This window comes from Theobroma cacao, chromosome 9, assembly GCF_053813885.1.
Source record: "Theobroma cacao isolate CCN51 chromosome 9, ASM5381388v1, whole genome shotgun sequence".
In the NCBI taxonomy this organism is placed as follows: domain Eukaryota; kingdom Viridiplantae; phylum Streptophyta; class Magnoliopsida; order Malvales; family Malvaceae; genus Theobroma; species Theobroma cacao.
Window position 1 is genome coordinate 48267194 of NC_142647.1, and position 259512 is coordinate 48526705.

Here is a 259512-nt window from a genome sequence, read left to right on the forward strand (position 1 = left end):
AGAAACCGAGCTCGGAAGCTAACAAGAGGGATTCAAGGCTTTGGGAGTTTCTGCCAGAGGGCTTCTTCAAGTCAAGGCATTTTGCAGGAATCATCACATGTAACATATGGAAGAAGTAATTCAGACTTTAACGATCATGAAAATCAGGAAAATCAGCTCCCGCCTACAAATGTAGGAGGTCCGATGCAAAGAGTTGAAAAACCGCAGCAGAGCAATGAGAATGCATCCTCTGAGGCTGGCAAGAAACAAGAGAGTTTCAAGTCTTGGAGCAGTTTCAGTGAAGGACAGATGTTCGAGAAACCTGAACCTCAAACAAGTTTCAAAGAGAACATGGTCCCTAGCAAGGAAGAATTTCATAACTGGAGTGGAACTGGTGAGTCTAATCCACTTTTGGGGGGTGACAACAATGAACCGAGGACAGGAATTTTGATAGAAGATGATCACCCTTTCAACAGCTCTGAGAATCAAACTTCCTCACTGCTCCTTGCAAGAGATGGCATTCTGCAAGGATGTTGAGAGACAGATTCTCAGGTCGTACAAGGTTTTACCTGAATTCCTACCACTGATAGATTTGTGGTTGATTAAGCAGTATGGTTTCTTGCTCTTATGCTCAAGTATAGAGGATTATGAAACATGTTAACCTGTTGTTGCAGCTAGATACGTAAATAGAAATTTATATCTTCTTTTTTTGAATCCAAATTTGTACGTTCAATTCAACACAGCATCCCGTCTTACAAATGAATTTATAGAGCCAAAAATAGCCTAAAATTTTCACTTTTTATAGCTGTATTGATGATTGTTAAGATGAATTTTCTAACAAGATAACTGCGAATTATCTTATACTAACACCCTGTGACTCCCAAGTGCTTTGTCCATGCAAAACAGATACAGTCCCACTTTTGCACAATAAATGACACCCACAATTTTGATTTGGTCAATGCCTATGTATTTGGTTGGGTCACTTGGGTACACAACTATGATGCATGAAAGCTAGCTTGATGGTAAAGAAATCAGTGATGACCAATCCCCCTATGGTTGCATAATCTATAATGGTGAAGCTAGGATGCCACTGTACATACTTACAACACAGGCTACATACAAGCATAGAATCATGAGAATTCAAGCTCTGCAAAGCCAGTCTTGAATTGCCTGACGTATTGCATGGTTAGGAGTCAGATTTAAGTGACTCAATTTCAAATTGGTCATGGGTGAACTTTCACGGCCATTTTCCAACCAGTCACGCAAGGCTTCTCCTTCATATGTGAACCCATCTGCTGCCACTTGAGGGTCATGCATTATTTCCTGGAAAACGAACAATTACATGTGAGATGTACAGTATGACAAAGTCAAACCTATAATATCTTAAGCAGTATCAGAGTCCTGAATTAGAATTAGGCTCAAAGCAACTTAGGCTGGAAAGAGTAAAAGTGGCACTCATGATGCAGCAGTATTGTTTGAGCTCTTTCAGAGTTTCACAAAGTTTAAGTTTCATAAACACTACTGTGAACTAATTACAGCCTATGTACAAGCCCAAATCCTAGTTTGAAAAGTAATGCCATAAGAGGTTTCAGTTTTCACAATAAGTTGTTTCCTCTCTTTTTTTTTCTTTGTGCTGAAAGGTGTAAGAGTAATGATGTGTGCAGTACAGCATGTACTTGGAGATGTCCAAAGCAATTCCAACAAACCCTAAACTAGAGTTGGGGTACGTAAAAATTTAAAAAAGAGTTAGGAAGTCAAAAAGAAAGTTCATTACCTCATAGAGGAATTACACAAGGAATCCAACTAAATTGAAGCTAGATTAAGCTATTAAATAAGTTTCGAGGAAACTGTCAAAAGCAAGCTCAAATTGACATGATTAGCTCATTGCAAAATCAGTCCATTTAACACGGTCATCAATGAGTATTGAAATATTTCTATTATTTAATGTAGTCATATGAATTAGAAGACACTCACCTGAAGGATGGGGCACAAAAAGAAAGATGGCACTGGCCGCTCCACAGAGACATGCAACTGCCCCAGTTCCCTCACCAGAGATGGTTTGAGATCAGGCCGATCCCTACCACACAATTCACAGCATTGCAGCCCCAGGTCTGCCAAACGCCTGGCCACAAACATAGGCCATTCTCCAGCTGATGTATCCAAAATTGATGCTAATTTACCACATGACACAGCTTTTCGCACCTCACCTACTAACCCAACTGGTGGCCTCCCAGTGAGTATCTGTAGAATGATCAATCCAAAGGCATAAATATCAGACTTGGGAGTCAGGACTCCTATCCTTTGAAATTCAGGATCTGAATATGGAAAAGCACCCTTTGGCTCAGTACTACGACGAAAACTTGGGCAATATAGAGTATCCTCTGTTACCAGCCTAGAGATACCAAAATCACATATCTTGCAGCTTAATTCTGAATCGAGAAGAATGTTCTCAGGCTTCAAATCACCATGGACAATCTTTTCAGGTTTTGTAGAGTGCAAAAAGCAAAGAGCACTAGAGATTTCAGCTACTATACGTGCTCGGGTCTTCCAAGTCAAGGGAGAAACACTTGTTTTCCTGAAAAGCCGGCCTTGAAGACTTCCATTGGGCAAGTATTCGTACACTAGGGACCAGGCTTCAGGGCATACACCAAGCAAAGTCACCAGATGAGGATGTTGTAATTTGCTGAGAAGTTGAGCCTGCACCCACAAACACACAAACTATTATTACACAGAAATTACAACTCTAGACTAGTAGGCTATATGAAATGACAAATTACAACTCAGACTAGTTGCCAGTCTACTGAAAGGCAGAGAAATTATACAAATTTGGTTATACATTCAAGACTAAATTAACCCTTGCACATCTGTGGGAGAGAGGGAAAGAAAGTGTATGCAATTGCTGAAGCAGTGGCCCAGAAGGGAATCAATAGAAACATGTTTTTATTGTGCCAGGGAAAACAACAACATAGAGAGACATGCCAACCTCCTGTTGAAACTCTGACTGCCCTTGCATGTTATGTGGATACAGCTTCTTTATAGCAACAGTTCTACCCAGCATTTCCCCCTTGTAAACACAACCATGTCCTCCCTTTCCAATTTTGAAGCTCTCAGAAAAATTGCATGTTGCAGTTTGGACATCTGCCAATGAAAATTCAGCTAACTCAGGAAAATCTTCAACAAGCCCAATGAAACCATTACAAGTTGTGACTCCAGCTTGCCCGTGACTTCTCCAACGTTCTAACCAGCGCACAGCTTCCATTTTTTGCTGTCTGATTCTCTGCTTTTCCTGCCGCAAAGTTGCAATAGATGCTTGGATGAGTTTCAATTCTCCAGCAACTTCATCATGCCTACGATTTGCTTCTTGTGCACGACTGTTTAGGAGAGCAACATTTCTCATGGTCTTCTGAAGCTCTATTGTTACTTCTTGTTTCTCATTAACGAGCTTTTCTTGTTCTTGCAGGGTGGTTCTAAGGGCTTCCTCAGCTTCCTTTCTAAGTTTAACTTCACGAAAACGGGCAGATTCAAAATCTTTGAGCTGAAAAATAATCAGATCTCCAAACTTTAGAACACCCAACAGAATCCAAAACTTTAACCATACTCATAGTACCTTACCTACCATCATGTGTTGCAACTAACTAGAATCCAGTAAGTATTGTGTAAACAAATTGGCTAATATTTTGCATCAACATTCGTTTTATATTCTAGCTAATACTTTTCCTTTCGTTGCTGAAAGACAGCAGAAAAGAGACCTCGAACATACAAAGAAGCTGGGATAAAAGGCTGCATTCTCATTCCAAGTTCTCCTCACTCTCAGTTTAAATCTATTAATACCATAATATGAAACTACAATGGTGCAAGTGATATGTACTGCAAAAAATGCCATAAATTCACCAGCTTGATTGAAATGATGAACTGCAAGATACACAAACCAAAGTCTCTCTAACGGAGTGTGGATACCTACCTTATTGATAGCTTCCATAGCTTCTGATTCCAATTCTTGGCATTTCAATGACTCTGCTAATGCTCCATTCCTGGATGCTTCAGCTTCCATACTTACTTCTCTGAGCCAACTGTATAGACTTTCCTCCTCATCCTTTGAGTAAGAATCTAAAGACCATCTCGTTTCGGAAGAAGCACATTCTGAGCCAGTATTTGTACAACTTGGGCTAGACAAACTCTGATAGTAGGGGCGAGAAAATTTAGTGGCAAAACTAGATAATGTGGGTGACACAGACACATCCATATGAGCTGGTTCAGTCTCAGTCAATTGGGTAGTTCCAACAAATGGTATACTTCTAGAAGATTTGGAATGAATGTTTTCAGGGTGGACTAAAGAATCACCCTTAGTATGTGGCAGTGAGTTAGACCTCAGCATTTGTGCAATAGCAGCTTTGGCTTGACCAACTGGTGGCAAAGAACTTGGCTCTTCAGAAGCTTCCCTCATCCACACAAGTTTCCCTTTGTTGACAAACCATATATCACAGAAGCAGGGAGCATTTCTGGCAGCATAACATGCTTTGCTGGAGTTTTTTTTTATCCTCATGCAACTGTATTAAACCATTAGGATACTAATCAAGGATACCAGAAAAAAAAGCACTACAAATAATTTTCAGATGAAAAATGAAGAAGGACAGATCTAAAACACGAGGCTGAAGATTATTCTTAAGCACACAACAGGAACAAAACTAAAGTGATCTATGATTTGATTCCAAATGGGAAGAGACATGAAATGATTGCTAAACACTTCCTATATTAAACTTAGCATGCAGTATTGACGTTCTATAGTTTCTACTGCCTAAAAGTAGAACAAGAAAAAAAGAATTATGAAAAAACAATATGAAATGCAGAAAAAGTAAGAGTCTTGGTTTTTTTTTTTTTAAAAAAAAAAGCAGACTTAATTTGCAACGTTCCAAAATGGAAAGATGAACATTCAATTTTTGACAGAAGAAGTACTTACTTTTCTGGTATGGCACCCATAACAAGGTTCCTGATAGTGTGTCTGTTAACCAGTTCTACAATTCCTTTATGAACCTGGTCCGCTTCAATTGTGATAATGCTTGTCTTCACCTGCAAAGTGAATTCTTTGAAGATGAGGCCAATAAATCATGGAACATAGTAAAGATATCTGAATTTCCTTTATAAGATTCAACCTATAATCAAGTGAGACTGACAGATAAAAGAAAGTTCTGGTGAAGCAAAATCATCCACATTATTTATGCCTTGGAAGTCCCATCTCTGGTGCTTATGACATGTCATAAACTACAGATTGTAGGCTCCAATTTACCTTAATGTAGGCAGATATTAAAAAATTTGCTCGCCCAGCACAGAAAGAGATACCGCACCTTTAATTTGCCACAAAAACTTGAGTAATGTTCTAAAAGCTTTCTCAACTCTTCCTTCTCTTCCCTTCTATATGCAGAAACGACTTCACCATTGGCTTGACTTGCCGGTAGTTTCCCCACTGCCAAATTATGACCATCAATAACATATAATTAACAACTTTATATGTAGAAAGTTACTCATTAGGCTGCCTGAAAAGGGAGATCTGAATTCTGAATCCAACAAATTCCATGGATTACATTTGGTTTAACAGCAAATACGCAGAAGTCAAACGAAAAATTATTTAAGTTCAGCTCAAAATAGTCCATTCTACTAATACATTAACAACTCCCTCATTGCCTTTGAAAACTCATTCGATTTTTATTTTTACTTTTCTTAATTAAAATAACAGACAGAAAGAAAACCCCCTACGTTTTTGAAGAAAACGAAGATCTTCACCAAAGACACACCATAGAACATAAAAAGAAGAAAAACTTAAACACCCATTTACTAACTCTGCTTAACCAAGTCATATAATACAAAATTCTAACGAGAGAGAGAGAAAGAGAGTATTTACATAAAGTAGGGATCAGTGGTGAAGGCTGGTGAACATGAAGCAAACAGATATCTTTACCGCCAAACCGCCTCAACGTCCAACGTAACAAATTAACCGCTTTCTCCACAGACTTTCCCACCGCAACAAAAACTTTGTCTTTTTCCCCAGCGCCAACGCCACCAGCTTCCTCCGCTATTTCTGGCAACTGGGTACTCCCCGGACGATCAACTTGGCGCCTGAAACTCAACCCCGAAATGGGGTCTCGATTCGGGTCCTGGTGAGGCGGGTGGGCCGGGTTTAGGAGCTCCATTCTGTTTTTTTTTTTCTTGTTCTTTTTCACTTTGTTTCTTCAAAAGAGTTTTGTCATTTTATTGTGTTTTCGTAATTGAGATGAAGAAAGTGAGATGTTTTTTTGAAGTTTTGGGCGGAATTAAAAGGATACTTTTTGTGGGTTATTGCTTCTGCGAAAGTAGGGTGGAGGGCTTGACTTTTGTGTTGACTTTGATTGCAGAGACAAAAACACAGAGGATTGGTTGGACTAAGAAGAAAATTTTTCTTGAATTATTGAGGTGAAGGAATATTTGAATCTCGGCAACTTGGGAAGTGTTTGCCTCTGCCTCTTTCGTTATAGTAAGACTTTACCAGCTGTTTTCTTCTCTCTTTTCTTTCGGAAAAAAAAGGTCAAATTAAATTAAAAATGTTTTTTGTGTTAAACAAGTGAAATGACCCTAAAAAAAAACTTTTATTTTAATTGTAAATCTTTTATTTATTCAATTTCTTTAGATTTGTTTAATTTATATTTTATTCATTTTTTGACAAAAATATAAGAATAATAATATCAACTAAATAAATATATTTTTAATACTCCAAAAACGTGTACATTATATCAATCTGAAATATTATTAAAAAATATTAAGATAGCACAAATCTCCCATTAATAAAAGATAAAATGAATTTTCAAGTTATAAGTAAGAATGTTACTTTACTTGATAAATAAATTTTTTGAATTAAAAATATGAGTTCGTGATAAAAAAAGTTTGATTCTATGTTTATAAATATTTATTTCTTGATTCAATATTTTCAAGTAATTTTTTAGTTATTGATTTGGATTTTTTCCCTTTTTCTTTAATTGGTTTGATATTGTTTTAAATTTAATTCGATGGGTACCTCTTTTTTAGTTTAATTATAAAAAAAATCTTATATAAGCAAGCAAAAAAATTACCTACCCGTGCATCCACAAGACACAATTAAAAATTAATCTCCTTTCACTAATGAAGCAGGTGAGTGATACAAACTTAAAGCAGCTAACACAGGAATAAAATCGAAAACTTAAAGCAGCGTTTGGATGATTAAATGATCTAAACTCTGAGAGTAATCAATTTCTAAGTCCTACTAAGTCTAACCTCATTTAGGTGACATGAATTGGCATGTAGTATTTAATTTTTGATAGGGGCTGAGGATACATTAGGCAAATGATCAGGGAACCCAGCCAAGGGAAAGAGGTCAAATTTGAACCTGTAGAGACAGGGTATTCCAGATCCTAAAATAGAAAAAAGGGTCCAAACAAGAATTCCCAGTGACATTTCAAGCATGTATCAGGATTCAGGAGACAATGGAAAAAGCTAGAGAATTGACCATAAATCACAAATATAAATGAATGAATTTGAACTCTATCATCATCTGCACCATCTCTTAGTTCATTGTTACGACAATATGAACATTAAGAAAATAAGAGAAACAGCAAAGCTTAAAAATAAAAAAACTTTTTAAGAGAAATAGAATAGATCAAAAACTTGCGAGCTGAAATTGCTTTGGCAAAAAACAGGACATTGCTTTTATGCCTCCTCCTCCTCCATTCTGATGAATTAGAAGCACTTCCTGTGAACGATTGATGGGCCAGATTCATCATACTCTGCCTTAGCAATCCACATCTGCATTCCAATCACAATCAAGTAAACTTTTTTAGTATGTGTATAAAGCTTATTAAAGCAAAAATAACAAGAGAGAAGGTAAATATACGAATCCTGTTCAGTTCAAATGTGCAATTAACCAGACTATTTGCAGAAAAGTGCCTTCTGTCACGCAGGAGAAGCTAATTTGCTCGATCTAGGACTCATTTGTCATGGAGAAAAAATACTAAAAATAAAAAAGTTATGTCCTAAATTTCCTTCTCAATAATGAAAACATAGAGCAATTAATATAAATGGTAAAAGCATGGACTCCGTTAAAATTGTCAATAATCATCATCAGAAGTAGATAATACCTGCTGGAAAGTACTGAGAGATGCCAAGATGGAGCCTCCGATCCAAACACTGTATTTCCTTTCAGGTGGAGCCACCACCTTAATTTTCATGCTGCTTGGGGCCAAGGCAGTGATTTCCTTGCTCATTCTGTCAGCAATTCCTGGGAACATGGTAGTTCCACCACTCAGAACAATGTTTCCATACAAATCCTTCCTGATATCGACATCACACTTCATGATGGAGTTGTATGTGGTTTCATGAATGCCAGCAGCTTCCATTCCAATCATGGAAGGCTGGAAAAGGACTTCTGGGCATCGGAAACGCTCAGCACCAATGGTGATCACCTGACCATCAGGCAACTCATAGCTCTTCTCAATGGCAGAACTAGTTTTGGCAGTTTCGAGCTCTTGCTCATAGTCAAGTGCAATATATGCCAACTTCTCTTTCATGTCCCTCACAATTTCACGCTCAGCTGTAGTGGTGAATGAATAACCACGCTCAGTCAAGATTTTCATAAGGGCATCAGTAAGGTCACGACCTGCTAGGTCAAGACGGAGGATGGCATGTGGGAGGGCATATCCTTCATAAATGGGGACAGTGTGGCTCACACCATCTCCAGAGTCCAGAACAATACCTACATAAAGTATTGTAGAGAACAGTAAGCAGATGAACAATGAGCAGAGTAAATGTAAATTACAAAGATCCTGATCCTACTATATAACTAAAAGTTCTAGGTGTTATATCAGGAAGACTTTTAAATCATTATGAAAACTACTGAATAAGCACAAAATCAATACAAACAAGACAATGGGGTGAAATGGCAACCAAGTTGAGGTTACTTCACATTTCTCCCTAATTAATCCACAAACAAAATCCTTCAAGATGTGAAGATGTCCTGAACCAAAGTGCAAATTTTGTCTTTGAGTTTGGTTAACTTTTATCCATGAGATTGAGGGTAGTCAATTGCTTACCAGTTGTACGACCACTTGCATAGAGGGAAAGAACAGCCTGGATAGCAACATACATTGCAGGAGTATTGAAGGTCTCAAACATGATTTGGGTCATTTTCTCACGGTTGGCTTTTGGGTTGAGAGGTGCCTCAGTGAGAAGAACAGGGTGTTCTTCTGGAGCCACACGGAGTTCGTTGTAGAAGGTATGATGCCAGATCTTTTCCATATCGTCCCAGTTGCTAACAATACCATGTTCAATTGGGTATTTAAGAGTCAGAATACCACGCTTGGACTGAGCCTCATCCCCAACATATGCATCTTTCTGACCCATGCCAACCATCACACCCGTGTGACGTGGACGACCCACGATGCTAGGAAACACGGCCCTTGGAGCATCATCACCAGCAAATCCAGCCTAAACAGAGGGAAATATATCATTGGAAAAGACCATACAAACCTAAAACAAAAGGCTTAGAACACCAAATCACTCATAAACACATGAAGGAAAGACTATCCTAAATTGATACCTTAACCATTCCAGTTCCATTATCGCAGACAAGTGGCTGAATATCCTCGCCATCTGCCATCTTGTATCACCAGCTGAAACAAAATGTCAGAACTAGATCAACATCACAGGTCACAACAACAATGGAAGCAGCCCACAATTCAACAAGCATGATTTGAATCATTTATGAACCAAGATATACAACAAAAACATCCCCTTTCCCCGAGAAATTAGAAAGATAAATGCAAAATAAAATCTGTGACAAAATTCCTTGTCCACAATAAATAATCCATCAGAAACAATTTGTTCAAAAAATTACTATCATTAAATTCGAGAACGGAATCCTTTCATATCATCATATATTCTCATTTTTTAACGATTTTGATTGATAAAAAAATAGAAACCCCAAACAGAAAAAGACAAAGCTAATTCATGGAAATTAACGAACATGAAATCCTAACTCAACCTAGATCCAATCATTAGAAGCTAGAGAATCATAAAATTATCCAAAGATTCCAAACAAGAACCATTAATCAATTAAACCAAGAACAAATACAAAAAATTCCCACTAAATTATCATAATGCCAATCAAAATCAGATCGAAGGTCAACAATTTATGCAATCATATAACAAAACGGGAATCTGAAATTTTTCATTTCTTGTCTTCTTCTTCTTCTTCCTACATTTTCTCATGAAACAAACAGAACTGAAAGAGAAATCACCAGCGGAAAAAGCAAAAAGGAAAAAACCAGGGAAAGATGGAATCAGCTACCCGCCCTTTGGGTTCCAAAAGAAAACGAAAATGGTAAGTCAGAAATGATAAACTTTTTCAAATTTAAAACGCGAATGGAAAACTTTTTAGCTGTTTTTTAACCTTTTACCGGGTCCTTCGGCTGCAAGCGCCCTGAAGGTTAAGGAGCGCTTCAACAGCCCTTCGAACCGGTAAAACCGGTTTCCCATCCATCTTCACAAAAATGAAAAGAAGAGGTATATATATGTCTTGAATTAATATTAGCAAATATAAATAAAAATAATACTCTTTCAGTTCTAAATTAAATGTTCACTTTCCATATACATTCAAAGTTATAAGAATAAGAATTTTATTCCTTACTTTACAAATTTTGTCTTTACAGTGACAGAAGAGGTTGAGTATCTTATCTAAAACTAATATTTCAATTAATGATAACATTCAAAATATATATTTTATTTGAAAATATCTTAAAATAATATATTATTTATTCGATTTAGAAATGATGGAATAATATTGTGCTTGAAATTCAAAACAATCGATTTGTGTATATATATAATTATTGTTTCTAGTGTCTTGTGCTTTTTATCATATAATATAAAATTTTTGGAGCATAAAAATTAATTTGTAACAATCAGTTTTCAAGCATTATTAATTCAGTAATTTTTCAGCCTAAATCACGTAACATTTAAAATTTTACTTATACTCTTATATAGATTTTAATAATAACTATCACATTCAATTGGGATATGGTATTACACAATAAATTTTTTTATTACATTCATTTACATGAATTATTCACTCTTAATAAGGAATTTTTTAGATCCATTAAAATTTTTATATAGAATTTCACACTCATAAGTAATTAATCGACAAATAATTTATAATTATAGTTAAATAATTATAGAATTATACATTTATAATTGATATAATCCCAATTACTTTCTATGTTTTGCCATTCAAGTTCAGAGTTTAGCACCCATTGTGGTCCCTAAGCAGTTTTAATTTTAAAATCTTATGTTAAATTATCATGAAGGAGTCTTTGTAAGATAAGAGATGATCTATACATTGGTTAAGTTGTTTACATGAATTCAGGCATACAATACAAGCTTGGTTTTTCAGAGTAACAAAAAACAAAAGCCCAAACCCACCAAATCTGCAAACTGGATTTGAAGTTTAAGTGCCCCTCGAGCCTTGGCCTCGAAGAAACATCGACTCCCTGAGCATTTGGGAGCAGCGACCAAGAGCCACACGGCTAGGCACACGCCTTATGGTCATGGAGATGAGTCCGAGTCCTCCTTCCAAACCGCTTGACCCGCAACAGCAACGTATTGAACCCCATTTCCCTTATGGCATAACGCAAACGTCGCACGTTTGTACTATCAGTCAATCAAGCGCAGGGAAAGTAAAGCAAAAGCACACGTTTATTACCATCCGTTTGCTTTGCTTCACGAAGAGTAATACTGTTTGAGAAATATTTTTTTTCCAAGACTCTTTCAAAATAAATTTAATTTATATAACTTTTTCACATTTATATTGGGAAATTAGGTGAAAAATTAATATATATTGAACAAAAAATAATTCTATTGCATTTAATTTTTTCAAAAAAGGCTATATTCTCTTAATTAAGTTAGTATGGTTAAGTAATAAATAAAATTTTACAAATTAAAAAGATTCATCCATAGGCTTTTTACGAGCATTTTAATGATTTACGTAAATTTCTAGAAAAGAGAAAGAAGTTTATAAAATATATAAAAAAAAATGACTTCCCCATGTATGAATCAAAATTAATCGTATGCAAAAAAGATTGCCTCTTCCCCATGTATGCCACATTATCGATTCAGCAAAGTTTGCTAATAATATTATGACTTCAGATAGTTGGGGAATTGATTTGATAATAATAACCCAATATATCCGAATCATTAGTTAGGAAACTAAATTGATAAATTCTGCATATGGACCATCAAAAAGAAAAAATATATATATAAATATATCTTAAAGGTCCTACAAACATTCCTAATTTTTATCAGTTAAGTCTCATGAAACAAAATAAAAATTACTATTAAATCTGTAACGAAATAATAGCTCGAGTACTTCAAAAAAAATTAAAATATTTTAACTCGAAAAGAAAAAGAAAAAAAAACTTTTAGGGTGCACACAACATATTATATATTATATATATTTCTTTTCAATGACTTGGTGAATTAATTATCTCATGAAACAAAACCCTACCACCGCCGATCCGATGTTGGAAAAAAAAGGAAGGAATTATTGGCGGGAAAGAAGGAAAGAAAGAAAGAAGAAGCAAAGGCATACGGAAAGCAGAAGCAAAGAGGGAGAGAGAGTTGGGAATTGGGCGTGGGGAGATTGATTGTTGGGAGATGGGGACATGATGATCGAAGATGGGAAGCAAAATCATTAAGCATGAGCATGAGCTGCAATTATGTGGCATGAGAGTGTGTGTTTTTCACTTTTATCTATATACCCAACATTACCCCACTTTTTTTTTATTATTTTCTTTTTTAATCAATTAACTCCATATTTAAATTACTTTCTGATCTCTAACCATTCCCATATATTTTATATATAACTTTGGAGGTTTTCTTTTTCTTTTTTTTTGTATTTTACCGCTCTCGATTCTCTAATGTTTGCTTTATCTTTTTATCATATGAACCTAACATGTGTGTTCAAGTAGGATTGATTTGTATTATGGTTTTGTATTATGTTGATCAGATTAATGTGTCATCTAATCATCTATTTTAGCTTATCAAAAAAAAATTAATGCTTCATCTATTTAATTATTTCATGATTAGGCTTACGTATTTTTCACATTTTTTTATAAAATTATATCTCTAAAATCCGTTAATTATATGCATGTAATTATTCGGTAAATATTAGTATTCTAAAAGATAAAAAGAAAAAAAGAAAATTGAATTTCGTCAAATTGGCGGGCACTAATGAATTATAGGTTAATTGGTAAAATTAGCATTTTGTTGGTATATTGAAATTGTGTGCTAAGGTTAAAGTTAAATACAGGAGGGGTAAAAAATAAAAATAAAGGAGAAAATCGTGCACTAAAAGAAAGTGGGAGGCCTTAAGGCTTTCCCAAGTTTGGATGCCCTTTTATCTTTTTGTGGTGCGGTGAAATCCAAGCAATCCGATTGGGTCCCCCACCCTCTCCCTCAATTTCATATCGTGATATTCTCATATCAAGATGCATACTAATCTATATGTATATATTTCTTAATTTTGATCATAGTCATTTCAAGATTTATATTAATATTATCATTGCGTTATCTTAATATTGAACCGTCAAAGCCAATCTTCCCAAAATGGGAAAGCTCTAAAATAAATAAATAATAATAATAATCAATTTCATGGATAAAATGTTAGAAAAGCAAAATGGAAAGCCATCTCCATCTCCCTCTCCCCGCAGTCTCCTGCATATCCAACGCAGGAATCCTAAGCCTAAGGCAAAAGCTTATACCCAGCATGAAAATGGCCTGCAGTGGGACCAATGAGGAAGCATGCAGCCGAGGGCAGCTTTCTAATGCAAAATATATAAGGCTTGAATTAATTACTATAATAATAATAATAGATACTAGCATGATGGGATCTGGGGTATACATGGTTTTGGGGAATCATTACACGCTGTTTGCTTGCTTGTCTTGTAACCATTTCTAATCTCTTTAATTAAGCCAGAAGTCAATGACATTTCTACATGATTTTCACTAATTAATTATCATTTGATAGTGTAAGAAAGACTTGTGAGAAATTTGGTGAAAATTATGATAAGATTGTGTAAAGATGGTATCCAGTTTTTGGCTTTCTCTTGTGTATAATAATTTTGTGAAACACATTGCTGTTGTAATTGGGATCAATCATGCATCATCTCATGCTCTTGTTATATCAATCATGCAGTTTCTGTTGTACTCCTGACTCTCCAATTATGACTAGTGATTAAGATGAGGCCATTAAGAAAGCAAAGTAAAATCAAAGGCAATGATATTGTAAGAGAATTTTTCTCAGGTTTCCTTAACAATCATTTAGAACCCATTGATCCTGGCAGTCTCCTTGGAAGAGATCCAAAGCAGCAGCAACAACAATTGTCAAGGAGTGGAGCTCAACATGGCCTACAAGGCCTAAACCAGACACCCGACAATGTCTCCTTGCGGCGGATGCAAGCGACCCCATGGAGACAATTTCTCTCATAAAAGCCACACAAAACTTACATCAAAGACATAGGGAATTTTTTTTTACTTTTCTTTGCTTGGAAACCAAACAAACAAACAATAATGAGAAATCATGGGAAAAATCTCGTGATAAAATGAGGGTAGGGGCAGTTAAAGCTAGCCATAAGAACATGAAGGAATGTTAAATATAGTAATTAAATGGAATGGCTTTATTCCCGTCTGTAGTAAACCACGTGCATTGATGCATCAAAGTTCGCAGAGATCAGGAAAAAGCGGTTGCTTAAACGAGATTTTATATAGTTAGTTACTGGATGACTCTTTTGTTGTAAGAGTGAAAGAGACTTCCCCGTCTCAATAAAAAGGAGAGATAAATGAGAGAGAAAGTTAGGATAGAGACTCCATAAGATAGAGAGTCAGTGAAAGAGAAAGATTTGTGGGTGTGTTTATATATACTGCATTGGATCCTTCGCCGAAGTGGGTCGTCAAAAGCCTCTCTGCCTTTCCTTTTCTCTCTGTCAATCTCTTTCTCCATCAGAAACATCTTGAGAGCTAAATTCCAAAGAAAAGCTGAGAGAGAAATCAGAGAACAAACAAGAAAGATGGTGATGTGATGAATTAAACTCTTTGGCGTTTTCGTTCCTTTATCGATATCAAGCTTCTTTCTTCTCTTTCTAGGCTTTTAAGCCTCAGGCTTTCGACTAGTACGAGTTCTTTGTTTTTTCTTTTGTTTGCTTTCATTAATTAGCGCATGATCGTCTCTGATCTTTATTCTTTGTCCTTCTTGATCCTAGGTTAATTTCTCTCAGTTTCAAGCTTAAGACTTCAGTTCGTTCTTGGTTTCTTTATACCATTTTTCTTATTTTCTTCATATACTACAGATTAAAACCATGGGCGAGTCCAATTCTGATAAGTTTCTCTCTGAGAAAGATCCAAGTAGTACCATGGAATTCAATTGCTCGGTTAGACCTCCTTTAGAATCCCAAAAAGATCAGTGCCAAACTGCACCTCTTCAAGATGCTGATGATGAGCCTCAACAAAAAGAAGAGAGAGTACCAAAAGAACAAGATCAGCAACAAGAAGAAGTAGAAGATAAATACATGTTGGAGGTGTCCCCAGTGAAGTCAAAATTACCGTCTTTAGGAGAATTCAATGTTCATGAAGATTGTGAAGTTCATGAAAAGGGTGCGGTTCATGTAAATGGTGATGAAGAGAACAATGATGGGTTCAAGACTCCTACTTCTTTGGATCACAAAATTCCTAGCCTGCTCAAATGCCCACCTGCACCAAGAAGGCCAGTATATCTCCAAGCACCAAAACGAAAAGATTATGTTCACCGGACAATCCTAATTGATTTGACAAAAGAGATTGAGGCTTTGTTTCCTCCAGCTTTTCTTGCAGATCTAGGCAAGAAGATTAAGAAAGCCAGACAAGGAAGTGACTTCAAATGATATGATCATACATCATATATTTCTGTGAAGAACAAAGTTTATGTTTTTTCTTTTTTTTTTTTTTTAGTTCTCTTCCTTTTTGTGTGGACATTTCCACATGAAAGTGGCATTCTATCTTAGGTAACAGTGATCGGTATTCTATCTTAGGTAACAGTGTTCTCTCAACATCATCAATGCCATATTCAGCTTCATTTTAACATTTTCAGTTTCTGTTTATTCCTGTTCTTTTTCCTGTTTTTGTTGCTTTGCCACTGAACCCAGATCTAAGACTATATAACAACGTAGCAAAAGATCAAAGCTCACAAGTACAAATCATCATGGATTTAAGCCTTAGGTTCTTGCTTTTTGGCTGCACCCCACCAAGCAGTTAAAAGATAGACTTTGGGTTCTCTCAAAGGTTTTTAGAATAAAATGAAAATGGAGTCCTTTTTCTTTTCCCTTCTGATGATAGTGCTCACAAAAATGTATCGCATTGACTTTGTTAGTGTAAAGAAAATGGGGTTGCCATTGACTTTCCCAAGGGAAGCAAACATACTCCTTTGTTTTTACCAGTTGGGTGAGCACACCCAAGTGCGATATTCCCTCTGATGACAGAAATTTATCATGGCAGTCAATGGTAGAGGCCAGAGCCAGATGCCATCCCTAAATTCAAGGTAGTTTTTGCCCCTCCCACCTGCCCCTCTTGGAAAGTACATGCCCTTTTTTTTTTTTAATTGTTTTACTTTGTTTATTCCTTTTCTTACAGCATGAAATGTGAGATGGTTCTCATAGCATAGAATGTAGTAGGCAGCAGCTAGCAAAAGGAATTTGATCTAACCTGTCCAATGCAACAAAGTCTTCTGTTTATCATTCAAGGCTGGGAATTTTTTGAAGGGTTGGTGGATAGTTAGATATAATATATGTATAGTAGAATGTTTTAAACTTTTAAGGTTTTCTTCTTTACTTTTTTCCAAAGAACCACACATGTTAATTCTGCTTCAAACATCAAAGATTCTATTCCGGGTTTAAGTTTGAATAAAGAATAGAAAATGATAGTTTATGCTTTCTTTTGTTATAAAAAATTATCTCTTGGTTTAAGTTTGAATAAAGAATAGCAAAATGATAGTTCATGTTTTCTTCTGTAACAAAAAATTATCTCTTGGATTATAATTTTAAAAAAGAAAGTAAATCTTAGATTTTTAAAACATATCTACATTACTCTTAATATTTTTGTTAAGATAATTATACAAATTCAATGATACACTTAGAATATAATACCATTGGTTAATTGGCTAGTTAGCTAGTTAGATTACCATTTACCTAGTTAACTAGTTAAATTACCATTTATATTACAATATCATTAGCTAATTAAAATATAATATTATTTGCTAGTTAGGTTAGTCATTAGATTACTATATTTAGCTAGTTAACTAGTTAGATTACCATTTGGATTACAATATCATTAGCTAATTAGGATATACTATTATTTGCTAGTTAGATTAAAATTTAGATTACAATATTATTAGCTAATTAGGATATATATATATTATTGGCTTGTTAGCTAATTAGATTACAATTGTTAGTTAATTAACTAGTGAAAATATAATGCTATCGGCTTGTTAATTAGTTAAGTAGATTAAAATATATATTGTTATCTAGTTAGAGTTAGATTATGAATAGAATTATTAGTCTTATATATATATCTCATTCATTTAAAAAATAAATAAAATGTCAGAATACAATATTTATTTTCTTGTAGGAATTAATTTTAATTAAATTTAGTGATTAATTTAATATTATATCTGATTGTATTTGGACCAAACAGGTTGGATCCCTACTCAAATTGAGGCCAAATCTTATATGAGGAAATGGATGAATTTCTTCAAATTCCCAAAATGGATATTATATAATTGTAGAGTTTATTCATAACCCTAAAACAAGTCTTACTTATATTTCCCCCTATAAAACAGTAGATAATGAATACAAAGTGGAAAAATAACCAGCCAGGATAGAAGAATTCTCATCTTCCTTGAAACAACCTGATAGTAGTAATTGCAAATGGATAGTACAAAATGTGTGCTAGCTTTGGCATAGGGCTAAAAATATAACATGCGCAGCCAACATGCAAATCCTGACAGATAATCGGTCAGAAATATTTCTATCCTTTTCTTCGGTATAAATGAATTGCTTTAATGAGATAGAGCCATGACTGGGGCCTGGAATGCTGCTCTAATTAGCCCGAAACTTAGCCCACATCATAACTTTGGAAAAAGGGTATCAGCCTGAGGCAAGTACAAGGGAATTAACCTCCTTCAGGTACAAAAGTTAGATCAGTTGATTCTTCATATGCTAGCCCATCCAAGTTGTGGGCTAACCCAATGATATAAGCCAGAACTACTCTTGGGCCAGGTGGGTTGGACATTCCTCAGCAAGTACCCCAAAACAAAGAGTTTAGCTCATAATGAAAACCTGACAGAAATTAAATATTGCCAAGGCCCCCGGCCCCCATGCCTGTTCAACCAGCATGTTGCATGAACTCTGCTCAATTCTGTCATTATTGTAAATACAATTTTCCGTTAACAGAATTTAAGACTTGAATCTCCAATTCCTCCTCATTTTGCATTTGTACAGTTGCATCAGAAAGGAAAAGATTTTCTTACTTATTCAGTATAACTTTCTATATCTTGTAACAGGGATCGGTTCGTGTTGTTCTTAGTAGGAAGAAGAAATATTTCTTCATTCTGCAAGCGAATCTGGCAGAATCATAGCCAAGTAACTTCATGAGGCAAAAGAAAAAAGAGCTGTTCTGGTCCAATTACTAAATCTTGCAACCTTGCAGAAACTGAACCATCTTACTCAAATCTCTTTCCAAAGTGAAAAAAAAAAGAAAGAAAGAAATAGTAACACTTTTGCTGTAAAGTCGGAGGTGGTCCCTGTTATTGCCTGCTGCTAGATCACAATTTCTGTATTTAACTAGACCACCAGATTGTGGGAATTTAATACTGAAGATATGGTTTCCTTTTGGGTCATGACACTGCAGATACAGTGAAAACAGCAGTTCATTGGGTTCCCTGAGTCCCATATCTTGGTGGGCTCTTGAAGTTAAAAGCTTGGGCTAACAACAGGGTTTTGTGGACCAAAGGAAAAGGCACATACTCGATTGAGATTTAGACAATTACACTTCTTTGACATATGCTTGTTATTGCCACCCACCAAGGCAAAAGTTGTCTCCTTTTCTTCCAGCTCCTTGGATCCTCCTGGTCTCACCTCATCATGGAATTCTTAGATGACCATTTTACCCTAATAATTTTTTGCATGGTAAATTTCTGTTACATGTGAAGTTGAAACAATTTTGTATATATTTTTTATTTAAAAAAAAAATCGATTTCTACTCTTAAAACAAAAAAGCATGCACCTAATTAATTTTGAAATCTTCAAGCAGATACATTTTGGAAATAGCATCATGAATCAAACTGTTATACACTTTAATTTATGTGGAACCATGCATGGCTACAAAATGCAACTATAGCTCGATGATGGGTTTATGGTAGACTAGACTAGTAGAGAATGCTAAGGCAAAAAGATCAAAATTTTACCAAGGAAATGGAAACTAAAAAGGAAGAAAAGAAAACAGAAGAAACTGAAGTTCTCTTGTTTTCTTTGCCTCCCTGCCTTTGTACACAAAGCTGCAAGTTTACAACATCATCAATGAGCAATGGCAAGCATTTTAGGGTCTTGGAGAACATAGTTAATTGCAAGTTGGGTATATAAGTAATTTTGAAGGACAGCATCTGAACCTCTCGTGGACCTTTGCTTCTGATTAGTTTATTTCCTCATGGCACATAATGATTTTGTGTTTCTTTCTGGTCAACAAAACCAAGGAAAGCAAGCAAAGAAAGAATGCTTCCAAATGATAAGACTCCTTGCTCATTTGTTACCTTTTTTGACTATCTCTTCAGCTTGTTTTTACTCTGTCCTTTTACTCTCCCTCAAGTCATGTAAGCAATGTCCTTCAAAGTACTGTACATTTGAACCTCTATATAGAGCTAAGTAGTTTACTTTACTTGCTCAAGTTCTCAGCAATCTATAGCTTTTTATCTATTTTTTCCTTGGTTTCAAATTTCATATCTCGTACATGAGGTGACCATCGGTTTTTACTAAGATCAATCAAACAAAGACATCCAACTTCAAAAGTACTTTGCCAGATACATGGCTCAACAGGTAATGCTTGTCTTCTCTCAGTTCAATAGTATATTCTCTCGTGGGTTGTCTCTCAGATTTTTTAGTTCTCTTATCTTATAATTGTGGGTCTGTGTTTTCTTCTTATAATTTCTCTGATAATGTGTCTACTTCTTTGTCACATTGTTTTTGTTTCTCATGATAGTACAGTTATGACAAGCTTATCCTTTTTTTTCCCTTTTTTTTCCCTTCTTTTTAGTTCATTTTATTCTCTGTGATGTTGATTGCTTGAAGGGTTCTGAATCACATATCTGATGATTTGATTTGATTTGATTTGATTGCAGGAAGAAGGTTGGCCCCTGGGATTGCAGCCGCTGAACGTGAGAGTTGGGCTGGCAAGAAACCATGATTACTCAGGATCAATATCATTCAACACTATGCTCACTGGTTCTCCAACTTCCTCTACAGATTCCTCTTCAGATTTAGACACAGAGGTCAGTGGGAAACTACAGAAATTTTGGTTAAAAATTTTTTTGCTTACATTGGTCTTGTCTTTGGCAGTTGTCTTAGGTTTTTCAGTTTTCATATCCCCAGGGTCCTATTTCCATATGTCATGGATCATGATTGTATTGTACCTCTGTAGCCTTTTGGTGTTTTTCAGTTGTTTTCTTCATGCACAAATATACTTGGTAGTTTCGAAATTTTACCGGAGAAAAATGTTTTTTTATTTTTCTTTTCTTCTTTATAATGTAATAAGTGTCTCAATTAACAGTCAATACCCATTTGCAAGAACATTGATTGGTATCAATAAATCATTATGCTGGGCGCAGAAAGTTTCTATTAATGCAGCATTGAATTTCCCTTTTCTCCTACTCCATATAATGGTTTTTGACCAAGCTTGCTAGATGGTAGTTAAAATTAAAGGCTTAAAGACTCTGTCACAGGCTTTTGAGTTGTCATCTTGAAGCTGATTTGGTGCTTTCTACCATAGTAGTTGTAATATTACAGTGGTATTTGGTGCCTTCGCTCAGAGTCAAGCCTTCAAGTTGCTACCAGCTCATAATAATTGCAACACCTGTAGCGGGCATGACTTTTTTGATATGTGCTGGAGATTACAGAGTAGTGTCAGCAGACTGAGCTCTACTGTTGCATGATGCTCCTAGATCAGATGTCAGACGAAGGACATATATGATTAAATATGATAGATTTTTTGTAAACAAACTGAAAAATGTGCTAGAGATTTCAACTGCAATAATGATTTTAACTTCTTGTTTATTTCCTGATATTATCTTTTGCTCAGATTGCTGAGTTAATGCATGTCTCATATTGTCTGGATTTGGTGTGTCAAGAAATGGTAGAAATACTTGTACGAACTTATGACAAAAGCATTTATCTGACATAACGATTGGAGCCAAAAACTTCTCACTATCTGTTAAGATTCACTAAGATTGTTGAAGTCCATACTGTTCCTGCTCTTTTGCATGTAATAAGATACTAAATTGTTTCAAAGCATCATGAAACAACTAATTCAAATTCTGATTTTCACCATGACTTTGATTTGGTTATGGGATGACAAATTATGCTTCTATAGCCCATAGGCACTTGGGAGTGTCTGATAATCTGCTCACAATGACGACGGAACATCTTTACTTCAAATGATCTTCCTCCAAGCTAGTGCTTTCTGTAGTTGGATGCAGTAGATGATTTGTATGTTTCATACTGATCTAACCCTGTTGGCCCAAAGTGCGTATCTCATTAACTCTTCTTCGCTTGATTTCAGTCAACTGGGTCATTTTTCCATGACAATAGCATTACACTCGGGAGCCTAATTGGGGTTTCTAGCATCTTGGAACTCTCTAAAAGATCTGTCAGAGGAAGGAAAGCTGAAGCAGCAACAAGAGAAAAAAGGAGCAACAACAGCAACAAGTCAAGAATTTGGCTCTTTTCTTTATGTTCAAGGGATAGTACTGATGCTGAGAATGTCAATGCAAACAATGCTCCATCACTCGGTCATTTCCTCGCGGTGGAGAGAAGAGCTGCTAGTGAATATAGAAGGAACCGCATTCCTACTATCTATGGGCCCGACGAACTTGCCCTGGCTCAGCCTAATTTAGAATCCAACTCCCTATTTGTTAATGGCTGCGTTGCTCCTCCTCAAACAAGCTCATCAGAGAATGCTGGATTAGATAATGGTAACGGGCATGGAGTCCCAGTGCTGCTCTCATGCATGTGTGGACAACCCTCCATCTGAAAGTATTGGTCTGATTGAATGGATTTCATGTTTCAGGAAGGAATAATCTACTTTCTCCCCTTTTGTTGAGTTCCTTGAATCTTGCTTCTTTATTGTGCTTAACATTTGAATGCTAATAACCATATAATTATTTGATTTGATAAAAAGTTTAGTTAACCAGGCCAAGAAAAAGCCACTGCTTGGGCCATAAGGCCAATATCCAGTCATTTGTTACACATCACCTCTAACTATCGAAGAACACATCAAGAAAGAAAGATGGAAAAGAAAGAAATAAAACGGATGCTGAGCTGTGCAAAAATGTATCATTCAAACGTACTAATATAAGTTTTAGATTATATTTTTTGTATAGGAAACACATTTTTGTGATTATAATGTTAAGAGAAGTGACCCTTTGATGTATAAATTTTACTATCCTATGTATCGTTGAATTTCTCCCTTTGATGTATTAATTAATCAAATATTATCATCTCAATAAATAAATTTTAAAAAATTTTATGTATTTATAAAATAACACTATATATTTAAATATATATATATATATATAGATACGATATATAAACAAAATTATCATTATTATTTATTGTACGATATATCATAATATTTATAAAAAATGATACATAATATAATTATATCATATTTAATCAAATATCGAAAAATTTTATACGATATACGTTACCTATCGTAAAGACTTTGAGGAAAAGTCTTGTTGGAAAACGTGTCGGTGAATATTTCCTTCTAGATCCCAAACAACAAGCTCCGGTCTAGATCCAGACCCAACCCCTCGTTTATGTATGAAAACAAAATACAATAATTAATTCCAAAAAATATATTAATTTGGCCCCTTTTTTGGCAGATATTTTTTTAATGATATTTTTAGGCGTGATTTGCTGTTTTGCAACCTCTAGGAAAGCGCATCGTCCAATTAAATAACGGCGGCTTATTTTGCTTCTCCTGTATGAGCATGACAATTCCCCAGAAATTCATGTGAATTTCCAACCCCTTTTCTGTTATGTTATTGGGTTTCATATTAGCGAAAAGGTTTTGAAGGATTCCTAAAGTTTTAATTTAATATCTTAAAGATCCAACGAAAAGGGGACCTTTTCGTAGATATTTTTCCTAATCTTTGATATTTTAATTGTACAGTAAACAAGCCAAATCAGTTCAACCACAACCTGCTTTGATGGAAAATTTGTGCCTCATCTTTGACTGCTATTACTGCCAGTTTTAATTGCTTTTATTAAAAGATAAAGATTAAGAAAGTTTGAGATGAGTGTTCCATAAGCCAATGAAAATTTTCCTGGAAAATTTAAAAGAAAAAATAGAGAGAAAAAACTGATAAAGTTTGCAAGGTACAAGGAATTATTCAAGCTCTGACATTTCCACTGTTGTCCAACAGGAGATTATATACAAAGGGAAAAAAATAAATTTATATTTTCAAGAGTTGAATTATGAGCTCTTTACATTTTTTTTAAACTATGGTAATGCTTGACCACGTGGTTCTATTGTTTGTTTACCTTGTTCGAAGAATGTAAAAAGTCAATAGCTGAATAAAGAATTTGTTGTAAAGTTTAATTTATCGGTAAAAAAATAATAAATTGCTTGGTTACCTAATTGGAAGAAGTTTTGATTTCTTGCTTAATTAAATCCTATGATCGAATTAAAAATAACAGAAGGTTGAATTCTCTTTGTTGCTAAATAAAAAAGCATAATTAAGTGAGTCTTATAATAAAAGAAACTTTTGAAAACGTGATTATGGAAGTAATCAGAGATTTAAGTACTAAGTACGTCCTCTTCGGGCTTGAATAAATTCTTACCTTTTCCTACCCACTAAGAGCATAATTATTAAAAGAAGCAAAAATCTAAAGATTAATTGGTAAATTGGAAGTAAGTTAGAAGGAAAGTAACAATGAAGGTACAAGTTGATATCTAACTTACCCAATTCCCACGCACATCACAACCAAAAAACAAAAAATGGCATGAGTGGTTAAATAAATACTAATGCTACTTGATTAGTAAATAAATTTAAAAATTAAAAATTTTATAAGATAAATATTCATAATTTTAAAAATTTTTATTTTTATACATTTATAAAGTAAAAAATTATAATTAAATGATAATATAAAATTTATACATTGATAATACATCAAATATAATTTCATAAATTATTAAATCATGATTTAATCTCAATCAATGATTTTTTTAAAAAGCAATAATTTGAGTCGAATACAACTATTGAGTTCTCATTTTAAGACTTTGAAAGTGAAATTTATTGTCGTAGATAATGGCCGAAGTTAGAAAATAACATAACGTTGAAATCAAACTAAAAAAACAAAACATCAAAATCAAATAAACTAATAATCCACCCAAAAGAAGAAGTCATTAGTCAAAAACGTAGAGACGAAAAGACCTTACCAATAAAAATATAGCCCTATTTTGAAAGGAAAAGAAAACTGGATGGGGATGGTTGTTTGTTTTTTCTAAGACATGGGCCATGCCATCCCCATACATCATTCATCATGCATAGCAAACAGGGTGGTACATGCTACATGTCCTATATCTTTATACCTTTATATAACGAAAACAAAAGAAAAAACAAAATACTTGTTATCATGTAAGAAGCGAAAAGGCCTACCAAAATGGACCCCCTACTTAGGTGTCCCTCCCCATTGATTTTGCCTTTCCTTTCACTCTTTGGCCCTACCATACTACTATCTACTTCAAGTTCCACATGTCACCCTCACTCTTTCTTCTCCATTCGCCCTTTTTCAAGTACCATTTGTCACCCTTACTCATATCAAACATTAAAATTCATTATTGGATTATAAAATAAGATTATCTCATTTTAATTTAAATAAAAAATAAACCGAAGTGATCCGACATTTATAATAATAAAAATTATTAAAATAATTTTATTCATATCACTTTGGATCAGATAAATTCAAGAAATTTAAGGGTTTTGGTATAAATTATTGAATGAGTACTTTGGTTATGTATTATAAGGTACTCAAGTTAATTAAAAAATGGAGACAATATCACATGAAAACCAACATCCAAACATGATTTCCCTATTTATACCTTAATTTGAAATTTGGTTTATACATTATACATAAATAGGGGAGGGGGGGTGGGGGGGAATCAAACAATATAATTATGTTACATCTCAATCAACACTCTCCTATCCATTGGAAAGAGGACATGATATGGGGTTTTGGTGGGGTCAAGGCCCAATTCAAGACTATATCCTTTTGACTCTTTCCAAAGGGTTCTTTAACAAATTTTAGGGAGCAGCCATGGAAGAATGTTGAAATTTACCTTTTAGAAGAAAAAGAATTCCTTTTCTTTTTGTTATTTTTTTTTTCAATACTAATTCAGGCATCTAACAGGCCCTCAGGAAGACCAGTGCTACTTCAATCTCAAGTAAACAAAGATTACAACAATAGGACCCCACGCAGCTATTAACAAACTTACCAACCCAAACCTGCAACTCACTTCTTTGCTTATTTCCTTCCCCCAAAACCTACATAGCAAATGGACCTCTACCTATATATACCAAATGGGTCCAGTCCTCACCATAATTGCTTGATTTTTCTCTGGCCCCCTTTTGTTTTTTTGTTTTTCCATTGAAGCAGAAGGGAATATCCTTGATTGACAGCTTGAAAATTTTAATTAGCAAGAGCTGCCAAAATGCCCAAGTTTCAAGGCTTATCAATCCATTCATTTTCTGCAGCAATCCTTCCTGAGCCACGGCCTCCCATCTTGCTAAATGAACCAACTGCGGATAAGCTCTTGAAGCTGCTGCTTCCCTCACAGAAATTCCTTGATTTTCTCAATTTCCTCACCTTTGAGGAACTCATGTCACCAATATCCTGATCAGTATCATCATAATTTTTTATCTTGGCTACCACCAATCGGACAATGGTGCTTCGGCAAAAGGGGCATACTGGGGGTGTTAAACTCGCAGTCGTGGGGTTGGGCTTGTTGTGGCAGCACAGGGCTAGAGTGCATTGTGCACACATCTGGTGGCCACAGTCTTGAACTTCAATTGTGCAGATCTGCTCAAAGCATATACAGCATACTTCGGTATCGCTCGCCTGCATCAAAGAATTCCCTAGTGAATATATCAGTTCCATCATTGCCAGCTACCAACTGTTACAAATAGTTCGTTTACTAAAAGGAAATATGGTCCTTGACAACTTACAGCCAACAGCTAATTAGTAGGGTCAAAGCAAAAATGGATTATAGTGACCTAATTATAGGTTTTAGAGCATGCCAAAGTAAAAAACTTTATGCTGTAAATTGCTAGAGCATGAAACTCAAGATTTTGTATCACATCTTAGCTTTGATGCCCGGAGGACCAAACTCAAACCTAGGGTCCAGGACAAGTCTGAACATTTAATCACAAAGAAAGACAGACTGCCAAGATCAGAACTACAACCACTGGGGATCAATAGTCTAATGGATAGCATATCAAGCAAAGACAAAATGATTTAGGTTATACACTAAATAGATTTTAACAAACATTCAATAAAGACTCATGGTCCAAGTCTTCAGTAAAGATAAGGGAAAAAAAGAACACTTAGAGATTGAACATTGTCGGTCAAATTAGACAACTCAGAGTTAAAGAAACTAACTTTGAACAAAAAACAAGTTAGTTAAGCTAAAAATGGAAATTAAACACATGGCTTTGGGTCTAAAATATTCAAGTACTGCCCCCGGGAATTTTCAAAACAATTGGATTTTAGCTAACTGAATTTGGTTTTAAAATTACAAAAGAAAAAGTAAACAAAACATTTTAAGGAAGGCATCTGATACTTTACCTCAGAAATACTGTCATCTAGCCCAGAGTCAGAATGAGAGGGTGAAGGAAGTGAGTAAGCTGTTCCCTTCAGGATGTTCTTTTCCCTTTCCCTGTTTGCCTCCATTAAGGCCTGTTCCAATAGTACTTTTGCCTCCTCATTGAGCTCACTAATGAACTTTAAAGGTGCTGGCCAGACAAGAGGCTCTGCTGATGAAGGATTTAGCAGAGCCGCGCATGCTCCATGCTTGTGCTTTAGAGCAACTACATATGGTATTCTCCTGTAAAGGTATGAACATAACAAAAGCAAGCCTTAACAAAAATAATTATAAGCCAAAAGGAAAAATAATAATGACATGCTCAAATTTTACAGCCAAAATAATTACATGTGTATTATCTACACATGCAAGAGAAAATGAGTGACAAAAGCATCAACGCCTGGGAATAGAACCCCACCAGTTTACATAAGAGCATGTAGGACAAGATAGATTGACTCGAATATCATGAGACTAACTGAGGAATCTCTCGAAATGCTTTCATTCAAAACTTCGAGGACAAAAGATCATTGATAAAATAATCATTTAGACATCCATATAAATAAAAACATTAAACTATACCCAGATGCATCTCTTTGAAGACGATCTGCACCCCATGCCAGCAACTTGCGGATGCAATCAAGAGATCCCCCTCTAGCAGCCAAATGAAGAGGAGTGCTTCCTGGACAACTGAAAAGAACAGATTTTCAATCATTTTATCCATTTGTGAAAGATTAAAATGAATAATCAATAATGATCAATAACTTCACATGAACTATTACCCATATCCACCCGTTGAAGCACAAACAAGAGCACCATTGTCCAACAGGATATGTAAGCAATCAGGCCGTCTTTGACGGGCTGCTAAGTGCAAGGGAGTGGCTCCCCTAGCATCTCTTGTATTCACGAACCTTACATATCCCCTGATACCAAATCCGATCCAAAAATATAAGATTAACTAAAAACTGAGATCAATCACCCAAATTAATCAAAATAGATTAAGAAAAAAGAAAGTCAAACAATCTTGTGAGGAAAAAGACCCCCCACCAAGAAACAGCTACAGGGCTAGATTGAGCAGCAGAGAGGATTGCTTGAAGGCAGTCAGAGTGACCATAATAGGCTGCGTAGTGCAAGCAAGTTCTTCCATGAAGGGAATCAAACATTAAGATCTGAAAAGCATAAATCAGATCATTCAAATCAAAATTATATTTAGTAAAACAAATAAATGGATTAAATTGAAACTTATAAAAAAAACCCCGGGAATTAAACACAAAAATAAGGAAGAAAAATGGCTCACATTTGCCCCGGCTTCAATGAGCTTCTTCACACAGGAGATCTTCCCATGCATTGCAGCCAACATAAGTGGAGTCTAAAAACATTGAAAAGGAAACAAATTGAAAAACTAATTAAAGCAAATAGATAACCAAAAAGAAGTTAAAACTTTCAGAAAGAAAAAATTACCTGCTTGTGACGATTCACTACATCCGGATTCATGGATTTCTCCAAAAGCATAGCCAAAATCTACCAACCAAAAGAAGAAAACATCTTCACATCAAGGGATTAAACCGAATATGGTTTCAACAAGCCAAAAAGAAGCTACAAAGAACCAAACTTAATCCAAAGAAAAAAAAAACGCAATCTTCAAAAACCGCAAAAGGGACTACCCACCTCGATCTGGCCATTAGCAGCAGCTATATGAATGGCAGAGTGGCGATCATAAACAGTTGTATGATGTAAAAGATTGGCGTCTCTTTTTAACAAAGCTTCAACTGTTTCAAAATCTCCAACTTGAACTGCACTAAACAATCCATTCTCTTGACTTGTCGCACAACTCAGCCCCTGACCCATCTTTCAAGAAGACAAAAGGCTTTACGCTTCTTCAACCTTTCACCACCGGTCGTCGGCGAGGCGCCCTCCGGTGGTGTTGGTGCGGTGGTGGGTGGTGGTGGTGGCGGCCTGGCTTCTCTCTTAATTTGGCAAAAAGTTCACATTTAAGCAGTTGCCTTTAAAGCGAGTGAAGAAAGAAACGAAGACGAGGAAAAAAAATAAAAAAAAAGTCTTTTTTATTTTTTTATTTTTAGTTTTTTTTTTAATTGTATTGGAGTTTGTAGGTGCCCGAAGAGGGAAGTGGGAGCTGCCCGTGACAGTCACTGGGACGCAGTTTCGGGCAGTTGTCAGATATTTGTTTTTCGGGGCAAATTAGATTCCCGTCTGAGAAGATCCAAACGATAGATCTCAGCCGTTGATTATTTCTGTCAGTGGGCTTTAGCCGTAGATTGAAAAGAGTAAAATGGAGAGGACAAATCGGTTAAATAAAAACAGTGAAATCTTCAGCCAATGAAATCGCAGCGTGTTTTGGAATTAAGGTTGTTTTACTTAAATACCTTTGTAATTTTTTTTATTTGACTTTTGTATGTTGTCACTTTGGTCTACCGGTCACGAGTCAATTGCCTCCTGCTATCTTTTACCCAAGACAACGACAGTGTCCAAAGACTAAAGAGGCGGTGTCGTTTTATCCGCGGAACCACCTTTTTTTTTTTAATTTTTTTCTTCTTTTTTCCCTAATTGGCTAATTCATTTATCAAACAGTCAAATTGATTCCTTTTCCTTTTTGTTTTTTCTATTTTAGGTAAGGAGCCGACTTCGCTTGTGCCATAACATGATAATTCAAAATATTTTTATATTTAATATATAGTATAATTTCAATTTAAAATATTAAAATATTGATATAAATTATTTTAAAAATTTTTAATAGCAAACCCAACTTAAATGGACAAGTTCGAATCAAACTCAAATTTTCACGATGTCAACTAAATTTGGTCAGGTTCGGCTCGACCTATAAACAATTTACTATATATTATAAATTATTGGTAAAAAAAACTTCATCAGTTAGTTTATATTCGTTATACATCTATTAAGCTATAAATAAAAAACTTAGCACTAAAGATTATGAAATTAATAAATTCGGTCATGAAAATAGATATGTGACAAGTATAAACTCCAATATGATCAATATGTAGAATAGAATAACAATTCTTTTATTTTGTGTAAAGTCAAATATCTTTAAAGGAAGAAGACAATTATGTTCATCCATGTACATTTTTGCATAGTTTAAGCATACTTTTCCTCCTAAAATGCAAAAGTAGTCTAAAGAAAACATCCCCAAGGAAGGGATTTTCTCCTTATGATCATTTAATATGAAAGAGTTGTAAAAGAAGGCATGAAGAAAAGTGCATCATATATATATCAAATGCCGGGACGAAACAGAATCAAACTGGGTTTGTAAGAGAGCAAATCTGATTCTAGTAAAAGCAATTTCCTTTAAAGAAATATATTTCTTGTAAAAACTTCAACTTTGTTAATTTGAACCAACATTTGGAACCTTTTGGATGATGCCAAACCTAAAGCAAAGTATTTGAATCTTCTTAAGTAATATATATATGGAAAAGGCATCTCTAGATCCGATTAAATATAGATTTCGAAAAATTTCTAGTTTATAAATATGAAAATATGAAATCTTGTTATGAATTGTGAATCTTAGAAATATAAGAATGTATAGGTTTGTAATTATAATTGTTTGATCAGGTTGACATGAGTATTATTTTGAATTGATAAATGCCCAAGTTTTTTTTTAGGTAAAGTAAGCTGCAATTTATTTTTTAGGCAATTAGATAGGATTTTGAGCAAAACCGCCAATAGTTTTTTAAGCAGTGGCCTTACTTAAAATGGTACACTGGCAGTGGTCTTATTTAAAATGGTACATTGGTTTTTGAGAGTTTTTTTTTTTACAATAGGAGAGAGTGTTTTTTTTTTTTTTTATAATTTGAAAAAGAGAGATTCGAAGGTATTATGTATTAATCAATGAATCAATTGCTCGACTGCACACTGATTTTCAAAGTTAATAAATATGCTTTCTAAAATAAAAATTTTGACTTTCAACATATAGAAGAACATCGTTGAGTTGTGCTGTATGCAAAGTCTTAATCTATTTATTTAAGCAATTTCTTGGCCTAAGTAATTGATGGGGTTGTTCTTGATCTTGCAATAACGGATTTCCTATCCATTGTCTTATAATATATTTGGGCAGCGTTTGTTTTATGTGATGTGTAAAGTAAAACTCAGAAACATATAATTTTGTCCTATACCATCGGACAGCATGAATTACAGCTCAATTTTTACACATTATTATTAGACCAAACGATACCCAATGTTTTGCAATTTGAACAACTGTTCCAATAAATTGATGCAAAGTTTCGAAAGCCATTTTCACGTATAGATGCCGGATCGTGTAGCAGTTCCTTGTTTTCCAAAAAAGATTTTTGTCTCTGCTCAGATGGCTGCATGCATGGAACATGATGAACTATCGTCTGCACATGTTCTCACGACAAAACGATAAGAAAACTGAGACAAAAAAAATACAAATTACAAGGTGTGAAAGCAGGTAGGAAAGAAAAAGAATGCAATACCAGCGCCCTGCAAAATCATGGAGTTCATTCACAGATCAATGCAAGTTGCTATAACCTTTGTCATGTCATTCATTAAATATTCTTTTGGTATTTAACCCCTCCAAAAAAACCCATTAGCTAAAGTATTAAATCTTCTTGCTCTCTTTGACTTGAAGCTTTAAGTTGAAAATTTAAAATTGAAGAAGACTCAAGAATATAATGAGCTAATTCATGCCTTTTAACTTTTGGAAATGGGATAAAATGTAAGTTTTGTTGTGTATGTGTGTGACCATGGCCGGCAGCCGCATATTCTTTTCTTTCAAGTAACTTGTGGCTGGGTTACTCGAGAATCCTGTAAATGTCAAGGAACAAATCAGTGCTTAACAAACCTTTCATCATTCTCTTTTTTTTTTTCTTCTTTAAAATGCTATTTGCCTTTTGGAGAAGCCTCCAAATCGATTTTGAAGGATGGATCCTACCAGGCGTGAGGCATCTAAGAATATTGGATCATGGGCAGGCAGGATTAGATTTGATATGTACCAACTGACAAGTCTATTCACAATTTGAGCAAATCTTCTTTTTTTTTTTTCTCACTTTTTAAAGCATGAAGCCTCATGAACTAACAATTTTCCTTTTCTTTATTTGTTATGTATTGACCACTAGAATTGTGATGACTTGTTTAATTCCTAAACAATAATTTGTCCGAATCTATACTTTATAGGTATTTTTAAAGATAGAATGATAGAATTTAACCCTAAACTCCCTAATCTTTTATAAACCATTAAATCAAACTTGAGTTGTTATTTTGCGAATATTTATTATAAATTTTTCAAGTGAAGTAGTTCTATCTGTGGTCCTTATTCTCTTCCCAACTCGTATAATTTTGAACTTAATTTATACATGATAGCATTGAAACCCTATATATCCTTCAATAACACTAAAATCTCAAGCTAGCCTTTTTTTGGACTCTTTCAATTTAAACAAGTATTCCTAAACTTTCCTGGAAAGTGGGAAGAATGGGATCGAGGGTAGGGGGGAGGTATGTTTAATGTAAATCAAGCTATCTTTACAAGTATAAAGGGAACAAAATGTCGGTGCTAGCAATTTATAAAGCAAATTACTAGACTACCTAATGAACAAAATTGCATTGGGAAAGGATTTAGCCATTAGAGGGGACCAAAGGCTTAGCCAACAAAGTTACATGCTAGTTGAGGGGGCAAAAGGTCCATCAATTGGGAAAATTAAGAATACTCAACATCATTATGAAAGCATGCATCCATCACTAATTAGGGGGATGTCCCTCTATTATGGTACTCGCTACCCCAAAAAACCATGATAGAAATTATAAGGGCAGATCATGAATCTTCCTCTAGGCTAGTGAAATGTCAATGGATTGATCAATAGTATGTTGTTTTTTCATGATTTTTATGTGAATAAGACGGCCAATCACTTTCCTCTTACCATGGTGATTTTGATTATAAGCCCAATCTTTTATTTTCTACAAAGAGGAAAAAAGGAAAAATGTAATGCTGAAGACAATGATCATGAAGCCAACTCATGAACAAACAGTATCAATTTCTCCCCTTGATTATAGCTTAAGTGAACAAAAAGTTGAAAAAAGAGTAGTAGTTAGGATAGATCTATTGGGGTTTTTCTACCTATTTAACTATTTTTTTAAACAAGTTTTCCTTCACAATATCTGAATATATTTAATGCTTAATACATTCATGGAAAAACAAATGCAACTGTCCATTGCCTTTTTTCCATGTTAAGATTGAAATAATTTGGCAAAAAAGCTTAAAGAGAAAGAACCCAAAAGATGTCATGTTATCACTATTTGGTGGGTTCCATTGATTTTTTTGGAATCCCATCATGCACTGATCATGATATATACATATATCCAAGTAAGAAGCCCCTCTAACTGAGGATCCAAAGCTATTATCTTTGGGACCATGCATCTCCTTTGACTCCACATCAACCGCAAATGGCTATTGGCTATTCCCAATAATTTATCAGTCAACGCTGAAGCAACGGAATATATGAATATGCTAATGCAGCTTATCTCCAGGAATGAACGCTGCCCCCCATAACTAATGGCTCACAAAGATTGCTTACTTCCACTTTAAACAGCTCTTTTTATTCCTTCTCTTTTATGCAGAGCCATTTATGCTACGGAAAGTTTATACATGTTACCTATGGACTCGGAATAGGGCATTAGACACGGTACACGTTTACATCATGTTTTTGATAATGTAAACATTGTCATACTCGTTTAAACAAGGAAGTACTCAAAAATTATCGAACACAAATACCTTAAGATAAAGTGAAAAAAATTCGTATAATCTACAATAAGACGAGGGTTTCGAAACCCCCTTTCCATCCAAAAATAATAATAAAATAACCTTGAGAAAATTCTTCGGTTACAACTTAGATTTCTTGACATTTTTCTTGATTTTTTTGGTGTGTATGCATATATTTGAGGTTTCAAAGAAGTGTTTGTTGGACTTGAAAGGAAGGAAAGGTGGATGGCGACGTTTTGCCTACCATCCTGCAGGAGAATAAGGCAAAAATACATTTAAAAATGACTCTAATATATAAATATGTACAATTAAAGAAAATGCCTAATACTAGTAATTTCCTGAGTGTATTAGCCAAAGAGACCTCTCACCTTAAACTTTGAGTAAAAACTAATTTGATTAAGGATTAAATTTAGACATTTTCAGGCATTTGTATGGAACACGTGAAACAAAAAGAATAGAGAAGGAAAACATGTCAAATTGCCAATGGCGGCCGATGTAACTGGTTGATATGCTTGGTTAATTTTAGAGCTTTCTCTGTTTATGTATAACCGGTTGATGTAAGTAGGTCTTCAAGCAAAGGCAAATCCATGCTTGAGGGAAATTAGCCCAATATTGAATTTCTGACCTATTCAGACAAGAATAGAGATATTTTAATTTAAAAATGTTTTTCCATATTTGTATAAGATATCTGGTTGAACCTAGCTAACAACTGATCATATTAACAACTTTTTCTGATCTTATGAACCCCATAATTAAAATTCCATAGTTAGTTTGTTATTAGCTGAGTCTGAACTCATCAATTGCAGGAAATTTGGTTCTGCAATCAGCAAATTGACTGTCTGCTATATATAAAACAAGTAGTATTTAATTAATTAATATGATTGGTTGCTTAATTATCAGAAACACTTTTGTTGATGCGTCAAACGAGTTATTTTAATGGAAGATTACATCTGTTTGCTATCCAGGCTTCATGATTATCTTGTTTTCCCTATCAGATCATGCGTGAAAGCTACAGGCATGTGTTATTACGACCCTCCCGATGTTTTTTCTGATGACGAGGAATAATCCATCGGAAAGAAATTCTTACTATCTGCAGAGGTTTTGCTTCACCAAGCTCTTTTTCATTTCCTGTGTAGAGTTTGTAACAACTAACTCCCTTCCGCTTTGACTTCCATTTCTTGATTCTTTCCGACTTCATTGAATTTTTAAGATGGATATCGAATTTGAAACCATTTCAAATAAGTAGAGACTCTTGTTATATTTATATGAATAAGGTAATCTCAACTTAATCCACTTGAAATTTCTTTATCATTATTGTAATACTTCCCCTTGTGTATAAGGACAACGAACCTATTAAATGATAACTTATCATGAATGAGATTATAATGAAAAAAGTAACATTTCTGATATCACAGTCTAAGTTAAAACAGATTGATTATTTTCAACTTAAAACAAAACAATTCATGGGTTCCAGGTCCTTTACCTGAATGTATGATTTCTTTAAGCAACAGATATTTTTCCTCATGTAGTAGGGAAAAGGATTGAAACGAAAGAGATTGATTAAGCTTTGATTATTATCGGCTTATTTAACAGGCATAATTAATAGAATTTTGAATAAAAAGTGTATGGGACATGATCTGCAAGCAGGCGAAGATTCAATGTTGCTGCAATTTGTACGCTTACATAGCAAGTTGCAAAGATTGTTGGGGATCTTTGGGCCAGATTCCACGTACCCTGCTTTATTCTTCACAATCTCATTGGTTGAGAATATACTAAGCTAATTAAATGAAAGAGAAAGATGATGATCAGGGGTGTCAAGTTGCTGCTTTTACTGGAGAACTAGGAACTTGGAAAACTTAGTTCAACAATGGGAGAAAGAAGAGAAAATTTTTAAAGTAGCTTTCTGCAATGTATACGAAAGTGGATGGGGCCAAAGCAGCATTCCAACACTAATGGGATCTTGTACGTAGCCATCAAAGTGGATACCAAACTTGAGAGTAAAAGAGTTTAATGGTTGTTGTTTTATCAGCTGAATCATATGGATGGGAAGTACGTTTCGTGAAAGATTAGGCATCTTTGGCTGAATTTAATATGTAATTTTTCAATAATTTTAGATTATTAAAATCATATAAAAGGTCACCGAAAAAATATATTTAAAATTTCAGTAAATTATACGCAATAATATAATATTTGCCGGCCAGGTCCTTCAGAATAGATGCTGCTTTTGGCTTTTTTTTTTTTATTTTGAGGAACAGCTTTACATTGAAGAGACAGCAACAAAACGCATTGCTTTTGGTTTTGTCTTAGAAAGCCCAAATGACGTGTTAGTTGTTCCATCATCACAGGGATGAAGCTAAAAGCTAGACTTAGGAGGATTAGTTCCTAAAAGATGCAGAGAACGACAGAGTTGTATATAACTATTAGAGGGAAAGTAAAGGTTTGAATGAAGAAATTGAGCAAGGTTTGGCTAACTTGTTAGATTTCATAGACACTTTTGACAAGTAAAACTGAGTTTAGGTAGACGTGATTTTATTCTTTTGCTTTGGCATTTTTTGAATAATTCATGAGTCGTCGTAGTGGACCTAAACTCTAGATTGAAGCTATTTTAATCCTAATTCTTTGGTTGGAAAAAGGAGAAAAAGACAAAGATTTTTTGGCTTACTGTTTTCGTTCAAAAGAATAATTTCTTTTTTTATCAAGGTATATTAAAAAAAAGAAGGAAACAAAGAGGGGAGAGGGGCTTGTCAACAAAAAAGAAAGAGGGGAGAGGGATTCTAAAGAAATTTCTTTTTTTTTTTTATTTCATAACTGTGCATTGGGCTAAGGCCCCATATTCTAATCTAAGATTCGAACTGAAACAATTTGAGCCCAGCCTATGTTGTTTCCTTGGGCGGCTGCAGTTATTAGGTGTTTCGGACTTTGGCCCACCAGACAACCCACCATGAAGGGACCCAAAAAGGAAAGGAGGATGAAGAATTAAATCTTGTGCACAAAGTTTTTTTGTTAAAAGGAATAAAAAAATTTTTATTCAAACAAAAAGAATATTATGTGATCATTTTTGTACTTGTAAAGTTGATAAAAGTGAAACTAAGTAGATAGTAAAGATTATAAAGTCCAAGCTATAGTCACAGGGGTACCCAATTTTCCTCATCAAAATCTGGACTAGAAAATATATATGGTTGAGGACTGCTAAAGAAGCTTGTGGATTATCATAGAAGAAGAATATGTATCGAATCATACCCATTAAAGAACATTTATTTTAATTATTATGTTGGTAAAGTTAGGAATGAATAATATAACGGGACAAAAGCCATGAAGCTACCAGAGAGCTCTTGCACCTACTAAACTAGTGTTATTTTCACTTGGACACGTCAAAAGCTAGAAGCCTCTATCACAGCTATATATAGCATTCTGATCACAACCAAATCCCCATCGTGGAAAATATATTTGAAGGTTCAAGCCTTTCGTTCTTTAAGCTTACTTTTTATTCGTTGTTCATAGTTTAATTTGCAGGGATGTCACTCATTCCTAGCCTTTTTGGTGGCCGAAGAACCAATGTCTTCGATCCATTTTCTCTAGATGTATGGGATCCCTTTGATGGCTTCTCCAACTCTGCATTGGCTAACAATGTGCCTTCTTCGGCACGCGAAACTTCAGCCTTTGCTAACGCAAGGATTGATTGGAAGGAGACACCGGAAGCTCACGTTTTCAAAGCTGACCTTCCAGGGCTGAAGAAAGAGGAGGTGAAAGTTGAGGTTGAAGAAGGGAGGGTTCTTCAGATAAGTGGGGAGAGGAGCAAAGAGCAAGAAGAGAAGAATGACACGTGGCACCGCGTCGAGAGGAGCTGCGGGAAGTTCCTGAGGAGGTTCAGGTTGCCTGAGAATGCAAAGATGGATCAGATTAAGGCTAGCATGGAAAATGGTGTGCTCACTGTTACTGTCCCTAAGGAGGAGGAGAAGAAACCTGAGGTTAAGGCCATTGATATATCTGGCTAAAATATATGGTGAAAACAACTTAAAGTTTCATAGAACTCAATCATGAAAACAATAAGAAAATGTTGTTAGCATTTGTTTGAGTGTGAGGTCTTTCCATTGTATTCCTTATGCTTTTTTTAATTAAAATGATGTAGTAGTGTGTGACAAGGTTTTGAATAAATTTGTGCTTGCTTCGATCTGATCAAACCGGTTTTCTTATGATGTTATAGCTTTTGTGTTAGTATTTTTATTTGTTTATGGAGCCTAATTTTGCAGGAGTAATGGTTTTTTATCAACCAAAATCCAAAGATTATTTGATTCCCTGCCTGCAGGGAGGAGACAGCAGAGAACTACTCTTTAAGCAACACTTTCTTGGCTCGGTGTTTCTATAGCCAGAGAGCTGGTTCAAGCTAAAAATTCTTTCTGTCTGTCATTTCTGTCTCATGGATTGCCATGTGCAGTGGACCACCATTGCAAGAACGACTATCATCTCCCTGTTCAGTAGTTTACTGTAATACATTATATTCTTCATTCAACATTTTAGCAAAGAACCAAACATCTACTTAATTGAACAGCAATGGTGTTATGAGAAACAAAAATGATAAGTTCCACCTGAATGGCCAGAGAAAATGCTCAAAGTGGGGAATTTTTCCTTTTTAAAGAAAATGAAGTGAATCAAGCAAGAATTTGAGATAAAAAATGATATACTCATAACTGGTGTTCATGACCAGTCATGTACAAAAAAATAGCTGCCTTACAGGTGCGCTCATGATCAAGATTTTGCAGACAAGTAAAATCTATCTGATCAGTTTAATGATGAATGAACAAACTTCAAGACAGGAATGTTCAAGCGGAGTTTGGTTGATCTGTTCACCTTGAACAAACAGTAAAATATATTCGGTTAGTCTTTGCAAGTTGCTTACTTGCTTTAGCAGTTCCAATGGACTTTGATTGATCTGTTCACTCAGTTTATATTAAAATATAAAAACCAGTAAAAATCTTTGCTTTAATTTGTTTTTTGTCTCCAATGGACACTTGGTGCTACTAATAATCTTCTAGACTTCCAAGTTTTATAGATAAAAAAGTTAACCAAAGCTCTAATGATTGTAACATCCTCGTCTCTTCAATACAAACAATTAAAGATAATCAAAAGTTTCCTTCTAATCGTGGGTATGGGCCAGGAGACAGTGGAGGGCTTTGAAAGTTGAATGCATTGAAAAGGATGGATACTGATGTATCTGAAGGTGGTAGAAGGTTATATAAAAGAGGATCAGCTTCCAATTACGTTCTATCTATTTATCTATTTAATAATTAGAGAAAGTACAAGAAGTCTCTACTCCTTACGTCTTTTGGAAAGGAAAAAGCAAACCAGGACCCTCTTCTCATTTCTATATATAGCTTGCTCATTCCACTTCTCACCCATCGAAGAAGAGATCAAAGCAAAGCCATTTATCACTCTTTTCTCAGAAGATTTCCATCAGCTTCAAAGTTTCCAAACATGTCACTCATTCCCAGCATCCTCGGAGGCCGACGAACCAATGTCTTTGATCCATTTTCACTGGACATATGGGATCCTTTCGATGGCTTCTTTAGCTCAACGCTTGCCAACGTGCCCTATTCAGGACGTGAAGCCACAGCTTTTGCCAATGCAAGGGTCGACTGGAAAGAGACCCCGGAAGCGCATATCTTCCAAGCTGACCTCCCGGGGCTGAAGAAAGAAGAGATGAAAGTTGAGATTGACGAAGGTAGGATCCTCCAGATAAGTGGGGAGAGGAGCAAAGAAAAAGAAGAGAAGAATGACAAGTGGCACCGCGTTGAGAGGAGCAGTGGCAAGTTCCTGAGGAGGTTCAGGTTGCCTGAAAATGCAAAGACGGATCAGGTTAAGGCTAGCATGGAAATGGTGTACTTACTGTAACTGTTCCCAAGGCGGAGGAGAAGAAACCTGAAGTCAAACCCATTGAGATTTCTGGCTAAAAAATGTTCGAGTCAAAAAAATTACTATGAAGGGAAAAATGTGTGGCTGTGTTTTGTTTTGTCTCTGTGTTGTCATGGCCTGCTGGATTGAGGATCCTTGTAATTAAATCCAAATAAAGATTGAGTGTTGTTTGCTTTCTATCTTATCACTTGTCAGGTTTCCACTTAACTGGATCATCCTTTTACATTTCTGGAACGAAAAGACAGCCTATCAATGTAACCAATAATTAGTACAGCTTACTCAAACTTAAGCTGGGTTATGTTCTGCAGTATGCATACAGAATATCTGTTATTTTTCATTAAGTTCATGGAAACAGGATCCTCTCTCAAGAAAAGAGAAAAGGGAAGAGATTCAGAGACAAACCATACTTAACAAGTTGTGGCTATAGCTCACCTAGAATTGAAGGAATGAATCGAATGATGTTTACTTTCATACCCGGTATGAGTGAAGGCTAGTTACAGAAAGTTGTCAATCTAATTGTTTCAGCTGTTCGATGAAAAAAAAAAAGAAATATATGTACATAGGTGCTAAATCTATATGAGCCAAAATTTGATATCTAAAGGAGAATGCTTCAGTTTTGTATTCTAACATCGACCAAGTTGGTCCTTCAGGTGGATAGATATCCAAGCACATATTCAAGCATCAATGACCCCTAATCAACCTCTTTAAGGCACTTGCTGTCAAACCAAATACCGAAATTTTCTACATGCATGCAAGAACTGTCCCCAAAGACAAAGCAGCTGCTAAGCATGAAAGGGACAAACAGCTAGGAAGGTCCAAGAGAAAGATGGGCAGTAACACTGCTATCATTTCAATGTTAAAAACTCCTTGACATTTTGCAGGATTCCTTTATCATACGGATTTGTAAACCTCAACTCATGATAATTCTCTCCTGGGTACAACCAATTGAACAAAAATTAGAATAAGGAATAGAACATTACAAATTATGGAATTTCAGAAAAAAGAATTGTGCTATAGAATGTGTCACCTGGTAAGGATGAAGCATTAAGTTGGAACTCTGGATACTTCTTCCAGTTTACCTGGATAAGTCAAAAATCAAAATGAAAATAACAACAGTATGTTGCTTCTTATTATCTATACTGCAGAATAAACAAATGGTTTCAGATAATGCGCATTTGGAAATATATCCAATTTTTTCTTTTATCCATGGTCCACATAGGAACTTACCCACTCTTCAGTTCTGATATTGAAACATATGCAATAGACATGCCAGATCAGAAACAGCCCCTGTATTGACACAAAAATCTGATGAAAGATGTTTTGTCAAGGAAATAAACATCATTGGGTACCTAAAAGATTAAGAAACAAGCACATTCTTCAAAGCCAAAAACCAATAGAAACCTGCCATAGTACTTGGAGAAGAGAAAATAGCAATGTGCTCCTTGCAATTACTGAGATGGGGTTAGTCTATACCAAGAACACCCAGGAAAAGGGGGAAACAATTAATATGTAAGCACTGATAACTTAAATAAAACCATTGCAGCAATGACTTACCTCCAACATATTTCCTTCCAAAACTGGAAATTTTGTGGCGACTGCAAATAAACAAGGGTTTAAGCAATTAAATAATTGTAGCAAAAGAAGGCAAAAATATTCCAATAGTTCACAAAGCATTGGAAGACCCAGCAAGATTTAGTCTCAAAGGTCAAGGTAAAGCATCAGATCATCAAATAATTGCAACACAAGTTAAACATCCAAATGTATCACAGGGTTTTCTTGTAAATTAACAGCTAATAGATTAACAATTCTGGTATCATCAAGCTTATACTTACACTGGGATGAGCAAACAGCGTAAAAAGTTTCAGTAGTAATAAATCCAACAAGAAGAACCATGAAGAAGACATAATTCTTCTGACCTGCAAAATGACATAAAAACATCATCAACCACCTAGGATGATAATATTTAGTTCAGATGATAATAATTTAAAGGGAAGAATGATTAAGATGGTAGCAACAAATCAAAGGACAAATAAAAACATTCCCAAAAGTAAATTGATTTTCATTACCGATACAGTTCCCAAAAGCAGGGCAGTGGTGGTCAAACCCCTGTACATATGTCTTGCAGCTCTTGCAGTATCTTACTCTCATCTGCAAAAGAGAGCTCTGAGAAAGAAAACACCAGGAAGACTGATGAAATTGAGGAAAACATGTGATGAAACTCATTAGAGACTTGAACGAGGTTGATATGGAAAATTTTGTATTTTGAAAGTCACTGATATAATTCAAAGGAGGAAGAATATGCATATTTCAAAACAGACTGAACTTCAGTTTTTTAATAGGTAAATACATCCTGAAACAGGTGAAAAATACAGACACCTAACACAGTTCTAGCCTTTTGCAGAAATGCACGTGTTACCATGTTTTCTCTATTTGAAGGCTTACATGAACAACCAAAAATGTAACTAAACAACCTCATTGTTAGTTTGAACACCAAGAACAGAACTTTCATCGAGTTTGTCCAAACAAACAGACTCCTGTGCCACAAAACCAGGATCCTTTACCATGATCCTGCCATTAAAGACAACATAATTAGCATGATTGATCAATGATCAACAATATAGCAGAACAAGCTTTCTCTGTGACCTAGCAAATTATAGGTGTTGCAAAAGACAGAAAGAGCAAAGAAAAACAACCTAAATAGACCAATGATGAGCATGATCATCTCTATATTCAACACAATGTCCACAAAACGTGAAATTGCTGCAAATAAGACAAAGAATGCGCTGTTGTAAAACATGCTAATTGCTGAAGAAGCTCAAAGAAGTTAATTGCTTGTATTCATATGATAAAACGATTTTCCCATTTTGACATTCGAATTATTGAACATGGACTAGATAATATCTTGTTAACTAATAATAGCACACCATTATCTCAGTGAGATTAAACTTTATCCAAACAAACAAAGAAACACAGATGCCAAAATTTTGGATTATACTTATGCCAATAAAATTGTCATTTCTCCAAAATGGGAGTGATTAAAATAAGAAAAATTAATGGTAGTGAATGTTACCTTGTCGAACAATAGCAATATAAACACCCCAGAAAAAAAATATATTGAAGAAAACAAAAGCTGGAGCTGATGCATGGAATCCATGAAGACGCCTACACCACCCCCCAAATCCCACGACTGCCAGAAAAACTAAAGCTGCAGATAGAGAGAGAGATTTGTTAAAACTACAGAAAATTAAAACATGAACAGTTTCATATATGTGTTAAGTTAGACAAGAGCACCTGAGATTGTGAGCTGAATGAGGATTGGGGAGGCTGCGAAGAAGAGAGGAACCAGAAAGAGAGCGGACTGAGTGATCAAAACGGAGAAACAGGAAATTGTACAGCGACCAATCAATGTCTGCCAACCTATCACCTTCCTCTGACCATGTAATTGCAGCAGCCCCATCTCTTGAAACCAAATTCACTCATTCAAAAAGCTTCTAGGAACCAAAGTCCCAAAATTCAGTTTTAAAGAAAACAAATACTGACACCATCATTTTTATTACTTCAATCCTTCCCATTTTGGGGGGGTTCTTCAGACTTCACCCACAGTTTCCATGGCTGCCTGCCTATAATCAAAACTAGGAGCCCACGTCAATATGGAGTAATCAGCCCACTACAGCAAATAGTGAACAGTAATCACAATCCAAAAATTGGGTCCAGACTAGGTATCAAGCTGCACTATCCAACCCAAAAGATGAAGCCCTCTTTGTGATGCTGAGTGGTGGCTATTGAAAAAGTGTTTTGAAAACAGTCGCAACCACTTCATCCCATATCTTGACAAAGTGGTTCAAGTCAACAAGCCATGCAATTTGAACCACAAAGTAATTAGACAAGCCGAACATTGCCCTCAAACACTCAAATCAGTTTACTATTTTTCTTTGGTTGCTTTAAGAACTAACGTTCAAATCGTTGACACTGTCACCCTATTATCATCTACATTATACACGATGCATTTCAATAATACAAACAGGAAGCTCTTGCTTCCAACTTGAATTATTCGGTAATTGATTGCTTAAGGATAGTTACATCTAATTGGAGGAAACTTAGAAGATTCAACTTCAAATTCTTTGCTTTTAAAATGATATTATTTGATAGCAAAGTTATTATTCTTCCTTTCATATTAAAATCTATTCAAATCTATTAGCAGGTCTGAACGGACCATAAAATTTTTCATTCATCCGTGACACAGGTTCAATTCAACGTTTATAGACAAATCTCTGGTACTTGAAAAATTCTATAAAAAACAATAAATAACTGAATTATTATTGTTTCAACTGTGGGTCTGTTTTTCTTAATGTCCCCAAATTGCTTTACTGCTTGATGGCGGGCCATCATCCCTTTCAACACAGTTGCGTTGCATGACTTTCTACTAAAATACAAAGAAAACATCAAAACTTTCTGTTTCTCATTCATATAATTATTATCCATGTCATGTAGAATTATAAAAAAGTTGTAGCAAACAATTGGACGAAATTTCAACAATGTCGGGCCGAATGGGCTTAAATTATATGACAAAGAAATTCAACCACCAAAACAACGTTAAATAAAAAGAAGAACGCAGACAAAAAGGATAGACACAAGTTCACGTGTACTACAGTTTTGGCCCAATCACCCGCCGGTGACATAGTGATTTCTCACAGATTAAGGAAAAGTCCGTTGCGGACCAAAAAAGCTCATTAGGGAGAGAAGTATCTGAGCTGTCCTTGCGGCGGGTCACGTGCACCTCCGTCAGAGTCTAGGGCCCCACATTCCAGTGTGACCCACGCTTGAACCGACGGTGGATAATTGAGTTAGAAAAAAAAATGGTTTCAGTAAAATTTCTCGTAGGATACACCGGATCATGGGATCCCAATTGGACGGCTCTGATTCCTTTACCAATTCCCAGAAGGGATCGTGCCACGTTGGATTAGACACAACCATCATTGCCTCCACATAGACCATGTGCCGTGGTTTTCGTTTCCCTGTTGGGACACACAAAATGAAGGACCCCACTAAAAGGGCCATGGACTTTTTTCTAAATTTTTATTGGCCAGTAAGCTGTAACTGGATAGAGCGGCTCGATTTTTAGAACCGGACTGAGCTGAGCCGAATGGATGTCCAGTAGAACGAAGACACGAATCGCTATCATGTAAGAACGAAGTGACGGTCTATCTTCCTAAAACCCACCACCACCCACCCGCCACAGGTGGGCCACGTGCATCCCTTATTCTGATAGGCCAGACTTGATACTTATCAACCGGCCAGGGGATCGCCACGTGTAAGGGCATGATCAGAGGGCATGACTGTGAAGAGAGTGCTAAAAGAGTTAAAAAATACTAGTTAACTATTTCAATAATTCGAACGTAATAATACTAGATTTTAATTTAATATTAATTAATATTTAACAAACTCCGACACGTCAGTGTAAAAAGCATTAAGTTGAAGCTTTAATTTTCAATTTTTCCACTTAAATCAACCTTTAAGTAGGTTCGTTAATCAAGGGACTCCGGTCCCACGTCAGGCCCTGTTACATGGCTGGTTTTGCTGGTTGCTTAGCTGTGATCGATTAGAACGGCACACGTGGAAGATTAGCATTGCTTAATGAAGAATATTGCTCCTTAATCATTCTTTTGTCAACCTGTTAAGATTTTGTGCCGAAAGATTTTCCCCACTTCCCGTTCCCATGCCAAGGTGAAGTACTTTGGACCTGCTTTAATTAATGAAAATCAATGACCGAAAAAATTAAATAAAGAAAGATTAATCTTTCACCGTGATTCAATGATTGATTATTGAGGAATTGTGCCACTAATGAGCCCTTTACGTTGTTGTACTGCTTCATGGCTGGATGTGTAAAAGCTCCAGTTGTTGAGCAGTCTATATAAACAGTAAAGAGATCATGTGCATTCAACGTCTGATTCCCAAATGATTTTGCTTCTTAATTAAATCAAATTTTGATTATTAAGTTTTAGTACAACCAAGAATAAAATGTTGAATTTATTATCTTTTAGAATTTGGATCTTTCAATTTGTTACATATTAAAATGTATTATGATAAAATGATCAACAAAATTAACATTTTGAATAAGTAAATATATGTATTTATAATTGAATCAAATATTTATATATTTTTTTATTATGAATTTCTGTATTGATCTACGATGACTTAAATAATGTATACATTATTCATAACAGCAACATTTACAAGCTTAATCAACAAATATATAGCCAATTAGCCATAGCAATCTCTTATACCTGTATACTCCAACAAAGCAATAATCCTTTTTGACAAATATATGGAAAGCCTCTAACTAAAATATCTAGCTAAGTTAAGCAACGTGTCAATCAAATTTGGTCTTGAATTTAAAAATTATATGAATTTATAGAAATTCACACATTCGGAAATGCATATCCTCTCATGAAATGTTGAAATAAAAATTAGCTTTGTTCTTATCCTAGTAGCCCATCCTTCGCATTAAAGTGTTCACAAAAACCATGATTAATGGGATATGAAAGGATAAAAGGCAACTTGACAAAATTGGTGAGCAAGCAACACGGACGTACATGCATCCATCCCGACCAAATTCCCATTTCCAGACAAAGCATAACTGTCGAATCCAGATAGTCTATTTCTACGCGTAATCGTCTGGCACTGTCCGAACCCCAGACAATGCCGTGATGTCCCCATTTTCCTCGATCCTTGAAACACCCCACTTTCCGCCATGATTGGATTTTTTTTATTGGCAGCTCTGCCTTACTGCAAGCTCATCATTAGCATTTTTTTTTTGCTTTTTTGATAATGGTTTCTTCATCTTTAGCTTTGACTGCCGCTATTATGTTGCATAATTGGTTCCTGCTTCCCAAAAGACGGAATTGTAATTAGTTGCCGGTCAGTTCCCCTCATTTTTTTCTTTTTTGGTTTTATTTGTCCAAAATTTCATTCTCTGCATTCCATCTATTGAAAAGAGCACAGAGATTAGAACATTTTGACATAAAATTTTAAAAAAAATTAAATTAGTTAATAAATTTTTTTAAAAAAATTTAATTAGATTCAATTAAATAATAATATTTTTTATCAAATAATTTTTTATAATTAATTAAAATATCCATTTGTTATTTTGTATTACATAATGTTGATATGACATGTTGAATGTTATAATAAATGATAACGTGATATATTAATGCGATATAGTTATATAGTATTTTCCTCACATAAGCATCATATAAATACGATTAATGATAATTAGTTAATAATTAATTATAAAAATTTATTTATTTTAAAATAAAAATATTAATTGAATGTAAAAATATTAAAAATTTATTTAAATTTTCTTAAATAATGTAATATCTTTTTAAAATTTTATATCAACATATTTCGAGTTGTCGTAATGAATTGTTTACATACTTTAAAAAATTGTTACATATTCTCACGAGCAAAAAAAAGCAAAAGCAAAAGTTAAAAAGAACGAACTTTTGAACATGTCCAAGTAGGATTACTTACATTAATTTAACTGTATCTCTTTTATTTCTTTATTGTAATTTTCTTGGTTTGAAAGTAAGTCAACTACCTTTTTTGTCCACTATCGCCCACAAAAGTTTGGACACGAGGAAACTTGGTACGGTCAATATAGTTACATTAATTTTTTTAAAATTACTAAATCTTAATGATTTAATTTATCTTAAAGAATTAACCCTATTTTAATTGAAGAATTTGGAAGATATGATGTAAAAAAAATTAATTAAATCGTTTTCGAAAATGACTTAGCACGTTACAGTACACAAGTACAATTTTGAACCGTTCAAATTAAAGAAGCGCATATTAGAGAACAATAACAGCATCCGATATGGGCCCGGCGGCCCAGCCTTAAATTTTAGTGCAAGTAAATTATAAAGGATTTCCGTAAATCGAATTTTATGCTCAAAGGTAGACATGGAAAAATTTCAAATTTATCTGAAAAAAACTGCATTTCACTGACTGCGAGACGAGGTTAGTTTAACTGAAAATCAACCAACCCAATTCCAACCCTAGCCGAGCCGAGCCGAGCCGAACTCGGGACGTAGAGAGATCCGTAGACGGTAGACCAGGGAGCAGACCTTCCGAGTCTATCTAATCTATCTCCAGTCTCCTCTTTTAACCCGGTCCGGTTCATCTAACTAAGCCGAGCCGGGGAAGAAAAAGGCCTAAGCAGCCTGTTAATAAACTTTTCCCCCTCGCTCATTAACTTTCTCAGTCTCTTGCTCTGTGTCAAAGTCTTCTCTCTAATGGAGACGAGTTTTTCCTCCTAGCTTTCAAAAACTTTAGCTCAATCTCCGTCCCAATCAAAATCTTCAAGTTTGAAAAAACTCCGCGTTTAACGAGATCTGGATTCAGAATGGAAGAAGAGAAAGGAGCGCTGGTGCAGAGCTTGATTGATGCGGTGAACCAAATAGCTTCGATCGGCGATTACAGATGCCCTGTGAAGAAGCAGTATTGCAATCTCGCTAGGAGATTGAAGCTGTTGACGCCAATGTTCGAGGAGATTAGAGAAAGCAAAGAGCAAATCCCTGACGAAACTGTTAAAGCTTTGGTCTCGTTGAAAGAAGCTTTGGTTTCGGCTAAGGAGTTGCTCAGATTTGGCAGTGAAGGCAGTAAGATTTACCTGGTGTGTGTGTAATGTAATTTGAAATTTTTTTCCTTTTCTTTCTTGGATCTGTTTGGCTGCTGAGAAAGTGGAGAAAAATTAGCGTGTGAAGTGCATGGACATAGTCAGATTATTGCTTGCAATAACATTATCTAAAATCAATTGGTAAATATTACGCTAAAATTTAGCTTAGTCTAAGAATGGAATATAAAATTCTGATGTGAATATTTACTGCTGCATTTTCTTAAAAATTTTAAATTAAAATTGATATGGTTCTTTCTTTTTCCTTTTAATTATTACTAAGAAAAAAAAACCACACCACACCTAATAAGTAGATATATTTGCCACAATTCATCCTACTTTCTTGTTCTTTTTAAAATTCTTTTGTTTCGTCTAATAATTATTACGAGAAACTCTTGTCAGATTTTCAAGTGTCGTAGTCATCGATATATGCAAGGCTGAAGTAGAATCTCTACTCCTGGGATAGATTTTTTCCCCTCAAAAATTTATATAACGTTGTTAATTGAATTTACGATTGTCCCTTTATGTGTGGATTGTTGTGAAATCTGAATCATTCATTTAATATAACCTTCTCTATCCCCTCTTGATACCATGATATCAAACTAGGGATTACCTTGTCTCTTGTTATATTTTATATGCTTTACTCTGCCCCTATTCTTGTAGTTTGCGCTTGTAATATACGGTTTAGAATCTAACCTGTGTCATCATAGTAATTCTAATTTGCGGCTAGCTGTTGTCAACTTGGTATATTTGAAAGCCTGTGACAACTAAGGAGAATGTGTCACCACTGGACGAAGTTTACTCTTCCATTCTGATTATGTATGGTTCTGGTTGGTCTGTTTCTGGTCTTTGATTCAGGAGGTTCTTTGAGGTTTAATGGTTTTGGGGAAGAAACTGAAAAATGAGAGGGAGGGATGGAGGACTAGTAAGAGGAAGGAGAGAGATGGTAAGGGGGAGAAGAGGTGGTACTTATCCCCAATATATGGCTCCTAAATCTTAAGTTTCTGGCCTTGATGCTATTTTTCTGAGCGTTTCTGCAACAGCAGCTATACTCAATTGGGTTGTAACATTCTTTGGTTTTGCTGTGGTTTTTCTTGGAATTATCAATCTATGGCTCAGTTATCCATTCTTACAACTGGAGGGAGAGAGAGATCTGTTTTGCTTGGAATCCCCAATGTATGGCCTTTTATATTTGGGGTTGGTTTTGCTTCCTGTGCATTTCTGTGTCAACCTTCGTGTTGGTTTGTCATAGACATAGATTTTGGTGTTTTACTGTTGAGGTTGACAAACAAGTTCACCATAACATTTCTTCTCAGCGCCACTACTTTGAGATGGGCAGTAAAGAGGGGAATTGGCAGTGGCTGCAAGCCATGAATGTGCTTGATTTATGGTATAAATACTTTACTGAGGCAGGGAGTGGGTATGTTTTTTTTATTGGTTGTGAAGCCAAAGTTTCATGCTCTTTGTTATGCCAGACTCTGAAAGTGATCTATGTGCACCCATTTTCTGTTGAAAAGGACTGGCATCACTAGATATAAAGTTCTGAGGATGAAATTTCACTCATATTATTTTGCTCATGTCCCATGCCACTATACTAGAGCAATTCAATTTATGTCAAACTACTGCTTTCGTCTTCCTTTCAATCTTTATTTAAGCATACTGAATGCAATAGTTTCTCTTTGCTCATCCAATCTGGAGTGCTATTACCCTATATGTACTTTCAGTTGTGGCTAAGATTGACGCTCATGTCTAGCAAGAAAATTATGATCTCAGAATTTCAATCTTTTAAAATGGCCAGTTATATGTGTATGTTTTTCTTATATATATTCTAATATTTGGTTACTCTATAACTAGGGAGAGAAGTCACGAGTTTATAGCCACCAGAGAATGTGTTTCTGTGATCTATTTTTTAATCAATTATATGGTATATTATTAATTTTTGCAAGATTTATTTATTGCTAAAAGAATGTTTTAAAAACAAGTTATGCCTAAAGTGACAAAATTTAGCCCAAACCACTAATATATTGATGAACTGGTTTGTGGCATTTGACCATTGACTTATAAACTATTTTTGTTCTGGTTACAGGTTCTCCAGAGGGAGAAGATTATGCATAAATTTCATGAATTGACAGCTCAACTGGAGCAAGCTTTGAGTGCAATCCCCTATGAGAATCTTGACATATCAGATGAAGTTAAGGAACAGGTATAGATCTATCACCAGATGTGTTTGGAAGAAGTACGCAGTTCACATTTCTTTCTCATCTTGCTGTGTCATATTAGGTCTTTTGCTGTGTAGACCTCAAGATGATTACTTGAATCACAGTCATCTTAGACATGGAAACAAAATGCCCTCAAGCAATCACAGTAATTGTGATTAATTGAGTTCTTCTGGAGTTGCATATGATTTGAGAAATTAAAGATTTTGTGGATATAAATAAGCACAGTAAGACTCAAAGAGCGCAACCAAAACTACGTCTATTCCTCTCTTAACACAATTAAACTAGAGTTTGAGAGTCCCAAAGCAACCTTAGGCTAATTCATTATCTCATTTTTTTTTTTTTTTGAGAAAAAAAGGCTTACATGTATAATATTTCTATGTCAGGTTGAGCTTGTTCTAGCTCAGTTCAGGAGAGCTAAAGGAAGGGTTGATGCACCTGATGTTGAGCTGTATGAGGATCTATTATCACTCTACAACAAGACCAATGATGCAGCAGTAGATCCAGATGTACTAAGGAGATTGACTGAGAAGTTACAATTGGTGGGAATAACTGAACTTACACAAGAATCACTAGCTCTACATGAGATGGTTTCTGCCAGTGGTGGAGATCCTGGGGAAACATTTGAGAAGATGTCAAACTTATTAAAGAAAATCAAGGATTTTGTACAGACAGAAAATCCTAACTTGGATGCTCCCGCAAGAGAAAAGAATCTTCCTCCTAGTAGCTGTGGACAAACAACCAGTGATGGAAATCACAAGACTCCAGTTATACCAGATGATTTCCGCTGTCCAATTTCCCTGGAGTTGATGAAGGATCCTGTCATTGTTTCAACAGGGCAGGTATATTTCTTGTGTATTTTCTGCTCATTATAAACCCAGTTTTTCTTTTCTTTTAATTCTTTTAAATCATTTTCAGTCTTGAAAACAACCTCCTGCCTCCTTTAGTTACTTAAATGTAAGTAAGTGCTCAATTGTGCTTGGTAAATTTGTTTTATTATTGACTTAGCCTGTTGCATCACAATGCATTGTCATTGGCTGCGATTAGTTTATCTGGCCAAAAGTTAGTTCTCAAAATGGGCCTAGTCATATAATGATTCTAATTAAACTTGGGGTGGCTGTAGAAATTGGATGCCAACTAAATGAAGTTTTGTAATACTCATTTTGGACTGCACATTTTTGTAGAGGCTGAAGACTTTTTTACAATTACCTTGATGCTATATTTTTAACAGGTTTTATTATTCTCTTCTGTTAGACATATGAACGATCTTGCATTGAGAAATGGTTGCAGCAAGGGCAGGGAACATGTCCGAAGACACAACAGACACTCAGTAGCCCTGCCCTTACTCCCAATTATGTATTACGTAGTCTAATAGCTCAATGGTGTGAGGCAAATGGCATTGAACCACCCAAAAGACCCAGTAGTTCTCGACCCAGTAAAACGACGTCCACCTGCTCACCTGCTGAACGTACCAAGATTGATATTCTCCTCCGTAAGCTCACATCCAGCAATCCTGAAGACCAAAGAATGGCTGCAGGTGAAATCCGTCTTCTTGCCAAACGCAATGCAGATAATCGTGTGGCCATTGCTGAAGCTGGGGCCATACCTTTCCTTGTGAGCCTCCTTTCGACACCTGACTCACGCACCCAAGAACATGCTGTAACAGCACTTCTTAACCTTTCCATTTGTGAGGAAAACAAAGGCAGTATCATATCCTCTGGAGCTGTTCCTGGTATTGTCCAGGTGCTTAAGAAGGGGAGCATGGAAGCTAGAGAGAATGCAGCAGCCACCCTATTTAGCCTTTCAGTAGTGGATGAAAATAAGGTGACAATTGGTGCCTCTGGAGCAATCCCTCCACTAGTGACACTGCTAAGTGAAGGTACACAAAGGGGTAAAAAGGATGCAGCGACAGCACTCTTTAACTTGTGCATTTACCAAGGGAACAAAGGAAAAGCAGTGAGAGCTGGAGTTGTGCCCACGCTAATGCGTTTGTTGACAGAACCTGGAGGTGGAATGGTCGATGAGGCTCTGGCCATACTAGCAATACTTGCTAGCCATCCTGAAGGGAAGGCAGCCATTGGAGCAGCAGAGGCAGTGCCAGTTTTGGTAGATGTTATTGGAAATGGATCCCCAAGAAACAGAGAGAATGCAGCTGCAGTTTTGGTGCACCTTTGTGCGGGAGACCAACAACATTTAGCAGAGGCCCAGGAACTAGGCGTGATGGGTCCTTTGGTTGACTTGGCACAAAACGGTACAGATAGGGGCAAGCGGAAGGCTGCTCAATTGCTTGAGCGGATGAGCAGGTTTCTTGAGCAGCAAAAGCTGGCACAGGCGCAAGCTGAGGCCCAAGCACCGCAGTCTCAGGCTCAGCAGCCACAGCCACCCTCTGTGGCAAACGCTGTTGATATCTGAGGTTCATTTTCCCCTAAATTTTTGTTCTTTTGGTCACCTTGTTTCTCTTTTCGCGTATTGAAGGAGGCAGCTTTGCTTCGAAAGAGGAGGTGGAAGATCACCTGTCCAACCTGTAAGTTATTCATTTGTTTGTGTGGGAGAAATATATTATTCACAGATCCATCAAAGTGCCGGAAACACACCAAAAAAAAAAAAAGAAAAAGGAAAGAAAGGGGCTGAGTTGTACTCGACATGTATGTGAATTGTACCATTATAACATATGTCCGACTGTAATCATCCTCAGTTTTTTATTGGAGAGATGTTTCTTGTATTCAACTCGAACTTTGTTTCCAAAGTCACCAGTCATATGTAACCAAAAAAGATTCATCTGCTTGCTCAAGTACAGCCGTTGTCCACCTCGAACTTCATTCTGCATTCTCTGTTTTCTACAATGCTAACTCGCTTTGCTCCAAGCCGCTATTTTCTCAGCACCTTGTTAGATTAAAACTCATTTATAACATTCATTAAGTTAAATCGAAAACAAGGAAAGTCGATTATAATTTATATTACTTGATCCGATTAAACAGGATTAGCATATCTTTTAATCAGATTCGGGATAGTGTTGGATTAGTGATTTTAAGATACTCTTTATTCAAACTTAATTATAAATAATTATTTTTATATTAAGTTTTAATTTTATATTTTTTAGTATTTATGAATTAGTTATAATTAATATAATATTTATTAAGATTCATTATTATTCTAAATAAAATTTTAAACTTAATTTAATTTTTATGAAATAACCTTAATTTATTAACTTAATTTTGATCAATAATATAAATAAAAATTGATTTTAAATTTATTTTAATCAAATTCGGATTCAAATATTAAGTGTTAATTTTTTATTGAAACACTTCAACTGACCATTCTTCTACGTATATATATCAACATGATTAATCTCACTTCTTAAGCTTTCAAATTGCTTAATTAAACTGATTAGTGATCGGTACAGCTGGGGAACTCAATTCGTGATGTGGCAAACATGGTCAGAGTCGGACTAAAATCTTAAGATTTTGGGCGGTTCTGGCGGGTCTGGGGAAAAGATCAGAGCCAGCTCATTTTGGGGTGGACGACGCTCCTGCAGCTGCTGGTTCCTGCGTTGAAAACAACTTTTGCCTCGCTCTTCGAGAGAGGGCCTCGCCTTTTACACATGGGCCGGGGGAGATAGCCTTTTGCCAAGATGAGTGGACCACCCTATCGAAGTATTCAAACAGAAGAAAGAGAAAAAAAAAAAAAGGGGATGGACCACCCAGATTCGGCTGTTTCATGACTGATAATTAGCCCGGTTTCGTAGGTTTTCTAATCAAGAAATTCTTTTAATTATCTAACATGACATCTAATTAACAAATGCATATTTGATACAGTGGCTGTAATCATTTTTCTAAAAAAAGATTAAATTAAATTATTTTTACCGATTTGATTTAAGATCAAACAAACAAACTAATCATGAATAAAAAAAGAACAAATTTCAATGTTAATGACGGAGTCGAGACCATTTGTTTGTCGGGAATGTTAGGAAGGTTGTCAATTTGATTTTTGAAAATTTTTAATATTTATAAATATTGAATTTTAATTATATTATTGTAAAAAAATTATAATCGATTCTCATATCGAAAATCTCATTTCACTCTTATAGTTAGAAGTTTGAATAATCTTTTTTTTAAAAAAAAAATTACTTTGAATACAATTTATTTTTGTTATTCTTTGTGAGTTTTTTATTTAATTATTCATTAAATTTATCAAAAAATTACCCTACATGCTATAACTAATATCAGGAGAATCGATAATATATAATTATTCTGACTTTTCTTAAATAGCTATTTCATTAACTAAATAATGCAATAGAAGAAAATGAAATAACCGTTCCTACAAACTCAACAGGTTGAATAACTTGTGGCAGTAGGCAAGAGTTCATAAAAATCAATTCACACTGCCTTAAACCCTAATAACATTCTACCCTGAACCTAATGTGAAAGTGGGTTGATGTTCTTTCTGTCATTCCTCAGCCTAATTAAACATGTTCTGTACTTTGTAATTCTGCATTTGACATTTTTATTTCAATTTTTCATTGAAAAAAATTTCACTTTCTTTTTCTGTTTTTTGTTCTACTAATTCATTCCTTCCTCTCTCCCCCCCTGCTCTCATTATCAAACCCCGTTTCTCTTCCTGGCTGCTGTGGTTGAATGTGGAAGGGCACCACAGCCAACCCAGCAGACACACCCAAGAAGTAAAACTTGAAATGCAAAGCCAGGTTAAGGTTTAAGTCACCATCAAATACGAAAGCTTGGGCCTTGCTTCCACTTTTAGATGCCAAATTTGAATAGGCCAAACACATGCTTCCATTCCTATATGCTATAGATGTTGAGGATTCCACAGAGATAGAGAGTTCAGGATAGCAACAGAGAGTCTAAAAAAGCTAAAGCTTGGTAATATAGATGGATATAGAGAAGACTGTGGAGAACATTTTCACGCCTATCCAAGTTGGTCATCAAAAAACATAAACTGATACTCCAACAGTACGTTTAACCTTGGAATTCTGCGCCCCTCTCCTTTCCTTTTCGTTGCTATTCTTCGTACCACAAATCCCCACCAAACCCTCTCTCCCTCTCTCTCTCTCTCTCTCTCTCTCTCTCTCTCTCCCTTCCCTTTTCTCTCAGTTTCTCACTCTCTTCCCTTTCCAATTCCCCACCCAAATGGTTCCACATTTTCGTCATCACCCCAAATTTTACTAACTGTTTTTTCACTTTCTAGGTTCTGTGCCCAACTGACTATCATCAAGAGAGGATTTTGCTTTATTCGTTGTTGCAAGGCAGTAGGCTTGGTCCTTGCAAAAAAGCAAATACCACCCCCATCTTGATTCCTTCTTCTTTTCTTTTTGTTAAGACAAAACCAACCCCAGTTGGGTTTTTAATATTATTTTATCTTCTACTGTGTGGTTTTTAGTTGGAAGATTTTGCACCTTTAATTCCTTTTATTAAATCTGATCTTTCGTTTTCTGGGATCACATTTGAAGGTCACCACACCGATAAGAAAATGGAGAGAAAGAGAAAACAGATGTATGTTTGAAAAGGTTTTCACCTTCTTTTGACCACCTTAGTTTAAAAGAACTTAAAAACGTTATTCTTTCTATAAAAATTCTAGAATACTTCACACACTTTGGTTGGTACTTTGGTTGAAAATGGAATTGCATGGTTTTGAGTGGAATCTTTGGCGTTTTCTTTGGATTCTCTTTGTCTTTAACTTGAAACTCTAACTTCCACAGGCCAACGAAATTAAGCCATGGCCATATGTATATCCCACATGATTCTTATAATTACAAACTCATTAAATCTGTTATATACAAAAAGATAAGGAAATTCTCTTCCTGCTCCGTCGTGCACAAACTTAGATGCATGGCTTGGTGAACGGATTTCTTAATTTGAGGAGGATAAAAACTGACAAGAACTAACCTTTGATAAAAACTCACCTAATAGGAGCTTTATTTCAAGCTTTCCGACGTACAGGAATTTGAAAAGCATGGGCAATGGAATCAATATCCAACAAACAACAAGTGCCAGATGCAGCATGAGGCATCGATTTTAAGTTTATAAACATGCTCGAGGCAGCATGGAAGGAAATTATCGTCGACTGGTGCATAGTGAAATAAGCTTCTCAACTTCAAAATCATGGTGGATATAAATTTCATGACTGGGAGAGAAAGAGATATATTGGGATTTACTGGTGCATGTTATAATATATATTGTGTCAAGTGAGATCTCACTTGGGGTTTTTCTTTGGCTGCGAAGCCAAGATCGCAGATGACTTCACCAACTTTTTGTTCAGCTAGAATTCCAAGAAGATTCCTTAAAAAAAACCAGGAAAAATACATATGCACCAAAATTTAACATGATTATTTTATGCAACTTACACAACAGTGTGAATCTCAACCTTTTTTCGCACAAGACATGGATGGCAGTCCTAAGTGCTCTCTGGAAGAATATTTTCTTGCTTATTCTTCGAATGGACATTTTGTCGAAATGTGGGTGATTTGATGATTTGCAGAAAGGACTCTATGTTTCTTCTTAGTGATGCAACGTTGTAATAACAGTAATGCAAAGAAGAAACCGACATGAGAAAGAAGTTACCATAAAGGATAATTTCACAGAGAAATTAGTTTATAATGTCAGATAACAGATCCCATAACTTCACACACAAACATAGACAAATCTGTAAACAAGCCCATGCAAACAAAAACCAAAGACATAGCTTAAGATCAAAAACCCAAAATATATATGAAACAACATAAATTCTACCAATCTTTTTTTCTTCCATAGATGATGACGATGATGATGATGATGAGACAAGTTCCTCACTGAACCTTGGAATTTCACCATCAATTATTTAGTTTCTGATGTTGGAGCTTTTGTGAGCGAGTCAAGGTGATCAAAGGAACATGCGACTTTATGTCAACTATCTCTCATTAACGCTGTTGTGATAAGTACTGGAAGAAGCTGAAGCTTCAAGATCAGCTTTAAGCTGCTGTCTATCAAGAACGATTTGAAACTTAGCTATAAGAGGTGATTAGTATTAGAAGAGTTGAGACCTGATAAATTATCTGTCCAATTATTTCCTCCCCAGTACTGATTATTCTCCGAAACACCCAACAGTTGTCTTGATAGATTTAGCCCTTGGTTATTTTCCATTTTCACTGGAGCTGTCTGAGAAGCCCTAGAGCTCGAACTCATGGAACGAAGAAGCTGGCTTTCTCCGACCATGGAAGATGATGCTTCCATACCCTCACTTTGAAATTGATATAAACCATTAGCTGGCTCAAAGAAAGGAAACTGCTGATGATGAGTTCCTTCTGCTGAAAAAATAGCACTGCTCATGCCTGAGTTAGTTCCTATCTGAAACCCCATATCAGCTTGCCCACTAGCACCAGTACTTGTTGCCCCTATCTGCCCTTGAATTCCAGCAAAGTTTAAGCCAATATTTCCCAAACCATACTGAGAAAAATTTTGTAAAGAAGCCATGAAGGGTAAATGAGGTGTCTGCCGTGGCAAATGGCCAGTAATTTCAGAAGGAATATTACCAGCACTTGTTGAATTTGAATTACCAACTTGCTTCTCTGCAGAAGCGGAGGATTTGGAGCTACTGCTTTTGTTTTTCTTGTTTCTTCTGCATCCTCCGCCTACTGGAACACTCCTAAGGGCACCCCCTCTAGTCCAATACCGCCGACATGTCTTGCAAAAGTGGCGCGGCTGTGAGAGGCTATAGTTATTGAAATAGCAAAACTTGGTGTTGGTGGACTGACATCTTGGACACTTCAAGGCAACTTCCGGCTGTGGAATCTTGGCTAGCCTGGCTCGATCAGCCATGGAACCAGGCCTAATGGAGCCAGCACCAGCTCCAACATGATGAGGAGGTGGAGGAAGCTGAGGATTTTCACTCCCAGTCCCTTGTTGAATATGATTAGTCTGCTGCAAAAATATAGATAATCCAAAGTAAATTGTTTATAACTGTAAAGAAGAAAATATTTGGTATATTCAGGAAAAGATCACAAAGGAATAGGAATATCTATCTTTTTAATCTGCTTTATTTTGGGTGCAGAAGCTGTGGATAGAAATTGATGATGAAGAGGAAAAAAAAGAAAAAAAAAAAAAACCCTTACCTGCTGCCAGTTGGGAGGATCTAAATAGACTGGAACAGATGAGAAAACCATGGTTAATTTTTTTGCTCTCTTTTTTCTTTTATAAAGGTTGATGGGTTCTTTAGGAAAATTAAGGTGGAGAATCACACTAAGGGAATACCGGAGGCCAAGAAAGCAAAGAGAAAAGAGAATTAAAGAGAGGAGGGAGAAGGAAAGATAGAGAGGGGGGAGGAGGTGGTGGGAGAGGGCTTTTGTTTATTTTGCTCTTATTCTTTCATTCTCTCATCTCTCCTTTTTGTTTTTATTATATTTTTAGGGTTTTGAGTGGGCGAAGTTTTTCTTCGCCCATAAGCTTTCTTTCTTTGATGCCGAGGACTGTTCTCAGTCTTAATGCTCCAAAGAAGAGTTCATGCATGGGAGACAGAGAAGAGAGAGTGTGTGACCATAAAACACCATAGCAAGAATTTATCACCCTTTTGCCATTATGGTGGGATTAATCAAAAGTAGCCTTTAGCCACCCATTTCCCCATATGACGTTAACACACACTCTCTCTCACTCTCACTCTCTCTAAATATATATATATATATATATATATATATATATATATATATATATATATATATATATATATATACCATGAGTTTTATGTTGTATTTTTATTTAGAGAAGAGAGATTCGATACTTAATTCTTTAAGCAGGAAATATATATCCCCGTAAAAGCTTTTTAGGGCTATAATTTTACTTTTCTTAAACTATAGATATTGCAAAATGTCCTACTCTTCGGTTACAGTTTGTATATTCTCGAGCTCCCCATGAACTTCCCCTTTTCCTTGAATACATGATCATCTTTTCAATTGAAAGCCTTAATTATGTATTGGTGTTTTCCTTTTGGCCAGCGCTTATATATTATTAAATTTGAGATAACATAATCACTCATAAGTACCAAACCAAAGCCATTTCCTCAGCCCTCTTTAAGCTGTAGGTGGGCTAGCTAGGAGCTACTCCTGATGGGTTGAATCTTTTCCTCGAGGCCTACCATCTTCGAACTTCATTAGACATAAAACATCTCTTATGAATATTTTCAAAAAAAGAATTGCCTGAGAATAAGCTTTGCATCTTTTTTTATGAACCAGGAATTTGCATGGTTGCGTTTGGTTCCATTGTCATCCATTAATCCTGTCTTTTGTTTTTAAGAGCAAATAGAGAATTTCATTAATAGATTGAAAGGGGTGGAGGATCCATCCGTAAAAGATTAAGAATTCAGAAAAGTCACATGAACAGTTAAGAGACAAGAATGCATAGAGATCTTTTGGGTGAAATATCTCCATTTTTATTATAATCTGTCAATCATTGAGTTTGATTTTTTTTTTAAAAATGTGTAAAATGAATATCCTAATTTCTACACTTGTAAATTTAATTTCAATTAGATTGTATATGAATTTCATTCTCAAAGGAACACAATGTTTATTGGTACTTATTGAATACCACTTTTAGAATCTCTCATAATAATTGATGAGCAGGAATTTATCTCAGTCTTCGTTAATATGCATGCATTGTATAAAGTATATATACAAAAGCTTAGATACCCTATTTGTAGTTTTTCATGAATTAAGAACAGTTATTATAGTTGGTTAACCTTGCTAGTGGACAAGTTACTTTTTAATTCCTTTTCAGCTCTCTTGACTTTGTTTTTGGGGTTAGCTTGCCTTCAATTAACCTGTTCATTGCATCATTTTCTCAATTACATAGTGGTATAAGATCTTTTCAAGTCAATTAAGCACATCTATGCATGCCTTAACAAATTCACAATAAAGCTATCACTTTCAATTAAAAAAGAAAAGAAAAGAAAAATGGAAGACGATGGGTTCATCCAATCGTCATCAACTGTTGTTTATGCTTCATTAAAAATCTTTGTCTTTAAACTTTAATGCTTAGACCATGCATGCTTTTTCTTAAAAATTTGAGGAACACCAATTTGCAATTTGTCTTTCTCCTCCTTTCCCTTCTTATTCCTATATCCTTTTCCCTGTTGAGTCCCCCTTTTTTTGGATTGAGACAGCATATAGAATACGTGGAGAGAAATTATGGAAATTACTTTGGTTGGATAGAGGGCAGGACAAAGATATGGAAGGAGAAACATGAAGCCATTAGCCATGCATATCTTCTTCGATAAGGAATCTGGCTTCTGTACACAAAAAGAAAACATTACCTGTTCTAGATTCAATGAACTGTGATTTATTTTCTAGATCAATCGAAATTTAAGATTCAAAATTTTTTGTTTTCTTTCTATCTCTCTGTATATATAAATCGATCAAGGTATGTCACTATTAAATTCAAGTTTGGATAAAAAATTTAATTATTTTTGTAAATATTAGTAAAATCTAATTGAGGATACATGTCTATTCAAAATTTTCTTAATATATAGTTTTTTTTTTTAACTTGGAGGAAGAGGGATTTGAATCTTATTCTTTTAAACAGTGAGATCATGCATCAATTAGTAAGTCAAATATTTGAGTACTTCTAAATATATAGTTTAATTGGCAAGAAAGACTCAAAATAATGAGTTCTCTTTTTTGGGAAGAAAGACAATCATGCAAGATATGATTGTCAGTTGGATTATGTTTTAATACAAGTTAATACCTTAAACATTAGAACACTTTTTATGAACATTCCTTCAAAGTGATATTTTATAGTAAATACAAATAGAAATGATTAATAAATAATTGAGAATGTGCAAATCAATCCTTACTAAAGTATATCATATAACTTTAATAGTAGTGTTTTGGATGCTTGATTTAGTTAACTAATGATAAGGCAGTGTTTTTTCCCTCAGCCAATCAAATATTTGCACTAAATTATTGAAAACGGTACAATATAACGTGATTCACTCAATAACGATGCTCTCAGTGCTTACGTACCAAAATTAGTTACACAATATAAGATTGTCCTACTCGCATGCATATGCACCCAAAAACAAAGTTAATCAAAACAAAGATTGAAATAATTAAGACTCCAAAGTAGGGCATAATTATATATAATGCACATGATGTGTTAGCATAATTTAATTTAGCTAAAGGTTAATAACTCTATATATGCTCTAACAATACTATATTTTTTTTTGTAATGTCACATCGAATCTACAGCTAGATTATCAGTAATCAATGGAAGTATACTTTATGTTTTTTAAAAAAGTATTTTTCTCTAAGAAAAAGATTGGAAACTTGAATTTAAGTTTTAATTAATATGATATATACCAATGTTGGAAAGTTGGGTAAAGCATCTGACATCATTTCATGAGAAAAGTGGTTAGGTAAAAAAAATTCTTTAATTAGGTTTAAGCCTTACTATTGGAAAAGGAAAGATACAGCAAAGAAAACTCTTCCTTAGGGAGGAGGGGACTGAGAAAGACAGAAATAGTCTCAGTATAGTACGTAACTCTATTTTCCAACACCAAGAAAGGAGAACCATTATAGCCATGATCCATCATTATTTGCGTTAGCTTTCTTCTATTTCCCCCAAAATTCTGATACGGCAAGCCATGACCCCACTCCCTCCTTAACGGAGAGAAATCAACTCTTATCATTTTTTTTCCCCTTTATTGATTATCTATTCCTTTTTTTTTCCTTTTCAATTATTTTTTTGAAGGCTAAATCATTCTTGAACAATGTACATTCCAAGTGAAAGGAAAATGGGCGGCAAGCCTATGGCTTAGAAGCTCTCTTATTATTATTATTATTATTTTATCATGTGGCGACAAAGGGGAAAATCAACATCAATCTTTTGTCTTCTTTTTCTCTCGTGAGATGCTAATGGTCGGGATTCCATAGCCACGTCGGCTGAGCGTAGGTCCCATTGCGTAATACACTTTTTCATAACCAAAATCTACGGAATATATACGTTTGATCTGGACGGTGCCGAAAAGCATAATACCAACAACACCGCCACCATCTCTCCCTTAATCAATGCTCCTTCTAGATCTATTAACCCGACACGTGTCTCGCTTAGTGTTCTTTTTGTAATTTTGTATCACGTTTTATCGTTAAGATTTATAGTACATGAGAAGAAATTAAAAAAAAAAAACTTCTTTTCCAGCCTTTCCTATTTTCAGTAAAATTAATGAGAGACTAAAATGGGTATATATATATTCAACTTTTAGTATATTAATAAACGAATGTTGCACTACCTCTCTATCTATTTTCTGATAAAATATATTTATTATCGTACAATTAAAATTGTATAAAGATAGATAAATTATATTCTTTTTTTTCAATTAAATATCAATTTTATTAAATTGATACATAAACAAATCTATAACTGAATCAGTCAAATTGAAAAAGTAAAACTGAATCAGGGAATACTCAAAGAAATTTATTTGGTAATGATAATTAATTTGTTTTAATATGACTCCTCACATGTTCATTCTTACAAAGTTTAGTTTACTTTTTCTTAAATAATTATCACATTATATCAAGATTTAAGAGTAAATTAAAAAATTTGTGATATGAAAGGGAACAAAAGAATAAACTGAATTCTAAAGTGCATGGTCTAATTAATTAATCAAAGCTTCAAAAGTGCAACAACTATAAACTAAAGAATAGATTAGTATTTACTCAAATATATATATATAAAGGGTAGTGATGAGGCAAACATCTCATATTCTGATTGCTCTACTTCTTGAGTGGGGTTTGTGGTTTATATAAGATACATATATCTCCCACGTGCAAGTAGTTTGAAACTTATTTTTTGTTGGCATTATTCAATCTCTTTAAGATCTTTTGCTTTGCATGCATAGCAGGCAGATTTTTATCTCAAAAACGTGGATGAGTTTTCACTTATTTTAACATTAAAAGGTTCATGAGAATGCGAGTTGGTGGCTCTGGAATCTAATTCCCTATCAATTTTTGGACAGAGTACGGCCTTTCGCTCATTTTCATGCCCAAAAGCTACCCCTCCTGTCTCGAGATTTTTAGTTGGAAAGGAAGCAAATTTGCAGCCTTAACACATTCGACTGTCCCCTCCCTCCCCTAATTGCACAACATCTGCCTAAAGAAAAAGTGCAATTCCGCGTATACACATGTAAAGTTTAAATATATATATATATATATATATACACACATTTATTATCTTGTTATAAGTAGATGGCTTTATATGATAGATTAATCAAACCCGTCGGGAATTTGAACCTTACGTATGCTTTTACAGTTGAACCAAATGTTTATGGATGTCACCTGCAGACTAACTATGGTTTTGCAGAGAGGAGAAGAGTATAGTTTAACGGGGCCAAGGGTTGGTTTATATGTCCCCAGGTGATGCAAGAAAGGATCCCAGGCTAATTTGTATTGTATGGATCTTTCATTTGATGGAAAATGGTACAACACGAGGAGGTCAACCAGATGAGCAGACATGTGGTTTCCCACTCTGGGAAGACGACAGAGTACCTTGTCTGCTGTCAAAGACTGAATTACATGTGGCTGCGCGTTACATTTTGGATATCGGCCCCTAACAGAAACAGCTCCCGTAACCAAAACTTTACCTCATAATTGCACATGCAATCCTGACACCAATAAGATGCTACACTATCACTTTTACATTGCTTCCCAGACAAGAGATCAGCGTTCAGCTTAACCAAGGGCAAGACATTGCCTTATAGCTAGCAGAAATTTTAGAGGACCAAAACGAAAACCACCGGAAGAGAAGCTAAGCTACATCTCCCATGATCTGTCTGAATCTGTCAATCTGATATCAGCATTCATAAACATCCTTGAAAGAGAGTTCAAGGCGGTTAGATTCTGTTCTTTCAGGGGTTTTGGACATATTATCATAGGTAAAGCCTGGTCAAAAGAAAAGAATCGGTAATATTGACCAGCTTTAGATCCTTTGTTTTCTTTCGTTCCCTGTTATAAAGGTGAGGCTTCTGCCCAGTGTTGGCATCATCTGGTTGAAGTTCAAGCCTGTTAGGCAATAATAATTGTCCGTGGAGTAAGGCCCCCAAGCTTTAATACAGCTGGTGCCTGGTGATACTTGCAGAAAAGACGTTTCCAACTCCAGTTATACTAGTATAAGTTTATTCCAGGAGAATTCACGGCTAACTTAAGCCAAAAACGTGCTCATTCGTTCAATTCATTCATTGGATTACATAACAAAAAGTTATTCCATCATTCCTTGCCACGTCCTCCAGTCTGAATTCGAGTCCAAAATCTTAATGATCTCCCTCATTGAGCTTCTAGTGCCCTGTCCTTTCAAGCTATGATGAGTGGCTCAGGGCTATGAAGCAGCCATTTTTGCGTAAATTTAGCCCAAAACTAGCCCATAAAGCCCAAAACTTGTTGAATCATACATTTTATCGGCTGAAATTGAGTATGGAATTCAAACTCCATTCTGCTCCGAAAAGAAAAGGGGGGAATAGAGGAAGGATGCTTTTCCCCACACCCAACAGGAAAAGATAAAGAAGTCTCAGCTTTTTGCTTTGTGCTTTTAACATTAATGTTATCAATTACAATAGTGTACTAGATGAGGGCTAGCACTTTGTTTTCCCTCTTTACTTTTTGAGAAGAATAGTCTCTTCTTCTTGGTTTTTTTTAACAAAAAATGAATTTTTTTTTCTTATTTAATCTCTAGATATACAACCAGCTAAATTTTTAGAAACCAAACCTTTTATTGAAATTTGTTAACAATTTAGAAAAAGAACCACTTTTCTTATTTTTCCTTGATTTAAACATGAAATAATTTTTTGAAAAATTAAATAGTCAACTATAAAATTAGCCCAAACCTTTTTTTTCATCAATATTTCCAATAATTTATTTTAAATAATACTAGTACTCATTACAATTTGGGGGTATAGAGTTGCATACAAAACCCAAACTAATCATGCAAATTAAGCTTCTAATTAAGATGGTATTACATTTTTCTACAAAATTTTTATAAAACTAAAGTAAATAATATATTTGAAAGTTTTAGAGGCTTAAATAGTAAAAAATTCCTTAAACTATGGTTTTTTTTTCAACTAAATATCTCATCTTTTATTGTACCCAAACGAAATTTTAAATATTGATTTGTATCCAAAAAAGCTTTAAACCTTAACAGAAAATTAATCGTTTTCAGATCTAACATCAAATGACATTTTATACTCATTTGACAAATAACTTGACTTGTTCATATGATCATGTGGCAATCGACATCATCAAATGATCAAATATATAAGTTGGCCAAGTTTATGCCACATGGATATAAAATATCAATTCATATTAGTTTTGATCGCAATTAATTTTTTATTTTAAGGGTTTTTTTTGTATAAATCAAAGTTTAAACTTTTGTTTAGATACAATAAAATATGAGAGACTTAATTGAAATTTGATAATTTTTCAAGAATTTATTTACTATTTAAGCCACTTTTATACTACTATAATTAATGATTTTCAAGTAGTAAAGTCTAAGGGAAGATTGGAACTACTTAAGAGGGCCCAGCCCAATTAGATTATAAACAAACACAAGCTTCCTCCAGTGGAAAAAATTCATCCCTGTCAAGCTTAAGAATACGAATACGAAAGTACCCCAAACAAGCCTTAACTTCCCGAGACCATGCATGCATAACAGAAACGAAACTTCGAACCAGTTTGAATAGGGAAAACCCATCTCCATCAAACACGGTCGCCACCTCAAAACAGTTACTCAACATACAGAGAACATTCTCGAAAACTCCAAACTACATTGACAGACTATCATATTTCTTCGTTTTCCTTTTTTGCTTTGAGTCTCTGCAGTAAGAGTTTTACGATGGCTGGCAAAGGTGAGGGATGGGCAATCGGGATCGATCTGGGGACTACTTACTCGTGCGTAGGCGTTTGGCAACATGATCGTGTGGAGATTATTGCTAATGATCAGGGGAACAGAACGACACCGTCTTACGTGGCTTTCACGGATAGTGAGCGTTTGATTGGCGATGCTGCTAAGAACCAGGTCGCCATGAATCCTACCAACACTGTCTTTGGTGAGGAGGTGTTCTCTTTTTTCTTTTAATCCCATGTTTCCAGTTTAATGTTGTTGTAAGATAACATAAAATGATTTGAATGTGTTCTGTATTCATTAATGTGTAATGTCACGTACATTACTTTTCATGCATGGATTTTTATGTTTACGTGTTTATGTACACGTGATTTAATGTTCTTCTGAAGTTAATATTATCATCTTATAATATTAAGATTGTCTCGGTGATATGATTTTTTTGAATTTTATTTTAACAAAATATTATTTTTCATGTGAAGGAATTGTACAAATTAATCTCCAAATCGAATATTTGATTGGGAGTAAATATGTTGTCAACTTTGTTGTTTGATAGTATGAAGTAATTATTAAGTTATAACATTAATTGTTTCTAATTATATAATACCAGATGCAAAGCGGTTGATTGGGAGGAGGTTTAACGACGCTTCCGTCCAAAGCGACATCAAGTTGTGGCCGTTCAAGGTTTCCCCCGGCGCCGGTGACAAGCCGATGATTACAGTCACTTACAAAGGTGAAGAGAAGCAATTTGCTGCGGAGGAAGTGTCCTCGATGGTCCTCATGAAGATGAAAGAGACAGCGGAGGCGTATCTGGGTTCAACAGTGAAGAATGGCGTTGTCACCGTCCCTGCATACTTCAATGACTCACAGCGTCAAGCCACGAAGGATGCTGGCGTCATAGCAGGGCTCAATGTCATGCGGATCATCAATGAACCGACCGCTGCTGCTATTGCTTACGGACTTGACAAGAAAGCTAGCAGCGTTGGTGAGAAAAATGTGCTCATCTTTGACCTCGGGGGTGGTACTTTCGATGTCTCTCTCCTTACCATCGAAGAGGGTATTTTCGAAGTGAAAGCCACGGCTGGAGATACACACCTTGGAGGGGAAGATTTTGATAACAGGATGGTGAACCATTTTGTGCAGGAGTTCAAGAGGAAGAACAAGAAGGACATTACAGGAAACCCAAGGGCGTTGAGGAGATTGAGAACTTCTTGCGAAAGAGCAAAGAGAACTCTATCTTCCACGGCTCAAACTACTATTGAGATTGATTCTCTGTATGAAGGTATTGATTTCTACTCTACGATTACTCGGGCTAGATTTGAGGAGCTCAACATGGATCTTTTCAGGAAGTGTATGGAGCCGGTTGAGAAATGCTTAAGGGATGCTAAGATGGATAAGAGTACTGTACATGATGTTGTTCTTGTTGGTGGATCTACTAGGATTCCCAAGGTACAACAGCTATTGCAGGATTTCTTTAATGGAAAGGAGCTCTGCAAGAGCATTAACCCTGATGAAGCCGTTGCCTACGGTGCTGCTGTACAAGCTGCCATTTTGAGTGGTGAGGGCAATGAGAAGGTTCAAGATTTGCTTCTTTTGGATGTCACCCCTCTCTCCCTTGGGCTGGAAACTGCCGGTGGAGTCATGACTGTTCTTATTCCAAGGAACACCACGATTCCTACCAAGAAGGAACAAGTTTTCTCCACTTACTCGGATAACCAACCTGGCGTGTTGATTCAGGTCTACGAGGGTGAGAGAACAAGAACAAGGGACAACAACTTGCTTGGTAAATTTGAGCTTTCCGGCATTCCACCAGCTCCTAGGGGCGTGCCTCAAATCACTGTTTGCTTTGACATTGATGCCAATGGCATTTTGAATGTCTCTGCTGAGGACAAAACCACAGGCCAAAAGAACAAGATTACAATCACCAATGACAAGGGCAGGCTGTCCAAGGAAGAGATTGAGAAGATGGTCCAAGAAGCAGAGAAGTATAAATCGGAGGATGAGGAGCACAAGAAGAAAGTGGAGGCTAAGAATGAATTGGAGAATTTTGCATATAACATGAGGAACACGGTCAGGGATGAGAAGATTGGTGCTAAGCTCAATCCAGCTGATAAGAAAAATATCGAGGATGCAGTTGAGCAAGCCATCAATTGGCTAGACAGCAATCAGATGGCTGAAGCTGATGAGTTCGAGGATAAGATGAAGGAGCTTGAAAGCATTTGCAACCCTATCATTGCCAAAATGTACCAAGGTGCTGCTGCTGAAGCGGGTGGTGGAACGGGCGATGATGCAGCTCCAGCTGGGGGAAGTGGAGCTGGCCCCAAGATTGAGGAGGTTGATTAAGAATGAAATATAAACAGGTCATATACAGCTGGATTCTAAGAAATCTTGATTCAGATCTTCAGGATAATAAAAATTTGGGGCCATATTTCGATTTTGTTTTTGGATTTTCTTTTTCTGAACTAGGTGGATTTAGAACTTAGATTACACTTTTAATTGATGTTCTCTTGAGATGAAAGTATTTGCTAACTGACCTTGCTAATGGAAAGGTTTTTGCTCTGTTTCCCTGTGTTTATATGAGGATTTCCTTGTTTTTAAGGTTGAGATAATTTTAGCCAATTTCTTTTCCAAGTCACAGCACCGCGCTGCTATTCAAGTGCATGGACATAAAGTAGACAGGGACACTCACAGCTGACGGTTAGATGTTCTTCATAAGAATATACAGAGGGGAAGTAGCTAATTTTATTAGTCACAAGCTGAATGCAATTCAAGTATTGGAAAAGTTCAAAGGCTGACAATAAGAAAACAGAGTAACATGAATTAATACTTCGCAAAAGAGCTGTTTCTGACCCTGTTCTCCTGTCATTTGTTCTATACAGATACGGTAGTTTAGCAAAATGAAAACAGAAAGGAACTTGATGGAGCTCGATGCAATCATTTCACACATATGCAAAGCAACTCGCCAAGGCTTTGTGCTACAAATCAAAGTGAGCTCCATGACAGGATTTTCTACTTGTATCCATCATGTAAAGAACTCTTTCTGATATAGATTATTTATTGGTACTCCTCGCAATGATGGAGAATTAATTTAAGCTACATAAAAATTTTATTTAAAATCAATTTTCCAAAACTTTCATCAGCAACCTCAAAACAATCCAATTAGGTAATGATACATCATTGTTCTCTATCTAGCTAACAACCAATACACTTCTTCCTCTGCTAAACCACCAGAAGTGATGAACTTGAAGAATGATACATAAATTTAACATTCTTCTTACAAAAAAAAAGAACAAAACTCACACTACTTCCTTCCCCTGTTAAGCCTCTGCAGGTGGTAATTGATGCTGCCCCAGGGCTTTCTGTTCCTGTTACTCTGCAAGTAAGTAAACAATATGTTTTTGTAAGTCATGATGAATAAATAGCATAGAGAAAAGTATTCAATGTAACAAGGTAAAGCTAAGTATAAGGACTTTTTTTTTCCTCGTTCTTCAAAACACATGAAGAAAGGATGAGGATAAGTACTCCAGAGTTGGGGGTCAAGATGGGGATGATGATGTAAAGTAATTGAGGAGTTCCGGATTGGGGCCATTATAGATGTAACTAAAAGTCTAAAACCAGAATTACATACCTGGGCATCCATACAGGCACTCAAAAGGTCCTTCTGCCGAACACATTTATCGTCATTATTCTTGTTAAGGGACAAGCAATTGAGAAAAGATATCATTTCTTTCATGCAAGGTTTTGAGAGGGTGCCAAATTTCTTTGGGTTTATATAAAGTCCACCAGCTTTCTTGCCCATTCTTTATGACTTAATCTACATGAACAGAACAAAAGAAATACAATGTTACATCCACTTCCTTTTAGTTCAACTCCAGGTCACACGAAACTGGTTGACAGTAAAGTCGCAAAAGCAGACATAAGACTGCTGAAACATACAATTCCTTAACAGTGAGATAAGCATGAGAGCAATAATTCACATGAACTACTTCAGATACTAATGACTTTAGCAATTAAATTCCTCCAGTTATCAGAATACTTGGCATGGTCCAGTGATAGTCCATATACAGATAAAATATGAGAGATTCACCAAGTCAACCTTGCCAAGCACAACAAGATCCTTTCAAACTGATGTTCTCAATCACACAACTTAATGCAGTTGGCTTTGGACAACGAAGAATAAATTCCTCTTCTGAAAATGTAACAGAATTCTGACTTGACTATAAAATTTAAACAAATGCAATCTTCTAATGCATGAAAGAGTATGTCTAGCTCTACCGAAATACTATCAACTGCTAACCTTCTGCTTACTAATTCCCCCACTACCCTCTTTTCAATCTCTTTAAAACATTGTCGATATACCCAACAACCGCATGAATACTTTCAGTGCTAAAATTCACACACATGCAACATTAACTCAAACCAAAATCTCAGTTTAGGGTGTTCATAAAGATCGCAGTAAACTGCAACGCGCAAAATGCTGTAGATTTGGCACTTCCTTTCACAATAAATACTGAAAATGCATATTACTGTTTCTAAATTCTTGTACATTATATTTTTTTTATTAAACTATTTACATTCACTAACCGTATAGTTAGAATTCAGAACTGATCAGCCAGCTCCAAAACAACCATGCAGTCTTAACCCAAAACTTTTAACTATATCGTAAGCTCGTATAACTGATAGAAAATCGTCAAAATGCTCAAAGATCACTAGTTTGCTCTCCTGATATCCCCAAAGAATAACTCTAAACAATCAATCAATCAATCAATTAACAAATGCATTCAATATTGCATGCGAACAAAAGGGAGCAAGAACAACAACTACCCATCTACCATCCGCCTTCGGAAAAGGAAATTTTCAAATAAACAACGATTAACTCAATCAGATAACTATCATCAAATTAATTTCTAAAGATGAACTTTCCTTTGAACCTTTAAATATAAACGAAAAATACAGAGAAATAATAAGGAGAAAATAAACACGGGGACCCACCGGATCGGCAACCTTCAATGGCAAAGAAGTTGAAGAGAAGAACGGACCGGTCGGCCTCTAGGGCTTTGGTTCTTTACCTTTTTCCTTTTTCTCCGCTGTTGTTCAATGAAAACTGGGTGGGTCGGATCCTGATGCAGCTCAAAGAAAATGAAGGTCTGGGCCATCTATTCGGGCTGTGTTCAGCGATATTTAGTTTTCATAAGCCCAGGTCTCAAAACAAGAACCACATGGGCCTGAAGTGGGCCGTTTTGACAAATAAAAATAAATAATTTAATATTAACACAATGTAAAATAAAAATATTACATTGCTACAATTGAATATTGTCATGATGATTTTAATAACCAATTGGAATATTTAGAAAATAATGTGTTAAAAATATTCTACATTATTCAAAAAATTTAAATAAATTATTATTTTATAATTATGTTCAATGAAATTCTTATATTTTTATTTTGGATCAAATTAACTTTTAACTCTAATAGGTGATAGTCAAAATACCGTTTCTCAATTTTTATATTAACGTGGTGCTGACGTAAATGATAAAAATGTCACATAATCATATCACAATATCACATTAGTATATTATATCATTATTTATTATGACATATCAACATATCACATCAAACATTACGTGATATAAAATGAAAACTAACATTTTGATTAATAAAAATTAATTAACCATGAATCATAATTACGTATTTAGTTCAAAATAAAAATATATTAATTAAAAGTAATCAAAAAATAAAAATCTGTTTGTTTTGACTAAAAATGTTTTCTAGAAACAATTTTCAACACTCAATGGTGTTTGGTAACTTAAAAACATTGTCACTTTATAAAAAATTTTACGGGTCAATGGAAAAAAGGCATGTTGACCTCGTAAATTGTCTTACGTCTTCAAGCAACGTAAAACAATTTTCTCTCAATTGAAAAAACAAAAGCTTTCTGCCCTAAGTCCCTTCTTTACCATTCTTTCCTTCACCCTCGATTTCTTCCATTGACGACGTGATTAGCAACTTTTTTCTTCTCTCAATAGCCAAGTATGTTCTACTCTCCTTCCTCCTTCAGTTCTGGAAATAAATCTCTCATTTCTTCACTCTTTTTCTTAGGTAATTTGCTTAAAATTTTTTGTTTTACTAAGTTGAGTTGTGCATTTATCTTGTTATGTTTGGTGCCTTCTTCTATTTATAAATAATCTATCAACAATAACCCTTTATCTGATTTCTACATTATTATTTTTTTGGTTAAAATTGGGGTTGATAGAAGTGATATGTTTGTGGCCTGGTGGTCGTCTTCACGGTTACTGCTCTGCTTTTTGCTGCCACGATACCTCTGTTTTTGTCTTTAATGGGTTGTTATTTTTTCTTGTCCCCTAATCTGTGGTGTAATTTCCAGCATCTCTGTTTTTCTTTTTCATTATGTTTCAACCATGTCTGTTGGCTTTTATTGTTGTTCCTTTGCTTAATAACTTTATAGATTCAAATTGAAATAAGATTGTTAGGCACAGTTTGCTATTGCGCGTGGTTCAGTTGGATGAGGTTTTACATTGCTAGTAAGTTTATGTAAGATGATTAATTATATTATTAGTAGGTTTTATTATTTTAGATAATATTTATAAGACGTTCGTTGGATATTTGTAGGATGTTTTTAGTTATATATGTAGTATGAATTTATAAGATGATTAATGATATGTTTTATTATTAATGTAGAATGTTTTTATCATGTAGGATTATTAATTTTGATTCATATATAAATTTTTATATATTTTATTATTATATCATATTTTTAATATTGAAAATTAAGTTTTAAATGTTATATACAATTATTGGATATTAATATTTTTAGACCTTTAAAGATGTTAGAGGGTTGGTATTTATATAATTTTTACAATTTTAGTGATGGAAAATATTTTTCAAATGATGATACAAATAACGAAAAATGTTTTCAACAAATTATTCAAATAACGAAAAAAATTCAAATTTTCTATTAAATATTTAACTAAAAAAAATTTTCTTTTTGTAACTTATTTTACAATGACGAAACAAACCTGAAACCTTTTTAAATATTATACCAAACTATGGTATCTTCCTTAAGAATGACTTCGACCAATCAAGCTTTCAAATGATAGAAAATATTTTATTCCCATTTAATTCTTTTCATAATTTTATGTTATTATTTTAAGATCCTAACTCGCATCCCCTCTTGTACATTTTCTTGTTCTCTCTCTATTCAAAGTTAAGACTCTCTAACCTGTCTTATCATTATATATTATGCTTAATAATTCAATTTATCTTTTCCTTTTTGAAGGGGTTTCTTCCCACCGTACGTGTGTGAAATTAGATCAATCAATGATAATGTCCGGTCTCAAAAAGATCATACATCATCTTATTCGCATTTGAGTGCCATGAACGTGACCATTTTGCCTTTGGATTTTTTCCTTTTTTTTTTTTTTTTGTTATCACCCTCGACCCCCATTCATTCATGATAATGATTTGTTTGTTTTCTTTTGCATTGAAACCCAACTTTATACTGTTTATTTTTCACAATTATTTGTGTAATGAACATTCAAATATCTGTACTACCTAAACTATGCTAGCAGGGATTACATCCATAGTATCAATCATCCATTAAACATATAATATTATAATTATTATCATAGTTATCGTAATTGTACTAATTATAGATTAAATCACTAAAATACAATATCATTAGTTTACGAAATTTTAGTATATACATATCTTTTTATTTTTCTTGTAAAATTCATAATTCAGAATTCAAAAGTTATTTTCTCGGCAATTTACTAATACTTCACTCTCTAATAGTGTAATATTAACTTTTATTGTTGTAAAATATGAATTATAAACAAATATGAGAATCAGCATCGCACTGGAATTGATTAATTTAAGTTAATCAACTAATTAACAAAAAATGGTATAAGATTTACTTGTTAATTGATTAGTATTAATAAATATACATCAATAATGAGATTGGAAAATTATTTTATGTAATTAATTATTCAATTTTCAAAAAAGGGAGAATGTGAGGCTGTGAGGTTAAGGAAAAGAAATTGGTTTCCTTTGGACCTGTGTACAATCACGTTGGATGTCAGTGTCGATGTGATGATGATGACAATGATGATGCCAACTCCAATCCTTCAAATCTATCTCAGACGGTAGAAAAACTATAAAAAAAATATATATATCAAGGGAAGAGTTACATTCCCCATGACATCAAGGAGCTATCTATCCTCGCAGTCCTCATCCCAAAAAGTACTTTCACCGGCAGAGTTTCACGAACTAGGAATCTCTTTTGAGAGTAAACAGTGATTCACCGTACAACTTTAAACCCCAGAAACTAATTAAAAAAACACAAGGATGAATCAGTTCAGAGAAAATCACGGACCGCCATTATTCAATCTCAATTATGTGTTTTTTCCCCGACGGGCATTCTGTTTTCATGATTGAATAAACCCAAGCATCGCCTTAGCTCTGTCAAAATAGATTCATTTTCGACATTTTCTTTGTGTTAAATAGTTTTTTTTAATTGAAATAAGAGAATTTAATTTTTTTATATTAAAAAATATATATTAATCAATAAATCAAACATTTAAATACTTTTTGTCAAACAATCTTGTTTCATCTCGTATTCAATATATATATTCAAAATATTTGTATATAATACATGATCGTAATTATTAATATTTATACAAAAATTTAATGTAAGTTTGAAAAGTTATTAAATTAGTCATGTCTAAATCCAAGTTATTATAACTGATATCAAAATTTATATCAATTTGATATGGACTTTTCATAAAAAATTTAAATAAATAAATTTATAATAGCTCATCTTGCATTGAATGTGAATATAATTATTAAAATTTAAATAAAAATCTAAATCAATTACTACTAAAAATTTTTAACATCATGTGATTGGATCAATAATAGCGAACCAAATTGTTACAAGGTTAAGCCCACGTTGTCTGCTTCTAAGAACCTTGTTAGCTTGCCTTTTGGCCTAAGCCATAGCCAAGAACAATAGCAATGCAAGCAAAAAACAAGGGAATAACAATTTATTTGATCCAGCCAGTTGCCGCAAAAGCTAGGCTGGTCCTACATTTGTACAACTCTCGAATCAACCGCTTAAAAGAGATAGTGATAAAACCCGAAAAGAAAAAAAAAAATGGTGCTGATGTTGTTGAAATGGGCAAAGCCAGATCATACATTTCAAATCCAGACAGCACGACCGCAAAGGAACCCATCCTGAAGAACCTAAAGAAAAGAACAAAGGGGCATTTCCCCAAAAACCTGTCTTCAACCAACAAGTCATCCAGGTTTTTAATGGAATGAAGCCAGCAAGAATTGACCTATACAAACTCTGGACCACTTTGCTAACATGTCTGGTCTCTCGAATGGAACGAACGCTGTTTGATCTCAACCTAATGTTTGAAATTCCTTCCATCTTTCCTATTCACCTGCCCCGACGCAACGGTACCTGTCTTTTCCTTTGAACCAATTCAAATATTCTGTACGTTGGAGCAGATTTTAGTATCACTTTTGAGCAGAGAAATCTGCCTTTTTCATTTTTATTTTTTATTTTTTAAGGATTCAAAATTTGAAAAACAAAGATGTTAGTAGCATCAAGTCTTGTAAAGAGAGGAATGGAGATGTCAAGGTGGGGGCAAACTTTCGGCCGAATCGCGTGATTACAATGACATTTCTTGTTGTTTAGGTAAAAGCTCCCAACTCGCTCTGCCTATCAACTTTGGCACTTTCTTTTGAAACTAGACCTCCTCCAAAAGGCAATGTTAAATGGCTCCTTTTGAAACTCTACCACCATGTTTTCCTTCTTCCTTTCGGCTTGGGAGGCGGCCTTAATAATAAACAGAAACTCGATCAAAGCTTAACAACAAATTACAAGAGCATGGTCTCTCTATTTTGCTCAATTTGAGACCATATCGATCCTAGTTATAAAGATGGTACATTCTTTTTCAACTTTTCGGTAAGTGCTATCTGTCAGCTTCACATTGTAGCCTTTAAACTGATAAACTGTTTGCTAAAACACCCTGTTTGGTCCAGGGTAAAACAAGGTTATCAACGAAATTTGAGTGCAATGATAATGGGAGCAGGGGGAAGAACTGATGGGAGGAGATGGGGAATCATAGATATTGCTTTGGCAACATCTGGTGGGAAAGCTTTAGTTTTATCATGCGTGTTTGCTACCTTTTGATTGACAAAAAGACAACAAAAGGCGAATTTTCTCCAACAACTGTTCAGGCAAGGAAAAGGGGGAAAGTTTCTGCATAACTTTCAACTGTTTGAATTGGGAAAAAGGAATTAGCTGTACAGCATATGGAGATTATTAGCGCGTAAACACGTCTTAACAATGGCTGGAACCTTTAATCATGCTCACTTCTATCATTGCTGATGTACAATACACTCTGTATCTTGTACCAGAACTGGAGATACAACCTAAGAAGGATAACAAGTACTAAAAGAAATGTAAAGAACAAAAAAGCAAAAGGAGTTTTAGCCCCTCAGACAATGAGAATTGGGAGCACATGAAAGAATGCTAGTTTAAAAGTGAGCTCAGAGGGGTCATGGAGGATGGGCAAAAACCAGATTACCCCACAAGGTCCCCCACTTTGAACTAACCAACATCCTAAACATCAATCTGTAGAGTTTGTCAGTTTGCCTTAACTCAAGATGCCATTGCCTAACAAAATGCTGCAGTTTGGTCATGGCTATCTTACCAAAACAAGACTTACCCTCCCCCAAAAAGATTCCCCCTTTACCCCCCCCAAAAAAAAAAGTTTTTTTTTCTCCTGAAAACAGTTTAAATTAATACACAGGTAACCATCTTGAGAAATTAATTGGTAGAGGAAAAGAATAAATTAAAATAAAAACGAAACTCATCTAACAGGAATCTAATGCACACTGTCTTTCTTGTCTAGTGGTCTGAATGCTGTAGGAGAAGAAGCCAATGGCAGTACCTGAGAAGAACTTGAAGGGTACTGTGGCAAATATTGGAGAGGTTCTCTGTTCTTACCAACAATGAATTTAAGGAAAGACCCCTCTGTCTCTTCTGTTACACTTGCTGTACTGTTAACAGCTTTGACTCCAGAATCTTGAAGAGAACCGCCATTTCTTTGTACCCTTTTCTCAGCTTCTAGCATCAATCTTCTTAACAGTTTCTCTTCCGCATCCCTTAAGAACTTGAATTTTGGAGGAGGTGAAGATCGTAGCTTATTTAGCTCTGCATCTGTCGATGATTCAAAGAGAGGATTGAATCCTTGGCGGTGATAAGAATCTAAGGGGTTCAAAGGAGGTGACTTCAAGGGCGGAGAAGCCAAAGGACTAATAAAAGGAGTGTCAACAGTTAGTATAAGGTCACTCAAGCTCCTTGTTCTCGATCCTTTTCTGCTCCTATCGCATCTCGACCTGCCATCTTCTGACTCCAAATCTTCCTTTGTTTCCTCCTTGATTGTGAAGAGAAATCTTGGTGGGCCTGCCAGATTGTGTAGTCTCATGAGCTCTGATTCCACACCCTCTTCGCCAAAACCCTTTAGCAGCAAATCCTTGCCTGAGCCAAGCTCTGGGTCCAACTCAACACCATTTGTATCTTGGTCTTTAACTAAATCTTGGTTGTTGGTGGTGGTGGTGGTTGCATGCAAAGCAGCAGATTTCTTCCAGCAGAAGAGATGAATAAGCTCCTTTGCATAATTGCTGTAATCATCTTCAACTTCTGAGCTAGCAATTCTCTTCTTCCACCAAAGCAAATAGTAGAGCTCAGCAACAAGAGCCAACAGAAGACAACCAAAAACCAAACTTAAACCAATGCCTAATCCACTGAAAGATGTCATCTTTGCTTGGAAATTCACATCTCCTGAAAATATCTAATCTTGGTTTTGCAAATTCCACAAGATTGAAGATTCTCTCTCAGCTCTGTACCAAATATAATAAGTTGGAAAACAATAAAAGAAAAATGAAAGGGCCTTTAAATCATGCCAGAACTTCCATGTGAGCTACACAAAACCAAACCAAAAGGCCCCATTTACTAAAGGAAACAACAATGGAATTTTGAAGCAGCTAAAGCAAAGATACTAGAACCCAAAACACCCCAGATGACCTTCACTTTTACTGCAATTCACTAGCTAAGATTCCTTGTGGTAAAGCATTAAGGGCCATATATATTTGCCTTAAACACACGCCACGAGGAATCTGAGGAAAGCGCTGAGGAAATTTCATTACACATAAAAACTTACCTTATACGTCCAAAATTTCTCAGCACAACGGAGCACCACAAAATAGTGCTAGACTAGGTAGCCAATGGAAACAAAAACCTTAGCCCGGAATAAAAAATGAAAGGAAAATCATTTTGTGGAAGCTGAAAACTGAAGACAGATTGAATTTGTTAAAGCTTAAAACAAAGAGTCGAGAGATAGAGAGAGAGAGAGAGATATGATTGGAGGGTATGGGCAAATCTTTGTACAATAGTGGGGAAGTGTGTGGAAATGGCAATGACTAGAGAGAGCAGCTCACATGGGGAGGTTTTATTATATAAGATGAAAAAGATTGGATAAAAAAACAAGAAAGAAAAATTTTGTAGTTTATTAAAATGAGTAGTGATTGCATCACCCTGCGCGGTAGCCTCCACCCACGGTAACCTTAACTGGATTCCAAGACACTGCCAAAAGAATACACCCGTCATCCATGAAAATCTAGCTGTGGGTTTTTGATGGAATGTGAACTAACGGTGATTATCATATTTGATTATCTGATCAAAAACCTTTTGTTCAAAGCCGTATTAGGAGAATTGCCCTGTAAAATGGTCTTTTCCATCAAAACTTTTCCTTGTTTCAACACAAAATTTTTACCAAATACAAAGACTTGTTGAATAGAAAAATCTACATTTGTTAAAACTTGTACAAGTTGACTTTCTTAGTTTTAGGTGAGAATGGATTCAAATCCAATCATGCTATGGCATGTGCTCGGTTTACCTCATTGTTTGATTTCATTGCATTCTTCTTTCTAAGAAAACTACAATGTGACATTGTAACAATAGCTTGATTCTCTCCTTTTGCTGCTATATAACTTCCAAATCCCAACTCTATCTTTGAAAGAGAAACAACTGTAAATTGCAAGAGCCGACTCTTAAATTGGATTGCATACAAATGTCCCACATGACATGACCTTACACTTTGAACAATAAAAATGAAAAAGGTTAGTATATGGTCATGTCCCTGCAGCTTAAGGCACAAGTAGTTTCAACTGTCCCACAGCGTACCCAAAATCTACTCGATGGAAACTGTTCATAAGTACCCTTTAATCTCTTATTTTAAAATTTTAATTTAATTTCTCTGCTTTTGCCATCTTTTTGTCTTTTTTCTTTTCCTTTTTCACTTTTTTTCTTTGATGGGTACAGGACTTTGGGAAGCCTGCAACCCAGTTGTTTAAGGTTGAGACCCACCTGAAGGAGGATTGAACCCGGGCCGCGCTTGGTGACAAAGTAAAATCATGCTTGGCCCTTGTGGCTCGGAGATTGGAGTGCTCGAGGGACCCATATCAACACGAAACTGATGGATCAATGAAAACACTGTGAGGTCAAATCATAACCGCTGATGATTTGGCTCATCATCATAATATGGACTCTTTATCAAATATTTCCAATGTTCTGGGTGAATACGGCAAAAACATAGAGGTGAAGTGAACGAGTATCTTATAATCAAAGTTTTTTGTTAATTTAGTTTAATTAAATAAGATCAAAGTGCTTTATAATTATGTATCAATAAAATTTAATCGAATATTTATAAAATTGAGTATCTTATCACATAATGATGTTTAGATTAAAGTATTTAAAAAATAACGAATTATAAAAGTACAAAGACTAACAAAATCGACTTGAATTTGGTACACTTCGAGTAATGGGGCATTTAAAGATTGCCCACTATCAAGGGGGAACCGGATTGAGATTTGAAAGCAACCCTTTGGACCAAGAGCTCCTGAACTTGAGCTTTCTTTCCTAAATGCCCAGATCCACACTTTAAAATGTCTTAATTCTTCAATTGAAGTAACTTGTAAGAAATATGTAGTACCACCATATTCTCCTTGAACAAGGTAAAATGACAGATGGGGATTACTTCTCAATCTCCTTCCATTATCATTAATGGAAGTTGCCAAAGCAACAACGCTGCTGGCCTTGCTAGTTTAGTTGTAAAATGACAGATCTCCAGCTTCCCATTATAATGTGTTGGAAAGATGACAAATGTGGGTTGGTACTTGTTAGTCTAATTGATTTAAGAATGAAGATTTTAAGTAGATAAGAGGATAAGGTTAAGGAAGGAATGAACCTATTTCATTGGTTAAGTGTGCTAATCGTTTTTACCTTAGGATCTATTGCTTTGTTCAATTAATTATCCAAAAGAAAAAGACATTCGAAAAGAACATAGAAAAATATTGTTCTGAAGTATTGGTCAATTAAGTATACGGAGTTTGGGCCTAAAGGTCACGATGTACATTGAAAGATTAGGCTTTGGATTATGGACTGAGTAGGAAGAGCTGGGCTGGAGGCAAAACCTAGATCTTTTTGTCTTGGACAACAACACCAAGTGTCACTGACGAACAGTCTAAGCACCCAAATGTGGTTTCTTTTTCCATCCTTTAGCTTCTATCCAGCCCCTGTCTGGCTATATTTTCCAACGCTTGCAGCCAAAATACAGCAGGCTAAGGAAGCTTGTCGTTTGCTGACAAAATTAGAGAAGAAAAAAAAAGCAGACCCCCCTGCCTCTAAAGAGAGAGAGGAAAGAGATAAGAAGAGATGATATGGTAGCAATAATCTGCATCGAATTCCGAGCCATGAAAAAAAGAGCAGAGAATAGGGGCGGAGGCGGTGGTGGTTGGTGGAGGGGTGCATGGTGTGAGTTCACGAGGCGGCAGCACACTTAAAGGTGGCGGCAGGCAGCGCACGAAACAGAGCATATGAGTCAGCAACTTAAATCCCCCTTTTAACTCGTGCATGAGCTACACGACCCTATCATCGGCTCTTTTGCTCCCTACTTGATTGACCGTGTGACTGCGCCCATTAATGGCGCGTTGACATCCGCCTCTCTTTGCCCCTCCTTTTGTTTTTTGTCGCCAAACACCTATCTTTCTTAAAGGCTCCCATGCACTCCTCATTTTAAACACTCACCGATGACGTTTATCATGGCTATGTGCTAATCAAAGCATTCAAGTTTCTTTAATATAATTATCACTTAAATTGATTATAAATGCTAGTTTTGCCTGTAACTTTTGTTGATGGAAGGATGATCAAATCGTTTTGTATGTTCGAGGAACATCTTTGTTTGATGCTCTGAGCAAAGCCCAAAGCTTAAATCATTCATTCAGATTAATAACTTGACATAAAACTCAACATGAAGAGTCAGAAAACCATAACCAAGGCAGCAAGGATCCAGCTCTCAACCAAGGCCAAGGGAAGGGCAGCTAAACCCCACAGAGCACAGTCACCTAAACCTAGACGGTTCAACTTCATCTGCATGCACATCTGCTGAGCTCTTACTTCAATTCCCAAAGCCTAGCCCTTACCTACACCTTACAACCCAACCGGCTGTCTTTTTCCATTCATTGACCTTTATACCCTTCCTTTCCTTCAATGGCGTACCCTGCGATTTCCTTTGCCATCAGTTTTTCTTTCATTCCCGAGATGCAACCATAAAGCAACAATTGGTCAAACACTAACATTTAAAAACAAAGCAAACGATAGGCAGGAAGAGACGCTTGGGGCAATTTGGACTTTGTAAATTCTCTTCGTTTTCTAACGCAGAAGACGAGAGAAAGCAAAGCCTCCCTTCAGCCGCTACCCGCCATGTTTTCAGAGATTTTCAGCACAAAAAACAATACGCATGTCAATCACTCTCTCTCACTCTCTTTCTCTCCCCCATCTTTTCTTGTTTGACTCTTTCTTTTCTCTGTATAAATGAGTACAAAACCATGCAAATTCCATGCCAATTGCCAAACACTCTTTTTCTCTCCATCTTTCAAGTCATTTTGTCTTGTTTTCCCGTATCAAACTTAAAACCCTAGAATAAATCAAATCTAAGAAAACCCATTTCTCTCCCTCTCTCCCTGTCTTTACACGACCTGATCTCTTCTTTTACATCAATCTTGACCGCCCAGAATCAATCAAATCAATCCCAAAAAAAAAAAACCTGTTTACTTGAGACTTTTCTTCACCTGAGAGGAAAAATGGAAATGGAAGGTGGTAATATGGACATGGCAGGTTCTGGTGGAACTACAGGGAATTCAAGGTGGAACCCAACGAAGGAGCAAATAAGCCTGCTTGAAAGTTTGTATATGCAAGGGATAAGGACTCCAAGCGCAGATCAGATACAGCAGATAACAAGTAGGCTTAAGGTTTATGGTACCATTGAAGGGAAAAATGTGTTCTATTGGTTTCAAAATCATAAGGCAAGGCAACGGCAGAAACAGAAGCAAGAGAATATGGCTTATATCAATCGCTATCTTCATAGGACTCAACCTGTTTATCCTCCTCCTCCTCGTGCTGGCCCGAATGGTTCTTTCCGAAATCCATTTTCTTTTAACTATTGTTGCAAATGGCATCTTTTATTTGATTCACTCCTAAACTTTTTGCTTCCCCTGTTGCTTTTGAGTTTCGTTGCAGGTTTTTGTAGTATATACTATTATTTTATTCTAGATATAGCATCATTCCGAGCTGTCTCTACATGCAGATGGGCTCGATATGTGTGTTAAAGGCTAAATCTAAAGTGCCGATATGTTTCTCAGGCAATTTGTTATTAATTGTACTCCAAAACAAATGGTTTTCAATCCCTCCCTCGTCCCTCCTCTTTTTCAAACAGTAAAATATTTGTTTATTCACAGTAAAATTTTCAGAACAAATTTGATTAGACTTTTTAATAGAATTTAGCTGTTTTAAGACACTTGGACTTGATTCCTTAATTTCATTCCTTCACTTCGGCATATTGGTACTTTCATGCCTCTGTCCCTTTCGAACTGATTCGTAGTCTACTACCCACTTCTTTGCCTTATACCCCACAGACAGATGGACAACAAAACAATATCCAAAATAAATTTTCTATTCCCATATTTCCCTGTCTCCCCTGTTTTCTCCAACCGTATCCAGTTTTCTCACTGTTTTATTAAACACCTAATTTGGAGTATAATATCTTTTTTCTGCAGTTGTTTGTGGTCCATATTTTCTGCCACAAGGTGATCTAGGGTTTTACCCTCATCAGTGCCCCAAGGTTCTTCTTCCTGGTGCAGTCAAGAGGAGAGGAAGGCCTGAGAAAATGGAGAAGGCAAGAGTTTATGGTACTGGAGCTGCATATGATCTGGTTCACCAGGAGTGCAACACCATGATGCCAGATATTGAAAACTATGGAGGAGTTCTCAACAATGGCAATCATGAGACCTTGGCCCTCTTCCCTTTGCACCCAACTGGGGTTTTAGACGCCAGGGCAACAATGTCTTCACTTGGGTCAACTACCTCTGCTGGAAATTCCACTACTCCCTCCAGCTCTTGTGAGACTACTGCTGGCATTGATCAAGAAGGCTATGGTACTGAACAACGCTTCTTTGATTTCTTTTCTAGTCAAGGTTCTTGTGAAAGTGATCTTAAGTATGGTCATTAAGAAACAAAATATGGAAGTAGATTCTGAGATGTTCTCGTTCTCTTTTATATGTCTAATGAGTGGTGAGTAAGGGAAGTTTTTGTGTAGAGAGAGATCGTTTCTTCTCCGGGTGGTATATCTATTCCAGTATTATCTCATTGACTTTTGTCTTTCCTTTTGACGGATTTTTCATTGTGGGAATTTATGTTGAGACTTCATACTAAGATTAACGTTAACATTACTTTTTAAGTTCTGGAACAGATCAAACTCTTGCCCAAGAAGCAAGCAGATCCAGCTTAGAATGGTCTAAAATCCTAATAAACGTTTGTTTTCTTTAGACTCCTCAAGATCCTATTTCATTTGGCCTTATACTCTATTGGACATGGACCATTGTTGAAAAGCTTGATGATCAAATCTCCCAACAACCAAGCCATAGAGAAGAAGAGTTGAGCTGGCTCATATCACCCCTGCTATTAAATCATACCAAAACTGATAATCATAGCATGAATGATCGCCACCCTTAATTCAGAGTACACTATGTTTGCTTTTGGCATAATTGGCAGGACCCAAGGTGTAAAGAATTGACAATTGAATCATGAACCTTCAATAACTTCTTCATTTCTTATAGTTGACATAGGAAATATTCGAATTTGAAACTTTATTTTAAAAATACGAAATATTAAATTGTCATTAAGACTACACTAATATTTCCTATTATAAATATACAAAAGTCTAATGTTCATAAATACTACTACTAGGGATGTCTCTGAACTTCTTCTCCAACGTTTCAGTCAATTGAATATCATTAGAAAGAGAGGAGAGGTAAAAGAAGAGAGAGATAAAAGATACAGCAACAGAAATCTTCTACCCTTACTCGGTGTCTCGTTTACTATTCATTTTATACTATCAAGTAAAAATCTTAACTTCTAAACCATAGACTCCAAATCTTAAACTCTAAGAATATAAACAAATAACCATGATTTTAATATATAAAATTTATTAGACACGTGATGTAAATTTACTAAAAAATAAATTTAAAAATCTTAATTTAAATTTTATTCTTTTAGAACATATATGTGGTTTTGTGTGTATGATCTCTCCCGAGTGGGCTTTTGAGTCTTTGGATTTGAACCTTAAACTTGGTTATTACAAGTAATATAAGAAAACAATCTTTGAGTTTGAAAATCTTAATCCAAAGTCTGTTCAAATAGAAAATTGTTGGATGATAACTTGGAGAAAGGTTATCCAAAGTACTATAGATATCAAAGGAAACAGAATCAGAATAAGAGCTGGGTGGGGGGACCCCAAATTAGCCTAATAGACAACCTTTCAAGATCCACACGCGAAATTGGCTAGCCATGAGTTGGGTTGGGTCCTTAACTCCTTTGAGCAATCCCTATATAAAGACCACACCACAAACCAAAATCTGGCTCTTCCTTTCCCGAAAGGGCCACGACCCATGCCCAAATAAACAAAAATGAAAAATTGAAGACGACGAGAAGGATTTTTGCTTCTCAAAGTATCTTCCTTCCGTCACCGTCTCATTTGACCATTCCATTCGCTTGTCAGTTATCAACATCGTTTTTTCTTACCAAAATTAAAAGCCGTCACCGTCACCGTCACTCCAAGTCGCGCAAATGACCTCCAACACGGTGACGTTTTTGGTCTTTAACGATTAACTAACACACTCAACGTCGAAATGAAGCGGTACATTAACGGTAGCCGTTATCTCCGCTTTCCTCTTTGATTTCTCTCTCGCCCTAGGCTCCTGGCTCGCCAGAGATTAAAATTGCCCAAGAAGATCTCTCTTGTGGGGATTCTAAGCCAAGACTCAGGAGGTAAATCTTTAAATATCTCGTCTTCTTGTCTAACGGCTTTTCTTTGTTTTTCCTGCTTTAGATTAATACTATGTTTTACCCTTCATAGGTTTCTCTCTAGGTAAGGCAAGATAAAGGTGATATTTTTTGATGATATTCATCAATGAAAGTTCATTAATTTCTAATTCAGAAGTGAAAGATGATTGGGTTTCTTTCATTTTGTTACTTTCATGAGCTTTGGGTTTGATTTGTTGAGATTATAAGTTGTTTTATGGACTAAAACCAGAAAACTCATTTAGTGGATAAGGGAAGAAAAAGGTGATTTTTTAATGTTAGTCATCAATGAAGTTGAAGTGAAAGATTATTGGCTTTTTGTTCTTTTTTTATTGGTTTGATGAGCTTGGCTTTGATTTGCTGAGATTATAAGTTGTTCTTTGGACTAAAAAAGGAATTCCCTTTTACTGGATAAGGTCTAGAAAAAATGGGAGAAGATTTGCTCACAAGCTTGTCTATTGAAAATCACCACCCATCAACAGTTTTATCTATGGATTCAAGTTCAGTCTCTCATGAGGAATTAGATAGAGAGATGAACCGGTCAATTGCTCTTTCTAGACCACCTGATATTAATCTGATTCCTCTATCTGCTGAGCGTAGTCCTCCACAATCATGGAATTCTGATCCATCAGATATGTTAGATGTTGGTCTTGGAACTCAAGTCAGTGAAGCTGACACTTTGGTTACTGTGTCCAAAAGCGGGCGTAAATGTGCCAAGAGATTGGATAGTGTTTGGGGTGCTTGGTTTTTTTTTAGTTATTATTTTAAGCCTGTGTTTAATGAAAAATCAAAAGTCAAGGTGACAAGGGATGGCAATGGAGTCTCTGGGTTTGATAAGTCAGATCTTGAGCTAGAGGTGTTTTTAGTTCAGCATGATATGGAGAATATGTATATGTGGGCTTTTAAGGAGAGGCCTGAGAATTCATTGGGTAAGATGCAGCTGAGGAGTTACATGAATGGCCATTCACGTCAAGGGGAGCGTCCTTTTCCCTTTAGTGCTGACAAGGGGTTTGTTCGATCACATAGGATGCAGCGAAAGCATTATAGGGGTCTTTCTAATCCTCAGTGTGTGCATGGAATCGAGGTTGTTCCATCACCCAATCTCAAGGGTCTTGATGAAGAAGAGCAAAAGAGGTGGATGGAACTTACAGGAAGGGAACTCAACTTCTCAGTCCCACCTGAAGCAAGTGAATTTTGTACCTGGAGGAACCTTACTAACACAGAATTTGAGCTTGATAGACCCCTTCCTCCTTTAAAAACTCACCCACAGCCTCATCCAAAAAAGCTGCTTAATGGATCTGGTTTAAATCTGTCAACTCGGCCATCAAACCATGCAAATGGTGGTGTTATGGATCTTTCCCCTGTCAGCAACAAGAGGAAGAAGGATTTGTTTCTAAATGGCAATGATGAAGACTGTTGTTTGCTCATCAATCAGCATAATGATAGGGTCAATGATACAGAGATGCACCCAATTGAGCCACCTTGGTTGAATGAGTTTAGTGGAGTAATGAGAAATGTTTATGGGCCGGTTACAGCTGCAAAAACTATTTACGAAGATGAACAAGGATACCTAATTATCATAAGCTTGCCTTTTGCTGATCTTAAAAGGGTGAAAGTTACTTGGTGGAATAATCTCACGCATGGTGTTGTAAAGATATCATCTATAAGTACAACTTGCATGCCCTTCATTATGAGAAACGATAGAACATTCAAGCTTACGGATCCATCTCCTGAGCATTGTCCTCCGGGGGAGTTCATAAGGGAAATAGCTCTACCCACCCGGATTCCTGATGATGCTAAGCTAGAAGCATATGGTGATGAAACAGGAACTGGCCTTGAAATCATTGTGCCAAAGCACCGTACAGGTCCAGAAGAACATGAGGTTCGCATCTGCCTCCGTCCTCACCGTGCAGCAAATGAGCTTTTGCTGTCTTGACTTTTAATTGAGGCCTCCATTGGAGAAATACAGAGATAGATGTTGTGGTCAATTATCCATTATTTTGTACCAAAAGGAAAATTTTTTAAAGAAATAAATTTACATTTGGCTCTTTAACTATTGCCGCACCACTTTCATCTCATGTTAACCTTTATGAGAATGTTTCATAATCTTGCATGCAAATAGCAAGGATCTGGAATTCCTTTTAAGCTTCTAAGTTGCACGTCTTGGGTTTATCACCTTATCTTATACGCTGATGGTCAGGGCGGAGCCTCCTTATGTGATGGGGGGGCCAACTTTTAAAATTTTTTTCATAACATATAAAAATTTTTAAATTTTTTTATATATTCTATTACTTGCTCCCTCAAAATAATGTTTTATTTAATAATTAATATAAATAATAAAATAATTTCACTTATCTCACTCAATTTTTAAAAATTTTAATTTATATTATTATTTTTTATTATTTTTCATTTTCATTCTATTTGTTCATATATTATAAGTTTTTACAAATATTCTTTCTCAAATTTCTACAAACCATTAACTATGTTTTTTTTCTTTCTTTTTTGTTCTATAATATGTGGTAGTTACCTTCTACTTACCATGTTTTTTTTTTATGTTACATAAATTTTATTTTTTATGATTTTAATTTTTAAAAATTAATAAATTATTATATAGTTCTCAAATATAAGTTATAATATTACATTGTTACTTAAAATTTTATTATTTTTTTATTAATCTTGATTATATAAGAGAAAATTGACTTGAGTATATTTTTTTTATATACTTTACATTTTATGTTTAATTAAAATGAAATTCTCTTGAATATATAGTATTTAAATAATTCTGATTATATAAAAAAATTATTAATTTTATATATCATTTTTAATTATTTATATTTTACAAATTATAATTTTATATTTAATTTTATATTTTTATTATCAATATTTTTATTATTGATTGAATTTAACATATTAATTTTTAAACATTTTTAATTCTTATTTAATTATGTTTAGTCTCTCTAATAAAATTTGGTTAACTCCGCCCCTGCTGATGGTGTATGGTAAGGTTAACGCAATCCCTCATATCTCCTATCTGATTGCTCGTTGGGTTGATTTTCTAGCGTTTTAGTATGCTTTTAACACGTTGTTTCCGGAGGTTGTTTTACCTCTTCTCATTTTGTATGTGGAAAGAGAGGTACTTCTTTCTACCATTTATGAGCAAATTGGTTTTTTACCGGTCATATTCTTGCACCAGCATAGAAATAATTCGTACTACAAAGCCTTCAGTTAGAGGAGCTGGTCTTAAATTTGAACACTTTCATTTGCCTTCAGTTGGTGGAGGTAATCTTAATTTTGAAGATTATCTTTTGTGTTTAGTTTTTATAATGCTTTTGATGCATAAGCATTTAGAATTTTATTTTATTTAATTTAGTTTTTTTAATTTTAATTAGTTTAGGATTTTATTTTTTTATTCTACTTAGATTGAGATTCTTTTTTTATTTTTATTAAGATTTTTAATATTTTAAGGATTGTTATTTGATTAGGCATGTTCTATTCAGGACAATAATATTTATTTTATTTAAAATTTCTTGTTAACTACTCTAATTGTATTAGACAATTAGAAGTAGAATTTTATTATAACATGGTTTATAACAATATATATAGAGCCCTTAAGCTTAATTATTATTCCAGTACATTTAAATTGAGAATAAATAAAAAATATTTACTTAAGTAAGATTGTTTATTTCTCTAGACTCAATAAGAGGTTTTTAATATCTTTAGCTAAATCAATTAAAGTGGGAATTTAGTTATTTTTTACTTGGGGTTTTTTAACTTTGTCAAAATTGGTGCTATGTAGTTCGGGTTCTTGTTACTGTTGAGTTTCAAATCTCTTTGTTCAAGTAATTTGTTTTCTTTTATTATTTTTTTTATCATAACATTGTCATCACCAAACCATCGCTATCATATTTGCCATTCCTCATTTGAGCTAACAAAATGTTACAAAGATGTTAAAATCATTAAATAAATTATCATGAGATTGAAATTGAAAACTTATGTCATCAAGTTCAAGAATTATAAGAGTAACTTGCAAGACTTAATGCTACTCAAATTAATTATAATAGCTCAAGTGATGAAGAGTATTATATGGATTGAGAAAAATTAGAGTCAGTTTATGATGAATATGATGAGTAGATAGAGGAAATTGATGTTTATCATGCATAAAGTGAATTTTTGGTGATACAAAGATAAGTCGAGAAATTGTTGTAGAAAGGTTTAGTACTTGAAAATAAATGTCCTTGTGCTTGCCCAACTTTGATAGAGAAAGATGATTCTTAGAGGATTTATGTGGATAATCGTGCCATAAATAAGATTGCAATCAAGTATCGTTTTCTTATTTCTCGATTAGATGAGATGTTTGATCAACTAATTGGTTCTAAGGTATTTTTAAAGATCGATTTAAAGAGTGAATATTATCAAATTAGAATGAGAAGTGGAAATGAATGGAAAATAACCTTCAAAATACCTTGGAACCAGCTAGTTAATCAAGCATTTCATCCAATCTAAGAATAGGAAAATGATAGTTGATTGTAATCTTGTTTATGGCGCGACTATCCACATAAATCCTCCATGTTATCTCACAAAATTGAGCAAGCACAAGGACTTCTACTTTCATGTACTAGATCTTTCTCCAACAACTTCTTGACTTGCCTTTGTACCATCAAAAACTCACTTTGTGTAAGATGAACATCAATTTTCTCTGTCTCTTCATCATATTCATCATAAACCAACTTTAATTTTACCTAATCCATATAATCCTTTTCATTACTTGAGTTATTGTAGTTAATTTGAGTAGCATTATGTCTTACTAATTGTTTTTGTAATTTTTGAACTTGACGATGTAATTCCTCAATCTCAATTATATGATCATTTATTTGATAATTTTGACGTCTTGGCAACATCTTATTGGCTCAAATGAGGAACGATAAATATGACAATGATGATATGGTGATGACAATGTGGTGACAAAAAAAATAATAATAGAACTATAAAAATAATAAAAGAAACAAATTATTGAAAAAAGAAGACTCGAAACTTAACAACAATAAAAAATCAAATTACATAGCAAATAATGATCCTCTCACTCTAACACCAAACAAACACTTCAACGTTATAAAAAACACCAATCATGATGAAGTTAGAAATCTCACTAAAGTAAATAACCAAATTTGACAAAGTTAGAAAATCTCATTAAGATAAAAAATAACCAATTCCTATTTTAGTTGACCAAGCCAAAAATACTAAAAACTTATTGTTCTTTCTAACTTCAACTCTACACCAAAATATCATCAAAATAAATTACTACAACTTTCTAAAACAAACAAAACACTTGATTCATTATGTACAGAAAAGTTCTGGGGTGCATTTTTGGCAAAGAACTACGGATTGTTAACTAGCGGCAACTTGGTTTTCTGGCTGCAAAAGGATGCTGTGTTTTTCTGTTTCTAGTTTTATTGTGAGTTTTTCTGAAAGGCTTTATTGTGAGTTAATTAGGGTGCTTTCTTGCTGTATGTATTCGGATATGTTGGTAGCCTTTATAGGCGATTTCGTTTAGAGAATTTCGTGGCAGCGATTTTTGTTTAGGCTGCCAAGAGTTTGTTTATGAGCATTTTATTTTCTTGCTGTTTGGATAAGCACAATAGGTCCACTACTGTTCAGAGATGCTAAAATAATCTTATTAACAGGTTCAACTTTTATGATAAGACAAGCTACTTTCATTCTCACCAGCCCTTTATGTCATTGAGAGTATCTTGCAATTTAAATTAAAGATTTCAATTGTAACATTGTTGACGAGATTAATAAAATAAATTTTTCAAAAATGAAAAGATAATTCGTTCTAGTTGGTAGTCATCCCAGAAACAATACGTACATAAGAAACGAGCAAAAGAACACATGAAAATTAAAATCCAGGAGCACGAATGAACCACTCAAGCAGTCGCGTTTTATATTATAGATTTTAAACACGGGTGGCTAGTGCACCGGGGAAGATTACTTTTCCATTACAAAAACAATTTAAAAACAAGGCGAAAGATAAAACAACTAAGTCCACCACTCATAACAAGAGACCCCTTAACCTATATCCAGCTTAATCCACTTCCTCGATCTTGGGACCAGCACCGCTTCCACCGCCAACAGAAGGACCGTCCTCATCCATATCTCCGCCACCCATATCACCACCAGCTCCCTGGTACATCTTGGCAATAATCGGGTTGCAAATGCTTTCCAGCTCCTTCATCTTGTCCTCAAACTCATCCGCCTCAGCCAGCTGGTTTCCATCAAGCCATTGAATAGCTTGCTCAATCGCATCTTCAATCTTCTTCTTATCAGCTGCTGGAAGCTTGGAACTGATCTTGTCATCCTTGATCGTGTTCCTCATGTTATAAGCATAATTTTCGAGAGCATTCTTGGCCTCAACTTTCTTCTTATGCTCCTCATCCTCTGACTTGTATTTCTCTGCTTCTTGCACCATCTTCTCAATCTCTTCCTTGGACAGCCTGCCCTTGTCATTAGTAATGGTGATCTTGTTCTTCTGTCCAGTGGTCTTATCCTCAGCGGAGACATTCAAAATACCATTGGCATCAATGTCAAAGCAGACATTGATTTGAGGAACACCACGAGGAGCCGGAGGAATACCAGAAAGCTCAAATTTCCCAAGCAAATTATTATCCCTGGTTCTTGTTCTCTCACCCTCGAAAACCTGAATCAAAACTCCAGGTTGGTTATCCGAGTAAGTAGAGAAAACTTGTTCCTTTTTGGTTGGGATAGTGGTGTTCCTTGGAATCAACACGGTCATGACTCCACCAGCAGTTTCCAACCCGAGGGAAAGTGGGGTGACATCCAAAAGCAGCAAATCTTGAACCTTCTCATTACCCTCACCACTCAAAATAGCAGCTTGAACAGCAGCACCATAAGCAACAGCTTCATCAGGGTTAATGCTCTTGCAAAGCTCTTTCCCATTGAAAAAGTCTTGCAACAATTGCTGAACTTTTGGAATCCGAGTAGACCCACCAACAAGAACCACATCATGAACACTGCTTTTATCCATCTTAGCATCCCTCAAGCATTTCTCCACTGGCTCCATACATTTCCTAAACAAATCCATATTCAACTCCTCAAATCGAGCTCGGGTAATTGTTGTGTAAAAATCAATCCCCTCGTACAAAGAATCAATCTCAATTGTAGTTTGGGCCGTTGAAGACAATGTCCTCTTCGCTCTCTCACAAGCTGTTCTCAGCCTCCTCAAAGATCTTGGGTTCCCACTAATATCCTTCTTGTGCTTCCTCTTAAATTCCTGCACAAAATGATTCACCATTCTATTATCAAAATCTTCACCTCCCAAATGGGTATCTCCAGCTGTAGCCTTCACTTCGAAAATCCCTTCTTCGATTGTCAAAAGTGAGACATCGAAAGTACCCCCACCAAGGTCAAAAATAAGCACATTCTTCTCCCCAGCACTTCCCGCCTTTTTATCAAGCCCGTAGGCAATAGCTGCAGCCGTTGGCTCATTGATTATACGCATAACGTTGAGACCAGAAATGACACCGGCGTCTTTCGTGGCTTGACGCTGGGAGTCGTTGAAGTAAGCCGGGACGGTGACCACGGCGTTTTTGATGGTGGACCCGAGATAGGCCTCGGCAATCTCCTTCATCTTCGTGAGAACCATGGAGGAGATTTCTTCAGCGGCGAATTGCTTCTCTTCACCTTTGTAGGTGACGACGATCATGGGCTTGTCTCCAGGCCCAGCAATGACCTTGAATGGCCACAATTTCATGTCGCTTTGGACCGAAGCGTCGCTGAATCTTCTGCCGATCAAACGCTTAGCATCTGAAACATAACACAGCAAACAACAATAAACTATAAGCACAAAATTCCCGCCAAATTACAGACTCGTACAAAAACAAAGACTTTAAATTCAACAAGTTAACAGAAGTTCTTAGCCGCTAAACTATATTCAATTTCTTTCTAAAATAAAATAAGCTTTAAGCGACGAAAATATAAACAGAAAACGTTATCAACAAAACTAGAAACCTTCAGATTTTAGATTTCCCTCTAGCATTAAACTAAAACTGGCCAAAACAACAAGTAAACCACAAAAATCTAACTAATTATCAAAATTGATGCAGAGATTAAACAGAGACTTTTCTTAACACAAGGGTTCTTTCTAAGACTAGATACACAGTAAACGGGTAACACTAAACGATCTTTCTAAAACTAAATTAAAGTCTAATAAGGGCTGAGGACTTACCGAAAACAGTGTTAGTAGGATTCATGGCGACCTGATTCTTAGCCGCATCGCCGATCAAACGCTCAGTATCGGTAAAAGCCACGTAAGACGGCGTTGTTCGGTTCCCCTGATCATTAGCTATGATCTCCACTCGATCATGTTGCCAAACACCAACGCAGGAGTAAGTCGTGCCGAGATCGATCCCAATCGCCGGACCTTCGCCTTTGCCAGCCATAGCAACTCAAAACAAAACAACGATAACGGTAGGACAAAGCTTGAAAAGTTGACGAATTTGAGAGAAATTTCGCAGAGCTTAAACTTTTGAGAATTAGTTTAATGAGAGCGAAGGAGAAAAGTGGTGGTATATAAAGAAGTTTTCATTTCTGGAAAGTTCTGATCGTATATTTTCAGCCGTTGGATCAAGAATTATAGACGATTAAAGGCTTTTTTTTTCGTTCTCCCGCTCCTTTCCGGAGGGGTCAAGCTTGTCTAGGGGGTTCCAGAGCATTCGGTTTCGAATTCTAAAGTAACACGTGGTGCACACGCGCGTGCCGTGTGACAAGAAACGTACAATGTCTGCTAGTGCTGTTGATGGGTAGGATTTTTCTGATTGGCTACTCGTATTTGTTACACTATTGACAGTTGGGATTGATTAATCCTAGTCGATTGTTTGGTTGTGTCAAATTTTGGAATCATTCTTTGCTTAGGCCAAAGCCTCTGATTGGGATTCCACTTTCCTGGTCCTTTCCTTTTTCGCTTTTGCTTTGCGTATCCAATACTTACTAGTTACTTTTATGAGATAATTATTGACTCCTCAAGTGGAAAAATCAGAGTAAAGTCTTTCTTTTGCAAAGAAAATGCAGGAAAACTAACACACATATGATTGATAAGCTACAGGGTTTTGAATTCTTGCTTTATTGCTCGTTAAAAAAATTTCTGTGGTACTTATTGCTCAAATCATTGTCGACTATCTTATGAACATTTTGTTTACACTACCCCAACAAAAAAAAAATTAAAAAATAAATTACTGCTATTTCATCTCAAATTAAAATAGTATAATTTTAACACGTAAATGTTTACCAAACAATCTATTTTTATCTTAATTAGTAGTGGACCTTATTATAAATATTCAAATTTTCTTTTCTAAGGGACAATCAAAATTTTATTGTATCAAACAATTTTTAACAAATATGATATTATTGTAAATAAATTAAATTAACTAACAAACTAAGAAACTAAGATACCATTGGATCACATGCCATCGATTTCCAAAATTGTTAAACAATGATAAATCTTATAAGCATATATATTTGAAATTGATTTCTTATAACTAACTATTCTTAACTTTCAAGTCTCCTTTATATTCCCTTTGATTGAGTTCAAAATATGAAAAAGGCATTTAATATTCATTGATCTTCCTTATACACCTAGTGTCTTCTTACAAAACTAGTTTATCTCTCAAACAAAGTACCTTGGAAGATCAAAATCCTTTAAATAAATGAGTTTCTTTTTAATATATTTTTGCAACTTTGGATCACATTTCAATTGCTAAAGAATTTTGATATAAAATGTAAATCTTAATATAAAAGCAAAGTGATTAAATTAATAGGAGAAATCTACCTTCTAATCCAACCAATGGATTAGAAAAAATTCTGAACTATATATTTATTCATTTTTTTCTATTTTATTTCATTTCATAAAATTATTCATAATTAAGTAAAATCTTTGTTTTAATATGAAGAAAAGAAAAAAATGATACAATTTTTTTAAAATATATTTGAACTATTCAATATATATAAAATTTTATTTTTTATAAATAATAGTTAATTAACTATAATCAAAATGACATCTATTATTTTTATACTCATGTGGAGTTGATATCACATGTTAGTTTGTTATGTTAAAAAGTGATAATATTATATAATCACGTTATCATGTCACATCACTATTTATAATGATAAGTCAATATGTCATGTTATTAATAATAATTAATCAACTATTAATTATAAATAACTATTTGATATAAAATAAAAATAAAATAACTTAATTGAATATAATAAAATAATAAAAAATTATTTATTTTTTTAAATAATTCAGATACTATGTAAAAAAGATTAACTTTGAGTCAATTGGGCTTGATTTATGCGGGGTTGGACCGGTCCATTTTCTTAAATAAAGCAAGCAAACCCATCAAACCTGAGCTGTATATTTTTTCCCATCCCAATTTCATGGGGGCACATGACGTGGACTAAATTTATTGGCCGAATACATCCACCGTAACAAATGCGCGCCCAGGATCGTCGGGTGGTTCGTTGAAATAAATTAGGATAATTCAAAAAATATTCTCTGCCATCTCTCATCCCCACTGCCAAAACCTCATCTCCAGTCGTCCAGCTCATGAGACTCTGAAGAAACTCTCTCCCTTTACTTCATAAACCCTCGCATCAATAAATAATCCATGGCGAGAACTCTGATTTCATCACAGCCGTTCATTGGCACTCCGCTTCCATCGTCAAAAATTTCTCACCATGGTGGCCTCTACACGCTCCCTCACCGTAGACTCGTCTCCACCAGAGTCCGTCTCAGCTTCAACGAAATCCCTCCGAATCCCTCCTTCGACTCTTCCTTCGATTTTCAAGCACTTTATACCAAAGCCGAGAGCCTCCTCTACACTCTCGCCGACGCTGCGGTTGCAGCCGATCCCGCCGCCGGGTCTATCGACGCCACCCCGCAAAAGAATGGCGGCTGGTTCGGCTTCATCTCTGAATCAATGGAATTTGTTCTCAAGGTATAGCTTCCTTCCTAGTACAAACACCTAATCGAGAAAATCAATCAAGTAATTAATTAGTTAATTAATTCAGTAAGTAACTATTTGTTGATTTATGTTGGTTCTTTTAGGTGTTGAAAGATGGATTATCAGCGTTACACGTGCCGTACTCGTATGGATATGCGATTATATTGCTTACGTTTATAGTTAAGATTGCTACATTTCCTTTGACGAAGCAACAGGTTTGTATTTGTTTTAACTTGAATTTGAAAAAGGAAGTGTTTAAAATATAGCTGTGATTTTGACTTTTTTTTACTCGACAGTTAACTGTTCGTTAACGATGGTAATTACATGTTTAGGTGGAATCAACATTAGCTATGCAAAACCTTCAACCAAAAATAAAAGCTATCCAACAAAGATATGCAGGCAATCAGGTAATATTAAAGTTTGAATTTTAGTATTTATTTTTATCAATTAGAATGGTTTTTCGTTTTGATTTAACTGTTTGTTTTGGTGTTGTATAGGAAAGAATACAACTTGAGACATCTCGTTTGTATAGGCAAGCTGGGGTTAATCCTTTGGCAGGTATCCTTTTCTTGATTTTTCACATTCAATCAATTTTAGCATCTTTTGGAAGTTGGTTCTTTGCTTCTTTGGAATCTTAGATGTTTAAATCTGGTGATCGAAAGGTTATGGTGGTGTTCTGGCGGTATACTTGAACTTGAATTTAGGTGTTAGTATTATTTTATTAAAAAAATGAATAATTAATTCATTCTGACGTAAATTTGCCATCATCTGTAGCATCTAATGTAATTACTAGTATATATAGTTTTTAAAGTGGCATTTTGTCTCTTTTCAGTTTCTTGAGGTCTTATAGCTGTTAGCTTCATGGTAATGATACTGATTAATATCATATATCTTCTGCTCCATAGGTTGCTTCCCTACTTTGGCCACTATTCCAGTCTGGATAGGCCTGTATCAAGCTCTGTCAAATGTGGCAAATGAGGTAAGGAAGTGGTTGACATAATATAACATTCTATGTGACGTGGGATGACTCTTTTTCATGTTAAAAACCTTAATCAATTGCTGATTGTTACAAAATATTTACTCAAAGGGACTGCTTACGGAAGGTTTCTTTTGGATCCCTTCTTTGGGTGGGCCAACTACAATTGCTGCTCGACAAAGTGGGTCTGGAATTTCTTGGCTTATTCCATTTGTGGTAATAAACTTTCCTAAACTTATATATCAGGTTAACAATTCCATTTGCTGTTCCTGTAGATTTCAACATTCTAGGTTACCTTGCTTTTGAGATGAAATGCATAACAAGACACCACTGTATTTTTATAGCACTTCTTTTTAACAATTCTCTATATTTTTAATCTTGTTTTAAATCTATGGAGATGTAAAGAGACTGATTCTTGTTTTATTTTATTTTAGCCTTTTGGCATCGATATAGTCCTTAACAACTCTGAGAGGGGAGACTACTATTTGTGAAGATCGAAAGATTAGGTTTACCTCTATGGTTTGCTGCTGGTGCTGTCTAGTTCATTGTAGCATCTTCATATGTGGTTGCCATGGATGGAAAAAGTGATTATAATATTACTAGCTACTAATCATGTGCAATAATATGATTAAACTGCATAACAAATTAAAGATTTCAGCAATTGCTTTTGTTGATCAGGCATAGAGACGGTCTGCTGTCATAGGTTCATATAGCTGATATAGTTATCTAACATATGAGGTGTCATTCAGGATGGCCAACCACCAATCGGATGGCATGACACTGCTGCATACCTTGTTTTGCCTGTACTCCTTGTTGTCTCTCAATATGTTTCAATGGAGCTCATGAAGCCTCCCCAGGTAAGAACGGGTCTAATTAGTCCATTTGATTCCTATTTTGTATATTTACTTATTTGCTAAGTAGTTTGAAGCTCTGAAATTTCTTTTGACAGACGGACGATCCTGCCCAAAAGAACACACTTCTTGTTTTCAAGTTTCTTCCACTTATGATTGGTTACTTTTCGTTATCTGTTCCATCAGGATTATCAATTTACTGGTTAGTCTCTTTTAGCAGTTTTATTGAAACCAATAGACTTAACGTATGTGCTTTGCTTCTAATTCACTTTCTACTTGTATTACAACTCTATACTGCATACAATGGTTTTTGTATGGTCAACTTTTGAAGCATGAGTGGAGCACTTCATGCTCTTGTGCCATCAATATTTTTCTTGATCATGTTGTATGTGTCAGTGGGAGTAGAATTTCCAATCTTGATTTTTCTTCTATTCACTGTGCTTATTTTGCATTCTCAGGTTGAATGTATCTACAATTGAAATTTGCATATATTAGAATAATTTTCTTGGTTTCATTGCACTCGATTCCCTCTGTGTTTAATTTGCAACAAAATTTGCATATGCAAACATACTTTTCTCAGCTTCACTGCATTTTATTCCCTCTGCATTTAAATTCATGCACCCACCACTAAATCTCCACATCTAACTTTTATCATCATTTGTTCTCCCACTGTGCTGTATATACGTGAATCTGTATTCCTGAACACACACTCCCATATTATTAAATCTGGTATAGACATGTTGCTTGTCCTAGATTATCTTAGCTACTAGAACACCATGACCTTTTTCTTCCTTATATTAAGTGCTGAAACACCCAAACTTGCTTTTAACAAGTACACATTATTGTTGAGCTACATATAATGGACATTAGTTTGTTTACATGTCCAAAAACGTGTTCTTCTATTGGTTTATGAAGTGCAGCTTGCCATTTTCAGGTTCACAAATAATGTCCTTAGCACTGCACAACAGGTGTGGTTACGCAAGTTAGGTGGTGCAAAACCTGTTGTTGATGAGAGTGCAAGTGGAATTATAACTGCAGGACGTGCAAAACGATCAGCTGCTCAGCCAGCACGGCCTGGGGATAGGTCAGTTCCCTGCTTCTTAAAAGTTGCATATGTTTCTTTTTTTGCTTCAAATTTAGCTTACTGAAAAGTAAATGAAAATTAGCAGGTTCAGACAAACAAAAGAAGAAGAGAAGAAGAAGAAAGTAAGCAAGGCTCTGCCAGCAGAAGAGGTTCAGACTCTAGATTCTGCATCTGATTCTGATGAGGAATCAGGTGAAGAGACAAAGGGCAAGGTAAATTCTTAGTTTAGTGACTAAAGGCTGCTTTATATCGAGCATTTGAACCATTGTTTGAAATTTCTCATAGATTCTCATCAAATATAAGAGGGAAAAAAAATAGAATCTCTCTTTTTATTAAAAAAAGAAGCATGATTGTGTTGAGTATGGAGCCCAATGCATAGTTGATATTTGACAAGTATTACAACTTTCTTGAACTTGCCATGTCTTTTTGATCACATTCAAGAAGATACTGATTGCATGTCTAGACTCTTCATGATTGACAGTTGTCAAAGATTGTTTTCTTGTGGGACCATGGATAGCAAGGTTTTAATCTTCCTTGCAAGTTGAACTGTATGAAGTCATTAGTCAGCTAGTACTCCTTTTCTCTGTCATGTGCCATCTTCTAAAATTGTCATTTAGGACAGCAATAAGAAGCAAATAATGACATTGAAAGCTAGTCATGTTTGGGAGAGCTGAAGTTAGTCTGCGGCTCTATGTTTATGGCAGCAAGATCAAGAACCCAAAATTTTGGCTTTTTTGTGTCAGTAGGTGGGTTCCACTGCTGCAAAATCCAACATTGATTGAATCATGTAGTAAAATGAAACAGTTTCTTTTGTGTGTGTGTGTGCATGCAAGCATGGGTATGCTATTAACATGGGTAGGATTCATTGGTCACATGAGGGGACATTAACTGCAACCACAAATAACTTGTCTTATATTCCTAAATTAATTTTGTTGCAGATGACTGTAGTTAACTTTAAAACGGCATTGGTCATTCTCTTATTCTAAAGTTGAAGAATAAAGACATCTAAAATTGAATTTAAATATTTCAAATGTGATGACTGTACAGGTCTTGGGAGGTTTGGCTTTTCTTAGTCCAGAAACATGCTACTTTATTTTAGGCTTGTAGCTAGAGGGCTGGTTTTGGATGTGTAGGTGTGATGTTGTTTTCTAATATTTCACCATTAGTGGTTGTGCCAACTACTGCCTTACCCCATCTCTCCTCAAAAAGCAAAAACTAATTTGCAGTTTCCAACAGGGTGACGAGGCTGTCAAAGAAGCATATGCTTCCAGTGCAAGCAAACAGGTTCCTACTATTTCTCGGCCAAGACGAAGCAAGAGATCAAAGCGGAAGCGTGCTGTATAAGAGGATTGTATACTGAATTGTTGTAGCTTACGGTGAGTCCTGTATATTTAATGGAATTGTACTGTTCTTAATATAGTGGCCATTTTTATGCTGGCTCATTCATCTTAAGATTTATTGCAAAATCATGGAAAACTGTCTGATTGAAAAAAGTCCATGCCCACATGCTCTACAAAGCCCATATTTTTCATATTTTAGTCATTGCTCAGGTTAAGAAAATTTAATTCAACTGTGTAACCTGGCATTTTTACCATGTGGTATGTTACGTGGCTGTTAAGCATTTCAAGCCTCCTTCCTGGAAAAATTATGTTCAAGTTGTAGGAATCTTGCAGTGCGAATAGTTGCAACTTCATTGCTTCCTCTGATCTGATTTTAACCTCTGAATTGGGGAATGTTTTGGGTTTATAATTTATTTCCTTACAAATGAAGATCTATCAATTCTTTGTTTAAATTGTTTCAGCCAATTGAGAAAACAATTTGTTGACATTTTTACTTTCAGTCAGATTCAAGATTCAAGGTTCAAATCAAGCGCACATTTTCTTTCACATGTAAAAGAGGGTGCCTCTTTCTGCAAACAAGGGATTGTCTAACATAGCATTTGGCATATTATCTCAACTGCATTGAATAGAAGCCTCGTGTTGCAGAACTTTGTAACAAGGAGATAGGATACCTTCTGATTGAAGAAAACCATACATACCATCTCACAGCAATCCTTTACTAGGTGTGTAAAGCCAGAGCTAACTCATCTAAAAATTTTAGTGGAAAATAGGAGCATACAATAGTACAATAATACTTGCTTTCTGACATGAATCTTAAAAGTAAATTTCATTCTTGTACAAGCACAAAGTCTACATGGCACATCTGACCTTCAAGCCAGATCATGTTACCCTCATTCTATTTCCTATGCTGGCTGTTGCATCCGCTGACTTATTCCCTAGACGGTGGGCGGTGATTTCCTACTGGGTTGGGTCCAGATGGGGATTTATGAATCTTCTTTGTTTCAACCTGTTTTTCATCATTTTACAGATGCAAGGAGTTTTAGTCAACAATTCATTTATTGTAGCTAAGATAAATTCAGTAGGTATAAACCAAAAGAGACTACTCAGTGCTTACCCAGGTAGGTAATGCATTTCTAGTACGTGGCTTAGGCATGGAGCTTCTAGGTCTGAGCTTGAAGTGAACTGTTGGCAGTAAGAGAAAATATATATATATGCATTAGAACCTACAAGCATATGTAAAGTCTGCTTCACGTAGTTCTATGCAATGCATCTGTCTGTAAGCGAGAGAGAGAGAGAGAGAGAGAGAGAGAGAGAGAGAGGGTTGCCTGATTCAATAGCTTGAACATTGATTTGGGATTCCTGGAGCTGAGAAACTGCAAGCAAGAGCCATACTAGTAGAAGATAGATTAGAACTTGTCCTCTCATCTTATGCAGGTGGTAACATGTGCTGCATGCTTTGGGGTGTTGGGGAGGCTCTTACAAGCATGAGGGAGCATTTTTATCTGATACATTTACTGTAATCATAGCGAACCTTGAAAATAGATGCAGGAATGTTTGTTAAAGGTGCTTGGGAATCCTATGCCATTATATACTAGATTGATAAGATTGAGAAATCTGTGTTTCTCGTTATTGTGGATTGACTTCTTCTATGCTATCATTTGTCAGTGATCATTGCGTCCATGATATATATTTACAAGTACATGCTATTAATTTTTCTCGAGTGCTTTGAGCCTTGCTGTCGGCACGGGTGTCGGGACCCGCCAATGTATATTCAGCTCCCTGAGTTGCTGTATGTCTTTATCTGGGCAATTTTACTCCCTCCATTGTGCACTGAAAGACTTTGAACACTTAGCGAAGCAGGTAAATCAAGCAACCTTTTGTTATTGATTCATGTCACTGGTTGAAAAGAAAAACAACCCAGGTGGAAAGGAGTTCCTGTCACCTACTTTTTTTATTTTTTGTGATCGGCATGAGGTTCACGCTGGCTGCAAAATGCTTGTCGATAGAGTTGCCTGTGCTAAACTTTACAGTTGCCTCTGGGCAGGCGCAAATGGTTGCTAGTTTGCATCAAAACAGGTGCGTTTCATGCATTCATTCACTGACGCATGCATTCTGTCATGAAGAGTCATGATGCTTCCATGTTGAAAACTTCCATAGGACTATCATGGAAATTGGGAGAGAGAGGGGGAAAATAGAAGAAAAAGTTGTTTTTGGACGTCCAGTTGTGCGCCTCTGCTTTTTTATTCTTTTACTATTTTTTTCTAATATTAGGTCAATTACTCTCTCTTCCTCTCTATATGTCTTTGCACCCTTACAGGTTTTCAATTCTCTCCCAAATACTAAATAGAAAGTGTAAAATTAATGTAATCCGTATCATGTTACTTCTTGTTTATATTTTCAACTCAAACAATTCAAAATCCATTAAGGCATGCTTTCAACAAAAAAAAATTCATTTAGTGATTGTTTGTCCCAGTTTTTTTTGTCAGTTTATTTTATCTCTTAAAAGCAAAAGTTGGATTAAACAAGATTTTAAATTTTTTTTAAAAAAATTGGTTTTTATTTTAAAAATAAAATCTACAAAAATTCTCAACAAATTCTATGAAGAGTTTTGTCTTTTTTTTTTTTTCAAAAATGTTCATCTATTAAAAATAATTTATACGTTACTCTCTCAAAAAATATCTTTTCAATTTAATCTAGGTCTACTTGTTAGATAAAAGAAGATCTTTACTTCTAAATTAAGATACATCTTATCTATCTGTAATACGAGACCTATGACATTGGTCTCCATTTAATAAACATGTTTTTTTTGGTTAACAGTTACATTTGAAGTAAAAAACAAGGTGAAAAACTTCGAAGTGACTTAAAAAACTGAAAAGTTTCTATGATCGGGGACACCTCCAATAAAAAATATAATAAAATTTTTGTGATGAAGGCAGGTAAGTGATTTCCGGAGATATGTGTGGTTTATTATTATTATTTGCATTAAAAAAGTCAAAACTGCCTATGATGGACACTTGATTTGGGCGCATTGATTAGTAAAAGGTTTACATTAATCTAAACCACTCGGACAAAAAGAATCTTGGCCCATGCGATCTGTGATATGATAATCTTTACCAGGAACTCGTATTAGGGTTAAAAATGACTCGTCCGTCAATTAAAAAAACAGAATGGGGTTAACTTGATTTGTTTTTTGTATAGATTAAAAAATGAAGTATATATGCATATATATATATATATATGTATGTATTAAATATGTATTGAAAAGTATTTTACCTTAAATGTATAGGTATATTAAAATTTAATAAAAGTAAAATTTGCTTTAACTGTTTTTCCCAAATTAGAGCATGAAAATTTTGAATGCTCAATTTAATGCATAAAACGAAGTTCCTTATTAAGGGGTTTCGTGAGTAAATCAACAAACTCATTTTGTTATGTTGGAAATTTAATTCCAACATTTGTGATTGAAATTTAATCTCAATTGCGTACGATTTTAAATTTTAAAAATAAAATTTAAATAAATTAATAAATCATGGACTCACATAACTAATTCAAAAAACATGTTTAATAAGTAATGACAAACTCGTAACAATGTGTTATGAAAATAGAAAAAAAAAAAAAGACAAGAAAGGAGTATGTGAATTTAGAATTTCTGGTCATAAATAAATATTTACTCTTACAAAAAACAAAATGATCCGAATCCCATCCCACAAAAGCCCAAGTGGCTTGTAATTAATCATTTTTGGGCCAGACATGAGCCACTGATCCAGCAAAAATTTCTAGTCGTGTGGGCTGAGAAAAGCTACTTCCCAGTCTTGAATCGAAACAAGGCAAAAACTACATAGCTTTACATATTTCTAATCAATTTGACAATTTTATTATTTTAATCCTTCTTTATAGTAATTTTTTTCCCCAATAACAATTTTGAATAGATTTTTTTTTTCAAAAGTAAGGAGTACATAACAATTCGAAGTTATTTTAAAATTACTTCTCCCTATTGATATTCTTAACTTATACTATTGTTTGATATTTCCATGCTTGAGTTTCTTTCCTTTTTTATTTAGTAGATTTTATGCATATAAATAGTCACAAATACATAAAAAATTATGAGTTTATTTTGATTTGTTGACAGAGTATAAATTTTATACATTATTCATGAATAAAAGATTTTATCACTTTGTAAATAAATAAATTTAAAAATTTTTATTTTTACATTTTTATAAGATGTGTTGTAATTAAATAATATTATATAAATACTATACATTATACATTATAGCCCTATCAGTATCATATGTTAAGTGAAGCTAATAGCCTATGGATTTGGAGGTTTCTCTGCTTTGGTTACTGGTTGGCCTGAAATCTCTCTTTTCCCGTCTGACACTCTTTATCCTTTTGTCTCTTTCTTTGTCCGAAAAATTATTATCAATTAATAAAATAACTTTGTTAGAATTGAATACCGTGCCGCAAACGTGACCATAAAACCGAACAAATCAAAACAAAACCGACACGGATCTCGTACACGGTGTTGCCTCAAATGCTTATCCGTTCCGTGTTTGCCACTGTGTTTTGTCTTTTACTTGACCTGCCCACGCTCCTCTCCCGACCCTGAAACGCAACTCTTTCGCTATTGGTCTTGGCGGAGTTCCGATGACCTTTTAGGATGATTCTGATTACCGGTTTTCGGCATTCTGCGGTGCATGCAATCCTAGTCATCATTTTGCATGCATTCGGCTTCTTTATCTTTTCTTTTGTCTAAGTTTCCTACAGCATTACCATCAATCCAATCCTATTTATTTATAGAATTAAACCAGGTGTTTACGTGATGGTTCTTCATTCTTTCTTACTAGCTTTTTCTTTCTTGAACTCTGGACATGATCATCTTTAACAGGTAAAAAGTGATCAACCCAAATGATTATTAAGCATTCTTTGAACTTTGAAGTGGTCCAAATCTATGGAAGATCGGTCTCAATTTCAAAAATAATATGGTCCACATTACTAGTACGATTTAATTTTTTTATCATATTTTATCTAAATTATCGTAAAAATCTCATATAATGCAATTTAGGTACAAATATTATGTTACAAATCTCATATCAGTAAGAGATGAAGTGACTTTTGAATATATAAATATAAATATTCTATTACTTATCAAATATATTTTTTGAGTTAGGAATATGAATTTACAATCGAGATAGCCTCATATTAGTGTGAAAATGCCTCTCCTATACGAGCAAAGAGTCAATGTTGCATAATTCAGTGAGATAAAATGTCAAAAATCAAGATGAGGTGGGTTATGTTTATAAATATGGATCATCCACTATCTATCAGACAGGTCGCAAGAGGTTGAGTTTAAGGTTCAACCCATGATATATTCTTGATTGAGTAATTTTTATAAATTTAAATTTAAATTATTAATAATAAATTGAATTAAATTTTTATATAAATTTTAAAAATTACATACACTTTCGTTAAAAAAAAATTACATCCTAATCACTTGAATCTTTGAAATCTTCGACAAAATCACACATCACAATTATAATTAAAGTTAATTAAAATCTTATCGGTAGAATATAAAATTTCAAACAAAACTAGTATATGCTTTGATATCAACTTTAGCTTTTCGAATCCAAAAATCACTAATCAATACTTTTTTAAATTTAAATTACATAATTTAAAAAATTAAATTACATAATTTAAAAAATTTTAAATTCAAAGTGGTAATAATTATTGATTTGAATCTTTATATAAAATTTTAACAATCATATTTATTATTTTTCATTTTCGACCTGAGATGGTGTCACATCTAAATATAAGAATAATTTTTCATCATGAACCCAAGTTAATTTGGCCTGCTCTTTTTCTGTCTTTCTTCTTCTGTTTTTGGAAGAAAGTGACTGGAAAATCTCTTCTCGAGACGAGAAATGCACAATGGTACAACTGGATTCTTGCATTGAAGTTCATAAATGAGGCTCACGTGACCCTTGTTAACTACTTAACTTAGAAGAGTACAGCTACTGAAATTGGAAATTTCGCAGTGTATAGGCTATTCATGCTAGCTAAGCTAGCTACTACGCCCCAGAGGGGAAGAACCATTTCAATTTCAGCAACCTGCAGGAACAGAATGCAAATGCAAAAGTGCCTTCTTCTAACCTTAAAAGACGTTTCAGTCCTCACAAGTTAGAATCCTTTGAGTTGTTTGTTCTAAATTAATACTCAAAAGCTAATTAGTAGCGAAAGAAAAGACCCTAAAGTGACTTTATCTTTATGCTTTACCCTCAAAAAGTAGAACTTCTGTGACATATTAACAAAGCATAATAAAACAAAAAAAGAAGAAAATCCGCCTAATCACTGCTGATTAGATTAAGATTAAGTTTGTAATTACTTGAAAGCTGAAACGTCTCAAAAAGACTGTGAGAAAAGGCGGGGTAGGCATCCACATGAAAGAATCGACTCTGTCCTCTGGTTTCTGACCATTTTGCAGGGCTCAGTCCTGAGCAGCAATTATAAAAATCATTTTCACATTGGATAAAAGCCCAAAAATGAGAAAAGGGTGTTTCAGTCTTTTTACCGAGTTACCCTTTTCTTCTTCAATTCTATAAGAAGCAAAGAGAAATCCCATCTTTTCACTCAGTCAAGAAAATGGCTTCTCCTTTGTGTGCTTCTCTGTTTTGCTTCGCGACCCTTTTCCTCCTATGCAGCTTTGCTGCAGCTACTCAGCCTGGTCTTATTTTGACACTTGTTAACAACTGCCCTTTCACCGTTTACCCAGCTATCCAACCCAACGCTGGCCACCCTGTCCTTGAAAGAGGCGGCTTCGCCCTCCAAACCCTGACCCACCGTTCCTTCCCTGCACCAACCGCCCACTGGTCCGGCCGTATCTGGGCCAGAACCGGCTGCACGCACTCCAACGGCCATTTCTACTGTGCCACAGGAGATTGTGGCCACCGCATAGAGTGCAATGGCCTCGGTGGGGCCACCCCAGTCACGCTGGCACAGTTCAGTCTCCACCACGGTGGCCACAAGGACCTCTCTTCCTACGCCGTCAGCCTTGTGGACGGTTTCAACGTCCCCATGACTGTGACCCCACACGAAGGCAAAGGCCTTTGCCCTGTCGTTGGCTGCAGGGCTAACCTACTCGCCACGTGTCCAGACAAGTTGCAGCTTCGGTCGCCGCCGGGTCACGGTCCGGTAGTGGGTTGTAAGAGCGGATGCGAAGCCTTCGGTACGGACGAGCTTTGTTGTCGGAACCATTACAATAGTCCTCAAACGTGTAGGGCTTCGAGTTTCTCAGAGTTTTTCAAGCATGCTTGTCCTGCCACGTTTACGTATGCTCATGACAGCCCTTCGCTCACGCACGAGTGTGCTTCGCCACGTGAGCTTAAGATTATCTTCTGTCACTAGGCAGACATTAACTTAGATTTCTTGTACCAGCTTGAGTTCTTGAGAGATTTTAAGCAAAAAAAAAAAAAAGACGAGGGAACTCTGGCTCTGTTCATTTCGAGTGTTATCGTATATCTATTGTATGTTTGGAAGTTGGGTTTTAAGAATCAATGGTGTTGAAGTGTAATTGGAGTATGTCTAAATGAAATGGATGTTCCGTGTGAGTGTTTACTTTGTGTTGATCATAAAAAGCAGAGACTAGATGTTGATTTTCCTTCAAAAGTAGAGAAGAAAAGCATGTTTCAAATGTTTATGTACTGGAGTTCATCATTATAGCATATGGCATATTCCCTTTCTCTCTCTCTCATTTTCTTCACCTTTCCTCCTTAGTTCGTACAGTGACATTGTAATTTTTAATAGGATAGGGAAGTGATAAATTGTCTTATTGAATACATGTAGTTTCGTTTTCCTTTATATGTAGTGTTACCCTGTTTTTACCGTGTAAGTAGAAAAATGGGATTTGGCAGCAGATATTGCTTGTTGATTCCCACCCAAATTAGTAGTTACTGATAATAATAGCTTTAACTCTCACCCCTTTTTCTCTGACAAGATTGCGTTTAAGACCAAAGCAAAAATCTTTCCCTTGAGAGTTATCCCGACCATGTAATAAAGTGTGCAAAAAAAGAAGGGTACATAACATGCCATGGTCTGTGGTGTTGCTAATGTTTCTGTTTTTGGGGAGGGCGGGAGTACTCGAGGAGGAGACAATGGAGACAGGGAGTCGCAAGGCAAGGAGTACCAAAATAATGATGCACCGTGAATATGAAAAGACCCATCTTCGATTTTTCTTTCTTTTCCTTTTTTCTGGGCTCTTTTCTCAAAAATTCTTTCTCCTTTTTCGTGCGTGTGCTACAGTGCCTACACGTGAAGTGTTTGCTTTCTTACTTGCCAGTGAGAACTCTTCCTGCCCCCTCACCTTTGCTTTGGGCACTCCTTCACAACGATGAATTATCACCCTTCCATCTTGCCTTCTTGAAATGTGGACTTGGAGGTAGAAGATGAAATTTACTTTGATGAATTCACCGAAGACGGAGCAGGTGGTGACTTCAAGCTTCTGCTTTGATCGTATCTGGTTCAGTTAAAAATCTCCAAAAGCAGAACAATCTTTAACGAGTCAATCAAGACCTCCCTGTCTTGCTTTCTTTATTTTATTAGTTATAATTATTATTTTTAATAATTTAATTTTTCGTTTTTTACCATAATATAGAACTACGTGAGATTCTTTTTCATATAGTATGTTCTTTGTCTTCAATATTTTTTACTTTTATCGAGGTTGATATAAATATTTTGATTTTAATATATTTTAAATTTTAAAAAAATTTATAATATAAATATTTAATATAAAAAATAAATATACTAGATGTCTAAAATAGATTTTATTTTCAAATATTCAAAAAATAAGTACCAATAAAAAATAAAACAAAAGAAATAATAATGTTATTTTATTATACTCCCAGCGCATTCTGAGATAGTTGCTGTCAATCATTTCACCAATTCTTCATTCTTTATGAACCTTGTTTCCTTGTCTTGCGGCTTTGGTATAAATTTCATGGTCCACTGTTTTAACCAAAAAATATATTTATTAAATAAAAAAATTATTTATAAATTTAAAACTTATCTCATCCCTTACCCATATTATACATAATATTTTCCGTCACTTAATTATATAATATTTTTGTTACATTAATTTTTTTATCTATAAAAAAAATTTAGTAATCTAATTTACCTCGATCTTATTATTTCTCGTTGCGCAAATACTATATGGAAAGTATAAATTCCTTATTTTTTAAGTTCAAAATTTTAATTTTCAGCACTTTATGATTTGAATTGATGCATGGAGAAAACTTCCTTTTAAAAAAATACGTAAGGAGAAAACTTTAGATACTATCATATTGGGTGAACCTTTGGTTATTATAAAAAAAAAATAGAAAAAGAAAAGGGTAACGTTTTTTATCCAATGAGATGCCTTACAAAAAGAGTAAAACCCCAAGGTTTACCTTTGAGTTATATTATAGAATAGAAAGCTTAAGCTTAATTAATTAATTCAACATTTTTTACTTTTTTCTTTTCAATTTTAATTATATTCTTTCATATGCCCTAATTGGATTCATTTAGTTGGAATATGTAATAAGAAAATTTTCTTCTTACAAACAATATTTTTATTAAATTTAAACATGCACTTTTTTATTTTAATAGTTCAGATTTGAACCACTGGCTTTGGTATTTATGGGAAAAAAATAATTAAACTTTAATAATTTGTCATTTTTTTAATATTTTCCATGAGGATCTCAAAATAATTGGTATCTCTCAACGTTAAGCTAGAAGACGGGTACACTGTATTCTGGTTCTTGCTTCTTCCTATGGCAGATCCAAACAGAGAAGAAACCATAACATTCCTTGGCCAAAGCAAACCATAATAATAAAAAATAATTATTTTGACTTCTGCACCAAGAATTTGGTAATCAAATTGGACTTTATCAATTGATTTAATTATAAACAAAGTTTGAATTCATAACCAAAATTAATTTGAAGTAGCTCATTTTACTAGGCCAAAATTTTTTTGGATAATTACATAAATTAAGCCCGTTATAGTTCCTGCTAAATTTAATAAATGCCATGGTTTTTCCACTGAAAAAATACCTCATTGGCAGAAAATATAATATAAATAAATTAGTGATCTTATTGGAATTTAACTCAAATGTATTTACTTTATTAAAGATGTAGTGTCATAGTTAAATAAATATTTTAATTTCACTTGAAAATTAACTATTACGAGTTATGAAACCAAATATATATAAATTTATAAATCCATAAACATTTTATATTATCAAATACTATGATTTTGTGAATTTCATGTGCATAATTGCATATTCATTGAAATGCTTAATTACCCCTTTTTGTTGAAATGTCAATGAGAATTTTTCTTTTGGGTTGGAAGAAATCCTTAAGAATTTATACATGATACAACAAAGTAATTCCACATTTGTAATTATTTTCCCATTCACTTCACTTTTTTACTATTTTCATAATAAAAATCTTACTTAATGTTAAGGATTAATTTGTGATTTTTTTTGTTACGGATAAGCATATGCATCTTGTTCGAAATGTGAAATTATTATTGAAAATAATGTATGCTTTTTTCATTAATGATAAAGGTATGTATCTTATTGAAAGCGTGAAATTATTATCGAAAATAATTTATGATTTTTCATTAACAATAAACTTATGTATCTAATTGGAAGTGTAAAATTAATATCGAAAATAATTTGTGATTTTTTCATTAATGATAAATGTATGTATCTTATAGAAAGTGTGAAATTAATGTCGAAAATAATTTATGATTTTTTCCATTAACGATAAATATATGTATCTTATTGGAAGTGTTTATGATTTTTTTTGTTAATGATGAAGGTATGTATCTTATTGGAAGTGTGAAATTAATGTTGAAAATATTTTATGATATTTTTCTTAATTATAATTTATTGGGGTTGAAGATAAATTTATTTTTTAATAAAAAAATTTACCACCCTAGTTACCTCAACTTTCCTATCTTCATAGGGGTTTAGACTTACCATAGTCGCTGCTTATATATTAACCCTCGGGGAAGTTGGGTCCCACAAGGATGGCGAAATCAGAACGGTTGAATCAACATTACGAAGGAAAGCACCTGAATCGTAGTATATTTCACGCCGATCGACGCCAGACCGAACGCCTACGTGGCACATTCTAATTCGCCTAGAGACGCATCCTAAAGCAAACCGAACCGTACATAATCCTAGCTCTCCCGTGCACAATTGTGAGTCCACAATCGGCGAACCTTCTCTTTCTATCTATAAAACGAGGCAAAGTGTCGGCTTTTGATTTTCCCTTATTTTTCCTCTCTCTACAAATCGCAGAGCTTCTCTGAGCTCTCTCTCTCTCTAGAGCCCTGTCTCTGTATCTCTATCTTTATTGTTTATATGGCATCTCAAGCCAGCCTCCTCCTTCAGAAACAGCTCAAAGGTAGTTTTTTTTTGATCGATTTCAATTTTAATGATTCAAAATAAGAAATTTTTGGGGGTTTTGGTTCGATTCTGAACCGCGTTTTAATTGGTCGTTTTGCAGATCTTTGTAAGAACCCGGTTGATGGGTTCTCAGCCGGATTGGTTGATGAGACTAATATCTTTGAATGGAGTGTTACAATTATTGGACCACCTGATACTCTTTAGTAAGTGTTTTTGTTTTGGTAAAGTTTGTTTTTTATTGGAATTAATTGTTTCTTATGGATTCTTTGATGTGGTTTTTGTTTGATGACATTGGATCAGGAGTTTTGGTTGTGATTGATGCTTAATAGGACTTTGGGTTTTGAAATTGGATTGATTTTGCTGAATCATGATTGATGCCAGGGTTGATTGTAAGGTCTTCTATTGAATTCGAAAGGAATTTTGGATTCTAAATTGGATTTGCTTGATTGATTTTTAGGTGATTGTGAGGAATAGTTGATTTGGAGTTTTACCTAGTCATGGTGTTGCCAATTGCTATTTGGTTAGTTTTGTTGAATTGGTTGCATGAGAGAGCAAATTGTTTGTTTTCAGCCTTTATAAGGAATGACTTGGTTAGGAGTCGTTGAAAGTTCCTGTCATTGTATCTATACTTCATTAAGTTTCATCTTTAAAGCAGGGTTTTCTAGAATTGAGCATGATAAATTTTGGATTATGGCATGGTCTCTTCTTTGCTTCTATTTGGAGGTTTGTTGGTTCTGAGCAGCACAAATTGTTGTTATTGTGCTTCTTGACAATGCTATTTGTTTGCTGCTAAGATAAGTTTCTTTGCTTTGTAGTTCTATGTTCATGTTACTTGTCTTACCTTCCCGTTGCTTGTTCTCAATTTTACTGTTATTGTTCTTGAGTAACCTTGGCATTGAATTGAGTTATATAGGGATTGTTTTCAGTGGTTGTGGCTAGGGCATATGTCTTGTAATCTCATGTTTTTTTGTTTCTGTTCTTTAACATTAATATTCAAATTTCAGTGAAGGGGGATTTTTCAATGCCATCATGAGCTTTCCACCTAATTATCCAAACAGCCCTCCAACAGTGAAATTTACATCAGAGATTTGGCATCCTAATGGTATACCTTTGTCTGTTCTGGTTCTTACGTGCCTTTATGTAATGCAAGAATTAATTTCATCTCTATTTGTACTGCAGTTTATCCAGATGGGCGTGTTTGCATATCAATTCTTCATCCTCCAGGTGATGATCCAAATGGCTATGAGCTTGCAAGTGAGCGGTGGATGCCAGTACATACAGTATGTTTATGAAGTGTCAATTAATTATGAATTGTCTTTTTGTTTTTGCCTGTTCAAGGGCTAATAACATTTGTAGTGCCATAGATTTTAATTTTGCTCAAACTTTAACTATTTGATTGCAAGCAAGTAACTTCTTTTATCAGACAAAAAGGAAGACAGGGAAGAAGTATAACCTGGAATCATAAGAGATTTACATATAATTAGAAACTGAAATTATATATGAATGTGTTTCTAGTGAATGAGTTATTTAGACTGAATTGAATATTGAGGGGGATGAACTTAACTGGTTTCAGATACAGGCTTAGTTTAGTTGATGTGGAGATTTAAGCTTTGTTTTCATTTGTTGGAAATTTGCAGTTACCCTGCTCCTCACTACTTTGCTTTTCTCCCTTTTTTTTCCTTGACACTGTGATAGTACATTAACAAATGTAGTACTCTTATTATGTGGCAGGTTGAAAGTATTGTTTTGAGTATCATATCAATGCTTTCCAGCCCTAATGACGAATCTCCGGCGAATGTTGAAGCTGCAGTAAGTGATTGTTGATTGTCTTGAATTATATATTCCTTTTTTTGGTGCAACTTTGGTCTTTGGTTTGTTGGTTCTTATAAGGGTGGTTCCCATTCTATCTTCAGGGTATTTGATCTCTGCATTTGCATGCAATGTTCCTTCTGAATGTTTGATGAAACTGCCATTGACATCTACTAACATGTTATCTACCCTTCTATTATGGGTAACAAATTTCTTTAAAAAGCTTCTTTTATTGTGCTTATATTAGCTATCATTAATTAAAATGACTATTCAGATTATATGGGGTTCTAATATGCACTTTTATTGTTACTCCGTATATTCCTAATGTATTTACTATTTTGGCGTCAATCATCTATACTCTCTGCATGTTTTCATCCCACCTTTCTTTGCCAAAGTCTCTGTACATATGGTGCACATCTAGTTTCATGTGCTGAGTCTGCTTCCATAGAAATGTGTTGTTATACTGGTTTTTCTCCGCTTTATCTGTAGCCAGACTCTAAAATTCCATCAAAAGGTACACATCCTTTACTTCCCTAGTTCTCTTTGTCAGAAATTCCCTAATATGGAGCCTTATTATATTATCATTCCTTTGGCCCGGTGTTTTATCTCTTTTCTTGATGCAACCATTGGCATATGCTAAAGTTTTGTCATATATTTCATTTGTAAACTTTTTACTCTTGAACTTAAAGTTGCTGTTTTACATCTTATTTTGGTTGACAGACCAAAGAATCAAAACCGTGCTCTTTCATCCACGTTTCTTACGACCAATATTTTTGTGTAAATTGCAGAAGGAATGGAGAGAGAGGAGAGATGAATTCAAGAGGAAGGTCAGCCGCTGCGTCAGACGGTCACAAGAAATGTTGTGATTTGTTGCTGGCGCTTCTTCTCTACATATGTACCCAGGGAATGCCTTAATTTATTGTGTGGGGAGATGTGGTTGATACAACACCGCAGTGTTCTTGTAGAATGCCATCTGAAGTTCTCACACTTTACCCCTTTTTACTTGATTTTCCCTTCTTGTGGTGAAGTAATTGTAATAACTGTCAAAAACGTTTATGTATTCAAAAGCGTTTTGGTTTTTAGTGTTTGTTAGCAAGCGTTCTTGTTGAGTCCCTCTATCATAAGGTCTTTTTTCAGGTGACTCTTCTTTGGATGGACATTTGTCTTTTGTTAGATGCTTTGATTTTGATCTTTATTAGTAGGTTTTACAATCTACTTGTGGATCAAACTCCAAAACAATAGTATTTTATTTTCTGTTTTTTCAGCCCTTTCTCTTATTCTGCCCCTAAAATATCTCTGTTAGAGACAGAGAAAGAAAGGAAATGGTGTAGAGTATCGGCTCTCATGAATTAATTGAATGCTCAATCTCAGACGAATGAAGTGTTACCAAATTCTTTTAGCACTTCAACTGAATTGTGCCCTCTTATTTCTCTTTAGTTTGCGGTTAATAAAGAAGCATAAAAGTACTTTCCTTCAAAGGTATTAATCAATTTTTCCATTTTTTTTAGCAAACTAATTTTCAATCAATGAGCTCATAAATTAGTTTATTGAATAATAATTACCAGTGACAAGCCGAACAAAGCAACCTACTAAACAAGTGTGGAGGAGAATGAAAGAAAGTAGGACTAATTAGGAAACAAGAGTAGAAATCAAGTATAAAATTTAAATTAATTAGAATATTATGATGATTATATATATATCCTACTAATTTAAACTCACAAATATAATTCACATCCGCACTCATAACAACTTACCTTAATACATAAATTAAACATATAACAAAGGTTACAAACTTTTTAGTTCCAGTCAATCTTGTTTTGATGCGTGAACATAGCTCCCCATCCTGACGGTCAGGCCATCAATGTCACGCACGTACCCGACTTTCTGTCCCCAATTCTGCTTGTCCTCTGGCTGGCTCACGGGCACCGCTCCATTCTCCACCGCCCGCTGTTCTCCAACCATAACAACAATTGAAACCAGTCAAAACAAAAAATTTGTGCTTGTAATATATACACATTCATCACATTTGTTCCTCATAACCAAATATTCGTCATAATCGTTCGTGGATCAATATGAAAATTCAGTTAAAATAAGAAACACCATTGTTGATTTGTTGTCTACAAACCTTGAATGCAGCATCAACGTCTGTGTAAACCAAACAGATTTCCACTGGGGGTCGCTCGCTATCAGATTTTGGGACTTGGACCGCACCGGTTAGGTCATCGGTCTCGTGTTGGTGTCTGGGAGTGAAGGCAATCGTGGTATGCCCACTCTCCAGCTCTCCCCATCTGCAATTAATTACCCCCAAAAAACCACCATTGGAAAACCAAATGAGCCAAGCCATGGGCACGTCCGAAAATCACATGCAAATATTTTGAATGACGTATACGTACGTACCTGTGAGACTCGTCCAAGCGACGAACGTCGTAACCAAAGGCTTTTGCGTAGAAATCTACTGATTTGGCTACGTCCTTAACATAAACAACCGTGTAGCCAAACGTTGGCTTAAGATTAGACGCCATGGTTTCTTCTTTTTGATCTAAAAAGAATGGTTAGTTTCTTGATCTCTACGAGATGCAAGAGAATCCGACTAATTTTCCTTTTCGGCTTTCATGGACGCTTTATTTATGTTTCTATGGTTTGTTCTTTCTCGAGCTGATACGAGGTTTTCACACGTGGTCAGCCCTTTGGCTACACGTGGACTGCATGCAAGTCTAAGGTTGCTTCAAAACCAGGACCTGGCGATCATCACTGAGCACTTGTTCACCGGGTCTAACTCCAGTTCCATGGTTATAAAGCTAAGAGTGCAAAATCCTTTTTAATATATAAAAAATAAAGTATTCCGTAATAAAAGACAATAAAAAAATGTAGTGTCAAACTTTTGGCGCGTGACAAGAATGGGCATATTTTCACCGCTGCAAACGTTTATCAACGGTTAGCATTTTAAATATACTGTTCGGTACGTGATTCGGCGACTTAAACATAACTACTGAACCGGTCTCTTTGGACTACCAAATCTTTACCTAGATAACTACCGTACACGTGTCACTTCATTCAGCTGTACATTGGTCTAATACTCATGTGCAGGACCCCACCTTTCACCGAATTACTTCCCCCCCTGTCTCCATTCTCATCTTTTCCTCGATCGCTATCGAAAGAACAGAACGTTCAAAACATTAAATAGTTTAATAAAACCTACTAACAAAATAAAAACACGACCGAAGAGTTTCCTGTTCGAATTTGCCGACAAGACCAGAAAAAGTCTGTTAAAAATTTTTATAAGCTCCAAATCTGCCAAGAAAATGAATCGATATTTTGGGGTAAGATTTCTTTCTTTCTTTCTTTTTTAATTTTTAGCTCTATGTAATTTCTAAGCTATTTGTTTGATAAATACCTGATTTCAAATCCTATCTGTTTGCAGGTAGATTTGTTTTTGTTATAAAATTCAGTGAGATTTGAAGAGCTAGAGCTTACTCGTTTAATTTCGGTACAGTTGATTGCTTTATTAATTGGGAATGGTGAAATTTTCATAGGTTTCTCAATTTTGGGTTATTTGTTATTTCCATGGAAGAGAAAAGAGGTTATAAAGGAAATTTAGGTGTTTCGAGTCCCAAAACATATCCTAAGAGTATTTGCAGGCAAATAACTGGAATAAGCAATGGTAGAGATCTTAAGGGTGCAGCAGGTCATGTAGCAATATTTTTACTCAAAGTTGCTGCATTGGAAACTGTTAGAAGGGTCTCGAAGGCTAAATGTCCCTTTTTATGGCGCGGTATCCAGGCTTTGCAAGTTGTATGCTATCCACCCGTTAATTGTATTCAGAAATTGGCTCCCTTTAAGGGTTTGGTTAAAGGAATGCAGGTTTGTTCTTAGCAACTTGGTCAAAATTGCATTTTTAGTTAATTGCTTGGCTGAGTGATTTGTGATAAAGGGTTTGTTTTAACAAATGATTTGACGATTGCTGTGTTTGTTTAATTGTTTCAGATGTTGTCGAGGCCATTATTGGTGCTTTCAATCGCGACAGCATTTTCAGATCAAGAAGAGTGTAAGGATGAAGCCCCGGATGGTACTAGTGCTTCTCCGGTGTATTCAGAATCACGTCCTGAGGAATACGCTGTGCAGTCTGACTTGGATACAAGGTACATTGAGCAGTTAAGTGTATGAGGTTGAGTGCTTGACATTTTATGTTGTTGTCTTGGTGTGTCTAACTTGGAATGGAAATGATATTTGCTCCTCTGCAATGAAAGATTGGAAATGGAGCTTGAGTAATCTTCCAAAGATGTCTATGCCTACTCTGATGTTAAGAGCTTTGATTGACTATGAATAAACTGAGGATGCGAGGTGAGGAATTGGGTTAGATTGACTTAGAAATGAGCTTCATGTGAGGAGACACTCTAGCTGGCACATACATAAATTATAAAAATTTCCCAAACATAAAGAATTAGTAACAATGCATTTTGCCATTGGTTGGTTCTGAACATCAGATTGATACCAGATCTATCCACATCAATTCTGATGAAATTTTTTGCTGACTGGACAATCTTTCTGGTTTGCATTTATTCTATGGGTATCAAATAGTATTGATTACTTATTAGGTTGAATATGATTTGCCCTGCTTCTTTCTTAGATATTCTAGGTCTGCATGTTTCAAGCAACTTGATTGTCAAGTGAATTAGCAAGTGGCAACTTTAAATGAACATATCTGTTACTCTTTCTATTGGGAACTTGAAACTGGCTTCTATAATGAGCTATGTTTACTAAACCAGTTCACAAATTCTGTGTAAACTGCAGGATCAGTAATGAAGCTTCCCAAAATCTAGAATGCGAAAGCTGGTTGGATCAACTCCACAAGGATCTGGAAAATCAAGGAATTAGTTTACCAGAGAGGTGATTTGATGATTTCCATTTGTGAATGCATATGTGACAATTTTTTTGTTAAAAGAGTTGCACCATTTTTACAATTTTTCCCATTTTAAATGATCTTACTGAAAAAATTGACCAATCAGTCTATTATCATTCATGCATTCAAGTTTGAACGCCCTATTTTATTATGTTATAAATTTCTTTCATTACTAGAGTTAACAGGTCATCATCAAGTTGCTTGCCTCTCTGCGTTCATACATTGATGCTTTAATAGATAAGTATACACTATGGAGAGTCTCATAATTGATGATGAACCTTAATGCTTCTTCATCTCTCACAAATGTCAGCTTTCTCTCTGGAAGTTTCAACTGTAAATTTTGAAGGGTGGCATCCGACTCTCATTTTTGGGATTTATTCATGCTTTCGTCATATGCATATTCATTTTTGAATTGCTTGGTGTTCTTTCTTGCAGCAGACCATGACATAGTAGTGTTTATGCAGAATCAATGACGAAGATCTCCGTAGATTTCATGCTGCTGCAAATGGTGACTTTTTAGTTTTGCTATCATCAATTAAAAAGACAATCAGATGGAGGGAGACATATAGAATTCTTTCTCAAGAAGAGCTTGAGACATGGGCGAACATGGTATTCTGGCATGGATATGATGTCATGCACAGACCTTGCCTCATAGTACGGCTTGGGCTAGCTTGCTCCAGCTTGCCATCTCATGACAGACCTCGTTTTGCTCAGGCAGTCAGTATGTCTTTTTCCCCTGTGGTAGTGCTGCTTAGCTTTTCATTTTGCTACCATTTGAAATTTAAATAATGAAGACTTCCTCGGCATTATGTTCAAATCTTAGTTCCTTTGTTTAATATGAATTGGAACTAGAGTTGCTGGGGAAAGTTTCTTTTAAAGTTTCTTTCATCCAAAATAGCCAGCTAGAGTTTTCAACGCAGACGTCAATGAAATCTTCTGATCATTATTGTCTTTGTCCTCTACCACTTTCAGCTTCCACCAAGATGGATGCTTTTCAAACCTTTAAAAGTGATTTCTTGCCTTTAGGTTTGCCAAATGACTTATTCATATAATATAAACAAAAATCATTTGACTTTTTTTTTCTTCTATCCAAAAGGATCTATTTTCCTGGACCAGTGATTTTATCTATGGAATTAAATTTTTTCTGTGGGCAAAGTATGCCAGAATCTAAAATCATTGTCTTTCACTGGTTATAAAAAATTCAAAATGAGACGAAACTTATCTTTATCATCACTATGGGTTAATTCTTTAATTCATTCATTAATGTTTCAGCTTCAGATAATCCTTCTTTGTATGATCTTATTTGTTTAGTCACTTTTCTGTATGATGTTATGATAAAGACTTATGGTTGCTATTGCAGTATCTCAAGTAGAGCATGGAGTGATGCATTTAGTCAGTCCAGAAAAACCTGAAGTTACAGTTCTAGTAGACTGTGCAGGATTAACTCCTTTCAGAATTCCCATGCAAATAATGAGATCCTGTTCTTCCCTCTTGCAAGACCATTACCCCAACCGTCTTGGCTGCTTGTTTGTTATACGGCTTCCTCCAGTTGTTCGTGTTATTGCTCAGACTTTTATTCAGGTACTTTACCTCTCTGACTAAAATATGTATGTGTTATTTCTTAGCTTTTCAGTTTTTTTTTTTTCTCTTTCTGTGGCTTCAAATTTGATGAGGCTTTAGTTCTCTCCTTCTGTCTCTCTTGCGCGTAATCACAGATCTGTGGCTTTTCTCAGGTTCTGAAACCAGTTACTAGGAAAAAGTTAAAAATTGGAGGAGAAATGTATCGCAAGGTTCTCTTTGAGAATCTACAGACACTCCCATCATATCTTGGTGGAGATTGCAGGTGCACAAAATGTTTAACTATTGGTGTTCATGATGTGAAGCGTTCACACAGAGACCAGATCAACAAGATACAGGCAAGTGAAGATGTTAGCAACAGCGAGGATATACCCACAACCGGTATGATTTGTCAGGATGATATTCATGAGAGTGGGAGCTGTGACCAGGTATTGAGAACTGCCATAGTAGGCCTGCTCATGTTCTGGGTTCTTATAGCGTTACTTGCAGGATTATATGATCCTGAAAGCCATCCCTTTCAATCTCAATAAGAAAAAAGCGGTGCTTTTTATTAGGACTGTCAAGCTCTTTTCTTGTTCAATTCTGCTTATTTTGATAGTCTCTGAGTGTGTAAATTGGTCCCCATTGTGTTTAAATCCTTTCTGGCGAAAGTTGATGCTGTAGTAGTACAACCAAATTCTTTTAATAGTCGAGCTAAGTATGCAGCTCTATATTGTTGTCCATATTCAGAAATTGTATCTAAGGTAATAAATTAATATCATATTCTAAACTCTCAATATCAATCCTCTCTGCCATAATATTGTTACTGAATTTTAAGGTCTCTTTGCTATAATATTTTGAAAATAGCAGAACCCAAGTAACGATGCTGACAAGACTCAAATGGTGATGAATTTTGCCCGGTTAAAATATATAAAGCATTAAAGCTGGTCCAACAGAATAGGATTAGACATGAAGCGTGTCTTTGCAATGATATAGCTCATGTACAAACAGAGTTTTCATGGTGATGGCTGGTGGGTTACACTTCTTTTGGCTAAATGCCATCATTCTAACAATGATAGCAGCAGCAGCAGTAGTATACAAACAAATATCTTTTGCTCTATTCCTAACTATTATTCGAAGTTGTTTTGCATTGGAATCTTGTTTAACAGATTTGCACAATAGAATTCGAGTATAATTAGCCGGGCGAATTTCTATATCATGTCCTTGGCAGCATGTAGCACAATGAACAGGATCAAATGTATTGCTAGAACCTTTGCCAACAAGATTCAACAGTTCAGATTAAATGTAGTAACATTGTACAGTTGATCTTTTTTTTTCCCATTTTGCAGCACTTCGGAACTTTCTTTGTTGTGGCTCAGTGAATGCTGAGGAGGTTACTATGAAAAGACCTCCCAAAAAATTATTTGCTCCTTTTGGAAAAATGTCTCATTATATTGTTAGAGTAGTGCCAAACCATTCTGATAGAATTCTCTCATGTCTGCTATACATGCCAATTCCTAGCCCATTTTTAGTTCGTAAGATTAGACTTTTACCAATACCTGTTTTCAGAAACGTGGCTAACTGATGGAGCAAAAAAGGTAGTGGACAGGAAAATCTTCAGTTTTGGTGGCCGTTGAATTGGGACACAAGTAGACAACGCAATAAAGGCATTATGTATTGAAATTGAAAGGCTTTCAAATCGACTCGCAAGCCTTCTGTAGACATGACGAAAATGGCTGAATGAACAAATATTATTTCACCCAAAGGCGGTACACTTAATTGGTATCTGTTAAGCTTATGTTTTTCGATAAGTAATCTTGATCATCTTGTCCTGAATTAAAAGATAAGCCATAACTCGAAGTTAGAACTTTTATTTCAAATTTCTTCCCAACCTTATCAATTGAACTACATTCAAGTGGGCAAAGCCAACCTTTCTTAAAGGAAGAAAAAGAAGCGGCTCAAAAATTTTCCTGTCATTAACAATATGATTACTTTCCGCCGAGTTTGTTTTAACAATAAAAAAAAGGTTTATGGGGGAATGTTTCAACAGTTAATAATTAGAAATGGTACGCATCGTATAAACAAGTACCTCAGAGGCCTCCTGGTCAACTGCCCCGCCACCATGTCGCTAGCCACTGCTCCCCTTGAAATTGAAACTCAACTTTTTCTTCCTTTTTTAGTTTTGGCTTTCCTCTGCCAATTTGCAACTCTCTCTCGGCATCGTCGCTGTGGTGTTTTTTGCATGCGACGCCTCGTATATTTGACCTTTCGGATTGCTAATAGATAGGACAAGACAAACAACTGACGTGGGCAACAAAAAGAGGTTTTGATAGGTTATCATATTGATTCTTGCTACTTTCAAATCCTCGTTATATTTTTCCAGCCCATGTGTTAGCATCACCAATGTGAACTGTCGCATCCAATGCCCTTTTAGAAAGAAAGAAACACCAAACACTTTCCCATCTGTTTCCTTCCGTTCTTTTTCAGCTTCCATCGTCAGCTTTCCCTTGAGGATTTGTGGTAGTAGGATTGCAAGGTTATAATATATTTGTATCAACAACTAACATTTTAAAAGCATGTTATAGAACCAAAACTATACACGCAACCCTGTCTTAGCATTTACTTTTTGTTAAATGCGTCTTGTGATTAGTATGGACTCTGCGAGTTTCTGGTTTATCATTCCGGATATACTTTTCTCTGGAAAGAGATTTAGATTTGGGGTATAAACAAATATATCTGATATAGTAAATCTGGTAAGGTAGTGGTAGTGGGTGACTGTCCAGGTAAATCATTAAGTAGATAACTGTTGGTGACTGGTGAGGATTGTGGGGAGCCAAGGAATTGTAACTGTTTCTAGTGTACTTCAATTTTTATGTAAAAAAGATAAAAAAAAAATGTGCTGTTGCAGAAATGGTATTCTTGTTGGCAATTAACTTTATGGGCTTGGAATGGGTTAGTGGATGGTGTGGGACAATCTAACCAATCAAACAGTTTCTAGCAATTGCCCCACCATTTTATAGTGCTGATGCCTCTTTGATGCAAAATGGTTTCTAGGCCTTGATGGAGACAGACCAGGCAAGTCTACCACAATCCTTCCCTCCATGTGTCTTTCTAATATTATTTACCTTTTTTGATCATTTTGGGATTGTCTTACGTCAAAGAGTTCCTCGATCCTTCTTGTTGGAAAAGAATCACCTGGAAGAAGTTACAGGTTTCAGGGCACTTGGGCTTTGGTCCCTTGCTACCATAACTTTTACCAGTAAACAAAGAAAACGAATCAGATCAGAATGCCCCTTTGAATGGAGAAAGAAAACTGGCGCAACTATGAAAAGGGCTGAACCTTGGGTGAATTCTTTTGCCCTATATCTATCTAGTACCTTTCTTCATTGCCAAGTTGTTGGCATTTTATATTAGTCAATTGAAGAACCAGATCATCATAATCAGTCAAAGAGAGAAAATAACAATAAACAGGCTCTCAAAAATATACTCTACCCAGTTCCCTGGCATTTTTCCTGCAGGAAAAATGGATTCTGTTACGGTTCATTACAGAGTGAATGACAGAAACTAAAAACCAATAACCAGGCCAGCCGCTATACTTCTTGAACAACACAGCCTGATCCTACTCAGATCATCATCTTCCTACATCTCCATCTTAATTTGTTCAAAGTCACCAATTGTTGAAAACCTTCCCTTCAATGACATCACTACTGGTGAGGATCGATATAGACCCTAAATACAACCAGAAGAATTAGCACTAAAACTTCTCACAGAAAGTTTTCTAAGCAATGCAGTTAATTAAACCAACATAACCCTTAATTTTCCTAAAAATATCTGAGTTTTTTTTTTTTGCTTATTCAAATAAAATGTTATTAAGTTTTTATACGTAATCATGATCCTGCAAACTTACAAATATACATCAAAAACAAATTATAACAATCACTTAAAGCGAAGAAATTGCAAAACTTGATTCGAATCCACCTTATTCTGCAGTCATATAAAAAATATCTCAATCTGTTCATCTCAAATTTTGTAATAAATTATGTATCATACGTAGATTATAATATGCTATTGTATCTTGGGAACTAACTTTTGATGACATCAGCCCTCACGAAAGAAAAGGGTCAGTGCTGCATGGGGAAGCGTGCGTGAGAGCGCGAGTGCGAGTAAGTGTCTTCCATTAAAACCCATGAGCACCAGCTGGTGAGCTGAACTACGTAAGCAAATTGAGGCAAATGAAATCAGAGCCAAGAACAAAAGTTATGGCCTTTTTAGATTTTTATTAAAATAAAGGGTAATTCCGTGAGAGGGAATTGAAATTGTAGTGCAAGGAAGAGCAGCTTTGCTTTAACTAACTTGCAGCACTAGTGCCAATTGATAAGGGGATTCAGCAAATGCCCCCACTTGACCCTTCCTTCTGCTCAAGGAACACCAAATTAGTAAAATCAGCGACTCGAAAATAAGGTCAGTGGAAATCTAGAGAAACCCCACTTTAACTTTATCATATAAGTAATCAATAACCTAATTATTTATGTCCTTTACTATTTCCTAGAATGTTTTTATTTGTCTTCTTTCTCATTTGGTAGGGGACTTTGGATTTTGGGGGTGACTTGGCTTGTCAGCTTTGGCTAAAAAGCTTTGTTAGCTATAATTGGAAATTTATAAGGCTTAATTTGCAATTACCTAGCTAGTTAAACAATGGGATTTAATGGAGACAATGATGTTATCCGAAGTGCCCCCAGGCGTGTGGACAAGAAGAACTGAGACCTAAGAGAAGCAAAAGCTTTCCCTTTAGAGTCATGATTTTATGCATAAATGGGATGGTAATGATTATTTGATTATTCCCATGATGCTTACGGATGTTGTTTGGTGTCTTGGGAGTTTAGGGAATTTAATCCTTTGTTTAGCTTCTTTATCCCATGTGGATATATAGCAAAGATTTGCTCGAATCAAATCAAACTGCTTTTAATTTATTTAGAGTAAATAAAATCAAATCAGATCAATTATTTATTCAAACTAAATATGATTTGAGTAAAATGATTCGGTTTAATTGATCTACTAGATCAATTGGTTTATAATATTTGATCCAATTAGTTTTTTTATGGTTCTTGGTTTTAAAATTTTTAGACCAATCTACTCAAAAGATCAAATTAATTTTTTACATATATTAATATATATAATATTTTTTATATGTATGAAGAAGAATTAATAGTAAACTTAATTAATAATGAATTAATAGTAAACTTAATTAATAATATACTTAAAATATATTAGTTTTTTTTTTTTATAATTAGAAGAATGGGGGATTCGAACCCTGCTTTTCAAGCAAGGGGATTATGCACCAAGCAATGAGCAAAATGCTCGGATGCTTAAAATACAAAAAATAAAATAAAATATATTAGTTTATTATATATATGTATACAAATCATAATCATAGCAATTTAATTTTAATTATATTTATTTATTTATTTATAAATCTATATTAATATGAAATTACAAGTTATATATTTTAAATGATATAATTAATATGTTAATATTATAATATATGATAGTAAATATTTTATATATTAATACATTATAGTTATTACACCTTAGTAATGTTTCATAATATAAAATGTTTTGAATATATCTAATTGTATAAACATTATATATATTTAATTTATACATAGATATTACCATAACTTATAATATTTATTTATATGATTACACTTAATAATCTTATTAATTATCACTCGAGTTTTTATAATATATTATTTATAATTAGTTATTATTTATACAAACTTTGATATAAAATATTATAGCCTATAAGTTGTTTTATTAATGTCATATATACATAATAAAGTAATATGTTATATATATATATATATATACATATATTTAATTTATACATTAGTATTATTGTAACGTATAATAGACTTTATTTTTATGATTATATTTAATAATTTTATTAGTTATCATCTTAATTTTTATAATATTTTGTTTATAATTAATTAGTTATTATTTATACAAACTTTGATATAAAATTAAAATATTATAGCATATAAGTTGTCAGTAATTTCATATATATAATAAAATAATATATTATATATTACATATATTTAATTTTATACATAATTTGTATATATATTTTATAATTATGGATGAAGTTTATAAGTGTTAATATTCTAATTTGCAAAAAAAGTGATAAAATTTTGATCTATTGGTCCAAAACCAAATCGACCAAACTAATTCTATATTTGGTCGATTTTATTATTTTTTTATATTTGGTTGATTTTGATCGATTTTTTAAAAATATTTTGTCCATTTGGTTTTTAAGTATGGTGGATCAAACTACCCAATTCACTTATTTACTCACCCCTAAATTTATCAAGTTCAGATGATTTGATCACAATGTACTCATGCTAGAGGCAAATGGAAAACAAAAAAAATTGAAAGTGTAGTCTTGAGAATTTACTTACAATTAAGCCGAATTATGACAAAATGTGAGTTTAAATTTTTTATTTTGGTATTGTTAAGTTAATTTGACAACAAACTTATTGAAATTTAAACTAAAATCGATCGTTATAATTTTTCACATATCATAGTATCTATTAACGAATTTTATTATAAAATATTTCGTTGATAATTTTCTAATGAAATATTCTCATTTTCATAAAAATCATTTATAATTGTTTTCCCAACTAAACTTCTAATGAAATATATTATAAAAAATTAATTAACAAAAAATATTATTGACCGAATTTTGAATTTTTACGACAAAATATTTTTTTGAAAAAGTCATACTTTTTATTATTGTAAACTATTTTGAATATAAAATATGTTGTTCACGATTTAAACAAGTAAGAATTTAATTTAATGATTGTTATAAAAACTAATTAAGTTTAAAATTAAACTATTTTTACGTGTTGAAACAATTAAAATAGGATCAGAAAGTTGCCCATAATGATAACTTAAAGTAATTAAAAGCTGTACTAACATATTTGGTCTCAAAGACTGTGCTAACATTCCCGTTCCCTCTGCCACAAAAACACGCAGGATTCGCTCGATAAAACTAATCTGGCAGACGATCACTGTAGATCAGAGCACCGATATCCTGCTGACCAAATCCAATAAATTTCAACCAATCAAAAAGCAAAAAATGTTTGACCTAAAATGTTTTCTCTTTTTCCCACTCCTTGTCGGCGACAGTCATGAAGAATAAAGTATTTTAACAGATCATAAAGCTAATTAAAATACCCCATCTGAATTTTGCAAGTCACTTAAGGTTGAAGATGAGGCTGATGACCCCTAACAACTATAATCTAAAGCCTATCCTTCAACTTGTGGGATGGTATGTAAGTTGAATTTTTTCCTTAATGTGGGTTTCCACTAAAGCATAAGCTCCAGTTTCTCTTTTTAATAGCATGTATTAGAACATTAAGGATATGGATTAAAAATTTAAGAATTAATTTGTAAATTGTAAGCTTGAGTTTGATTAATTTAAGACAAGTAATTAATCAAGTTATGCACCATCAATGTATGGTACTTATATATTATCATTTACAATAAATATTTTTAAAATTATGAATATTTACTTTTTAAGGTTTTTAATTTTTAAATTTATTTATTAATGAGATGATAATATTTAATTTATTAATAATGTATATGACAAATTTATATAAGAATAATATGTCAAAATAAATTAATTTTTTTTAAAAAATACTAGATAACTTATATAGAACTAATGACTTGGATCTTGAATTGCCAAAAAAGCCTTCATTAAATCTCTACCATATGTGTTGAAAAAAGCTTTGTTAATTCGGCTCAAAGCTGAGCCAGGATTATATGTACTATCTAAACTTGTCTTCAACCCATTTTTTTTTTTAGGATATTGTCTTTCAACTTTTAAATGACTCCATTAAACACACGTGGGCCCCCAAACTGACTTCCACGTGGCTCCAAATTTCCACATGTAATCTCCTGCCCTTACATAAACCACCCGAACAGCTGCTCTCAAACCCCACCGTACCAAAGCCCTCACTCAAACAAAGAGAGAGAGAGAAAGCATTTCACATTTGCCAAAAACAACTTTCTTGTTTCTTCTCTCTTCTTTCCCTCCCGACTTTCTCAACAATGCCGACCGCACCCCAGCAACCGAACAGAGCCAGAGCCTTATGGCGGACCTGCCTGGCCTCCGCCTCCCGCACCGCCTTAGCCTGCATCATAGTTGGCATCGCCACGTTGTATGGACCAGCTTCGCTCCAACGCCAAGTAGAATTCCCAGCATTTTCCTACGTGACCGTCATCCTCATTATGACAGACGCCACGTTGGGTGACACGTTGCATGGCTGCTGGCTGGCTCTCTATGCATCCGTCCAGAGCCTGGGGCCTGCCATGTTGAGCCTGTGGCTGATAGGACCAGCCAAGCTTACTGATGGAACCACGGCGCTTGCGGTAGCTTTAGGAGGGATGGTGGTGGTGTTGCCCGAATCGACTCACTTGGTAGCAAAGCGAATAGCGTTGGGCCAAATCGTTATAGTTTATGTTATCGGCTTCATTAATGGTGGGCAAACCGAGCCTATCATGCATCCGGTGCACGTGGCGGCTAGCACTGCTGCTGGGGTCTTGGCTTGCGTTTTGGCCTTATTGCTACCCTACCCAAGATTGGCTTGTTGCGAGGTTAGTCAAAATCATAGTATCATTTCTCTCTCTCTCTCTCTCTCTCTCTCTCTCTCTCTCTCTCTCTCTACACCTAAGAAAAGACAACAACTTCAACATATATAAGCTTGGAAGATTGCAGAATATAGAAAGAACTTAGTACGTACTAGTAGTTTTTAGTTTTGAGTAACCTTTGATTAGTGCTTTTTTGGCAGTATGGCGTATCTTAGAAAAGACGAACAAAAACTGTATACTAATTTGGTCTTTGTTTTTAAATTAAATTAGATATGTAATTAATATAAACTCTTCTTTAACTCAGCTCCTTGGCACCTAAAACCACACGTACAAAGGGTTTTTGAGACTTGGGAAATTTCCTAAAAGTTTAGACTCTTTATCATAATTTTGGAAGATTGTAGACGCAAAACATAAATGAGAGAATCTAGTAAAAGATTTAGAATCTATTTGGTCAAAATTTTTTTTTGCTTAAAAATTATTATGAAACTCTTATGAAAAATAATAACTTTTAAAATTAAGCTAAATCTGTTTAGTAAATTTACTTTTATAAGTTCTTTTTATAAATAAGTTGTTTGAGAAAATAATTTATACAAGTTATAATTTTGATTAAAATTATCATAAAGAGTATTTAATAAATAATTTTCTATTAATCACAAATTCTTTTGCTCATAATGGAAAAAAGTTAATTTTAGTTTTTTATTTATAAAAAGTATTTTTATATAACATAAAATTTATAATTAATAATAAATCATATAAAAATGAAAACAAATAATGTTGAAATTATTTTTAATAGATGAAGGTATGTTTGAAACAAAAAGAAAAATTCTCTTAAAAACGAGGCATGTTTTTTAAAAAAAGAGAAGAGAAAACTCATCTCTAGAGCTTTTTCTAAAACTCATTTTTTTCAAAATTTTTTTTTTTTAAAAAAAAATTACTTATTTTTTTAAAAACTTTTTTAAATTCTTATTTGATTTGACTTTTTTTTTTTTAAGAGTTGGATAAATTAAAAAAAAGCGAAGCCAAACAAGCTTTTAGTACGTTAATGCCGTGCCCAAAAGTAAAATCCATTGCAAAATGTTGAAAATATTGAGTTTTTGGATTAAATGACGTCTGCCCACCATTTGTAAATCACAATATATTAAAAGTCAATAGTGGTTACTAAGTAGTAGTGGTATTTGTTTCCTGGACTTTTCTTTTCTTAGGGGAAAAAAAACTAAACAAAAACATTTTTTTAATAAAAAAAAGCCTGAATAGTAGATTGATTTTGGGAGAATATCTTTTTCATGTTATAGGCGAAGAGAAACTGCAAGCTACTGGCGGAGAACGGTTCACAGAGGCTGAAGCTGTTCGTCAAGGCGCTATGCGCAGAAGACAACGCAGCGGCATCTGCTTCCATCTCTCAAGCGAAGATGTTGACCGTAGCCGGAACCAAACTTCTTCAACGTATTAAACGCTTCCAAGTAAGACCGGTCAACATAATTTTGACGCTAGGCTAATTAATTTCTCGTCTTTTTTGTTGACTGTTGAATACGTTTATTTCATTTAGTAACCGAAATCTTTTGTGTTGTGAACAGGGAAGCATGAAATGGGAGAAACTTCCGTTCAAGTTTTTGAGACCCTACTATATGAACTCAGGGGAGAAGTTGCAAGATATAGAGATAGCTTTAAGAGGAATGGAAATGGCTTTGGAAAGTACCCCATCATTTCCAGGGAGAATGTTTGATGGAGAACTCAAAGATGGGCTGCTTAAGTTGGAAGAGCACATTAGCTTAACGATAAAACAGGCAAAGAGTTTCTTACCTGGTGATTCCTTAACTATTCCGGAATCAAATGCTGAAGACATTACGAAGTTCCTCCAAACTCTTCAAACAATCCCACCAACCCACCAAGATTTGCACTTTTTTTTCTTCTTGTTTTGCATGAAACTCCTTCATAGTAAGTCGTTGCCCAATCCAACGACTAAGAATCCGGTTCAGAAAGATGGAGGATCGTCACCCATTTCATCGAAAGAAAACGGGTTCTCCTCCAAAGAGGTTTCGAGCAGCTGCGGTCTTAAGATCAAAAGGCTCATTCCAGCTTTCAAGTTCTCACTTTCTTTAGGATTCTCAGTTCTATTTGGGTTGATATACAGTAAGCCCAATGGATTCTGGTCAGGACTCTCAGTTGCTGTCAGCTTTGCCGCGGCAAGAGAGGCTACATTTAAAGTTGCAAACGTTAAAGCACAAGGGACAGTTTTGGGGACTGTCTATGGAGTTATAGGGTGCTTTCTTTTTGAAAGGTTCTTGGCTATTAGGTTCTTGTCTCTTCTTCCTTGGTTCCTCTTTTCAAGTTTTCTAAGGCAAAGCAAGATGTATGGTCAGGCTGGTGGGATTTCTGCTGTCATTGGTGCCGTTCTGATATTGGGAAGGGAAAATTTTGGTCCCCCAAGTGACTTCGCCATAGCAAGAATCGTGGAAACATTCATCGGATTATCTTGTTCAATTGCGGTAGAGCTTCTTTTCCAGCCCACAAGAGCTTCAACTTTGGCTAAAATTGAGCTCTCCAAAAGTTTGGAGACATTGCATGAATGTATTGGCTCGGTGAGCCTCAAAATCAGCGAAGCCAACCTTGTAGAGAACCAGAAGAAGTTAAAAATTCATGTAAATCAGCTAGGAAAATTCATTGGAGAAGCCGAGGTGGAGCCCAATTTCTGGTTTTGGCCTTTTCATAGTGCTTGCTACGGTAGGCTTTTGGGGTCTTTGTCAAAGATGGTGGATCTCCTGCTTTTTGGTGCTCATGCGATAGGATTCCTTGAACAAGAGTCACAGAAACTTGAAACTTCTTGGAAGGAAACTGTAAATAAACTAAACGGTGACCTTAATCTCTTCAAGGAGTCCGTTGGCTCTTTAGTACAATACCTTGCAAAGATATCCTCGATCAAATCACTCACCATACTTGACAAGGAGCTTGAAAAGAACAACATTTCTTATGATATCGAGATGGGAAAATCACCAAGCCCGAACTTTTTTAGGGTTTCTGGTTCAGATGAAGATGATGAGATGAACAAGATTTTGAGTTCATTTCTTCAACATTCCCAAGAAGTTGTCGATATCATCCATGGCATTGAAGGTGGGAAGGAGCTTAAGAGCCAGATGGTATTAAGTTTGAGTGCCCTGGGGTATTGCATGGAAAGTTTAATAAGAGAAACCCGACAGATTGAAGAGGGGATACGGGAACTTGTGCAGTGGGAAAATCCTTCAAGCCATGTTAACTTGCATGAAATCTCATGTAAAATACGTGCTTTATACAGTTATCTTGTTGTACCATGACAAGTAAATTTAATCCACGAAGAAAGATTTGATTTCTAAAGCGTCTTACAAAATGAATGATCATGGATGGGATAACACAGATCACTAGTAACTTGTAGAGTTATGGTAGTATATATTAACTTGGCAAACTCCAATGGCCCCATGGTGCATTACTAATTTCCATCATTATCATAATAGTTTATACAACTCAACCACAATTCAAGAAATATAAATTTTAATTTTAATCATAATTCGAAACTATACAAACTAATTTTTCACATAATTAATTCTATCGATCACGAGATTTTATAACCGATAATTTCACTTTTAATTTTATATCATTAGTAACAACAAAAATAGAAAGAAAGAAAAGAACCCTCAATGTCCTTGTCATGAAGTAAGAATGGTGGATAGCACATGCATGCTAAAAAAGATAGGTGGTTTAATATTCAAAAATTTTTAAATATGGCTTGCCGAGGTTTAAAGTTTAGTTGACCTATGTTGATTCGCTTAACTTTTCTAGTATATATTCCACAAATTAGGTGTATGATCCTCGAGAGATATAGTGCGGAAAGTGATAAAAGGGGTCACATAGGAATTTTCTCAAAGGTTACTGCAAAAGCACTAAACTATAGATTAACATAGAATTACTAAAATAAATATACAACAGCTAATTTTAGCCGTACAGTAAGCAACTTTTAATTACTTTTGGAAGCTTTAAGGATCTCATTTGTCTCAGGGTGGTGGAAAATGATGTGGGTGAATCATGATACATTGAACAGTGAACATAATCCGAAACAGAAGCAAAGCATATTAGAGAGATTGGGGGGATAAAGCTAAGAAATTAAGCTTAAAATTTTTAAAAGAAGAGCAGCTTTATGGCTTCTGCCTTATTTGAATCTGTACTTGCTAGTAATAAAAATATTACAATATGTGAGGCTCCCGAAGCCTGTAAGTTAATGCCCAGTGCGGACTGAGAATCTTGATCAAACCCAAAGCTACTTGGGGTTGGGTCTTCGTAAAAGCAAATCCAAAATTGAAGACCCAATAGGATGGGAATGGGCTCATGGCAGACACACTGAAAAAGATGCAAGCACTGTGGCTGCTGGGATTCGAGCCCAGGTCTCCACGGCCACAACGTGGAATTCTTACCACTAAACTACAGCCACAACGTGGAATTCTTACCCCTAAACCACAGCGACTGATGGCCTGTGTCTTTGTCTAATTGCTGAAAGAAGCAACAGAGAGATCTGGCCGATAGTCGGCAGGCATCCACCAAACGCCTGACAGGTGCGACCCAGATTCGGTGTTTGTCACAAGCTTGCTTTTTCAAGCTATCTCTATTAATTATTACAAAGAGCAATGTGGTATACCTATACCATATTCTAACTCAAGTGCACCATGGTCTTTTTACACGCAAAGTGCAAACTGCAAAGGTATTAAAGTATGGCCTTTGAAGAATTGATTATATCTTTTTGTTAAGCTACTAAGATTTCAAAGTTGGAGGATATAAAGAATTAAAATATTGGAATAACTCTTCTCAAAATCTAAAAAATAATATCAGTTGAAGGATTGAACTATTTTTTGGTCCTTGGCTATTTCCATCGGATCTCGAATATTCATGAGAACAAATTCTTGAAAATGACCCCAATGGCTGGACACTCAAATAGAGCTAGTCTAACACCGAGTATAATTTGTTCCTTTAATTTAGCATTACTATTGTGAGGGTCCATCAACATAGGGGAACACACTTAATCTAAAAAACATTAATGTTATCAATTAAAAATTATTGAGAAGTTTTGTTAAGACAAGGATACAGAATGGGAATGGAAGAAATATTTCTTGAAAATGTTAACAGATAAGATATTGTTATTTTTGAAATATTTTAATTCAAATTTTAACATTTGATAGATTTTGATTTTATAAATATTCGATTAAAATTTTGAATTATTATTTAAATTTTAAAGTGGATATGTGGATTTTTTTATCAATTTACTTTGAAAAAAGAAAAGAAAATTGTGGACTATTTGTTTTAAATGAAATTGAGGTGAAAAGGGAAACATTATCCAATCATTACACAAATTGTGCAAATTAAGGTAAACCAAGATTTTGAGTAATTAAAACCACATCTTCAAGTTAAGAAAAAGACCAATAACTAGCTGTAATTTTCTACCAATCCGTGGACCCCACGTTAACCTTCAGCTGACGTGGCAGCAACCAAATACGTAAGCTTACAAGAGACAAACTCACGTAAAAAAGAAGGCATCGTATTCTGTCTTCCTTCCTCACTGTCTCACCACTGGCCAACACAAAGCATATGCCCCATTATTACTACAACTAAAAAAATCCCTTAATTATCGCCCCTAAACACACTTAACTTCAGTCCCCTAAGCTTGGTAATTGCGCACCCCCCCCCCCCCCCCGCCCGAAACCAGAAGTCCCCACCTTTCATTAAAAATCCCGCGTTTGTGTAGGTAATTAAGATCGAAATATAAATAATTAAAATTTGATGAATTTTCGGACTATTTTTTTTTGGTTTTTTTGTATTAGGGGTTTTAATTCTGTTTGGTGTGATCTGTATTTTTATTATTGTTCTCGAGGAGCTGTCATCAAAAGCTTCTCGCTTTTCGTAAATTTGAAGGCTCCCCAATTTACCAGTCTTATTTAATCAATCATTTCTTTTTTGGAAATTAATTTGGTGGAACAAGTTTCGATTTTTAGAACCTTTTTTGAGGCTATAAATAAGGCTTTCTGATCCCAAGTTTTCTTGTGTGTAAGTAAGAGATCAAACTCGCTACGCGTTTTTATCTGATTGTTCTCTCGAATTCTCAATCAGGTCCTCTTGTTTCAGTCCCTGATCTGAAAATCAATTACCAAAATTTGATCTCTCAATCGCTGTCTCTCTGTCTGTTTTCTCAAACAGGCCCTCTTCTTTGGCAGGTTTTTGAGTTGAAAAGGCGAGATCTGAGCAATGGCGGCAAATTCATCAAATGGTGAACAACAGACAACCTCAAAGCCACCACCTTTGCCATCTCCATTGCGCTTTTCTAAGTTTTTTCAGGTTATTTTTATTGCTTTTTCTTTATTACTAAAATGTTGGTATCAGTTTTTTTTTTTCCTTTATCATGTTATGCAGCTTTCACTTTCTTTGCGCTAATTAAAAACAGTAAGTGATTGTGATGTTTTTCTGCATCTGGGTAGTTGCTTTTCTCTGTGAATTATAACGTGTTAAAAGGTTGCATTGAGCGTAGCCTTTGGTTATGGCTTAAGAAAAATGGTTTATTTAGAGTAATTTAAATTGGGGCAGACAATGTATGGTTGCCTGGTCCCGCAGCTCGTTAGATATAGCTCACAAAGTAGAGGAAATTTAATGCAGGGTATGTGAACAGTTGATGATAGTACTCGTAGCTTCATGGTCATGGATCTCTTTGCATATGCACTCGCAGTAAACCAAATTGATCTGTTTAATTGTGTGTTACCATTCTCATTTGGTACTGAATCTGTTTACTGTTTGCTAGTCTTGGAAATGTTCAAATAAAATAACGTGTGGGCAGGCCATGTTCGAATGATGACCTCTTGTTCCTTGATTTGTTGGCGTGTAATTTTCTGTCTTTTCAAAATAAATGCCAAGAGACAATCGAGAGCAATATAAATAATAATCAATTATTGGAAAGGAATTCATCCAGATTCATTCAGAATCATTCTTAAGATAATTTCCAGAGATGAATCCCAATATCGTTGTCCCTCCTGAACAGGTAGCTCCAGGATTGTAGATCCTTTATTATGGTTAAGTATTTAGCTTAGATTTGTGAATGCTGTCGGAGATCTTGTTTCTCTAATTGCTTTCTTGATCTTTATGCCCTTGACGGATCAAGAATTGCAATATTCCTCCTCTCTTTGCTGTCTTATATCTATATATTCTAGTGATTATCGAACTCTCCCTGCTTCTTAGATGAAGTTTTTGTTGATCAGCTTGATTACATTGTAATTCTTCATATACATTTGATTTATATCTTTAATATTATCTTTGATTGTTTATTGCAGTCCAACATGAGGATTTTGGTAACTGGTGGAGCTGGTTTTATTGGTTCTCACTTAGTGGACAAATTGATGGAAAATGAGAAAAATGAGGTTGGTAGATTTCTTATCACATCCAAGTTGTGTTTCCTTGTTTAGAAATGATTAGCAGAACTGATACTAGTATTATTATGTTCTATACTATTATATGTGTCTAATACCTTCATACTCAGGTGATTGTTGTTGATAACTACTTCACTGGATCAAAAGACAACCTTAGGAAGTGGATTGGCCATCCAAGATTTGAGCTTATTCGTCATGGTAAGTTCTTATCGTTTAGCCTGTTATTGTTTCATGGTCTCTGGATACAAAAGCTTTTCTTTTTCTTGCCATAAAGGTCTAGTGGAGGTGTATTTACTATATTTCTTTTTCTTTTAATGTAGCATATATTTTTCTGTTCTGGTCTATCAGAATGAGTCAGGATATAAACCATCTTAGCTGTTATATGCTGTGTTTCAAAATGTCATTGCATTAACTTCAAATCATCTGAATAGATTTCAGTGTAAAGACTGTTCAGGTGATATTATTAGTAGATTAGGAAGAGCAATTTTGAGAAATTTGATGTTATTATTGTGAAATTCTGGCATTTATATGAAATTTGTGATTCATGATTTCAATTTACATCTATTGCAATGTACAGCAACACAAAATGCTTGAACTGGAAATGGGTAGTGAAAACAAAAGTTTCATATCAATAATGCAAATATGAGATTGTATTCTCTTACAAAATCATTTGTCATATTAATATATAAATATACTGTTTTGTTACATTGGTTGATATAATATATATTGCAGTTATTGAATCTGTGTCTCTTTTTCTCCTTTGTAGATGTTACTGAGCCATTGTTGATTGAAGTTGATCAGATTTACCATCTTGCATGCCCAGCTTCTCCAATTTTCTACAAATACAATCCTGTGAAGGTGGGTGTTGGTGTTTCTGTTAATATATTTTTGACTAGTTGCTTAATTTTTGCTTTCTATTTTTATAGACAATAAAGACAAATGTGATTGGCACACTGAACATGCTGGGACTTGCAAAGCGAGTGGGAGCAAGGTTAGGGAATGCAGTTCTTTATCAATTTATTTATGCCCCCCTCTCCACTGGCTTTACTGAATTGGAATATTGTGGAACAGGATCTTGCTCACATCAACTTCAGAGGTATATGGAGATCCTCTAATCCATCCACAACCTGAAACATACTGGGGTAATGTCAACCCAATTGGTAAGTTCCTCAATTGATGTTTGTATTATTTATGCATATGGCTTATTTTATTAGACAGTGTTGTAAAATTGGACCTGAAACATACTGCCAAGACTGTGTGTTGTAAAATTGGACCTTGGGAGATGCAATTAACAGAGGAGTCAGCTTGGCAGAATGTATAAGGTTATGACAACATTACTCTGCACTGAATGCCTTCTTCTTGTTATAGGGGTTCGGAGCTGCTATGATGAAGGGAAGCGTGTGGCTGAGACCCTGATGTTTGATTACCATAGGCAGCATGGGATTGGTAAATATCTAGGTTTACCTAAATGAAGTTATCCAGCCACTATTATTAATTCTTAACATGGTTCTTTCATCCTTTACCACAGAGATACGAATTGCTAGGATCTTCAACACGTATGGGCCACGCATGAACATCGATGATGGACGTGTTGTCAGCAATTTCATAGCTCAAGCACTTCGGTAAATATTTTGTTTTAATGTGTTGGTTGTTAGCATACTGTCTGCTCCCTTTTTATTCTTAGGTTTGCTGTCGACCAGACTGCCATTCACTTATCAATTTCTGATTTAATCATAGAGCAACAAGACAGTTGTTTTACAAATTCTGTTACCTTTTCGTGCTTAAGCTTAAAACATTTTTCCCACTTGTTTGCCACTGAGCTAGTATTGTCTCTCATTTCACTTCTCTTTTGCACTTTGTAGTGGTGAACCACTGACAGTTCAAAAGCCTGGGACGCAAACTCGCAGTTTCTGTTATGTCTCTGACATGGTATGCTACAGAAGTACATGTTTGACTAGCTTTAATACTTCTGATATCTCTGTATGAAATAAATTAAGTATAACATTTGTAAAAATGTTTAGGTTGATGGCCTCATTCGTCTCATGGAGGGGGAGAACACTGGTCCAATCAATATTGGGAACCCAGGTTATCCGACAAACTTTTATGTGAATATATAGGAAATTTTTGTCTAGGCTTTACGATTAGCTCTTACGCACTTGCTGATTCAGGACTTTTATATGCTTTTAGGTGAATTTACCATGCTTGAGCTTGCTGAGACAGTTAAGGAGGTGAGTTTCTTATTTTCACTATGATAGCTCAAAAGCTCAATATATTTTGGTCATTGTCAAGTTAGACATATCAACCTCTTTCGTATGTTGTTTTGAATATTGGACTGTGAGGGGTTCAAAGTTGTGAAGACAGAGAGATAGAGAGATGGGATGCATGAAATAAATGGGGGGTTAAAAATTACTTCTTTTTTTTTTACTTTTGAAAGTTTTGAGCCTGACCGGGCTTCTGTTTCATGGTGCATCGCCGCAGCTTATTAATCCTGAGGTGGAGATAAAGACGGTGGAGAACACTCCAGATGATCCACGACAGAGAAAACCAGACATTGCAAAGGCAAAGGAATTGCTAGGCTGGGAGCCCAAAGTGAAGTTGCGGGATGGTCTCCCACTCATGGAGGAGGATTTCCGATTGAGGCTAGGAGTCTCCAAAAAGAAGTGAATGAATTATATATAAGGTGGAATTTTCAATGGCAGATTCAGTCCTTGTGGTGGGAATATTTCTCATTTATACTCTCCCCTTGCCTCATATTGTTCTTTTATCATATCATAGCAAAATAATCCATAACCATAGAATGTGAGGTGAGAATTTGTGAAACTTATTGAATTTCGGCAGTCCTTATAGTAACATAGATGGTCTTGTTGCCGTTAATTTTGTTTGCTACAGCAATTAATAAAAGTTTGATGATTCTCTTTAGCGGACAAACTCTTTCCTTGCCTTATGTACCATGCCATGTTACCCCCTGCGAAGAAACAGGTCAGATACTTGTGGAATTGTGGCAAAACTGTTGATTATCATGAAATTTTCATATCCTATCTATAGCTCCAAGTGGGGTAAGCTCAAACCTTAATCTCATATTAATAGAAAGAGGGTGGAAATAAAGGAGAAACGTAATTGCCATTTGCCAAACTTGCATTAGAAAATGTAATTACCACCAACTAGGGTTACATATCCATACTTGATTTGGTCAAAGCTCTTGTAGATTGATATAGGAGGACACAGACCATATGATTTCCGTTAGAATGAGAAACCCTCTTACCTCCCGCGCCAGCTGGGGAAATGACGGGAGGACAGAACTTAAAACAAAAAGACAAAATGGGAGGTAGAGAACCAATTTCTTTTACTTTTTCTATTCGGAAAAACGCTTTACGTACGACAACTTTCTTGAACAACTCTAATCATTAGTTTTATCTGATAAAACTCGTTAAGTATTCCAGCTATCCGCAGAAAAACTTCCTCTTTAATGATATGCTAAATATAAGTAGCAATTCTTAGTGCTAGTTTTATTTCATAAGATTCTGGGTTTTATCTCTTATAAGCAAACGGATGTCCCACACTTTTACTCTTTAAGTGATATTCTACACAGTAATAATTCTTCCCTTCTTTTACTTTTCTGTTTTATTTGTTTTCTTCTTGTCGTGGGTTCCGACGTTGTGGGCAGGGGAGTAAGGGAAGCTTCAGCATGAAGAAAGTGAGAAATGGGGTAGTCAGTTGTTCCTGGATGTAGATATCAATTCTCTGAACATGAACTACATCTGCAGTTTCAATATGTTCGATAAATTAATCAAAATAAATGGAACTACTGCTATTAATAATTTCAGATTACATTCTGATTAGTTTTCTATATTTTTAATGTATCCGCCAAAGTATATCCACTTTGTAACAGGTTATTCTGTAAGTGCAGTCAACCGAGAATGAGAACAGGGGATGGACCATATAATGGTACTGTACAAATGAACAAAATCTAGCAAATTAATCAAGATCTTGTAGGCAAACCGGGAATGCTTCCCTGAGCAAAATCTCTGCCAAATATGGCAATCCAATCCAAGCACACAGACCATGCGCTTATAACAGCTTGCTGGGCTGGAAAAGCTCGCTCCGCATCCTTAAACCATGTTAACTCAATTGGAAAACAGTGGCACAAATTGTCATGTTTTGATTTTCAAGATGATAAACCAAAATCATGGACACCAGATAAACAGACTAATTATAAATGTGTTTTAACATTATTCACGGCAAAACCATTAAATGATGACAAGAATCACAATTCAAAAACTACAGTACCACAACAGTTGTCTTCTGTTATTTTTATAGTTCATAGCAACCAAAAAAGGAAAAACAAATCATAACAAGAAGTGCAACCACATAGGCTTTTGAAATCAGCTGATCACCTGCATACCAAAGAAAACAAAGAGAAATGTCATCCATTGGTAATTTTGGATGCATATCTGCTTATGACATTATTTACAACTTTCATTTCGAGAAAGGGGAGCCAGGGGAGATAAAATGTTCACAAAAATATTTGACCAGGATAAAAAAATCTCAAATATAGCAATTTTCAAGCGGAGAAACAGATTATCTTTCTAAGTCCCAACTGTCAATGCTGCTATAATCCTTGAAAAGTAACATTCTACCATAGATGGATTTCTTAAAGCCCCTCTTTCAGACGAATAGTTTCATGAACATAGATGTGGTCACGTGCTTTACTAAGATGATTAGAAGTTTAAACACACCAATACTAGTAGCAAGCAGTAATTAAGAAAGTTAAACAGACCACATCTCAAACAACCTAATCCAAGAAATCACGACTACAGCTAAACCATATCAAATAAAGGTTTTAACAATGCAACTGAGTAAAATTGATTGGTAATTTCTATGTATTTGATTAAAACAAGTGCAAAGAGAACTGAAGAGAAAAGAATTATAATAAGTACTTATTGCTCTTTTACCTTTTTAAAATCTAGTAAAGTTATTTAAAGATAAATTACTATAACTCCAACTAAAATTCTTAATTTTCAAAGAATACCCCTCAGTCCAAATATAAACAATATCTTATGATTGTAACATTATCTCACTTCTCTACTGATCCCTGTCCTCTCACATCAAATTTCACTTCATTGAACATCATTTTATTTCTCTCCTATCATTTCCGTTCTCTTCTCTTATCCTCATTCAAACAGACTTAAACACCATGCCAATGTGCCTAAGAACTCGAGATTGCTACATATCTCACATATCAATTCAAGTCAACACCTCTTAAAGTTAATATTCATTTTCACAATTCCCTTATCTCAGCTAGTGAAGAAATTAATTCACTTATAAACACATTAAAGAAGGTTCAAAGCACCATAAACAGTTAAAGACTACAAGGATTACTACATTTTTTCAATGTTCCAACAAAAATGTAAATCAATATCATACGCAGATACCGCCTGCTTTCTTCTTCAATCTCAAAACATTATTCTCTCATAGAAATAACACTAAAAATGGGAATTATCGCAATTACAAAATTATATCCCTTTGATAACGATTCTCAGATCACTCTCTCAGATAAAATAGAGCAAATTCTGTAAAATCTCTTTAAAGGAACCAAACACGCCTTTATATTAACCCTTTATTCAATACAGTTTTACGAAAAGGAAAAATAAGTAAATCGGAATCTAGGGTTTACCTCTTGTGCCTCTGAACGAAGGGCGAGTTCTTGGCATCTTCCTCTGCAAAATCGATTTAATAAAAAAGACGTTCAGTACACTTATACGTACACAATTGAGTACTTAAATACGTATTGCAAGGATCGAGAGGAAAATATGTTACCGGTGAGACCAAGGGAAAACTTGGTGATGATGGTTCCGGTAATGGCGAAGCCGACAAGGAAGGGCCAGTTGCGGTTGAACTCCCTCTTGAAGAAAACGGGCCACGGATCGAACCACCTCCTCATATTTCCTTCGCTTCTTCTATTTCCTTTTTCTCCTGATGATTCTTACTGGCTTGCTCTTTCTTTGCTTTGGTGGCTATAAACAACGAGATCGGTTTTTCTCACTTCCTGAGGGAATGGTTTTGGTTTTATCGTGGCCGTTGGATGATCAGATTCGATGATTTTGGAGAGATCGGGCCTCGAGAGTGGTTGGGTTTGGAACAGAGCTTTTGATGGGCTAAGAGACACTGTATCGAGTTTGTCCCGTTAATGGGCCCATGAGTGAACCTTGCGGGAATTGGAATTTAAGAACTTAATGAAGACATTTATTTATTATTTAAGTAAATTAACTTTTGCATCACTAAATAAAGACATCTTTTTTATTTTGATAAACTAATTTTGAAAGAGAACGATTTTGATTGTCAATATTTATAAATGTTATTATTTTGATCACGTCACCGTTAAAAAATAATGCACTTTTTGCGTACCTTTTATATTTTTGTTGACATCAATCGCTCCAAACGATTATGTCCACATGATAATCATTTAAAAAAAATCATTTTTTTAAATCTTTTATTGTTACGTGGCAATAGTTACAAATTTCATGTTAATATAAGATGAGATGGGTTTCAACTTCATAAATAAAGATTTTTATTTTGTTAGGTATATCTTTTAAGTTATAAGTATAAACCCGTGATCGACACAATCACGTGATATTATGGTATTTGACTTAAATGGTGACGTAGAACACCATGTGAGAGGTTTGTTATATTTAAATGATTGGGTGATTAAAATAACAATACTTATATACATACAGGTGATCAAAAATATTATTTTTCAAAATTAAGTTACCAAAACGTAAAATTTCAAAAAATTAAGTAATTAAAAAGATAATTTACTCTTAGTATTAAGATATTTTTAAATGTTCCGAATTTAAAGAATGAAAAGATAAGAATTGTGGCGTTAGGTGTAGATAATATAAATTTTAAAAATAATATAAATTTATTAATATTTCACATTTGGACTTTTTTTTTTAATTCTTAAACGTTTTCCTTTATGTTTTATGTTCATGAATGATGACGTGGTAAAGAAAATATTGAGATTAATTTTCAAATGAGATTATCAACTTAAACTTTAAAATTGAAAAACGAGGGTCATCTAAGATGTGCATGTAATCCCTATAACCAATTTCCTTTTTGGTTATTTTCTCCAAATTGTTGCCATCTACTTTACTTATTTTCTTCCTTTATCACTTGATCTTTTGTTCTCCTGTCAATTCTTTCTAACGAACTTTGTTACTTGATTAAACATTGTCGTTCAGCTTGTTGGGCATTATTTTATGGTAAAAGGTGTTGTTGAAACTTTTAGGTATAATATTTAAAACGGTTATTAAATTCTTTAAGAAAATTTAAATAAATAATAATTTTTTATTATATTTAATTAAATTTTTATATTTTTATTTTAAGTAAAATAAGTATTTAGGATTGACTAATAGTTAATTAATTATTATTAATCAAATCATTTATAGCACGTGGTGTTAATTCGATATATTGACATGTTATAGTGAATGATGATGCAGTATAATGATATGACCGCATGACATTTTTATTTTTTACATTAACATAAAAGTGACAAGTAATGTTTTAATTAATAATAGTAAATCAATCGTTAATAATAAGAGCTTAGTTGACTCAAAATAAAAACATAAAGATTTAATTGAACTAAATAGAAAATTAAAGATTTATTTAAATTTTTTACAACAATTTTAAAACTTTTTAAACTATTATGCCAAACTTTTAAATATACTAGTTGTTTGAAAAGTGCAAATGTAATTGAACTTTTTTTAAATACTAATGGATAATATTGTTGTCTATTACAAAAAAAAAAAACATTAATGTATCTAACAAGTTTTTTTTTTGTTACATTACATCAACTTCTTCTTTTTGATTAATGAATAATATATGCCTTTTTAAATAAACTTTTTATTGTAACTCTTTTTAAAATCTTGACTTTGAATCTTCAATTATTGGCATCTAAAATGTACTAATTTTTAATTTTCGTGTAATGGGAGTAAATCTCATAATTAATTTGTATTTAAAAAAAATTATTTTCATCCGTTATCTAATAAAATACTGGATCTTTCATCTATTTATCAATATCTAGTTAATATTCGAATAAATTTATCATTTGTACGTCTGTCAAATTATCATGTGGTAAAGTTTATTCATATTCTATTCAAGTTTTAGTGACAAATTGACAAATGAATAGATTTATAATATATTTAAAACTTTACGAATGAAAAATTTGAATTTCTTAAATTGCAGATAAAAAAAATCAACAACTAATAATGTAATTTATTCAATGACCGAATTTTATTTTCTTTTCAACCCGATTTGATCCGATTTCATCCCTTTTTAAGGAGAAAGAGTTGCTTTGTGAGTCGAGACCCATTTTTGTTACAATTGAAATCAAAGCAACTTGATTTTTTATATATACTGAAACAACATTTCATGACAAGCTATGTACTGCTTCTTACATTACGTGCCGATCTTTTTGGCTGGTTGGACTTGTGATTGATCGTTCATACTAGTATAACCTTTTTGTATTTAGTTGACGTTAGTATGTATGGAATTTTGTTTAAACTTAGATGAGTACAGAGGGCTTTGAATTAATTTAGATAAGTGATTTATGCAGCCAAAAACTCCATAGAATTCAACCACTATAATTATATTTTTTCTAAATAAAGAGTTTTTTATTTTCTTGAGTAATTAGACCGATAATCTCATTATATATTTACTTGCATATATATATATATATATATAAAAGATCAATTTTCTTTTACTTATGCTTTTAATATATCTTTATATGATAAATTTTTACCATGTTTAGAAATTTTGAAGTCATATTTAGATATTATGAAGATTACGTGATAATGGATACTATTACTTTGAAAATTAATTTTGGTCAAAAGACCGATTGGAATTTGGAAGGATCTTATAAAATTAAATCTCCCATGCACACAACTCACCTATGATATGCAATGCTTAGGAATAGTTTTCTATTTTTCCATGTGATCTAGCAATAGAAACCCTTACTATTATATAAGGAGTAATAACATTAAAAAAAAGCATAAACCAAATCGTCAAGATAGTTTGATTAATGACTCATGATTCACAATCCTCAAGTATAATCTACTGTACAACAAGGATGAAGGAAATAATATATATATAAATAAGAAATCAAATTGATTAATTGAGCCAACTGAGAGGACAAGATTTAGGCATATAATTTTCCGTACTGTTAATACATTATATTAAAAGAAACCCTTCTGAACAGAGCATTACTAAGAAAAACGGACTGTTACGAAATATTTGAAAAATTTAACCCAAAGCCCAAAACGGCAAAACGGGAACTCTTTTTTTAATTGCATTTGCCCCTTTGTTTTCCCGCTGTCCGTTAAAATGTAAAATCAAAATCACTATCAGAAAAAGTTCGGACCCGCCTAATTTGAAATTCTTATACATTAAAAAAAGCACAATCCGCGTCATATGTCATAAAATTTATCCCAGCCGTCGATGATAATTCTATCTACGGTTCATATGTAATTCACTGAACATCAGTACGTCACACACTTGTCGATAAAAATGAGTTCCAAGTTGAAAAATTCCAAACACCACAATCCGCGCACTTACATTGCACGCTTAACAACCATCGATTTGGCACTCTATCAACGGTTTATATAACTCAGCCTTTTTCACGCGGATCGATATTTTCAGCCGTCGATAAAATTATAATCGTACGATTCAAATTAGCCCCCCGCCAAACAATTTTAATCGCCTTACCATTCACAGCTCTTCTGTAATCTCATTCATCATTTCGTTAAGTCTACCAAAAAACCCAAAAGGTTTCGAAGAAAATGTCGGGAAGAGGAAAGGGAGGTAAGGGGCTTGGAAAGGGAGGAGCCAAGAGGCACAGGAAGGTTTTGAGGGATAACATCCAGGGAATCACTAAGCCCGCCATTCGCCGTCTGGCTCGTAGAGGAGGTGTGAAGAGGATCAGCGGCTTGATCTATGAAGAAACCAGAGGAGTCTTGAAGATTTTCTTGGAGAACGTGATTCGCGATGCTGTGACATACACTGAGCACGCAAGAAGGAAGACTGTTACTGCCATGGATGTTGTTTACGCATTGAAGAGGCAGGGCAGGACTCTCTATGGCTTTGGTGGTTAAGATTCTGTACTCTTTAGTATAGATTTAGCTTTGGCATTATTAAGTTTGTCAACTGTACATCTTGGCTATAGATCTTGCCTTTATGTGATTGTTTCAGTTCCCTTGTTGATGTTCTTGTAATCTGTAATCTTGAATATGGGCGATGGATTTCGTTCATCAAAGCCTTTGCGCGCTTTTCCATTTTTAATCTTTCACTGTTTCCAGGTAATTGTTTTTACATCAAATTAAATAACACGATTTATCTTTATACTATAGTTTAATACATCCTAGGTATGGAGCGGGCAAGTCATATGATGGTCCCGACCATCGTGCTTGGTCGTAATCAGCCAATCGACCATCCTGCAAGCGGCGTTGCCTGTCTTAAAACTTTTGTATTGAAAATTAATCGGTATATAAAATATTGGATTATGATGAACGTGCAATTAAATTCGCGGAATTGTGCATAAATAATTCTTTGATCCAATTCCTCCTTGTGATGGTAGCATTCCCCTTGGGCTGGCTCTAGATCTTTCTTTTCACGATAAAGGGAAAAAGGGGAACTAGGAATCTTGCCCCATAGCGAGAAGGTACAGTCATTCAAGCAAGCTCTTTGCAGAAATTGTGGTACTTATTGGAACATCACTTCGCTTCATCCAAAGGTTAAAATCCACGTCCTTGTCTATTGACCCGCAGGGTCTAATTAAATTTACATCAATACTGTCATAAGAACCTTGATATAAGGACATAATTACAGTATTAACCTATACTAATTTTCCCCACAGCTTTCTATTATCCGGAATCGAGTTGCAGTATATGATGTTGCCAACACAATATCTAGCGACTGGTCGGAAGCTAGATATATAGCTGATAATAGCATTCAATTTGGATCACCTTTATGCCTTTGATGTCTCAAAATTTTCCTTGTCAAAATTGGTAACCTTTACCGTAGTAACCCGTGACAATAACATTTCACTTGAAGACAACAAAAACAGTAGCTGCTGCCGGTAGTGACATCTATTAGACACTCTATTAACCACCACTACCTCGCCACGTGTCATAATGGCACCCACTGTTTTGCTGACGTGGAGGTGGTCTCTCCGATAGGACCAACCAAGTGAACTCCTTCACTGCCTTCCCTACTTTTATTATCCTCCCTTCCTGGAAAAATAGAAAAAGGAAAACGCTTTTTGTTTCCAGATTTTGGTAGAAGAGACAAAAAATAAAAAAAAAAGGCAAAAACTCTCCCTCTGATATCTGCACGTTTCGACGAGAAGGGACACTTGAGCTGAGCAAATCGAGCTCTGGCATTTTCAGCGGTGGTTTCCCGTTGACGGTATGGGAGTGCCGAGCGACGACGTCGTTTTGATCCAGAAAGGAAAGAAGCCAGGAGAGCCTCACGTAATCACTGTTAATTGTCCTGATAAGCATGGCCTTGGATGCGATATTTGCCGTATAATTCTTGATTTCGGTCTTTACATCACCAAAGGAGGTGAATTCTTAGCTCCCTCTTGCATAATTGCTTTCCACCTCTTTTTATTTTTACTGCAATTAGTGTTTTTTTTGTTTAAAAAATATGATTTATGATTAGATTTGCATTGTTTAAAATTAGGAATTCTTTTTAGTTAATTAAGTTCTAGAACTTTTCTTTGACGTAAATGGAAACCTGGAGTTTTTTAGATTAGCTATGTTTTAATGGTAGACAATTTTGGCTGTAGATGTTTCAACGGATGGAATTTGGTGCTATATGGTATTTTGGGTGGTTCCTCATTCGAGCTCAATTTTTGTAAGGTGGCCAAGTTTGAAGAACCGCCTTCAGTCCATATGTCCCTCTTGTTCGGTGACATTTTACTTGAATGATCAAACTTCACACTCTGCGGCTTCTTCGGTTTACTTGTTGAAGTTCTTTTGCCTTGATCGGAAAGAATTGTTACATGGTAATTGTGATTCCAATTAATGTTCCTTAATTGAATGTGAATTTGGTGTGCCACGGGTGTATGTGTGCAATATGCACGGTCAGTTCTAATGGAGTTGGAAACTTTGCTTTAGATGTTACACAGGTTCTCTGCGAGCTCGAGCTAACAATTCAAAAGGTGAAAGTCACGACGACCCCTGATGGCAGAGTTCTTGACCTCTTCTTTATAACAGATAACATGTGAGGTTTCATTTTGAGATGTGTGCAATACTTTTCCTTCTGAGAAATATTTTCCAATGAACAGTATTCTGTTGCTTATGGAGGTTTTTTTTTTTTTTTTGGGATTATTAATGAGAAATTTTAGTTCTTTGTTTCTATTCAGAAGGTTGACGCATCTAGGCTCTAGCAGTTAAATGTTATTCAGAAGTTATTTAATTTTGGACCACTTATCATGTGGTCCACTTGTAATGAAAGTGAAATTCATGTCATGTCATGTAGTTTGTGGTTTTATTTGCCTTTGATCGTCTTGTTTCTTTTCTTATATTTTTATTTGTTTTCTGCATAGTTTGTTTTTGTGTTTTAGTTTCTCAAAGACCTTATCTGTCATGGAAAACCAAAACTAGATGCCAAAAACACCTGTTCTTCTTGATGCCTGTATTAGTGCCTTTGCTTACGGGTAATGGAGAATGTCACTTCATTGAAAAGTGAAAATAACATGGTACATAGTGATTTTTGCGCTGTTATTTGTAGATTTGGGGGTCTAGAATTTCTCAATCAGTTATGGCAATTGAATAATTGTATTGATAATAACCAATCAATCAAGGAATAAAGTATTAAAGTTATTGATCTCAGTTATGTATGCAACATTGTTTCAGGGAGCTTTTACACACAAAAGAACGACAAGATGACACATACAAGCAATTAAATGCTGTGTTGGGTGAATCTTGTATCAGTTGTGAACTCAAGTTGGCTGGTCCTGAGTATGAATGCCATCATGGTATCTTGTCTCTTTCTCCTGCTGTAGTAGAAGAGTTATTTCGTTCTGAACTATCAGACAAGGAGACTCGTTCACAAGCTCTTAGCCCAGATATGACAAAATTGAAGAAAGCAAATGTAGTGGTAGACAATTCATTGAGCCCAGCTCATACATTGCTCCAATTACATTGTGTTGATCACAAAGGTCTTTTCTACGATGTATTGAGAACTTTGAAAGACTGCAATATCAAGGTATTGTATGTCCTGCTAAAATTTTTGATGTTTGACAAGTACCTTATAAAGTTAGTTTCTGTTGTATGGTATAACAGTGTGCCTGTTTAATTATGCTGCATAGTCCCCGCATCTATTAGGTTGAAGATGTCTCGCTACCAAGTTTAAATTTTTCAAAATGACATGATTGAGGTTTAGTAATTGTCCTTAGAATTTTTCATTGCCCTATGAAATAAACAACACAAATTTATTTTGTCTGTTCACAAAATGTGACTACCAGGGTTGATAGCTGGTAATTCTAACCCTTTCCTTAGATTAGGCTTAGGGGCCATAAAGTTTTGGGACCCTATTGAACCATAGTCATGGTGAGTGGTGTTATCAAAGAGCTGGTTTCCAAGGTTCTCCATCGGCTTGTTATCCTGAGCCACAGGATTACCTATTGCTGAATGATAGTGCTCACGGTTGAAATGACTTTGGTGTCTAGTTGATTGATTTAATGTATCCTCTCCCCCTCCCTCTGCTTTGGCTTTTACTTAAATTTCCACTGGGGTGATAGATGCTATTTGTTTCTTTTTTCCCAGATAGCTTATGGTCGGTTCTCACCCAATTTCAATGGCTATCGTGATATCGACGTATTTATTCTGCAGAAGGATGGGAAAAAGATTGTTGATCCTGATAAGCAAAATGGATTATGCTCTCGTCTGAAGGTGGAAATGCTTCACCCATTGCGTGTCATCATTTCAAACCGGGGCCCAGATACTGAGCTTCTGGTTGCTAATCCAGTTGAATTATCTGGAAAGGGAAGACCGCGGGTTTTCTATGATGTTACACTGGCTCTAAAGGCTCTGGGGATTTGCATATTCTCGGTAAGAAATCATTGCATTAAAAGAAAAGTGATTTAAAAACCATCAACAGATTGTAACTTTTGTGAACTTGCTTTGATATAACATAATGGAAAGAGAACAATGATGCAATGCCTGGTAGTTCAAACTAGAAGACTGAATTTGTATTTCCATTGTTTAATACCAATATGGTCGCATGTTTGGCTATTTTGAGCTAAAGATTTTATGGCAAGAAGGTTATTGGTTCATTCAGCCCAGTCAAATCAGCAAACGTTCTTGTTGAATCTCTTTTTCCTAGAGAGCTGCCAAATCATTGTTTAAACTACTTGTAACCATTTGCTTTCTTGGTTTTTAGGCTGAAATTGGAAGACACTCAAGTTCAGATCGTGAATGGGAAGTCTACAGATTTCTTTTGGACGAGAACTGCAGATTCCTGTTATCAAGTATGGTAGCTAGAAATCAGATTGTAGATAGTGTTAGAAGAATGCTGATGGGTTGGTGAGTGGAGTCATCTTCCTTGTAGCTGGAATGTTAGTCCCACCCTCACTTAATGCTCTTTCTCCTGCTTTCAGTCTTGGGTGCAATGCACTGATTCCCCATTATATCTTTATGCATTTGGCTTGTATTCTCAAAGAATCCCTCCTTTAACAACCTACGTTGAGCATATGCCAGTTCAATTATGATTCCTCGTTATCTGTTGTAGAGAAGAATGTCCAAGACTTGCCAATCTGATGTAGAGCATGTTCATCCAGTCCGTTCTTGGTTTACCAAACTAAGGATGGATTTGTCGGAGAAAGGGTTGCCATTGTTTGCTCTTCTTATGCCACGCTGCATTTTCAGCTGTAAATTTGTAGGGAAATCAGATTGTATTAGCTTGTATGAATTTGTTTTAAGAATGAATAAACATTAATAAAAGCCTTATATCTTCTTTTTAATTGCTTTTTTTTTTAAACTTTGATTCACTGCTAAGTTAGAAGGTATCACAGCATTAGGATGGCATTAAATCCTAAACACTTATCTTAAACCAGTCGGTCGAGTTGACAAAAAACTGTCAATTTTAGCAGGCATGTAACGCGAAAAGTCCGTCACCTTCAGTTCTGCAATTCAAAGCTCAAACGTAACAAAATGCTTTAATCTCTTTTTTTTTGGACCAATTCAGTCTATCAAGGATCATAATCTTTTTGCAAGAGCAAAATAAACAGTGACGTCATTGATGAATTGTTCTAACTGATAGGAATGTTTGTAAGGACAGTCTGATCTCTGATTGAGAAATTATTAGTAATAATTACTTTATATGTTGATCGTATAATCAGAAACACACGTGGCCCGAAATGAGTTTATACCAATGGCTTTGCAATCTCCCACGCGGGTGACGGTATAATTTCCTTCTATTGCTTATCCAGATTCATCCCTCCACCTCCAAGAATGAAAACAGACACGTGGAAAATGACAAAACGCACCATACCACCACGACATCAAAAATCCTTGTCACCATTTCCCCTTTGCCTGCTCGCCCTTTTTCGTCTTCTTTAATGAGTAAAGGCTCTCCCTTCCACTCCCCACGCTGTTGCTTCTCTTCCACGCCAGATCACCCTTCGCTTCCTTTCCCTTGTCTTTATTAAACAATTAATTAATTAATTGATTTAACACCGTTTAATTATTCTTATTGGATGTAAGTCCACGGCCTTTTACGCTGTCGGTAAAAGGTCAAAACGGCTACTGCCATCCATTAACGAGAAAGCTTTTATTTGGAGAGAATAGAACATAAACGAAATTTCTTTTGTTCGATTGGTCTTTGTTTGGATCAAATTCATATTCCTTTCTCTCAAATGATAGATTTTCGTTCTATTCTTCTCCTTTTGAGATCTTAACATAAAAATGCAGCAACAAGAAGCTTCTTCAAGACCTCGAAGCTCCGCTTATCTCAACGCGCTCACACAAGAAATCGAGAAAAAGCTTCAGCGGGTACGTTTTCTCACCTCTCTGTTTGTTTCTCGAGAAAACCGAAGGAAAAGCAGAACGATTTTCAGTTTTATTTTTTTTTCCAATCAATCTTTGCATTATTTTATCGTTAAGTTTTAAGTTTGACATTTTAGGTAATGATTGGCTAGCGTCTGGAAAGTAATTTATTATTTCCGTTAATATATTGATTAAATAGTAATAAAAGCATTTTTTCCGATTAGTTTTTGCTTAATTTCTGTTAGAGCTTTTTGATCTGATGTATATTCAAATTTGTTACAGGCATTAGCGTCTTCATCTCAGAGACGCAACTTATTACAACAATTATTCGCCGATATAGCTTTGGAAGTCGATGATCGAGCCAAAGGTTAGCTAAGACTTCGTCAACTCTGTTTTTTTTCTTTCACTAAAAAAAATTACATTAAATTAAGTTTAAAATAGTAAATGTTTAAGTTGTAGTGTCATTTTAATTGATTATAGGGATTAAATACTGTAATTTACTCATGGTTCAAATTCAATTGTTAGTTATAGAAGATTTTGAGAATTTCTCATATTATTTATATATTGAAATTGGAAACAGATATAATACTGAGTAGAGAAGAAGATGCAATATCTCCTGCAGAGTACGGTATTAATGGCCGTCTATGTTTTTACGATGTGCTTGCTGATTATTATGTTCAAGAGCCGGAAAGTGGAAAGCCTATCCTTGATTTGATTGTCCAGCTATGGAGCCAATCATTTGCATCCCAAAATTTTGCCCTTTTATTCCATAAATGGGTGAGCAAGCTCATGATTGGTTCATAGTAGTTCTTTTGCTGTTTCATTATGAAATTACTCTTTGGAGCTTTTTTGGTGCTGCAGTAGTAATATTCATTTTAATGAGTTTTTCTCTAGATAAAACCAATGTTTTCAAGTTTGATATAATTTTCATATGAATCATTTGTAACCAAGGCATAAGTATACGGAGTTGTGCTTAGCTTTTTTGATTTCAACCTGATTGCTCACTGAATATTTATGATAGTAGTTTAATGTGAATATCATTTCTTTGGCTGTTGCTGCTGTTTATTGTTGGTGCTATCAACTGAGAAAATGGTTGATGGTTCTGCCAGGTAGTAATTTAGAGTGTTCCAACTAGATAAAATAACAAAGAAAAAGCAAATGTGACTAGTTGCAAAACACATTTTCTTTGCTTTGAAAAATCTACATTAACATATACATGGTTCTTATTGTTTTATTTATTTTATTCCCTACTTCGTAGACATAATTCCTGGTTACAGTCTCCAAGTGCCATTGGGATTTGATGCATTTCTAATATTAGTAGTAATATAGAAGTAGTGCAGTTATCATGAGATCTCTGGATCAAATTCAAAATGACCATCCATAGAAGACCTAGTTGTGGAATCTTGTTATATTCTCATTTCCAATAGTGCTCAGAAGTAGATAATATTTGCTCCTACTGGATATTCTAATTAAGATATGTTGTTGCATTAGAGACTGGACAAAATGCGGTTTTAATCAGTGAATGATCTTTTCAATTCTTTTTCCATGAAGTCCTTTTACATTGAATAGTAGATGCTTTGTATTTTGCCTGCAGTTATTTGAAGTCCAACTGGATAATGCTGATGTACTACTTCGTTATTCATCTGCGCTTGTTCAGGGTGCAACAAATGTTTTCTGGTATTAATACTATTCATTAAATACAAATTGGTAGTGCTTGAGTGGCAGTTTTGTGAGGTTCCAAATGCCAATAGCTTCATCATATTGCTATTATGCTGGTCATGCTTGTTGAAAGAAGTGTCAAAACTTAATGCCTCATAATGTCTTATAACTCCAGTTAATGTTGTGCTTGTTTGCAGGATTGATATCCAATCAAATACAAGGCGTTTCCAGTCTTTATTTCAGGTAAATCATAAAAGATCTAAACACACATTATCACCATTCGAAATGCATGCTTGCTTTTATTATTTATCTGCACTTTTCTTCTTCTATGGACTCAGTACCTCCTTGAGGAAGTTGCATTGGAGCCCACAAGGTTAAATAAAATTCCAGTACAGGTGAGATATTTTTTTCGTTATGTTGAGTTTTGCGTGCTGACGTATTATCTACCATGTGTAATCCTGCTCTCGCTATAATATCTGAAAGAATATCATGTCAAGTTCAGGATATTTGTATAGTTACCGTTTGTCATCAAGTTTCCTTACTGCCATTTATATTTTGAATACTGATTTGGCAAATTCTAATTTTCAGGCCCAGCGAGATCTGTACCTTTTACTTTCAAGGTTCATATTCTTTTATAACTCAGGTTAGATTTTTTTTTTCTCCTTTGGAACCTTGATTTGGAACAACAATGTTCATATATGGATATTCCTTTTATGATGAGCTAATCTATGCAGTTGAAAAACTTGAAAGCTTCTTCAAGCAGTGCCCTGCATTTCCAAATGCTTTCCTGATTGGTGGACCAGCAGATATACTTGTTATTGAACTAGCAGACCAGGTAAATATATTTTTCCATGATTAGATAGTATAAATTTTTCTGTTCTTGTTTATTGTTTATAGTTACCACCTTAAAGAAAAGCCTTTGCAACAATTGATGCATTCACATTTGGGAAATTTTTCATTGGCCAGCTTCAAAAGTTAAAGGTGGAGCCAGTCCTACTGCATTATCTTTCGCAGATAAAGGTTCTCCAGGGTACTATTATCAACTTCTTCTAGGGTTAGGTTGTATGCAACTGCTCGAAATTGACCATAATGTTTAAATCCTGCAGGCATGGAACTGAGAATGGCCACAAGTACGAGGTTGAAGACCAGTTTGTATAGCTTTACCTCTCCTGGTGGTCCAATGTATCCTACAAGGGCTGTCCGTCATGCAGCTTGGGATGCCTTAGATTTGCTTTTTCCTGTGAGTAACCTTTTGAATTGCTCTTTCCAGTGAGAATTCTTTTTGAAAGAAAACTCATGTTGCACTTGGGTTCTATAATCTGCTCATTAGATGTTATGAACTTAGTTACCCTAAATAGTTAGTCATCTGCAGGATGCATCAGTTGGATCTTTATTAGTTTTTAATTAAAAATAGTTTCATTAGTGTTTTTGGTTTTGATCATTATTGTTTCGCAGGTTGGGCGTTACCCTCGGCATCTTATAAGTTTGTTCTTTAGACTATTATATCCATGGTATTGGCCATCTTCATGTTGGAACTTTGTAGTGTCTTGCATAAAAGCTGTGCTCTGTTCCTTGTTGAGGTTGATCTTTTCTAGTTGGGGGAAGCTGCCAAAAAGGGCCTAACCATCAAGCCAAAAATTCAAAGATCGGTGCAATAAATTGTGCGTTGAACTTTAAATTTGTATGATTGCGTGTATTATATATGTTCTTTTGTAACCTTGTGTTTTTCTTTTATGAGAGCTGATGTACGTGTTGACATTATGAAGTGCAGCATCCGTTTTGATTATTTCTTTGACAAGAAACTAGAAGTAGAGAACCACTTTGTTTGGTTACAATTAATATGCATAAGGCACCAGTGGTCCGACCAGCTCTCTGCTGATCGCCAGGTATAGAAGGTAAAGAATGCTGTTCTCGTAAGCATTGGTAAATTAGGGAAAGGAGTTTAGATCGATTCGAGGGCCAGCTTATGTGCTCAAGCCCATAATCCTGCTGCCCAAAGGCCAAGTTTCCAGCACAAGCACATCTGCCTGTTTTGGTGTTGGCCAAAATCGGAATTCTTGAGCCCAAGACATAAAAATCGGTCGGCCCAACCTTTGAGGTATGCATGGGCTAGACTACCATCTGTCATGGGCAGAGCTTGGCAGGGCCAGACTTTGCCCAAGACCAGACCTATCAATGGGCCAGACAACCTTAAGTATAGGACAGAAAGGCAGGCCTGGACTTAGCTCTCAAATGTTAGAGCCATGCCCAAATCCATGGGCCAGAGTACCTCAAGTCCAGGGCAGACCTCAGCAGGCCCAGATAAATATAGAGCCTAGCTCAATATATAGACATACATGGGCCGAACTATTTTAAGTAATGGACCTATTAACGGCCCAGACTACCAAAAGTCATGGGCCGACCTTTCGCAGGCAAAGGCTAAATCTAGACGTATCTAAGAGCATGGACAAACCTTAGCAGGCCTAGGTTCTGTCCAATATAATAACTAGCCCATGTCTAGAGGTCCATACTATCTGTTGACGCCGCTAACAAGGCCCAATAAAGACCAGCTTCCCAAGATATAAAGCATATACCCGACATGGCCCTAGTTATTTTTAGTTATATAAGATTCAATTTATTTAATAACATTCGTTGGGCAGATTGGTGGGCCGGGTCAGGCTCAGTTTTATCTATCTAAGGGGTCAGCTCGGTAAGACACAAACCAGACCATGCACGCCTTTAACTAAGCCTCTGAAACCCATATAAATAGCTTTTTCCATAATGCGGAAACCTGATAAGAAATTTGAAGGCACGATTCATTTGAAGTAGAGGACCGGTCAAGATAATATACTCACTTCCAGTCAGGCTAATACAACCAAAATAACTTGCTCACGCAACCACTCAAAAAGTAGACAAATTTAGAATTATTTCCAACAAATTTCAGTTCAATACAAGTTCTAAAATAGTCAAAAAAAGATATGCTTCAAAATAAATTTCCAATAGAGAATAAATTGGAGATGCAGAAATGTTTGCAGCATATGTTACCAGAGGAAAATAAATTGAATCACCTTGATAACAAACATGAAAATTGGAAAAAAAAAAAAAAAGACAAAAGATATAGCATAAAGAGTCAGTTTAACATCCCATCATATGCTCAATGGAGATTTACGGGCATAATTAACATACTTGATCTGACCCGGAGAAGCTAGATTGAAAGACTCATCACCAACCAGAAGAAACCACAATCTGTAATATGCCAAAGGGGTAAATGCAAATCAAAGAGATCCCAGACCACCGTTGCAGAAAACATCCAAATCCGACCACATCCTTCACCAATGTTTAAAGTCCATCCACTTAAATTGACTCCAAGAGTAAACAAACATTCCTCCAGATATTACCTCATGGATAAGATGGATTTATAAATTGGTCAAAAAGCGAATTCTTGATCCATGTAAACTATAATGATTAGCATTCAATAATCATAGAGACCTGAAATCAATTAAGAGTAACATGGAGCAACAGGTCAGGAACTAGGCAAGTCAGCCGCAAATAGGAAACCAGCCCTCACCAACTTCAAGCCCAAATGTTGGGGCTAACATCCAAAGCTATTACTCATAAGGAGATGGCAACCATGAAAAGAACCCGTACTACAGCAAATAAAAATCATTGCATTTTGTTGTTCTCTTACCCTAATATTCACTTTCCTAAAGTTGAATCAGAGAAAAAGTAGGGATGCTTCATGTTGAATTAAAGCCATTTGCTCCAAGCAATAGCATAGCAGCTCACATAGTCACATAACATCATGTAGGTTCCCACCATTTTCAATCTCAGCAGTTGACCAAGTACATTCATATGCCCTAACTACTCACTAATGGTTTTCACACCATTCATAATCTTTGACTTCCTCCACCACAATTTCAAACCACAACTGATAGCCAGAGCTTTTTTTCAAAACCACTTTTCGGGGTTAAGCAGCATATTGCACTGAACCAATGCCTTAGCAAGCAAAGAGCTTACGAGCAAGGCCGCACATTCCAGCTGACCCCAAAAAAGAAAGGCAGGTATACGCTGAGACTTCAGTCACTTTCTACGGAATCTGAAGAAAGTGCAAACTATTTGACAGATTCCTATAACCGTTTCAACTTGAAAAAAGGCTCCACAACAAGCTCCTATATGCCAATTGTACTATGCTTTCAACAATATTTGTCCACCAAGAAATCAACTGGTTGAACTGAAGCAGTGAGATTCTACAATAATTGACTACAATAAGCTACATCAGCAGCCATGACATATAATGGGGAAAAATATATTCCCTCAATAATATAAGAGAGTGAAGTAACTTAACATGCCTAAAAGCTTAAACAGGAAAACCAACTGCATCATCAACAACACAAAGCAGAAAAATCTAAGCAGCTAAAAAGAATCCAAAGAGAAAGAACATAAAAGAATCTACCTCGCTTGCAGTCTCCCTGGTTTCACAATGCAGGAGCAACCAAACGGCAATGCAGCTCTGGGCAACGGCAAGATTACTCCTCCCACAGCATGCAGCCAAAGTTTTTTTTGCATATGGAAAACCGAGAAACAGTTTCCACTTTCGTTCCCGACTTGTGGGATGAGAGTTTCAATGAAACCAAAAGCATAATTGCAGATTACAAAATGAAAGCTGTCCACTAACCCACATTCTTTATACCCAAGTCAAAGGAACAATGAACAGTAAAAGCCCAAACTCCATAAATCAAGATTCTAACAGTTTTCTCCATGAGTAGTTCCTCTAAAGAGTATGATTTTCGTAGAGATACACAAAATAGTCGCTGATCAAGCACATAATGTCCACAGTAGAAAAGACTTAAAACCAATCAATAGAACATGAGAAATGCTTCAGTTTGTCTGCATTGCTTCAGAATGATACTTCTCTAGCTCAGCATCAAGATCTTCTGCGGAAACCTTTTCTCCACGGCCCTTTCCCCGTCCACGGCCTCTTCCAAAGCCACGGCCTCCGCCACCACCACGTTGCTTGCCAAAGCCTCCACCCCTGCCATGACCACTGAGAAATAACATAACACGATTAGATAAATCAAGTCTATCAGTAGCCAGCAATCATTGACTAATAAGAGAAAAGACTGATATGGAACAGATATCCCACACAGATTCACTATTATAAATATTGATATAGTACCAGCTGGTTAAACAGGAATGTTAACAAGCACTTACAAATATGAACTGTTGCATGCAGCACAAGTAAAGACAAAAAATTTATACAACCGAACACCCAGTGCGAATAAAAATGTGATAACATATGTCAAAATCATTGAAAATAATTGTGAGATTACATAGACACAACAAACAATATTCACTTGGAAACACACATAACAAATAAATACAAGGTGAAGTTTACTTGACTGTGCTATTATTTCAGAGAACATATTTCAGGCAATATGTTCTCACAGCACATGGTTAATAAATTTCAGAAATGACCCTCGAAGTCAAACAATTCCATCATTTTCTCCAGCTATAAGACTTTTGTGAACCAAAAACTAGAATTTTCAAATATAAAAGAGAAATTTCTGCCAAGAATTAATATTCGATTAACAACTCAATGAAAATGTAATGCAGCTTTTAGAAAATTTCAGCATCACAACCTAAATGCAAAAGCTTCAACATAACATATACTAGAATTTAAACATCTGAAAAAACCATGGGGGCATGCAAATATGTAATAAAGCATACCCTCTAGGGGCTCCATTTGAATTTCCAAAGGCGCCATTGCCAGCTGAAGGTGCACCAGGAGTAGCAACATTTGTTCCCACGATCTCGATTTTCATCGGCTTCCCATCAAGCTGAACATTGTTGTATCTCTTGACAGCAGCCATAGCATCCGTTCGCCGTGAGAAGACAACTTCTGCTGTTCCCTAAGAAGAAGAGATTTTTTGTTCTAAACTACAGCATGATATAAAGAATTCATCAGAAGGACCAGTTTATGCCAAACTCGATTAGATACCTTCGATCTCCCACTCCTATCATAATGGATCGTAAATCGTTTCAGGTCACCAACCTCAGCAAATAACTCCTGCATACAGGCACATAAACATTAGAAAAATATGCCAAAATAAGTATAACAACGACAAAACATTAATCTTAATGGAAAATTTTTGGAAGAATTGCTAAGCATCGCTAGACTTTTTCTTCACCGAACTAATCTCCAGTAAAATGAATAATTGAACAGTTTTTAACTCTATGCAAAAATCAAAACCAAAGAGATAAGCCTGAGGAATCACAAATATAAGTTTATGGAAAACAAAAAATTCAAATCAATATCATCATTAAAGCAACAAGAAATCAAAACAGAAAAGAAATCTTCTATTAAAATCAGTAAGAAATTAGCAGAAATGTTTTTAAAAATTAAAACCTTGATGTCATCGTTGGAAACACCATAATCTAAATTTGAGATGTAGAGCTTCGTTCCGGTTTCGATTGCGGAGGCCCGACCTGCTTGTCCCTGGAAAGCCGCTCCCTTATCTGAATACATATCGTGCTGCCACGTCGTCTCCGGCGCCTAAACAAACGAAATAGTTGATAAAAAAATTCGAATCGGAATGAAAAAGAAAAAAAAATCTAATAATAAATAACACAGAAAAATATAATCAGATCTAAACAGCTAGCTACTTACTTTAGCTGCGGTATACGGCCCCGACCGGTTTGCTCCGCGATTAGGAAAGCGGCGGGCGGGTCCCGGCCCGGATCCACGGCCTCGACCGCGGGAGTTTCCGGATCCGGACTTACGGCTTCGCTTGATGAGGTCGTCTAGCGACATCTCTAAAGCACTTGACATTTTTATTCTTAATCTTCTTTAAATAGAATAAAGAAAAAAAAACACTAGAAAAATAAATGAAGAAAGAGAGAGAGAAATTTGAGATGGAGGAGGAGAAAAAAAGAGAGATCGAAGGAGGAGAGATAGGGTTTCCGCCAAAGCTAAGAAGTTCAGAACTGAAAAAGAGATTTGTATGACCAAAAACAATGCAGCAGTCGACAAGGACTGGAGTCAATAACTAAAACGTATATTCACGGGGTGGGGTTACATTTATCTTCTCTTCTAATTATACTAATGTTTTTTGGTAAGAAGGCGTCAAGGTGTCGTGGTGTAGTTGGTTATCACGTCAGTCTAACACACTGAAGGTCTCCGGTTCGAGTCCGGGCGACGCCAATTGCTTAAGAATCTGTTTTCTCTTTTGCATTTTTACTTTTTCCGATTCCGTTTTAAGCCATTTGCTTTTTCACTTTTTTCCGGATTCCATTTTAAGCTTAAAACTTGAATTTGGATTTTTAACTTAAAGCTTGAAAACCATATCAGTTTAATTACATAAGAGCAATGCTGAATTTGATGCTAACCAGGCTGTAAAGAAGCAACCATTCCTTTAAGCTTAAAACTTGAAATTTGGATTTTTACCTTAAAGCTTGAAAACCATATCAGTTTAATTATATAAGAGCAATGCTGAATTTGTGAAGTCGATGGTAACCAAAAGAAAAATGTGAAATTGGGCCTTCCGTACTCTTATATGTGCAAGCAAAGTGGTTTCTGGCTTGTACTATGAACGAAAGTGTCACTGCCATCCACAATTAAGAGTTAGGACAGTGCTCACATATTCCTAATGCCTGTAGCAATTTATTTATTTTTGGCTACCTAGGAAAATAACTGATTTAAAAAGTTTTGAGAGGGCCCAACCGGGTTCGAACCGGTGACCTCTTGATCTGCAGTCAAATGCTCTACCACTGAGCTATGGACCCATGTTGGAGGGTGGTCTTAACTTTCCTTAGTTAACACAAATTATAAAGAAGGAAGTCCAAACTATGCGTCCTGCATCCTGACTTTTTTGTAAACGAAAGATTTTGACGGATGATGCAACGTAATAAGAAAAACCAAATGTTTTCCTCTGTTCTTGGCAATTCATGCGTCCAAATTTCCAGATATATGGGGATCTCGTTGTTATGAAATGATTACACCTCAAGTCATTTCTCCTAATTCATTGCAAATATCAGACAAAACTTTTCGATGTGATTATCCCATGACATGGCACATAACCATTCAATTCAAACCACCACCGAAAGGATAATCACCATGTTCTGGAAAATTATTTAGGGAACTCGAGAAAGATTCAGCAAATGAAACAAAATATGATCCAGGAACAGGAACAGGAACAGCAACTGATCCTTTCTTAAGTATATGAATTTTGGACATTTGTGCAGGATACAGAAAAACTTGCAAGAGAATTAGCAAAATCATCAACCTGTCCCACTCTCCCACAATCCTAAAGATCGAACCACACAAGCAGAACCAGCGACAACAAGACCTGCAAAGACGGTAGGCACAAAGAAATCCGCCTTGGACCTCTTCACCATATGAGCAGGCAAGCACACTTTTACCGTCGGAAAGTCTAAAGGAATCCTGACAAGCCCTTCAGCCTGACAGGACTGCGAGAACGATGATGATGGAGATACTGCTGATGCAAAGGCCATCTCTGGAGGAAACGATGCCAAGCTTACCACTAAAGTCAATAGAACTGTCCATGTTAGAGCACGGAGTAATTGAGGCCACCGTGCCATGACTTGCCGGAATATTGAGTTGAGATAAGGAAAGAACATGATGCTATTTGGCGATCAAAAGAATTTTGAATGTCCTGATGATTGTAGTAGGAGAACGTGATGAGATGATGATGATTCTGGTTCTTGATCAACGGATTTATTTTGCTGTTGCAGTTTTTAAGACGAAATATAGGGGCATGGTAGCACGTTTAACTAACTTCTTGTCACAAGGTGAAACGACCAAGACTTGGTCCTCCAGTTATGGTTTGATCCTTTATTTATTTGGCTTGCTTATTGGGGGGGCTCTGACTATGTGGACTGGCTGCTTTGGAATTTGATTAGATGCCAAACCTCCTATAAAAACTGGTCGTGAGCCTAACTAGAATAGATATAATGCAACTTTAACAACCCGTTAAGAAATATCTAGATCAGAAATTCTAATTAACAAGAAAGTGCAAATTCTAATTAACTAGAATAGATATAATGCAACTTTAACAAGCTAAAATTTAAGAGTCTGATCGTAGATTATTTTGAGTCTAGCACAAGTAGTTTTAAGTCATAAAAAATATCTAGATCAGAAATTTTAATTAACAAGAAAGTGCTGCATTATAGTCTGCTTTTCAATCATAATCAAGCATTGCTTCACTTGTGGTTTAAAACCAAAAGATAGGTACAATGCGCCCCACTTTTGAGCAACTGTGACAATCATTTATCCTTGCCATAATCATTAACTTATTCTAGTGGTATAGTTATTTATCAATATCTTTGATAGGAACAGCACTGATCATATCTTTTGAACAAGGAGATTTACTCCAAATTCAGGCTCTATCAGCAGAGCATATTGAGGTGAGTGACGATAGCTGGGAGAGATGGTGACACTGAAGTTAGACAGGATGATAGCGAACAACACCTGAAGTTCTGCCATGGCAAGGCTCTGTCCAGGACAAACTCGAGCCCCTACACCAAAAGGTATGTAAGCTTGAGAGGATCTGCAAGCTCTAGAAATGCCATGAGCAAACCTCTCAGGATTGAACTTTTCTGCATCAGGTCCCCAAAATTTAGGATCAAAGTGCAATTCTAGCAACCACAACCAAATATTAACCCCTTTTGGGATTTCGATATGACCAAGCTTCAGGTTTTGCAAGGCCTGCCTTGAAACAAATGCCGTTACAGGGTACAGTCGCAAAACCTCTAAAATCACCATTCTTAACTGCACAAAGTGAATGAAATTTTGGTTAGAAGTTGGAACATTTAATATTTTTTATGGTAATTGATCACTAACTCTCTAATTACATACTGCTTTCATCTTGTGAAGCATATCGAAATTTAGGATGCCATCCTTGCACACTTCTAAAACCTCAACACGTATACGAGTTTGCCATTCAGGATGTGAAGCCAACAACATTAGACCCCATATGGCGGTTACAGCAGTAACTTCAGAGGCAGGGATGCAAATGTCCTTGCAGTTGTCTACTATGAACTGATCAGGTGTGGATGGCCCAAGATCACCATTCTTGGAACCTTCAATGATCACTTGCAACAAATCTTTAGAAGCAGACTCGGTGTGCTTCTTTACGATGCCCATAATTGTTGAATGAATCTCCTTCGTAAGCCTCCAAATCTCTCTGCTCTTTTCAGTGGGAAGATATCTGATATTGGAAAAAGGAGAACCAGTTTGAGCATTGAAAGAGATGCTTCACCTCAATTTGCTATAGAAGCAGCAAATATACGCCAAGGTGAAACAAAAATATAGTGAGGAAGAACATACCTGTAGAAAGGGACACCACTAAGTATTGTTGGTGAGCACATCGCTTTAATAAGAGATCGAGATTTTGGAAACATTTCCATGCCCGTCTCCCATTCATCCCCGAACACCACATTTGAAATGATATATGAGGTGTACCTTCTCACATAATCATCAACTCTGATGTCTGCGATCCCTCCATTAGCTTCGATTATATTCCCCCATGAATTCACCAGTGCCTCGCCAGACTCCACCATGAGCTTCAGCGTGTCCTAGAAGCAGAAGTTTCATAGAATTATCTCCAAAATATGTACCTGGAAGAGACTTCTTATCCCCAACTAGGAGAATAAACATCTTAGATAACAATATCGTCTAAACCTCTCAGAAGTTTAATTTTTCACCACTTTGACATGTACCTTGACCTTGTCCACAAAAAGATGGGGTGCAATACTCTTCCTCTGATGGGACCAAACAGCGCCATTTGTTGTGATAAGGCCCTTGCCTAGCAAAGCTCCTCGATCTTTTTGTAGGTAAGCAGGTTTCCCCATATCCAACGATGTGAAGCAGTTTATTTCTCTTACAAAATTGTTATCAGCTACGTATAGGAACTGTGACCTCCCAAGTGCAAATAAGAACGATTGCCCTTTGAAGACAATGCCAAAATCATGTTTGTCAAGTTAACAAAGCACTTGCTTAAAAAATAACAGAATAAAACCAAGGACAAGAGGATTAGGAGCATTTCGTATCACAGATCGCTCAAAGCACCATGATAGCACTGCGAAGTTGTGATAATAGGCACACAACAACAAAAACAACTGCAACAGTAGCAATCAAAAAAAGAAAACGATGAGGATGAACAACTGCGGTAGCCGCAGCAAACAGCAGTAATAACAATCACAATAATAACAATCCAAAATAACCTGTGATCAATGCATTAATGACATTTAAAGATCAGATTGACATCATCTACAATTTAAATATCGTGGTTTCTAGGAACTTTTAATCTCAGATGCTAAATCCTTAAGATTTTTTTTAACAATTGTCATATAAGATGATAAAGATATAAGGTCTAGTTGACTCATACCGTATTGTTTAGTCCACTGCTTAAAATAAGGGAACAGGTGCATTAGACTATGATGTCCCTTCATGTTTTCATGATTGGATTGATTGGGAGATAAAGGAAGCATCTGCTTCATTTGAGGAATGTTCCCCAAGAGGAAAGAAGGTAAGGGACCTGCGATCCCTTGCCTCCTGAGAATCACCCGACGACTTTCTCCATTGAGCCAGAGAACATGAAAGAGATAGACAAGAAAGCTACAAATCCCCAAGACAGAAAAAAAGGTCGCAATGTTGTAGAAATCCATCGGGCTGGTAGATTGGCTTTCAATGCTTACAACATTTTGTATGGATGACGAGCTTTGCAAGCCGACCACTTGCGCTTGTTTAATTTGATAGTTAAAAGTTGGACAAAAAAAAAAGACACCTTCTGAATTCCATCAAAGAACTGATAAAAGCATGGAAACACGTGGGAAATGTCTTTATGGTCAAAGCATTCTCCACGTTTCAAGTTCTTAGATACAATAATTAACCACACTTTTTCTTCAAGTTCTTAGAAAGAATAAGGCTATGAGCAAAAACCACACTGTTACTTCAAGTTCTTAGATAGGACAAGGGCAACACTGGCTTAAGCACTCTTCATTACTTCAAGTTCTTAGATAATGGACCCAAATTTTAATTGGAAATCAATTTAGATTCCAGGAAAACTTTATTACTTGTCAATTATTTGGTGATTAAGTTTATTTAAAATGTAAATATACATAATAATAAGAGTTTTTAATGAATAAGAATTATGGGTAAAGGCTCTGTAATTTTTATATAATTTCTATGTTGGAGATGAATTTTCAGTGAAAATTTCACATAATTGTAAAGATGTAAATAAGAGTGTGGATATACTAAGTTACATAAAACAAAAAGTATTTCATGAGCTTAAACATTACAAAATTAGGTTTGTTTGTAAATATTTTATGTTCTTTGTAATCTTTAAGTTTATAATAAAAAAAAATTCAGTGAATTTAGGTGATAAGTAATGAATCACTTTAAATACTATCTCGATATTAAATACAATTTTACTTAAAAATCTTAGCATAAACAGAATAGAATAGTTTAACCAATTAGTCAAACCAAACCTCCCCCGTCTACCCCCTTCCTTATATGCAGCAGCATGTGCAGGCCTAACTTGAGAAGTAGATAAAGGTAGAGGCATTTTGAAATTCCACTTACTGAGTATTATAGGAAAGTCAATAAAATAATTGATTAGATTCACTCTCTCTCGTGATAGGCATCTAAAATGAGAGAAGTACAAAAATGGAAAAACACGTGGGAAATGGTTTTATGTATTCAATATTTCAATTTTTCCATAAAAATAAAAATATATATTATAGCATGCAGCAGCATATTAAAATATTACCTATATTAGATTAAGTATAAGCACGTGTACATTGATATATTAAAAAAACCAGTTTAATGGGGAATTTGAGATAAAAGACTTTAGATGTTGCGAAAAAAAATCAAGTTGGGATATTATTAGTTAGATTCTCATTAAAATATTATTTGTTATAAATTATTTGGTAATTAATTTTATTAAAAATATAAATATATTTAATGAATAAGAAATTTTGTTTATAAATACCCAAGTAAATTAGTTTGGACTTATTAGTACAAATAATAAGAAAAAGATAAAATACATTAATACAATAAAATAAAATAAACCCTAAATATATTAACTCCGAATGTAGAGATGTTTGAGAAGATTAAAAGAGTAAATTAAATTCTCAAAAATCCATACTTGTGCAAGGCCAATCCTAAACAAGACATGTCCAAAGTTATCCACTTATATAAATTTTAACAGGGTAAAATACCTTTATTTTTAAGTTTTAATCGAAATTATATGAAAGTTCATTAATTTTCAAATTGACACTTTATCTTAAAAAAATATTTTTTGTTAGACACATAGATCCAACGGTTAGTATTTTCGTCAACTTGCTAACGAGATAAAAATAAAAAAATAATTTTATCTTTAATTAATTTTTATAATTACTATTATATAATTTTATTATTTTTTATTAATTAAAAAAAAAAACTTCTCAAAATGGAGCACCGGTGCTTCCCAAATGGTGAGCACGATTGGTGCTCTCCCTTTCTTTTTGAGCGAGTGTTCCTCTTTTTTTAAAAAAAATATATAATAATCGTTTTTTAAATTAATAAAAAAAATATTTTAATCTTTTCATCATTTTTATTAAAGATATTTGTATTCTTGAAGGGCAATGTCCATTTCAAAACCTATTGTAACTAATTTCAATCAAAACTTAAAAAATAAAAATATTTTATCCATTTTAATAATGCAGACCACTATTATTATCTCAGTTACAATATTATTATCTCACTAAACCCACTAAACCCACTAAACCCTAAACTTAAAACCCTAAACTTGATAGTAATTACAAACCATTATTATCTCAGTTACAATATCCAGACCACTATCCGTTGTAATATCAAAATCCATGTTCACACCTTGTCCGAATCGACCTAGATTTAATTTCAAATTCATTCGGTTTGATGGTAGAAAAATCCTAAGCCAATTACTTTCTTCTTTTTTTGGAAAGGAATTTCATTAAGAAAGAGAGCTTTACAAAAGAACTACCTTCTGGTAATTTACCAGAACACAATCAGTGGTGCCGTGACAAAATACTTACAGCATATTCATACCACATCAAGATAAACTTTCCTATCCATGTCTCACAGCAACCAAACTCCCCATCAACAATTGACTGTAGACAGAAGATCAAAATTTTTATATATTTACACATTGTTAGTATGAGCTGTAATTATTAATTTTTAAAAATATTTTAAGAAAAATATTTCCACATTGCTTGTTCTTCATGCGATCTGTTTGATTGTGACATACATCTACGAGTCGTTTTTGAAATTCAGTTTTCCATCGTCATCCATGTTCAGTCCATATACCAAATTCACACAATTTCCCCCGTTTGTTCACTGCAAGTGCATATAATCTTAAGTTTATTGTTCATTTTTAGATATTTTGTATTCTTTATGATCTCTACTTTCATCATTTTCTTTTTTATCTGTAAATATAAACCATAGATACAAAACCACATTAACTATTATCTCGATATTAATTAGGTTTGTTTTAAAAACAAAACCAACATAAACATCGCAGTAGTTGAAGCCAATTTTGGCCAAAACAAACCTGCCCCTTTCCCTCATACGTAGCAGAATACGCAAGAGCAGCACGAGAGGATGAAAATATATATATTAAATTGTTTGTAGATAAGGGTGCAGGGATTTTGAAATTTAACTTTAAAGTAATTTAATACAAGCATTGAGACCATAGGAAGGACTTCAAACATCTTCGTGTTCTGACTCTGTCTATCACTTGGGACCCAAGGGGTAGTCTTCTCAAAGGGAAATGTCTCTTATAGCTAACTCAGAATCAGAGAAACCTAAATCTAGTTTGGGACTTCAAAATCCTGTCTTGTCTCTGCCATCAGTTATAACAAAAGAGCACATTCCTGCTGTTGATGATGATGATCTTCTAGAATTTGATTTTGGGACTGTGTGTGATACATCTCAAACTCCAAGAAATAAGGTTTTAGATACTGCAGAATTTCACAAGAAAGTTCTGGTTGAAGGATTAAAGAAAATTGTTGGGGCATTGCCATTGACTTCAACTATACAGTCACTACCTTCTCCAAATAAAAGACCAGCAGAAAATTTCCGTCTTCCTGAGTTTTCATTCGACACTATTCTAAACTTGCCTCCACGAAAGAAAGTTTATGAACATGATCAGACCCCAGTGTTACCAATTTTAGAACCAAAACAGACCACCCAAAAAAGCACAACCTTTTCACCTATTATCACTACCATGGTTGCACCACAGAAGAATATCTTTGATGATGATGATGACATGCCTGAATGGTGTCCTCCAAATGTAGAGCTTTCGAAGCGAACAGTTTTGAATCAGCAAAGGTAGTGACGACTTCTATCCATCCTACTCTTATGAAACTCAAAGTTAGGAAGTCCATCTCCAGGCCATCCTAGTCCCTTGTCCTCATCTTTAGCTGCCCAGTTGCCTATCTCTACCCAAAGATCCAATTATGCAAGTTATTGTCTAACAACTGCCTCTGTCAAACCAGCACGACCGAGACAAACTGATATATATATATATACACACACAGAAGGCTCCAAGTTCTATGATGGGGTCCAATTCTATCCCTCTATGGAGGCCACCCGTCCACGCTCCTGGACGGAAGGGCAGGGAGCGATGAAACCAGCTTTCTCAGGTCAATGTTAGATCGTTAAAGCTCTGTATAAATCCTGCTCAAAAGGGGGTTGAGACTTCATAGAAGCTAAGGTAAAGAGAAATATCAATTTGTAAATAAGCAACTAGTTAATGGGCGGATTCATAAGGGGACTTTACAGTTTTTCAAAAAAACATTCATTGTCGCTCGTGATAGGCATCTCAAATAATAGAAGCAAAAGGAAGTTATAGGCATTTCCAGTCATTCAGCTATATAATATTCAATCTCTTCCATGATGAGTGTTAATTTAAACTAAGATAATTTCGATGGGGGATTGCTTATATAATATACGATCAACTGAATTAAGTTGTTAGCCCCCGGGGCAAAATTACGCAAGGACGAAACTGCAAATAAATCTTTAGACATGTTTGGTTTGGACCAATTGGGACAGTCTTGTCAAGGCCTACAGACCATACGCAGGAAGGGATTCAAATTGGCGGTGACGGACACAGCTGCTGAAATCCTGAAATGTTTTGATATAATATGACAAATAAATATTTAAAATTTTAAATTTTAAATTTTAATTTATCCCATTGAATTGGAAAAAAGAACAGTTGATTTTTATATTTAAAAAACAAAATAAAGAATTTCACAAATTAAATTTAAAAAATATTTTTATTAACAAACAAATAAGGATAATACAAAGAACTCCTCATTGAACTAAAAAATCGAACTTTTAATTCTTCACTGTTGTTCTTGTATCTAAGTGTATAATTTCCTTTGCATTTTCCTTCCTAAAGCAAAAGCAATGGTTAAATTGATAATCAAATAGAATTTATACGACTTGAATATGCGACTAATATGCACGCCATCCCCTATTAAATACAGGGAAGAGATTCATTAAGCAGTCCTGTGAAAGAAGGGTTCATTTATGTTTTAATTTGAACAATCAGCAGCCTGCTGCATTTGAGGAATGTTCCTCAAAAAAGAAGATTATGTTATGGAACGTTTGATCCCTTGCCTTCAAATGACTGATCCACCAACTTTCAGCCTTAACCCCGAAAACACACTAGATGAGAAAGTCAAATACAACAAGAGTGCACATTTTAACATATAATGATGAAAGGCACCATCAATTTGGCTGGCAGCCAATGCTCAGCTAAGAAAAAGTTACAGTGTATAACAAGGTTTGGAATTGCTCCACCACTCTGAACGAGACCACAAGGCAAATAATAGGTGGAGATAAACAAGTATATATAAACATTCCATATTATTCATGTTTCAAACAAGTATATATAAACATTCCATATTATTCATGTTTCACTCTTTTCCATCTCATCTTATAGTAAAAAATGGATGATAAATAAAGAAAAAAAAAAGATGTAAACAGTTTTTCCTTTCTTTTCCCTGCTCTATTCTTGCTATCAGCCATAAAGGAAAGAAAAGATTTTTCAGTTCCTCACATGTTTCTTATCTCTTCTATCTCCCTACTTGATCACCTCTCATACCAAGCAAAGCTTTAATACAAAAACCATATTAATCTTATTAGAATGTGACAAAAGATGAGGGTAACATAGAATGAATTTCAGAAGAAAATATATGAACCAACTCTATCTTGAAGACAAACTACCTTGTCAACTAAAGCAATTAACCAAATCCATTAAGCAATTTGCTCAATAGGTGATGTGGGAAAGTCACGGGATCAACGAAATGGGATAGGATGGGAGTAAAAAGGATAAACAGAGAAAAACAGAGGGAAAAACGATGAAAAACAAAAGGGAGAGGACAGTATAGTTATCAAAAGAATTAGCAAAACCCAAGCTTAATTTCAACATAACTATGTCCACTCACCTAGTAGCATACCTGCATTGCTATTTCAGGAAAGGATTCCAAGGCATTGACTGAAATCACGGCACAACGAATAGCCAAAACCGCCATGGCTCTCCAAATGACATGCTTCTCAAGCTACAAACGGAAACAAAAACAATTTCCCTTCGGCATCAATTACTAACAATTGTAATAATTAATTAAAATAAATTTAAAATTGAACAAAGCTGATTTATGGAACAAAAAGAAGCATTTCATTTCAAACATTTTAAACCCATCAGTCCAAAGTACTTACATCCATCAAAACTACATTAACCAACTAAAATTTATAAAGAGCAAACATCAAATAACACTACCATAAGACCCTAACCCTAAATTCCCAAATTGCACCAAATTCACAAAATCCCCCAATTACAGAAACCCTAACATTTTCACCCTCAAAAATTCAAGAGCTAGTAAACTTGGTCACCGCCTTAGTGCCTTCAGAGACAGCGTGTTTGGCAAGCTCTCCAGGAAGTACAAGTCTAACAGCAGTCTGGATTTCCCTGGATGTAATGGTGGGCTTCTTGTTGTACCTTGCGAGTCTAGAAGCCTCTTGAGCAAGCTTCTCGAAGATATCATTGATGAAACTGTTCATGATTCCCATGGCCTTGCTTGAGATCCCGATATCTGGGTGGACTTGCTTGAGCACCTTGAAGATGTAGATCTTGTAGGTCTCAACGCTTTTCTTGGCTCTCTTCTTCTTCTTGTCTCCGGCTGCTGCGCCTTCCTTAAGAAGCTTCTTCCCGGCCTTTGGTTTCTTCTCAGCAGGGGCTTTCTCGCCAACGGTGGTCTTCTTCTCCTCCGATGGCTTCTCAGCTGGCTTCTTCTCGGCCGGCTTCTTCTCAGCTTTTGGCGCCATTAAGAATTTCGCTTCCTTTTCTTTTTGGAAAACAACGAAAGCTTTGAGCAAAGAAGGTTGGAAATTTTGGTTCCTTTTCGGCGTCTGATTGCGAGTTGGGAAATGAGGAATTTGGGGTTTGACATTTATAGAGGGGAAACGGAGAGTTTGATTGGAGGATTTCGAGAGACGCGGATTGCTAATGTGGAGTTTTCTGACCTTTGGATGAGGAATTTAGATCGACGGCTTGAAAAGATGCGTGAAGGATAGTTTACGTGGGAAGTGGATATAGACGTGGCGATTTATCATTCGTAGGAATTATGCTGCTTTGGATTGATGAGCTAGGATTGTGCGCGGGTGATCCGTTTAGCATTTCGAGACGCTTTTCGCTGCCCGCCCAAGTGAAGAATCAATTTTAAATTGTCGTCCATCGATATTGGAAAATTGCATTTCAATCAAATAAATTTTATCATTTATAAACATGCTACAATTAAACTTACGCTGATCTTAAACTTTTTATTTGAAATTAAAAGCAATTAATTAATTCTTTAATACGATTTTGTAATTTTTTTATAAATTAAAATATACAATCCAATCCAATCAAACGAGATTTATTATAGTAGACAATGATGGATTAAATTTAAAAAAAATATATAAAAAAAAGTGTGTTAGAAAAGAAAGTGGAAAGAGCCGAGTAAAATAAAAAGTATTTGAAAGAGTGTAAAGATAAGCATCTTACAACCAACTCAAAGGAGTTTTTGATTTGTCTTTGATAAATTATCAAAGCTCTTATATATAAACTATACCCATACTTCGATAAACTGTTAAAAGAATTACTTTTTAATAATTTTTATATAAAAGCTATCAAGTTAAATTCTCCAAAAACATCTTAATAATTAATCTAACTTATGAACCATGCCACGTATACTAGATTATTTTCATTGTTGTTATCTTGTTCCATTCATTTATTGCCCTTTATATAGTCATATAATCTCTATATAATATGCAAGAAGAGAGATAATATATTAATAATCAAAATTAAGTATATATTATTATTTATGTAAATATAATTATAGATTAATTAGTATTGAATATATAATTATGCATTGACGCCTGCCCCTCTTAAAAATGTTCATTTAATAATGGCAATTCATTTGAGAAAAAAAAAAAGGCAATTCAAAATTCATTTTTATATTCAATAAATTAATTAGATTGGATGAGGAATAACAAATTTTGTTTCCATTATTCATTATTCATCTCACAGTCACATTCCCATGCTTATTTCAAACCAGGGGGTTGTGATTTTTTATTTTTTATTTTCAAATGTTTATTAAAATTATGTTATGTGATAATTGACACATTTCTTGATACTCAATTCATAAAACAAATTTATCTCGTACTTATTAGATATTACGAGAAAAATAACTCATATTATTTTATATATTGTAAAGTTCCTTTTATTACAGAGATTATTAAAATGTATGTCATTCTAATACTGATTACTGAGATAATAATGAGAATTTGAGATTAGTACTCAAAAGCATATTGATATCAATGTGTTGATAAATGTTCACCTAGTAAGAGGAATATATCATATTCGTTAATATTTCACTAACATGACACTAACAACATAAACATTGGGCTCAATTGAAAATTCAAATAAAATATCTATAACTTATTTTTTATTAATATTTTATCAGTATTAATATATATATATATATTTATAAATATTTTAATAAAATTTTTATTTACGCATGCACGAAGTAATAGTACCAACTTTTAAAATTCTAATTACGTTAATTAATTTAATTGAAATGTCTTTCTTCATTAGAAATGACGAATTCATATACAAAATTTTTAAATCACAACGAGATAGATACATATATGGAATTTGCTCATGTTATATGGAATTAATTTAAATCACAATGCATAGATTCATATATGATCTAGTAATTATTATTTTCTTTGTCTTTATGAATTATATTTGTATACATATATTAATCTTTGACTAGATTGAAACATGTATGTATATATATATACACATATATAAATTTTTTTACAAGTTAAAACATAAATGTATAATAATAATAATAATAACAATAAATTCTTCAAATTTCACCACTTGTCAAGCAAATGCTCATAACAAGGAATCAATTATTGTAACCAAGAAAATGTAACAATGTAATTACCATAATTAACAGCATTGTTTATGAATAATATATTTTTATAATGATTTTGTTGTATATTGTCTTCTTAAATCTTGTTCATTATGTAATCAATTATATGTGAAAAGGGATTAATTAATCAATATGACTACAACATATTCATTAATTATTCCAAGCATAAAGTACGTTACCTCTAAGCCATTGTTATCCTTTTTTTTAGGGGTAAAAAGGTTAAAAATTCAAATCCATCATATGTAGCAAAAAAATATTATATTCAAAAAAGTATTTTATTAGAGTTTGAAAATTCCTAATTCAAATTTTAAATAAATAATTCTCTCAAAAAATTAAATAAATAAAATGAGAAAACAATTTTTCATTTTGTATGGATAATTAAAAATTTTAGTATGTGGTGCTATAATTCCGACATAATGCTTGATATAATATTTGATCTGTGATTCTAGTATTTCAAGTATAATACTTGATTTTCTTAACCTATGGTGTTACAATTCCGAGCATAATACTTGATAGATCGTTAATGTGTGTGGTGCTATTGGTAAAAGTAATTTATACTAGAAAAATTGAAACTAGTAGTCACATAGTTGGACTTAGAGCAGACTCGGCTTGGGTTCTAAATTGTTTGTCTAAGCCCGACATGAAGTCGGCCAGACTTGCATATCTTTGCGTGGGCGTTCATGAAGGCTCAACCAATCGGACTGAAAACCCCACTAGCCCAACACGCGTATCTTTGTTCTCTCGGGGTTGACCCGTTCACAGTCTCAGCAAGCTCTGCCCTGGAACTCTCATACGCTGATGAAAGCTCCCATCCCTGCAAGCCCCCCGAGACCCATGCTTCAAATCTAGAAAAAAACCTCCCATTTAATCCCGAAAATGAGGCTAACCCGCTCTCCTCGGCCTCTCACAACCCCTCACTTTTTCCCGAAACAGATATTTTCTTCTACATCCAAATTCTCCACTCAAGATAATGACGACAAAAAAAAAGACACCCAGATCATTTCCAACCTCAAACTCATTGTACGAGGAAGACAAAGCTGGAAGATCGCATTAAACGACACGGTTTTCCTAAAGCCTCAGCACGTCGAGGAAGTGTTGATCCAAACGTTGGACGACCCGAGGTTAGCTTTAAGGTTCTTTAACTTCCTTGGACTCCACAGAAACTTCCACCATTCAACGGCGTCGTTTTGCGTATTGATTCACGCTTTAGTTAACGTCAATCTCTTCTGGCCCGCCTCCTCGCTTTTACAAACGCTTTTGCTTCGTGGGTTGAGCCCAATTGAGGTTTTTGAAGCTCTTTCGAAGGCTTATGAGAAATGTAAGTTTCATTCGAGTTCGGGTTTTGATTTGTTGATTCAAAATTATGTGCAAAATAAGAGAGCTTTTGATGGTTTAATGATATTTAGGTTAATGAGGAAGTTTGATTGTTATTTATTTCCTGAAATTAGGACTTTAAGTGCTCTTTTAAACGATTTAGCAAAAATAAGGCAATTTGGTGTTGTTTTGGAAGTGTTTGATGAGATTCTTAAAGCCGGAATTAGGCCTGATATTTTTATAAACACAGTGGTGATTCGTAGTTTGTGTGAATTGAAGGATTTTGTTAGAGCTAAGGAAATGGTTTGTCAAATGGAGTCGAATGGGAGTGAGTTGAATGTGGTTGTTTACAATGTGTTTATTCATGGGCTTTGTAAGAGTCAGAGGGCGTGGGAGGCGGTTGAGATTAAGAATGGTTTGGTTCAAAGGGGGTTGAGAGCAGATGTTGTCACGTATCGTACATTAGTTCTTGGCTTATGCAGAGTGGAAGCATTTGATGTTGCTTTGGAGTTGATGAAGGAAATGATGGAGTTGGGTTTTCTTCCCAGTGAAGCTGTAGTTTCAAGTCTAGTTGATGGGTTGAGGAGGAAGGGGAAGATTGAGAATGCCTTTGGTTTAATAAAGAAAGTGGGGGAACTTGGGGTAGCACCTAATTTGTTTGTTTACAATGCATTGATTAATTCATTGTGCAGAGATGGGAAATTTGATGAAGCAGAGTTGCTTTTCAATGAAATGGAAAGCAAGGGTTTAAATCCAAATGATGTTACTTATTCTATTTTGATTGATTCATTTTGTAGAAGAGGGAAAATGGATATTGCACTTAGTTTTCTCGGTAAAATGATGGTGGCAGGCATAAAAGTAACAGTCTATCCCTACAATTCTTTGATCAGTGGGCATTGCAAGGTAGGAAATTTGAGTTTAGCAGAGTCTTTTCTCAGTGAGATGATTAACAAAGGATTGCAGCCAACAGTGATAACTTATACATCATTATTAAGTGGATATTGTAATGAAGGGAAATTGCATAAGGCATTTAGGCTCTATCATGAGATGACAGGGAAGGGAATTGCACCAAACACTTACACATATACCGCCCTTATATCTGGCCTTTGTCGAGCAAATATGATGGCTGAGGCAATTAGATTGTTTGGTCAAATGGTAGAGAGAAACATTGTGCCAAATGAAGTGACATATAATGTTCTGATTGAGGGGCGTTGCAGGGATGGTAACATGGTAAAGGCCTTTGAATTGCTTGACGAAATGGTAGAGAGAGGTCTTGTGCCTGACACATATACTTATAGGCCTTTAATAAGTGGTCTTTGTGCTACTGGTAGAGTGTCGGAAGCCAAAGAGTTCATGGATGGCCTTCACAGAGATCATCATAAGTTGAATGAGATGTGCTATAGTGCACTCTTACATGGTTATTGCAAGGAAGGAAAATTAGAGGATGCGTTGAGTGCATGTCGTGACATGGTTGCACGAGGCATTGACATGGATCTTGTGTGTTATGGTGTACTTATTGATGGAACTCTAAGACAGCATGACACGCAAAAGTTATTTGGTCTTTTAAAGGAGATGGATGATCAAGGATTGAGCCCTGACAATGTGATATATACGAGCATGATTGATGTGCATGGTAAAGCAGGAAATCTTAGGGAGGCTTTTGGGCTTTGGGATATTATGGTTGGTGAAGGATGCATTCCAAATGTTGTGACATATACTGCTCTGATAAATGGCTTATGTAAGGCAGGGTTCTTGGATAAAGCTGAGCTTCTTTGTAAAGAAATGCTGGTCAGTAATTTGCTTCCAAATCAGACAACCTATGGTTGTTTCGTTGATCGTCTCACTAAGGAAGGAAATATGGTGAAAGCTGTAGAGCTTCACAATGCAATTGTTAAAGGGGTTTTAGCTAACACAGTCACATACAATATACTTATCCGTGGCTTTTGTAAATTGGGTAGACTTCAGGAGGCCATGGAGCTTTTAGTTGGAATGACTGACAATGGTATTTTCCCAGACTGTATTACTTATTCAACTATAATTTATGAGCACTGTAGAAGGGGTAGTTTACAGGAAGCTATTCAGCTGTGGGGCTCTATGCTAAATAAGAGTATAAAGCCTGATACACTGGCATATAATTTTTTGATACACGGTTGTTGTGTTGCTGGAGAACTGAAAAAGGCTTTTGCATTGCGTGATGACATGTTGAGAAGAGGTGTTAAGCCAAATCAGATTACATATGATACTCTTGTTCATGGAACTCGTTTGAAGAATTCTTGTATGAACAATGATGGATAGTAAGCATGTTTGAAAAACGTTTTTTTGTGATACAAATTTTTTGACAGGAAACTGAACAGAGTTCCAAAGACCTGTTGTTAAGGGGCTGGCCTTAAGAGATGATATCATTAAAATTCTCGACCAAAATGAATGATGGTTTAAGCTTAATCGACTTCCTCAGGAAATGACAGGTTCATCCACTCCACTGCCAAAAAGAAGACAGTATTCTTTGGATAGTCTTCCTGTATATTACCATAAAGTTGTAAAGTAAGAGGATGTAGCATACGCCTGTAAGGATGGCGAAAAAGTTTACTGAAGCCTTACCATTCATTAGATCAAATGTAAGTTGTAATAAGCTCAACAAGGGCCTCCCTTGCTTATTGGTTGATAACTTCCACTGGCAATAGTTTGATTCAACAGGGCCACTTTGTGGGAAAGTGAATCTGCAACTCTATGCTTTCTACTTCTTGGTACCTCGCAGACCAGTTGCTTTATTGGCTGTAGATGTCAGCATCTTGTTAAAGATGCAATATACTCTTCAACTCCAACCAAAACACAAGAACGTGCATATGTTACCAAAACACAAGAATGGGCATGTGTCATAAAATCTCATGTCAGATATATTAAAAAAATACATGAACATTGTATCGATTTCTTGACATATACGTATTTCATTTCATTACCATGATGTAAAATGGTGATGAAACAGGTGAGAACTTCAATAAATTCACAGCAGACTCTTGGCCGGAAAGCCTGATGCTTTGGCCCTCCAGTTTAAAAACCGTAGCCATGATTGCTGAACAGGTTACTAATATGAGCTCAGAAGTCTTGCAATAGTCACACATCCCTTAACTTATACTTCAAATTAAATTCAAAGAATACAACAGATTGTGGAAATCAGAAACGGTCCCATTACAAAAAATATATGACCAACTTCATTAATATTTTATACGCATGTCACATTAAATCCAGCAACTAGCAAGCGTTCTTGTTCAGGTTGCCATGAAGGAACAGTTTCAGATATATTGCATACCAAATAAAATCAAATAATGCAAGCCACCATGTTAATCTGTAAGGGCACCACCCTGTTATGTGAGTAACCAAACATCCATTTTTTTAAAGTTGCATGAACAAACCTCAAAGGAGCGTGTACCATCCCCCCTGAAGAAGATACACTTTCGTTTAACGACTCAACTGTAAGACTCTCGTCATATAACCTCCACGCATAACAAATTATAAGATATAAATGGAAATCACTAAAACTTGTTCTAGACAATGACTTTAATATAAAAACTTGAGCAACAAACCAATAGCATAATTCAGTCAGGTCGATACCTGCGCCCCCACAACCTATTAACATTTCACTTAAAGCAAAAGCAGAAAGCATTTGATTATCTCCATTCCTGCCTCTTGGAGATTTCATAGATCCATTTAGCTGGCACGGCTTCTTATAACATCAAGTCCCATCTCAGTGGGATCAGTTGCTTGCAGCTCTACTTGAATACCATCCAACTCTCTCTTGAACCTGTCCTTGGAGCTTGCATAAATCATCTTGCTTCTCACCCTTGATGTGTCAGGAGACCTTCATACAAACAGTAAGAAAACATAAACATCAATAGTTAAAACGTACAGGCTTTGGAATAACAGTAAAACCCGACCAGTTTTAAACATATAATAATACCATGCAATGAAGAAAATCCTGCTTTTCTGGCAATTCTCAGCAGTCACAAAGTCAAAATCATATACAGCATATCGACACTCATCAGCAGGGAGGCTTGCAGTGAAATCCTCGTAGCTTTGGGTTGGCTCACCAAGCTTTTCCACAACAACCTGCTTTTGTTTCTCCTCAATCTTGAATACTATGAAGCGGTAAGTTCTTTTAGCCTTTAACTCTAGAAACTTCAGCTTGCAGTCATCATGCACAGCCATACCAGAAGCTGCGTTAGCCTGTAATAGTATGGGGTAGAATACATAAGCTTTCTCACATTAAAAACCCCTTCAAATTATATAAGACCAACTAATCCATCAGCTTTTTCTAAGCACCTTTTTTTACCCTTGGCAAGCATTCCCAAGAAATGAAATCATAAATGGGCTAGTTAAGAAATGACATGTCTTTGAGTTCTCTCCCATTTAGAAAAGAAGGGAAGGGCAGAACAATGACTCAAACCAATTACTGTCATTCTCACACTCTTTAAAATGAGAGCCCAGCTTCCTCAACCAACCCACAATGACTAACCAAACAGGACAACCACATTGATCCATCCCAGTTATTTTCCACTGTTTCAACAATGAACTGTAAACTTGAAATCACCTGAAAATTCTTCACATTTAACTGGCCTAAATGCAATATTCCAACCTTAAGAGTATTAACTAACTGGCAATGAACTGTAAACTTGAAATCACTTGAAAATTCTTCACATTTAACTGGCCTAAATGCAATATTCCAATCTTTAGAGTATTAACTAACTGGGGCCACTCTGAGAGATGAATGCCAATGAGACTGTTTGTGATAAAGTCAAGCAACAACGACAATAATAAAGGTAGTTGAGATGACATGCCATGGGTCATAAAAGAGACAGGCTTCTGCGGTGATGCATATCATCTTGTGGAAAAACATAAACTAACTGTTTTAAAAATAATGAGAAACAAAAAATCGAAATCCAAAATCATAACCTATCCAAAATGGACAATGGAAGAATGATCAAAGAAATCCCATTTTGAACCAAAGGTCGAGAAAGCCATACGGATTAGGAAGCTGGTGCTTAACAATCAACACTTCATTAAATATTATAATCCTTACTAATACAAGTAATCAAACATAAATTCTCAAAGCAATCACAATGGCAGATCCATGGAGATTAACTGAGGCATTTTCTTTTATCTAAAATAAAATTCATAAATTTGATTACGAATTTACAATCCAAAACGACAACACCGCAGCAGTCAGCAAGCAAGAGATCAAACAATTAAAATCGAAATTTCTATTATAAAATCATCCATTGGATGAAAAATTATAAAGGAAATGCAAATCTAGCAATCAAAATTTTTCTAAAAAATTAAAAAAAAATAAAAAAAAATTAAACTAAGTTAATCAGCAGAAAACACAGAGATCTATGTTCAAGATAACAACAAATCAGATCTACATTAACCAAAAAAAAATTTTAATTCCATAGCAAGTCAAAGAAGCAAAGATCAAAGACCAAGACTTAAAATGAAAAGGAAAAAATATAACAGCAAAAAGAAAATGAATACGAAAATCTCACCATGGCTATTTTAGGCAGAACTTGCAGAGAGAAAATCTAGGGCGACAAAAATATCTAAAGAGGTGGAAGAAGGAATTGAGGGCTTTCTCAAAGAGACTGAGATAATAATAAAAGGACAGCTCCCTTTCTTCTTCTTTTTTTCTTCGTGAAGTGAAATATTTCAGACCTTTTTTTTTTGGACGGCTCCACTCCGCTAAATATCATGATGGAGGTCGTGCGAGACAACGGAGAGAGAAAAGTTGGTCTGTCCAATAATGGAGCGACGCGTGGTTTAAAGTTGAAATGTCGGCTATGCCCCGAAATCTGGTTGCTTTCGCGGTCGGTTTTCGACTGGGATTCGTGAGATCGGCTCAAACAAGCGATCGTAACCTTTTTTATTCGGTCCAGACCAATGAGCCTGATGTGGCCCGGAATGATGTTGTGGGTGATACTGATACGCGGGAAAACTATGAAAACTAAGCCCAATTCGGTCTGGGCCGGATAGTTTTATATTTTGTAGTTTTATCTGACATAAAATGGACAAAAAAATATAATAATTAGTTTAAAATAAAATATAAATTATTTTAAACACAATGAAAAATAAGAATAAATATAATTTGATTATATGTTAAGTAAATTAAATTTCATAAAATCTTAATTTAAATATATAAAAATAAAAGATAAAAAATCATATCATTTATCATAAAATATAAAACCCAAATATTAGTTTTTTTTATAAAAAATTTATAACAATTATATCTTTGAAATTAGGTAACCAGAACTTTAATATATATATGTAACATCTACTATAAAATGAATAACAAATGTCGTAATCAACTTTAAATGAATTGAAATGATTGTAATTGTAATGCAATGTACCAATAAGTATAAATTGATTATGGTTCAACGTAAATAAGTGAGAAAAACTTGAAAGTTGAAATTAGCTTTCTCAAAATCTTAACGTAAAAGAGTAAAGATAAGTTAAATTAAGGTCATATCATTTATCATCAAATAGAAAAACCTTAATATTTTTTTATATAAACAATTTTAAAATGATTTGTATCATTCAAACTAATTATGAAGAATTCTTATTCAAAATAAATAGTTTCATGCAATTAAATAAATTTATAATGTTAAAAATATAAGATTTTTAAAAATTTAAGTAAATATGTGTCAATAAATATTAAAAATACATAATATTTGTTGTAAAACAAATAAAAATTGTCGTAGTCAGCTTAAAATAAATTATCATGATTATAAACGTAAAAAAAAATAATCTCTTTATAAATATTATAATAAACATTGAGAATAAGGATAAGAATAATTAATGTAAAATAGATAAAAAATGCCATAATTATTAAAATTACCTAATAAGTTTGATTGATGATTTTGTTGAAAACTTTGTGGAAATAAATTTAGTTCATTGCTTTTCAAAAAAAAAAATTAGTTCATTAATAGTAAAACGTTTAATTATTGGAACGGATCATAAGAAGCATTTAATTATTTTTACTAATGATTTCGACCAATTTTTCTTTTACACAAAACGAGATTCATGAAATTTGTAATCATTGTGGAAATTACATATTTCCTATTCTTAAGTTTAACTTTGATGGTTGAAATGGTAGGAGTTTAAATGAAAACTTTGATTTTTTTATATATTTGTATAAATAAAAATTATAATTACAATTAAATAAGTTTAATATAGATGACGTAACTATTATATGGAGTAGAATAAGCTAAAAGACAAACTAAATAAATAAATTAACAAATCAATGTAGGGTGGAAATTTAGGTCAAAATTCTATTATTTTTGGTGACATATTCGCATAAATAAAAATTATAATTACATATAAATAGTTTTTAACATAGATGAAAAATCAACTTACGGTGGAGCTCGAGCTTAAGACTTAAAAATATTAGATTCTTTTCTTTTTTTTCCATTGAAACAATACTTCATAAACATGAAAATCTTAATTTTGAATCTATTAGTTTAGTTAACTTAAATAAGAGTGAAATTTCAAGAGAGGGATGAATGAGATTCTTTAAAAACTTTTATAATTTTGAAGATGACAAATATTTTGTGAGCTTGAAAAGCCTTTTTGTTACTCTTGTCAAAACTTGACTTTTAGCGAAGTAAGAATTTAAGAATAGAGAGAAGCTTGTGCAAGTATTTTATAGAAATTCGATCTTTTTATTTACGTCATTTCTCTTAGTTACTTAAAGATTTTAAAATTTAGTATAAAATATGTATTTTCGAGGTCTAAGTACAATATTTACAAAACCCTTTCAAGACTAAAGTTTGAAATCTCTACTTTTTTAATAGTTAAAGGTATAATCAACAATTACCTGTTAATGGTTCATGTATAAGCTCTTTCAAAATGTAACAAAGAAACATGTAGAAGTTAAGATGCCTTTCTAAAGTTGATGAGCTCAATTAATATAGAAGACTGAGAAGTAAATGATGATTAGCTCAATAAATATAAGGCTTTGAAGATTGCAAAGACTAAAGAGAGAATAAAAACTTATTTAACGCTTTAAGCATGTTCTTCTTTTGATCTTGTGTTTTACTTATTCTTCTCAAATCATAAATTGATGAAAACCTTCAATCTATACCTTGGAAGCCTTTTTGGAGTCATTAGGGTGCATTAAATGCAAAAACTAGCCGTTTGTTACTTGAAAAACACGTTTAACGGTTACTTGGTACCAATACCTATCCCTTGGTATTGATCCTTTGAGCTGCAAGAAATTCAAATCTTGCAAGAAGGTATCAATATTTACTTAGTAAATATCGATACTTACAAGGCAATGGCATTTTATTTGATTATGACACTTTTAACACATTTTTACGTTAAATGAAAAGTAAGAATAAGTATCATAATCCACGTAAATGTTAAGTACAATAATGAAAATAATAACTTAACACTTCTCATAAATGAACAAAACTTTTCGTAACTGTTGCTATGTGAAAATAATCTTAACAAATATGAATTTGAATATTTTATTTATATTGATGGTAATTTATCGTGTTTTTTTTAAATAACTAAAATCGAATATGTTATATCATAATTTGAACACAATAATAAATTAAATCTTAAAATAAAATGTCAACGAAGGTTAAATCCAATAAGCATCCACTCTTACATTTTCAATATTGACAAATGAAAGTTAAAATTAAAAAGTTTGTATTTTTCAAATTTAATAAAAATAAACAAATTTTAAATATATTTATTGATAATTAATTCTATATGTACATATTTATATGCATTTTAAATAAAAATAAAAATTAAACCAACACTTCGAATAAGAGAATACATTCATTTATTGTTGAAAAAAAAATTATTCAAATGCATTTTGCTTAAATTTAGTTGGCGTTTAGTATTTTACAATGCAACGTAATTACAGGTAATGTGATTGCAAGTAATGTAATTATAGGAAAAATAACATTACAGTGTTTAGTATATAAACAAAATAATGATTAAAATGTAGGAAATATAACATTGCATCGTTTAATTTACAAGTATTTTGCTGAAAATATAATGTTAATTTTCAACATTATCCATATTTATTAAAATGTAAGTTTAATATACTTGTATTTTTTATTATTAATTTTTATATAATATCATATCTTAAATATATTTTTAATGTCATATATTTTATTTTTATTTCTTATTATAATCTTATATTTTTTATTTTTAATATAATTTTTTATATTATATATTTTATTTTAATTTCTTTTACCTATATTATATAAAATTTAATTTCTTAGATTTTATTTTATTTTAATTTTTTAGTTTTATATTATATAATTTATTTTAATATTTTTTATTTTAATTATAACGTTACAAAATATTTTTAATAAGGTAATAAAGTTGAAAAGTAAAACTATATTTAAAAACATTACAGAGTGCAATGAAATGTGATTGCATTAGTGTTGAACTGCAATCACATTATGTCTTTTGGTTGTAATGTGATTGCATTGTAATCTTACATTGCAGTGATTTGTTGCAAAACAAATACTATAATGTAATTTAATTAGGTACATTACAAGAAATATGTTCTCACTTTTCTTATACCAAATGCTACTTAAAAATAAAGATACAAATGCGAATGGAAAAACATTATATACTTTTAAACATTAAAGAGAAACTTATCCAAAATCTGAACTCCAAATTAAAATTACCTAATTAAGGCAATAAAATCAGGTAATAAATTTATTCCTTAAAAGTTTACTATAAGATTGTGAGATACTATAGAAGGAAAATTTTTTGCACTACAAACAGTGCCTTCTGAATCCCGAAATTCAGAAGCGGGAAACGAAAAATATTTGTAAAAGGCGCCCAAATTTATTCCTCAAAGATAAACAAATTCAAAATAGTTCCAACTCGCTCCTCATTGGTTCATTCGAAATACACACGGATCGCCCCAAAATAATCTTCGACCGTCGATAAGTTTCCCATTTAACGGCTCTCGTTCTCCACTGGCTCTACTCCAGCTCTTACAAAACCACCGCTATAAAATACACGAACATCCCATTATCCGCTCATCATCTCTCGTGAATTCCAAAATCCAGATCGGTCTTGCCAAATTCACTTCTTGAAGGGTAGCGGGTGTTGTCGGGGTCGGGTTGAACCAATGGATACCGGAGGAAAAGTGAAGAAGGGCGCTGGAGGAAGGAAGGGCGGCGGCCCAAAGAAGAAACCTGTTTCAAGGTCGGTTAAAGCTGGGCTCCAATTTCCCGTTGGAAGGATCGGGCGTTACTTGAAGAAAGGAAGGTACTCGCAGCGAGTCGGAACCGGAGCACCAGTTTACATGGCTGCCGTTCTTGAGTACTTAGCCGCTGAGGTAACTGAGAGTTAAATCATTCAATGATACATCCATTTGTTTTTTTTTTGTTGAGGATAATTTTTAATTTTGATGAATTTAAATTTCGATTCAGGTTCTGGAATTGGCTGGAAACGCAGCGCGTGACAACAAGAAAAACAGGATCATACCAAGGCACGTACTACTCGCAGTGAGGAACGATGAGGAACTTGGGAAGCTTCTCGCCGGCGTCACCATCGCCCACGGTGGCGTCTTGCCAAACATCAACCCTGTTCTTTTGCCAAAGAAGACTGACAAAGCCACAAAGGAACCCAAATCTCCATCGAAAGCCACCAAGTCTCTCAAGAAAGCTTAATTCGATCAAGAAACTCTCATTTTTAGGCCTTCTTTTGTTCTTATTTAGTTGTATGTGATTACGGGGTCTTTAGGATTTTGGTTGTTAATGTGGATGTGTAGGTGGAAAACTGTTTCAAAGAAAATTTAAGATATTATTGTTAGACTCCCATTATCATGTATGTGATCTTCATGGAAATGAAACTACTTGTTTCTTTACATACTCTTTCAGTTCAATTCTTTCCTCTGCTTTCTGGGATTTTTGTATTGAATGAGATGCTTTGCTTATGCAGTTTAAAATTTCAAGCAATTTTTCAGTTGTTTGCACATGCTTGCATTTGATCCTTTATTCCATTCAGCTTATCCCAGTGTGCCTTTATTCCTCGCTTTCTGTTCTTGGTATCTTTCTCTTTTTCTTCCAGTAATTAAGAATGAATTTGGAGAAAAACAAAAGATTAATACCTTCTGAAGCTGTTTCGTGTTAATAATGTAACAGTGGAAAAGAAAAGAACAAATAAAAGTTTAAATAGTTTGGGGTTTGGGGCATTTGATTGGGTATTTCCCCAAACGCGGTCGTTTAAGGTTTCTCTAAAGTCTTTGGCGAGGCCGATGTTTGGAAGGAATAAAAAAAAAAAAGAGGCTTTCACTTATGCCAATTGAACTGTGAACTGTGTAGCTTAGAGGCCCAATTCATACATTCAACATTTCAAATACAAGATAGGAACAGAACGGCCAATTTCACTTCTATCCAGTTGTTTTGGTTTCAATTTCTTAGGTAATCCATCACCTTACGATCTGAGATCTGCGGGTTTAACCAATGCCCCGAACAAGGGGCACCTTCTTTGCCCCTCAAACCACTCTGATACACAATCTGGGAAAACTTTCCCGTACTGATTTCTGAGCTTTTGCCCGCCGGGCGCCGCACTCACAGCGCTGAATAGCAAAAAGCATGCAGAGTTTAAACGGAGCCTTTCGTCTCTTTCGTACAATCCCATTGGCTGGGTCGCTTTCGGTTCGCAATTCTTGCTCCAAATTATTCGTTGGAGGTCTTGTAAAATTTTTTCTCCTCGGTTTTCTCTTTATCCAAACGGTGACATTTCTGGGCTCAAAAGAAAAAAATAAAAATCCAAAAAGCGGTTATTTACTATTTTGCTTCAATGCTACTATTAGATATTGATTCCTGAAAAGTGTTGGTAATTGCAGGGCTTTCTTATGATACAAACGAGACTGTTTTGAAAGATGCTTTCGAGAAACATGGTGAAATCATTGAAGGTAATTTTCTCGGATTCTTATTTTCTTTGTCGTATATTTGTCTTACGCCAGTAAAAACATGTTGAAATTTTAGCAGTTCGGGTTATTTGTCATCATGTGAGTGGGAAATCGAGAGGGTATGGATTTGTGCGGTTTGCTTCTGAAGCTGCAGCTAATGCTGCTCTTAAAGAAATGCATTCTCAGGTGAGGAAGTGATGAATTCATTAACTCAATTATTACCATACGTTTTTCTATCTAATATATGAGCAGTTTTGAGATTTTCATGTTGCATGTTATGTTTGTTTTTAGGTACTGGATGGTAGAAATATTCGTGTTGAGTATGCACACAAGGGATGATGATTGATGTTTTTCGACACAGGTTTGATTTCTTTGATGTTTGTAGGTATTGATTTCAGTCAATCAACGTAGGACAACTTGATATTATCATTGCCTTTCATATGTTCAATCAGTAAGAAACTTAGGGGCATATCAAATATCTTTGATGGATAGTTTCATTTGATTCACGAGATCTTTGTAACACATTTCAAATAAATCTCCTGAATCAAGATTTGAACCTACAACTAAACGGTTTTCTAAATCTAGTTCGTGTACTGATTAAGCAAGTGAGCAGCTCAACCTTTGAACATACTTCAGCGAGGAGGTGAAGAGCCAATATTAAAGTGCCAGATCTTTGATACAGAATAATCCACTTCAAGGAATGTGCCCATATCCATGGCCATAAATAACTTATAAACCAGTCTTGGAAGGGGTGGACAATTAACATATAACATACCTGTCAAGTTTTTTATAGATAAATACAATTGCTTTTGTCTGCCAGAGGCAGACTGTTGTAGATGGGGAGCCATTTTCTCTTTTTCCATTGGGTCATTGTGATTGAGTTTGTTGTTAGAGCACAAGTTACATTGGCAGAGCTTATATGCTCGACATGTGATGTTTAACCAATCCATCATTAGGACCATAATGAAAGTGTTTTAAAATTATGGTATAAGCTGCATTTAGTCGGTGTTGGCTTCATTTAGTAGAGACTATTTACCCAGCTTGTGCAACTCAACCTTGTAATCCAGGAATTTGGTGTTAGTGGGATAGTTGCTGTCCTTACATCCTTGTGATTTCTAATGAATGGTTTTTGCTCTTCATCATCATCATCCTAGCAAATAGCAAGTGTCATTATTATTTTTATTTTAAGTGGCTAGGAAGCGGATCATATTTAATGTGTCTCTATTTTGATTATGTACTGTAGGTAGCTCTGCTTGCCTCAAAAGTTTGACTGAATCTTGCGCCGCCATGTTGTGATGCAAAATGAGGATATTGATGCTGCTGCCTCATGGACTGGTTAATTTAAGTTTGCAGGTTGAAATGTGAACAATGGATTTCTTTTTTCCGGAAACGTTATAACTCAAGAGTTTCCATTTGGCATGGGATCGGGGGCATCAATTTCTTGGGTCCAAAGGGATGAGTTTTCTTTCATGGCATAATGATCTCCAAAACTAGGAGTTGGCTTTCTGAGTAGAATGTTTGTAGCTTCCTACGCACTAGTGACAAACTTGACGCTGCTTTTTCAAGCGGGGGTAGTATGGATTAGGGAAATGGCAGCTTAAAAGCTAGTTCTTTCTTTTTATGTTTTAGCTATATTTGACTGTTTGAAGTTGTATTATTTAATTTTTAGCTCTGGCAATCCAAGTTTCAAGATTAGCACAAAGAAATGCCATATTGGCAAATATCTTGGCCAAATGGATGTTCCCATATGAATGATAAACTTTGCCTTTCACACTCATATGAATAATAAACTTTGCCATTCCAATGTGAAAAGAGACACAAATGATAGCAGAAGAATAGTCAATATTTTAAGATGATAATAACAATAATAATGTTTTCATTGCATGTTGAAAATATTCTTTTGCTCATCACTGCTGTAGTTACATTCTACAAGTACTTTTGTTCTCTAAGGTACTAAAGGTAAGATCGTATCTTACAAACTCTGGCTAAAGGAAAAGTCTGTGAAACAAATCCTTGCATTATTGAACGATGTATAGTAGTATTCTTTTTAGCTATCTATATCATTCTCTGAATTTTGACTGTTTGCGGATTCAACAAAAATCAACCTTCCGCGCACAAACTGTACAAAAAAAACCAAAGAAAGTAAGATAGGGCGCGCCTGGGAATCATACACACTGGTTAAAGCGCTCTTCACGACACATAACAAAACTAACACACTTACTCTAAAGCGGCACTAAGCAGAGTATTAATCAAATTTTGTTACAGAAAGCAGAAATTTCTTTCTGTATCACAACATATGCAGAACTATTTTACAGAAAATCAGGTTTTGTTTAACCCCACATTTACTCAACGTATCAGATGGCAAATCACCATTGTCATCAGAAAGAAGCACTATTACTTAAATCTACTCGAAAACTCTGTCCAAAATTCTGAATTTCAGATAATATTAGATGCAAAAAGAAGTGCAGTGAAGGTGAATTTAAGAATTACCCTGCCATTCATGGCTTTCAATGCCTTTTGTGCCTCATTCTCAGTTTCAAATGTAACAAAACCAAATCCTTTAGGCCTTTGAGTTTTGGGATCTCTGATTAGTTTGGCTACATACAAAAACAAGACAACACAATACAATAATCGGTCAAACTCTATGATTTTCATAGAAAAAGACAATCCAATACAAGAACCGGTTAAACATTATGATTTCCATAGAAAAAAAAAAAGGAAAAATTAATTACCTTCTTTAACAACACCGAACGGTGAAAATAAAGTTTTAAGATCTTGATGGGTCGTGAAAAATGATAACTCTGCGACAAAGAGTAAGAATTAATTCCTTAAAACAAAACCCAAATTAATCACAGAGAAAGAGAAGGAACAGTAACTGTTAACGAAGAGTTTGCAGCCTAGTCTCTTTGCCATCTGAAGATGAAGTGCGGCCCGCTCTTTACCCAATCAATATTTTTTAATTTTATCCTCAGATGAGGCCGCTCTGTTTAAAGTGTCAACCGTTTGCTGTTGTCATAATCCCTCTCAATTAGCGGCGGATGGAGAGTGGTGGTGGCGGATGGAGAGTAATGGTATGAATTTTAATTTTTTTTTATTTCATATTAGCAACATATGAATTTATGAAAGAAATTGTAGTTAAATTATTATTATGTATTTTTAATTGAAATAGATTTAGTAATCGATGAATTTGAAAACAAAAAAACATATTAAGTATTGTTTAGTTTACGATACTTAATGTGAAAATTTAATGTAATTTTTTTATTTTATGTGATGAATTTAAAAATTTATATTTAAATTGTTAATAAAATTTTATATTAAAAGTAATTAATTGTTTCTCTAAATCGAATTATTATCTCAATTTATGACCGTCATTGCTTTAAAATGACAAGTTTATTAGAGAAACTTTAGATTCAGTCGCTCTTCAAACTACCATTATATTCCTTTTTCCTTCTATTTGATTCTGAGAGCTTGGTTGATTTGGTTTTGTATTTTAACTTAAAAGTTATTATAAAATTTTTATAAAAAAAATAATTTTTAAAATTAAGTTAAAATTGTTTGATAAATTTAATTTTGTAAGCTTTTTTTTATAAGTTTTAATTTTGGTTAAAATTACCATAAAGATTATTTTTTTTAAAAGGTAATATTGTAATTATTTTTAACAGATAAAGATATTTTTGAAATAAAAATAAAATTCTCATGTGTTTTTAAAAGAAAGAAAAAAAGCTCTTCCTTGGAGCTTTTTTTATAAAAAATTTTGTTTAAGAAAATTATTTTTTAAGAGTTTTTCAAAATTTTTGTTTGAGCTAACTTTTTTTTTAAAAGATAAATAAATTGAAAAAAAATTAAGCCAAATAGGCACTAAGCTTTGTTTTCCTATATGAAAGACAATACTGATCTTTCGATGCATATGGTGCCACCAAATGAATCCATCATGCATAACCTGCAGTAAAACAATGCAGAAGCTTACCCTTTTCCCTGCTTAATTGATAGTCTAGCAAAAACTACTCTATTAGCATGTTTGACTTGACTTTTTTTAATTTAAAAATTATTATAAAACTTTTATAAAAAATAATAACTTTTAAAATTAAGTTAAAATTGTTTGATAAATTTACTTTTTATAAACTCTGTTTTATAAATAAACTGTTTGGCAAAACAACTTATAGAAATGGTAATTTTAATTAAAATTACCATCAAGGGTATTTAATAAATAAATTTTATTAATTATTAATTTCTTTATTTAAAAAATAAAAAATTAACTTTATTTTTTATCTATTTAAAATAAAAATTTCAAAATATAAAATTTTTTTATATTACATAAAGTTTATAACATAAAAAAAGAGATGAAAGAAAGTAAGTCGACTATTAGAACACTTAATCCTAACAATGAAAGAGAACTCAAAAAAGAAGAAGAGAAGTATAAAGTGAGAGTAATAATTTAAAAAAATCACGTTTAGCTATTGATGTCTTTATCAACAAAGTTCACCTCCATGAACAATATTATCTTAACAACCATAATCAATAAATATTATCTCAATTTTCATCTAATTTATCTCAATAACCATTGACCTATTTGATTAATTATTTTGATCATAAGTATCAAGTATTATATACATCATAAAAAAATTAAGAATAAATAAATATTATATAATTATCATATCAAACAATAAACTGATAAATATCAACTAATAAAAAGAGTTTTCAAAGTAAAAAAAAAGATAGAAAATAAAATGAAAAACAAAATAAAAAAAATAACTTGAATGCAATTTCGAATTTTGAATATTTTTTTTTCTTAATTTTTGTAAGAGCAAAAAAAACCTACAATGATGATTTGCAGAAAAGGAGAGAGGAGAGAGAGATCGATAGGGAGAGAGAGTGAGTATTTTTTGAGAAAGAATCTTTTTAAGAAAAAATAGCTCTCTTAATAAGCTAACGTGTTTTTAAAAATAAAAAATAAAAAGATCTTAATTGGAGTTTTTTTTAGATTTTATTCTTTTAAAAAACTACTTTTTAAAAAAAAACTTTTCACGAAATCCTATTTGACTCACCTTCTGCTTTTAAGCAGTAAATATGTTAAAAATAAATCAATCCAAATAGACACTATATCTATTTCTAAAGGCAATAACAGCTTTAGAGTAGTGACTATTGAAAGAATATGAGAAATGGTAATCTAAACATGAGCAAGTGACTCTTCGTACAAACTGTATGTTTATGAATCTTTTTTTTCTTGTCACTACACAAATGCTCAGCTAACAACAATTGTTGTAGTTATAATTCGTTTCAATGTAAGAATCTCAAGCCAAGTTCTAAACATTAACAACAATTGTTCACTACTAATCTTCCATTTAGAGTACTCAGTACTGACTGATGAGAAAAACTTTCTAAAAATTGCTAAACTAGCTAGAAAGTGAAAGGGAGAAGAAGCTAAATCCTACGAATAAATTACATGTTTTATTCTTTAGAATAATGATTGTCCAGGTCATTTCATTCCTTCACATATGGCTTCTCAGTGTCAACAGAGTTAGTCAAATTTTGTTAGGGGGGCCAAATATAGAAAAATAAGAGTTAAAAATTTTCAAAAACTAATATGTTAAATTTAATCAATAATAAAATATTGATAATAGAAATATAAAATTAAATATAAAACTATAATTGATAAAATATAAATGATATATAAGATTAATAATCAAAATTATTTAAATATTATATATTTAATATAATTTCATTTCAATTAAGTATAAAACGTAAAGCATATAAAAAAAATATTCAAGTTAATTTCCTCTTACATAATCAGGATTAATAAAAAAAATGACACATTGATGAAATTTTAAACAACAATGTAACACTACAACTTATATTTGAGAACTATATAATAATTATTAATTTTTAAATATTAAAATCATAAAAATAAAATCTACGTAACATAAAAAAAAAATATGTCAAATAGAAGGTAGATACCATATATTACATAGTAAAAAAGAAAGAAAAAGAATATGGTTAATGATTTATAGAAATTTGAGAAAAAAATTTATAACACTTATAATATATGAATAAATAGAATAAAAATAAAAAAATAATAATATAAATTGAAAAAAAATAAAATTGAGTGAGAAATGTGAAATCATTTTATTATTTATTATTTATATTAATTATTAAATAAAAAATTATTTTGAGGAGACCACTAATAGAATATATAAAAAAGTTTAAAAATTTTTATATGTTAAGAAAAAAATTTTAAAAGTTATGGCCCCCCATCACATAAGGAGGTTCCGCCCTGGTGTCAGCACATAACATCTGCTTTCCATCCGAAAACAGCGGCTTCTTCCTGCACCAATGATTTCGAGTCAAAACCAACAAAAATTTATGTGCTAGTAGTTTTATTTGTAATGGAGTTCATATTAGAAAAACTATTTACAGATGGAGGAGAAATCTTCCTTCCCTTACTATTATGTTACAGCAATATAGAACATTATCAACCACCTATCTGCATCATAAAAGAAGAAAAGAAATTCAGACGAAAAAACAGAGTATACTCTGTTTATACTAACAACAAGGGTATAAAATCACCACAATAAAGCAATAACCTTTCAGGGATTCAACTAAAGGAGATATAGTAAAAGTTCAAGAACATTAAACAACAAGTTTCTCACGATCAAAGAAAAATGATTCAACCAAAAAATGAAAAAGAAAAGCAAAACAATAACATCAAGAGTGAAGATAACCAAATTGGCATGGTTTCTTAGGATTTTAGGCTGCATGTTTCTTTATGCAAGAAGTAAAGACATGCAAATGACTCCATGTTAACTGAGAACATCGAAAGCCATACAAGAACAACGAGAACAGTTCAAGTATCACTAAATTAAAATAAAAAAAAGGACCTTTCTATTATCATTCTTGGTTTGCACAAGCAAAGAGTGATTCATTGGAACGTCCAAGAAGTGAAGGTGTGAAACTCCAAGGAGTTTCCCAGACCCAGAACTTTTAAAACACATGGAATCATGAAAGAATATGAACAAATCATGCAAACAAATGGAAGAAAGAGTTGTTACCTTGTAAATGTAGTTTTCCTTGGAGACAATGTGGGTGCTGCATTTGCGGCACACATAGAAACAAACATCTGGAATTGTATCAAACGTAGTTAAATTTGAGGATAAGGACCCCGATATTGCAATCTTGGACGATGAAAGATCTTCCAGAAATGAACTCAAGATGATATGTAGCTGTGTTCAAGAAACAATAATGTTGAAACCTGAAATTCTGAAAAAAGTTTCTTAAGGCTCTTGATTCTTGTGTTGTTTATACCAGTTTTTGACCTTCTCGAATGAGTTTAATAGATGAAGTTTCTTGGGTTTACTTTGAGATGAAGAGAAGTGCGGTTGTGAATTGTGAAAGAAAGTCGTGCAATGGGTCCTAAAGAGAGCATATAAGAGCAAAGGGGACAGTGAAGGGACTCACAGCCAAAAAAACAAAAAATGAAAGGAAAGGACAGAAATTTATTGTTGAATCTAAGGCTAAACATAGATAAAATCCTGACCTTTAACCTCATGCAACTGCAGAAATTTGTAGAACTAGCATTTTTGCATGATATTATAGGATAGAATTAATGCATTAAGACCCTTGAGCTCGAGTCAGATGTCAATCCAATTTACAATATGTTTTCATTTATCACTGTTTAAGTTTTAGTTGCATTTTTTCGGGTAGTCTCTTTCTGCTTTCATGTTCTCTATATAAAATTCATGAAACCGTTTCCAATACTCACTCTTCCTCTCGCAAGAACCTTCCTCCTTAAAACCCATTTTCAGAAGTTTATAATCTACCTTTGATTGTTTTCTTGGAAACCGTCCGCAATGACAGAGTATTCATCCGCCGAGATTTTAGTAATGGACTCTTCACACAGCATTATACACACCATTAGATTTGATTGAATTCCACAAACTCGTTTCTACATATGCCGTAACTTTGGAAACCAGGTCCTGTTATCTGACCAACAGGTTACAAGGTAAAAACTCTTTTTGTCTCTCTCCATCTATCTATTGATCTATCTACATTCCTTCGTAAATTTTAAGTGTTCTGAATCCCTTAGAAACCATATCTTTTACAACAATATCAAGAAAGCATAATTTTTTCTAAGTCTTGAAAGATAAAGTGTTTTTAAAAATAATTTTTTATTTTTCACAATTTGCTCTATCAAGAATCTTCTTTTACTACTAATGCTTCAACTGTTCTTTGCATTCTTCGATAAGTTTGATGTTCTCGCTTTACATGCAAATATTTGCATCTCTTTATTCATAATACCACGAAATATAGGAAGAAAGTCCATTATTTAAATTTCTTGAACTGTTACTGTGTAGTATTTAACATTCATTAGTGACATAAATCTTGCAACTTTTGTTTGATTGACTTTACATTCGAAAGTGCTCTTGCGATTTCTTTAACTGATCTTTTAACTATGAATAGGAATCCATAATATTAAATTCTTTATGATGTATACGCTATAAATTTTCATGTGTCCAAACTTAGCTTCTTTACAAAAGAAATACAATATAATGTAGAACATTTACGAAGACAAAAGGAAAGGAAAGAAAAATGTAGATTAGTTTTGGGATATTGTACATTTTAACCCCATTAAGTTGCCGCCATTTTTAGCTTCAGATTGAGGTGTAAGGGTGTTACTTTTAACAAGTACCTTATTTCCAACTACAGTTCATTTCATTTGTGGCTTAATGAGCAATCTTGAAGAAAATTGTTTCATATTCTTTAGCTTCAATTAGTTTGAATTTCACTTGGATGAATGTGCGGCTCGGCGATCATTGGCATATGAACCATTGGCCAACGGCGAACGTGTCTTGCAATCAATGTCACAGATTGCTTGGCAAAAAATTTGTAAGTTACTTATAACTATGTTTTTGCCTTTTTTTGTCTTGGGATTATTTACAAACTGTATATGTATCCTATTATTTTTAGGTTAGGAACGGAGCATTGCAACATGTTCAGATAAAACTTTTGTACTTTATGGGTAAATTTGTTTTTTAGGCTTCCTCTCAAATTCTGAACTCTATTTTATTCTAAATAAAGCTATTGTCAAAAATGGAAAGTTGGGTTTCATTTAAAATGGAGGGTGTAAGAACGAGATGCTAATATGGAATGGGAACCGAGTGGCTTATGCTGACACAAAAGAGCCAGCTTACGACAATTGAATAACAAGAAAGGAAATTTATAGAAGCTTTCAAGTCAAAGTTTCAGTGAACATGCAAATTTTCGCAAAAGAAAGGAATTCTTGTTGATTTTCTTTTTTCATTTTAGCTCTCATTTTTTTTCTATTCATTTTGAGGATTCTTTGAGTAGTTAATACTGTGAATGGAGTTTAATTTACTATGTCAAAATTGTAAATGTTGTGGTCTATTAATAGTTTACTTGACATATCGCATACACAAAACAGATAGCCAACATTTTATACAGGGCAAATAATTCCATTGACCATTTTGATGTGCTCTAAAATTGAATTTAACATCTCTTTGGCAAAATTTATATAACTATATATTAAAGGAAGTCTCGAGGGGCTTTTAGGTTGACATTTGGTAAGCTCTATGCCTGACACTTGGCATTTTATATGTGGGACACATGACCCACTTGAAGTTTTTTTTAGTTTTTGTGTCTTTGAGAGGGCTTTGTGGTCATTTCCTCTCGCATTTAGTCTCCAAATGATTTTTTTTTCCTTTTCTCCTTTCTTCTGTTTCTTTGCTTTGCTTTGGATGGGCTTTTTTTGGTCGTTTGTCTAATTGATATAGGCATAGGCATGGCTTTTTGGTCTTTTTCTACTGTCATGCTTTTAGATTTTGTCCTTGCGCTCTAGGTTTTTCTGCTAATCCGTTCTTCATTTTTTTTGTCTATGTCTTCTCTGCTTTAACTACTGTTTTCTTTTATAATTTTATTTTGTTTTCTTCCTTTGTTTTGGTGCTTTTTTGTTCATTTTTTGTGGTTTTTGATTTGTTCAAGTCGTGTTTTTCTTGGTTTCTTTACATTTTTGTATTTCGATTTGTAATTGGTTTTTTTCTTTTTTTGCATTTCATTTTCACTGTTCTTTTACTGTTTCTATCTTTTTATTCTTCGTTTCTCTTTTTTCTTACCTCTCATTGCTCCACTTTTGTAATTTTGATTTTTTTCTTTTGTTTTGATATGTGGGTTTTGTGATTTGAATTTATTTATTTACAAGTTCTACTCTTTTTTAATTTGCTTCACGTTTTGATTTTTTCAAATTTTATTTTGATTATTTTCTTTCATGTTCTAAGTTAGTTTTTATTGTCTTTTCTACCAAAAATACATAAGACAGAATTTATGAAGAAAATCCAAACAAAAAGGACTAAATGCTAAATTTGAAGCCAAAACTTTTGGATTTTTGTCAATTTAGGGCAAACATTGCAATTATAACAATTAATGGCCAAAGTTTTCGGTTGGTGAGAGGTGTCTGGCGCCAGTAAGGTAGTTTTTGTAAGAGTAAGATACGGAAGTGTAGTTTTATAAGGAAGTCTTTTCTGTTAAGTTAAAATAGTTTAAATTATGACGTGACGTTTAATAATTTTTTTATTATGATATGTAATAATTAAATTTTTTAATATATAATAATTAAATTTTTAATATAACGTGTAACGATTATATTTTTCAATGACATCTAATAATTAAATTTTTAATATGACGTATAATAACTAATTTATAACATAATTTATAATAACTAAATTTTTAACATAACATATAAAAATTACATTTTCAACACGATTTTTTATCACGTGTAATACATGTTTTATTTCCTTGTCAACTTAACTTTTAATTATAAAAAATCGAAAACATTTGACTCTTGATTGTTATAATTGATATGCTTAATCCTTAATTGAAAAAGTGCTTAAACTTTTAACCCCAATTTAAGCATTTAGCCAACAAAAAATTATGATGATCCATCCTCAATAAAAATCCAAAAAATTTATGACGAATTATAAACTGAAAATAAAAAATTCATGAAGAATATTTCACGATATGATCACAAAAGAAAAAAATCCCGCAACATGGACCATTTCATATATAAAAAAAAAAACAACAAAAGATTTTGTCATCCCGAGCCCTTTTAGTTTTTTCCTTCTTTCAGTTTGTACCATACATGTGTTTTGTAGCTTTTTGACTTAACAGTAAACTATATTTTAGAAAAAAGTAGGGTTCAGGAAAACTAACATTTGGCGGAAAGTTTGATGGAAATTGTGGATTTAATCCAACAATTATTCCTATTAAAAAAGTCATTGTTCATCTGACCTGTACAAACCCTAAACGCTTCAATCTTAAGAATCATCGAACTGCAAAATCTCAAATGCTTTCCAATATTCATCATTAGAATGCAGTCCTTGCCCATGGCCCATATGCAACTCTGAGCAATGTTGCCGCATTCCAAGGCTTTTGATTTAAAGTGCCATATTCACTTTCCTCCAAGGCTCTGCCAACACTCAGTATGAAACTTTAAACTAACTTTATTTGATTCACTTCCTCCGAATCATTTCAGAACTGAATTTACAATAAACATTAATTTAAAAAAAAAATTTAAAGATACAAACAATTGCCCATAAATTGTACCAAATTGTATTTAATTTCATTCAATTCTACCATAGTCACATCCTCAATTACAGACCAAATCCTAAAAAAAGAGATGCAGAAATCAACCACATAAAATCAGAGAAAGTAAAAAAGCCACGCGATCTACTTTAGAAACCCCTAACCCTAACTACATAACAAATTTCCTTTTCAAGAAGAAGTAAACTTGGTCACGGCTTTGGTCCCTTCTGAAACGGCGTGCTTAGCAAGCTCACCGGGAAGTACAAGTCTAACAGCGGTCTGGATTTCCCTGGAAGTAATAGTCGGCTTCTTGTTGTACCTCGCGAGTCTTGAAGCCTCTTGAGCAAGCTTCTCGAAGATATCGTTGATAAAACTGTTCATAATTCCCATGGCTTTGCTTGAGATCCCGATGTCTGGGTGGACTTGCTTGAGGACCTTGAAGATATAGATCTTGTAGGTCTCAGTGCTCTTCTTAACCCTCTTCTTCTTCTTGTCTCCGGCCGCTGCTCCGCCTTCCTTGGGAAGCTTTTTGCCAGCCTTGGGCTTCTTCTCCGCCGGAGCTTTCTCCGCTACCGTCATCTTCTTCTCCTCTGCGGGCTTCTTCTCTGCCGGCTTTTTCTCTGCTTTTGGTGCCATTTTTCAACAGGGATAGGGTTTGTTTGGCCTTGGGGAAAAGAGGGATAAGGAAGTTATATACGAAGGATAAGCTAGACGAGATAATTCAGGTAGGAAGTTTCGTGGTCTATATATAGAGAGAAGTGGGAGGGGCTATTGGTTTGCTCGGGTTTCACAAGGATCGATGACGTGGTGGATTTAAACCGTGGGATAGTTTTGAGACATGGGATTGAATTGACGGTCGAGATGGTTTGGATTTTTGGGATACATTGTGTGCGGCGCGGATTGCTGAGTTGGTGTTATCTTGCGTCGTTGGATTGTGGTTGACGAGAAAGGGATATCGGCGTATGAGATAGGATTTTGCTTTTCTATTGACTAGGATCCTTGACGTGGAAAAGAAGTGAGGGTTGATGACATCAGGCGCTCTTGCGCGGAAGACGGACGGCTTTCGGCAACCTCCAATTTTTCAGTTAATGCAATTACATACGCACCCAAATATTATAAATTTCATAGTACAGTAGTATTTGAATTTTAGATAGATTTATTATATCATAATTGAAAAAGATAACCCCTTATTGCAATTGGTATTCCTAATTGATTTTTGGCTTTAATAATAAAAAATTTTCTGATTTATCTCATTTTATGTGAAAAAATTTTATTCTTTTGTTATATCAAAAAAAACTTTTATCTTATGATTTGCATTAATATAAGAAAAATTAAGAATCATAACGTGTAGTTTATAATCGAATATCCTACATCAATCAACCCGATTAAGTAATATTGGAGTACTCTATAATCTGATTCGACTAAGGTTCAATAGTAAAACTACTCCACATCACAAGTTCGAATTGTAATCTTAAAGTACACACCATCTATACTCGAATATAAATAATTATTTGTAATATTAAATTTTAATTTCTTATATATTATTGTTTATTTTTAAATTTCTTATAATAAATCTAATACTTATTAAAATTTATTAATTGTTCTAAATATAATTTTTAATTTTTTATGAGTTAACCTTGATTTATTAATTAAAATTTCATTAACAATATACATCAAAATTAATTTTCAATTTATTTTAATAGAATATTTAATAAATTTAATATTTAATGATAGTATTTAAAACAAATTTAAATAATAATTTTAAAATTTAATCAAATATTTATAAAATCTGAATATTTTACGAAATTACCAGATTCATTATAAGATATCTCAAAAATAACATAACCCTACTCATTAACATCAAAGCAAAAAATATATTTTGGTTTTAACTTTACAACATAAACGATTACAAAAGGATCTATACAACTATTTTAAATTTATGGCAACTCAATTAAGCCGGTTTACAAATCCATTCTAACTATCAACAGATTCCTAAAATTTGAGCAAGACGAGGATTATAATTTCTCAAGGTATGATGACATGCTCAAATAGAAGGGAATCAATGAGGAAATTTGTATTTTATATGATAATTTATTTGATATCTAAATTGTATTAAAAATTATTTATTTATGAAAAAAAAAACATAGAGTTGTTTAATAGATCCGCCTACTTGATATGTTAAGTAAGTTTTACCTAAAATAAAAGAAATAAAAATATATTTATGAAGGTTTAATTAGTGAATATCTTTTCAACATTATCTTCGAGATTTCTTTAGATAATAAATATTTGATTTTAAATTATATTTTAAGAAAGTCCTAAATGAGTGTCAAACACAATAGTAACTGATTTTTATTGTTCATGTAGCATATAACATGCCCACTTATAAGCTAGTATGATATTGATGTGGCCAAAATAATTTTCGTATGATTACATTATATGATACGTAAATAGAAAATATCAATTGAAATTAAATTTGAAAATTGTTAATTTTACATCAAAATTAAAAGATTTGTGTCCATATAAACCAAATGATAAAAGATTTTTTGGGCACGATAAAAGATTATAAACTTTTTTCAATATGAAGTGAAATACTTCAAGCACCTTTTTAATATTTAAGTCTTGTTGTATATATACATTTGAAGCAAACCGGTGCGTTGCACACGGTTCGTCCAGCTTATACCTCTCAGGATGCGGCTCACCCACTGATAACATCACAACGCCCTTTTTCTAAGATCAACGTGGCAAAATTTGAGAGTCCTGTTGAAAACCTTGTTCGAGCTTCACAACTCCCTCTTGAAATCTCCACATGACCAAATGTGAAAGCTCCAACTAGGCTTCCCCTTATATATAGTATAGATGTAATATCAATCTATTAAACGAAAACAATGTTGGTGGTTTAAATACCAATGGTAGCTTTTGATAGATAATCTTTGCAACCTTTAGTTTAGTTCAAACTTTTTTACCAAAATTTTAGTCCCACACTATATCAATAATTAATTTATGGACTAATATTCTTAATAGAAACATTGTGTTCTTTTTATCAACCTAATGTTTTGCAATTTGAACAGTCCATGAAGTAAATTACACTTTTTTTTTTATTCCTAAGAAGTAAGTGCTTGTTTGACCTGATTTTTTTTTTATCTTATCCATCTCTTAAAAGAAAAAGTCAATCCAAACAAGAATTTGAAAAAGCTTTTAAAAAAATAAGCAGTTTTTTTTAAAAAATAAAATTTTGAAAAAAAAAAGTTTTAAAAAAACGTCCAAAAAGGAGCTTTTTCTCCTTTTTTTTTTTAAACACGCCTCTTTTTTAGAAAAAATTTTCTTTTTATTTCAAAAATGTCCTCATCTATTAAAAATAATTTCAACATTATCTGTTTTTATTTTTATATGATTTATTATTAATTATAAATTTTATTTTATATAAAAATACTTTTTATAAATAAAAAAATAAAATTAACTTTTTTCCATTATGAATAAAGAAATTTGTGACTAAAAGAAAATTATTTATTAAATACCCTTTATGGTAATTTTAATCAAAATTAAAACTTATATACATTATTTTGTCAAACAACTTATTTAAAAAAAAATTATAAAAGTAAATTTACCAAACAGATTTAACTTAATTTTAAAAACTATTATTTTTTATAAGAGCTTTTAAGTTAAAAAAAAAAAAACAAACCAAACAAGCTCTAAGAGTTAATCAGTTTATACTAAACATTGAATCAACCATTGTGTTTTGCAATGAGTTTACTCTGCCTTTTTAATAATGAAATCAAATGCATCAAACTATATGTGACGTAAACATAGGCAACTTTAGTGATATAAAGTTAAATCAAAGAATGGGCTAAGCTGTATATATTTGTTTAATTTGCTTCAAGCCATTACCAACATTAAATCATCTCAACATCCTTATCTAAAGTACAAGATTAAATGATATTTAAGCAAATTCAACCTTATCACATTAACTACAAGTAATGATGGATCTAGGATTTTGTATAAGGGGTGGCGAGTAATCTTACAACGTCATGTATCAGATCAATAATTTGATTCGAAGCAAAAAATTAATATTTTTGAAATAAAATTAAATTAATAATTTAAATATAAATTTTCAAATTCATCAACATAAATAGATATAAAGCAAAAAAAAATTAACATTAAATTTTCACATTAGACATCGTATACTATGCTCGATATGCTTTAATGCTTTTAAATTCATTTATGATAAAATCCGTGTCAATGATTTTAACAAACTATTTCTCAATGTAAAAGATAAGTGAACTAACAAGAAAATAATCTTCCATCTTATTACGCAATCTTATATTTACAATTTTCTTAACTGAAAATGCAGATTCTGGAGTTGCTATAGAAACTGAAAGGGTTAAGATAAGTCAAACCAATTCGATCTAAAAAATGATACACAATTATTTTTTCTGTCTTTGACATTAATTGATATAGCTTTAAGAGAGTTGAAACACTTTGCAAGCTTGGATCTTGCTTAATATTAAGTTCAAAATGCTTCAATTCATATTTCATATGTAATTAAACCATTTAAGAGAAAATATACAATTGATTTTTTTACCTTTAATATTAATTGGCATAGCTTTGAGAAAGTTAAGGAAAAAAAGAAAAAAAAAAGAAAAAAATAATTTCAAAATTTACGCCTAGATGAGTTAAGGAAAAAAAGGAAAAAAATTTTAAAATTTGAGCTAAGGAAAAAGAGAAAAAAAAAAAAACATGGATCTTGCATAATATCAAGTTCGATGTCATCAAACTTGAATAATTAAATCCATCTTTAAGATCAAAAGAGGGGTAAAGGAAAAAAAAGAAACAAATTAAAAAAATAATTCCAAAACTTAGACTAGATGAGTTAAGGAAAAAAAAAGAATTTCAAAATTTAGACTTAGAAGGAATTGAATCTAGACATTCAAAATTTAGATTAAATTCTTTACGACTACTCCAAATTAGCTCATTTGATTTTATTTAAGGGTGGCAAAGTTATATTTTCTGACTTTTACATATATAAAAATTAAAAATTAAAAATTGACAGGCAACGTTGTTGTGTATTTTCCAAGTTAAAGTATAAAAAATTTCAAGTTGTAACCATTAAGATACATGGTATATTGATAAATACTTTGGTCCAAAAAGTTTCATATTACCAATTATTAAAGTGGCCAAAAATGTAAATTTGAACTATATTGTTCTCAATATGTGTCAAGGGTTATATTTTTTTTAATAATATGGTCAAGAGTATCTTAGGATATGTTTAGTTCTCGGAATAGACAATAATTGAATATAATAGTTATTACATGAAAATATAATAGAATAGTTATTATGTAGTTTGATACGATAAATGGAATAAAACAAGAATAATTATTATGACTTATTATGATGTTTGGTTGGTAACAATAATTTTAGAATAAGAAAATAATAGAAAGTAAAAAGATAAAAATATTCTTTATTATATATATGATTATTTATTTTTATTTTATTTTTTAAATATTAATATTTTATAATTTAATTAAAATATTAATATTTTATAATTTAAAATATTAATATTTTAGTATAATTTAATTTTTAATATTTTATTTATAATTTAATATTATTATGATTAAAATATTAATAATTTTTTATTTTTTATTTGTACTCATTAAAATTTTGATATATTAATAATTTAAAAAATAAAACATTAATGGTTTTAAAATATTAATATTTTAATATTTTCATCATATTAATATTAATAATGTTTAAATTATATATAAAATATTAATATTTTAAAATTTATAAATAATTTTTTCTCTTTTATTCTTTTTTTTTTCCTTTTTCCTTTCTTCTTCTCCATGGGCCTGCCATCGAAAATGTGACCAGTGTAATGAAACACCAATCTGGCGCACCATGTAGCCAGATCTAGCCACTAAGGCGTCAGATCGACACTTCACTATGTTAGATCTGGTCGTGGAGTGCCAAATTCGACCGTGGGGATCTAGTTGGGAAGCACCAGATCCAGTGCTTCTAGCGGTCAGATCAGATCGTGGATCCCACATCCGATGATTCTTCGATTGAATTTTGTCGCAAAGGACTAGATAGACGATTTTCGACCATATTCGATCGTGAAACCGTCGTCACCACCGCCACCATTGTCATCTCTTGTGATTAGTGTAAGTTAAAGAGAGAATGAGAGAGGAAAGAACGTGAAAATAAAGAGAAAAAATAAGAGAAAATGAAAAGAAAAAAAAAATTTATAGGTCTAAGGTTGTAATATTTCTAAGTTATAAGAAATATTTTAGTCTTATTACATTTCAAAGCTATTCCCCTAGTCATGAAATAGCAAAACCCATGGGAGAGCTTGGGTTTAATCAAGCCTGAGTTTTACCCCATTTTAAGGAATAACTATTACTAAATAATAGTTATTCCTTATGACATTGCTTACTAAACGGAGGTAAAGAGAAAATATGGGAATAAACACGAAATAGCTTTGCTATTCCCTGTACCCAACATGCTATTAAGGTTTTACTAACACCTAATTTCCCCTTCGGGTGATTTAAGGACATAGTTTTCCGTATTGATTAAATGCATTCAAGATTTTACTCTCAAAATATTCTCCATTAGTATCGAACCTTGATTGATAGAGAAAGAAAACTCCTATACTTACTAATAGAATTTGCCCCTGTGGGTATTGCTATGTTAAATTGAACCATAAACTCAATTTTAAATTTTCATAAATTAAACTTCTCAAGAGGTAATAATCCCACAATAAAGTTAACTTGTCATTCTCTCTCTCCCTAATAAGGATGTGCAAATGCAAACCAAACCAAATCGAATTGAGTTCCTTTTTTTAGTTCAATTAGTTTGATTCTTCGAGTACTTCGGTTAAGGTAGTTCAATTATTAATGTTAATTTAGTTTAGTTTCGGTTAGAAATTACTAACCGAACTAATCAAGCTTGAAAAAAGGAATGATGAGGTTTTCGCATGGGAAATAAATCATAAACTATTTGTTATTGTTTTTATTCATATTTTTTTAATTATTCGTTGTTTATATGAGTATCATCTTATTTATTCTAATTGTTTATCATTATTTTTAATATTTTTGTAATTTTGATTCATACAAAAATGCAACATAAATAAATATATGCAAACAAAAGAAAAATAAAATTCTCAAGTTCAGTCTTCAAAAATCGAACCAAATTAATTGAATTAATTCAGTTTCAATTAATTTAATTATTTGTGAAATTCAGTTAAATTTTAATTATTTTTAAATATAAATAAATTAATTTGATTATTAAATAACCACAATCGAATTAACTCAAATAACCGTTTCCTCTACCATACTTCCTAAGATCCCTACTCAATATCTTATATATATATTATGTCATGATTGGGCTTAAAGGGAAAGTATCTAGCTATTTGAGCCTTTCTGGAATGGTCCATTAGTCCAGCATATGTCTTTCCAAGGGCCCACATTAGCCCGAAGGGGCATTTTCGTGACTGCGAACTTAAACCCCACAAAGCCCTAAACAAGTGTGTTCAATCTTCCCCCCGCCCCTTAAAACCCAAACCGGCAAAACCCTAGTGCTGCCTTTATTTACTTCTCGTCACTCTCCTCAATCAACCTGGGCGCGGCCGCCATATTTGCTTTCAGGTAAACGCTCATTTTTCTCGTAAAATTTTAGATCCAATTAGCTCTTCGAACTTTGTCTTTGTTTTAAGTTCTCCCTTTTGTATTTCAGTTCTTCCATTGGAATCGGATAGCACCTTTGATTTGATTCTCCTAATTAGTTAGTTTTATCTACTTATCTTTGTATTTTGTGTGTTATTAATTGTTTAAGAAACTGAGAAGATTTTGGGCTTCTGGGCTAGTTAAGAATCAATTGTTTCTTTGTATAATGTTTCGTGCCCTTAAATTTTTTTGCTTTGCATTCTTGTGTTTTAGCATTAAATGGCTTAGAATAATTTTAATACCCAGAAAAAAAAGTTGGGTTTTGGTTGGAATAAGATTCTTCATTTTTGTTTGAATGAGAGAGTGGGACAGAGGGATATTGTTGTGGTATATTAGTGTTTGGTAGAAGATAATGCTAGCAAATTTCAAGAATGATCTACTTTTTTTTAATATGATTTTGAAGTATTTTTTAAAACCATAAATGCTTGATTTTTGTTCATTGTGAAATCAGCAGCAACTTGCATTTGGAAGGATGGTGAGAGTTAGTGTTTTGAATGATGCGCTCAAGAGCATGTACAATGCAGAGAAGAGGGGCAAGCGACAGGTCATGATCAGGCCTTCCTCAAAAGTGATCATCAAGTTCCTTTTGGTCATGCAAAAGCATGGTTTGTTGACTATTCTCTCCACCCTTATTTATTAAGAACTTAAATGTATCTGTTGCAATATGAAAATGCTGATACATTTACTTTTTGATTGCCATTGCAGGTTACATCGGAGAGTTTGAGTATGTTGATGATCACAGAGCTGGCAAAATTGTGGTTGAACTGAACGGGAGGCTGAACAAGTGTGGGGTGATTAGTCCTCGTTTTGATGTTGGAGTCAAGGAGATTGAGGGTTGGACTGCTAGGTTACTTCCTTCAAGACAGGTTAGCGTAGAAGCCTTTTGGTGTTTAATTTCTGTATTGTCTTTTCATAGGAATTGGTATTTGCCAAGATCAAGAAATTTTGTCGGAAGAAAGAAACGAAATACATTTTAAAGGTGGGAACAGGCTTTGATTTATGCATCTTATCTTGCTATTTTGCTGAGTGGTATGTGTTGTTTTTATTCTCATAGTCCACTAGATTAGATTTTATGGTTGACATAAGCTTGTGTTGATTATGGAGGGTCTATTCAATTGAAATGAGAGTGCCATGTTCATCTGTTTCCTTATTGCAGTTTGGATATATTGTGCTCACCACGTCTGCTGGCATCATGGACCATGAAGAAGCCAGAAGAAAGAATGTCGGTGGAAAAGTACTTGGTTTCTTCTATTGAGACAAATTTATGAGATTTTCATTTTTGATTTCTCTTCATGTTGAATTGGATAGTTTTCCAAGTGTTGGTGCGATTCTAATTTTGTATATTAGGGACTATACTTATGTTTTGGTTATGATGTTTGAGATTATTATGAATTTTTGGGTTTTCCATCGGTAATAGTTGTTTGCCTTTGTTTTCAGACAGTTGAAAGAGCTTTCCAATTTAGAAGTATGTACTGATTAATTTTCTATTCTCTGCTTTTTCACAAAATTTTATTTGGATGAACTAGCATATTTTCCTTTCTTCATGATTTTGGTGTTGTGATCGTTATATCCCAAGATATATTTAATCAATTAATGGTATACTGGAGCCTGGATCGTGGATCATAATAACACTTTTCTCGTGAGGCCTGAGTTCCTCACAGTGTGAAATTTTACTGTGCTGGTTGCTTTTTTAAGCTGACATTTTCTTCATTGAGAAAAAAAAGGGGTTGAAATGAAACCAACATAAGATTGGTTGTTACTTGTATGGTATGATAACTCTTATGGGCTAATGGCCTGAATATACATAGGAAATTAGGTGTAATCTGCCACCAGGTAAACATTGGCCAAATGGAGAATATAACAAAAAGTAGTAATTGATTTTATAGCTGGTCTGGTCGTGTGAAAACTTTTAACAGTTTACGTGTCTGATTGCTGGCATTAGGCAAGCAAAATCTCGAGATTCAAGCTTCTCATCAATTATTTGAGGGTAAAATATTCCCGTTTATTAAGTTTTAATTTAAATTTTAAGTGAGTTTATTAACTTTTAAAATAATCGTTTCAAAAGTGTAAACATCTTAAATAAAAATATGAAAAAATTAAAATATTTTTTATTAATTTTAAAAAATATTATTACATTTTTTTAAAAAAACAAAAGGCATCACCGGTGCTCGTTTCCTACGGTGCTTTTTTTAATTAATAAAAAATTATATAATAATAATTTAAAAATAATAAAAAGTAAAATAATTATTTTTATATTGTTACATTATTAAATTAATAAAAACATTAATAATTGAATTTATGTGTATAATACAAAATATTTTTTTAAATCAGAGTATTTATTTTAAAAATTAATGAACCCGTTTAAAATTTTAATTCAAAATTTATAAGATGGGATATTTTACCCAATATTTGATCTCTTCATTTGACCGGCTTGCTAGCAATGAAACTAATGATCAAGAAGCACATTCTTTCAGTCTTTTTTGCCCCAACATATGTCTAAAAAAGGTTGAATCTGTTTTGATGGATAAGGGAAAAAGAAAAGCATATTGCCGAATACACAACATACGGAAAAATTCTGAATAACCATGACCAACCTAGATATCAAACATAAAAGCAACAAAAATTACAGCAAAATGAGAGAAACAAACAAGGTCTAATAATATACTCAGATATATGGTATAAAGAAAACAACCAACTGTTTCCTTTGAATGTAGAAAAATAACTTAACTGTCACTCTGTTACTAATATGCTTGAGCTACAATGATACCATTCTAGATGAACTGCCAAAGGGTCTGTAGTTGCCCAACTGATCAAACACCTGGGTACAATTCACGATCATGATTCATTTGTATGCTCATCACCATCCTCATCATCGCCGTTGATCTCGCCGTCGTCGCACGTCCTTGATGCCGCCATGTTGCAAAAGTCGCAGTTGAACACCTAGATTGAGACCATGGATGGATTTCTTCGAAGAGAATGAGTAAAAGAGGGGTTTGTGTGCTTTAAAGGAAATGGTACTGGTTTGTGGGAAGAGTATCTTCCAAGCATATGCTTGAAAGCATTAACTTTCTGGCCCATACATATATATTTTCTTTCTATTTCCAACTTTATTTAGTTTTATTATGATTATAATTACGGAGAATGTGGGCGTGTAACAAACCTGAAATTCTAGCAATTTGCAGCCTCTGGAATTTTCTATTGCAGTCTGCCATGTCATCCTGTTTTGGACAGTCTAGTCTTTCTCTTCGATACAACAGGGCATTTTAGACCAGAGCTCGCTAAGACAAAAGGCTTCCATGCCATTTGATTGGTATTTGCCAGAGATTGTCAATACATCGTATTAGCATGAGCCCATGAGCTATAAACAAAGGAATATTCTTCCTCTTTCTTTCCTTTTTTATAAATTTTAATCATCTGAGAATAATAACAAGTTAAATTTACTCAAACATGCAATGATTCATGTTGATGATTGAATTCCAATCTAATCATGAACGTTCGAGTGCTAATATATTCAAACTCAATTATTGCCATCGTGGCGAGAAGCCTCCATTTGAAGTATCTATCCGCTAATGGAGCTCTTTGTAAGCTGGAAAACATTGGCTGTCCATGAGGATATCCGTTGCTTGGTCAACCACCTCCACCATGTGAGTTTCAATTTTCTTCATAACGAGGTTAATACTCAATAGAGTGGCAGACGAAAGATTGAAGTTCGAGTTTCGATTCGCAATATTAAAATTTTGTATTTTGTTATTTGAGTATCGACTCACGACATTAAAACTGTATTTTGTTATTCTCTTTACAATTTTTTTTTCATTTTTTGATTGATGTTTTCTCTGTCTTTTTATTTATTGAAATATTTTTATGTTGACAATTTATAATAAAAAAAAGAAATATGTACTAAAAGAAGAAATTTTTTTTAATATATCTAATTTGAAATTTTAATTAAAATGTTATATTATGAAATTATATATGTTTTATATTACGAAGATAACTCCATAGGAAAAATACAAGACAAATAAAAAGAATATCGACATATAAATTACAAGTTATTGGTTTTCCTTAACAAAGAAGGCTGACAGAAATGGGAAGGAACTGGTCCAACCGTCCAACATATAGTAGTATTTTTCCTTTTAGTAACCAACCCATGTTCTAGTTTTGGAAACCCAACCCAACTGATCGGAGTTGCCTTGGACAGCTTGACTTGGTTCCTACGTCCATTGATATCCAATTTGTAGATCCACCTGAATTTCCTGACCGCCTGCTCCTTCTGTGATTTAGGTAAGTACGAGTTCTTTTCTGATGTAATGAAACACTAGATCTTTTGCTCTAACCCCAAATCGTCCCCAACTGCCAGTTGTTAACTCAACGCCTAGTGATGATTAGGATGCCAGCTCACTCCCCCCAGCTCCCTATTCCCTATGGCCCACACCAGTCATACAATATCAATCGAATGAGCCACGTTGTAATTGCCAGAATGTCAAACTCATGTGCCACGCGTTGTGATTTGGTTGGTTAGAGTAAAAACTTGAATTTTTTTATTCACTGCTCTATGGTTTGTAAAGAGAGAGAGAGAGGGGTGGAGGAAATCATCAAAAGAGAAGCTTAGGAAAGAGAAAGTCATTCTCCTTTTTCTATCTCTCCGTTGCTACTACTGGTGGATTTGCTAGCGTGCGCAGGGGTTGATCGGTGCACCAGAAAAAAAAAAAGTGCGAACGAAAAAAAGGGAGAAAAAGGGAAGAGAAAGCGGACACTGCGCATTTTAGCAACCCCATCTTCCTCGGAGAAGCTCGATTTTGTAGGTTATAATTTCTCTTTTTTTTTTTCTTTTTTTTTTTCATTTATAATTAGAAAAAGAAAATAGAAGAAATAACTATAATCAACCAGCCAAACAGATAAGAAATTCAAATTATAATTGCCATGGCCTTTAAGATTTGACTTTTTGGAGACCTCTCCTATCTGTTGTTCAGTCTCCGATCCGGTATCTTTTTATTATTTTCTCGTTAATTTTTTTATGTAATTACGTGGGTTCGAGAGTGGATATGTGAGCTTTCGATTCTGACTTTTTTGTTCAATTTTTTCTTGTGTGTGTGCGCAGATTTGAGAGGTTTTCTTTGTCTAGTGAAATTTGTCAATGGCTGCTCCACCTGCAAGAGCTAGAGCTGATTATGATTACCTCATAAAGCTTCTATTGATTGGCGATAGCGGTACTTTGATCTCTGAAACCAGTTCTCTTGCTTTTCTCTCTCGTTTTCCTCATAACCAAATAGATCTTCAATTTTCCCCGGTCTTAATACTCTCGCTGAGATTTGTTTTCCATACATTTTGCTCGAAACAATTAGCCATGCAAGTAGATTTAGTTCACATTATAATGTATTTCGTGTCTCTCGATTTCATTTCTATGAAATTTGGATGAGTTTCTTTTGGACTTTTACTTTTAGGTTTTGAGAGTCAAGGAATGTTTGAAGAAGCCCAATTTGGGAGCGTTTATTGGTTAAAATGGTTGTCTTTCGGTTTTGCTAAATACGGTTAGGTAGGAGTAGCAATTAGCTCCATGTACTTTAATTTCAATGATTTTTGGTTATTTGAAGTTGATGTTTTCATGATTTCATAAAATTTTAATTAACTTCTAGATTTAGCACCAAAATAATTTTCTTTCTCACGAAAATGATGGTTTTTTTCCTTTGAGATTTAGATGCCTTGATAACTTTGATAGGCATTTGAAGCTTGCTAGGAGGACTCTAATTGTTTCTGTTGTTTACATATGTAGGTGTGGGTAAGAGTTGCCTTCTTTTACGGTTCTCAGATGGTTCCTTCACAACAAGTTTTATCACCACCATTGGGTGCGTATTTTTCAAATGGAGCCTCTCTGTCTATTTTATTTGTATCTGGATGAAATTTCCTGACTTCCACAATGTGATTTTTTTATGTGCAGTATTGATTTTAAGATAAGAACCATTGAGCTTGATGGTAAACGGATTAAGCTCCAAATTTGGGATACAGCTGGACAGGAGCGGTTCCGGACAATCACAACTGGTATGTGTTTTGGTCCTCATAATTCTAACATTTCAATCTTAAGGAATGAGATGGTGTTGTTACTTGTTATATGCATGAGGAAAATGATATGGTGGTGTGTTATGACATTGCGATCATCTACTTGGAGATTTCCAGGCTGAGACCAATTTGGCCTAAATTCTTCCATTCTTTTCCAAGTTTGGGAGAAGAAGAAATATCAGAGGCCTTTTGTTGGAAGACATGTGCTAAAAGAACTACAAATGGAAAAGAAACCTTTGCTTTTGGGGTGGGGTGGGGGGGGGGGGGGAGAGCAACTTTGAGTGTTATTGATAGTGGCTTATAGACACTGCTCTGCTGTGAAAATCTGGTAGCTGAATGTAAGAGGAGCAACTGACTTATCTATGAGGCCTAAAAACACTGGCCTTGGTGCCTGCTACAATGGGGTTGTGAGCCTGCCTTCGTGTACTGGATTATCAAGTTAGTCTGTAATTGGAAATCATTGTGATCATATACAGTGGGTCATGCATTGTCTTATTGCTGAGAAATTCCCTAGCAGAATTCCATCCATAGGCAATGACTGCTCTGCCTTGAGCTGTTATTAATGAGCATGGCAAGTATGCTAATAATGACTGAATTCAGTCTTAAACTTCTTAGATCTGCTTATTCATTACTGGTTACTTTCTGGGTACTTTGCATTAGAGCAGCTGCTAAAAGGTTGCCTAATAAGCGTGGCAATTTGGCACTAGGCATCTTCAAGGAGTGATGCAAAAGGTTACAGCCTGAAATCCAATACATTTTTGTCTGATCTGTGTTAACTTTATAGGAGGTTTTTGACCTTTGTGTGGTATGATGGTTTTTGGTATGGGTGTATCTCTTAGGTCTTCAAAATGTTAAATTCTCCAATAGAGTAATGAAGTTCTTATTGACTTGATATTTGATAGCCGAAATCATCTTTAAGCTGTTTCTCTAAAATTGATATATATTCTTTGCATTCCTGCACATGGTTTCCCTTAATCATTTTTGCTTGTATCATTTTAACAGCTTACTATCGTGGAGCCATGGGCATCTTGCTGGTCTATGATGTCACTGATGAATCATCCTTCAACAGTAAATCCCTTGTTCTTTTGCTTTCACTTAATAGCTGATTTTACATTTTTGTTGTTTGACTTTACATTTTAACTTCTTTGTCTTAATGTTGCAAAATTTTGTTGGTTTCCTTTTAGTAATCTGTTAAATATTAAGGTTTTGCTTTGTTTCTTTTTGTTGTCCTGGCACTTCATTACTCTGTTAAATCTCTTACAGAAAGGCTTCTCCCCTTTTCAGATATTAGGAATTGGATTCGCAACATTGAACAGCATGCATCAGATAATGTTAACAAGATACTGGTGGGGAACAAGGCAGACATGGATGAAAGCAAGAGGGTATGCTGCTTGACATAAGATTTTCAGTATATGACATCTATGATCCTATCATCATTTAGATTGTTTTGCATTATGTCGTCAGAAGTTTAGCATGTTATCCAATTTGCTCTGCTAAGTATGCTGGTGGATCTGTGCATTTTTGCTGAGAAAGCAAAGATAACTTTTGCTCAGTACTCATTCCAATACAAATCTTTTGATTTCTGAAGTAGAGTAAGGAGGGGGTCAACTAATTAATTAAATTTAATGATACAAAACCACTAATTCCAGTACTCTACATTTTTTCTTCTTTTGAAGGCTGTGCCTACCTCCAAGGGACAAGCACTTGCTGATGAGTATGGAATCAAATTTTTTGAAACTGTAAGTAATGCTTGCTGATTGTGGTTGCTGTTTGAATTGGCGAGATATAAACTGAAATAAACTGTTCCATGCAGAGTGCAAAGACAAATCTCAATGTGGAGCAAGTTTTCTTTTCAATAGCAAGGGACATAAAGCAAAGACTTGCCGACACTGACTCAAGGGCTGAGGTATTCGAACTGCCCCACCTTGTCTGTAGGCTCTTACATTAGAAATCATAGTTATTTTGCAATTATTGAAAACTTTTTCTATGGTTGCAGCCCTCAACGATCAAGATTAATCAACCTGACCTGGCAGCTGGGGCTGGTCAATCTGCACAAAGATCAGCTTGCTGTGGTTCAACCTAATGAGATCAAATTAAATTCAACCTGAAGGAAGCACATATTGGATGTGAAACTTTCATCAAAAAAGGGGGAGAAAACAAAGGAAAAATGAAGAAACTAATTGTGGTGACTGGATGATGGGTGCTTGTTTGTGTTTTTCTTCTTGTCATTCTTTTTAATCTTGTTTTAGCGTGTGAAATGTAGTCTTTTCATAATTGGATAATTTTTCTTTATGGCAAAAAACAGTTGTATCATGTGGAGAACATACTCCTGTTGGAAGACAAACATCTGACTGCTTGCAACACAAGTTCATTTATTGATGTAGGAAAAGAAAAGGAAGTGGTTTCTCTTTTTGTTTTACTTGAAAAACTCTGTTGCCATTCCGTTCCTGCCATTCCAAGATACTTGCATGTATTAACCAATGATTTTCTCCACGATAAAACTCCTACTTTGTTCTCTTCTCCCTGACTCCCCTTTCCTTTTCTTTCTTATTTCTAAATGTTTGATTGGCTTCGCCAAATCAATATATACCTGCAAAGATGAATTCTAGTTTCAAACGAGGTGGTGACTGGAAAACTAAAAATCATGGTTACAAGTTCACTAATGGCTGCCCAATCAAAGATGTTGAGTGCCTTGTACCTTCACGGTAGTACAAGACTGCGAAGGTACTTAAAGAAGAAAATTTCATCAGACGTACATGCCCGGATAACACAGAAAGAAGAAGTACCATTGGGGAAAAGCTGATATGTTGAGTCGAGTAATGCCCTACATGTAATTATCTAAAAACATGAGCATATAAGCTCTCCTTGCATTCTTATTTACACTTCTTTGTCTACCAAACACCTCTTCTCAATGACCAAAAGCATACAATACATTGTTTTGAATCAGTTTAGCCTTAATATGAACAGAAAGCATCAGTTGCCCATCCTATGCCTACAGAGTAGGTAATTTACTAAAAACTCAACACATTTTTCTATACACATGATTCAAGAAAGAGATTGCTTCTCTATCTTACATTCTGACAAAGACGAATGTTCCAGACCTGTTTGGAACATTCGTCTTACAGGTTTAGTTCTTCCTTCCCATAAATACGCTGAAGCTCACGAGTTGCTGCTTGAAATGATTCTGAGAAGGTGGAAAATTAAAAGAGAATGAGTTTGTAACTGACCTTAAGGCAACCAAAGTACAGATCTGTCAAACCCACGCCATCACAACCCAAGGTAATAGAAAGCAAACAGGCAGCTTTGCAGCTAATCAAGTTTAATTACCTTTCCAAATGCGAAAGGACTTCTGATTAATTGGTGCACCAAACACGGTTTGAATTGTATCAAACAACAAGCTCTCAGGAGTGCTCCTCAATTCTTGTACTATCTGATAAATAGTCTTTCCATTCTCAAAGTAAATGTGATTGTTTGGATGTTTTGTTTTGCAACCAGCATGGCGCTCAAACTCATAAGCATTCAGCACCTAATGCACAATCATATAATTCTTTGATGAGAAACAGAGAAGTTTAGCAAGCAAATTTAGAAACCATGGGATGGCTTACCTTAGAAAAGTTACATGATTGACACCCGCAAAGATAGCCAGAACCTTTTATGACTCCACGAAGCTCCTTATTACATATAGGGATAAAACCATAAGGTAGAAAGCAATCACAACTAAAGAATACATGAGAAAAAGAACTGAGTTACCTCCCGTGACAAGGAAATGTACTTCACAGGTACACCATCTAGCATACCGGTCGATATCAAACTTCTGACATTTGAAGGGAAGCTGTTTGGAGCTTCTTTCTTTGATGATTTCAACTCTGGTTTAGTCCTTGAAGCAGATTCAGGTCTTAATTTAGGAGTCCGAGTAGTACTTGCAACTACAACAGCAGTTGATGCATCCAGCTGTTTTTCTGAAGCTCCTTCCGATGATGGATTGGAAGATGGAGTGTATGATGGCTCAAAGCTACTTAGAGGCCTCCCCACAGGAATAATCTCATGTTCTTCATGAAAGCCACCAAAAGAAAGAATATTGGCATCCTCCTTACCATAAGTGTCGCCCATTGATATAGGAATTTCATCACCCTTACCATAGGCAGGAGTTGCTGTTCTGATATGAGTATCACCCCTGTTGTAGGTATGACCCATTAGTGCAACATTGTCATACTCCTTGTCATAGCTATGCCCCATTGAAATGAAACTACTTTCATTTTCCCTGTCATAGGCCTCAATTGTAGTCATGTCACTGTTATTTTCCCTACTAAAACTATGTTCCTTTGGTGCATGCATACTGTTAGCAGAGTCTTTAACTTGATTGACCTTGACTTTTCTAATTCCACCATAATTAAAACATGTTTCAGGATCTTCCATGGTATGAGATATCGACGAACCAACAGAGGCATCTTCACCAAAATGGTCTTCAATTGCTTTTCGTCTTATGTTATCCACTTCAACAGGAGATATGTTCCTTTCAGTGAAATTTTCAGGCCTTTCAGAATCAGAGCCAAACAGCCGGTCAATAAATTGGCTTGGAACTGATTGAAAACTGGAAACATTTTCCCAAGGGGAAACATTTAAATTAGATATTCCAGAACTTGATTTGTTGTTTGGAGCTTGTATAGCTTGCTTCTTGCTGGGGAACAGCTGTGGTTCAGCATCAACAAACCAATTATGAGACCTCTTAGGTTCAATTCGGGACGGATTATCAAATGCTGCATCCCCATCGGATATATGCGCAGGACCCTTTGCCATCCAAAAACTTTTATTCTGAAAAGACTGCCAGAAACAATCACTCAGAAGTTGCTTGCTTGTAAAACTCCAGTGATCCATAAACCAACAAAACATTGGGAAGAAAACCCTTTGATTCTTTCACAGTAAAAGTTGTAATCTTAATCATTTTCAACAGTTATTCCCCACAGCGAACCCCACCAACTCAACCCTCCTCCCCCTAAAGAAAAAGAAAAAGGGACAAAGAAAGCTCTTTTTACATCCAATCTATTGCATTCCCCTGCCAAAGTACGACTTTGAAACCTTCCAAAACTTAGTCATAACTCATATGCAATATGCAACACTAAATGTACATTCTTTCAGAAGGGTGTTTATAGCTTACTAGTTTTATTCCAATTTGAGGAGGACACTTCCCTCAACTTCACTCCAGGTTGACAGTTCTCCTTTGTTTATATATACATTTCATTTTCGGCTGTCCAAAAATATAACTTAACTCAACTACATTTCATCACAATTTTCAAACAGAACATTCATTTCTGCATCAATAAAATCCTAGTGAGCAAAAACCAATCTAGCTCGCCAATAAACATAAACACTTTCCAGGTTCGAACACGGTAATCTTTATTACATGATACAGAAAATTAGAACAAGAAGAAAAAGTAAGCTAAAACTGTGCATTTCAATAAAAAAATCAAATAATTAGCAAATATAACCCAAAAGAAAAAAGAAAAACCACCCATTTTATTATCATAAAAGAACTTCAAAAAGTTATACCATTTCTTTCCAGTTTCCCTCTACTTCAATTGGAGACAGAGCACTTTTATCTTCTTCTTTAACTCTCAATCAAAGTATGCGAACTCTGCTTACATCATCCCAATTCAAAACTTCCCTGCAAATTTCATAAAAAAAAAGAGTAAAATCCCGTAAATTTCCCTAAAAAACTAACCTCCGTAAAATGGCTAAAAACAAAAACTTTATAAAACCGATGAAAAAGCAGAACCCTAAAAATGATTTCAAAGCAAAAATGTTCTTTTCCGTTCTTCAATTTCCACGATCCTTACCTTTCTTTATCACCGGAAAACCGAAGGAACCCGGTCGATCGCCGCTCATTTTTATGATGAATTTACCGGCGAGCAAAGCAAGAGAAAAACCAAAAAAAAAAGGAAAAAAAATAAAAGTAAAGAGAGAGCTAAGTTTGATATTGTGTGTGAGGAGCACCTGATCTTTGCTCCTGAAAGGAATATCGAAACGTAGTCTACAACTGCTTAATCACACGTCACGCTTACTTTCATCTTTAACGTACACGTGTGTTGTGAGTAACGGACCTTGACCGTCGATGGACTGTAACCAACTTCATCCAAGGGTGGGTTTTCGTCACTTTGGATTATCTTGGGTTTCGAATCTTGTACGGCCGGTGCTAAGGGTGGAGTTGAAACGTTCAACACGTGTCGAGTTTTGGATGGTTTAACTGTCTTAAAGGCAGTTTGCGTGGGCCAATCAGATGGTGACAGTTCTCCCGCAAGATTTTTGAAAGGCATTGATTAAGAATTCATTAGCGATGATTTATAATCTTCTGTGACAGTATTCACGAGGAACCGACGACGTGGCTGGCTCTCATTAAATTGGTAAGGAGAGTGTATCTAATTATCAAACAATTTCTCACAATCTAAATTTTGTGTCACACTTTCCCTTTTCCCCTCTAACAAGAAATAGCATATAAACTTGTACAATTTCTCTTAATAGGTATCAATACGATTTGTAATAAGATTCATTCATCAAGACGCTCTAGAATAATTATTAGGTCATAAAATTATATTTTTCGAGTTACTATTGACAATAAAAGAGTGCGAGAATGTTTGTTAAAATGTTATCTCGTTTTTGGTTTTGTTTTATTTCATTTAAAATGATATAATATGAAAGAATGTTACAAATGTTTAAAAGTAGTACACTAAAGGATGGTAGAATAACCTCATTTTGTGTTGATACATTCCTTAGAATGGAAAAGTTTTGAGATTACCACTCATGTTTTTATGATGAGTCCATGCCTCTAATGTTACAAAATATGTCTAGTTTAAGTTAAGACCAAGAGCATAAAACACAACTATGGTCCAAAATTAAGTTACAACCAAATCAAATTATATTGATATTCACAGATGAATATATGTTCTAGTAAAGTACTTTTAGGGATAAAACACTTTCGGATTAGGGAAAAAACATCTTTTGGATAAATATATACTTCTATTTTCTTTGTATGTTTCTGAAGACTTGAGCCCAAAGCCGAGTAAACAAATCCAATGCTGCTGCCTCATCAATTCATCTGCAAGATGGAAACAAACCAACTCAATTTCTTCACTTCTTTCAATGTTCATGAATCTTAGCGTTTTAGAGAGTGTTTTAAGCCAATTCAATGTTCTTTATTGGTAGGGGATGATATTCGATGTTCTTTCATGGTCGGGGATGAGAAAGTGTTTCTTCGTCAATCTTTTCAATTAATCTCAAGTAATAAATTTTATTTCTTTATTTTTTCTTCAGAAGTCTGCTTCTCATGGCAGGATTTTTTCCAATTCATTTAAAGCAATTAATTATTGAAACTTAAACAATGTTCTCGTGCATGGACCAGAAAAGATGTAGGATTTTAATAAGGAAAATCACTAGTAAAAGTGGAGGAGCAACTGAGTCTACAAGATGTTAAACTCCAACTAACTACTAAAAAGAATCAAGAAATTAAATCATCTAAGTCTATACCCTGTTCATAAGAACAAATGTCAAGAAAAAATGCCCATAAAAAATTTGTAAACATGAACCAGATTTTTTACAAGAACAACAACCAAAAGATCCTATATAAAACAATGAACAACAGGTGCCGGCGCCACCTTCCCTAGCTTCAACTCCAAATCACTTCCCCATGGCGTCAGGTTCAGATCCAGGCACAAATCACTTTCAGCGTCCCTCGACTTCTTCATCTCTGGCAACAAATCCCGAGTCACCAACCCTTCGTTTGAGGCAGCCCTATGTCTCCTCATGTGACCCCCAAGGGCTTGGCCCATGGCAAACTCCAGGCCACAGATTGAACATTCGTGGGTCTTTGGCTTCTTGGGTGAAGCAGGCATCTCCGAAAGGTTATCACCTCCTCCTAGCCTCGGCTTCTTGTGGCTAGCCCTGTGCCCTCCGAGTGCTTGGAAAGATGAGAATCTTTTGCTGCAAGTCTTGCATGCGAAGACACGACCCTGGAAATGCTTCGACGGGTCGGTTTGGCCAACCTTGGATAGCAACATCAAGCAGTTTGCCATGTCCATGGCCTCAATTTCTCTGCCTCTCTTCATGGTCATGTTTTTACAAAAAAAAATAGTCCGAAACTTTGGGGAAACCCTGAAATGTGGAAACTTACGCTTAAGGTTTTTGCTGCTGAAAATCTGAATGGAAAACTTTGGATGGCAGGAATGAGAGCTTGGGAGTTATATTTATAGGTAGGCAGCTGGCGAGAGTGTGCTAAGCTGGGAAGGTCGACATTTCAGATTTGTCAATGATTCTTGCGGGTTAAGAAAGTAAAGAGTGTTGGGTACTGTTGCAATTACGATGGAAGTTTCATGGGTATATATGGAAACGTAAGCCGCCAATCAGTACGTTTGCGTCACCGCGTAGCGGAGCATGTTAAGAAAGTCCCTACCAGGACTCTTCCTAATTCTCTGACAAATTCTAGACACTTGTACACTGTTCTCAGTGTTGTTGTTATTCCCCGCCACAGCTTTCGTGCGTGGTCATCACGTTCCATGCTTTTCCCCGAATATCACAATTTTCTTCATTACTTGTTCCTTAAGTCAATAGTATTTGTTTGTGTTCGATTTGGATTTTTCCATTCAATATTGGCAGAAAAATTGGGAAGTTAAAACTATTAAATTTATTACACGATTACATTTCTAGCATCTTAACTTTGGCACTGAAATCAGTGGAAGGTTGCATATTTGGGCATAAGCATTTTCAAGGAAATAGAATTCCTGAATCCTGATGTCATTTGTCGCTACGCTTCTCTCATGGCGCGTGGGGGTGTTGAACCGACTCATGTGAGTTTTAAAAAAGGCCACACCACGGCAAAGAACTAGCTACAGGTAAAACCGAAATCAACTGTAACAGGGAACAACATAAAATGGAGACAGAGAAAACGTGGGAAGAAAGTAGTTGTAGTACAATGAAGTATGTCTTATTTAGTAAAAAATTCAACGCGGTCTTCAATTTAGCTCAAGGATGACTTTCCTAGTTTCACACCTTTCCTACTGACTCACATCCACTTTCCTAGCTATTACCTGCCTTTTTAACGTGTGTCCTTTTCATTTTACTGGAAATAAAGTTCTTTGTTATTTCACAGTAAAGAGTAGTAGCATCATATTCCTAGAAGATTTCCGTGGTGTATTCTCGTTAACAAACATTGCAATTTCCGAGTGGAAATTTGATGTTTGCAGAATCTAAGTGCGTCCACATTTGCTTTTAGAGGAATTTTGTATGTATTTTTCTTAAGAAGAGTGTTAATTGCTCAAACAGCATTTAGTAGTCAATGACTTACCATTGCAATTGTGTTTAATTATAATTTTTAAATGGTAATCGCCATATCACGATGTCAAATTAAATCAACTATGGAATGCAATAAATTTTATTTTAAGTCTTTTTTTTCCATATTCTTTCTCCATTTCTTTGTCCACATGTTTAAAAGAGAGGGCTCCTACACGCTTTGTACAGGGAGTAATGCAATTATTAAGTTAATACTATTATTAAAGAAAACAGCGTCGTTCTATGTTTTCCAATTGCCTTTTCTTCTTTTTTTTTTAATAGCAAATGATCATAAAAACAAAGCCAGTTAAGGCAATACAAAGAAACTGTCAAAGACAATTCAAAAGATTGACTTACAGGAAAGCCACAACAATAGAAAGAGAAAAATTTCAACATAAATCCAAATATTCACGAACTCAACAAAGTGAACCAATGAGATGAATAAAATAAAGATTAAGCACCTTCGTTTTCTAAAACAGCACAAAGGATTAGAACAAAGTCAAAAAACGATTGAACCTGATAATCTCAGCTTTTGCAAGCCCGTCAGTTGAAGTGTTTGCCTGTCTGTTAATGTGAGTGAAGGTAAGATCCTTGGAGCTTGTTTTGAACGCTTCAATGCAGTTGGATAAAAACTTCATGCGCCACATAGCAATTGCCTTTCCTTAACGGCAAACAATTAAAAATACATAACAAGAGCATGAAACTTGCCGCTGAAAAACACATAGCAATTGCAAATTCAGTCAAAAGAAATCAAAATATTTTATTAATAAAAAATTAAATAGGTAAAGATTTTCCTCAACTGTACGGATGATAAAATTTCCACTCAACTACTTCTTTGGGATCAGTTGAATACAAAGTAGCCGTAGTTATTTGAACAAATATTTATTTGATTTTGGAAGCTTCGATTTGAATAATAATAATAATCTCAATAGGTAGAATTTTCTTGCCATACTTCTGGGTTTCAAACTACATTATCTAAAAGACAAATAAGACCAAATTTCAGAAGCTTCTTCCTCTAGAATCTTGTCCCATAGTCATAAACATTGATTTTTCAATTATCTTTTTCCACTCATCAAAGAATCTTTTAATCAAAACTACAAAAGAATAATCATGTTGTTTAATAAGACCAAATCTTTTTTTCTTAATTTTTGTTGTTTCTGTCACGTTTGAGTTTTTATATATTCTCCATGTTGTTTTTAGGCCTTTTTCTTTTAATTTAAATTTAGACTGTTTGAGTTTGAACATACTGATTAAAACTCAATAATTCAGATTTGAAGAATAATAAATATCAAGAAGATTCGAGGATATGAATCATTTATAGTTTCAATAAAATATTTTCTTTCTTTACTAGCCTGGTTTGCTAGGGGATCCAATGCTCTGGCTTGCTTCCCAGGTTCAGTGTTTAATAAAATATTACGTTTTCCATCTCATTTTATCTTTTTTGTTAATTTTTGTATAAAATAAATTCAATATTGATCATTATTTTTTAATAAAAATTTTAAAAACAAGCTTTGTAATTTTTGAATTTCAAATTTTTCAAAACATACTTTTTAGATTTTAATTTTATATAATGTTTTAAAAATTAATAGTCAAAATTAAATTCATTTGATGAAAAAAATGAATAAAGGACAAACAAATTAAGATAAAATTTTTATTTTGATTTATTATTTTAAAATTTATAAATGTTCAAAAATTTTTATATAAAAAAATTAAAAATCTAAAACAAAAGAACTTCATTTTAAAGTATTTAAAAAAAAGGATTAAAGAAAAAAAAGAAACCGAAGAGTACTGTGTCTTTGTCATCTGTTGTGAAGCGTATGCGGCGTGTTTCTCCCTGCAATATTTGACGGTTCTCATTTATGTATAATTAGATTATGGTCCGTGTGTGGCATTCGAAACTCATTTTTTTAAATATTATTTTATGACTTTTACATAAAAATTTCCTTTTACTTATATAATAAAAGTCAGACGAAAAAGTAATAACTAACATCGTATGTAACCAAATGAATCCGAAGACCTTTCCTAATCCACGTGCGTGCATAGCGATCTATTCAAAACAATTATTCTTTAATTTTTTGTTTATTAATTATATTCATCTTTTGGTGAAGTAGTCAAAGATTTTGAAAATTAGTCGATACAGGTTCAGGGTCAGGTTCAGGCTGCCTTTACTCAGGGATGTATTTATCTGCTTTCTCTACGCAATAATGACGGAAAAATGGGAAAAAAAAACCAATAATAATTAAAAAGAACATGTAGAGAAGAGAAGAGAAGAACTTTCAATTTTCCCGTAACTGACAGTTGTTGTTGTTGTAGACCAGGGCGCAGGCAGCGTTGCGTTTACGGTTTTTCTTTTTTTTTTTTTGCGGTCCAGTCTGGCTGTTGTCACTGGAAAAGTACCAAAGTTGGAAACCATCCATTATTTCCTTTACAACGAACAAAACCACACTTTTGCGCTTCCAAGCTGTTGACATTATCCATCCTTCCATGATTCTTTCAACGTTTGAAATTTGTTTTTAAATATTAAAGAATAAATAAGCTATTAAAACTATTTCCATCTTGTGAGTAGTAACCTTCTACTTATTATTACTATAATTATGTTGCGTTAATATTCGCTTATTATTTTTTAGTTAGCATAATAATTAAAAATTTTCTTAAATTATATATAAAATTTTAAATAAATTTTCATTTTTTAATTACATATAATTAAGTTTATGTATTTTACTAATAGTTGCTAATCAACACGTCATTTATTTTTTTTATATCACGTGATTCGTGATATATTGATATATTATAATAAATTATAATATGACATGTTGACGTTATCATGTGACAGTTCACTCTTTACGTTATTATTGTATTAATGTTATGAGATATAAAAAATGACAGTAATATTTTAATTAATAATAATTAATTAATAGTTAATTATAATTTTTTTTGATATAAAATAAAAATATAAGAATTTAATTAAATTAAATAAAAAATAAAAATTTATTTAAAATTTTTAAATAGTTTAAAAAAATTTTAAAATATTATATCTTTTAATTATATATGACTTTTTTCAATACAAGACAAAAATTATAAAATAAATATAATGTTATTCAAAATTAAAAATTCGAGATTTGAAAATCTACTAACTTAAAAATACATTTCTATCTACTTATATCTCTCATGGATGACCTACCTAAGTATGTCATGCGACCATCAGCTATGGTGTCAAACGCATTCCTTTAGATTTATTTAATTAATTTATTGTTTTTTAAAATGTAATAATTGTATATAATAATTTATTAGATTGATGCGAATTTTATTTTTATAATATGTAATTTAGTAGAAAAGTTATGAACTTATATTTTTCACTAGAATTAAAAAAGAAGAAAAAAAAACAGATTTTAACTAGTGTTTTCTTCGAGGTAAAAAGCATAGGGAGTAACTTTCGGAATCTTCAGAAGCCATTGACGTAACTGAGCTGCTGCTCTATAGCTCCGCCGCAAAAGGAGCATGAATAACCCGACCCGATCAATTCCCTTCAAACGGGACCCGTTTCACTGACCGGTGACCACAGCGTCCGATACCACACCGGAAAAAGAAAAAGAAAAAACTTCAAACATTTCCGAACAATGAAGTGCAAATCGTCACCGTCGATGAAGAATCCACCTCCGGCAGGCGAAGAACGAGAAGCCCACGATCCGAGTAAAACGCAGCTGCAGATTGTGGACACCAGGCCCACCTCATCCATGATCAGATCATCTGTCGAGTTGCCACGTGGTTGGGTCGTCGAGCAACGGCCACGTGTTAACTCTGCAGCCCGTCCCGGCCGAGTTGACTGGGTTGCTTACTCCTCCTCCTCTTTTTCTTTTACGTTCTCATTTTTGTATTTACAATTTGTTCTTCTTTTCTGGGATTGTTTTTCATTTAGTTAATGAACTGCATCTGCATTCTGCATGCATGCATTTGTTTTGAGGTATTTATCTGAGAGGCTTCAGTTTGGAGGTTGATCTTTGCGTTTCTAATTAATTGATTTGGATGAGGATTTATGGAATCCAAGGAATCTTTGAGCTGTAATCCATTTTCCCATCATGGCCGGAAAATTTTAATATTATCTTCTAATTTGCGAATCCTAGTCTCCATAATTTATAAATAAGGGAATGTTTAGATGTAGTTTCCGTATTTAAATTGGTCACTGATCCATTTTTGAGGCCTTGGGCCTTAGGGGGTGGGGGAGGGAGGGAGAGATGTCACTGCTCTGTTTAGAACATTCTGAAAGTTCATAATTATAATGTGGGATAATTGTGTTTGGAAGTTCATGCATTGAAGTTTGTTAGAAGACAGAATTTTGAGAACTTTCCATCTTATTTTCTGCAGTATTACTGTGAAGCTGGGTCTGGACGGCAGTTTCGTTCCCTCACAGCTGCTCAGGAGTACCTATGTGGAGACATGGAATATACTCGTAGACCACCAAGAGTGAAACCTGGCAATGAAAATTCTGTGAGTTCTATAACTGTTGAATGGATTTTCATGTTTTTATTGCCATGAGGATTAGTTGTATTCTTGCTTATTTTGATCTCACCAACTGTGCTGGTACTCTTTGCATAAGCAAATTGTGCCCCACGTATTCAGGAGTGCTTCGCCGTTCATGCTGCGTCATGATTGGATTTTTGAGGAAAAGCCCCGTACCAATGTTAGATATGCTGGAGTGATTGACAGGGTACTCTTGCATGCTTAATTTTTATTTGAAGTTTGTAGGCTTCTTTTCTTTTTACTCCTTGACCTTGTGTGCACCCAACTTTGCGAATTGCAACCAAAATAAGATATACAGGTACTCCCAAATGATCCCATTCTTGATGGTTTTGTTTCAGTGTGCATTCAGTTCTTGCTTTTTGTCAATCAGAAGTCTTTTCTTTTCCTTTTAATTTGACGGCTTCATATAATGAACTTGTATACACTAGCAAAGAGCCGAAGAAATACACTCATCATTCTACCTTTAACTGAGTTGAGAAAAGAACAACTGATACCAGGCTTACTTGTCTAGAAGTACTTTCATGGAATTTCCTTTTGAAACTCAGAATATTAGAAATGGTAATTTGTCTGCAGTATTACATTGAGCCTGGGACTGGACAGCGATTTCGTTCCATGAGATCTGTTGAGAGATACCTTTCAGAGATGGAAGCAAGTGGAGCTGCATCCGAGGTACTTAAAGGCAGGCGTGCCATTTGTAGTGTTAAACTATTAAGTTTTGTTACAGTTGAATTCAGTGTTATAATTTATGTTACTGCCCTTACAGATTTCTGGTCATAGGAAATACATTTCTGATGGGGACGTTTCCCTACAAAATTGTTTTGAAATACCCAGAAGATGCCAAAAGAATAACTACACCTGGGGTATTGCAAAAACGTATTACAATGAGTTAGAGAAATGACCTGAAGATTAAGAATCTCAAGAGAATTGTTGACAGTCTCCAGTCGTGCATTTTTCTGTTTTCAGCCATCAAGGCCACCTGGTTCTCGGAAGAAATTAAAATCTGCTGTAGAGGTTGATCCAATGCTTGATTTTACCAGCCCCACAGCAAAAGTAAAGTGGGTTCTTGGTGGATCTGGTGGAAGTCCATGGAACCCATTTATGGGTGAATCAGTGGTTCCAGAATTTGTACAGCAAACATGGTCCGACACATTTATATTATTCATGAAGGACAAGTTTTGTCGTGTGTAGCTTTGCAGGTATTTTTGCTCTACTCTTAGCAAAACCCAATTTATATTCTGTAACGTGCCTTCGATAATTTTTCCTCGCTAATTGCAGTAACTGTCTCTTAAATTTGACTGAAAAAATAAATGACCATCATGATGGTTAGCTTCCAGTTGCTTTTAACAGGGCCGGCCCTTGGGTGAAGCCACCAAGCAAGGGCTTTAGGCCCTCAATTTGGAGAGAGTTTATAATTTTATAATATAATTTATTATATTAAAAATATAAAAATAATTAATAATTAATAAAATTATTTATTTTTTTACTTTTTAATTATGTGTTTAATAAATTTTAATTTTTTTATTTTTTAATTTTTAAAATATTATATTACTTTCAATCAACTAACAGTCATATATATTTAATTATCTCCAATAACTATTTTTTTCTTACTTATTTTTTCTATTTTCAATCTAACATATTTAATGATTTCTAACAACTATTTTTTTTATATATAAAATCAATTATTTCTTTTTCAATGTATAATATCTACTTTTTGAATTCTACTTTTCTCATTTGTTTTTTCTTCCTTCTTCTTTTAACTTCAATTTTCCTCCAAATAATACACAATAAATTTGTTATGTTATTATCTTTATAAAACCGTGAGCCTCATTTGTATTTTGTAATAAGCATTCAACAATTAAGTACTATTGTTTTAATATTTACAGACTTTTTTACTTTAATTTAGAATTTATATTATATTATTATATTATCTTTATTTCATGTGATAATTATTTATTTGAATCAAAAATTTTAATTGTTGATTTTGTATTAGTCATTCTAAAAATATAAAAATTTTACATCTAAAAAAATAAAATTTTAATAATTTTTTTAATTTTAATAAAAAATTTTTTTTTTGAATATTTCGTTTTAAACCTTTAAACTTACTGAGTCACCTCGGCTTTTAAGATGCTAAGAGTTTGGCAAGTGATGGTTCTATCTGATTTCTAAACTTCTTGTTACCAGATGCAGGAATTATAAGTTGGTTGGCCTTTCATTGAATCATAGTCAAACAATTTCACTATCACGATTGACTGAATGCTCATTGAGCTCTTGCTGTTCCTCGGTTCTGCAGGTGGTAACAAATGATAGTGGAGAAATCCTAGTTACAGAATGTAGAGCGGAATGTTGGCATGAGCTTCTGGTGATGCTAGGTCTACCTTGGGAGTTTTGAATTGTGTTGTAGACTTCTAATCTCTACATTTTAGTGCAGAAATATCTGAGCTGTGCTTATGTCGTTACTGTGAAAACCAGTTGTTTCTATTGGCATTGGACGTGACAGATTGCCTCCTGTGAATTTGTCCAACTGTACAGGGTAGACCTCGATTCTACTCCCAAGTGATTTGATGGTTCAAATTGCAAGTATTGGACCTTGTTCATCAACCCCATCTTAGCTCAGTTGGTAGGGCGGAGGACTGTAGTGGGATCCAAGTCAACACATACTTAGGTAGCTGGTTAGAATCAGGCAGGTCGGATAATTGTATACTTTCCATTTTGCTCAAAGCTGGGCCTAACAAGTCCCAGATGAGCATCCCGCTATTGAAAATCTGATTGTTCAGTCATGCAATAGAGTCAAGGCCATCACCTTCACTCATTTTGTAATTGATTTGCTTTCGTCCCGGAAGAACCCTCTTCCTGCTGGCACGGCAGCAGCATTCTGAACTTTACACTTAACATCAAGATATAAGGAGAGAAACAGGACACAAGCTACCAATCACCTCTGGACATTGTATGAATTATAGGAAACATCTAAATGTCTCGCATGCTGTCTCAGCCATCACTTTATAATATGAGGAGCCTTGTATAAAAACACAATGCTTATCTTAACTCTTACAATTGTAAATTAAATAAGAGAAAAGCAACCTCAATTAATCGATTTGTCTGCGAAAGATCCTATTTAAACCTTTTGCATATAAAGAAACTACCAGTCAGGCATCAGAAATGGAAAACAATTAAGGTGGCAATTTCCCTGAGAAGTAGAGAGAAAGTTTATCTCTCAGGTGTACACCCTTGATGTCAACAGAGCCACAATTCCGTTGGTGGTACCCTGAATCATGGTCATGAGACAAAGGCATTTCATCCTGGACATCATCTTCCAAGTCAATAACAATGTTATGAAGCAAGCAGCAAACCAGGATGATCCTTGGCAACTTGTGTTTGTCAGGTCTCCACATCACCCCTTGAATGATCTTCCACATTTCCTTGAGCCTTGCCAATGCCCTGTGTGCCACCAGCCGAGTTGCAGAATGCCTTTTATTGAACTCAGCTCTTAATTCTGGTAGTTCTTTCCCCTCGTAAGGTATAACAAGATAGGGTAACAAAGGATAGCCTGAATCCCCAATTATGTATTCCCTTATTTCTGATCCTTCAGAGATCTCAAGTTTTTTCCCATTCAATCTCTCTCCTTTTTCACACAGTTTATAGAAATTTGAACTCTGAAACACCAACCAGTCCTCAATTCTACCTGGCCACCCAGTGACTATGTCCCTGAACCTCATTTCAGGGTCCACAATTGCCTGCAAGACCATGCTGTGATTCTTCTCATGATCAAGCCACACTTTACTTGCGGGGTCTGACGAAGGCAAACTCATCATAATATGAGTAGTGTCAATCACACCACAGCAATTAGGAAGACTTTGAATCTTTTCAAATTTGGACTTTATTTCTGTCATTTCTGCTTCAGTGGAAGGCCATTGAAGGTGGTGAAGACCCCTTTCTTCCATAGACTCCACAAAGCGCCAGGTCAATTGGGAGACAGTTGAGTGGTGCAGCCCAAACGAATCACCAACTGTCACTAGTGACTCACCAGAGCTCAACCTTCTCAAAGCTACAGCTACTTGATCTTCCAAAGACACAGGTTTACCATTTGAAAATGTAAAATTTCCTGGCTTAGCCATCATATCTTCTTTCACAAGTGAACATATGTAGTTGAAGGTTCTTCTGGAAATATTGAAAACAGATTTGAACTTATCAAGACCTTTAGATGGGGATTGAAGACCTACAGAGAGAAAGAGCCAATAAGAAGAAAGCATTATTTACACATAAGCAACATATAGGGTTGGTACAGGTGCTCTATTGGATTTCACAAGTAGTAACTCTGACAAACATTATTTCAAGTATCAGGATTAGCTTATCGATGAAAAAATACAACTTTTGTGGTCGTTTCGATTGGACAAAATATAATCATAGGAAATAAAACAATTGAGTAGACAGTAGACTTGGGCATAGTAACTCTCTTTATGGTTTTTCCGGTGAAAATTAATGTCAGAACTATACACGTGCATGAATAATTGTATTATATAGGAGAAAACATGCTCATTTTGGAGCATTAAATATGAAAACATTGCATGTAAAGTTGAAACGTAACAGCGTCTGTTGAATCTGATTTGTGTCAACTACTGGTTAGGGCCAGTAAAAATCAAGAGGTGACAAAAAACCAGCCACATATGCATGGTTTTCAGCTGCTAGTACTGATACCCAGAAGTTTCAACCAGAAAAGATTAATACAATGTACTATTGCTTATTATCATAAAGACAATTCACATCTTGTTGAGCAAGGAAAGGAATAAGTTACTAAATTAAGAGTGGCCCTCATCATTTTACTACAATGGACCCATGAAAAGAAGGCTCATGGAAACAAGGCATTTACATTATATAACTCCTATGCCTTGTTCCTATAATATGTTGAATTTGGTCAGAAAACTCTTTAGGTAGGTTAGGGAGTGCACTAGCTTAATTTACAAATACTTTGCCAAGCAAAGGTTACTTTCTCCAGATCTGCTTCACCTTTTATCTTATGTTTTCTTTCTTAATCTCTCCTAGTTGACAAACCCTATAGTTTGTTGACAACACTAGTCAATAAGATCTGCAGAACTGTCAACTGTAGCCTAAAAAGAATGTAATGACAAGATCTTTCAGCACATAGCTTAAACAACAATTTTCAACCTATGAAACATCCTGGCTGAAACCTAAGATTATCACTTATCAGCCATTTAATTTGTTAACATATTCTAAGTAACTAACACTAATGTGGTCTTGGCAGTGTGTTGAGTTTCAATATAAAAAAGACAAAAAGCACAAAATATACAGCAACTAAATACAAGATAAACCAACCTATAGAAGTCAGCAGTAAGGAAACAGCCAAAGCAAACAACAGAAATGAATATAAGAAAGAAGAAGCATATAAAAGCAAGAATGCAGTAATCTGTTCCTTGGTTACCAAGTAATGACCTAAACTTACTGCCTATGAGATGAAATTTTCCTACTTCCAAAACCAAAAGAATATACCATACACTCAACAGCAACATTTTACTTTTATAAAATTCAATCTAATATTATATGTTTCAACATGAGAATGTATGTCCAAATCGTCTGCTCACACCAGCAGTTTCTGCTCTTACTGCCTTCTACAGATATTTCAAGGCTTTAACACTAGCATTTTCCATCAAGAAGTGACATATTAGAAGACATAACAGAGCATTGTGGTGTTGAACTCCACGATGCAGAATATGAATAAAAAACATGAAGGAAATATATTTCCTGCCTAACATGATGAATCACTAATTTGATTGACTTTATCAGTAACTTTTCATGTTCAAGAGATTAGATCCAGATTTACCTTATCCTTGGCATTTTCAATCGACATATAGTGACCGTAGAAATAAGAACTAGATAATGTGAAAAATAATATTTTCATGAAAAGGAAACACTACTTGTACCATTGATGGCATGTTTCCAGCAGAACAAAAACAATATTCTGAAAGACCTAACATACAACAGCAATAACATAAACCAACAGAGGAAAATCTTCAAGATGAAAGAATGATGCTGCCAGTAGCAAATGTAAACCTTCTGATTATAGATTAAAAGAAAACATTTTTTCCTAATGATCTAGTGCCAAATCCTTTCCTTGATAATGTGATTAGGCAATTCCATTCCTAAGCGGCATCTGCAGAGTTCCATTAATTTTAGCACAACGAACAGATATAAAATCGATGCTACTTATCCTTGCACAACAAGGCTTGAAAAGTCTCATAAGTTCCAGCTAAGGCAAACTAGGAGCCAAAAATAATGTGATAACTGAAAGGACGAGGAAGAAGAATGAAAAGGATTTTTTTTTCATCTACATTGCCTAATACTCCCAAGTTACAGATGTATACTCAAATTATCTACAATTACTTGCATCCAAAAAAAAGGTTATCTACAATGACCAGCCCCTTTATCTCCAATTTCACTTCTCACCAGCGGAGTCCCCCTTAATTTTCTACTAAAACCTTGCTTAAAGTAAACCAGTTCACAACTTTGAAGGTAAGACAAGAATAAGTTCTTCAACAGCTATAGGTAATTGAAAACAACTTAAGCATTCTGAGCATCAAACATTTATCCTATTCAAACAGAGCTAAGGCTGGTTTTTCCTGTAAAGCAGTGAGAATGTATAAGCAACAGCATTGTCCAAAAACCAATATAACCTTATTTCCTTGTCTTGTACTACGTTTTCAGTTACTATAAATCATAATATTGAAAAAAGATTATTTTATCATCTTCCCAATTCAATAAGATAACAAAACCAGAATGTTAGCTAAAAAGAACGACTTAAAAGTCAGATTAGGGATCCTGCTTTTATGTTCCCAGATGCATTTTCTATGTATCAACACATAACTCCAATACGATGAAATCGTAAAGCCAGTCAAATTTGCCAAAATTAAACTCCACCCATGAACTGAAAAGTTGTCAACTGCTAATAGAAATTTATATATATTCCGTGCCATCACTGATCAACTAGAGCGAATATCAGCATACCACAAGCAAAAAGAACAGTTCAAAATAAAGACAATCAAAACAGAACAAAAGTCAAGAGTTTGATACAGTGAAGCAATACGATTGTTAAAAAGAAACATACCATTCATCCTCTTGGAAAGCTCATCCCAGCAATCCAAAGACCCTTCCTTCTCTGAAGAACCAGAAGCAGAAGCATTTTCCTCGGGTTTCTTCTCTATCTTCCTTCTCTTTTTGAACCCTCTTACAGGACCCATCAGCCCAAAAATGACACCCAATTGAATCCAAAAACAAAACCCACTAACTTAAAGAAAACAAGAAAACAAGAATGAATTACAATAACTATATTAGAATTCATCAAAAACACCAAAACCCATTAATCATAAGAACATATATCTATCATAAACCATTAGACAAAGAGAAAAAAAAAGATCATGAAAGGAATAGTGATAAGCAACATGCAGTAACTATATATGTAAGAAACACACTGGCTTTGTGTTAATGGTTTCGAAAGCATGCAAGCAAAGGAGAAACTTTGATGAAATTGGATGGGAAAAGAGAAGAGAAGCTACACAGTATTCATGTTTACCTGATGAGAAATCTACAGGGAAGCAAGGAACTTTTGAAAGTGCTTGTTTTAAGACAATGTGGCAACAGAAACAAAAGACATGGGCATTGGAATTTGGTAGATACAATCTTTTTTCTTATATATCTTCTCTTTCTTGATAACTACTACGACTCAAACATGCTTCGATTTTTCGTAAGAAAGAGAGGTTTTCTGTGTTAAGCTTTTGGAGGTTTCCCTCAAAATCGAGAGAAAAAAAAAAAAAAACTTGACTAAACAAATTTTTACATGCCTTGGACTTTATATATATGGGAATTGGAAGGCCAATTTGTAATTAAAATGACTAAAATGCCATCTGGTTTAATTTGGCTCTTGATATGGTAAATGGGGTGAAATTCAGTCATGGATGGTCAGGAAACCGAAGGCTGCTTCTCTGGTTACTTTGGTCATTTTCTCGTATATATGCTTTCGCATAACAAGGTGACTTTACACGCAAAGAAAGAAGCTTGGTCCATTACTACTCCCAACTTCTATTTAATTGCAACAAGTATGACAATTTGGCAAACTAACTTACTTTGTTCTTCAAATTGTTTCCTTGTGTTAGTTCTCTGTTCAAATTAAGTGGAAAAACACCAACTCTTATCTTATATTGATACAAGCTTCATATGTTTATGCAAGCTGCCTGATTTTTCTAATCAATCGAATCACAGTGCAAAATTCCAGCATTATTTTGCAATAAGGAAAAGCCGTGTTTTACTTCTCTTTTTGTTCATGTCTTTCACCGAGTGAAGTATGCGAATGGGAAAGAAAAGCCCATGGTCATGCTTCCTTTTGGAGGCCCTTTGGGCTACGCAAGGATGTTAAAGGTTGTTAGCCTTGATTTTGGCACAAATAATATACGCCAGTTGACTATTGATGTTGGGTTTTAACTAAACTAGCCTGGACCTGGAGCTCTTCTCTATGAGACCCATTCCTTTCAACCAACGTCTTCAGAAATTCCTAGCTATCTAATCTGTCAGAATTTTCTGACTCTACCCATGTTTTTTTCTCTCTCTTTCAAGTTTCACCCACTCTGTCAAGTTCTAGGTAAACTTGGAACCCAAAAGCAAGGTGAATAACTGACATCAGTGGCTCTGCATTCTTATTATTTTAAGGGGTCTGAGTAGAAGGGACAGCCCAATGTCACATCTTTGATTTTCCCTGATTTAGTGGGTAGAGTGTAATGGGTCAGCTTGCCTATCAAAACCATTGTAGGCCAGCCCATATGGGGATTTGGCTCCTCTCCTTTCTCAAAATTAAATGGAGAGTGTGTCGATGGTAGGATTAAAAGGCACCTTAATGCTAAGTTAAGAAAGCATATGTGAAAGCTTATAGGCCTGCACCCTGCAGAATATCAGAGATCTCATCCCTCTCCATCCACTCTCTTTTTAGTGTTTTTCTTCTATCTCTCTTGCAAGCTTGCTACCAATCTAGCTAACACGGCTTTTTAGCATTAAGCTTACCTCCTCTCTGCTTTTAGGTTTGACCCAAGACAAACTGGCCATGCGTTCTTCTTTTATGCAGAACGTTGACAAATGACAAAGCATTGGTTTTTCTTTCATCTTTTACGAGTTCTCTTTTTTTTTCTTCATTTTTTTAATCTTCTCTGTTAATGGGCTTCCTGCATTATTATTACTGAATTTATCTTCAGTGAAATGCAACCAAATGTTAATATTTTTACGTATTGCAAGCATCAGAAAAGTGTCACACGGAGAGTTGCTAAACCAAATAGAGACTCAGATCAATACCAGATATTACCCCTTTTAACTCTCTTCAAAATTATGAACTGCATGCAAGCTCCAATGGCAAATAGTACAAATTTGCAAAGTTGGGAACTTGCTTGGTGTACATTCTTCCAAGTCTAACATCTCCAATCTCAATGACAGGCCAGCCATGAAAAACACACAACTTTCCCACAATGGAGCCAAAGACCAAAGCAGATGATAATACCTAGGCTAGGATGGAAATCCCATTTCCCATGTTTCAAAGTCAAAACCAAGTTATAGTCAAAAAGGGGCCCTAGAACTACTGGAGATTAATGCAAATACACCGAAATTAAGACAAAATGAACCCACTTAGCCACTCTCACAGAAACCAAGGAATCAAAAGTTGACCTTAAGCTGAAAGCTCCAAACTGGAAATGGACAAAATTTACACGCTTCAACAAAAAGAGCTTTTACAAGATTCCCAACCCTACACTGTTCCCTCTCATTGCGCGGGCTTCACCGTGCCGTAGCTTGCATGTTTTTGTCTATAATATTTTCTCCATTATCCCTTCACTTCTCTCTGTTTTGTTACCAAAACTGCAACCCTTACGACAAATTCACAAACCTAGTTTTCCAATTCTAAACGTCGTGCCGTTTGCTCCCCATTTGATTGTTGCTTCCACTTTCACCACAGACATCTGGGTTCACGTTGCCTTCTTTCTTTGTTGACAGAGTTTTCGGCTTCCTCGGTATGCACTTTGTACGCACTCCCTCTATCTCCTTCTCTGCCAACTGCAACTGCGAGCTCCTGGTGATTAAAAAGTTAACAAAAATTAATCAAAATGAACATAGCAACAAGCAAAAAGCAAATTCTAAGGAAGTCAACAATCTTAATGGGCTTTTCTTTAATCAAATTATAAGCTTAAAAGCTTACTTTTCTCAGGTCCCCACTTCAATCCTAGTACTAGAGTAGTCTATTTATTTGTTGCATAAGTTTCCTATAGATTTCATTTCTTTAAATCCCAACTACATGATTTTAATTCTGGGACGGCCAGCATTTAATATGATGAGTCATTAAATGGAAAGACAGCTGATAGCTAAAAAGAGATGATTAAAAAGAACAGATACAGAAGACATACACTCCAGTACAGGAACAATTGATTATATCCGTGCAACCAATATGAATAGCTTTAGCTGGCTTTCTGCCAAAAACTACCCCGTACGAACCTTACATTCAAGACCCAAAACAGGCCAGAAGGGGCCTCATTCAGAATCAATAGTGTGTCTGAACTTAAAATCCCAAGAAAAGGGTAAGGTAACAACCAGCTTGGCTTGCTTTCCAGGTAAAGAACAGTTCATCCTTTTACTCAATTGTATCACCATCAATGCTTCGTCAGTCTTTGTCAAGTTTTCAGGAGATGTATAAGTCTCTTTGGTTTATCTAATCATTACAACTATTTCCTTACACAACAATAAAGGTAGTAATTATGAATGAGAATCTATAATTTAATATACAATTAATAAATATAATAGCCGTAATTAATCCGGGTCAAACATATGTAACTTAATTATATTACAAAGTCTTTTGTTAAGATTTTATAGCTATAATGGAAGTGAAAGTATAAAAGTAATTCATAATTAAAATCCTTAATGAATTTGTGCATTAAGGGTAGTACCTATCGGCATTGTAAGAAGAAGATCTCTTCAAGGCAGGAACCTCCTCTTTCTTAGTCTCGATCAAGCTCCCGCTAAAATACTCTTTATCTTCCAATCTTACCCTTGAGAAGCTACCAATTTCCCTCTCAATTCCTGCTTCCTTCCCCACCTGGCTGCAATTTGCTGCACCGCGTGGCAACCTTGACTTATAGTGCCCAATCAAGGAGAACCCCTGATCCCTCTCCGAGCTGGGTCCACAATCCTTAAACGAGATCGAACCGCAAGATATCAACTGCATCAGAACAGACGACGCCTTCATTCTCCCGCTCGGACAACTCTCAGCCGTTCGATTCACGTTTTCTTCGTTTCCACTACCATTGCACAACCTCAGCCGCCCATCAGCTTTCATCAACGATTCCAGAGTCTCGGGACTTGAATCCGACGGTGGAGGCGAAATCTCTTCCCTACTCAGCTCCGTAGTCTGATTCTGCTCCAACTCTTGACTTTGACTTTGCAGCTCTTCAATTTCCGGTTCCTTAACCGGTTTTCTTCTTCTCCTCTTATCATCAGTCTGAGTCGACGCATCCGCAGCGAGTCTCCGAGTTGACTCGGAGCTTGACTCGGACTTATAAACTTTGTACTCATGGAGGTCGATAGAACTCCAAGACTGATTCCTCCGCCGTCTGGCTAACGGAAGATCATGATCGTTCTCTGACTTTAGAGACTCTGGCAGTTTTGTTAATCGAAAAGAAGAGGACGCAATTTCGACGGGTTGAGGACTTATGGAGTGGTCGAGAATCTCCGATCCTTTGAGAACGTATTCTTGGCCGTGAGATGGGTAAATAAAATCGTTCTCTGCCAAGTCGTGCCAAACGAAGCCATTTTTGTAACTCCTGAGTTTTGAAAAAAATGAAATATTAGTATCGGACGGTTAAGGGGAGTGGTAATCTGATCAGACTGCTGGGAATGAATGGGAGCATTACCGTTTGGAGGACCACGAGTATAGGCTAGCCATGCCTTTGCCTCGAAGGAGGTTTAGGCGGTTGATTACATCTGAAAAAAGAAAGATATTTTTAAGTCAAATTGTATTAGAATAATAATCCGTTTGGTTGTCGTGAAAAAATGTAAGAAATGTAAGAAAATCCAGTACTTTTCTCAACATCAACAAAGAAAAGAGAAGAAAAGGTTTTGATGGGAAACGCAAGGAAAATAAAAAAGTAAAGTTCACTTTTCCCGGAAAAAAAAGATGAATTTTTTACGTCGTTTTCTTTACGAGAAAACAGAAAGTTCACTTTTTGCCAGCTGGTTATAACCACTTGGCGGAAGAAATGAACGTAAAAACAAATTCAAAATTTTGAACTCTTCTTAATTTTCTTAGAAACCAAACAGAAACTGAGAAAAAGAAGAAACAAAGAAAAATTTTCAAAGTTTGATGTTCTTTTTCTCTTCCTTCTAAAGACAAAACCTAGAAAGAAAAAACGAACTACTTTTTTGGGGTTTTAAGTCTCTCACCTTTGAGATAGAGTCCATCATTAGAAGAGAGAGGGACTTCCATGAAATGAGGGTGTTCAAGCTGACCATTTCTAGACAAATAGTAAACAACAGCAACTTTTCTTTCAGTATTGGAAGACTTGCTGCTGTTGGTGGTGGTGTGAGGCTTGGGTTCAATCCAGACTTTGTTTCTTTCTGGGCTTATTTCTCTCTCTTTCCACTTCTTTGAAACAATCCCAAACTCTGTCATTCTCCCTCTAGAACTGACCGCCATTGCACTTTCCTTTTCTCTCTATCTGAAAAAAACCCCAACAACAGAAACAACAGAGAGAGAATGAGACATCACAAAGGAGATGAAAGAGGAGGTAAATAAAAAAGAGGGAACAAAAATATTTTACCTGATGGAGAGTGGGAGGAAGTGAAGAGAGAAGAAATGGCTAGATTTGGATTTTAAAGGAAAGGGAAGAGAGAGTGTGAAATGGAGAAGACGAGGGGGAGGGAGTTCAAAATGGGGATGCGGCAGACAACAGCTAGGGAACAAATAAGGGCTGTTTTGATTTCAGTTCTTGCACTGGCTTTTGACAGTCAAATTCCTTGGTTTATTTAATCTCGTACGACAACCAACAGATGTAAAATTGTAAGTCAAACGATGCCGTTCAACATGACATTTTTTAATGTGCTCCTACCCATATCATTTTTGGGGATGTTTTTAAGGGAACTCTTACTAGATTATGCTATTAATAATAATTCACCGGCTAGATGCTACTTAGTATTTATAATTTTGTTATTAATACCTAAATTTAGTATTTTTTTTCTTAAAATAGCATTTTTAATTTTAAATTTAAAATTTTGAATTAATTTAAATCATAAACATTTTAAACATAATTTTTAAATCAAAATACATATCGTGCATCATATAATATGTTTTTAAATATTTAATTAAACACAACATAACAAATTAATTCGTATTGTAACATATTGTGTATCATATAATATTGATAATTATATTTTTTAAAAATATTTTTACTACTTAATTTCATCATAATCTTTTGCTCTTAATGTGGTAACGCTGGCAACCATGCAAATCTTTAAGGTCAAGGACACGATAAACAATAATTACTTATCAACTTTCAAAATCCCCTGTTTTAAGCATAAATGCTTATAAAAAATTTACTTTATTGATCCAAAATGGTTAGACATGATGTTTACAAGTGATAAAGTTAGAAGTACATTTTTATTGAATTGGCATGATTTGTTTAGAGCTTTGCCCCGTGGCCCCCCGTACCATATGGTATGACTGGGGTAGTACCACACACATTCAAGGGATGAACTTAACCATCCCAAGTCATTTTCAAGAAATTGGCATCCCTTTTTGTTGAAATGAAAGATAGAAAGTTGTAGTACACTAAATTTAACCTCAGCTAAATATTTATTAATATCTAGCAACATTGATTAAGATAATATAAAAAATAAATTAACTTTGAACAAATAAATAATTTAATTTTTTATGAAAATATAAATTATTTACGAAATGTTGATGGAGAAAGTTTCTCGAAACAAATATTTTATTATTGATGCTTTGGAATAGATAAAAATAAATAAATAAATTTCACCTGAGATCACGAGCTGGGGCTTAGAGGATGAGTATAAAAGAATAAATCGAGTATCGAAAATTTTCGAAATTGTCAACAAAACAAAATGGGTAGATTTTCTAAGCGAGTTGGAGGAAATCCCATAACCTGTCTGCTTCTATTTGAAGCCCGCAGCTGTTGCTTGTGACGGTGAAAAAGACTGCAAACAATCCTTAAATTTAATGAAAGATGACGACCATGAACGCATTGCAGCAATGATCCATCAACTTCCCCGTTAGCCTCATACGTCAATGCAAAATTTCCAACTTGTTTCATTGGGGGATTGGCCACTTTCCCTTTCTCAAATTCAAAAAAAAATTTTCCCGAGAAAATTCAAAACAGTTTGAATAGAAAGTTATTTAAAAAAAAAATGAGTTGACTTATTAATCTTTAAAGGTCCACACCAAACTTTGACTATGAAAATGTGATAATTTTGCTTTGTTAAATGTCTTGTCGTTCTGATTTAAAATTTTTTTACGGTCAGAGAAAAAGGACAGTGGACCCTACATCCACGTGGCATTTGAAATCCGTGACAGATTGGAGGATGGCTGTATCTGGAAGGTTAAAGATTTAGTTAATCAGATCGGTCAGACTGATCCAACGGTTCAGATCAATAGGCGACAGTTTGATACGGTACTGTGTGATCTGCAACTGGACGTGGCCAAAATCTTTTGGTGATCTTTGGGATGGGATCAGACGGTGGGAGTGTGTGTTTTTTTTTCCTGTGAAAGATGTAATCAGTGTGGGTCCAGTTAAGATTGGAGACTACCGTTTCTATGTCTCATAAAGTTGCAGCGGAAAGCAAGGGTTGGGGATGTTTGTAGACCATCGAATTTTAAAAGGAAAAAACCAAAGGCGGAAGAAATTTGGTCGGTAGTCCAAATTATCGGCAAAAAAGTCCAAAGTTCAAACTCTTTCCCATGCAAAGGCACGTGGAATTTTTTTTCTTTTGGTTACAAATGGACATGCATTTGAGTCATGTGAAAGGAGGACCCGAAGGCAGTTTTGCTCCAAAATGTGTCAACAAGTCCCCACACTTGTAGAAAATGGCGGTGTCCTCCAAATAGAAAAAGGAATGATAAATTATAAAATTTTATTTAATCCACGTTTTTGCTTTTTTTTTTTTTAATTTTTTATAAAAAAATAAGATCTTGAAAATTATTCAATATAAATTGAAATGTTTAGATATAATGTTTTAGAATATTTTCAATTAATGAAAAAAATTAACAAAAATATTATGTTTAAACAAATTATGTATTTTTATTTTAAGTAAATGAGTTTTTATATTTTTATTATGTTTCGATATAATGTTCACGTATTATTGACGTAAAAGTAAAAATATTATATGATTATATGATTATATTATATTAATATATCAAGTTTTCATGTATTATAACTTATTAATATGTTATGTGTATAAAATAATAAATTATATTTTAATTAATAATATTTAATTATAAAAACTTATAATATACTACAAATAGCGATTGGATTTGATCTTTAAATTTTAATTTTATGACAATGAAACTATATTTGTGAGTTTACATCTGAATATTTAACTCATTAATTGATATATTAATTTTTATTTAAAAAATAAAATTTAAATACTTCTTCCTCAAATAAAGAAAAAAATACTACATCGTGAGTTTACGAGTTATAAAAAATATATTCTTGAAACGCCTATTTTATTTTTTAAACTAAAGTACGGATTAGAGAGAGAGAGAGAGAGGTAAAGAGAGTCAAAATGGTGCAGCAATTTTTTAATAAAGAATCGTGCAATTATGACTAGAATGATGATGATGATAAATATTTATGCATTCGAAGCTTTAATTAAATGTGTATATATTTTTATCATTTCATCTAAATAAATAAAAGATACATTTATTATATTATCAGATTATAGTATTTATATGCTGTTATTTAAAAATAAATATTTTTAAAATTTTAAAATAAATATTTTTAAAATTATAAATATTTATGTTTTAAAATTTAAAAATTTTAAATTTATTTATTAATTAGATGACAATATTTATATACAGATATTGCATAAAATATAAACACATATTAAAAACTTAAGTATATACGTGATAATTTTTTTTGCTAAAGATGACATACGCGTGACATGCTTAATGCAAGAAGAAGGATATACTTGGCATGTGACCCGTTCTATTAGTGTGAATGTGAATAAGAAAGGAAAACGAAGTGTTTAACATGTGATTATACGTGTGCAAGGCATGTGAGAGAGGAAAAATTGTACCTAGACTCATCAATTTTCGAGCTCTTATATATACTTTCTTTTAATATAGCATGTTAAAAGAAATATATATGGTTTAATAAAACAAAATATGAAATGTCGGTAATTCCATCAACGCCCATGTTGTGTGTTTTCTAGTAGTGGATCATGGGCTGTCAAGCCCAAGATAGAAATCCAATAGGCCCAAATAGTTGGGTTTGGGAATTTTTAACTGCCATCCCATTGGACCGTTCTTTTGAAGTGTCAATTCTGTTTGGAAAAGAAGAAAAAAGAAACCTTAGGAGCAGAAACACGTGGCGACAAAAGAAAAATAGAGAAATAATCTCCAACAACTATTTTGGCTCCAAATTATACCATCTTTCTAAACCCACAACTTTTATATGTGACATTTATGTTACAGTATTTTCTTGTAAACATAAAAATCATTTCGTTAATTAATTTTCTTATATGAAATATAAATAGAAAAAAAAATGATACGAATGTACTATTTTATATATATAGCTTGTTTAATGCAAATAAGCAAGTGGAAGGATTTTAATTTAATCAGTTGATTTTGAGATTAAATTTCATGGTAAGAAATTACGATTTTGTTTGATAGTTCTCATTTCTTTTTATTTTTAACCTAATTTTTATGAGATTATTTATGTATGGTTAAGGTCACCGATGACAAGAATCAAAATGATGGTGACCGTCACTTTTTTATTATTATGTATATAATATAATTATTTTTATAATTAAACTTTAATCAAATTTTTATGTAAAATCTTGATTTGTTCCTGATTAAAGTTTAGAGTTTGATTTGTTATTGATTCATGACTTAGAAAAACAGACAAATAGCAAGAGGATGACAATGATGACAAGGTAGTGCACCACATAAACATATAGTAGATATATAGTAAACTCAAAAACTTGTCAACCAAAGAAAATTGTGTCAAAATATTCTTTTTTATTGAAAAGTCTTTGAAATTGTCAAGTGGATTAATACCAGAATGAGGGCAGCATCCAATTGAAATACGTCTAAGTTTTTGGAAGCTGAAGAATGGTTCAATGATTTTGGCTTTTGAAAGAAGCAAGGGCCAAGGGGAGAGAGAGCTCGGAAGAGAGAGGTCTTTTAACCACAAATTAATTTGCTCCATGTTCAACGCCCACAAATTTTCAGTTCAAAGCTTTTCCTTTTTGGGATTTCAGCTAGTCTTTGATAATTAAGCTCGATAATCTTACATTCGACATGATAACACAACACAAACATTATATGAAATTAAGCTACGTATCAAAGTCATTTATTCCTTTCAAGATAAACATAGTTAATCATATTTACCGTGTACCCATCAAACACTACTAAAAAATCCAGTTTTATCGACGGAAAAAAGGTGTGCATTCCATTAGTAATAACAATTACCGACGAAAAAGTCCATCGTTACTCAATCGAAAATATCATCGTCGGTAATAAGTTTTTGTCAGTATTGTAAAATTTTGTTGAAAATATTACTGATGAAAAGTTTTATTAGTATTTTCGTTGATAAAAAATCTGATCTATCGATTGAAAAATTTGTCGATGATGTCAAAAATCTATCAGTAAAGGTATTGATCGAAAAATTTACTGTCAGTACATCCGTTGGTAATATACTGATTGATCTTGTGATCAGAAAATGCGTTGGTGTTTTACTTACTGATTTCCTATGGAATTTTCGACGGAATTAGCAACTAAAATTTTTTACTTGTTTTGTTAATAATGGGTTCTATTTCGTAGGAAATAAAGCAAATTTTGTAAGAAAAAAAATACGTCGGTATTGAAAGAATTCCACCGGTAATTTTATCGGTAATAATTAATTCTATATATTTTTGTGTCTTGCATTGAATAATAATATTAATATATTAAAGTAATAATTTTGATTGAAAAATTACTTCCAATGTATTATATATTGGAAAAACACTCCAAATATTTTGAAAATTAAAAGAAAATGTTCAAAGTCTATGAAAAATGTTAATATAAAAAATCTATAGCATAACGAAAAAGAATTACGATTGTCCGTCGATTAAATCATGAGAAAGAGGAGATTGTTGTTGTGATTGAAGATGAGACTACTATGATGATGAAGACCCGCCAGCTAGATCTGAAAGCTTCTCAAGGATAACCTTCATGATGGACTTAATATCAGACATGTTAGTCTTCAACTCCTTCACATCGATCTTTATTTCTTGATAGCCTTCAAGTTCAGATGATGAAACTTGTGCAACAACAGTAGAAAGCATTGGACCACAAGCAAACTTAGATGTTGCAGTTGGAGCAAATAGAGAAGAAAGTCGCATCTTGGTGCTAAACCTGTAGATGTGGGTTCGAGTAGTTTGCGGTCCTCTAGTTGCCTTAGACCATGCTATTGGATCAAACTCCAGTTGGGATGATGGAGCATCATTGTACTTCTGCAATATAACAGATGTATATGATTCCTACAAATATAAAAGAAAATGACATTATATATTAATGAAATTGTTAAGGAACATATACACATATTCAATAATATAATTAAAATAAACTGACTTATTTTTATTACTTACACTAACAGTCTTCGACTTGTTATAGACAAACTCTTTGGTACCTTTTTGTCGTTTGTGAGTGTGCTCAAAAACCTCGGAGAATGTCGTTGGTCTTTGCAAGCACAAATAAAAAATCTTCAACTCAATTCAACAATGCAATCCCTCACACTTCACAATCAATTAACAAGCAACTCCGATCCATCCAACTTATATGCTCAATTAGTTTCACATAGCAATAAAAATAACAACATACCCAATCCAAAAAATAAGTGGCAAAATTAGCAACATGATTAATAAAATAAATTTGAAGGAATAAAAAAAAAAAATACCTTACTTGTCCTCACGGGGGAAGGGGTAGTTGGTAGAGAGTGGTGGGGGTTGTTAGCACCGAATTCAACTCCGAATTGGGGGCAAGGGTAGTCGGCCAGCACGATATTCAAGGGGGAGAGAGGAGTGGGGGTGGTCGCCCCCACTACATGTCGGTCGGCAAGAGTGAACAAGGGAGGCTTTTGGTCACGGGAGGAAAGCGTGGGCGGGGTTGTCGGCTCGAGAGACTTTGATAGGACTTAGGTCTATGACAAAGAGTGTCTGATTAGGGGAGGGAGCTGTCTGTTGACGCCAAAGAAAAAGGGTTGGGGGTGGTCGACAGGGAGGCGAATTTGGGGGAAGAGAAAGGGAGAAAGAGAAATGCTTGAAAAGAGAACCCTAAGCATTTTATTTAGAATTATTGACAAAATTACCGATGAAAATTTTCATCGGCAATCGTAAATTCTTATACTAACAAAATTTCTCTTGGCAAATCCATCGGTGAACTCTACAGAGTAAATTATGAGTACGCCGACTAAACTTCCGTTGGTAATTTTGTCCCTATAATCACAATGTTGTTGATGAAATATCCGTCGGTATAATTGGTCGGTATGGTCATTCTTGACCAAAATGTTCAGTTGGTATTTTTTTCGCCTTCCAAATATAATTGCAGCCCACGTGTTATTGATCGATTATCGATTGAAGTACGTTTGCTGGTAAATTCGGTTGGTATTTGGTCGGTTATCCATTAGTGCTTTCTTGACCTCCTTTCTATTGGTAAGACATTGGTATTCCGTCGGTAATACCTTATTTTCTAGTAATGAAACTCAAGATTAAAATTATTATTTAATTAATTAATTGTGTAAATGTGTTTCTTGAATGGATGAACTATTTAAATCCTTGTATAAATACTTTTTCTCTTTTATTATGGTTGATGATAATGGTGGTGGAGTTTCTTATGATTGATGATGATAGTTGATTTTGTTATAATTATTTTTAATTTGAATAATTTATTTATATTTCATTTATAATTGTACATAATTCAATTTAATCGTGTTTATTAATCATATTAATGAGATATAAATTGTGTTGTGTCATATAACATTTAACTCGACTCATTTAATCAAACGTGTCGTGTTGATTTTAATATATTTAATTAATCATATCATATTTGTATTTACTCATATTATTAATATTTTATGTTTAGACAATATCATTAAAAACATGTAAACATGAATTGTCAGATCTAATATTGATTAGAGAAACCTAGCTTAATGGTAAAGCAAAAGACCCCTATGCTTATCTACCTAAGCTTCCTTTTTTTTTTAAAAAGAAATAGAAAGAAAAATGGTGGGAGAAGGTGCGATTGGACCCAGGGGCACTGGGCTACTTGGCCTCAGATGTGTAAAAGACTACTGCTCTTTCGTCACATAATGGAGAACAAATTGGTCTCCACTGTAGCAAAGCTTGCGTCACATTCCTGTGACCCTTTTGGTTAGATACTCTTTCATTTTCTTCACCCCAGTTCCATCTAAGTCCTGGAAAACTGTTGACATACACACAAAGACAAAAGTTCATGATAACATGATCATGATTCAGTTTACATTCTGAAAATATTTCGTGTAGCAATTCCTTGTTGGGTCCCCCATCCTTTGCATTCCCATTCCAATCTCATTACGTTGCAAGCTAGAATAGCAATCTGATTTTATCAGCAAAGACGCGCACACACGCACACCACCAAAGCTTAAGCTGATGCAACACCCTTATCTCCATGTAAACTATGCTTTCCTTTTCTTCCTTTTTCTTAATTGATTAGACATTGCATTCATAGTGGTGCAGGTGTAATCCATAAAAAGGAGCTAGCTAACCATTGTTAGAGATTAGAGAGAGGGCTCATGCTGCAGAGGTTAAGTTTGAGTTTAGGGTGATAAGGGCTCTTGAGTGCTGAACCAATTCAATGATAGACCTGCTAATGAATAAAAAAAAGAAAAGGAGGGGGAGGGGTGGGGGGGGGGGGGGGGGGGGTGAGGTCAGAAAATTGAATAAAGTATTATACCTGAAATGACCATGATCATTTAGAGGTATCCCATGAAAGCAACATAGAGCAACTGTTACAATATAATCTTTTCACTGTCAACTAGAGTATTATATCTATTCTGAACTTGGAAAAAAATGCTAATCCCACTTTCATAATCTGATGACTTTCAGTAAAAGTGGAAAGTGGTCCATGAAAAGCACCCAGAATTTTGTTAATCACTCTAAACTTGATCATTGTACCTGCTTCGCCTTTGACTGATCACCAGTGTCTCCTACAATCCCAAAAAAAAAAAAAATCTATTGGATATTCTCCTTGGATTCTTATCAGGCCCCTAAGCTTAAAAAGTCGTAGTATGACATTCTACTTTGAGGTGGTGCTGTGTAGAATCATAATCAACGTGATCATTTCTTCCTATTATTAGTAATCACTAATCAGATGTCAAGCCAAATCAATTGCCAGTACTAGAGTACCGCCACCATCCCAAACAATGGGACCTTTTTTGGGGAATGAGACAAATCCCTTGTCTTCCACCAATCCTTCGGCAGAATTGCACAAACCGCAGCTCGAGAAAAATATATAGTTATTTCTATGGTAAACCGATGTAGCCAATTAGTACACAAAGTAAGAAAACAGCATGATCTAAGAATAAAAAATCTTATCGTTTCTCATTATCTATATTATCATGCCATTTTTATGTAGAAATATCAGATGCCAAGCAGGTTTCACGTGGTACACCAGATGCAAAATGCAAGCAATTGGTATGCCAGGTCTAGTTAGCTGCTTAACACAAAACAAAGGAGCTAGGTCAATCATGGGGGAAAGAACAAATGGATGGCAAGCATTACTATCTGAAAATTCCTGACAAACCCAAGAACCAGGAATTGCAGACAAGTTCATATTTACTGTTGGATGATGGAGTGTAAGCCAAGAACAAAAACAAATTACATCCATCCCTTACTGGGGAAGAAAGTGAGAGAAATTACAAGAAAATTGTGATACGCATCTGTGAATGTGACAGACACACTTGTGTAACATATCTTCTCTGACAATTTCACTTGATTGACATTATAAAGAATGTTCATGGGACCACGCGTCAGGAAAAGGGAAAGAGAGGGGGAGGATATAAATTTGAGTGGGGTGGCCACAATTTGGTGGCTTCCACCTCATAATATGAGATTCAATTCTTTTAGGCTAGTCTTGCTATCCCCACTCCACTTATAATTAATTAAGGGCCCTTAAAGCAAGGAGCCACCATGGCGTTTCCTTTCAAAAATGGTTTGTTTTTATATCAGCTTGTGTCATGCTGGAAACAGTTCTAACATCAAAACCACAAATATAATGTTGTTAGCATTAGCAGAGGCACATGATGCCACATTCCACTTTAAATATCTCCCTGTCATGTTGTTCATAGTGATATAAGCATATTGCCTGATCCCTTTAGTAACCATCAGTTAAGCTGTCAATCAAATTGAAAATGAAAGTAGGCCACAGTTTCTGCATTCATTGGAACTTTAGAAAATAACCTAGAGATACAAGCCACCCGTTTCAAGGCACATATCAACCTTGGTTATCAGCAGATATATTATATTACATGAAAGCTATGAAGCAGTGATTAAAGAAATACCACTTATGTTAAATTACAAGTATTTCAGACCTATTATTAATGGATTTTAGATTAGATATTCGTTCTAAAAATACAATATGGTATTAGAGCAGATCCTCTTCATATTTGTTGGTTTTTGTGAGTCACTTCCATTGTCAATTTATACCATGTGATATATCCGTAATTGAAATTTCATACTTATTAAATTAGAGATATGCTGAGCACATAAATATGTAATAAGCGAAAAATTAAACAAAAACTATTTCAATTCGTTAAACTTGGATAATTACTCCAATGTGAACATGCGGATAATACCTTATAGAGGTTGGTGTGGATTGTAATAGTTGGTATCAAAGCATACTCTGAGGTACTAGCAATGTACCACTGAAGATAATGAGCCCTTGTTGAACTGGAAGAGGATGTCACGGTTCTAGTGTGAACCATGCGAATCTCACATTATAAAGATATGCTCCCATAAGTCTCATATCGAAGAGAAGCTCCCAACAGGGAGTCAAGAGAGGATGTAATGGTCTTAGAAAGAAGTTATGAATCTCATATCGACAGTGTATTAGAGCGACTCTAAGCATATAAAAGTTCACACCACGTTAAACCTGTAAGGTGCCTTTGACAACCATCCCCATTTTCAATATTCTTCTCCTAACAAAATTAACAGATCTAAGCAATGGCCACTGAAATGCAAGGGCAGATTTGGTTCTCAGGTCCTATGATCTTCTAGATGTTCTTTCAAAAGCTGATTCAGGACTGTTTCTTATTTTTCTTTTGATAGGAGATTCTGGATACATTTCTCCCTCAAAATTCCTATAATTTGAAGCACCAACAGTTTGATTTCTTACAATCCCTTAACTATCCATATTCAAGCACTCAGATATAGTTACAGAAATTGAAATTTATCAGTAAACTCTTGGCATTTTCAAGTAAGCAGAACTGAACTGATCTTAATTGTATAAAACCAGCATCATCCGACATAAAAGAGAAAATAAACTGTAAAACTGAATAGGTTTCTTGAATTTTTGATGTTAATACATAATTTTATAGTGGTAGTAAATTGATAACTGTGAGACCTACTGTACTTTCCTCTTGTCAGTGCAGGCCTAGGAAGGTCAAAATTAACAAGACTTAGTTCTTATGAAGGAGCAGGTTTAAGGTAATGCAAGTTTATGCATCTTTGCAAACACCAGATGTAGAACAAGTTACTAAAAGCAGTGAGTGAAGCACAATTTCCTAAAAGTAGAAGGTCAAGAGATTGGCTATATCTAGCTGTCACATGAAGAAACTTAATGACAAAACTCAACAAAAAGGTTCTGGTAACCTTTGCAGTCATCTTATAATTGGCTAAGCAACACAAATTTTGTATACAGGATGAATGTAACAGTAACAACTTGGGGCAAAATTCAAAATAGCCCAACAAGATGCCAAACTCATGATGCTAGAGGCACTAGACTGACCAATTCTATTTTTGCCTTCTGAAGCAGGACGTATTTTTTCACTCTTTCTATTACATGACAAGCAAAATCAAGTAGAATGTTGATCTAATAAGCATTTGACAATAGGGTTCCTAGAATAATATATTACTCCATCTTCTCTAAAGAAAAAAGGTTACTTTTGTGACACCCAAACAGTGCCTTCCCATTCCCTACTTTTCAAGTTTTGTCCTACTCTTTTCCCATATATTTACTTAGCTTCTGCATCTATGGCCTTCCTTTACTAAAGTCAAGGGACACTACCATCATTTCCTCTAATTGAATGGATGGGGAAAGGGATCTAGGGACTTCCATTGCCTTATTCCCCCTTATCCAATGAACTTCGCAATTAATTTTTCTTCTTTTATTCCCCTCTCCTTTTTGATAGTGTATTCTTTGCAATTCTGTTTTTGCCACTTTAGCTAACAAGGACAAGTAAACAATATTAGAATTCCTATAATCATCTTACATTTATGACTTTCATAATTGAACATAGCATTAGTATTTTTAATGAGACGAGACTTTACCTGCACTTAGTTTGTGTTTCTTATCAGACACTTAATTTACTAGGCCAATAGTTTAGCAGTTCACATAGAAGCAAGAAGATTGGGAAATTACATCAACAGATCAACCTATCACTTTGATTACTTGGTTATAGTGGCTGACATCAGATGCATAAGGTGGCTATCACAAATGAGCATGCGCGCATTACAGGAAACTGTGAAGATGCAATATCATCATATTTTAAACTAAAAAAAGACAATCAGAGCCCTTGACAATAGCAAGTAGGTTATAGTATATATATATGAGTAGTATACACTCAAGTCTCCATGAACCAGAAATTAAGTGGACGAAAGAATCAGAGAGACAGAGAGAAAAGGGAAAAAAACCAATGAAAATGGTGCAAGAGGAAATCCGAAAAGGCCCCTGGACAGAACAGGAGGACATCCTTCTGGTCAACTTTGTGCACTTGTTTGGAGATCGACGATGGGATTTTATAGCCAAAGTTTCAGGTTTGAAGGTGTGGCGGGAGACAACTGATAGGTAGGATTGTCTGGAAGATTGGCAGGTTTTGGAAGGAGCTTCCTTTAACCACATGATTTTGTTGTAGGTTTGAACAGAACAGGAAAGAGTTGCAGGTTACGATGGGTTAATTACCTGCACCCTGGTCTCAAAAGGGGCAAGATGACACCCCAAGAAGAGCGCCTCGTGCTGGAGCTTCATGCCAAATGGGGAAATAGGTTTGAGAATATGCCACAAAATCTCGTTTTGTTTCCTACTCTGTTTCTATTAAGAACCTGAAGATTGCTTGAACTCTTTCTCTTCAGAATTTTGGTTTCATGAACTTGAATTCACTAGGTATATAAATGATAATCATATGCAGGTGGTCAAGAATTGCTCGGAAATTACCTGGGCGTACTGACAACGAGATAAAGAATTATTGGAGGACTCATATGAGGAAAAAGGCTCAAGAAAAGAAACGGGCCATGTCACCATCATCATCATCATCAACTACTACTACAGTGGATTCCCTGCCCTTTTCAGGTAATGGAAAGGTAAGTTTTTATGACACTGGAGGTCCCAACATGATAGCTTTGGCAGGAAAAAACAGTCCAGAATTCGAAGATGAAAAGGGGTACTCCATGGATGACATATGGAAGGATATTGACCTGTCCGAAGAAAACACATTAAAACCTCTGGGTGATAACTACAGTGAAGAAGGCTGCAATTTCTCCTGTCCTTCAATGTCCTCTCCCTCATGGGAGTACTGCTGGGACTTGCCGTGGAAGATGGATGAAGAGGAGAGTAAGATGTTTCTCCCAACCAATCAATTTCTTTCTTGTTTTGAATATGGGACAGCACCTTTAACCGGCTAATTAGAATTCATTTATTTGTTCATATGTAATACTATTTCCTAGGGAAACTCTAACCTGTATAGCTGGTTTTCTCTAAGCTTTCTGATACAGCTTTCTTATATCATCCTGCATATCACTGTAATCATCTCATGCTGTAGTCTATGTCCCCAGTGTCTTGTGTGCTTTTAGTCCTCAGAGAGGAAGGGAGAACCTTATCAAGTCTCCCTTGAGGAGACCTAGTATTTTCATGGATGTATGTATAAATACTCCTTTGAAATTTAAAGTTTGAACCAGCATGCTGCTCTTTACCACTTGAGCTTTTCATCTTCATACATATAAATGAAATCTATACAGCTATACCGCATGCGAAGCACATCCGACAGTAGAACTTGTTTGGTTATCAGTTTCCCATGTTTGCCTTCCTATGATTTAAAAGCAATTAGCAAAGTCGAGGTTGAATGTCAAAAACCTGACACTAATGTCCAGCTATTGACTTATTGAACTGATTAATCAAATCCCATCACTATCCAAAATAAGCTTAATTTCCTTCCAGGTTGATCTCGAATGAATGTATTAGCACAAATTTTCTGTCTTCCCCGTGATTTTCATTATCTTGGGAAGAAATTATAGCTCACCAAACACCATCTTACTTTTACCCTGTTTTGGGAAACAATATGATCAGGTTTCATGAACAAGCACTGAAGTATAGCTGACCCTTCTTGGGAAGAGAAAAGTTGGCTTCTTGTTATGTAGCTTAAGACCTTTTGCTACAACTCGAATCATATATTTTAGTTGGCAGTTATCCTGTACAGGAAAAAGAAAAGGCAGCATTAGTGATAGTGAACTAATTGGGACAGGTCTAGTCTCTATAAAGTAAGTTAAACAAGCATCAATGGATAGGCGACTTCCACGAATTTGAAGAGTTTCTGCTTTTTGAATGATGTGGTCCTGATTGTACGTTATCTGTAATCTTCCTAAAACCATATACAGATTTAGTGGCATGCCACCCAAATTAATTTATATGTATACTTTTTCTGGATGCTGGTATTTTACCTCATCTCTTAGCTGAAATCAAAGCGTGGAAAGGGAAGCAATTGGTAGAAGTAAGGGAAGCCAAAAGAAAGTAATATGAACGGCCACTATCATTTCAACAAGTAGGGCAGTGACATGCAATTTTAACTAGGACTGCCCAATCATATAGCAGGTACTGCGCACTAAGCTGAGCTGAATCATGGCCACCAAGTCTCAGACAAAGTGGAATGAATTCAAGAAAAATCACCCCCAAGGGCAGAGGAATTTGACATTTTTTCAAAAGATTCTACAACTAAAGTTTTAATTTTCCAAATCTTTTCAGCATCTTTCTGATGGTCTATGGAAATTATTACTACATGAAAAGAGTGGCCTGCAAAGAGCAGGTTTTAGAACCTTCTGAATTTTTTTATTCTGCTCCAGTAATTAATTAGAAAAGAGATGTTAAGCCTGTGATCCACGGTGAAGATGTGGAATCATTCAATTAGCTTTCTTTCTTTCCTTATTCTTTTCTCATTTTTTATTTTACTACACAAATTTTGTCAAGGCCCCTTCAGAAAAATAGAGTTATGCTGTTCGAGGAAGTGTTTGACCAGGTTCTCATGTACACAAGCCACTTAGAGTTTATTTGGTTTGACTTTTTTCTAATTTAAAAGTTATTATGAAGCTCTTATGAAAAATAATAATTTTTAAAATTAAGTTAAAATTATTTAATAAATTTCTTTTTATAAGTTTTTTTTAATAAATTATAATTTTTGTTAAAATTATCATAGAATGTATTTTTTTATAGGGTAATATTATAATTATTTTTAACAAATGAGGATATTTTTGAAATAAAAATAAAAATTCTCTTGTATTTTTAAAAGAAGAGAAGAAAAAGCTCTTTCTTGAAGTTTTTTTTTAAGCTCTTTTTTTAAAAATTTTGTTCTTAAAAAAAAGCTATTTTTTTTTTAAGAGCTTTTCAAAAGATCATGTTTGGCATGACTTTTGCTTATAAGAGATAGATAAATTGAAAAAAAGCTAGGCCAAACATGCACTTAACAGTTTTTTACAAAGTATATTTCTCCAATCCCCCAACTACATCTACATGCATTGACAGGAGCTCTTTCATAATTGTTTTCACTCTTCTTTCCTGCTATTGGCTTCAAATAGCAGTGCAAGTTTTCCATGTGACTGATTTACTTTGCTTTCTCCAGATCCATATAGTTTAACTTGAAAAAAAGTTCTACAGTGTCAAGTAGCAACACATCTTACTCCAAAAGAATGTACCTTTGTCTTGTTTCTCAACAATCCAGGGAACAGGTTCCTGAGACAATTGCTTAACTTTGTAGGTAAGCATGTCTGTCATACTTTAAGGAATGATCTACCTTTGCAAACAGCAGTAGATTTAGTAGGTTGTTTTGCCACCAAGGCACCAACCCATCGACCATGAATCTATGATCCTATGGAGAGATTGTTTTAGGTATAATTTGGTGGATTACCAGACACTGTAATCTCTTAATAATAATAATAAAAGAAAATGCTGCCCAGTGCCCTAAAAAAGGAGGCAAAATGGACACCAGACATCAATAGACTTCTAACATCTTCTGCCACTTTGTCTTTAAAATTTGTAGTTAGAAAACAGCAACTTGGATCCTTTGTCCAATCCTTCCTCAGTTTTTGATTCTCACTCCCACCATTGGTCATTGTCTAAGATCAGTCTCACTTAAACAAGTTGGCCTGGTGCTTTTATATCAGTTTTCCTCCATTTTAGTGCCCAAAACCAAAGATCCCATTAATCAAGAACATCATTTTATTTTTAAATTTTTCCAAACCAATTACTATTATGTGGACAATTCCATGTTTTCTCTAAGCAACTTACAAGGAAATAGAGGATTGCACTACTTGATCTTGCTAATACATTAGTGATTAGATAGCCAGGGAGATTAATTCTAGTATGTACAAAACTAATACTCAACAATCAAGATAGCAATCAGTTTATTTACATCTAAAGTGTCACCCAATTGGTTAGGGAACTTCATGTAACAGCCGGCCTAGCACATTGTATGTTGGTCCCCATTCTCACAATTTACATCTACATCCTTTATGATTTTAATTTTTTCTTATCACACTTTATGGATATCTTTTTTCTTCAATTAACATTTCATGGATCACTTCTGTTTTCACAAAAAATTAAGCCATTAATTTTATCTAACAAAATTATAAACATATCTTCATTTGTGAATGAATAAGATAATTTTGAATCGAGAATATTTTAATAATTTTATTAAACAAAATTAATAACTTATACTTGTTATATAATTATTAATTAATTAGTCAGTAAAATTGATCAAATATGCATCATATTGCTGCCACTTTAGAAAACATATAGAGTAATAGTCTAATGTAAATTGTTTTAATAATTTTTCCTGATTTCATCAAATTTCATACTAGCAGAAGGACTGGCTCAATGTTTGAAATTAAAATTAAAGGAATTAAGGTTGAACATTTCAATGAAGTTAATAATCTTTAATTAACATTTTTATGACTTTCTTTTATCATGAAATCAAGAAAAATTGAGAAAATAAACTAATAAACACCTATTTTAGTGTTACGTATTTTTTTACTAAAATACGTTAATATGTTTAATTTTTAATTATAATTACATGCAGATCTACTAGTTTTCAAAATGAACACTGATCCCCAAATGCATAAACGACGTTAATGTTAAATATAAAATGTCTAAAATACTTTTATTTTTTTCCATCCATTTTTTTCAAGTCGGCTTACGAATTCTGGTACCCTAGCTGGCCACCCATCTCCCTGTACTCCCTTAAGGAGCACCAAATCAATGTTCCCATATTTGTGCAATTTGACAAAATTTGGTGCTCTTCGGTCAGATTCGGTCTCGAGGTAGTCGGCCAGCGAGAGGATTATTTTTTTTTAAAAGTTATAATTTGATAATTTTTAAAATTAATAAAGGGTAAAATTATTTTTTTAATAATGTTACATTATCAAATTAACAAAAATATTAACAATTCACTAAATTATACTTATATGTCCAAAAAAATGTATTTTTTTGAAATGAAGTGTTCAGTTTTAGAATTGATAAACCTATGCATAATTATGATTAAAAGTTAAGAGGATTTGAGTATTTTACTTTTTCTTTTTTTGTTTTTATAGTAGGTAGAGATAAACTTGTGATATTTAAAGCTATATTTAATGTCTTATTTGTTTGCATTTTCTTACTTTTAGACTCTTCACTAGGGTTGTCAATGGGTAGGGTACCCATTTTGAGGTACTCGAACCCTAATCTTATAAAAAATTAAATACCCGAATCATATTAACTACCCGAATAATTTCAATAATTACTAGCCTAATTGTAACCCTAGTACATTCCTACTACCTATAATTATTTTAACTCGTTTAAAAACTTGATTAAATAAAAAAATTATTAAAATATTCTTCATGGGTACCCAATTACCCGAACTTGTATCCATATACAATAATATTTCTCCTATATATTTCATATAATTAACTACTAATTAAATTAATAAAAATACAAATAATAAAATTTAAATTTAAATAATCAAAAACTATAAAGTGTGTTTATAAATGAACATAAGATATAATATAAATCAATATTATTTTATTGTTTAGTAATTATTAATTTATAAAATAATAATTATATTCTTTATAAATGAACATAATATATAATATAAAGTGTATGTATTAAAGACATTACAAGTTATATACTGCAAAGTGAGTATATATATATATATATATATATATATATATATATATATATATATATTATGATTAATAATTTTATAAGTTATAATTTTTATAATGTTAACACAAAATAAAAAGTAAATATATTTATATTTAAAGAATATTTATATTAAAAGTATTTTAGTGTATATATATGATAGTAATTATATTCCTTATAAATGAATCTAATATATATAAAGTATATATATTAAAAGATATTGCAAGCTAATTAATAATCATAGTTTCATTAATTAATTTAATTAAGTTAAAAGACATTACAAGTTAAGTTTCAAAACTATTATAATCTCACAACTTCTTTTTAGATAATTAAATTTATATATTATAAGTTTATATAAATAAAGGAACATATATTATAATTAATAATTTTATAAATTATAATTTTTGTAATGTTAACACAAAATAGAAAGTAAATATATTTTATATTTAAAGTGTATACATATACACACACACTAAAAAGTATTTTACTATATATATAATAGTAATTATATGTTTTATAAATGAACCCAATATATATAAGTAAATATATTAAAAGGCATTACAAGGTAATTAACAATCATAATTTCATGAATTAATTTAATTAATTATATGAGTTTGTCCTTAATTTCATGAAATTAAAAAAAATAACTAAGTTTCAAAATTATTCTAATCTCACAACTTCTCTTAAGGTTTGTGTATTATAAATTTATATAAACAAAGGTGTATATATTATAATTAGTAATTTTTACAAGTTATAATTTTTTTAATATGAATATAAAATAGAAAATAAATATATTTATATTTAA

At 34.3% G+C, this 259512-nt stretch overlaps 45 protein-coding genes, 2 long non-coding RNA genes, 3 other non-coding genes and 2 pseudogenes across 86 annotated transcripts in view; 27 read left to right on the forward strand and 25 right to left on the reverse strand.

Moving 5' to 3' along the window:
• LOC18590699 (ENTH/VHS family protein) overlaps positions 1 to 693 on the forward strand; it is a 1797-nt gene extending 1104 nt beyond the window's left edge. The window contains exon 4 of the mRNA XM_007016366.3: positions 1 to 693. This exon is cut by the window's left edge and continues 82 nt beyond it. Within this exon, the coding sequence (XP_007016428.3) occupies positions 1 to 516 (516 nt within the window). The 3' untranslated portion in view covers positions 517 to 693.
• A 65-nt stretch (positions 694 to 758) lies between these two features.
• Positions 759 to 6487, reverse strand: LOC18590700 (U-box domain-containing protein 33-like). Its single transcript, XM_007016368.3, has 7 exons — positions 5876 to 6487; positions 5322 to 5440; positions 4937 to 5046; positions 3941 to 4526; positions 2963 to 3514; positions 1954 to 2676; positions 759 to 1302 (listed from the first exon to the last, which is right to left on the reverse strand). The coding sequence occupies exons 1-7, from the start codon at positions 6162 to 6164 to the stop codon at positions 1120 to 1122; spliced, it is 2562 nt and encodes an 853-aa protein (XP_007016430.3). The 5' UTR covers positions 6165 to 6487; the 3' UTR covers positions 759 to 1119.
• Positions 6488 to 7462: 975 nt separating this feature from the next.
• Positions 7463 to 10403, reverse strand: LOC18590701 (actin-like). Of its 5 annotated transcripts, none has more exons than XM_007016370.3 (5): positions 10325 to 10403; positions 9575 to 9647; positions 9069 to 9462; positions 8118 to 8731; positions 7463 to 7785 (listed from the first exon to the last, which is right to left on the reverse strand). In XM_007016370.3, exons 2-5 carry the CDS (start codon positions 9632 to 9634, stop codon positions 7720 to 7722), a joined length of 1134 nt encoding a protein of 377 aa, XP_007016432.1. In that variant the 5' UTR covers positions 9635 to 9647; positions 10325 to 10403; the 3' UTR covers positions 7463 to 7719. The 5 variants fall into 5 exon arrangements, with proteins under 5 accessions (XP_007016432.1, XP_017983628.1, XP_017983629.1 ...); XM_018128139.2 differs by having other exon boundaries at positions 10275 to 10402; XM_018128140.2 differs by having other exon boundaries at positions 10302 to 10381.
• A 4379-nt stretch (positions 10404 to 14782) lies between these two features.
• Positions 14783 to 16140, forward strand: LOC18590703 (uncharacterized). The gene is made up of 2 exons (XM_007016375.3): positions 14783 to 15194; positions 15372 to 16140. Exon 2 carries the CDS (start codon positions 15381 to 15383, stop codon positions 15939 to 15941), a length of 561 nt encoding a protein of 186 aa, XP_007016437.1. The 5' UTR covers positions 14783 to 15194; positions 15372 to 15380; the 3' UTR covers positions 15942 to 16140.
• A 3689-nt stretch (positions 16141 to 19829) lies between these two features.
• LOC18590704 (uncharacterized) lies at positions 19830 to 22420 on the forward strand. Its single transcript, XM_007016377.3, has 3 exons — positions 19830 to 20141; positions 20444 to 20593; positions 21880 to 22420. Exons 1-3 carry the CDS (start codon positions 20130 to 20132, stop codon positions 22348 to 22350), a joined length of 633 nt encoding a protein of 210 aa, XP_007016439.2. The 5' UTR covers positions 19830 to 20129; the 3' UTR covers positions 22351 to 22420.
• A 3243-nt stretch (positions 22421 to 25663) lies between these two features.
• Positions 25664 to 29230, reverse strand: LOC18590705 (putative E3 ubiquitin-protein ligase XBAT31). The gene is made up of 8 exons (XM_007016378.3): positions 28849 to 29230; positions 28642 to 28701; positions 28478 to 28549; positions 28228 to 28349; positions 27963 to 28103; positions 27763 to 27870; positions 27168 to 27426; positions 25664 to 26441 (listed from the first exon to the last, which is right to left on the reverse strand). Exons 1-8 carry the CDS (start codon positions 29026 to 29028, stop codon positions 26046 to 26048), a joined length of 1338 nt encoding a protein of 445 aa, XP_007016440.2. The 5' UTR covers positions 29029 to 29230; the 3' UTR covers positions 25664 to 26045.
• Positions 29231 to 37353: 8123 nt separating this feature from the next.
• On the forward strand, positions 37354 to 38106 carry LOC18590706 (17.4 kDa class I heat shock protein-like). Its single transcript, XM_007016379.3, has one exon. It carries the CDS (start codon positions 37441 to 37443, stop codon positions 37918 to 37920), a length of 480 nt encoding a protein of 159 aa, XP_007016441.3. The 5' UTR covers positions 37354 to 37440; the 3' UTR covers positions 37921 to 38106.
• Positions 38107 to 39325: 1219 nt separating this feature from the next.
• LOC18590707 (18.1 kDa class I heat shock protein-like) lies at positions 39326 to 40014 on the forward strand (annotated as a pseudogene).
• Positions 40015 to 40282: 268 nt separating this feature from the next.
• Positions 40283 to 43609, reverse strand: LOC18590708 (uncharacterized). 4 transcript variants are annotated; one of them, XM_007016383.3, is made up of 11 exons: positions 43127 to 43607; positions 42906 to 43040; positions 42529 to 42595; positions 42307 to 42403; positions 41902 to 41983; positions 41668 to 41751; positions 41390 to 41430; positions 41237 to 41302; positions 41063 to 41122; positions 40863 to 40914; positions 40283 to 40766 (listed from the first exon to the last, which is right to left on the reverse strand). In XM_007016383.3, exons 1-11 carry the CDS (start codon positions 43290 to 43292, stop codon positions 40681 to 40683), a joined length of 936 nt encoding a protein of 311 aa, XP_007016445.1. In that variant the 5' UTR covers positions 43293 to 43607; the 3' UTR covers positions 40283 to 40680. The 4 variants fall into 4 exon arrangements, 3 of the variants coding, with proteins under 3 accessions (XP_007016445.1, XP_007016443.1, XP_007016446.2); XM_007016381.3 differs by having other exon boundaries at positions 41902 to 41998; positions 43127 to 43604; XM_007016384.3 differs by lacking the exon at positions 41237 to 41302 and having other exon boundaries at positions 41902 to 41998; positions 43127 to 43604.
• Positions 43610 to 48068: 4459 nt separating this feature from the next.
• Positions 48069 to 53513, forward strand: LOC18590709 (U-box domain-containing protein 13). 2 transcript variants are annotated; one of them, XM_018127951.2, is made up of 4 exons: positions 48069 to 48506; positions 50593 to 50709; positions 51109 to 51564; positions 51977 to 53513. In XM_018127951.2, exons 1-4 carry the CDS (start codon positions 48237 to 48239, stop codon positions 53132 to 53134), a joined length of 2001 nt encoding a protein of 666 aa, XP_017983440.2. In that variant the 5' UTR covers positions 48069 to 48236; the 3' UTR covers positions 53135 to 53513. The 2 variants fall into 2 exon arrangements, with proteins under 2 accessions (XP_017983440.2, XP_088666104.1); XM_088809978.1 differs by lacking the exon at positions 48069 to 48506 and adding an exon at positions 49876 to 49896.
• A 3780-nt stretch (positions 53514 to 57293) lies between these two features.
• On the reverse strand, positions 57294 to 59261 carry LOC18590711 (dof zinc finger protein DOF2.2). Of its 2 annotated transcripts, none has more exons than XM_007016389.3 (2): positions 58824 to 59261; positions 57294 to 58629 (listed from the first exon to the last, which is right to left on the reverse strand). In XM_007016389.3, exons 1-2 carry the CDS (start codon positions 58872 to 58874, stop codon positions 57721 to 57723), a joined length of 960 nt encoding a protein of 319 aa, XP_007016451.3. In that variant the 5' UTR covers positions 58875 to 59261; the 3' UTR covers positions 57294 to 57720. The 2 variants fall into 2 exon arrangements, with proteins under 2 accessions (XP_007016451.3, XP_007016450.3); XM_007016388.3 differs by having other exon boundaries at positions 57294 to 58632; positions 58824 to 59260.
• Positions 59262 to 66576: 7315 nt separating this feature from the next.
• LOC18590712 (heat shock cognate 70 kDa protein 2-like) lies at positions 66577 to 69001 on the forward strand. Its single transcript, XM_018127010.2, has 2 exons — positions 66577 to 66790; positions 67193 to 69001. Exons 1-2 carry the CDS (start codon positions 66577 to 66579, stop codon positions 68923 to 68925), a joined length of 1947 nt encoding a protein of 648 aa, XP_017982499.2. The 3' UTR covers positions 68926 to 69001.
• Positions 69002 to 69665: 664 nt separating this feature from the next.
• LOC18590713 (uncharacterized) lies at positions 69666 to 71728 on the reverse strand. The gene is made up of 3 exons (XM_007016391.3): positions 71575 to 71728; positions 70211 to 70396; positions 69666 to 69955 (listed from the first exon to the last, which is right to left on the reverse strand). The coding sequence occupies exons 2-3, from the start codon at positions 70379 to 70381 to the stop codon at positions 69884 to 69886; spliced, it is 243 nt and encodes an 80-aa protein (XP_007016453.2). The 5' UTR covers positions 70382 to 70396; positions 71575 to 71728; the 3' UTR covers positions 69666 to 69883.
• A 5227-nt stretch (positions 71729 to 76955) lies between these two features.
• Positions 76956 to 79112, reverse strand: LOC18590715 (uncharacterized). The gene has a single exon (XM_088809941.1). It carries the CDS (start codon positions 78429 to 78431, stop codon positions 77496 to 77498), a length of 936 nt encoding a protein of 311 aa, XP_088666067.1. The 5' UTR covers positions 78432 to 79112; the 3' UTR covers positions 76956 to 77495.
• Positions 79113 to 82568: 3456 nt separating this feature from the next.
• On the forward strand, positions 82569 to 84373 carry WOX2 (WUSCHEL related homeobox 2). The gene is made up of 2 exons (XM_007016395.3): positions 82569 to 83140; positions 83785 to 84373. The coding sequence occupies exons 1-2, from the start codon at positions 82813 to 82815 to the stop codon at positions 84234 to 84236; spliced, it is 780 nt and encodes a 259-aa protein (XP_007016457.1). The 5' UTR covers positions 82569 to 82812; the 3' UTR covers positions 84237 to 84373.
• Positions 84374 to 85717: 1344 nt separating this feature from the next.
• LOC18590717 (uncharacterized) lies at positions 85718 to 88153 on the forward strand. 2 transcript variants are annotated; one of them, XM_088810053.1, is made up of 2 exons: positions 85718 to 86053; positions 86503 to 88153. In XM_088810053.1, the coding sequence occupies exon 2, from the start codon at positions 86514 to 86516 to the stop codon at positions 88020 to 88022; it is 1509 nt and encodes a 502-aa protein (XP_088666179.1). In that variant the 5' UTR covers positions 85718 to 86053; positions 86503 to 86513; the 3' UTR covers positions 88023 to 88153. The 2 variants fall into 2 exon arrangements, with proteins under 2 accessions (XP_088666179.1, XP_007016458.3); XM_007016396.3 differs by having other exon boundaries at positions 85720 to 86053; positions 86142 to 88153.
• Positions 88154 to 92002: 3849 nt separating this feature from the next.
• On the reverse strand, positions 92003 to 94661 carry LOC18590718 (heat shock cognate 70 kDa protein 2-like). Its single transcript, XM_018127901.2, has 2 exons — positions 94329 to 94661; positions 92003 to 93907 (listed from the first exon to the last, which is right to left on the reverse strand). The coding sequence occupies exons 1-2, from the start codon at positions 94540 to 94542 to the stop codon at positions 92169 to 92171; spliced, it is 1953 nt and encodes a 650-aa protein (XP_017983390.2). The 5' UTR covers positions 94543 to 94661; the 3' UTR covers positions 92003 to 92168.
• Positions 94662 to 96634: 1973 nt separating this feature from the next.
• ALB3 (63 kDa inner membrane family protein) lies at positions 96635 to 103555 on the forward strand. 9 transcript variants are annotated; one of them, XR_016028393.1, is made up of 13 exons: positions 96635 to 97095; positions 97206 to 97316; positions 97434 to 97508; positions 97599 to 97659; positions 98007 to 98080; positions 98189 to 98293; positions 98827 to 98934; positions 99027 to 99130; positions 99863 to 100012; positions 100095 to 100224; positions 101249 to 101388; positions 103018 to 103212; positions 103327 to 103555. XR_016028393.1 is itself a non-coding variant. In XM_088809960.1 (12 exons), exons 1-11 carry the CDS (start codon positions 96766 to 96768, stop codon positions 101354 to 101356), a joined length of 1356 nt encoding a protein of 451 aa, XP_088666086.1. In that variant the 5' UTR covers positions 96635 to 96765; the 3' UTR covers positions 101357 to 101388; positions 103429 to 103555. The 9 variants fall into 9 exon arrangements, 7 of the variants coding, with proteins under 7 accessions (XP_088666086.1, XP_088666083.1, XP_088666084.1 ...); XR_016028392.1 differs by having other exon boundaries at positions 103429 to 103555; XM_088809960.1 differs by lacking the exon at positions 103018 to 103212 and having other exon boundaries at positions 103429 to 103555.
• LOC18590720 (CLAVATA 3/ESR (CLE)-like protein) lies at positions 101992 to 102837 on the reverse strand. The gene is made up of 3 exons (XM_007016405.3): positions 102678 to 102837; positions 102467 to 102534; positions 101992 to 102358 (listed from the first exon to the last, which is right to left on the reverse strand). The coding sequence occupies exons 1-3, from the start codon at positions 102775 to 102777 to the stop codon at positions 102281 to 102283; spliced, it is 246 nt and encodes an 81-aa protein (XP_007016467.3). The 5' UTR covers positions 102778 to 102837; the 3' UTR covers positions 101992 to 102280.
• A 4391-nt stretch (positions 103556 to 107946) lies between the features above and the next one.
• LOC18590721 (Pathogenesis-related thaumatin superfamily protein) lies at positions 107947 to 108980 on the forward strand. Its single transcript, XM_007016406.3, has one exon. It carries the CDS (start codon positions 107989 to 107991, stop codon positions 108748 to 108750), a length of 762 nt encoding a protein of 253 aa, XP_007016468.1. The 5' UTR covers positions 107947 to 107988; the 3' UTR covers positions 108751 to 108980.
• Positions 108981 to 112630: 3650 nt separating this feature from the next.
• Positions 112631 to 115866, forward strand: LOC18590723 (ubiquitin-conjugating enzyme E2 7). The gene is made up of 6 exons (XM_007016409.3): positions 112631 to 112791; positions 112894 to 112996; positions 113798 to 113895; positions 113973 to 114073; positions 114525 to 114602; positions 115391 to 115866. The coding sequence occupies exons 1-6, from the start codon at positions 112749 to 112751 to the stop codon at positions 115466 to 115468; spliced, it is 501 nt and encodes a 166-aa protein (XP_007016471.1). The 5' UTR covers positions 112631 to 112748; the 3' UTR covers positions 115469 to 115866.
• A 475-nt stretch (positions 115867 to 116341) lies between these two features.
• On the reverse strand, positions 116342 to 117227 carry DSI-1VOC (dessication-induced 1VOC superfamily protein). Its single transcript, XM_007016410.3, has 3 exons — positions 117000 to 117227; positions 116728 to 116890; positions 116342 to 116549 (listed from the first exon to the last, which is right to left on the reverse strand). Exons 1-3 carry the CDS (start codon positions 117122 to 117124, stop codon positions 116409 to 116411), a joined length of 429 nt encoding a protein of 142 aa, XP_007016472.1. The 5' UTR covers positions 117125 to 117227; the 3' UTR covers positions 116342 to 116408.
• A 508-nt stretch (positions 117228 to 117735) lies between these two features.
• Positions 117736 to 121862, forward strand: LOC18590725 (SEC14 cytosolic factor family protein / phosphoglyceride transfer family protein). Of its 5 annotated transcripts, none has more exons than XM_018128452.2 (7): positions 117736 to 117922; positions 118024 to 118463; positions 118587 to 118753; positions 119394 to 119489; positions 119967 to 120223; positions 120863 to 121083; positions 121218 to 121862. In XM_018128452.2, exons 2-7 carry the CDS (start codon positions 118167 to 118169, stop codon positions 121608 to 121610), a joined length of 1431 nt encoding a protein of 476 aa, XP_017983941.2. In that variant the 5' UTR covers positions 117736 to 117922; positions 118024 to 118166; the 3' UTR covers positions 121611 to 121862. The 5 variants fall into 5 exon arrangements, with proteins under 5 accessions (XP_017983941.2, XP_088666515.1, XP_007016474.3 ...); XM_088810389.1 differs by having other exon boundaries at positions 118136 to 118463; XM_007016412.3 differs by having other exon boundaries at positions 117737 to 117922; positions 118587 to 118741.
• Positions 121863 to 129072: 7210 nt separating this feature from the next.
• Positions 129073 to 133056, forward strand: LOC18590727 (P-hydroxybenzoic acid efflux pump subunit). Its single transcript, XM_018127089.2, has 3 exons — positions 129073 to 129714; positions 131001 to 131168; positions 131283 to 133056. The coding sequence occupies exons 1-3, from the start codon at positions 129169 to 129171 to the stop codon at positions 133014 to 133016; spliced, it is 2448 nt and encodes an 815-aa protein (XP_017982578.2). The 5' UTR covers positions 129073 to 129168; the 3' UTR covers positions 133017 to 133056.
• Positions 133057 to 134092: 1036 nt separating this feature from the next.
• Positions 134093 to 134164, reverse strand: TRNAH-GUG (transfer RNA histidin (anticodon GUG)). The gene has a single exon. It is a non-coding gene; the product is annotated as a tRNA-His (tRNA).
• A 1248-nt stretch (positions 134165 to 135412) lies between these two features.
• Positions 135413 to 140063, forward strand: LOC18590728 (UDP-glucuronic acid decarboxylase 6). 7 transcript variants are annotated; one of them, XM_088810424.1, is made up of 13 exons: positions 135413 to 135469; positions 135919 to 136056; positions 137040 to 137126; positions 137246 to 137333; positions 137902 to 137993; positions 138062 to 138126; positions 138207 to 138295; positions 138504 to 138581; positions 138664 to 138757; positions 138998 to 139064; positions 139157 to 139220; positions 139323 to 139363; positions 139614 to 140063. In XM_088810424.1, the coding sequence occupies exons 2-13, from the start codon at positions 135967 to 135969 to the stop codon at positions 139797 to 139799; spliced, it is 1041 nt and encodes a 346-aa protein (XP_088666550.1). In that variant the 5' UTR covers positions 135413 to 135469; positions 135919 to 135966; the 3' UTR covers positions 139800 to 140063. The 7 variants fall into 7 exon arrangements, with proteins under 7 accessions (XP_088666550.1, XP_088666552.1, XP_007016477.3 ...); XM_088810426.1 differs by having other exon boundaries at positions 135936 to 136056; XM_007016415.3 differs by lacking the exon at positions 135413 to 135469 and adding an exon at positions 135526 to 135768 and having other exon boundaries at positions 135936 to 136056.
• Positions 140064 to 142713: 2650 nt separating this feature from the next.
• Positions 142714 to 143183, reverse strand: LOC18590729 (ATP synthase). Its single transcript, XM_018126503.2, has 2 exons — positions 142953 to 143183; positions 142714 to 142852 (listed from the first exon to the last, which is right to left on the reverse strand). The coding sequence occupies exons 1-2, from the start codon at positions 143074 to 143076 to the stop codon at positions 142806 to 142808; spliced, it is 171 nt and encodes a 56-aa protein (XP_017981992.1). The 5' UTR covers positions 143077 to 143183; the 3' UTR covers positions 142714 to 142805.
• A 3717-nt stretch (positions 143184 to 146900) lies between these two features.
• Positions 146901 to 147441, forward strand: LOC18590730 (histone H4). Its single transcript, XM_007016421.3, has one exon. It carries the CDS (start codon positions 146969 to 146971, stop codon positions 147278 to 147280), a length of 312 nt encoding a protein of 103 aa, XP_007016483.1. The 5' UTR covers positions 146901 to 146968; the 3' UTR covers positions 147281 to 147441.
• A 959-nt stretch (positions 147442 to 148400) lies between these two features.
• On the forward strand, positions 148401 to 152154 carry LOC18590731 (ACT domain-containing protein ACR9-like). Its single transcript, XM_007016423.3, has 6 exons — positions 148401 to 148748; positions 148975 to 149193; positions 149306 to 149411; positions 150047 to 150398; positions 150959 to 151243; positions 151575 to 152154. Exons 1-6 carry the CDS (start codon positions 148595 to 148597, stop codon positions 151719 to 151721), a joined length of 1263 nt encoding a protein of 420 aa, XP_007016485.2. The 5' UTR covers positions 148401 to 148594; the 3' UTR covers positions 151722 to 152154.
• A 580-nt stretch (positions 152155 to 152734) lies between these two features.
• Positions 152735 to 156623, forward strand: LOC18590732 (K-stimulated pyrophosphate-energized sodium pump protein). Its single transcript, XM_018126462.2, has 11 exons — positions 152735 to 153184; positions 153461 to 153545; positions 153759 to 153955; positions 154773 to 154855; positions 155035 to 155080; positions 155176 to 155232; positions 155426 to 155480; positions 155572 to 155672; positions 155804 to 155867; positions 155944 to 156077; positions 156293 to 156623. Exons 1-11 carry the CDS (start codon positions 153098 to 153100, stop codon positions 156458 to 156460), a joined length of 1077 nt encoding a protein of 358 aa, XP_017981951.2. The 5' UTR covers positions 152735 to 153097; the 3' UTR covers positions 156461 to 156623.
• A 2395-nt stretch (positions 156624 to 159018) lies between these two features.
• Positions 159019 to 159411, reverse strand: LOC148761052 (uncharacterized). Its single transcript, XR_016028399.1, has 2 exons — positions 159270 to 159411; positions 159019 to 159076 (listed from the first exon to the last, which is right to left on the reverse strand). It is a non-coding gene; the product is annotated as an uncharacterized LOC148761052 (long non-coding RNA).
• Positions 159412 to 159480: 69 nt separating this feature from the next.
• LOC18590733 (RNA-binding (RRM/RBD/RNP motifs) family protein) lies at positions 159481 to 161841 on the reverse strand. Its single transcript, XM_018127995.2, has 5 exons — positions 161484 to 161841; positions 161223 to 161369; positions 160815 to 160883; positions 160544 to 160725; positions 159481 to 159860 (listed from the first exon to the last, which is right to left on the reverse strand). Exons 1-5 carry the CDS (start codon positions 161643 to 161645, stop codon positions 159695 to 159697), a joined length of 726 nt encoding a protein of 241 aa, XP_017983484.1. The 5' UTR covers positions 161646 to 161841; the 3' UTR covers positions 159481 to 159694.
• A 102-nt stretch (positions 161842 to 161943) lies between these two features.
• Positions 161944 to 162017, forward strand: TRNAV-AAC (transfer RNA valine (anticodon AAC)). Its single transcript has one exon. It is a non-coding gene; the product is annotated as a tRNA-Val (tRNA).
• A 509-nt stretch (positions 162018 to 162526) lies between these two features.
• Positions 162527 to 162598, reverse strand: TRNAC-GCA (transfer RNA cysteine (anticodon GCA)). Its single transcript has one exon. It is a non-coding gene; the product is annotated as a tRNA-Cys (tRNA).
• A 334-nt stretch (positions 162599 to 162932) lies between these two features.
• LOC18590734 (uncharacterized) lies at positions 162933 to 163717 on the reverse strand. Its single transcript, XM_007016429.3, has one exon. It carries the CDS (start codon positions 163451 to 163453, stop codon positions 163094 to 163096), a length of 360 nt encoding a protein of 119 aa, XP_007016491.3. The 5' UTR covers positions 163454 to 163717; the 3' UTR covers positions 162933 to 163093.
• A 293-nt stretch (positions 163718 to 164010) lies between these two features.
• Positions 164011 to 166572, reverse strand: LOC18590735 (cytochrome P450 714C2-like). The gene is made up of 5 exons (XM_007016430.3): positions 166222 to 166572; positions 165554 to 165780; positions 165162 to 165409; positions 164691 to 165042; positions 164011 to 164603 (listed from the first exon to the last, which is right to left on the reverse strand). Exons 1-5 carry the CDS (start codon positions 166499 to 166501, stop codon positions 164178 to 164180), a joined length of 1533 nt encoding a protein of 510 aa, XP_007016492.3. The 5' UTR covers positions 166502 to 166572; the 3' UTR covers positions 164011 to 164177.
• A 414-nt stretch (positions 166573 to 166986) lies between these two features.
• LOC148761053 (uncharacterized) lies at positions 166987 to 170482 on the forward strand (annotated as a pseudogene).
• Positions 170483 to 172513: 2031 nt separating this feature from the next.
• Positions 172514 to 173278, reverse strand: HTB4 (Histone superfamily protein). The gene has a single exon (XM_007016432.3). The coding sequence runs from the start codon at positions 173181 to 173183 to the stop codon at positions 172728 to 172730; it is 456 nt and encodes a 151-aa protein (XP_007016494.2). The 5' UTR covers positions 173184 to 173278; the 3' UTR covers positions 172514 to 172727.
• A 2772-nt stretch (positions 173279 to 176050) lies between these two features.
• LOC18590738 (Pentatricopeptide repeat (PPR) superfamily protein) lies at positions 176051 to 179684 on the forward strand. The gene has a single exon (XM_007016433.3). The coding sequence runs from the start codon at positions 176216 to 176218 to the stop codon at positions 178946 to 178948; it is 2733 nt and encodes a 910-aa protein (XP_007016495.2). The 5' UTR covers positions 176051 to 176215; the 3' UTR covers positions 178949 to 179684.
• Positions 179685 to 180015: 331 nt separating this feature from the next.
• Positions 180016 to 182369, reverse strand: LOC18590739 (actin-depolymerizing factor 2). The gene is made up of 3 exons (XM_007016434.3): positions 182191 to 182369; positions 180609 to 180874; positions 180016 to 180509 (listed from the first exon to the last, which is right to left on the reverse strand). Exons 1-3 carry the CDS (start codon positions 182191 to 182193, stop codon positions 180359 to 180361), a joined length of 420 nt encoding a protein of 139 aa, XP_007016496.1. The 5' UTR covers positions 182194 to 182369; the 3' UTR covers positions 180016 to 180358.
• Positions 182370 to 186698: 4329 nt separating this feature from the next.
• On the forward strand, positions 186699 to 187541 carry HTA6 (histone H2A 6). Its single transcript, XM_007016436.3, has 2 exons — positions 186699 to 187010; positions 187105 to 187541. Exons 1-2 carry the CDS (start codon positions 186801 to 186803, stop codon positions 187342 to 187344), a joined length of 450 nt encoding a protein of 149 aa, XP_007016498.1. The 5' UTR covers positions 186699 to 186800; the 3' UTR covers positions 187345 to 187541.
• Positions 187542 to 187958: 417 nt separating this feature from the next.
• On the forward strand, positions 187959 to 190286 carry LOC18590741 (glycine-rich RNA-binding-like protein). Of its 2 annotated transcripts, none has more exons than XM_088809433.1 (5): positions 187959 to 188368; positions 188526 to 188594; positions 188671 to 188777; positions 188883 to 188976; positions 189835 to 190286. In XM_088809433.1, the coding sequence occupies exons 1-4, from the start codon at positions 188272 to 188274 to the stop codon at positions 188928 to 188930; spliced, it is 321 nt and encodes a 106-aa protein (XP_088665559.1). In that variant the 5' UTR covers positions 187959 to 188271; the 3' UTR covers positions 188931 to 188976; positions 189835 to 190286. The 2 variants fall into 2 exon arrangements, with proteins under 2 accessions (XP_088665559.1, XP_007016499.3); XM_007016437.3 differs by having other exon boundaries at positions 187970 to 188368; positions 188883 to 188952.
• A 127-nt stretch (positions 190287 to 190413) lies between these two features.
• On the reverse strand, positions 190414 to 191669 carry LOC18590742 (RNA-binding (RRM/RBD/RNP motifs) family protein). Its single transcript, XM_018127209.2, has 4 exons — positions 191468 to 191669; positions 191324 to 191392; positions 191082 to 191188; positions 190414 to 190710 (listed from the first exon to the last, which is right to left on the reverse strand). The coding sequence occupies exons 1-4, from the start codon at positions 191502 to 191504 to the stop codon at positions 190639 to 190641; spliced, it is 285 nt and encodes a 94-aa protein (XP_017982698.2). The 5' UTR covers positions 191505 to 191669; the 3' UTR covers positions 190414 to 190638.
• Positions 191670 to 200184: 8515 nt separating this feature from the next.
• Positions 200185 to 200912, reverse strand: LOC108660425 (histone H2B). The gene has a single exon (XM_018127208.2). The coding sequence runs from the start codon at positions 200814 to 200816 to the stop codon at positions 200370 to 200372; it is 447 nt and encodes a 148-aa protein (XP_017982697.1). The 5' UTR covers positions 200817 to 200912; the 3' UTR covers positions 200185 to 200369.
• Positions 200913 to 207679: 6767 nt separating this feature from the next.
• LOC18590745 (Ribosomal protein S8 family protein) lies at positions 207680 to 209382 on the forward strand. Of its 3 annotated transcripts, XM_007016441.3 has the most exons (5): positions 207744 to 207817; positions 207906 to 207953; positions 208350 to 208500; positions 208601 to 208761; positions 209052 to 209382. In XM_007016441.3, the coding sequence occupies exons 3-5, from the start codon at positions 208368 to 208370 to the stop codon at positions 209148 to 209150; spliced, it is 393 nt and encodes a 130-aa protein (XP_007016503.1). In that variant the 5' UTR covers positions 207744 to 207817; positions 207906 to 207953; positions 208350 to 208367; the 3' UTR covers positions 209151 to 209382. The 3 variants fall into 3 exon arrangements, with proteins under 3 accessions (XP_007016504.1, XP_017982063.1, XP_007016503.1); XM_007016442.3 differs by lacking the exon at positions 207906 to 207953 and having other exon boundaries at positions 207680 to 207817; XM_018126574.2 differs by lacking the exon at positions 207906 to 207953 and having other exon boundaries at positions 207698 to 207817; positions 208347 to 208500.
• A 3061-nt stretch (positions 209383 to 212443) lies between these two features.
• LOC18590746 (Ras-related small GTP-binding family protein) lies at positions 212444 to 216374 on the forward strand. Of its 3 annotated transcripts, none has more exons than XM_007016448.3 (9): positions 212444 to 212694; positions 212991 to 213099; positions 213663 to 213735; positions 213828 to 213928; positions 214949 to 215014; positions 215231 to 215328; positions 215623 to 215685; positions 215760 to 215852; positions 215943 to 216374. In XM_007016448.3, the coding sequence occupies exons 2-9, from the start codon at positions 213027 to 213029 to the stop codon at positions 216027 to 216029; spliced, it is 654 nt and encodes a 217-aa protein (XP_007016510.2). In that variant the 5' UTR covers positions 212444 to 212694; positions 212991 to 213026; the 3' UTR covers positions 216030 to 216374. The 3 variants fall into 3 exon arrangements, with proteins under 3 accessions (XP_007016510.2, XP_007016509.2, XP_007016508.1); XM_007016447.3 differs by having other exon boundaries at positions 212445 to 212690; XM_007016446.3 differs by lacking the exon at positions 212444 to 212694 and adding an exon at positions 212736 to 212873.
• Positions 216375 to 216780: 406 nt separating this feature from the next.
• Positions 216781 to 219986, reverse strand: LOC18590747 (DNA-binding protein). 2 transcript variants are annotated; one of them, XM_088809446.1, is made up of 7 exons: positions 219781 to 219939; positions 219494 to 219608; positions 219102 to 219191; positions 217697 to 218767; positions 217552 to 217617; positions 217274 to 217472; positions 216781 to 217130 (listed from the first exon to the last, which is right to left on the reverse strand). In XM_088809446.1, exons 4-7 carry the CDS (start codon positions 218741 to 218743, stop codon positions 217066 to 217068), a joined length of 1377 nt encoding a protein of 458 aa, XP_088665572.1. In that variant the 5' UTR covers positions 218744 to 218767; positions 219102 to 219191; positions 219494 to 219608; positions 219781 to 219939; the 3' UTR covers positions 216781 to 217065. The 2 variants fall into 2 exon arrangements, with proteins under 2 accessions (XP_088665572.1, XP_007016512.3); XM_007016450.3 differs by lacking the exon at positions 219102 to 219191 and having other exon boundaries at positions 219781 to 219986.
• Positions 219987 to 221484: 1498 nt separating this feature from the next.
• Positions 221485 to 222246, reverse strand: RHL41 (C2H2-type zinc finger family protein). The gene has a single exon (XM_018126642.2). The coding sequence runs from the start codon at positions 222046 to 222048 to the stop codon at positions 221557 to 221559; it is 492 nt and encodes a 163-aa protein (XP_017982131.1). The 5' UTR covers positions 222049 to 222246; the 3' UTR covers positions 221485 to 221556.
• Positions 222247 to 226721: 4475 nt separating this feature from the next.
• On the forward strand, positions 226722 to 228967 carry MBD7 (methyl-CPG-binding domain 7). Its single transcript, XM_088809742.1, is given in 6 exon segments — positions 226722 to 227088; positions 227624 to 227746; positions 227856 to 227966; positions 228353 to 228448; positions 228543 to 228670; positions 228673 to 228967. Coding segments are annotated over 6 exon segments (963 nt in total). The 5' UTR covers positions 226722 to 226878.
• Positions 228968 to 237116: 8149 nt separating this feature from the next.
• LOC18590751 (UPSTREAM OF FLC protein (DUF966)) lies at positions 237117 to 240772 on the reverse strand. Its single transcript, XM_007016459.3, has 5 exons — positions 240625 to 240772; positions 240248 to 240522; positions 239719 to 239788; positions 238756 to 239628; positions 237117 to 237887 (listed from the first exon to the last, which is right to left on the reverse strand). The coding sequence occupies exons 2-5, from the start codon at positions 240498 to 240500 to the stop codon at positions 237719 to 237721; spliced, it is 1365 nt and encodes a 454-aa protein (XP_007016521.3). The 5' UTR covers positions 240501 to 240522; positions 240625 to 240772; the 3' UTR covers positions 237117 to 237718.
• Positions 240773 to 245998: 5226 nt separating this feature from the next.
• LOC18590752 (uncharacterized) lies at positions 245999 to 247487 on the reverse strand. The gene is made up of 3 exons (XR_001929215.2): positions 246976 to 247487; positions 246668 to 246758; positions 245999 to 246559 (listed from the first exon to the last, which is right to left on the reverse strand). It is a non-coding gene; the product is annotated as an uncharacterized LOC18590752 (long non-coding RNA).
• Positions 247488 to 252866: 5379 nt separating this feature from the next.
• On the forward strand, positions 252867 to 254241 carry MYB59 (myb domain protein 59). 3 transcript variants are annotated; one of them, XM_088809975.1, is made up of 3 exons: positions 252867 to 253118; positions 253214 to 253315; positions 253459 to 254241. In XM_088809975.1, the coding sequence occupies exons 1-3, from the start codon at positions 252880 to 252882 to the stop codon at positions 253949 to 253951; spliced, it is 834 nt and encodes a 277-aa protein (XP_088666101.1). In that variant the 5' UTR covers positions 252867 to 252879; the 3' UTR covers positions 253952 to 254241. The 3 variants fall into 3 exon arrangements, with proteins under 3 accessions (XP_088666101.1, XP_007016524.3, XP_017982154.1); XM_007016462.3 differs by having other exon boundaries at positions 252883 to 253087; positions 253186 to 253315; XM_018126665.2 differs by having other exon boundaries at positions 252919 to 253118; positions 253186 to 253315.
• Positions 254242 to 259512: the final 5271 nt, after the last annotated feature.

Coding starts and splice junctions, on each gene's coding strand:
- LOC18590700 (XM_007016368.3), bottom strand. CDS start 6,164: ATGGAGCTCCTAAACCCGGCCCACCCGCCTCACCAGGACCCGAATCGA. Junction 2,677..2,962: donor AGTCAGAGTTTCAACAGGAG/GTTGGCATGTCT, acceptor TTGTGGGTGCAG/GCTCAACTTCTCAGCAAATT. Junction 1,303..1,953: donor TTTTGTGCCCCATCCTTCAG/GTGAGTGTCTTC, acceptor TTCGTTTTCCAG/GAAATAATGCATGACCCTCA.
- LOC18590701 (XM_007016370.3), bottom strand. CDS start 9,634: ATGGCAGATGGCGAGGATATTCAGCCACTTGTCTGCGATAATGGAACT. Junction 9,463..9,574: donor ATGGAACTGGAATGGTTAAG/GTATCAATTTAG, acceptor CCCTCTGTTTAG/GCTGGATTTGCTGGTGATGA. Junction 7,786..8,117: donor CTCTCAGTACTTTCCAGCAG/GTATTATCTACT, acceptor ATTGGAATGCAG/ATGTGGATTGCTAAGGCAGA.
- LOC18590703 (XM_007016375.3), top strand. CDS start 15,381: ATGGGCGAGTCCAATTCTGATAAGTTTCTCTCTGAGAAAGATCCAAGT.
- LOC18590704 (XM_007016377.3), top strand. Junction 20,594..21,879: donor CTTCAGATTTAGACACAGAG/GTCAGTGGGAAA, acceptor GCTTGATTTCAG/TCAACTGGGTCATTTTTCCA.
- LOC18590705 (XM_007016378.3), bottom strand. CDS start 29,028: ATGGGTCAGGGGCTGAGTTGTGCGACAAGTCAAGAGAATGGATTGTTT. Junction 28,550..28,641: donor TAGTGAATCGTCACAAGCAG/GTAATTTTTTCT, acceptor CAATGTTTTTAG/ACTCCACTTATGTTGGCTGC. Junction 27,871..27,962: donor GCTTCAACGGGTGGATATGG/GTAATAGTTCAT, acceptor TGTTCTTTTCAG/TTGTCCAGGAAGCACTCCTC.
- LOC18590706 (XM_007016379.3), top strand. CDS start 37,441: ATGTCACTCATTCCTAGCCTTTTTGGTGGCCGAAGAACCAATGTCTTC.
- LOC18590708 (XM_007016381.3), bottom strand. CDS start 43,292: ATGGGGCTGCTGCAATTACATGGTCAGAGGAAGGTGATAGGTTGGCAG. Junction 42,596..42,905: donor TATTGCTATTGTTCGACAAG/GTAACATTCACT, acceptor TCTTATTTGCAG/CAATTTCACGTTTTGTGGAC. Junction 40,767..40,862: donor TAATGCTTCATCCTTACCAG/GTGACACATTCT, acceptor GGTTGTACCCAG/GAGAGAATTATCATGAGTTG.
- LOC18590709 (XM_018127951.2), top strand. CDS start 48,237: ATGGAAGAAGAGAAAGGAGCGCTGGTGCAGAGCTTGATTGATGCGGTG. Junction 48,507..50,592: donor AAGGCAGTAAGATTTACCTG/GTGTGTGTGTAA, acceptor TTCTGGTTACAG/GTTCTCCAGAGGGAGAAGAT. Junction 51,565..51,976: donor TCATTGTTTCAACAGGGCAG/GTATATTTCTTG, acceptor CTCTTCTGTTAG/ACATATGAACGATCTTGCAT.
- LOC18590711 (XM_007016388.3), bottom strand. CDS start 58,874: ATGGTTTTCTCATCTGTTCCAGTCTATTTAGATCCTCCCAACTGGCAG. Junction 58,633..58,823: donor ATCCTCCCAACTGGCAGCAG/GTAAGGGTTTTT, acceptor ATATTTTTGCAG/CAGACTAATCATATTCAACA.
- LOC18590712 (XM_018127010.2), top strand. CDS start 66,577: ATGGCTGGCAAAGGTGAGGGATGGGCAATCGGGATCGATCTGGGGACT. Junction 66,791..67,192: donor TCCTACCAACACTGTCTTTG/GTGAGGAGGTGT, acceptor ATATAATACCAG/ATGCAAAGCGGTTGATTGGG.
- LOC18590713 (XM_007016391.3), bottom strand. CDS start 70,381: ATGGGCAAGAAAGCTGGTGGACTTTATATAAACCCAAAGAAATTTGGC. Junction 69,956..70,210: donor GTGCCTGTATGGATGCCCAG/GTATGTAATTCT, acceptor ACTTACTTGCAG/AGTAACAGGAACAGAAAGCC.
- LOC18590715 (XM_088809941.1), bottom strand. CDS start 78,431: ATGACATCTTTCAGTGGATTAGGCATTGGTTTAAGTTTGGTTTTTGGT.
- WOX2 (XM_007016395.3), top strand. CDS start 82,813: ATGGAAATGGAAGGTGGTAATATGGACATGGCAGGTTCTGGTGGAACT. Junction 83,141..83,784: donor TCCTCGTGCTGGCCCGAATG/GTTCTTTCCGAA, acceptor TTTTTTCTGCAG/TTGTTTGTGGTCCATATTTT.
- LOC18590717 (XM_088810053.1), top strand. CDS start 86,514: ATGGGAGAAGATTTGCTCACAAGCTTGTCTATTGAAAATCACCACCCA.
- LOC18590718 (XM_018127901.2), bottom strand. CDS start 94,542: ATGGCTGGCAAAGGCGAAGGTCCGGCGATTGGGATCGATCTCGGCACG. Junction 93,908..94,328: donor TCCTACTAACACTGTTTTCG/GTAAGTCCTCAG, acceptor GTTATGTTTCAG/ATGCTAAGCGTTTGATCGGC.
- ALB3 (XM_088809960.1), top strand. CDS start 96,766: ATGGCGAGAACTCTGATTTCATCACAGCCGTTCATTGGCACTCCGCTT. Junction 97,660..98,006: donor TGGGGTTAATCCTTTGGCAG/GTATCCTTTTCT, acceptor TCTGCTCCATAG/GTTGCTTCCCTACTTTGGCC. Junction 100,225..101,248: donor GTGAAGAGACAAAGGGCAAG/GTAAATTCTTAG, acceptor AGTTTCCAACAG/GGTGACGAGGCTGTCAAAGA.
- LOC18590720 (XM_007016405.3), bottom strand. CDS start 102,777: ATGAGAGGACAAGTTCTAATCTATCTTCTACTAGTATGGCTCTTGCTT. Junction 102,535..102,677: donor TGTTCAAGCTATTGAATCAG/GCAACCCTCTCT, acceptor TACTGCCAACAG/TTCACTTCAAGCTCAGACCT. Junction 102,359..102,466: donor GAAATGCATTACCTACCTGG/GTAAGCACTGAG, acceptor GATGAAAAACAG/GTTGAAACAAAGAAGATTCA.
- LOC18590721 (XM_007016406.3), top strand. CDS start 107,989: ATGGCTTCTCCTTTGTGTGCTTCTCTGTTTTGCTTCGCGACCCTTTTC.
- LOC18590723 (XM_007016409.3), top strand. CDS start 112,749: ATGGCATCTCAAGCCAGCCTCCTCCTTCAGAAACAGCTCAAAG. Junction 112,997..113,797: donor GGACCACCTGATACTCTTTA/GTAAGTGTTTTT, acceptor TTCAAATTTCAG/TGAAGGGGGATTTTTCAATG. Junction 114,603..115,390: donor CGGCGAATGTTGAAGCTGCA/GTAAGTGATTGT, acceptor TGTAAATTGCAG/AAGGAATGGAGAGAGAGGAG.
- DSI-1VOC (XM_007016410.3), bottom strand. CDS start 117,124: ATGGCGTCTAATCTTAAGCCAACGTTTGGCTACACGGTTGTTTATGTT. Junction 116,891..116,999: donor CGCTTGGACGAGTCTCACAG/GTACGTACGTAT, acceptor AATTAATTGCAG/ATGGGGAGAGCTGGAGAGTG. Junction 116,550..116,727: donor ACGTTGATGCTGCATTCAAG/GTTTGTAGACAA, acceptor GTTGGAGAACAG/CGGGCGGTGGAGAATGGAGC.
- LOC18590725 (XM_018128452.2), top strand. CDS start 118,167: ATGGAAGAGAAAAGAGGTTATAAAGGAAATTTAGGTGTTTCGAGTCCC. Junction 118,754..119,393: donor GATACAAGGTACATTGAGCA/GTTAAGTGTATG, acceptor TGTAAACTGCAG/GATCAGTAATGAAGCTTCCC. Junction 121,084..121,217: donor TTGCTCAGACTTTTATTCAG/GTACTTTACCTC, acceptor GCGTAATCACAG/ATCTGTGGCTTTTCTCAGGT.
- LOC18590727 (XM_018127089.2), top strand. CDS start 129,169: ATGCCGACCGCACCCCAGCAACCGAACAGAGCCAGAGCCTTATGGCGG. Junction 129,715..131,000: donor CAAGATTGGCTTGTTGCGAG/GTTAGTCAAAAT, acceptor TTCATGTTATAG/GCGAAGAGAAACTGCAAGCT. Junction 131,169..131,282: donor AACGTATTAAACGCTTCCAA/GTAAGACCGGTC, acceptor TGTTGTGAACAG/GGAAGCATGAAATGGGAGAA.
- LOC18590728 (XM_088810424.1), top strand. CDS start 135,967: ATGGCGGCAAATTCATCAAATGGTGAACAACAGACAACCTCAAAGCCA. Junction 138,296..138,503: donor GGGTAATGTCAACCCAATTG/GTAAGTTCCTCA, acceptor TTCTTGTTATAG/GGGTTCGGAGCTGCTATGAT. Junction 139,364..139,613: donor TTGCTGAGACAGTTAAGGAG/GTGAGTTTCTTA, acceptor GCATCGCCGCAG/CTTATTAATCCTGAGGTGGA.
- LOC18590729 (XM_018126503.2), bottom strand. CDS start 143,076: ATGAGGAGGTGGTTCGATCCGTGGCCCGTTTTCTTCAAGAGGGAGTTC. Junction 142,853..142,952: donor GTTTTCCCTTGGTCTCACCG/GTAACATATTTT, acceptor TCGATTTTGCAG/AGGAAGATGCCAAGAACTCG.
- LOC18590730 (XM_007016421.3), top strand. CDS start 146,969: ATGTCGGGAAGAGGAAAGGGAGGTAAGGGGCTTGGAAAGGGAGGAGCC.
- LOC18590731 (XM_007016423.3), top strand. CDS start 148,595: ATGGGAGTGCCGAGCGACGACGTCGTTTTGATCCAGAAAGGAAAGAAG. Junction 148,749..148,974: donor TCTTTACATCACCAAAGGAG/GTGAATTCTTAG, acceptor TTTTGGCTGTAG/ATGTTTCAACGGATGGAATT. Junction 150,399..150,958: donor TGAAAGACTGCAATATCAAG/GTATTGTATGTC, acceptor CTTTTTTCCCAG/ATAGCTTATGGTCGGTTCTC.
- LOC18590732 (XM_018126462.2), top strand. CDS start 153,098: ATGCAGCAACAAGAAGCTTCTTCAAGACCTCGAAGCTCCGCTTATCTC. Junction 155,233..155,425: donor TAAATAAAATTCCAGTACAG/GTGAGATATTTT, acceptor TCTAATTTTCAG/GCCCAGCGAGATCTGTACCT. Junction 155,481..155,571: donor CATATTCTTTTATAACTCAG/GTTAGATTTTTT, acceptor TAATCTATGCAG/TTGAAAAACTTGAAAGCTTC.
- LOC18590733 (XM_018127995.2), bottom strand. CDS start 161,645: ATGTCAAGTGCTTTAGAGATGTCGCTAGACGACCTCATCAAGCGAAGC. Junction 160,884..161,222: donor TTTCCAACGATGACATCAAG/GTTTTAATTTTT, acceptor GCCTGTATGCAG/GAGTTATTTGCTGAGGTTGG. Junction 160,726..160,814: donor ATAGGAGTGGGAGATCGAAG/GTATCTAATCGA, acceptor TCTTCTTCTTAG/GGAACAGCAGAAGTTGTCTT.
- LOC18590734 (XM_007016429.3), bottom strand. CDS start 163,453: ATGTTCTTTCCTTATCTCAACTCAATATTCCGGCAAGTCATGGCACGG.
- LOC18590735 (XM_007016430.3), bottom strand. CDS start 166,501: ATGGATTTCTACAACATTGCGACCTTTTTTTCTGTCTTGGGGATTTGT. Junction 165,410..165,553: donor TTTTTGTGGACAAGGTCAAG/GTACATGTCAAA, acceptor TTCTGCTTCTAG/GACACGCTGAAGCTCATGGT. Junction 165,043..165,161: donor AGTGGTGTCCCTTTCTACAG/GTATGTTCTTCC, acceptor TTCCAATATCAG/ATATCTTCCCACTGAAAAGA.
- HTB4 (XM_007016432.3), bottom strand. CDS start 173,183: ATGGCGCCAAAAGCTGAGAAGAAGCCGGCCGAGAAGAAGCCAGCTGAG.
- LOC18590738 (XM_007016433.3), top strand. CDS start 176,216: ATGAGGCTAACCCGCTCTCCTCGGCCTCTCACAACCCCTCACTTTTTC.
- LOC18590739 (XM_007016434.3), bottom strand. Junction 180,510..180,608: donor AGGATTTTCTTCATTGCATG/GTATTATTATAT, acceptor GTTTGTATGAAG/GTCTCCTGACACATCAAGGG.
- HTA6 (XM_007016436.3), top strand. CDS start 186,801: ATGGATACCGGAGGAAAAGTGAAGAAGGGCGCTGGAGGAAGGAAGGGC. Junction 187,011..187,104: donor TTGAGTACTTAGCCGCTGAG/GTAACTGAGAGT, acceptor ATTTCGATTCAG/GTTCTGGAATTGGCTGGAAA.
- LOC18590741 (XM_088809433.1), top strand. CDS start 188,272: ATGCAGAGTTTAAACGGAGCCTTTCGTCTCTTTCGTACAATCCCATTG. Junction 188,595..188,670: donor ACATGGTGAAATCATTGAAG/GTAATTTTCTCG, acceptor AAATTTTAGCAG/TTCGGGTTATTTGTCATCAT. Junction 188,778..188,882: donor TTAAAGAAATGCATTCTCAG/GTGAGGAAGTGA, acceptor GTTTGTTTTTAG/GTACTGGATGGTAGAAATAT.
- LOC18590742 (XM_018127209.2), bottom strand. CDS start 191,504: ATGGCAAAGAGACTAGGCTGCAAACTCTTCGTTAACA. Junction 191,393..191,467: donor CTGCAAACTCTTCGTTAACA/GTTACTGTTCCT, acceptor TCTTTGTCGCAG/AGTTATCATTTTTCACGACC. Junction 190,711..191,081: donor TGAAAGCCATGAATGGCAGG/GTAATTCTTAAA, acceptor TTTTTTGTACAG/TTTGTGCGCGGAAGGTTGAT.
- LOC108660425 (XM_018127208.2), bottom strand. CDS start 200,816: ATGGCACCAAAAGCAGAGAAAAAGCCGGCAGAGAAGAAGCCCGCAGAG.
- LOC18590745 (XM_007016442.3), top strand. CDS start 208,368: ATGGTGAGAGTTAGTGTTTTGAATGATGCGCTCAAGAGCATGTACAAT. Junction 208,501..208,600: donor TTTGGTCATGCAAAAGCATG/GTTTGTTGACTA, acceptor TTGCCATTGCAG/GTTACATCGGAGAGTTTGAG. Junction 208,762..209,051: donor GGTTACTTCCTTCAAGACAG/GTTAGCGTAGAA, acceptor TCCTTATTGCAG/TTTGGATATATTGTGCTCAC.
- LOC18590746 (XM_007016448.3), top strand. CDS start 213,027: ATGGCTGCTCCACCTGCAAGAGCTAGAGCTGATTATGATTACCTCATA. Junction 213,736..213,827: donor AGTTTTATCACCACCATTGG/GTGCGTATTTTT, acceptor TTTTATGTGCAG/TATTGATTTTAAGATAAGAA. Junction 215,015..215,230: donor TGATGAATCATCCTTCAACA/GTAAATCCCTTG, acceptor TCCCCTTTTCAG/ATATTAGGAATTGGATTCGC.
- LOC18590747 (XM_007016450.3), bottom strand. Junction 217,618..217,696: donor ACATTTCCTTGTCACGGGAG/GTAACTCAGTTC, acceptor ATATGTAATAAG/GAGCTTCGTGGAGTCATAAA. Junction 217,131..217,273: donor GTCCTTTCGCATTTGGAAAG/GTAATTAAACTT, acceptor CCACCTTCTCAG/AATCATTTCAAGCAGCAACT.
- RHL41 (XM_018126642.2), bottom strand. CDS start 222,048: ATGACCATGAAGAGAGGCAGAGAAATTGAGGCCATGGACATGGCAAAC.
- LOC18590751 (XM_007016459.3), bottom strand. CDS start 240,500: ATGGCGGTCAGTTCTAGAGGGAGAATGACAGAGTTTGGGATTGTTTCA. Junction 239,629..239,718: donor TACTCGTGGTCCTCCAAACG/GTAATGCTCCCA, acceptor TTCAAAACTCAG/GAGTTACAAAAATGGCTTCG. Junction 237,888..238,755: donor TCTTCTTACAATGCCGATAG/GTACTACCCTTA, acceptor TTTAATCACCAG/GAGCTCGCAGTTGCAGTTGG.
- MYB59 (XM_088809975.1), top strand. CDS start 252,880: ATGAGTAGTATACACTCAAGTCTCCATGAACCAGAAATTAAGTGGACG. Junction 253,119..253,213: donor TGGCGGGAGACAACTGATAG/GTAGGATTGTCT, acceptor AAAGAGTTGCAG/GTTACGATGGGTTAATTACC. Junction 253,316..253,458: donor CATGCCAAATGGGGAAATAG/GTTTGAGAATAT, acceptor AATCATATGCAG/GTGGTCAAGAATTGCTCGGA.